At 35.4% G+C, this 277,623-nt stretch overlaps 23 protein-coding genes, 4 long non-coding RNA genes and 2 other non-coding genes across 33 annotated transcripts; 20 read left to right on the top strand and 9 right to left on the bottom strand.

The window, feature by feature from the left end:
- Nucleotides 1-15,427: 15,427 nt before the first annotated feature.
- LOC113706814 (protein ABCI7, chloroplastic-like) lies at nt 15,428-22,435 on the top strand. 2 transcript variants are annotated; one of them, XR_011820496.1, is made up of 6 exons: nt 15,428-15,597; nt 15,694-15,794; nt 18,856-20,132; nt 21,116-21,375; nt 21,745-21,868; nt 22,016-22,214. XR_011820496.1 is itself a non-coding variant. In XM_027228833.2 (5 exons), exons 3-5 carry the CDS (start codon nt 19,227-19,229, stop codon nt 22,323-22,325), a joined length of 1,476 nt encoding a protein of 491 aa, XP_027084634.1. In that variant the 5' UTR covers nt 15,429-15,597; nt 15,694-15,794; nt 18,856-19,226; the 3' UTR covers nt 22,326-22,435. The 2 variants fall into 2 exon arrangements, 1 of the variants encoding a protein (XP_027084634.1); XM_027228833.2 differs by lacking the exon at nt 21,745-21,868 and having other exon boundaries at nt 15,429-15,597; nt 22,016-22,435.
- Nucleotides 22,436-23,251: 816 nt separating this feature from the next.
- Nucleotides 23,252-25,850, top strand: LOC113706325 (pentatricopeptide repeat-containing protein At5g46580, chloroplastic-like). The gene has a single exon (XM_072063412.1). The coding sequence runs from the start codon at nt 23,436-23,438 to the stop codon at nt 25,587-25,589; it is 2,154 nt and encodes a 717-aa protein (XP_071919513.1). The 5' UTR covers nt 23,252-23,435; the 3' UTR covers nt 25,590-25,850.
- A 710-nt stretch (nt 25,851-26,560) lies between these two features.
- LOC140013647 (F-box protein CPR1-like) lies at nt 26,561-27,855 on the top strand. Its single transcript, XM_072063215.1, has one exon. It carries the CDS (start codon nt 26,599-26,601, stop codon nt 27,778-27,780), a length of 1,182 nt encoding a protein of 393 aa, XP_071919316.1. The 5' UTR covers nt 26,561-26,598; the 3' UTR covers nt 27,781-27,855.
- A 178-nt stretch (nt 27,856-28,033) lies between these two features.
- On the bottom strand, nt 28,034-35,628 carry LOC113707446 (protein phosphatase 2C 29-like). Its single transcript, XM_072063213.1, has 4 exons — nt 33,228-35,628; nt 30,604-30,717; nt 29,697-29,961; nt 28,034-28,656 (listed from the first exon to the last, which is right to left on the bottom strand). Exons 1-4 carry the CDS (start codon nt 35,172-35,174, stop codon nt 28,532-28,534), a joined length of 2,451 nt encoding a protein of 816 aa, XP_071919314.1. The 5' UTR covers nt 35,175-35,628; the 3' UTR covers nt 28,034-28,531.
- Nucleotides 35,629-50,780: 15,152 nt separating this feature from the next.
- Nucleotides 50,781-57,098, bottom strand: LOC113702914 (uncharacterized). The gene is made up of 7 exons (XM_027224094.2): nt 56,632-57,098; nt 54,464-54,596; nt 53,055-53,137; nt 52,815-52,893; nt 52,614-52,723; nt 52,091-52,155; nt 50,781-51,137 (listed from the first exon to the last, which is right to left on the bottom strand). The coding sequence occupies exons 1-7, from the start codon at nt 56,764-56,766 to the stop codon at nt 51,044-51,046; spliced, it is 699 nt and encodes a 232-aa protein (XP_027079895.1). The 5' UTR covers nt 56,767-57,098; the 3' UTR covers nt 50,781-51,043.
- A 1,290-nt stretch (nt 57,099-58,388) lies between these two features.
- Nucleotides 58,389-59,700, top strand: LOC113705685 (glycine cleavage system H protein, mitochondrial-like). Its single transcript, XM_027227601.2, has 4 exons — nt 58,389-58,571; nt 58,684-58,772; nt 59,040-59,210; nt 59,337-59,700. Exons 1-4 carry the CDS (start codon nt 58,463-58,465, stop codon nt 59,460-59,462), a joined length of 495 nt encoding a protein of 164 aa, XP_027083402.1. The 5' UTR covers nt 58,389-58,462; the 3' UTR covers nt 59,463-59,700.
- Nucleotides 59,701-60,655: 955 nt separating this feature from the next.
- Nucleotides 60,656-64,486, bottom strand: LOC113706525 (ent-kaurenoic acid oxidase 2-like). Its single transcript, XM_027228448.2, has 8 exons — nt 64,166-64,486; nt 63,571-64,054; nt 63,055-63,324; nt 62,864-62,953; nt 61,537-61,615; nt 61,352-61,458; nt 61,096-61,217; nt 60,656-61,000 (listed from the first exon to the last, which is right to left on the bottom strand). Exons 1-8 carry the CDS (start codon nt 64,396-64,398, stop codon nt 60,895-60,897), a joined length of 1,491 nt encoding a protein of 496 aa, XP_027084249.1. The 5' UTR covers nt 64,399-64,486; the 3' UTR covers nt 60,656-60,894.
- Nucleotides 64,487-67,155: 2,669 nt separating this feature from the next.
- On the top strand, nt 67,156-68,655 carry LOC113704040 (diaboline synthase-like). The gene has a single exon (XM_027225669.2). The coding sequence runs from the start codon at nt 67,165-67,167 to the stop codon at nt 68,485-68,487; it is 1,323 nt and encodes a 440-aa protein (XP_027081470.1). The 5' UTR covers nt 67,156-67,164; the 3' UTR covers nt 68,488-68,655.
- Nucleotides 68,656-71,119: 2,464 nt separating this feature from the next.
- On the bottom strand, nt 71,120-74,939 carry LOC113704041 (alpha-1,6-mannosyl-glycoprotein 2-beta-N-acetylglucosaminyltransferase-like). The gene is made up of 2 exons (XM_027225670.2): nt 72,988-74,939; nt 71,120-71,458 (listed from the first exon to the last, which is right to left on the bottom strand). Exon 1 carries the CDS (start codon nt 74,308-74,310, stop codon nt 73,021-73,023), a length of 1,290 nt encoding a protein of 429 aa, XP_027081471.2. The 5' UTR covers nt 74,311-74,939; the 3' UTR covers nt 71,120-71,458; nt 72,988-73,020.
- A 6,722-nt stretch (nt 74,940-81,661) lies between these two features.
- LOC113703807 (cytosolic sulfotransferase 14-like) lies at nt 81,662-82,213 on the top strand. Its single transcript, XM_027225288.1, has one exon. The coding sequence runs from the start codon at nt 81,662-81,664 to the stop codon at nt 82,211-82,213; it is 552 nt and encodes a 183-aa protein (XP_027081089.1).
- Nucleotides 82,214-82,813: 600 nt separating this feature from the next.
- Nucleotides 82,814-85,953, bottom strand: LOC113702780 (uncharacterized). The gene is made up of 2 exons (XR_003451266.2): nt 85,519-85,953; nt 82,814-83,351 (listed from the first exon to the last, which is right to left on the bottom strand). It is a non-coding gene; the product is annotated as an uncharacterized lncRNA (long non-coding RNA).
- Nucleotides 85,954-103,336: 17,383 nt separating this feature from the next.
- LOC140013256 (protein NRT1/ PTR FAMILY 7.3-like) lies at nt 103,337-108,890 on the top strand. Its single transcript, XM_072062461.1, has 5 exons — nt 103,337-103,479; nt 103,779-103,896; nt 106,590-106,807; nt 106,895-107,457; nt 107,574-108,890. Exons 1-5 carry the CDS (start codon nt 103,453-103,455, stop codon nt 108,466-108,468), a joined length of 1,821 nt encoding a protein of 606 aa, XP_071918562.1. The 5' UTR covers nt 103,337-103,452; the 3' UTR covers nt 108,469-108,890.
- Nucleotides 108,891-110,845: 1,955 nt separating this feature from the next.
- LOC140013257 (pyruvate kinase isozyme G, chloroplastic-like) lies at nt 110,846-121,384 on the bottom strand. The gene is made up of 12 exons (XM_072062462.1): nt 120,825-121,384; nt 119,463-119,714; nt 117,661-117,826; nt 117,355-117,489; nt 117,133-117,243; nt 116,941-117,029; nt 115,463-115,525; nt 114,880-115,055; nt 113,676-113,778; nt 112,331-112,479; nt 111,284-111,392; nt 110,846-111,207 (listed from the first exon to the last, which is right to left on the bottom strand). The coding sequence occupies exons 1-12, from the start codon at nt 121,095-121,097 to the stop codon at nt 111,094-111,096; spliced, it is 1,740 nt and encodes a 579-aa protein (XP_071918563.1). The 5' UTR covers nt 121,098-121,384; the 3' UTR covers nt 110,846-111,093.
- Nucleotides 121,385-130,434: 9,050 nt separating this feature from the next.
- On the top strand, nt 130,435-134,959 carry LOC113702793 (tobamovirus multiplication protein 2B-like). 4 transcript variants are annotated; one of them, XM_027223937.2, is made up of 6 exons: nt 130,435-130,593; nt 130,793-131,041; nt 132,019-132,084; nt 132,173-132,237; nt 133,489-133,579; nt 134,662-134,959. In XM_027223937.2, exons 1-6 carry the CDS (start codon nt 130,591-130,593, stop codon nt 134,698-134,700), a joined length of 513 nt encoding a protein of 170 aa, XP_027079738.1. In that variant the 5' UTR covers nt 130,435-130,590; the 3' UTR covers nt 134,701-134,959. The 4 variants fall into 4 exon arrangements, with proteins under 4 accessions (XP_027079738.1, XP_027079735.1, XP_071919824.1 ...); XM_027223934.2 differs by having other exon boundaries at nt 130,437-130,593; nt 130,804-131,041; XM_072063723.1 differs by lacking the exon at nt 132,019-132,084 and having other exon boundaries at nt 130,437-130,593; nt 130,804-131,041.
- A 5,769-nt stretch (nt 134,960-140,728) lies between these two features.
- On the top strand, nt 140,729-146,173 carry LOC113704182 (ribose-phosphate pyrophosphokinase 1). The gene is made up of 8 exons (XM_027225904.2): nt 140,729-141,018; nt 141,637-141,801; nt 142,160-142,408; nt 142,705-142,848; nt 142,923-143,090; nt 143,956-144,025; nt 144,487-144,568; nt 145,280-146,173. Exons 1-8 carry the CDS (start codon nt 140,872-140,874, stop codon nt 145,458-145,460), a joined length of 1,206 nt encoding a protein of 401 aa, XP_027081705.2. The 5' UTR covers nt 140,729-140,871; the 3' UTR covers nt 145,461-146,173.
- Nucleotides 146,174-147,838: 1,665 nt separating this feature from the next.
- LOC140013942 (small nucleolar RNA snoR14) lies at nt 147,839-147,927 on the top strand. Its single transcript, XR_011820794.1, has one exon. It is a non-coding gene; the product is annotated as a small nucleolar RNA snoR14 (small nucleolar RNA).
- An 88-nt stretch (nt 147,928-148,015) lies between these two features.
- LOC140013941 (small nucleolar RNA Z101) lies at nt 148,016-148,112 on the top strand. The gene has a single exon (XR_011820793.1). It is a non-coding gene; the product is annotated as a small nucleolar RNA Z101 (small nucleolar RNA).
- Nucleotides 148,113-152,400: 4,288 nt separating this feature from the next.
- LOC140013649 (disease resistance protein RPM1-like) lies at nt 152,401-156,020 on the top strand. The gene is made up of 2 exons (XM_072063229.1): nt 152,401-152,745; nt 152,919-156,020. The coding sequence occupies exon 2, from the start codon at nt 152,994-152,996 to the stop codon at nt 154,812-154,814; it is 1,821 nt and encodes a 606-aa protein (XP_071919330.1). The 5' UTR covers nt 152,401-152,745; nt 152,919-152,993; the 3' UTR covers nt 154,815-156,020.
- A 2,269-nt stretch (nt 156,021-158,289) lies between these two features.
- On the top strand, nt 158,290-159,279 carry LOC140013761 (uncharacterized). Its single transcript, XM_072063850.1, has 2 exons — nt 158,290-158,786; nt 158,844-159,279. Exons 1-2 carry the CDS (start codon nt 158,290-158,292, stop codon nt 159,277-159,279), a joined length of 933 nt encoding a protein of 310 aa, XP_071919951.1.
- Nucleotides 159,280-161,229: 1,950 nt separating this feature from the next.
- On the bottom strand, nt 161,230-162,461 carry LOC140013679 (uncharacterized). The gene is made up of 2 exons (XR_011820492.1): nt 162,325-162,461; nt 161,230-161,320 (listed from the first exon to the last, which is right to left on the bottom strand). It is a non-coding gene; the product is annotated as an uncharacterized lncRNA (long non-coding RNA).
- On the top strand, nt 162,367-165,779 carry LOC113707350 (disease resistance protein RPM1-like). The gene is made up of 2 exons (XM_072063359.1): nt 162,367-162,509; nt 162,660-165,779. The coding sequence occupies exon 2, from the start codon at nt 162,735-162,737 to the stop codon at nt 165,627-165,629; it is 2,895 nt and encodes a 964-aa protein (XP_071919460.1). The 5' UTR covers nt 162,367-162,509; nt 162,660-162,734; the 3' UTR covers nt 165,630-165,779.
- A 2,773-nt stretch (nt 165,780-168,552) lies between these two features.
- On the bottom strand, nt 168,553-170,201 carry LOC140013227 (uncharacterized). The gene is made up of 3 exons (XR_011820298.1): nt 169,753-170,201; nt 169,385-169,629; nt 168,553-169,077 (listed from the first exon to the last, which is right to left on the bottom strand). It is a non-coding gene; the product is annotated as an uncharacterized lncRNA (long non-coding RNA).
- An 11,361-nt stretch (nt 170,202-181,562) lies between these two features.
- LOC140013760 (disease resistance protein RPM1-like) lies at nt 181,563-184,433 on the top strand. The gene has a single exon (XM_072063849.1). The coding sequence runs from the start codon at nt 181,563-181,565 to the stop codon at nt 184,431-184,433; it is 2,871 nt and encodes a 956-aa protein (XP_071919950.1).
- A 6,099-nt stretch (nt 184,434-190,532) lies between these two features.
- LOC140013759 (uncharacterized) lies at nt 190,533-194,643 on the bottom strand. The gene is made up of 2 exons (XM_072063848.1): nt 193,954-194,643; nt 190,533-190,547 (listed from the first exon to the last, which is right to left on the bottom strand). The coding sequence occupies exons 1-2, from the start codon at nt 194,641-194,643 to the stop codon at nt 190,533-190,535; spliced, it is 705 nt and encodes a 234-aa protein (XP_071919949.1).
- Nucleotides 194,644-210,969: 16,326 nt separating this feature from the next.
- On the top strand, nt 210,970-213,849 carry LOC140004457 (disease resistance protein RPM1-like). Its single transcript, XM_072063847.1, has one exon. The coding sequence runs from the start codon at nt 210,970-210,972 to the stop codon at nt 213,847-213,849; it is 2,880 nt and encodes a 959-aa protein (XP_071919948.1).
- Nucleotides 213,850-227,525: 13,676 nt separating this feature from the next.
- LOC140013758 (disease resistance protein RPM1-like) lies at nt 227,526-230,402 on the top strand. The gene has a single exon (XM_072063846.1). The coding sequence runs from the start codon at nt 227,526-227,528 to the stop codon at nt 230,400-230,402; it is 2,877 nt and encodes a 958-aa protein (XP_071919947.1).
- Nucleotides 230,403-246,076: 15,674 nt separating this feature from the next.
- On the top strand, nt 246,077-249,509 carry LOC113704266 (disease resistance protein RPM1-like). The gene is made up of 2 exons (XM_072063749.1): nt 246,077-246,188; nt 246,363-249,509. Exon 2 carries the CDS (start codon nt 246,438-246,440, stop codon nt 248,295-248,297), a length of 1,860 nt encoding a protein of 619 aa, XP_071919850.1. The 5' UTR covers nt 246,077-246,188; nt 246,363-246,437; the 3' UTR covers nt 248,298-249,509.
- A 13,407-nt stretch (nt 249,510-262,916) lies between these two features.
- Nucleotides 262,917-263,749, top strand: LOC140013924 (uncharacterized). The gene is made up of 2 exons (XR_011820777.1): nt 262,917-263,237; nt 263,313-263,749. It is a non-coding gene; the product is annotated as an uncharacterized lncRNA (long non-coding RNA).
- Nucleotides 263,750-266,993: 3,244 nt separating this feature from the next.
- LOC140013757 (disease resistance protein RPM1-like) lies at nt 266,994-269,876 on the top strand. The gene has a single exon (XM_072063845.1). The coding sequence runs from the start codon at nt 266,994-266,996 to the stop codon at nt 269,874-269,876; it is 2,883 nt and encodes a 960-aa protein (XP_071919946.1).
- Nucleotides 269,877-277,623: the final 7,747 nt, after the last annotated feature.

The raw sequence follows: 277,623 nt of genomic DNA, 5'->3' as shown, positions 1-277,623 counted from the left end.
TTATACCCATCTAATTAAATGGGTATAAATGAGTTGACTCACTTATACCCATTACCCATTTTACCCAACCCAAACCCGCCCAAGTCACCCATTTTGACACCTCTAATTTCAAGTGCTGAGTTGAATTATCAAATAGGGTCAAAGTGTTCGATGAAATTCCAACTCAATCGAGCTCAATACCATGATAGTTCTAGTTTCAACTAGGAGAGTTAATGAAAAATATGAAATGTCTTTAAAAGCCATCCATTAGCACAATTTTCTTTTCCATTTTTTTTTTATATCAAGAACCAAGAAGGATATGCATCATATCATAACAAAAATCCTCATTAGAACAATTGGGATGTCTCTCCAGCCTCTTGATATGGAAGAACAAAAAAAAAAAAGTACTTCTTATTGCAGCTATTGATTTGAATTTCTCTCCATTTGCTTCTTGACTGCATTCTTCGATGCCCTCGAACTTTTTTCATCTACTATTTTCCCTCATTCCTCGTTAAAATCTCCAAACAGCAGAAATCTAATCATTTTAAAAGACGAGAAAGACTTTCACCAGGTAACAAATTAGTACTATCAAGATATCAAGGCCCAACAAAAAGTTATATGTGGAAACCACTTTCATAAACACGTTAAACACGATTGGGATTACATAGCACCCGCACTACATTAATCTGTATCTGTAATATTAATTAGTTTTGAGTTAGAAATGAATAGTATTATGTAGGTCCGACTGTGTCTGGCCGCTGTCCTCAAGTCATAATACAGGAGTTGATTGGGGTAATTAGTCACAAGGGAAGCTGAGAACTTCACAGGAGCATCTTTCAAATCTTAAGATACGTTTGCTTTAGTGTTTATCAAGTCATAATTACCGTATCTTAACTCTTGACCAAAAAAAAATGGAATGAAATACTACGACATCTATGGTTTCAACTCTCAAACTTCGAACTGGACTTCTTCCTCGTTAGTATAACATTCTCTTTCACTTTTCCTTAGGCTAATTCTTATTGTCTGTAGTGCTAAATTAGTAAAATAAGTATCCTTAAGGGGCATTCTTATATTTTTTGTAAAATGCTACATGGGTAAAGTTTAATAATATTTTCAATGATTTAAGTAAAAAAAAAAAAAAAAAATTGAAAGTGTCAAAGGGATGTAAGAGGATTTCTCAAATTTTCAGGGGGGAGAGGAACATTTGGTAAAAAAATGAAATGCTACAACTTCTACGGTTTCAACTCCCAAACCTTATTTCTTCCGAATTATGACATCCTCGTTTTCTTTTCCTTGTACTAATTCTTATCGCCTATAGTGCTAGAATTATATTAGTCATGGGATCCAATGACTTTGAAATGATTAGCACCGAGGGAAGTAGAGGTTAGCATATGTGCTTGACGGAACTAGTCAATAAATATACTCAAGGAAAGAAGGGGGGGGGGGGGGGTTTCTTACATTTTTGTGGGGAAAATTATTGAAATGGACCCTCACATCTGTATAAAGTCTTTTTTTGGTCCTTCACATATCAAAAGATGTAAAATGGTCCCTCACATTTATAAAAGGTCCTTTTTTGGTCTCTCACACTATCAAATAGTCCATGTTTTAGCCTTCACATATGAAAAGATGGGAAATGATCCCTCACATGTGCAAAAAAAAAAAAAAAAATTTCCTTCTTTGGTCCTTCCCATTATTAGAATTTAAAATAAATATATTCTAAACAAAATTTGGTTATATATATAATTTTTATTCTACATAATTAAGATATATTTATGATGTCATTAATTACATCATCTCTGGTTAGTTTTTCATCTGAATAACGCACACCTTAGTTACGTATCAAAAAATTTCAGTAGTGATATAAGAACAACTCATCATTTTCCTCCAAATAGAAAGTCACATGCTAGCACCTAATTTCTTTCCCCAAATAAAACCCAATTTTAAATCCAAATAAATTTTCAAAGTCAAACCAAACAGTAACTTGGCCAAAATCATGGGTAAGGAGAAAATGGATTTTACTGGTGGAGCCAGGGTCTAAAAATTGAAGAATCAAATGATGCAATAACAATGTCATGAATATATTTTAATTATGTAACTAAAGATTTAATAAAATATATTTTTAATAAATTCTAATAATGTGAGGTACCCAAAAAAAAAAAAAAAGACTCTATGCAAATGTGAGGAACCATTTCTATCTTTTCACAAGTTAAGGACCAAAAAAAAACTTTTTGTAAATGTGAGGGACCATTTTACAACTTTTATATGAAAGGGACCAAAAAGGACTTGTTACAAATGTGAGGGACCATTTGCTGATTTTTTCCATTTTTTGTAGAACAATTGAAGGGCAAAAATTAATATTCAAGGATATAAGTGAATACTTAATGAGGCAATCTTAAATTTTTTTTTATATAAAATGAAAATTTTGAACATGTCAAAAGGGATATAAAAGAATTTCTCAAATTTGAGGAGGGAGAGGCAAAGTCTACATTTTATAAGGATAAAAATGAAAAGTCTTGACTTTTTAAGGAGGTTATTTAAAATTTTCTAAGATTTTGAGTGCTCACAGCTACCCTCCGCAGACACCTACAACTGCAGGTGATTCCTTGGATGGCGCATTATTGAACTCACGAATATTTAAAAAAAAAAAAAAAGAATTGAGCTTAAATTTAAATTCACAAGCCAAAAGGTATTGATTAATTTGGTTTTGTTATAAAATAATCAACATTGAGTTATAATGGCTAAGAGGACTTGAGCTCCAATATCACAGATTATTGAGTTTAAAATTTTGAAATATTTGCCTACGCGGCATTGAGGATCAGATGCACCCACGGAGCCCAGAATTTTGCTCGTTGAAGCTGAGGCCTTTAATAATTAATCCTTTTGTTGATGGTGGAGAACCCCATTGGACGATGATTTTGGTGCCCAAGTCCATCTTAATGGGTTAGTAAAGTTTGGCCCACCATCCAATCACATCGTTGCTGATAAGTCTCAGTGGCATGTCCATTGTTCAGGTATTTTGTATTCGCTTTTTAGCGACTTTATTTTTATTTTGAAAAAAATCGTTCAAGACGTTTCTCATATTTTATATAATGACTTTTTTTGTCTCTCACTTTTAAAAAGTGTAATTTTACGTCCCTTATAAAATCACATTGATCAAATTTGACCTCTATCGAGATTTTTGACTAATTTTTTGTCAAAATCTACCATGTGTCTTAGATCATCCACCCCCAGGGCTCTTTTATCCAGTCCCATCTTGATATGGTAAGTTCCCCATACCTGTGCACCTTATTATTATCCTATATTCCATCTTGTATGCAAATTGGCTATTTTTTCAAAAATAAGTTTTTCAAATATAATATTACAGTAATACACAATAACTCAAAAAACATCTTATCAATACAATATATCAGATATTTCAAAAAAATTTTATAGTAAAAATTTTTCAAATAAACTGCTACAGTAAAATTTTTCAAAAATACCCTCAAAAATAGCTAGTCCAAACGGAGTTTATTTTATGTAAACCTTAATCACAATATTGAGTATTCTCAATGTTATGTATTTACCTTCAGGAATCAACAAGCACTTATAAGCTCATAGAGCTAAGCACTGGAGGGAAACTGAGCTGGCACAACATTGATGTACAGCAGTGTGGTCCGGACACAATTATGTAGTTACCCACCTTCTGTTTACCTTTTCGTAATCAAACAAAAGATTTGCATGGTAGACTGACCATGTATATCAAACTTCAAGTTGTCGATTCATATTCATGATTGAGTAGTTTGGTTCCCTGCTTCAGGTTTCTTGCAATCTTAAGCTCATGAAGGTGAACATTTTGGTTGGAAATTTAGTTTGTTTTGGGACTGGAAGCTTCATTTGGCTGCAGCAATGGTACAAAGAGCCCCAAAAACATATTTATATGTCCTAGCCGGAAGAAAAGTCTTGGTCCATATTGTTCTATCACATACTTTCTCCCAAGTATTCTTCTGCTTTGGAATGTGTACTAAATTGCACGGGTGATTTCTCTGTCGGTTTCTTTCACCCATCAAAATTTTGATTGGATGAACAAATTTGGCTGCCACAAATTACGATGGGCATAGCCCTTGAGATTCAATTATATCATTTACCGGATCAATTCTGGGCAGAGATGGGAGCCAGTCTAAAGTCACATGATAATAAAATGGATAGTTTGCTTATTAACATGTTTATATTATAGTGATCTTAAATTCTGAAAGTGCACCCAATGGTGACTACCGGGGATAAGCTGTCTAAAAGGTTTGGGGTGAAAAATGGTTGGGTCATGGGCGGATACTTTAGTTCAAATGTTGTTTGCTAAGTAATTCATATCTTTCTCATAGATATCACGCAGACTTGCAGCAAACAGATGCAGGGCAACTCACTGGAAACTAGGGCTACCATCAATGTTAAGCATAATCTCCAGCTCATTGCCGATTGTTAGATGTTCCCAGGGAGCTGCTATGATTGACCCGGAGGAGAACCAACTCTTCTACTTGCAGGCACGGGGTGTTGACATAGAAACTGCCAGAAAAGCTCTCATCTTCTCATTGCTCAGGTGACAGAACGATATCCTGATTCTTCTATTAGAAAGAGAGTTGAGAATCATATAAGTAAACTTTTAGATCCTACGCTTTCTTAGGAGTTGAAGCTGGTTTATAGTACAGCGATCTTGTAATGTATATCTGAGTTATCACTACATCTTTTTATATAATAAAGCTTCGAGAAAATTTTAGTTTGAGTTTCCCAACTTCTGCAGCCAGACTTTGGAGCAGTTAACCTATCTATGGACCAAATACTTCTGTTCCTTTTTTCCTAACATTTGATGATAGCAGTTGTACCCCTTCTGACCATGTATCTGTTTATAAAGTGCAGGGAATATGGTATAAGGATTACATTCTCGCAAACTGTCCAACATTGTTGAAGTGTTGGTTATTGTAACTTGTTGCATCAGGACTTTGCTTATTCAGGGGCAAAGATCAACTGTACTTGGTTTTAAGTGGCCCTGCAACTGCACTAAATTTTACACAGGCAACTTGGTAATGTATTTCCGTCTATAAGCCTCACAGGTGGAGGCACTAGCACCAAAATTACAGATTCTTGCCTTTGACTATGGCTGATCTGAGTACTGTTTCTGAACCACCACCATATTACAAACATAGGTTTTGGCACTAAAATGCAAAAAGAAGGGATATACAATGAATGACGAATCCTGCGTCTGTGCAAATTTAGAACCAAAACAAAAGAGAAGGAAAAAAAAAAAAAAAATTCCTGTTAGTTGGTGCCTGAAAGCACTTTCCACCGTTCCCAACTACAAAAATTTCTATCCCTTTCCCTGACCCAATTTTTTCACTTTGCTTGAGCATTGGTGATCCTGCTACAGGGTTATCCTCAAACTCTATGCTTATGATATGATAACCCACAAAATTGGTCCTTAAACTTTCCTTATCCCTACTGTCAAGCATGGCTGGAGGATCAAAGCTCTACTCCAGAGACAACAATCCAGAGATTCTACCAGTTATGCCAACTCAAGGGCATAATCCTGATGACTTCCAAGACTTGCCAAATTCTTTCTTCAAATGATATCACCATCACAGTATCATATATCACAGTAGCATCATCACGGTACTTCCAGCCATCACCTTGGGGTATCCAGTAACTTATGAAAATCCATTTTGGCGGACAAAAGAGAATACAGTCTATAATGAGTCTGTAATGAATAGGAAGAAAGTCTACAATCAATAGGAAGAAGAGAAATTTAGAAAACAAGAAGGAAGATATTAATTGGCTGAAATAAACTGTAACATACAAATTCTTTCTGTTTTGGTAGAACATTATAATACTATTACAAAAAGCTATGGTGATGGTAGAACATTGTAAAACTATTTAATTTGGAAAATATATCTGCTGCTGCCCATTGACATTGGAGGAAAAACATGAAGGTGACCGTGGATAGCTCTTCAACTCCACGAAGTGGTACTTTGTTATGACAACACTGGCCGTGGTCTCATTGATAGCTTATACACAAATTTGATATATGATGGCCAAGATCAAATTGTAGGAGAAATCCATTGCCAAACAAGGTCTTGGTATTAGCTTCATCCACATATTTGTTAAGAACTACTGAAGCAGCAAAGACATTTCAAAGTCAATATATGACTACCCTCCTTCACTTACAGAAGTCATAACACTACCATTTCTAAAGTTTCCACAAACTCCACCTCCAATTTAATAAGATTTAAAGATAGAAATAACAAGAATTAACCACTCTCAGAAGGAACACAGTAGTTGGCAATTTGACAACACAAATTTGCTGCTTCAGTAGTTGCTTAGAATTGTTTGGCAATGGATTTCTCCTACAATTTGATCTTGGTTTTGTGCAATAGTCAGGTGGTGCCACCTACAGAAGTCAAAAGATGAATTAGTGATAGTGGCAGTGAAGGTAAACAACAAGAACAATAACATGTTGTTTGTGGTGGAACATTATGAAGTATTTATAGTCAGTTTTCTTAGAAAAAAAAAATTGAAAAGGAGAAGTTAGCAATGAAAAGAGTAGCTAAGCAACCAAAAGAGCACCCCAGATTTTTTTTTTTAAAAAAAGGTAGAAAGCACAAAAGAGGTGTGGGCAAAAAGTTTTACGGTTGAAAAGTAGGTAGGAGTGAAGGGAAAGATGAATTGGAGAGGAGCTTGGTGTTGGAGGATTGCAGGTTCTATCGGAATTAGAGGGAAATTAGGTGTGTTTTAGTTCCATTAGGATTCAAAATGGAAAACTACGAGTATTTTGACTTGGAAAAGACCATCCAAATTCCTCGGACAAATTTCGGAGCGCATGAAATTATATGAAAGTATATACTACAAATTTTCAAGCGAAAGTCTACCCTATAGTTTGCTGGACATTCCTCGTACATATTTTGAAGGAAACAAAAAAAAGAAACACACTAGATATCATTATCATTATTCTTGTTATTATATAAAAAGCATGAATCTTAATATTAGGGTGCGTAAGTGTGAGCAACTTTTTTTCTTTTTAATTTTTATTATTCCTAAATTACTCTCATAACTTTTAATTAGAATTGTTGCATTTTAATGTGACACCAATTAAAAGGAATAAAACGCTCTAATTGAATATTTTTGTAAAATATGAGGATTTAAATTTACAGAAGAGTTAGTCTACTGCATTGAACTTAGGGCTGCAAACGAACCGAGTCCAGTCGAGTTTTGGGCTAATCGAGCCGAGTCTGGACTAAATTTTACCAAGCTCGAACTCGAGCTCGAACTCGACGAGCCGGCAATTTAAAGCTCGAGCTCGACTCGAATCAATTCGAGCCGAGCTCGAGCTCGAGCTAAAAAATAAAAAATAATTATTTTATTTTTTAAAAAATAAATAAAATAATATTTTTTTCTTAATAAATAATAAAATATTAAGGATATATATGTAATTTTATTATTAAAATACGAAAATAAAAAAATATATATACTTAAAATAAAAAAATAAAAAATATTATATATATATACTCGAGCTCGAGCTTAATATTTTCAGATCGAGTTCGAACTCGATTTCGACTCGAGTTTGACTCGAGCCGCTCGCATCGTTTTGCAGCCCTAATTGAACTGATTTTTTTTTCTTTTTTTTTTTTGCTATGATATTTATCTTCTCGAACAACACCTTGTTCTACTGCATTCATGGTTACATTATTTGATTTTGTCAGGCATCGATCTCATCATGCACCCAAATCTGCACTCCTCACGATTGGAAATATTGTAATAGGAGACGATTACCATAGCCGAATGTGATCTTGAACCGGTCTTAAGAGAGATATCATTATCATGAGATGGTGAGCGAACTGGGCAGGGCACAGCTCAAATACTTCTGAAGTGAATTGTGAATAAATTTACTACTATATATTAGAGGGAAGAAATTGATTTTTGTAAAGCATGTAAATTAGTAAACCATTATCGCACGTATCTTTATAAAGATTATAAAGATTATCGCAAAACTCAAACCTTCAAAGAAGAGCATATGAAAAAATTCATAATCCAAAAAAATTAAACAATCATACCTTCATGTATTCTGTATTGCGGGTTGCTGCCTCTAGTTTTATTTTCATTGTCTTAGTTGCGAAGGTTTAGAATCAAGTAGCTATGAGCCGGCCATTTAAAAGTATCTGCCAAAGACATGACATGCATAAAATCATTTCACTGTAACACACCAGGAAAGAAAGAAGTTCAGCATTTAACAAACAGTTATAAAATGAATTCATGATCACAAAAGACTTTCTGGTTTCACTTCCCCATTCCAAGCGACGTGCAGAGTCAGCCGTTGGGAATGAAAGCTGTGGAAAGTATATATTGTTACACTTGGTTGCAAACTATGATAGATAGAATCCAAGAACACAAGAAGATGACACACTTATCTTGATAGGAGCAACACTAACCATTTATGGGGACCCAGAAAATGTCATATACAAAAGGTCCAGCCTGCAAATTTAAAACATGTAAATTGCATCATAGTAGACAAATGGTAGGATAGTGCAGTCTAGAAGATGCATCAATTAGAGCGGGAATACTGATAAAAAATGCAAAAATATGTCCATTTGTATCTATCAAAGCATACTGACAAAGCATTGATACACAATAATAAATATTTTTTGGGCATACACAGCCTTGCTCGTCACCTTTCAATTTACATTATCTTAAGCCCTTTCTTTTACATTTTTGTTTCTAATATGGTTTAGAATATTCATTATTAAAATAGAAAAATAAATTATAGGAGGCAAGATAAACCAGCTAATAGGTCCTAAGTGAAAGATGGTAGGCTTGATCGACCCAGTAATCCGGTAAAGAATAGTCTATAGGATGAAAAGGAAAGACTACGCCAAAAAATCATAAAAAGCTTCGGGACGACGAACGTGAAGGGACGACGGAGATTTTGGTTGAATGGAGTTGGCATTTTATCTACTTATTACTAGGCTTGGAGCCCCGTGGGTTTCGCATGGTGTCCATTATTGATTGTTTTAGGCATATGTAAGATTTATTTAATAACATATAGATTTAGAGCATTTTGTATGATAATGGAGTTGGAATAGTGGATAGAGGAGTGATATATTGGATTGATTTATTTATAAATAGATATAGTAAAATTGATGTGATTCGTATTGTGTTTTTTAAAATTAATATGATCTAAAGATTTGATGGATAATATTGGTTTCAAAAAATTTTGTTTTTTTATTTTAATTTAGTGATAAGTAAATATTATTTTGATTAATGGAATATATATTATTTTTTTTAAAGTTGATACGATGGAAAATTAGGTGGAGAATTACATTAAGAGCGTTATAATTTATTGTACTTTGGGCGTTGGTAGTTTATGTATTTTAGGATGATGATATTTTCATAATTTGGATAGTTAGGATGAGAAAGTGTGCATTGTTGCAGTGGAAAAAGCCTATGGAAAGGATATAAAAGAATGGGAAGTTCGTTGAAAAATAAATGGATAATAGATATTTTTTTGGCAAATTTTGATATGGTTTGGGTGTTGTGTGATGAGATAAATTAATAATTTGGAATAATTTGGTATTATATCTTGGTAAAATATGAGTTTATTAATTAAGTAGGTTGTTTTCAATAAGTAAAGATGATATTGATTTAGTTATGAATGAATGTGATTGAAATAGATGGAAGTTGTATTTTTTTAGTTAATAGAATCTAAATAAGTAAAGGATAATATTAATTTTGAGAGCTGAGAAATTTTATATTAATAGTTTATTGATAAATGGATATTATTGAAAGTAAGGTGGTCTGTATAAATTTTTTTATAAGAAATAGAAATGATTGCACATGAAAATTATAGAGTTTAATCACTGTAATTTGCAGTACAGTTTTTAAATATTTATTGTTTGAAGTTTATGTGACTTATTTTCTGGTGCTCAAAGTTGTAGTGAATTTTGTATTAATATATAGATATAGGTATATGATATATTTTGTAATATGTGTATATGTGTGTGTGTGTGTGTGTTTAGTATTTTATTTTAGGTGATCTAATAGTTTAATTTTTTTTAGTGTTTATTTTTTTTTGTGGTTTTGTTTGTTTGTTATATTTTTATTATTTATTTATATATGTGTGTATATATATATATATGTATATTTATATTTAATTTTCATTTGAGCTTGTAAGATTGTTTAATATTGTTTTAACGTGCCTATCTTTTCTAGTTTTGTTTGTTTGTTATATTTGTGGCGTTCCTATTTGTCCTGTGATTTATGTGTCAGTATGATATTTTTTTTTGAGTTGCATCATGTACATTTTTGTTTATATATATATAGGGGTGTGGTTTTAAGTATTTGTATGTAAATTTCTGGCAGTTTGGTTATCTTTGTTATAGTTTTAGAGAAAAGTTTGTCTTTTTTATTTTAGTTTTTAGTGGTATATTTTCCAATTTTTAAAATTTTGAAATATTATCAAAGTAACATTTTTGCAATAGAGGGAAATTATCCTGTATTTTTAAAAACAATAAGTCGTATTAATGCAAGCTAATACAAAGCAGCACAAATGATTTATATTTATTAGATACACATAAAATTTTTGTCGATATATATATATATATATATTAGAAAATCATTATTTTTGTCGACATATATATTTTGGAGAAAATGAATATATATAAAAAGGCACACAAATAGGATGCAAGAATATATATAGATTTGTATAGCCCAAAAATTTGTGCCTGCATTAGGGAATGGAAGGTAGTAGTTACATAGCTGCAACAAACAAAAGCAAAGAAACAATAATTAAGAGAGATAACAGCTAAAGACCACAGAGTACAAATTTGACAGCGAAATTACAAAGAAACCAGCACAAAAGGGCATGATTGGAATAAGATGACAAAATGCAATATGAGGATAGCAGCAATAGCAGACAATGAACTCCACAACTAGGGGTGTCAACGGATCGGGTTCGAGTCGAAATTGAAAATTTTGGACCTGAACTTGTTTTTATGTAGTAGACCCGGATCCGACTCGTATATTCGACCAGTCTTGATCTTAGAGTCCCGGAACTGGGTTCGACGGGTCCCGAGTCGAATGCGGGTCTACTCGAAAAGAAAATGTCCAAAGTTAAACATTCTAAGATTAAATCCAAAACCAATCACAAATCCAATTTCCAAATTAAAAAAATTAAATTACAAAGCTAAATCACAAATAACCGCAATAGTCAATCCAAAACTAATCATAAATCAATTTACAAAGTCATTACTAAACTGTTAATTTGGTAAAAGAATGTATTTAAAAATATTTATATTTATAATTATTAATATAGTGTTCGGTCTGGATCAAAATTCTATATTCTGTATCCGGCATTTTTTTTTGTTAGAGTAAACGGGTCCGAATCTGGGTCTGGGTATCGAAATTATTTTTTAACCAAAATCTGGAAAAATTTTGTAAGATCTAGATCAAGTCCGGGTCCGAACCCAACCCGTTGACACCCCTATCCACAGCCGGTCCCCCATGATGCTAAAATTCACAAAAGTCCAAAATCAGCTGGAGAATTGCATTGAAACCGGGACAATTTACTGTAGCTCAAGCCTTGGGGCTTTATGTAGTTTAAGAAAGATTTATAAACTAATGATTTCTAATAATCTAACATTATAAATTGAGAAATTATATATTTGTATTTATTGATTGAATAATCCTCCTTGAAATCAACAAATATTACATTGATTCATCTATAAACAAATGTCACTAAAGTAATAATATTTGCATTTTTAAAAAATTAATAGGATTCGAAGATTTAAACATTAACAAAATAATTATTTATTGATCAAAGAACTCTTGTTTTAAATAAACCAATACCACATTGATTCTTTTATAAGGAAAATGTAAATTATGATTGTTTATATTAATAACACTTATTATATGTTAAAGCAAAGCAGTACAATTGATTTATATTTATGAGACACACAAATTTTTTTTGTCGATTTGTATGTTTTCTAGAAAATTAATGTTCTTGTCATCAATATAAAAGGGTAGAGAAATAGGATAGAAGAATGTTAGGTTTGTATAGGGACGATTAGGGGTGCAAACGAGCCGAGCTCGAGCCGAGCTTTGGCTAAACGAGCCGAGCTCGAGTTAATTTTGTGAAGCTCGAGCTCGAGCTCGAGCTCGACGAGCTCAAAATATCAAGCTCGAGCTCGACTCGAGTCAAATTCGAGTCGAGCTCGAGCTCGAGCTCGAGCTTAAAAAATAAATAAAATAATAATAATTATTATTATTTTTAAAAAAATAAAAAATAAATATTTATTTTAAAAATGAATAAAATAATAATTTTTTAACAAATAATAAAATATTAGGGATATATATGTAATTTTACTATTAAATAAAAAATAAAAAATAAATATATAATTGAGCTCGCGAGCCAACGAACTTAATGTTTTTGAGCTCGAGCTCGAGCTCGAGATCGATTTAATTGGCTCGAGCTCGACTCGAACTCGATATTGATGAGTTCGAGTCGAACTCGTATTCGAACTGCTCGCGATCGGCTCGCGAGCGGCTCGATTCGCGAAACACCCCTAGGGACGATGAATGGTTAAGAAATGCACACAAAGAAAGCACTTTGAAGGTAGCAGTTGTAGCGGTTCAAGAAACAAAAGGACAAACTTGACAAGGAAATTACAAATAAACCAAGATAAAAGGGTACAATTGGAATAAGTTGACAAAAGGAAAAATGGGAAGAAAAGCAACAATAGTCAAAGGCGTCCATACAGGAGGCCCTATATAATCTTGAAAGACAGAAAAGGGCAAAATCAACTGCAGAATCACATGGAAACCAGCACAATCAACTGTATCTCAGCAGTTGGCGCTTTATGTAGTTTACTAGGTATTGTGCCCTGCGAGTTTCGCGGGTACCCATTATTGATTGTTTAAGAATAATGTAAGATTTATTTAATAATTAACATTTAGAGTATTTTATATGATAGTAGGATTGAAATAATAAATAGAGGAACAATATATTGGATTAATATATTTATAAATAGATATAGTAATATTGTTGTGATTTGTATTTAATTTTTTAAGAGTAACCGGATGTAAATATTATTTAAATTAATGGAATGTAAATCATTTTTTAAGAGTTGAGATAAATTAATAATTCGAAATAATTTCGATATGTTTATTTTTATATTGTTAAATATAAGTGGAAGTAGAATAAAGAAAATTTAAGGAACAGATAATTGCTATGTGCAAGAAACTGTAGTGGACACGTTTAATTATGATTATTTGATAAAGTCTCTGTTGAAGAGCTGCAGATGATAGTTGTTTTCATTGAGCAGAGTGAACAAGATGACACTTTCTTCATGTAAGAAGTGTTTTTGTTCGAATATTGGCCAACTTTCTATTATTTCTATTCCTTCTAGTTGAAAAATCCATCGAGTTTTAGCATGATAGCAATTGATGACTCCTATGTTGTCTATTTGTATATGCGAGGGTATATCACCAATGAGTATCTGAAATAAAAAAATAGGGAAAAAACGTATTTGTATTATTAAATGAGAGTAGCAATGTAGTGTATGAATTATATTGCTTGGAATGTAATTTATATGAAACTCACCAAAGATTCAAGATCGTGTGTTAGATAGTGGAAGAGTTTAGTATTAGAAAAACTAAAAGAAAAGAAATATAGTGAAGAATATATATTCATAAATATAATATATACAAATTAAGGATTTTTAACAATTTGAAATTATAAATTTAGAATCATATATTTGTATTTATTGATCGAATAATTGTTTTTTGAATCAATAAATATTGGATTGATTTATTTTTAAGTTTATATATATTAGATACATGTCAAGTACATATGATTTTCATTCATTTGTATTAATACGAAATAGCATAATCAATTTATATATATTAACTGGATACACATAGAATTTGTATTCATTTGCATATATTAGATGCACGTAGGATTTTTAGCAATTTACATATTTTTTGTCATATTTAATATTTTTGCTAATATATGCATTTTGGAGAAAATTAATTAAGTTTATATATATTAGATACATGTTAAGTACATATGATTTTCATTGATTTGTATTAAATACGAAATAGCATAATTGATTTATATATACTGATTGGATACACATAGAATTTTTATTCATCTGCATATATTAGATGTACGTAGGATTTTTAGGAATTTGCATATTTTTTCATATTTAATATTTTTGCTAATATATATTTTTGGAGAAAATTAATAAATAAGCGAATAAATATAAAAAGAAGGCTATTTTATGTATTAGATGTGCATAGCATTTTTAGTGATTTGGGTATTTTTTTTAATAGTTAATATTTTTGTCAATATACACACTTTCGACAAAATTAATAAATAAGCGAGTTAATAAATAAGCGGATAAATATAAAGAAGGAGGAAAAATTATACATATAGAAATAGTCTCGAAATTATAATTATTTAATATAAATAACACTTATTATACGTTAATACAAGGCAGTATTATTAATTTATATATATTAGATATACGTTAAACACATATAATTTTTTATTGATCTACATTAATACAAAACAGCATAATTGATTTATATATATTGATTAGATATATATAGAATTTTTATTCGTTAGTATGTATTAGATATACATAGGATTTTTAGTGACCTGCGTAATTTTTTGATATTTAATATTTTTTGACAAAGTTAATAAATAAGTGAGTTAATAAATAAGTGGATAAATATAAAGAATGACGGAAAATTATAAACATAAAAATAGTGTCGAAATTATAATTATTTCACATAAATAACACTTATTATATGTTAATACAAAGTAGTATTATTAATTTATATATATTAGATGCATGCTAAACATATATGATTTTCATTGATCTGCATTAATACAAAACACCATAATCGATATATATATATTGATTAGATACATATAGAATTTTTATTCGTTTGTATGTATTAGATGTACATAGAATTTTTAGCAACTTGCATATTTTTTTGATATTGAATATGTTTGTGTATATAGCAACCTGCATATTTTTTTGATATTTAATATGTTTGTTAATATACACGTTTTTAGAGAAAGTTAATAAGTAAGCGAATAAATATAAAAAAGTGGTAAAATTGTAAACATAAAAATACATTGGTCAATATACACGGCTTGAAGATAGCAAAGCGATGGGAGGAAAAGATTGAAGAAACAAAAGGACAAAATTGATTGGCAAATTACAAACGAACCAAGAGAAAGGGTACAATGGGAACAAAGCAACAAAAAAAGAAATGAGGACAAGCGGAACAGAAAGGAAAGCCGCTGCATGGAGCCTGTGAAAAGACCAAAAAGGACGAAATCAGCTGCGAAATCACAGCAAAATCGGGACAATTGACTGTAGCTGCACCCTCGGCGCTTTATGTAGTTTAGGATTAGGATTAGACGTATGTTGAAAGTCGGTCTTCTTTTCACAGCCCCCAATGGAGAACAATCGATAACAGACCAATCCCTTCTTCGGCAGCGATAAACGGCCATCTCCAGCGACATCTCATTGGTAAACCAATCCCTTCTTCGCCGGCTGCATCTCCAGCTCCGGCGAAGACCCACTTTCAGAGGTAAGCTACTCTTCCAATTAGGCTATTCTCTTTTAAAAATCAGCTACAATTATCCTCTCTCTCTCTCTCTCTCATTTTTTTTTCCTTGAAAAGCAGCCAATATCAACGGCTCATCCCGACTCTGGCAGCGACGTCTCATCCCTGTTCCTGCAACAGCATCTCCAACAAGGGTGAACACTCCTTAAGTATTTCCAGAGGTACGATGGTCTCTTATTAGTTTTTTTTCTTCCCTTTTCCTTTGAAAAATGTCTAGAATTACTGGTGTAGATTCTTGAAGTTGGATTTGAATGAATTTTGTGGGCTGCTTTTGTTTTAGTTTGTTCTTATCTGATTAGGGTTACTTTTGATTTGATTGATGCTAATGAATTAATTTGGCTGCTAAGTTTTGGGGGTTTTATGATTCCTGGAATGATTATTAATCTTGGCGCTTTTGTCTCGACCCTCTAACTTGCTCAGAATCCAGGTTGGGTAGGGTAGTGTTTTTCTTACAGTCTGGTGAGACCATTTATAAAAGTTTTAGTGCATTCATTGAGTTTGTGAAGCCACGGGCTGATTCTTGCCATAGCTGCTTGATTGAAAAGGGGTTAATTAATAATATAAGTCAAAAACTTTGAAACCAAAAAAAATCAAGTGCCAAGTTCCAACTTCTATAATATCAAGAAAAAAAACCTTATTGTGGTCCCATTTTGGCATTTTCAAGTTAAAAGTTTTTGTTTTTCTAAGGAGTAATACCTGTACACATTTATCTGAGGTTATGTCCCTAATTTTAGAAGCATGTAAATCTAAAGTCACATTGTTTAGACATTTAAAATAATAAGTCTAGAACTTTTAGACCAGGACAAACAATGAGAGAGAGCAGTTGATATTCCAGTGACATCAGGAAACACTAGCTTTCAGATGTTCTTTTCACATTGTGGAAAACTGGAACAGAGCCAGGTCCTAACTTCTATCTGCGGGGCTTTCATGCCCGAATGGATTTATCTTCATAAATAGTTGACAAAATCATCATGAATAGTTGTTATATAGGTCTAAACCAGTTTTTGCTTGACAAAATCTTACATCTTTTATGTACAGAAAATGAGTTCTGGAATGCTAGAATTAGATGGGCTGTCACGATTTTCATTCTTGTTGCTATTGTTGTTATTTCATTTTCCTGTCTTATGTGTTTTACTTCAATGTGCAAGTGAGGAACCATCATGTAAAGCAGTGTCCGATGTTCATTACTTGACTAATTGGCTTACTTGACTAATTGGCAATCATATGTGAAAGTAAAAATTCACAAGCTAATGCTCCACATAAATTCCAGACTTTTCCTAAATGCTTATTTACACGTCTTTTTCCTAAGTGTGACTAGTTTGCCGTAGATGTTTTGGTTTTGAATGAATTCTTTAGTTGAACTTCATCATTTTTACAAGAAAAAGTTTTGAGTAGTGTAAAAAGGATAAATTTCCACTCCATTTCCAAGGAGGAAAACAGTTTGTCTTTGTATTGTAGTTTTATCAGTTCAGTCAACTTTGATTAGTTTTGTACCTTTGTCATGAAATTATGATCTCCAAAATTTATTACCAGGTATAAAACTTAATGATGCAATTTGAAGTCACAGTAGCAATGTAAAAACCATTTACTTTCACTGAACATCAGGTACTAACTAAACAATGTTAAACATGAGGCACTAACTAAATAGTGGCAGCGACTTCTGATATCATGTTGCTATCTTTAGTTGCCACAGTTCACTTAATTAATGATTATATGCATGCAATCAATTAATAATTATATTAAATTTTCATAGATGGATCCCGGTAGTGATGATGGTGAGGATGCTATTGTAATTGGTGCTGCCACTTCAGTCCTAGCAGCAGGATATGCAGCTCTTGAAACCTATAAAACTCCAGTTGTTATTCCTAAACCACCTCATGTTAATAGGGAGCGAGCTAGAGAGGATTACATGGATAGCATCTCATATGGAAGTAGTTCCTATTGTATAGACCAAATTAGAATGGACCGAACTACATTTTTCCAATTACTAAATACTCTCACCATTAGAGGATTATTACAGCCTACCATTCATATGTCAGTAAGAGAGCAATTGTTAATGTTTCTGCAAATAGTTGGCTATAATTTGAGGTTTCGAGTGGTTGGGGGTTACTTGTATAGGTCAACTGAAACCATACATCTCTATTTTCCCATTGTACGCAATGCCATGTTGAAACTATATCCAGATTTAATACAATTGCCATATGGTGCGACTCCACGAGAGATCCGTAATAGTCGAAGAGACTACCCCTGGTTTGGTCTTCACCCCGTAATGGTTTTTTTAAAAGGAAGATAAAGAGACTCTTCACCCCTTAATGTTTTTTAAAAAGAAGATAAAAAGCCAATACATTAGTATCATTAATAATTCTATTTAAGAATTCATGATGTAATATGAATAAATATTTTATAAAAATGATAATATGATTATAATGGATAGAAACTAAAAATAACTTGTAATGAAATGAATGTTTTGAGGGTAGAAAAACATTTGCAACATATCAACAAACATATCAAAAATTATTTTCATTGACAAACCAAACTCTGGAAAATTATGAAAAAAGGAATTTGGAAAATATTTTCACTAAATAACCAAACACTGGAAAATTATGGGGAACGAAGTGATTTTCCAGGAAAATGACTTCAATGGAAAATATTTTCCTAGGAAAATATTTTCAGTCCAACCAAACGGATCCTTAGTTCCATTAGGATTCAGAATGGAAAACTATGAGTATTTTGACTTGGATAAGACCATCCAAATTCCTCGGACAAATTTCGGAGCGAATGAAGTTATGAAAGTATATACTACAAATTTTCAAGCGAAAGTCTACCCTATAGTTTTGCTGGACGTTCCTCGTACATATTTTTAAGGAAAAAAAAGAAACACACTAGATATCATTATCATTATCATTACTATATAAAAGGCATGAATCTTGGTATTTGAGAGTGTAAGTGTGAGCACTTTTTTTTCATCTTAATTTTTTTTATCCTTAAATTACCCTCATGTCTTTTAATTAGAATTATTGTATTTTAATGTGGCACCAATTAAAAGAAATAAAACACTCAAATTGAATATTTTTGTGAAATGTGAGGGATTTAAATTTACAGAAGAGTTATTCTACTGCATTGAACTGATATTTTCTTTTTTTTTTTTTTGCTATGATATTTAGCTTCTCGAACAACACCTTGTTCTACTGCATTCATGGTTACATTATTTGGTTTTTTCAGGCATCGATCTCATTTTGCACCCAAATCTGCACTTCTCACAGTTGGAAATATTGTAATAGGAGACGATTATCATAGTCTAATATGATCTTGAACCGGTGTTAAGAGAGATATCATGAGATGGTGAGCGAACTGGGCAGGGCACAACTCAAATACAATTCCATAAATGTTTAGCCTATTACGGGCGAAATTTCAAAATTTGTGCACATGCTAATGGTGTTGACAAGGGAGCGGTCACTGTTCATGACTCCATTCACCCTTTTATTCTGTTAGGATACTAGTTTTACACTTTCAATTCAGCAGGCAGCTTCTCCTCCGATCTTCCTTCCACCACAAAACACACACAACACACAGAATCCCATATCTTTCGGTCAATGGCTCTAGCAAACTTTCCTCCTATTGTTCTCAAACCCCCTAATTCATCACAATCTCTATACCTGTTTCCATATCTTCCAAAACCAACACTGCCCATATCGGGAATCAGGCCAAAAACAAATAAAATTGGAGTTTTTAAACCAATTTCAGCAGCCTTGTCAGACCCTTATGTTCTTCAATTAGCTGAAACTCTTGAGGATTCAATCCCTTCTGCTTCTTCTTCACCTCTCCAGAAGATTAGAGACTCCTCTTCAGAGTCCCTTCTCTCCACTCCTTGGCCGACTAGAAAAGATGAGCCTTTTAGGTTCACAGATACTTCTTTTATCAAGAATTCAAAAATTTTACCCATTGGATCCCCATCCCAACAGAATTTCACTTCTTTGATTGATACTGCGGAGACCCTTTTGCCCAATTTGTCTATAGTGGACGGTTTTGCTGTAAATTCGTTGTCTTTATTGTCGGATTTGCCTAATGGGGTTTATGTTGGAGGGTTGTCAACCCTGAATTCTGAGGCTATATTGAAAAGGGTGTCTGAATATGTGTCCAGTTTTCAAGGGGATTTGTTTTGGTCATTGAACGGTGTTGGTGCACCTGACTTGATTTTAGTATACGTGCCTGAGGATTGTCAAGTTGAGAAACCATTGCATTTGAGGTATTTTTCTGTTGAAGGGAGTGAAAAGGTGTCGAAGAGTTTGCCACTTTCAAACCCGAGGGTGTTGGTGTTGGTGGAAAAGGGAGGGGAGATTGGTATAGTTGAGGAGTATGTGGGAGGGGATGGGGATAAGTGCTATTGGACTAATTCAGTGGTGGATGTTGTTGTTGGGGAAGGGGCTAAGGTCAGTCATTCTTACATTCAAACTCAGTCTTTGAATGCTGTTCATATCAAGTGGACGTCCGTTCGACAGGTAAATCTTTAAATTCTACTACACTATTATGATTATTATCTTGGCATGCTGTTAGTGCAACTCTTTCCATAAATTTGTTGTTAATAAATGCACTGCAGTACATGTAATCTGCATCTATGTTGTCTAAACGAGTGGAAGATTAATTTAACCTGTTAAATTGAGGATAGATATTTAGAGATATATATATTTTCTTGGGTAGGTGTTATCGAATTTTAGCTTGGCTGTTTTGATTTTACACAAGGACCATATCAAGTGGACACAAGGCTTGTTCACTGAAATATTCTGCTCCAAATAAGTAGTTTGCCATTTATCCAATCAAGGAAGAATAGTACTTTTTCCATGATCGGAGAGGTTGGCTAGCGTTATGGTTTGGAATGACAGGAGAGATAGGATAAGAATTCAGATCCCCAGATGGCAGGTTAGCATCGTGCCTAGTTTAGCAAAACATATGCACAATTATATTGTGTTGGGTAATCGCTCTTCCAAATCATGAAGCCTAGGTATTGATAAGCGGACCTTGTAAATTATACTAGTTGGTTCTACAACAGATATTTCTAACTTGTATCACGGATTTTTGAATTAGAGGGTGCAGGTTACTGTGTTTAATAGATTCTCTTCCCCAGGTTTGGCATGGATGAGTGTCTAACAACATTTTGTTTGACATTCTGGAGATTGGAAAGAAATTTTTAAAGCTCATCCTAAATCTCAACGTAATCATCTCAGCTTCCTAAGTTGTTAGCCTTTTTAGTCTGAAATTTTGAGTTCAACACTTGTTGCTCTGAAATACAGTTGCCCTCATCCTTTCTTCATTTTTTTTATTGGCTTTTTTCTCCAGTCCCATGCTAATATGTCAAGTTCACTGTACCTGTGCTACTTATTATTCATCCCATCTCTGTCTTGCATGTAATTCTCTCTATTTTCTGTAAAGCTTGATTAATCTTAATATTTGTTGAGTATTTCCAATGTTATGCATTTATTTTCAGGAATCAGCTAGCACTTACGAGCTTATAGAGCTAAGCACTGGAGGGAAGCTGAGTCGGCACAATGTTCATGTACAGCAATATGGTCCAGAGACAAGTACAGAATTATCCACCTTTCATTTATCTTTTGGTGCTCAAATGCAAGATTTGCATAGTAGACTGATTTTGGATCATCCACGTGGATTTTCTCGCCAACTTCACAAGTGTATAGTAGCCCATTCATCGGGTCAGGCTGTTTTTGACGGAAACATACAAGTCAACAGGTATTCTTTGCTTCCGTATGCATCCTTGTGCGTTTTGTAAATGGTGAGTTACTGAGTATGTTTTTATCTGGCCTGACAATTATCTTACTGCTGGGTTCCCTTTCCACCTTGTCCTAGTTTAAGAAAAAACTACTGTGGCTCACGATGTTTATCAAACTTCAAGTTATCAATTGGTATTCTTGATTGAGCAAATAGGTTCCTTCCTCCTGGTTTCTTGAAATCTTAAGTTCATGAAGTTCAACATTTAATGGGCAATTATGCATCTATAGGTTAGCTGCCAACCTTGTCTTCATGCTACTAAGAGTCTTTCTGTCTATCTTCTTCTTCTTTAATTTAATTTTATGTTATTTTTTAACTTGGGAGCTTCAGTGGGCTGTGGCACTAGAACAGAGAGTCTCAAAGACGTTGCTACACGCGTTACCTGGAAGAAAAATCCTAGCCCATCTTGTTCCATCACATTCTTTTTCCTGAGTATTTGTCTGCATTGGAATGGGTACTAAATTGTAATGGTGATTTCTATTTTGGTTTCCATCAAAGTTTTTTGTTCGATGAAGCAATTTGGCTGCTACAAATAAGACGGGCTTAACCTTTAAGATACGTTATATCACTTACACAGCCATACTGGGTACTGATCATGCAGATTCGCTCAGCAAACAGATGCTGGACAACTCACTAGAAGCCTGCTCCTGGAACCTAGGGCAACCGTGAATGTTAAACCTAATCTCCAGATCATTGCCGATGACGTTAAATGTTCCCATGGAGCTGCTATAAGTGACCTGGAGGAGGACCAGCTCTTCTATTTCCAGGCACGGGGTGTTGACATAGAAACTGCCAGAAAAGCTCTCATCTTCTCGTTTGCAGCTGAGGTGACAGCGCGATATCCTGATTCTTCTATCAGAAAGAGAGTTGAGAATCATATAAGAAAACTTGTACATCCTGCACCTTCTTAGGAGCTGAGGTTGATTAATAGTACAGGATCTTGTATTGAATATCATGATTTTTCACTACATTTTTGTAATACCAATAACGCTGCCCATAAATTCAAGCACAATTTAATGCATTACTATCTTAGTCCTCCTTACAATTGTTGCATCAGTGTTAACCTCTGTTGTGCTAGTGCATCTATTATTTGGTGCGTATGAACATAACGATTGCAATCTGCATCCACCAAAGAATCTCTGTAATACATGAAATGGTCAAACAAAATTGCATTAGCAAAAGAGACCATTGACGTTTTAACCCAATCCCAAATCGCATGTATCCTCCAAGGACAGGTGCTGGCCTTCGGTCTTTACCATTTACCAGCACATAAAATTAACGGAGCACCACCTCGTGAATTTATAACGCATTTTCTGTGTCTCCTTTTTTTAGACTACATATTCTTCCTTTACACTTTAGTTCCTCTGCCATTTTCAATCCCTCTAATCTTTTTTGCTCTTTTTGGTGAATTCAATAAAATTCTTTTCCATCCCTTACTCTTCCCTCTGTAGCCCTTTCCCCTTCTGAGTTCTGACCCCTAATCTTTTTCAAATTTTAGTGGAAACCAAGTTTTATCCTTCTTTCGACACTCCAATCTCCATGCAAATTTGAAATCTCTGTATACTTGAATAATTCCCTACTCTTCATCTTTCGGGAATTCAACAACTTTGCATACATGGTTTTCTTTGACCAACATTTATCCTACCATTCCCTCCCACTTTAGATCCTCCACAGCTTTTGAAATCTTTTTTTTAAGTCAGTAATTTATTTTGGCTATCATTTTCCTATGTCAACAGTTCCTCTTCCATTAATAATCATTACTCCCAACCCCTTTTAATGGAACATCTTTTTCCTAATCTTACCGCTAATGTTTTTATTTGTAAAGCTTTTATTGTTAGGGCTTACATTCGGAGAATCACCTGACTGTCACCGGATAAGGTCTCCCAAAACCAAAAAAATATCCATGTCATTGTTAAGACTGTCAAGCATGAAATGAATAGATAGATGTTCCTTTGGTTAAACCCAAACCTCCATCTTCCCAGAAACCAACACCCCGCGTCACCTCCCCTCCCCATTTCGCCATGGCTGCAAAACTCTCAGCAGTTGTAGATGTTCACCACTGCAACGTATCATATCCTTCAGACAAAAATCAGCCCCCACATTTCACCGCCTCTCCATTACGAATCTCCACCAAAAGGTTCACCATTTTTTGCACTTCATCCAAATCTCCTCCAAAAACTGCTCCAGGAAAAGCAGAATCCAAAAAGAGAAAAACCCCATCTTTATCCGAGCAGCTGAAGCCTCTCTCCAACACCATTCTCTCTGACCAACCAAATGAATCCCATCAACTCTTATCCAAACCTAAGTCCATATGGGTCAATCCCACAAAGCCAAAGCCGTCTGTCCTCTCTCTCCAACGCCAGAAGCGCTCTTCTTATTCCTACAATCCTCAAATCAGAGACCTCAAACACTTCGCCAAGAAACTCAATGATTGTCACCCTGCTGATGACGCTGCTTTTCAGGCAATTCTTGAAGAAATCCCACATCCACCCAATAGAGATAATGCCCTGCTGGTGCTCAACAGTTTGAGAAGTTGGCAAAAGACTCTTCTTTTTTTCAATTGGATTAAGACCCTGAATTTGTTTCCTCTAGAAACAATCTTTTATAATGTAACAATGAAGTCTTTGAGGTTTGGCAGGCAGTTTCAGCACATGGAGAATCTTGCTAATGAGATGATTGAAAATGGGGTTGAGCTTGATAATATTACTTATTCTACTATCATCACTTGTGCAAAAAGATGTAATCTTTTCGATAAGGCGGTCCAGTGGTTTGAGAGGATGTATAAAACTGGGCTCATGCCTGATGAGGTGACTTACTCTGCTGTTCTTGATGTTTACGCAAAGCTGAGGAAGGTTGAGGAGGTGATGAGTTTGTATGAGAGAGGGAGGGCTAGTGGTTGGAAGCCTGATCCTGTTGCTTTTGCTGTGTTGGGGAAGGTGTTCGGTGAAGCAGGGGATTATGATGGTATAAGGTATGTCTTGGAAGAAATGAAGTCAGTTGGGGTACAACCTAATTTAGTTGTGTATAATACACTACTGGAAGCAATGGGTAAGGCCGGGAAGCCTGGACTGGCTAGGAGTTTGTTTGAGGAAATGTTGGATTCAGGGATTACCCCGAATGAAAAGACGCTAACAGCATTGATTAGGATTTATGGGAAGGCAAGATGGGCTAAAGATGCTTTGGAGCTCTGGGATCGGATGAGATTGAATGGATGGCCTGTGGATTTCATATTGTATAATTCTTTGTTGAGCATGTGTGCTGATCTTGGGTTGGAAGAAGAGGCTGAGAGTCTGTTTGAGGATATGAAGGGATCTGAAAGCCGTAAACCGGACAGCTGGAGCTATACTGCGATGCTTAATATATATGGCAGTGGTGGGAATGCTGACAAGGCAATGAGGATGTTTGAGGAGATGTCCGACAAGGGTGTTGAGCTCAATGTCATGGGATGTACATGTTTGATTCAGTGCCTAGGAAGAGCGAAGAGAATTGACGATTTGGTTCAGGTGTTTGAGAGTTCAGTCGATGGTGGTGGTATCAAACCAGATGATAGGCTTTGTGGGTGTTTGCTGTCCGTCGTGTCCTACTGTGAAGGTGAAGATGCAAACAAGGTCCTTGCGTGTTTACATAAGGCTAACCAAAATTTGGTTGCCTTTATCAAGTCGTTGGAAGAAGAAGATACTAAGTTTGAGAATGTGAAGCAGGAATTCAAAGGAATACTCAGCAACACTGCTGTTGATGCAAGGAGGCCTTTCTGTAATTGCTTGATTGATATTTGTCGGAACAGAAATCTCCGAGAGAGAGCTCATGAGCTTCTTTATTTGGGGACAATGTATGGATTATACCCAGGTTTACATACTAGGACTGAGGAGGAATGGCGATTAAATGTCCGATCACTCTCCGTTGGTGCAGCACATACTGCATTGGAAGAATGGATGCAAACCTTAACAAAACTTGTCCAGCGCCGAGAGGCATTGCCAGAAGTGCTATCTGCAAGCACTGGAGCAGGAAGTCACAAGTACTCTCAAGGTTTGGCCAACGCATTTGCTTCACATGCGGAGAAGCTTGCTGCTCCTTTTAAACTAAGGGAAGATAAAGCAGGCCTCTTTGTGGCAACTCGAGAAGATGTGATATCCTGGGTGCATTCGAGGGCTGCATCACTTGCCTCGATAGCTTAGGTGTACTAATTGCCATAACTATAGTTTTATCCATGCTGCTATGCCTGACAGAGTGCAAGTTTATTTTCTCAAATTACTCTAGTCTAAGTAAGCCAGAGGCGTTATTGTAACTTGTAGTATCAGGATTATGCTTATTTAGGTAGAAGGGGCAAAGATCAACTGTACTTGCTCTTAAGTGGCCCTGCAACTGTACTAAATTTTTACGCAGACAACTTGGTAAAGTAATTCTGTCTATAATCCAAGTTTTCTTTTCTTTGTCTAGTTTTTTTTTTTCTGAATTTCTTGCTGGGAGATGGGAGTATTTACTTGGCATCGTAAGAAACATTTAGTACTACGAAAACATGCTTGGTTTGCTCATTTTGCTTGAGCATTGAAAGGGTGAGAAGAAAAATTTTCCTGTTAGTTAGTGCCTAAAAGCACATCCCAGCATTCCCAACTACAAAAGTTCCCGGACCCAGTTTTTTCACTCTGCTTGAGCATTGATGATCCTACTCCAGGATTTTCTCGAACTCCATGCTTATGATATGAAAGAGCACCCCAGATTTTTTTTTTTTTTTTTTTTTTTAAAAAAAAGGTAGAGAGCACGAAAGAGCTTTGGCCGGAAAGATTAACAGTTGGAAAGCAGACAAAGTAGAGAGGAGTCTGGAGGATTTGAAGGTTCTATCGGAATCAAAGGGAAATTAGGCGTGTTTTAGTTCCATTAGGATTTAGAATGGAAAGCTAAGAGTAGTTTGACATGGAAAAGACCATCCAAATGTAACAGAAATCCTTCCTCGGACAAATTCCGGAGCTAATGACCATCCATATGTAAAGTACATACAAATTTTCAAGCAAAAGTCTACCCTATAGTTTGCTGGACATTCCTCGTACATATTTTGAAGGAAAAAAGAAACACACCCGCGCTAAGACCCGCCCACCAATATTAACCTCTTTGTTTCCCCTTCAGAAACACAACAATCAACAGACTTATATACATGGTATAGGAAAACGCTTCCACCAAGATTGTAGGATGGACCTGCCCGAGGAAGTGATGATGGAGATCCTCACGAGATTGCCCGTCAAATCCCTGTTGAAAATCAGATGTGTTTGTAAAGCTTGGTGTGGTTTGATCAAAAGCCCCTCCTTCATTGATATGCATCTGAGGCGTCCCGGGAATAATAAGCATGTCATGCTCAAGCGCTGCATCGAGCACGAGAACCAAACCGTGATATCCTTCCATTCCAACAATGATGAAGCAGAAAAATCTCTATCTATATGTCTTCGCCCACCTATAGAAGTTACCTGGTTCTACCATCGCAATCTTGAAGCTGCCCACTTGATTGGTCCATGCAATGGCATCGTTTGCATTACCGATGGCATGGACATATATCTCTGCAATCCTGCCACTCGTGAACTGAGGAAACTTCCTCCCAGCCCCTTCGGATGCCCTGAAAATTATCGTCCTATGACAGATGGTGTAGGAATCGGATTTGACTCATCCACCAATGATTACAAGGTTGTTAGGATTCTGTATTGGGAACCTATAGAGTATAGGCCTGACCGTCAATACCAAGCTGAACTATACTCTCTCAACACAAATTCTTGGAGAGAATTAAGAGATGTGATCTTGCCCTTCTATCATTGTTTTGCCCGATGCAACCTGTTATTTCAGGGACGCTTCCACTGGCGTGCCTGGCATGCCTTGGCTCAACCCTGTGACACTGACTGTATCCTTTCTTTTGATATGAGGGCCGAGGTGTTTGATGTGATCCACTACCCTCCTAGTTGTGTTGGAGATTTGGGTCTTGTTGAAAACAAAGAACCCAGTTTTGTTAGCTTAAATGATTCCTTGGCCTTGATTTTATGCACCTCCTTGTCGGAGGAGCACCCAGCCCCTCCGCAGGTCATTGATATATGGGTAATGATGGAGTACGGGGTTGAAGAGTCTTGGACGAAGAAATTCTCCCTGGGGCCTTTTACAATTGGAATTCGTCGTCCGCTCTGCCTTTGGAAGGATGACAAGCAACTTCTTCTGGAGAGTAGATCCGGGCGGTTGATTTCATGCCCTCTCCTCCCGGATGAACTAGAAGCAGCAGAACTCAAGGAGCATGACATTTTCGAGTCCTCAACCTTGCTTGAAGGTCGAATTTATGCCGAAAGTCTAGTTTCACTCAACCCTATATATATGGAGGAAGAAGCCATCATCGAATGAACCAACTGAAACTGGAGTGCTAAACCTGCATGCATATTTTTATGTACGAGAACCACAGCCCCTGTTACCATTGGTTATTAGTGCAAATTTGTCAAAAAAAAAAAAAAATGCCCAGGTTGTTTTACCATAAAAGTAAGCCAGAGTTTTTGCTGTGATTTGTAGCATCAGGATTTTGCTCCTAAGGGGCAAAACACCAACAACTGTACTGTTTCTTCAAGTGGTCTGCAACGTTGCTGAATTTTACAGACACATCTTGGGTAAAATATTTCTATTTATAAGCCGCATAGGTGGAAGCCCCACCTCCAAAATTACAAATTCTCGCCTTTTGACTATAGCGGATCTAAGTACTGTTCTAAACCCCTCCCCAACCCACCATCTTACAAACACAGCTTTTGGCGCTAAAATGCGAAACGAAGAGATACACAATGAATCACATATCGTGCATCTATGCAAAATTTAGAACCAAATAAAAAAGAGAAGGAAAAGAAATTTTCCTGTTACTTTGTTGCCTAAAAGCACTTTCCAGCGGTCCCAACTACAAAAATTTCTATACCTTTCCCTGACCCATTTTTTTCACATTGCTTTGAGCATTGATGATCCTGCTCTCAGGATTCCCCACGAACTCTATGCTTATAATTTGATAACCAAGAAAATTGGTTCTTAAACTTCCCTAATCCCTGCTGTCAACACAGCCGGAGGATCGAAGCTCTAGAGACACAGACCATTTAGAGATTCTACCAGTTATGCCAACTCAAGGGTATTTTCCTGATGACTTCCAAATTCTTCCTTCAAGTGATATCACCATCACAGTGACATCATCATGGTACTTCCTCCGATCACCTTGGGGGATGTCCAGTAGTTCATGAAAATCCATTCCTGCAGACAAAAGAGAATTCTATCCTTACTATGCTGGCCTAGATGTTTTCTCATGCATTAAGAGGATGCGCAACTCTTGTATTAAGCTACAAAGCATATGCAGCAAAAGAACATCGCAGGAGTGAACAACAAGAATCCAGGCCCAACACCTGATGCTAAAGGAAACATTATTATTTCCAGGAGATGGCTCATGTGCTATTTCCTTATAGAGGAGAAGTTATTTTTGTGAGGGGGCTTAAAAATCTACTGCACGGGTAAATACCAGACTGAGTAATATCAAGATCACGTAAAACAATGACATGGATTAGTTTTGTAACTTCATACGGTCTTGTGATAAAATTCCGCCACTGTTATAGTGATCATAAACTTTTTGGGCATTTAGTGGCAAAACTTGCATATCTAAGCACCTGCCACCGTTATTCGGTGGAGAAGGGAGGGTGAAGTTGGGAAATGGAAGCAGGCCAAAATTTGATAACACATAAAACCATTTCAAAAAGAACTCTTTCACACATGTGATGCATGATTGCCTAGTAAGTACTTAAATTTACATAATGATTACTTGTGAAAAAGTAGGAAACTGTTTTTAGTAATATCATCCAATTAATTGTTGGATTCACTATTTGCAAAGATCAAATAGCTCTATAATGAAACCTGTCCTAATTTACAGTAAGTTTAACACCAACTTAGTCCACAATGTATTTTTTCCCTTGTTGATAAAGTGTTCTCAGGATGGTTTGAAGGACAAAGATTGCAATTCATAGTACAATACAGAAAGGAGTTGGACACTACCCACCAATAATTAGCAACCTTCAAAGTTTCCAAAACCTATAATCCAGACTGCATCAATAATTTCACATATATTGACAGCAGACAAGCCAGATAAACCAAGTTTAAAGAGGAGTTTAGCAAACATATCTTTCCTCGAGTCCCCATGCTACTCCCATGATGTGTCAATGTTAAAAAGAAAATTCGCTGCTTTTGACGGAATCAATAAAAAGTTTTAATACCAACTTCTATCAGGGCAAGCAGAGTGAATATACCTGCTTTTTTAGCTGCACGTAACAAAAGCTCTTCTATCAGGTGCTGAGCAGGGTCGCCATCTGGAAACTTCTCCATGAAATTTTCAACAAAAGAAACCACTTCCTGGTTGCTCAAGTACTGATACAATCCATCAGATGACAGGACCAAAAACTGATCTCTGGGACACAGTTTATGGTGCCGAAGAGAAGGTGAACAGGAGATATAAGGAGCAGTTCCAATGTAGTCATTCCGAAACATTTCCAGTAAGGGATCATTCCACTTAGGCTGCAGAAACAGACATCTCAAAATGTTATTCAGACTAGCAACGCATATTAAAACAATGTCCAAGATATAAAATGAGTGATAGTATGCCGTTGGCATACATTACTACATAAGCGTGCATCAGGATGCTTCACATTTCCAGGTGTTCGTGGTGCAGTTAAGAAGAAAAAGAAAAAAACCCAATCTCAAAGTTTAAAGATTTCTAAATTTCCATCTTTTAGTCATTGCAACAATTCGAAACAAAGATTGTTAGTATCCAGTCAGGATGTTTTTGCCAATGGTGTTTTCAAGGGAGGGGGAGGAGAACAATGTTTCACAAAGGACAGAGAGAATAGTCGATTGGATATATTGCTCAATATGGAGAGGATGACAGCAGATAAGATGACAGATTAGTAGTGAAATTCGACAGATAGTACATGAAAACAGTACCCATTGACGTCAATCATGATCTGGAGTTCTCCTTTTTGCTCGCTTCATAAATACTTGGAAAGTGCCTCTCTCCGAAGGAAACTAAAGTTATAAAGTGACCTTAAACTGGACCATGTACAGTATGCCAAACAAGTTTCTAACAACTCTCATCTTTATTCTGATGGACATGATTAGAGCACAGATAATAACTGCAAAATACAGAAGTTAAAAGCAAACCTGCTTAAGGAAACCAGCTCCAAATGCACGGGTAACTTTTAAACGACCTTTAACTCTATCATTGACAATGCAATTGTTGTCATCAGGGTGTTCATTCTTGATCCTAATGATTTCCTGACACAAGTCAGAAGAAAAGAATCCATTCACAAACTCCAAGGACAGGTTACAAAATCATAATTAGAATGCTTTTGAGTTTAGATAGTAGAAAAAGATAATCAAATGCTATTAAACAGAAACAGGATTAAAAAAAATGAAAGCAAAAAAAGCAGGAACAGGACAATGAATGCAACATCAAACAAGCAAATGAAATGAATATTATCCCATGTTAATACCTTAAACTGCATAAATCAGACTACCCCCCCCCCCCTTTCTGGTGCGGGGGATGAGGGAGGGACTGAATCATGCGCTTATCCCATGAAAAGGGTCCAGGATAGGCAACTTCACAAAATAAATAACTGCATGCACAATAAACTTGCAAAAAGGATGAACATGATATTGAGCAATGCAATTTGTAGATAAAATGGAAAAGTTGCCATCCAGTACCCAACATGCAAATGATATTAAGTGCATGCAGAGTATCGTAATCTTGTCATCTCTTTTTTATTGCCCATAGTAGTCCCAAAACTATTATCTCTAAATAGACCAACTTCAAATGTTAAGATTCGTAATGTACTAAAAACACTAAAGGTAAGAATGGAATACTTCCACAGAAACTAGTAAATCATAAATTAGAGGTTTACTGTCATATAATTGATATCTCAGTCAAATAGGAGAACAGGAAATTGAAAGGAGTACTGTCTCTCTATCTTGCAACAGGACTATGACTCAAAACATGAATAATAGTTTAAAAAGCCTGAAAGGTCCTCTGATATTGCATAGAGGGGGAAGGCCCCACAAAGAGATTGTATAATATTGCACAGAAAGAGAAAGGTCCATTCTTACCGTAAGTTTGCCCAATAACAGATATGAAGATAATGTATCATACTATCATCTAGACTGGACAAATTATACAGATATATACTATGTAAAACAGCCAAAAACCGTTGTTGCTGACTTTCTTGTAAAAGTATGGACACACAAAATAACACCAATGCATTGCTTACTGCAATCATAACTTGAAGATTTCAATCATAATAGTTAACATAGAGTATTACCCATGCATTGCCTACAGCAGCTATTGTACTTCACCAAGCCATTGAAAACAACAAAGAAAAGATGATATTTGCAAAGTTGACTCCTGTACCGAGAAGTAGAGGCTTTGCAGCATGCTAATCGGATAAGGAAGAGATTCATGACAAATTAAAAAATTAACCATAATTTGGTCTTCGCAATTTCTAACCACCTTTGATTTACATTCATGATATTTGGAAATAAAAAATAAGCAAGATAGTGATATTATTGCCTCATTTAAATCCATCCACAAGGTGAATTAATGTAGTCACCTTGTCCTCAATCAACAAGTCACTTTCACACTGACTCTAAATACAAACCAGGTGCTTGTAGAAGTGGTGCACGGTGTATAGTATATACAGAGTTGCTTTCCAGTGGTTCATACAAATTGGAATTGAAAAATAGAGGACTCCTTGTAGACGCTATAAATATAAGAACCTCACTGCATGAGGCCCTAAATCACTATAACTAAAACATCAAAAACCAAAAAAATTGCTCATTTATCAGTTGTTCTTCTTCTTCAATTCAAACAAGATACATACTCTGAAGGACCCACCAGCAAAGCTACTACAAGCTAGAGATCTCATGTGATAATGGGCTAAAATGAAAAGGAAAGACAAGCTGTATTTGCAAGATCAAGTTAGAAAACATATTCTAGGACTTAATGTAATATTTCATAGTTCAGTATTAGTCAAACAGATCATGGGTGTTTAATAAAGTTGGCCACCAACTAATAGTCCAAACAAGGACAAGGAAACTAGCTGTCAGAAGCTGGCTCTATTTTCTTGTTTTCTTTTGCAATTGAATAATCTGAAGATGAGAGTGGATAAAAGGTAACACTGAAAGAGACAAAGGGTAACTTCCTGATCACCCATTCAGAAGCTTGAACTCAAGCAACCAAATCATCAATTCAGAACCCTTACCAATCAAATTGACTTGTTCTTACACTCAATTTACATTTGCAGTACTTAAAAACTCACAACCAAAAAACTTGCACCTTCCTGATACAGTCAATAATTTCTTCACAGGCACAACAGCCGCACAACAAACCTCACTACTCTCACAGAAAAGCTAATTGCCTCAGACATTCTGCTAGCAGTGTACATTAAACATCTGCCACGTTGATGGTTTATTATGCTCAGAGATACTGCTCTAAGCACATTAAAACAAAATGGAAACTAAAATAGGAAGGCAGATTGAATCCTACTAGTCAGCAAAGATGAAATTCAGCTAAAGAAAAAAAGGGTACTGCCAATTCTTCTAGCTAGCACTACAAGTATAAACTAAATAATGTTTAGATTCAAGTATCCTAATCCCTGCCATAACAAACTATGCAAGCAACTGCCAGAGGAGCACAACTGAAAGAGATTGTTATTCACTGAGTGACAACAAAATAGCGATAAAAAGCTAATACATTAGTGAAGAGATTTTAAAAAAAAATTACAAACACTTACTTCCTGAATGCTAGTGCTGTGATCAGTGGACAACTGCAATGCCGTCAACTTCATAGCTTGAAAAGAAGCCTCATTTGCCACCTCAGTCTCTCTTTCAGTGGCATCTGCTAATTCATCAAATATACCTCCCTCCGAATTTGACCCACTGCCACCTGGAACTTTCAATTGTGCACTGGAGCTAACTTCATCAGGCTCATACTGTGCCACAATTGCACGACTGTCACCTACATTCATCACATATACATCCTCATCCCTCATCAACGCCACTAATAAACAAGAGCCCATCAGTGCAAGCTCTGGATACCGATCAAGAACCTTATCGGTCATATCCAAATATGCATGCTCAGTCACTTCAAGAGCCCTCAACATTGCCCTCAACACCAAGTCATGATCAACAGGTCCCACCTTCCGCATTCTCCCACTTCTACTACTAATCTGTTCTGCCACTCGATTCTCCTCTACTTCCACTTCCTGCTTCTCTTTTCCGGCCAAACCAAACTTCCAAGGAAACAAACTCCCACTCTCCTTGTGCTTAATCAACAATCCATGCTTCAATTTCGACAATAACAGTGATCTTCTACTGACTGCTGATCCAGCGTTGCTAACACTAATTGCATCATCAACTGAAAATGCAAATCTATCTGAACCCGAAAGATCAAGTCCGTCTTCCGGATCCTCTTCTGCCAGAAATTCCCATAATCTCCTCCTCCTAACCTGGATCTCCCCTGATTGGAAAGTCACCCTCTTAACTGATGCCCTACTAGTAGCCTCGTCTAAATTTGACTCACTTTCACCTTCTTCTATTTCCGTAACCCTCCCCACAGCTCTGCCCTCTACCAACTGATTCGAACTCAATGGGTCGTTCGAATCCTCCACAGAAGCTATATTTTCTGCAGTTAAAGTAACTTCTTGAGTACTACTACTAGTGTCTTCATTATCCCAAAACAAACCCTCTAACTCTTTATACATAGCTTTGTACAAATTACTCATCAAAAATTCAGGCGCATCAGGGCCGTTAAACCCATCATAAATCCCGACAAATAACCACCCCAGCTCCTCCGAAACAACCACGTGTACCCGATCCTCCCCCGCCTTCCCCAGAGCCCACTGCACATTGCTGTCACACGGCATCTCCGGCTCACCGGAGCCGCCGCCGGAGACATCCTTCCGGCCACCTACGAAGTTTCGCACGGGCACCACCCACGGTCGCTTTTTTTCTGGGAAGTTCCTGTAAAATGCCTTCCGAATCCCCGAAATGCCCTTCCTCCTCTTCTTTTTCACATACATACCCCCCAAGGGCGCCGAGAATGGGACTCTGTTACCTCCATCGGAGCCTCCTCCGGTACTATCCAACGGACCCGAGAGTGCCCCGCGCTCGATCGGACCGGACATGAAAAATGCCCGCTCCATCTGACCCGAAGGTTCTCCGGCTCCGCCACGTGGCACCGGCTGCAAAGGCAAAGCGCTGAAGGACGACGTACTCTCAAAACCATTAACAACACTCCCCTTGACGCCAGCACTAAAACCTAGAAGACTACTACTCCCCGCACCAGCACCAGCAGCGGCAGCGGACGTCGTCGTATTACTAATCTCAGTGGCAGTGGCATCGTCGTAAATATTGTCAAGCTGGAGGACAGTCCGAGGAGTGGAAGTGTTGGCACTGACGGAAGCCCCCGAAATCGTTCTAAAACCGGTCTCCGGTGGCAAACCAGCGGGTCTGGACTGCTTCGGAACCTGCTCGGCGTCGAACCGGAGGGACTGCGAAGGCGAAACGAAGCGATCGGAATGAGTAGGGGACAGGAAGCGGGCAGAAGACCGGACGTAACAGAATGAGTGACCTAGGGTTTCGTCGAGCGGTTCGGTGGCAGTAAACAGAACCTCCGGCTCACCCCGCCCGTCCACCGCCGGGTTGAAACATGGAAACAGCTGCGAAAATCCCCCTCCCATCACATTCGATTCATTTCCCTCCCCCCCTCACTCCCCCCACAACTCCTCCTGTATCTATCTATATATTTATCTACCTTTGAATGTATAGATATAGATATAGAGAGAGAGAAGCAGAGAAAGCAAGAAGCAAGGCCGAATTCTAGAGAGCGAAGCTTTTCTTTTGGTTTCGGCACAAATTTCTTTTCAGTTATGTTAAAAATTAAAAAAAAAATTTAAAAAAAATGTGTAGGGGAAAAACACGCAGTAGTGCGTGAGATTTTGTTGTTGGGGAGTGGAGTGAGTGAGGTAAGTCAAATATACTACCCCTAGAAAAATAGTTAGTACTGACTGCTGCTGTTTTGTAGTAGTACAAAGTTTGAAAGAGAGAATATGAGTATGAGAGAGACAAAGAGAGAGGGCCACTGTGTGTTGTGCGTGTTTTTCTTTTCTTTTTTTTCTGCTTTTTTTTTTATTGGCTTTTTGGTTTTTTTTTTAAAAATTTAATTAATGGGAGTGTAGAGAGAGAGAGAGAGAGAGAGAAAGGGAAAAGGGTGGATCGATGAAAGAGGAAAGAGGAAGACTTCTTGTTGTGTTGTTCTGTCTTATTTTTGTAGAGAGAGAAAATTTTGGGGATGTAGGGGACGGACTTGGGGTGTACCATGGACCATCCAATCAATGAAAATGGCTGAGTTAGGAATGGATTTTTTTTTTTTTTGAATGGATTTAAATACACATTTTAATACTTGTATGTAATTCGGCTTAATACCAATTTGTGTGAGACCTGATTATCAATTATCGGTCAAACTAAATGAGTAGTGTTAAACGTGTACCATTACATACCATTCAAACTTGTTAAAGTAAAAATATTTTAAATATAAGCCAGAAATTTTTGAATATAAGCATCTTATGTAATCAATTTCAACGATTGATTAGACTTAACGACACTTTGTCATGGAGTCAATTACAGTCAAAAACCTTTTTAAAGCATAGTTTGGTCTTGAAGCTTGCTTGAAGTAATTTTCAGATTCAAAGTTATTTAAGCCAAATTCAAACGACGTTTACGTGTAATTATCAAACTGAATTTTCGTTGATTTGAGTTCAAGTTAAACTTAACAAACATATTATGAAAATAATTAACTTAGAAACTTGATTTTATCATAATAGTAATTGCGTTTCAGTTGATTGGATACTAAAATTTGTTTCCCTCATCTTTTGCTGAGTAAATAGAGACGTTGGACGTTCCAATTGGAGGGCTGCGATGGTCCATGAGAAACCGGAAGTAGAGAACAAGAGATTCTACATATTTGGTTGTTACTTGGGGGGGGCGATGACCTGGCAAATTTGAAATGTTGGGAGAAGAAAGGAGAGGGAGACGAGCCAGGCGGCAGTAGCGAGGGTGCGGGACATTTTTACGAATGGACGAAAATGGGGCTGGAGGAATGAGGGAATGACGGAAGAGGACACATTAATTGTGCGAAGCTTTAAGGAAAGCGGAGTAGGGTCAACGTGAAGGACAGAGGGTAAATTTTGTCTTTATGAGGTGGTTTTGTCGTTTTAGTTGTTTATAGGTGTAATGGGAACTGACTATTTGTGTAAAAGCCCAAAGGTCAAGCCCATGTTTTCTGAGGTCGCTGCTCTCTGTGACCGTCACCTATATGTGATATTGAAAGCTAAAAATTCACACTGTTGTGGTCTTCGTTTGTTGGACGGTTCTACCCTTGGTTTGTCTTTTGACTATAATGTGTACCTACGTGATTAGTTTCACATTTTAGGATGACAGCGAAAGCCCTCCCATGTTTTGGAATCCTAAAAGTGTTTGTCTTATGCAATTCTATGAAACTAGAATGTGCATATCCCAATTGTTGTTCATATTGTCATCTTGCATTGTGGTTATCGAGCAGCAAAAGTTAGAAGTTGCAATCTATCTTTAGAATCTTATTGACTCTTCTTTTCTTTTGATGGTTTATATATATATATGTGTGTGTGTATGAAAGATTTTTTAATTCAAGATTTTCTACTTATAATTTCTTCTAATTTATTACCCAATCCAACCCTTCCCCCCCTCTTTAGATGGTTATATCATGCAATTCTTTATTAATTTATACATAAAAGAGGGCTTACAGTCACATAGATGTTATTTTTGGAAAAATAAGTATACAAATAAGACCCTTTTTTCTTAATGTTGTCAGACAGATTATTGGCCGAATTGTAATTGGCATTCTTAAACGAAAGGATACGTGACTTCTAAAAAAGAATTAACAATTCGACTTTTAGCATTGTAAACAGGGAAAGTATTGAAATATTTCCAAAATTCAATGAAAACTGTTATAAATTACATAAAAATGGAAGTGTCTGGTTAATAGTCATAGAACGTTTAAATAGACACGTATTAAAACATATCTTGACTGATAATGACAATATATGTATACTACACTTTGCATAAATAAAGAACAAGTGGACAAGACAAAAAGCACAAAACGGGAATAAGTCCAAAAGTTAGACTATTTAACAAAGTTTCAACAAGAAACTAGTGTAGTAAGAAATAAGTATGAATGGAAAAAGGAAGTTAAGCTTGCATATTGTCAAAAGCAACGTAATTTAATGCTATTCCCTTACAATACGCAACGTGAATAACAAAATGTTTAGTCGTTTATAGAAAATAGAAGTTTTTTGAGATGTCTTGAAAGTTAAGATACAAACAAAGTCTCGGTATCCATTCTAAGCAAAAAATGGAACATAACAAATAAAAAAAAATTAATAATGATCTAGAAGGGCAATTGCGTCATTAAAACTGGAATCACCCTTATTGGGCCGTCTACATCCGTAGGTTTGACTTGACAGAGGCCCAAAATTTGCGTAAACATATAAATACGGATTATTATATATCGCCATCCCCCTTCCCCGTCAGGCATCTAACCCTGCTGCTCACGGATCCTGGTCGGGTATCTTTCATGCCACGCTGTACCTAAAATGCATCAGAATTTCAACAGGAATTCAACGGCCTAGATTGCATCAATTACAATCACAAAAAAAATAATCCACATTTTAGTCTAATAGTCAAAGGGCACAACTTTTCTTCCTTTTTTTTTTTTTCTCTCTCTCTCTCTCTATTCTTCACTCCCTCGTTTCCATCAATCAACTAAAATATTCTTCCTTATGAATTAATATATATCCAATTATTATTAGAAGATAAGAGTAACTTAGCATGTTTGGTTGAGCAAGAAAATTGTTTGCAATTAGTAATATTTTAATTTTGTGAAGTCCCACCTTGGACTTTTGTGGACATGCTAGAAAAACACTCCATTATCCTAATTGGACAAAAATTAACACGTAATAATATAGATTAGTTTTCCTATTGAAACATCACTTCCTTGAAACAACATAGTAGATGATAATGAAACTTCTATGTGACTTAGATTGAAGTAGCTTCTAGGACTGCACTTTTTATTAGTATTATGGTGATTGTGATTACCTATTGAAATCAAGTAAACATTGCTAAGTAAAACATTCTAAAATGACATGATTACCCTCTAACGTAGTGATTGTTTCTGTCTTTTTCTTACCGAAGAAAAGATAAAAGACTGAATAATCGGGATGAAGTAACGAAAAGTGAATAATTTATTGAGGGTATTCATAATCTAAATCAGCTGGTAGATATATTAACTAAGTAAAATATGAATTCCCTAGTACGATTTTCGAGTCTTTTTTTCCTCTAAGTTTTTTTTTTCCCCTAAAACTAAACTTTGTTTGGAAAGCAATTTTTCAAAGAAAAATGATTACGTTTTCTCTAAACACATTTTTCAATCACCTTTCTATCTCATATATATCAAATCGCTACAGTAATTTTTCTACAAAAAAATCCAGAAATTTTTTTGGAGGAAAGATCAAATGACTATTTCTATTTTTTTCCTTACCAAAGAAAAGATAAGAAAAAAACGAAATAATCTAGATAAAATCTTCAAAAGTGACTAGTTATTATTAAGGGTGGTATTCAGAATCTAACTCTGCTAGTAGACATATTTTGGAGGAAAGATCAAATGAGACCTAAATTGTTTAGGTTAAAAATTCAAGAGGGCGAAAAAAAAAAAGGAGGCAGCAAAAGCATATGGTAGGTGGTGGGGTAAGGGTATTGAGGGGCAAGGGAATTTTACATGTGAAGGCGGGAAGTGATGAAGCTTTCATCAAAGGCTTTCTGAGAAGTCAAAGAGTTTGTTGGCAGCGCGAAATCTTGGAGGGTAAAGGACAAGGGCATGTTTGGTGTCACGCGGTACGTGTGAACGGTGAATGACAAAAAATTGAAAACTGAAAGCTCCTGTAGCCCTCAATTGGAATTTACCTTACTATTCTTGGCTTATTGATTGGCATATTGGAGGAGATGTTTGCCAGCCTTTTAGCTTTAGACGTTGTATAAGAATCTAAGGGCACGAGACTTTTGAGAGTCAAATTTTCTGGAGACCAGTTTTCTTTATGTTCCTTTCAAAATGCCAATTCTGAACTTTCATATGCATACATACATGCATAAATTTTATATATCTATTATACTCGTGAAAGTGATAGAGCATATTCTAAGGATTCATATTGAATAATTAGACCAATTTTATTTTGTATTTTACATGTTCGACAATTCATATAAAATAGGCACTAAATCGTAAAAATATTTAATTGCGAAATTACCATCGGGGGATTAGCCTCCGAGTTTTGATAATTGTGTTTTTCGAATGGATAAAATGGTACTAACGATGATAAAAGGTTTACAATGAAAAATTGGAGAATTAGTTTATATTTGTTGAATAAATAATCGTAAATATTGAGATTTTTTATTTTTTATTTGTCAATAACTTCAAACCACTTTACCCATTTTAATAATGATACAGCAGAACGTGTACAAAATTTACAACTATGTGTTGTTAACACATAATGTGGTCATGCCTTATATATTGGAGAATTGATCAAGTCGAGGAATTTTACATTTGGGAGATTCATATAAGCTTATGGATTTTTGCACTTTAATTTGTTATAAAGTATGCATGTTTGACGTTACTTAATTGTATAATTTAAATTTTCCAATTCTTCTACATCTTTTATCTAGAGTGTGATCTATACTGACACAAAAAATTATCAAAGTATACCACGACAAATCTATGTGTTTGGATAGAAGATTATTTGAAATAATATTTTGAAAAATAATATAGCACTTTTTTTGAATATAATGTATGTGAGATGAAACAAGTGGTTAAAAAATAAAAAAAAAACTATTGAAAGACATGTTTGTTATCTAAGAGCTTATGTACTTAGATCATTGAGCAGAACGACTCTAAGTATATAAAATAGTAGAAAATCGAGGAATCTACAAGAAAATTGAGTATATCTTAGCTCTGCTGAATTCCTCCGCGCACTTATCGTGCTTGGGTCGGGTTGGGGCGTCGGGTCCTAGCCACAGGGAATTAGTCGAGCCGCGTAAGGATTGACCTGGACACCAAGTATCGACAAAAAAAAAAAAAGAGTATACTTTAGCTCATTCAATTTTCATTGACTAATCGTCAATTTTACACAAATTCCACGACCACAAATTATTAAGGTATGTAGCTAAAGTAGTCGATCCTCTTAAACAAATACAAAGAAAATTAACGTAGTTTAACTAAATAAAATATTAGTGCTCAAAACAAAATATTAGTGCTACCAAACAAAAAGTTTGAGCAGGTGTCGATAAAAGTTCATTATTTTCGGTTAAAGAATCTAATGGAGTTCGGTTCGATTTCACCTATAATTGCATGATCACATTGAATCAATTAAACGTGTTTCAAACTCAAATTATGAGAACTCATGAGTTAATGATGTACCTAGATTTCTCAGAGTAAATAAAAAGAAAAGTGTGCCCATGTGAGATTACCAAAAAAATCAACTTAGTTTGGCTCTTTTGAGAAATCAAGGTGGCGAGATTAGAATAATATGCTGTACTCGGTAATAATGTACTAGTAATGGTGGGAGCGAGTTGATTAGGTTTAGAATATCACAAGTTCTGATGTAGTTGGAAAACGGGCCCATAATTCAATGAGTTGGTCAACGAGCAGATGAGATCCCTGGGACCATCAATCCAATTATATTAGTATACTATTTATCTGTGTGAAAATGGGACGTCTTCTTTGAAGTTTGAAATGATCTCATCTTTGTCGGGCTTCACATCTCTTTTATTAACCTTTCCAACCATTCCTTGGCGGTACAGTCGGTAGTACATTTGATTAATGGATTTAGGGTTGATTTACGAATTAAACTACTTGATATTCAAATCGAATTTGATTTAGTAAAAATTTAGTTGAACTTGATTTGCTAACTAGTTAAATCAAAACTGGATATAATTTTATAATCGTTATCTTTCAAACTTGATAAAAAGTTCGTTCAAATTTGGTTCGATAATAAATAAATCAAATTTGAATAAAATTTTAACGATTAATCCTTATACATTGATAGCGTATACATCATCACTATTCGATGCATAACAAAGCATCTGAATATAAATTTAATTTTGTTCATGTGTTATACATTCAATTATAATAATATATACATTGTCAATGTATATAAGATTTATATAAATTTCAAGTTCATTAAAATAATTAAACAAGATTTAACATTAAAATGTTTGGTTTGATTAAATTCATTTACTCCCCTAAGTGAATTCGTATCATCTTTAGCCAAAAAATCTCCATTCTTGTCATAATATCTTTATGCACAAACACAAACACACATATATGAAAATGAAATTAAAAAAAAAGTGACTGAAAGATTTATTCAAAGTTTTCAAAAGCGTGTTTTTGAGAATAACATCGCTAAAGAAATAAAGAGTTTGTGAAAAAGTACTGTAGCACTTTTTTTGATATGATGTATGTAAGATAAAAAGGTGATTGGAAAATATGTTGATAATGCAAACAAATCAGTGTGTGTAAATAAGGTGTAAATAAAGTGAAATAATCTTCAATCCAAACAGACTCTTTAAGCTTCTTTCTATTGTTTCTATTGACTCAATATACTTGATAAATCTGTCTCTCTCTCTGTCTCTTTTTTGGTTTATTTTCCTTGTTGATAAAGAAACCCTTCTTGGTAAGAAGTGCCTTTGCCACCTTAACAATAATAAAGAAAAAACCCCCATAAAAATGAAGAAAGAAAGAAAGAAAGAAAGTGTGATTGCTGCATTTCTATTGTCAATATCTGCAAAAGCAAATAATTTATTGTCCTCTCCGATAATTATAGAGTTTGTGTACCTGAGCAGCTCTAAAAGCACACCTAATTGGCTAATTGAGTATTGACTTAGTGTTAATGGTCATCATTTAAAACCTAACACAGAAAGATTGCTAGCGAAGTAAGCGTTTACTTTTCCTCCCATAATCCAAGCAATGGATGGTGGATTTTTCCTCTCTCACTCGTTTTTTAATCCGCGGGTTCCCCTTTATTCTGGAAATGGTTTTACTTTTCAACGATTAAGGTAATACTTAGTCAATTACTCGCAAAGCTAGGACCCAAGATTAAGAGGGGTCAAATATTTTGGTGTACAATACAACACATTACAAGTACAACCAAAAGTAAAATGTTTTTTTATATGTGATTATGGATAACCAATTGTAAAGAGTGTTGGAAGGATAAAAGTCTTAAAACACCCACATGAAAATTATTTTTTGTACACTAGACTACTATTTTAATTGAAAAATGAATTGACCGAAGCTTTTAGGTTCATCTTTTATGTAGTAAAAGTTTTCAAACTCTCTTTTGCTTTGAAGTAGTACTTGGCTGTCATTTTAAATGTGCTGTCATTTTTGAAGTAGGTGATGATGATTTTAAACTTCAAGAATTTGGGGAGGGAGGGGTCAATGTCAAAATAATTTAAAATTTTAGGGGCTGCTGTTATAGAAAAAGACTCAAAACCTAAAAATGGTTTAAGCCAATTTAAAATAAAATTCTCAAAGTTTGGGGAAGATCAATTGCCACTCTTGCTTTAACGTGGACTTACCTAGGAAAAAATAGGTCATGTTATGCTTTTTATTTTTCTTTTTTTTCTTTGTGTAAGCAGAGAGTTTCGAACTCTCAAGATCTCTGAACTACATTTCCTCCTCCCATGCCATCCAATACATCCCTTCCCTCATATAATGCTTATTATCAACAAAGAGAAATAGAACAACTATAGCTGCTATAATCATATTTTACTTTAATTTCTCTAAATTCAATAGTACTATCCCTCTAAATGAAGTTCTAAGCACTTCGGCATTCCCTTTTGCTTAATGCAATGATACAAAAACCCATAACATACTAGAATTTTGCCCATGCCTTAACCTAGTCTTTTTTTATTTATTGCGAATTTACACAAATATAAATAATTTAAAAACACTCCTACATGTTCATCTATATTAACTTTAAAAAATTAATGTATTCTAAATATTCAATCATTTACTAATTTTTAAAAATTTGTTTACATACTTTCACTATAATATGATAGTATACCTCATATCATGTACCCATATCAAAAACTTGGTAGATATTTTTTTTTTTACAAATATTCTTTTAGATAATTTAAATTTTATAATGACCACAAACATAGAACTATATATTCTTATTTAATTAAGTAGAAAAAATCTAGCAATTCATTTTTCTTCATCAATAAATATTTAGTTTCAAAAAATATTGGTAAACATATTGGTGTAACAATTAATTCTCTTTCTTATACTAAGTTAATTCAAAATTAAGGAAAGAAATGATGGACAATTTAAATACTAATTAAATGTATGGTGGTGAAAGGAAGTAATTTGGGATACGCAAGATTTTAAATTGTGTTTTGAGAAAAGGTTTTACTATAGTTCTATATGTAATAATTTGATAGAAAGCATAATCATTATGATAAGATAAGATTAGTTTCTTTTTAAAATAATATCATTAAGATAAGGTTAGTTATATTTTAAAATTATTTTAAAATTAGAGATAATTTTTAAATAGATAATGTAATCCAATTAGGATTTAATATGGGTAAAATCTTGGTGATCCATAACCTGTTAATTCTTTTCAATTAGGCATGCCACGTAGGAGTGAGAAACAACTCTGATTAAAATAACTATTTTCATATATATAGACTCTAAGAAACAAAATTACCTGTCTTTACATTCACTGCCACTTTTTTTTTTTGTTTATTCAATTCGCTAAGCTTTTCCCACTCTTATATTATTCTTAAATTTTGTACTACAAAAAACGAAGCAAATTCCTAAGACTAATGAATTTATAAGTGCAGCGTAAGTATGAATCATCTAGTAGTCCTTAAATAAAGTACTAGCTTTTGTGGTTTAAAGTTGTCTATCTCTTCTGAACTTGTCTATTGTTCTTTAGAACAAAAATTTACAACTTTAAATTATATTGAAGTTTTTATATTTTTAAAAAATTATGACTTGATAATCAAAAGTGTAAAGGTCTCCATAAATATAATAATGCAAATATGTTTATTAATAAATATAATAAAGTTGGCATTTAAATCGTTAGAGAATCTTGGCTATAGTCTGTAGATGCGTATGTCTTTTTAAACAATAATGAGCAAGAATAATGGATTCCTTGGACTTTCTTTAATTTTAATTTCTCCTTTTATAGTACTTAATACAGAAATTTTACTATTTTAAATTCTCCTTTTATAGTACTTAATACAGAAATTTTACTGTTTAAGCTGACCGTTCAATAAATTTTGAATGGGAATAACATTTGCATTTTATTGACAATATTAGATAAACAACGTACAAGTACATTTTTCTTTTATCTGCCTTTCAACTCTTTAACTTTATTTTGGCTTTTTGATTCAAATTATGAAGTAAAAGTTTTATCTATCCACAGGAAAAAGGTAAAGTTGCAAGGCAGAAAATGTTCAAGAGCACCACATAGTACTGCCTATGTTCAAAAAAGGTAATTTTTTTAAAATCATTTCTTGATTTTTTAATCATGCAGGTTTTCATCTTATCTGATCTTATTGTTCAAATAACCATCATTTTCTCGCAATCTTATCTTTTTGGATTTGAATTATGGAAGATTTTGTCCCAAAGATAACTACGTTAATAATAGATTAAGAGCATGAGTATTCAGCTAATTACTCAATTAGCCTAGTGGGTAGATGAGTGATTACATAGAAGATAAGGGTTCGTAGCATTATAACAAAGAAAAAAAGATCAGACTGTGTGATCTCAGTAAGTTGTGGTATTTAAACAAAACATCTTTTCCCTCTTTTTTTTAATATGCAATTTAACATATTACTACAAAATTAATAGCTAGATGTTGTTGGCACTCCTTAAAAAGTTTCTAACACTTCATCTTTCCTGTATGCTTTTAAAAGGAAGATATACTGTTCCCCCCCGAAATATTGATAAAAATTTTCACTTTGCCCTCCCTCTAATTGTTATAAAAAAAATTTCTAAGTAAAAAATTTTTTATTATATTGTTTTGCCCCCCCCAAATATTGATAAAAATTTCACTTTGCCCCCCTCTCAAGAACCCAAACAATAATGTTTGAAAATTATTTGAACTTGGTCCAAATAACAGAGACTCGCCCCCCCTAATTGCAATTCCTAACTCCGCCACTGGATAGAGGCTTTTTAAGAAGTGTTAATATCATTTTCTAATTAAAAAGGCATGCATCTATATATGTTTCATAAGATCCTTTTTTTTTTTGGGTTTTCTTTAAGGGCACCTGATAAAAAGTAGGTTCCATTCCTTTTTTTTTCTTTCTTTTCTCATGAGAGGGTATTTTTTTTTCCAAAAAAGTGTACGCAATTATATTTAGGGATGATATCTAATGATTTTGGATTTTAATCTAGTTGATCAGATATGGGTTTGCCTAAATTTATTTAATTAGAGTGTATATATATATATATATATATATATATATATAGACATATGTGTGTGTGTGCAGTTTTTGAGGTATGATACATCTACTTCGAATTAGTTGGGCGAATTCAAAACAATCAAAACTCCCAACAAATCTTAATAACTACGAAAAAGTTATAATGCTCCTGGAGGAGTAGTTCATGAAGACTACTCAGAGTGGAGTGGATGTTGTTGAGGGACGAGGGTTGAGTAGGTGAGCTTGGGGTCCAGTGCATTTTCCATGAGAAAATTAGAAGAATTCTTGATATATACGTGTTGACTATTACTACAACGTATATTTTGTTACGTGCCGTCGAGGACCGGCAATGCAACTACCACTGATGCTGATTATCCATGTCTTCACAGCCCTACCTTTCTGCTTTTCTTTTAGTTCCTTTCAAACGCAAAAATTATCTTCTTCATTTGATGTTGTTTTGTTTTACTTTAATGCATCCACATCTGATTGACTTGGCATTGACCAATTCGGCTTTTCCATACGGGCGTTTGGACTGTTTGATTGTATTTTTTATTCGTTCGCTGTAACACTTTATAATAGCACGGTTTTACGTGAGATAAAAGGTGATTGAAAAAGTGATCAATCAGTCAATCAGTCTGTTTATCCTGCTAATTACTTTTTTGTGTCATGATTCCTTCCTGCATTTGATAATTTTTACCCTTTTTAATTTTTTTCTCCATAGTAGTAGCTTTATACCTCTTATATCTGTGCTTGTTGGATGTACGGCTTAGTGGTTGCTTAGGAGTTTTCTCGAGTCATTTTCTTTTTGTGTTGACATCCTTCCATGATTAGTTCGAATATCTTATTCTTTGGAAGACACACAGGAATTCTCTGGCATTAGTTAAGCATAAGAAAGTAGTTGAATGTTGATGAAATTGTGGGATGGGATGGATTACCTAGTAAAGATTTTGTGGAGTCATTTAGAATCATCATTAAGTGTAAGGTCAACTACCTAATCCCTCATCCATTTTCATTAGTACTCCTTCTTGTTTCTTTAAAATTTGAAACACTGTTGAGTTTCTCTAACTTGGCCTTTTTTTTCAAACTGAGCACAAGAAAGAAGAATATGCAGCTACGATGGAAAATTCAAGATATTAGGAAGCTACTTCTTGATTGTCAATCAAACTCATTGCCTTGCCCAGAAGGAATTTTGACTTCTTGAATTCTTTGATGGCATAGAAGATTTTTGAAAATCTATCATAAAGACTTTTCTTGCCCTGAAAAATACGTCTAGAGTAAAGCATCTGATTCTTTCTCAATCCCACCCTCCCTTGAAAAGCAAAAAAGTGGTAAAATACTGAAAATACCAAAGACGAAATTTGAAAGGGAATTAGCGCAACCATATGCACTTACCGGTTAGTTTTACAAAAAGAGAAATCTTTGAGAGAGGGAGTCTCCCTCCATTTTTGATTCAAAATCGCCAAAAAAAAAAAAAAAGAAGGGAAGAAGAGGAAAAGAAGGTGCTAGGCTGCTAGCATCCATGGCGGCTCATATCAAGGCCATTGATGCCAACTTTTCATGTCTAATAATTGAGAACTTCTAGTTTCTTCCAAAATTTTTTTTTTCTTTTTTGAAGCCACGTCTCAATCACTTTGAAATAAAGAACATTGAATTTCTTGTTGGAACAATTCGAGAACCTATAACATGTCGCCCTCCAAGTCTCCAAAAGAAAGTGTATTTTATGCAAAAGTCTTTCCTTAGCATTCACTATACACTAAGTTTTAAATTCATATTGCTTCTAGAGTGTGTCTAACGTTTACGACAATTGAGAACCCTTTTTTTTTAAATCAACAACTAGATATACCTCAACTAATTGAAAGTTGAAACACGCAAAGTAAGTGGTAATTAGTTTCTTAATTGTCTTTGTCATTCACAAGCCTCATCTAATTAGTCCCATTTTTTCCTATGAGTAGCAGCCCTTAATACAATATTAATCTGCCTTAGCAAGATTTAAGTGATATTTTGTTTATATACTACTGATCATGTGCTAATAAACAAATAAAAGCTCAAAAGTTTGTGATCGATTAAGGGTTTCTTTTTTCTTCTTTCTTTGTGTATGTATACATGCAAGGACAAGCTTCACCTAAGGTTTTTGGAGCTAAAAGTTGTCAATGTCCAATATGAATGAAACCCTTGTGAATTTTTCAATTAACAAAAGACAAATGCCTTCAAGAACCTAACTAGTTTCTAGAGGATAAGAACCTAGTTTAAAAAATGGTTTTGCATCTTAGCCAATTAACTACTACACGCCTTCAAGAAGATAATAAGACACAAATATTAGTTAGTTGTCTACAATTGTGAAAATCGCACCTAACTTGTATCCTATGTTGATTTACTTATTCTGCTGACAATATAGTTCCATTATCCTTAGAGAGCTTCCAAATGCGCAACTGTTTGGATGTTTGTTTTGTAAGGCGTTTATAGATACCTTTTACTGTAGTGCCTTTATTAATTGATAGACCTGTTTGTGAATAAAAAAAGGGGTTAAGAAACATGTTTGAATTTTTTTTTTTAAAATATGTTTTCGAAAAATAGTGAGTAATTAACAAACAAAGCTATAGCTTGAAATTATGTTGTTAATTGTTAAAGCAGGTCATTATTTGTATATGCAAATGTGTAATGAACTCTTTTGACCCTTTTTTTGCCTGGAAGAATGTGAGGGTCTTGGGTAGTTTACGAAACTTGTAAAAGCAGATGGTCAAGGGATGATTTGATCTATCCTTTTCCTTTGCTTGTATCCATGGAAAAGTACCTGAGGACGATTTTCTTGTCACGGCCCTCTGCCATGAGCTATCAGTGTTCATCACAGTACTAAAATGGCGTGTCCAGCGAAAGACTTTCTCTTTTTCTTTCTTTTTTGGATCAGCAGAATGGCCCAGAGAAAAGCTTTTGTTTTGATTCCTTTATTCAGAAAATATATCTCTGTTCACTCAGAGCCCGTTTAGATTGCATTTTTTTTTGGAGCGTTTTCGGGGAAAAAAAATTACTGCAACACTTTTTAAAGATATAATATACGCGAGATGAAGAGATGATTAAAAATTACATAGAAAGGATATTCATGAAAAACGAAAAAATTTTTCTCCAACAAATCACAATCCAAAGAAAGTCTGGTTCTAGTGTACAAAATGACAAGAAGACTCGCTAGCTAACTGTAATTCAACTAAAAAGAAAAAAGGAAAAAAAAGCACAAATCAATGGTCTTTACATGTTTACTAACAAAACAACTTATTTGGGTGGCCACTGAACTTTTGGAATCGGTGGGTTTTAGTTACTGAATTATCTAAAATTTTGATTACGGGTCATTTCGTCAGATTTTATCGCTAACTATGCCCTTTTATTTTGTCTCGTGAATCGTGTGAATATTCAGATCTGTCATATTTAATGATGGAATCTAACAAAATGGTCTGAAATCTAAATTTTAGATGATTCAATGATCAAAATCAAACATTTAATAGTTCAATAATCAAAACACGACGATTCCAAAAGTTTGGTGGCCATCGAAATAATTTGCTCGTACTGACACTAGGTAAACCGTGTCTTTGTTTCTTTTGTAGATTTTTTTCTAATGAGTGGGTTCTAGCAGTCTTAGGTAATGCTTGGACCATTGATTGATGAATATCCGTTGAACAAATCCACAAAAAAATGACAGGGAAGGAAGTCATGTGACATGATTTTATATTTGACTTTATGGTCTTTAAGAAGGATTTAAAACTAGGTTAAGGACACACACAGTAGGAAAGATTGCGGTGCCTCAGGAAAATAAAATTTCATGCATGAGAAAAGTATATGATGTCCTTCTTCTGTATGAATCATCTTGGGCAAAAATAATGATTGGATGGCCATGGGCTCCTAGCATTTTAGTACCAATTGTTGAGCTTTGAAGAAGAAGAAGTCCAGAGTATAAGCATTACCAAGACATGAGAGAACAGCGTTAGAAAGTAAAGCAGTATCTATTCCTATTATGTCCAAAAGCCCATTGAGCCAAGAGTCACAGCCAGGCTTCCTGACCCAAGAGTGAAATTGAGAACACATAGAAATTCTTAACATAAGGGTGATAACAAATTTTACAATATTTTATGAAACTAAACAGTATGGATGACAGAGAATTTTTCAACGTTCTATGAAAATGAATAGTACCAAATAAGATTATCTGCGTCAGAGTTAATTTTGCATATACCAACGATGTGTATACATTAACAAATTCAGAGGCAAGCAATTGAAATTTGAAAAGAATCTTGAATGATGAATCATCTCATATTACACATTTTCATTATAAAATGTGTCTCTAATGTTGTTTAATTGCAGTGGATTGCATTTTTCTGGACTTTTTTATAAAAAAATTATTGTAACGATTTGATATATATGAAGTAAAAAAACGATTAAAAAATATGTCGGCGAAAAAAGTAGCAAATTTTCTTTGGAAAATTGCAATCCAAACATAGCTTTAATTTTCCAGCTCTACATCTTTATTTGGAGTGTGCTATATATTGAGAGTTGAGACAAAAAAGTTCAAGATGTACCATGACAAAAATTGTTGTCTAAAAGCTTATGCAATTAAATCAGTAAGCTAATGATTGTGAGCATTTACATGTCAAACCGGAGAAACAGGAAAAAGGAAGCAAAAAAAAAAAAAAAAAGGGCACGCTTTACCCTACTCATTCCATGACCCAAAATCTTAAGATATTTGGTTTAGCAAGTCGATCTTCTTAAAGGAAAAAAAAAAAAAAAGAAGTGCATTGTGGTAGAAAAAATGCTAATCAAAAGGCTAAACAGATGCAAACAAAGTTTAGCTCTTTGGGGGTCAAGAAACTAGTGGAGAGACAAGCCACCTGGGTTTAAGAGCAAATTTCACCACCAAAGTAGCTTTATCTTAGTCAGCACAAAAAATTGATTTGCAGTTTTTCAATTAGAGATAAGCTAAGGATTAGCATGTTTCCTGTACAGTTATCGCACACGTATCTTGATGGCACAAAATTTGACACTGCCGACTACATCTCACTCAAAATTGACCAGCTCGAATGTCTCTGTCTAGGCGCTCAGCATTAAGGGTCCCCGGAAGTTCCCTGAAATCTTCATTGAAGATAGAATATGCACTGCAGAAGTGAAGGATATTAGAGACTAAAAACCCTGTACAACTCCAAACCTGTATGATTTGATGATAAAGGGAAATCATAAAAGCAAAAGACTACTTGAACACACAAAGATGCGAGAAGATATAGAATCTCTCAGCATACATGAAGAGAAAGGGAAGCAAAGGAAAGGACACAATAACTTTGCCAAGGGGCCAATTCCCAAAGTTGATACATTTGAGCTGTTGATTGATGATTGATTGGTTTGAAACCTATCTAATTGCTGAAACATAGAGGATCAACAGAAAATCAAATGTTGGGTGGCCTTAGTACACCCACTTCCACCAAATAAAAATTTAAAGAAAAAAGGTAATAGCCACAGCAGAAATTGCAAATCAGGGCATAGATGAGAAAATTTAAGGGCATATGCATGAATTGCAACCTCATGAATGTTTTTATTTGCTTCAGGTTTTAAAATAGATTTTTTTTTTGGGTTGTGGGGGTGGGCGGGGACATCTATGTCGCGAGAGAATAATGTCTGCTACCATCAAGGATGAACAACATTTGAAATAATAGAACACACACCCTGCATAAAAGTAGAAACTTCTTTGATACAACTCTGAGGATTAATCCAATTTTCTTAAGCTATTGCTCAATCTACCTACAGTTGCTTTTCCTTGATATGGATTTTCTTAATTCCTTATTTTACTTGATTTCCCACGTCATTATTCAAAATATCCAATCTGTCTACAGAAACATAGGAGCTTCTAACGGATCCGAAAATAGCTAATGCAATGATACTCAAAGTTTACATTCCAACAAAGTTGAGATTGCAGTTGACACATTGCGCAAGCTTTGTTTCACTTTGCTGTTCCAAGTAGAATATTTACCTCATTTTAAGTAAGATACATACAAAAATTTTATGCACCAGGAAAATATCAGAACAACTAATAATAGTCAATGTTTCAAGCACATACCTGACATCACCAGGTTGTCGCTGTCCAAGATTGTAGAAGATAATAGCAAACCCTGTTGCAAGTACCTAAAATATAACAACAATAGGTAAGGTAAAATATGATTATAAACTCTTTTCAAAAAAGATTACATGGAGCAAGTGCTTTATCCAATTTGGTTCACATGACGAGACATTTGTGAAAACTTACCAACAATGTGCTTCCACAGGAGTAAGTTTCAGAAAAGAAAGTACCAAAAGAGCCCTCTATGCAGATTTGGTTTATCTACTACCCCATTAGGTATTTTAACCAAACCAAAATCTAACTAGTCTTGTTGCCAGGATAATTATGGCTATCTTGACTATAACTTTAATCTTTTGACCTTCAGATGCCGACAAATTCATCATTTTCATGAAACAGGAATGCCATGCACATGACTAGTTCTTCATACAGGTTATCACAGTCACAGTAAACTTCGATCTTATAGGATATAAAAGAAACCAGAAATCTAAAACAAATGAAGAGAGAAGCAGAGAACAACACTTACATATAAAGGGCCAAGATCCAATTTTTGGGCAACAGGTGCCAGAATAAACCATAAAACAATTAGAATCCACATCTTTACACTAAGCGAGACCATTGCCATCAAAAGGATATCTACATAGGTTAAAGCAGAATCAGAACAGATGATCAGGACTTTGCCATCTTACTCCCTATAAAAAAAAAGACTGTAAAATCAAATGCTCACCGGGTAACTTCAACTTCTCACGTAATGCAATGAAAAGTCTCCTTTTCCACCCAGTGACTGATTGTGGAAGTTGAAACCTCTAAAATGTAGAAATAAGAAGAAATGAGATGAAACAGAGCACAATGAAACTGAGAACAACAGTGCAAACACCCCACAGACAAATAAAGAAAAAAGCAAGACAAATTGAAAAATAGAAGGAAAAAATATGCCTGTATATATTAGTAAAAGATTTATACCAACCAGTTCATGATCATCGTCATCATCCAAACCATCATCTGCATGCTTTGGAGGTGGTTTTGGTTTAGTAGCAACTATTAAGGAATCTGAAAAGTGAAGAATGCCACTTGTAATAAGCAGAGTGAGACGTGTCCGAAAAGAAAATCCCAGACAACCTCAACTACGAAACCAAAGTTATCACGCTAGAAAAAAACATGACAAAAGAGAAATTGAATATTTGAAACGAACATCATTCTTCATGGCCTAACTTCTATTGTCCACATCTTTGTTAGGAGTATCCAGAATAACATCCATTTTCCCCAAATGAAACACATGGACTCTAGATGTTACAACTCTTTGATTACTTTAGACAAACTGATTTATAATATTATTCATGGTAGGATAAAAGATTAGAAAATGTAGCATTTCTTTATATTTTATCATTTTTCCAAATTGGAAAAAGATCCTTTTCCAAAGTAGACAAACAGATTTAACATTAAGAACTTTTATCCTTTACTATTTTTCTTTGTTGGTTTTTGCATGCTAGACATTGAGCTTTTTCCTTTACTTTTAAGAGAGCTCCACTAGCACAAATCAAAATTGTGCTACTAGGAATATTTACATCCACCAAAGTTGAGTTCTATTTGGGGTAAGCAAACTTTAAACAAATTTTTTTAGATGGGCAAATCCTAATTTGAGGGTAGCAAACTGGTTTAACCCTTTATTCCTGAAATTCCAACAGTTTAAAAGGATCCTCATGTTCCAAAGATCAAACTAATATAAACATTACCTACAAGCCTACTCATCTACTCGAAGCTGTATTCAAAATCTCCAAAACCGTACAATTGCACAAAAAAAATGTTTTCTCTGAGGTTCATAGCAGTGTAACAAAGGATTCAGAAATGACAAACATCCCAAATAAAACAAACAGAAATGAAATAAGAGCTATTCACGCCACCATGTTAATTGCGTATCTGCACAATTGTGAAGAAAATTTCCTGCCATTTCAGGTGAATTTATGATCTAATAATTGATTTATTGGAAAGAGACAAAATAAAAAAAAAGAAAGGCTGTTAAATGACTGTACAAAATCACCTAAGTTCCTTAAGCACCAGCTGACCATGGATTCCATCATACACTTCGTCTATAGGCTTGACCAGCGGATCAGCAGATAGCATTGCAGTATTATGTAACATGTTCGTATCAACATATCAACAATAAATAGCCAAGTTTTAAGATGCCACTCCTTCACGATGCATTTGTCAGAACTTACAATGTCTCCGTTATATCAATAATTCAAGGTATCTAAATATACGCCCTACACAAAATCCCTAGTGTGAAAAGTTTATGCTTAACGGATTTCAGCAAAAGAAAAAGATGCAGAAAGGTACTATTTGGCTAAAACAACAGAGAAGCTGAATTGAGAAGTGGACCTCCGTTCTTTAGTTGAATTATTACATCATTGCCATTTTTGTTGTCATGCAACACATTTCCTCGCCAAATAAGCGTCAGATTTTCGCTAGGCAAATCTCCATTTTGAGCAATCAATTTTCTCAAGTCATGCACCTATGTTGCAGCATAGAGAACACAAGCATAACATGTTAAAATACCCTCCTTTAGTTCTCAAGAGTTAGATACTTGAAACCAAAATTGCTCTAAATAATTAAAAGGAAAAGAAATAACAGAAAGTGCATTCCTTTAGTACGTTAAGACATATTAAATACAAAAGATGGAAGCGAAAAAAAAAACTCCTCTCACAAATTTAGTTACAGAAAGACACCAAGCATAACATTTGGAACCAGCTAACGACTCAAATTCCAGGCAAAGGTATAAAAGTGGGCAATGGAACAAATTCCTAAACTTCAGAACACAATTAAATTTCATTACCAGAGAGAAATATGACACACTCATAGAAGAATTACAACACAAGTACAAAATGTATGCATCACTGCCAAGGATAACAATACCTGCAAAAGCTGAAATTCCTTAATGATACATGTTTTAACTCGTCATTTTTTCAAAGTATTATGGACCTAAACTCATGAAATACTAAAAAAAAAAAGACCCATGAAATGCTAATATCATACTTTTGCCACTGCAGAAGGTGATAATATCTTAATAATAACTTGAGGCATCTATAAAGCTCTTTACATACGCACTAATTATGCTTTTTGGTCTTATGCCCTGAAGCACCATCTTTACAGAGGCAAGAGAAGGGATTCGATTTTTGGCTGTCTAATTACCTATAAATGGGTTGCTCAAGATGGCAAAGCAAGAGAGGGAAGCCCCAAGTTAGTCAAGCCCAAATCTATCACCATTCACTTTGCTTATAAAACTCTTCTCATGTCCACAAAGCATGTTTGCCTTATGACCTCAAGCACTATCTTTAAAAAGGAAAAAGAAGAGATCCTCTCTTCAGCTCGCTAATTATCTAATGCAATGGGTTCAAGATGACAAAGCAAGAGAGGGAAGCAGCAAGTTAATCAAGCCCAAAACTATCACCATTTACTTTCCTATAACAAGCTGAGAACTATCTTCTTTGACACCATTCTGAAGTCTGACAGCAATCCTTAAAATCAGAAGGCCAAGGGCGCCCTGGATCTTAGGTACTCAGAGGAAAAATGCAGCCAAAAATCGGACATCCTTAAACCAATTATAGGGAGAGAAAGTCATATCACATCTTACGTTGTCTGTCCAGTAGTTAAGGCTGCAAACTACATCATAGTCAAATAGTAGTGGGAAGAACTTGATGGAAAACCAGATATCTTGGACCCAACAATCAGACAAAGAAAATCTATCACATTTCTTTCACCTGTTCAGAACTTGTAGTTCTGCTTATATAGTAGATATTATTGCTAATCAAGTATGAAAAGAAAGAGCTATATCTGACCCCTAAACTTGATAATTTTCTTTCTGTATTTCTTCTGTGCCATTTCCTTACAATACAATGAAACGCCTAAATGATCTAATCCACGCATTAGAACTAAGAGTGCCCATCCACAACTTCGTCACAACCTCTAAAGGACGGCCTTCACATTTCATGAAAAATATCTATGTACTTTGCAGATGTACAACTACAATCACAACACTTCACCAAACTGGATTCAAAGATCAGTCAAAATGCGACACCAAATTGGATTCAAAGATCAGTCAAAATGCGATAAATCAGCTCCCCATGAGTTAAACCTTCCTGCTTTTGACTATAAAGTGTTTAATTCCACTTCAAACAAGTTCACAGGCTACATTGCCCAACCATTGCTCATTCTTTTCTCCTATTCCTTTCTGTTACACTCTTTCTTAGTATTGATCTTTTGAAGCATTATATCAAAGCCTCATCGGTAAATTTCGTAAAATTTATTCACGAACACCAAATTTCAAAAGCAAGCTGCAAAAATTTCACACAACGCCCCTCATAATTTCCCCTAAAGCCTTCATCTTTTCCACAAAAAAAATCGAGCACAAAGTTTACGATTTACACCATAACGAACAAGGAAAATTCAAAGAAATGATATATAACATCAAACAGAAGCTCACAGAAAAGAAAGCACAAATAATTCCACAAATCTATCGAAATAGAACAGATAAAAGAAATCCCAATTACTTTGATTGAAGACGGAACAATTAAACGAGAGGGAGGCGAAGGACCAATTTTTTTGAGAGTAATTTCCGCAGTCGAATTGCTTCTGCTCTCTTCAATTTCATTTCCACGGTGACCGTCCTGTTCAATCTCAGCCATCGTCCGATCAGTTCATCAAACTTCGAAAGGAATCCGACAGCCAATTCGGGGAACAAAAATCTTTAATATGGCTGAAGCTCAAGTTGAAACAAAGGGGGAAAATGGCAGGAAATCAAGAGCAGGCAATTTGCAATTTGTACCCTCAATTTTTGTCGTGGTGACAAAATTACCACCAATCAATAATACTAAAACTATTGGTTAATTAGTTTAAACTCCCCAAGATTTAGTGTTTTATTCACTTTAGCTTTGACATTATTCTAGTAACTAAGGATGGCAATGGCATGGCCACCCGCCCCGCGGGGGCTAATGGGGAGGGGGAGTGAACCTCCGTCCCGCCACTCGCTTTAAAAAAATAAATATATAAAATATGTATATATATAATTATATATAATATATAATTTAATTAGTTACAAACTTATGAAAATGATGTTATTAGTTATATGTATTATATAATGTATATTAGTATATGTAATATAATTGATATTATCAATTATACTAATAACTATATATGTGTGCTAATACAAATTATTAATTGGTCATAATAAATTTATTAATACATTTATACTAAATCCCTAATTACACTTAATATAATAACATTTTTTTCTCAAAAAAAAAAGCATAAACACAATAATGAATTAGTGATTGTATTTGTGCCAAAAGTGAAAACTTGACTACTTTAGTTGTATTTATTTCATCATGTTGAATTGTATTCAAATAACTTTTGTTTGATTGTTTTTATAAGTTTCAATTGTGAAATTACAATGAATAATAATTTGGTGATGTGTTGATATTTTAGTACTTGATTATTTGTTAAAATTTAACTATAATAAAATTATATAATAAATTTTTATTAACCCCGCGGGAAAAACGGGGCAGGGCGGGACGGGGCAGGACGGGAATGGGGGCGGGGGGAATTTGTAGGCAGCGGGGCGAGAGACGGGAGGCCTTACTAGTAACACTTGATCTCCTCTTAATTTGGCTGTTCAAAACAACTATTAAAAGACTTCCAATGGTTAAATTGTCCAATACAAGGTTAAGATGTTAGTTAATAAAAGCACAATTTGTCTATTAACATTTGACTGTTCACATATGTGACAAGGAGATCAAATTAAAAAAAAAAAATATTACTTTGGATATAAATGTGGAGCAACTTGCTCTTGAGTTATTGAAGCCTATCACCTAATGTTTAATTTGTTGTTTGATTTATGTTAGAACATAGAACTTAATTTTAGAGTGATATTCTGCTACAAACTATATCTATATGGATCATTTCATATAAAAGTGTGAGGATCACAGATCGGTTCGTATGTATCTACTCTTTTGTAAAATGTGATACGTGTAGATTAATCCTTGTGTATATTATCAAAATCCATTGATGAAGTTTGGATGTATATATATTGAAATAATGAATGTCCTTGACTTTAATCCCAGGACATTTATAGGGCAGTTGTGGATAAGCATCTATCTATTTAGAAGAAAAATCAACAAAAGATCATTTACCGTAATAGAATATATATAGTACAAGTGAATTTAAATATAGCACACTTGGTCTCAGAATTTAGTCCCAAGGATGAGGCTTTCATTTTGCACCATTCATAGGAGATAATAAAAACAAGAACTATATAGTAACAACTCCACTTTTTCATTGACACGACCAAATCCAAGCTGCCTGCACAGAGCACGTAAAGAAGATAACATGGCAATGAGGATGTGGGCTTCTTCTACAGCCAATGCACTAAAACTCTCCACTGCCATCAGACCTCACTTCTCTCCTGCTTTCTCTCTCTCCAGATGCTTTTCTACTGGTATCTATATATATATATATATAGATAGTCTTATTTGTAAGTTTAATGTTTGTTTAGGAGCTATGAATCCTATTAGACACTAAAAATTGATACACATTTCTAAATCTTGCAGTTCTGGAAGGCTTTAAGTATGCAAACTCGCATGAATGGGTAAAGCATGAAGGCCCGGTGGCTGCAGTTGGTATCACTGACCATGCTCAGGTAAAGAGTTATACTCTGTTGCTCCTCTTTGTTCATCAAACAAAGTCAGTAATCTTTTCACCTTCAATTAGCATTACTTTCTAGTTTCCGCTTGATTTGTACAGGTTGATGATTGATAAAAAGGTATATAGCTCTAGCGAAAATGCAGAATTAGCACTCGAAACTTACTTGAAAGCTAGAAATTTATAGATGATGGGCTAATCATTGTTCCCTTCATTGGATATATAAAGAGTGAAAGAAGGTTGAATTTGGGCATGATTTTTTCAGGATCATCTTGGAGAAGTGGTTTTCGTGGAGCTGCCGGATGCTGGTTCTGTTGTTAGCCAAGGCAAAAGTTTTGGAAATGTTGAAAGTGTAAAAGCCACCAGCGATGTTAATTCTCCAATCTCTGGTGAGGTTGTTGAGGTTAACTCCAAGCTCAGCGAGACCCCTGGTTTGGTAAGTAATCCTCACACTTCCATCCCTACTCCATCACCAGGTTATTTATTCATTTGCATCATTCCCTTGAGCTTATTTAGAAAGAAAATGATTCGTTTTTGTATTGAATTTTGGCTATGTATGAAGATCAACTCAAGTCCATATGAAGATGGATGGATGATTAAGGTAAAGCCCAGCAACCCATCAGAACTGGAATCCTTAATGGGTTCAAAAGAATATACAAAGTTCTGTGAAGAAGAAGGAGGCCATTGAAACTTGTATTGCTACATATTTACCTTCCCTGGACTAACTGGTTGAAATCAATACCATTCTGAGAACTTCATGTGAACGAACCATCATCTCGACGCAAAGATAACTACTTGAAGTTGCTTTTATGGCTTCTTAATTTCTTCCCTTTCCACATAATGCATGCATTCTCCCCATGTAATCAAGACCATTTCTTTGTCTTTGTTGCTGCAATTTACAAATTTGTTTTTTTTTTTTGTTGCAATATCTATCTTTTGTAGTGCATTATTCATTATATATGTGGGGATAAGTTAGAGTATAAGATAAATTCTACATGTGTAAAAAAAGAAATTTAAATTTAAATTTTAAAGTGACGTGACATGCACCGTATGTATAAGTGTAAAATAATTTACAAATGCATCCCTTTAAGCAATAAAATATTTTCTTAAATAAGTAGGTTTAGATAAATTCTACATGTGTAAAAAAAAAGAAATTGAAATTAAAGTGACCGCATGTGTAAAATAATTTACAAATGGTCTGCAAGAAAGACTGATCTAGATGTGGTTGACATCTTAGGAAGTCATGCAACTTTTGGATGGCTTCGAAGCCTGGCCTTATAATGAAATGGAAGAAATTGAAGATCAAGATTTCTAGCCAACTAGTTCTTTGGTGGCCCATTCTAGTCGCTGACTGATTGAAAAATACTAAGGGCTCGTTTGAAATTGCGGTACTTTTGATAAAAAAGAATTTTTATATGTTAAAAGTATTTTTAAAGCGTTTGATGAATATCATTCTATAAAACTAGGAATTAAGTTTTTGGTGTTAAAAGTACTTTTGGTAAAAGCTCTTATTTGGTATTTTTGTGATTTAGATAAAATTTGAGACTCACAACAATTACTTTTGATTTGAGATAAAATGATATTAGCACAAAATTTACTCAAATCACAAAGTTACTTTTGGCAGAGATAAAATGATACTAGCACTTCTTAAAAAGTTTCTAACACTTCATTCTCCTTTTAAAAGCATAAACGGAAGATTGAGTGTTAGAGACTTTTTAAGGAGTGCCAAGAACATCTCGCTATTAATTTTGTAGTAATATTTTAACTTGCATATGAAAAAAAAATGAAAAAAAATGAAAATGTAAGTAAAAGGTTCTGAATTCGAAAGAATGTAAGTGAGAGGTTCTAAATTCGAATCCTTTCATTCAAATTTAAAAAAAATGAAAAAAAAAGACTCTCTTTTGCTGTTATTATTTTACCTGATAAATACACACCACACGGGTCTTAAATTTTGACAGCATACACAGAACCATTTACAGACCAATGTGGATGCTTTGAATATACAATCACCAAAGATGAAAAGAAGCATATTTTCAATTTATATATATCTAGATACAGATATTTATATATCACTATAACAAGCCGGTAGCTGGTCAACATCTTTGTAGCGTACTACTAATTCATGCATATGACTTTGTCAACTTCTTGATTCTAGCCAGGCACTTGTCAGCCGGCCTAGTAATTGGTAGGTATTGCACCCTGCTTCCTGGATTAATGCGTTCAAGCCTGCCAAAAATAATTTTGATATATAAAAACTACAATGCAAAAGAAAAGGACTTCTCAAACAGGGAGAAAAAGTAATGCAAATCTCGAATTTTTACCTGTAGTTTAGAAGGAAATAGTGTAAAAAGACAGAAATTTCAAGCTTGGCCAAATCTGCACCGGGGCACAACCGACTACCAGCTCCAAAGGGAACCAGAGTCCCTATTTTGATTGCGGGATCCTGAGATTTTTTTTCAAACAGACAAAATTGAGGATTCTTTATATTTTTCCTTCTTCTAGTCTTTAGCCAACAAAAAAATTTATTCTACAGATACAATTTGTCAAAACAAATACCAAATTAAAGCTTTCACGTACCTCCCATCTTGAGGGGTTGAAATCTTTTGGGCTCTTGTAGTTTTGAGGATCAAAATGAACGTTCCTGATCCATGGTAAAACTCTCCATCCTTTGGGTATCGTATAACCTAAGAGACCTCGCTTTTATTAAAAGTCACAACCAAATAAAATTGATACAAGGAGAGAAAGGTAAGGTAATAACAAACCGTTTATGTCTACGTCACTTTTTGCTTCTCGAAAGAGTGCAAATGAGAGGTTTACTACTCGCAGTGTTTCATCAATTACCTATGCAAAACAATACCAACAACTGTGATAGGTTAATATATGCTCTAATTTATTCAATTATCTTAATAACACAAAACCATCAATTATAACGAATCCTAATACCAATTATCTAAGCATCTTTAAGAAAATAAAAGTTGCCAAATTCTAATTATGGACCAATTTTGATTTTACACTCCCCCAAGAAGAATGTACAAAGTAGTAATATATATGCAGCTCGTCCAAGAGTACATAAGAGCCCTCGTTAATCAACTCGGAATGTATACTATGTTTTCAGAACCGGACCGGATAGTGACTCGGCCGAGGTCAGGGATCAGGGGTCAATGGGTTCGACCGGGGGTCGATAGGGGTCGAACCGGATGACGTCATAAATAAAAATTATTTAAAAATTAAAATATTATATATATAATATCTAATAATATATTGATATTAATAAAGGTATATTCATATATATTTGATGTTTCAAATATATTTAACAAGAAAATACAAAGAAATTAGAACAATCAAGTAGCAATTTATATTATTTAATAAATATTAACAAGTTTAGAATTAAAATTATGAATTTAATTGAAAAATAACATCAAATTTTAGGACAATATTTATAAAGTATCAAATATTTGAGGTATATCAATAAGTTTTAACAATTTAGGGGGTCAAAACATAATATTAAAAGGTTGAATTTTTTTTTAAAAAATTACTGTTGAACCAGAAAAATCGATTTTTTCCCGGTCAAACACGGTTTTTGACCGGGTTTTAAATTTCCGATTTTTTAATATAACTCGGACCGACTACCTGGCCGGTTCCTGGTTCGACCGGTTCGACCGGCCGGTCCAGTTCGAGTTTTAAAACAGAGAATGTATATGCTAAAGCAAAATTACTTAAGCCATGAACTTCAAAGTATGTATGAATTTGTGATCAAATGAAAAGTTTGCGATCGACTAGTGTCACACTAGAATGAGTACCCTAGAATTAAAGCTCACCTTAACAACGCAAGCTACTTGTATCTAACATAAATATTGTACATTTGCATGTATATTAGGAAAGCTATCGCCTCGTAAGTAAATCAGGGTAATCCTCCTAATTGGCAGATTTGGGGTAGGAAGGTAATAGGGGAGTGGGAAGGTTGGAAAAAAAAAAAAAGGGAATGGTGTCATAGTCAAAATTCGATTTTATTGAGTACGATGAAAATTAAATGTAATTCTGAATAAGTAACAGATCCTGCTCTAATGCATGTATTTTACGTATGCTTACCTTCTGAAGATACTTCATTTGTCTAATTTCCCTGAAGTTTAGCCCTGTATCTGAAAATGCTCTTCTCTTCACAATGTCCTCTTGTTCCTCCTAAAATGTATAAATTTAAGTCCCTACAAAGTTATATTGCCCGAACATATATACCAGCAATTATTACTCTCAAAGTCTTACTCAGACGAATATGTACCTACCTTTGCCTTCTGTAAGGTCTGAGGATGCTCGTGAAGGAGTATAATGGCCCATGTTACAGCATGACCGGAAGATTCATGCCCAGCTAACAAGAATATGATTACCAAATCCACAATCTGCTCGTCGTTCAATTTGTTTCCCGCATCGTCTTGGATTTCCATCATCAAAGTTAACAAGTCCTTTTTAGTCCTTGATTCAACATTATTACTTTTGGACAGCATCCTCCTTTTGCACACAATTGCTGCAAATGTCTTCACTAAGCTCTTCCTTGCCTAACACCCGCGTCAAAACAGGCAAACATTTCTAGATTAGATCTTGAAAAGAACTTCAAATATACACTTAGTTCTTGTATAAGCAAAAATGGAGGTTGGATTGATGATCTTGAGGCATGACAATGTTATTCTTAAGGTGTTATTTGCCTCCGTTACGCAAATTATTTACTACAGGGTTAAGATAAATTACCCCTAAGAGATTGAGACACAAAGAAATAGCATTTTATTAAGGTTAGGAATCCTCACCTTGAGTGCCCGGTGGTACGCAAAACCAGGGAGGTTTACGGCCATTGACTTGAGTCCATTAGAAAGTACAGTATATTCATGTTCCATGTGATCCAATGATTTTTCATCATTAATTTCGTTACCCATAATAATGTTCATCATCACCTTAAAAGCAGTTTTCCTCATCTCAGTTAACAGCTGAATTGGTTCATCCTTACTTGCCCATGTATCAAACGTAGTTCTAGCGATATCCTCAATATAGCCAATAAACAGTGATAATGCTTCCTGACCGGCAACTGGAGCTGCTATTAGCTGCCGGAGACGCTTATGTTCTTGATTCGATACGCCGTGGAGTCCTCTCTTTCCTACCAAATCTGAGACTGATCTAGGCCAACCGGGTCCAAAACGCTCATCTGTCAAAACTTTTCTGCATGCTTCAGCTGTTGTAACAATTATGCTTGGCTTTCCAAACAGTAGTGTCCGGTACATTGGCGCCTGCCCATATCTATATCCAGAAAGTTTATGCCCAAAAGAAAAAAAGCTTTAAACATGAGCAAGTGGAATGCCAATAATGATACCTGAAAAAAGAAAAGGGAGGGAGAGATAGAGAGGAGACCTGGTAGTGAAGGAGGAGATGAATGAATCAGGATTACCAAACTTGAAAGCTCTGAAGAAAGAAAACATATTGCCAATCAAAGGGAAGCCCAAGTCACCAGGGGGTAGTGTTTTTTGCAGTCCACCCAAAGGGCTCACGTATATCCAGTCGTTTGTTTTCCTTAGCAAACTATAGACTATGGAGACCATGACCATTATCAAAGCCGTGAAAAAGCATACTTGGTCATATTCCATGATTAGCTACCTAGCTAGACAACGTTGATTATTAGAGATCTTTGCTAAGATTGATCACAAACTGTCTTTTGGTTGTTGTCAATCTTATAATCCGGCCTAGCGTATTTATAGTTGTAATCTGGGATTAGGTCGATGAGGCACTAACACGAATTAAAGAGCTAATTGCCCGTATAACCGATCTTTGTTTAGGCTGAAATTTTAGCTAGTCAAGAAAATTGAGATCTCTTCTACGTTTAGACATAATTGTGTCTCAAAAATTGAATAGTGAAAGGCAAAATGTTCAATGCTTCTTCCAATTTTTTACTGTTGCAAATTGATATATTACATGAAATGAAACTCCAAATCCAAACGAGTGTCTGGTACAATCATTTGATCCGACAGTAGTTCAGTTCTCGTCGGTTCTTTCATAGGTCCAATTGAATCCTCCTAAAATAAGTTAGAATAAGAATAGGAGTAGGTCTAAAATAGACTGTTATCGACTATCGAAAAAAAATGAAATGAAAGGATAGCACGGAGAGGTGTTCAAAAAGCATGGACTTGGTTCAAGAAGTGACACTTTTCTATATTGTCGTCCGTTAACTTATCATGCTATATTTTTCTTCACATGGCTTTCGAAGTACAACTATTAGCAAGTGCTGATGGTTGATAGAATTTAAAGAAGAAAACCTACATTATTCAGAAAAAAACATGCATCCCCAACAATTTGACAACAAATTCTTTAATTCTCAAGTGATCAGCACAAATGTTTATTAACTCTGTTTTGCTCAAAGGGGGTAGGGGGAAAAGATGAGTTGGGCGATATAGGAGAAATCAGCGTAAATGAGAGGTTCGGATTCGGGACCTTCCATTTACACTATTAAAAAAAAAAAAAAAAAGAAACTATGTTACGATTCAATCGAATGTGGCCAAATTAGAATCGTTTTACCTAGTTTTGGTTCTTAATAATTAAGGAAATGATTAGAATCGTTTTACCTATTTTTGGTTCTTAATAATTAGGGACATGATTGGAATCGTTTTACCTAATTTTGGTTCTTGATAATTAGGGAAATGATTAGAATCGTTTTTTGGTTCTTAATTAAAGAAATGACAAGGACAGAAATATTAAGTAATGTGAGGAGAAAACAATTTCATTAAAAAAAAAGTAAGGAGAGAAACTAACGAATTGAGTGGTCTTTTTTATGGCAAATTTGGCAAAGTAAATAAATTATTTGAAGCTTCTTATTTTGACTTCATTTCTCTCCACTTTGGTAGAGGATACTAAACTATCCAGTAGTCTCATGTTTCTCCCTCATGGCCTCATTTCCTTTTCTTGCCACAGAACTTCGAAAGAAGACAAAACCAACCACAATTGTCTATCCCGAGTAATCAATTGAATTCATTTCGTTCCCACTCCAATCAGCAATATAATTCTGCCGCCGTTGTATTTGGTTTTGGGTCCGATCAAAATTTAAATGCTTTCAGCAATACCTACGAGAATTTTTTCTCTACCAAATACCAATAACATTAAAAAAAAAAAAAATGTCTTGACGTGTATCACTAGTGAATTTGTTCGAACAGCGGATTATTTGTATAAATTTATTTACTTGTATTGTAAATTTATTTTTTAATTATCTTTTTTATTTCACACACATTATATCAAAAAAGTATTATCCCAAAAATATTACTATTTTTGGTCCACTCCCGTACGTTAAAACCTTGAATACCAACTAGCATGAGGCTGATTATCTCTTTTTTTCTTTCATTTTCTTTATTTAAAGTTTCAAACTTCAATTTGTTCCTGACAGAGATCGGTAACCACCGGCTGGGATTTATTGATTCAGTGAGTATGGTTGAACCGAATATTTCATAGCGATTAAGACAGGATGCCAAGAATGAGTTCGCCATGTTTCTACCATTTTGGCCGAAAAGCAATTGAAATAAATGGACCATTATCTAATCTGTCTACTCGTTGAATTGTCAGCCAATTTCTGGTGATTGATGGGTCCTATCCTAGAGTTTTGGGTACTGCATTTCATTAATTTTTCCTTTTAATGCCTGCTAAGGCAGATAAAAAATGGGGCACATGCCCTTAATTGACTGCTAAAAAATCGAGCATGCAAGAATATATTTATATATATATATATATATATATATATATCAGTAAATAAATGTATATCACATGAAAAATGGTAGGTTTCTTAATGATAACTGGAGCTCTTACATTGGTCGATGACCAACTATTGGACTTGTTTGCCAACAATAGAATAGAATATATATACTCCCTCCGTCCCATTTTGACAGTCCTGTTTTCCTTTTTCGTCTGTTCCAAATTATGATCCACTTTCCAATTGAAAAATGTAGTTATATTTTAATTTTTCTAAAATACCCTTATTCAGTGTAAGTTGTTGTTACTATAAACCTATCCCATTTAATGAGAGTTGATTTTTTTTTTTTACCATCAATTCAACTTCCCATAAAGTTGTACTCTAATTAATGTGAGGGCATTTTAGGAAAATAGTTACTTAAATTGATTGTTCCAACAAAGTTAACTATTTTTTCTTAAACTGTGTGAAAAAAAACCAAGACTATCAAAGTGGGACGAAGAGAGTATATATATATATAGCAAGAAAAAACTCAAAAGTTATAGCCTACAATTTTTTTTTTTGGGTATTCGAAAATATTGAGACTAATTGAGTTGCTTTAACTAACAAACCTGTGTAACTTGGTCATAACCCTTATATATACTTCTATCTTTAAGGTTCCCACCAAAGTAAATTTGGCATTGAAATGGCAAGCGTAAAGCCTCAAATGATCTCAAAGGTTCTCATCAAGCCCTCCCTTCCTACCTCAGAACACTTGAAGACTTACAATCTCTCTGTGTTAGATCAGCTTTCCCCACATTTCTACCTCCCTATAGTTCTCTTCTACCCACCACCTGATTCTGATAATTCATCCAACAACACTACCGTATCTTCTCATCTCAAGAAATCTCTATCAGAAACCCTGACTCATTACTACCCTTTTGCTGGAAGACTAGCCCCTAACAAGGACTCGATTGATTGTAATGATGAAGGACTCGATTTCTACGAAGCCCGTATAGAATGCAAAATCTCTGATGTCCTGAAGAACCCTGACCCGGAGACCATGGATTTGTTCTCTCCACCTGGAATGCTGTTCAATGAATCTTTCCAGGGAAGTCCCTTTATTGTGCAAGTAACCTATTTCAGCTGTGGAGGAACAGCAATCAGCGTGTCCATGCTACACAAGGTTACTGATGCCTGTGCTTTGCTTGGATTCATCAATGATTGGGCTGCTCTAGCTAGTGGTTCTATGGTCTCTCCCATGTTCCTTACACAACAAGTGATCTCACCGTATAAGGGTGAAATCACTGTCCCCGGAATTAACCTTGACAAGAACATTAATGTTGTCACGAGGAGGTTTTCTTTTAATCCTTCCAAGCTCTCTGACCTCAAGACTATGGTATCCGATGATTTGGGAAAAATTCATAGTCCTAGTAGGGTTGAAGTTGTGGCTGCACTGATTTACAAGTGTGCTATGGCTGCATCAGAGGCAAAATCAGGCATGTCAAGGCCATCAATGTTAATGCAGGCTGCAAATATGCGCCCCCGAGTTGTCCCACCATTGCCAGATAATTGTGCTGGAAATTTTTCTTGGTTTTTCTCAATCATGACAATTGATGAAAAAGACAAGAATATGACAACAATTATCTCTGCACTGAAGAAAGCAGCTCAAGGGTTTTCTGAGAAGTTTGGGAGTGGATTAAGTGCTGATAATTGCTACTCACTTATATGTGAGTCCATTGAAGGGGCAAGAAAAGTGATGAGGCAAAATCAGGGCGAAATTGAGGTCTACAGATGTAGCAGCTTGTGTAGATATCCGTTTAATCTAGTCAACTTTGGTTGGGGAAGACCAATATGGGTGGGAACTAGCACTAGTCAGATGAAAAATACCTTTCATTTGCTGGATAACCCGAAATCAGGAGGCATAGAAGCTCTAGTGACACTGGAGGAATCAAATATGTCCATATTTGAGAAGGATGAAGAGCTGCTAAAGTTTGCTGCCCTAAATTCAACTGCTATCGATAATTGATGATTGAGTGCTAAAATTAAGCCAGGAGTTTGAAGGTCTTAATGTCGTTGCTTTTGTCTTGTTCCGTGTTTTGCTATTGTACAATTTGGGTGAATGTTTGTTGGGAAGATTCATCAAAGCCACTACAACAGGTTATTTGGAAATAGCAGTCACCCCTTGTTACTTAAACAGATATCAAATGATGTTAGGCTATTTCTTAAATTGACTAATAGGCCTATGTCCAAAAAAAGAAACAAAATACCAAAAATTCTGCAAAAAATGCAATGCATAAAATCCAAATTCAAGAAAGAGAGGGAAAAAATTATAAGAAAAGCAGAATGACCATACTCCAGAGCGGTCAACAGTATTAGGCTATTGCCTCAACAACACCTCTAGCAGTGAAGTTCGATATTTCACCTAAATCCTTTTGTTAGAACAAAGAAAAATAAAAGAAAAAATATTCAAAAAAAAAAAATCACAGCACAAATGGAGCTCTTTAGTGTTTTTTTTCTACTACGTACCCTTATGTGCACTATATTAATTTTCGTAGTTCGATCAAATAACTAATCGTTTTTTCGTGCTCTTTGAAATCACAATTTACAGCTAATGTGCTTTGAATTTCTGAACTTTATAACCCTTTCAAGTTCTTTTTCATGTTTAGTTATCATTCTATTGATTAGATGTTATATAGTCAGTTGGCATTTTATCATTTTTAATAAATATTGAATATTTCTAGCATCTTATTAATTCTTGAATTATTGAGAATTGCAATTCGTGGGGCTTAAGCCCCCAGCTCGAGGCTTTTACCATGAACAGAACAACTAACAATGCCCCCCAACACCTCCACCTTATGAACACTGACAGCCACATCCGATTTGGGAGAGGAGAGGAAGAGGAAGGAGAAGAAAGAAGGAGGAAGGAGGAAGGAGGAAGAAGGGAAAGAAAAAGGAAAAAGAAAGGAGAGAGGAGGAGGAAGGGGGGCCAGGAGGGACAGTGGCGATAATGGAAGAGGGAGGAGGTGAAGCCTGGCGGCGGTTGTGTATGGTGAAATATTCAATAAATTTTCAAAAATATCTCAATAAAATTTAAAATTTTTAAAAAACACGCTAAAACACATCCACATTAACAAGTTTTTGACCTATAATTCTATAATGTAATATTTCAAAAAACACCTCTAAAAACACATATAATAATTCGTAGGGGTCCTATGTTTTGGAACTAATCATTCATGGCCGACAATCTGAGTTACGAATATGACTGATTGAAGGTGATCTCTACGGACTCGAGGCACGGACGGTTGCACCTGCAACCGTCCCAGGCGGTTTTGGTCATTATCAACTGCGCGTAACTTTCTTTGTACATCGTGTAACTTTTTTTACACATCGCGTAACTTTAGAGCAAATTTTTGTGGGGCCCACACATGGCGTGAAAATCGAGTTACAACTTGTAATCTCAGCCGCACAAATTTTTGAGGCCAAATCATGGCCATCAACCGCTCAGGTGCAACCGTCGCTGCCCCATTTCCATCTCTACTCCCTTAGCTACGTTGTCAAAACTCAACCAAGTGATCAAACGGAGGAATGCGACAGTGACTTATATTTGGAAAAGTTGGGATCAATTATATTTGGAGGCAATAGCGTAGCAAAGGACATTGTATAGCGATAGACACAACCTTTCACCTATTAATAAATGAAATCTGGGTGGGACTCATGGGATAAGCTCCTAATGAAAATGATCCTTATTTAACTAACCGTATTGGGATGGTCTTGGCATCAATTTAATGCTGGGTTTGTGGATGAACCATTAATGGGCAATTATGTTTATCTTGTTGAGGGATTAGGTAGGTACAATACAATTGCTTTTGGTGCAATTGGTACTAGGTTGTTGTCATACATTGAATTAGAGAATGCGTCAAAAGAAAAGGATTAATCTTATATACACTGTGAATGTTTACACTATCACCATTAGACATATGTCACAAGCTCATGTTTTATCTATTCAATCGTAACAGTGTATACACTGACAGCGTATATAAAATTTACTCTGAAAAAAATATCATACATACGAGTACAACAAAGCTTATGAGTATATATCATATCATATAAGAAATATAACGACTACACACTCGTACAAAAATCTCAACCTCACCTGTCCCAAATCCATTTCGTTGATAAAAGGATTTTTCTTTTGTCTTTCTTTGGCAGTGTACTTGTTCGTGTAACGAGGTCTCATGTCATAGGATGCACGTGTAGCGGCTTGGAAGAAACTAAAGTGATGTTCCAACTGTATCTTAAAATCTATATCAAGTTGTCATTCTGGTGGTACTAGTTTGCTTCATTTTAGAAGTGATGGACGAAAAAAACGTTAGGAACTAAAGATGTCATTTTCCCAAAGTTTTTAGCAAGCCTGAAGAAGAAGAAGAAGAAGAAGAGACGGGGTACATTGCAATGCATTTGGACTATATTGAAAGAAGAAACTAAAAAGTGCTTTGACTTTATCAACATGACAAGCATAATACAGAGAGGAAGGGGTGAAGTGGTGCGGGAAGAAGGAGCGTAAATTAGAGGTATTTCACATGAAAAAAAAGGGATATAGAAGATAGCAAACAAATTATTTCAGATTAACAGGTACTCGAAAAATGAAAGAAACAGGATGAAAAGGGAAAAAGAAATAATTCCTTGATACTTTAGTACGCCAAACAACCGCAGGAATGCAATACCGCAATGAGTATACTGTTGATACATTACATACTACATGATGGATATCTCATATCAGCATGAATCGTAATACGCAAAGCTAATTAAGTATTATAACTGAACAATATTAGGTGCTAAATTTGAATTTGGCACTGGAATTTATTAGCACTAATAGCTAATATAATGACTATACACTGAACAACATGTCCCTTAGACATGAATTCTTAGGGGCTTTCATCTTATCTTCAGTTCTCTGCCTTTTGGTTGGTGATGCTGTCCTGTTTTCTTTTTGGGAGCTGCCATTGACAAGAAATATCAATTCGTGTTCCAGTGGATGGACTGGTGGGATACACAGAGAGTGAAAGGGGAAACAGAAGCAGAAAGGAGATAAAAGTTTCTGACAGTTTGTAACATGTTACTACACAAGGATGCAACCAGAACATGCTTAGAATCAGAAACTTCCTACGAAACTAGGATAGCTTTTTTGATGTTAGAAATCATATTGGCAAAAAGAAAATACAATAAGTCAGCTCTGGTATGATTAATTTTGTTTACTTAAAAACAAGAGCATGTTATCCTTCTCCCTCAACCCACCAGAAAAAAAAAATGAAAAAGAACATTGGTCCAAAGTTACTCTGGTTTTTCGCTGATGTCCCAAATCTATGTTTGAACAGGATTCCTAACATCATACCATAGTTGTTTTATCCTGCCAAACCCATTGAAGTTTCAGTCTTCTTTTGTTTGTTAAACCTTAAACAATGCAGTAAGAAGACTGTTCAAGTACAAGATCTGCTAAGGAAGGCACATTCATTTGTTTGTTAAACGTTACAAAGTGCAGAAATAGCATGGTTCCAATGCAAGATCTCACAAGAACCCAAACTCTAAGGAGATTCTTCATGCGTATGGGACAAAGCTCTACTAATAAGTAGATCTTAGCTTGTAGCCATCATGATTAGCCACTTCCTTCTTCCTAATTGTATCCGTTCACTCATAAAAAGTTTAGAACTGAAGATAAACCTTCCATAATGTCCTACATTTTCTTACGTGGGACTTTGCTTTGAAAGGAAACTCAGTCCTAGTGAAAACTGAAATTTGTTTCCATACTTCTTCAATACAGCAGACATACGACTAGTAACACTCTCATAATAACCTTAACTTTCATATGAACAAATTAGAAGAATGAGTAACTTGTGCAGGAAGAATTTTTCAGGAGAAGAAGGAATATCTAAGAAAGAAGAATTTCTGCCTAACTGCGAATATTGACAATTGTACTCTCAGAATAGGCAGAGAAAAGTAGCAAGCAACTAATAAACTCTTTTGTTATCTTTCACGTGATTCTATTGTACTATCCACAAGTTAGCCATAGCTACCAATGTTCATAATTTTTCCGATTAAAAAAGCACCTCCACTTGCAGGGAGGATTTAGTTTCAACATGTCACTCTACATGATGTTAATACTTGTATATATGCAATTAATAATTCAATTTAGTACAGAAAAAATTTTCTATCCCCCACAAGATTTTACCTCCATCTAAATCTCACACACACACGCTGCACAGAAAATGTAATAGGTTACAGCTCAAAAAATAAAGAATAAAAAGTTTCTAGTTAAGTTCATAAGGAAAATGCCACTAATAACCATAAAATTAGAAACAAAAGCTTAAACAAGTTAATAAATTTCCAGAATAGTAAGGCAAAATTTTGAATTTATTTGGGTATAGTCAAAACACATTCAAAAGTAATAAAACTTTAACCCTCATGTGACAAACATGTAAGATTTACTTATGCTATCCTTGAGAACTGGGGGAAAAAATTCAGAACTCACTATGTTTAATGATCAAGATGCTCCAAAAGATGGTCAAGTGCTACGCAAATCATACATATTAGCAAAATCCAAACACAATTGCCGGTCCCTTGTATCACCCCAGCCTCCCCAGCCCCGAAAGCCAGCTTGATACCCTGCTTGTTTCCAATATATATGTACTCCCCAGTCTGTTTTAATGTTGGGAACTTTGTCAATGTTTTCCACTTGAATATTCGAAAAGCCATGATCAACGCAAGCCTGTTTCTCACCCTGACCTTGATGTAAACCACATTTTCCAAAGTGAATAGCACTAGTCCGAGGTCCTCGTAAAGAGTAAACAGGAGCCCCAAATGAAGGGTAAACTGTTGCCCACATTGTTATATCCCAATTATAATCATCAAAGGCACAAAACTCTTTTGCCTTCCTATGTATTTTTTTCCATACAGTCCGATTAAATGCGTAACCAATGTTGCCCATCCTCTCTGCAATCAGACTTTCCCAACCCTCTCCCTTTGCTTTCACATCACATGGCGCGAGATTCGCAGCATAACAATCAGGACATTTCACAGGCTTCAACTCTGTTAGTAGCTGAAGATTACGATAGGCATTAGGATAAATGAAATGGTCTTCCTCTATGAAAAGAATATGGCCTAGATGCTGACGAGTCTCCTTTAACCCATCCCACACAGTGTTCATCATCCACCACCAGTGATGCTTCAATGACACAATCTTCGGGGACCGGTGGTTTCCATACTGATCAGGCGTTCCTTCACATTTCTTCTTAACAGGATCATCTTTGTCCTTACAATCATTTGGGGAGACACCAGGGAAGCTATTCTCAAAGATGTGAGGAGAATAAGGGGCAAAAATCTGTTTCACTTGACAAAACTTGATCCCTTCGATAATCCTATTTATCTCTTCAAAATATCCATCATGACTAACAATAAGTAAAGTCTCACTGATCCCCTCTACTCTTGAGAGGCTATCAACAACCACTTTGAGATATTGGGGCCGGTTATGAACATACAAAACTATCACTATATTATCCTTAGCTAGCTTAGGATATAAATTCAAGTTCCTAGGAGGTAACTCATTTTGCTTCTGAAGTCGAATTGACAATTCATTCTGCTTAGGAAGATTCACATTTTCTGTTCTCTGACTATAATTAAAAGTCACTTGCAAACTCTCAGCACTTTCATATGCATCCCTGATTACAGAATCAGAAACAGGGCTGTACCTATGAAGAAATATTATCAAAATGGCTCCGAACAACGTGATCACAGCTACAGACAAGAAACGGCGAAAAGCCGCGTCCTTGATTCTTAATTTCCCATGAGCGGCCATTCTTTCAATCAAACAGAATTGACTATCAAGATCCCTTCACCATACTTACCAGACAAAGTACCAATCTTTTCCTAGTAAACGTAAACAACAGCATCTTATCACTAGCAATAAAGGTTCAAACTTGATGAATTTCCAGAACTAAAGATCAAAAGTGGCAACTACCCAGTAAAAATGAGATCAAAATACTAAAAGGGTCAGCATCAATAACCTCCAAAATGGTCTTCAACGGGAAAACTGAAGCATCAAAAACTTCCAAAAATCAGCACTTTCTGCGGCTGAATATCAAAGAATTAGCTAGCAGCATCCAAAATCGAAAACCCACCAGGAAAATCCACTAAAGCATACCATTCTTGATTAATTGGCAGTGTAAAGATTGAGATCAAAGATCAGTGAAATCCAACAAAAATGACAAGTAGAAACTTAGGATTCTCAGAAGGGTTAGAAGGGAAAAAAATATAATCAGAACTTTGAAAAGTGGAATCGTTGACGACTTGTTAAGACTTGAGACTGCTAAATAAAAAATAGTGCGGGAAAGTCCAAAGACTCGGGAGTTCGGAGAAAATGGAGGAGCCAAAGAGGGAGATTGAGAAGAGGGACGACTTACATTTTCTCCATCGAAAAAGGAAAGGGCAAAAAATGAAAAACGAAAGTAAACATGAGAAGACTTCGGTTTGATAAAATGTCCACTTTGTACAGGACTACCCTTCTAAGAAATTCGGGAGTTATTTTTATTCATTTTTTACTTAAAGCCAGGATGAGAAAACTGTTAAAAATATTTACTGTTATTAGTTAATCATGTTTGTTTGTTTTGTTCTAACTAATTAATGGGCCAGTAGAGTTAGTGGGATAGTTAGTATAATTGTTTTGAACTCCATAAATAGAGCAATTTCATGTTATGAATTAAATATTAGTTTTACAAAGAAATAAAGTTTAGTTCTTTGCTTCTCTTATTATTTTTCTCAGTCATTGTAACAGTAACATCAAAGCTAGTTTCTTGAGTAAAACAAAAGTGAGTTGTAAAAATTTTGTTGGTAAGTCATGATTGCTACCAACAACTTTGTGCAACCAGCAATTCCTCGCTTTGAAGGTCACTATGATCATTAGAACATACTAATGGAGAACTTCTTAAAATCCAAAGAGCATTGACAAGTTGTCGGATTTGGAATAACAGAACAAAAAATGGGAGTAGTATTGTCAAAGGTGTAGAAAATAGAGTTGGAACTTGGAAGCATTGAAACTGAAGGATCTTAAATTCAAGAATTACCTTTTAAACTATTGATCGAGCCATCTTGAAAATAATTTTTAGTAAAGATATCTTCAAATAGATTTGAGATTCCATAAAAAAGAAATATCAAGAAAATGCGAAAGCAAAACTAGTGCAGATTCAAACTCTTCAGACCAAATTTGAGATTTTACGCAAGAAGTCAAGTGAGTCGATCACAAATTATTTCGCAAAAATGATGGCAATCGCGAACAAGATGAGGATCCATGGAGAGAATTTGGAGGACGTCACCATTATTGAGAAGATCCTTCGATCGATGACAATAAAATTTAATTTTGTTGTATAATCTATAGAGGAATTGAAAGACATTGATGCACTTTCAATTGATGAGTTGTAGAGCTTTCCGTTGGTCTATGAGCAAAAAATTAACCAGCAAGAAAAAGAGGAACAAGCATTGAAGAGTTCAACAAAAAGTCACCCAACATGGAGAGGAGGCAGAGGCAGAAACAATGATCGTAGTAACCAATAACAACAATACCATCACTAAGAAAATCAATTTCAAAAAAGAAGAAGAGGACAAGGAGGCCATCCATCAATAATTCAAAACCAAAGTCAGTAGATAAGTCTAATGTTGAATGCTACAAATATCATAGGTATGACCATTATTAGTCAGAATGTCAAACTAATTTACATAGACAAAATGGAGAAAGAACTAATTTTGCAAAAAAAAAAAAAAAAAAAAAAAAGAAGTATCTTTTGATAATGTGTCACATGAGTGAAGAAACTTAACAAGACATGTAGTATTTAGACAACGATTGTAGTAACCATATATGTAGAGATAAGAATGCATTTTCTAAATTGGACAAATTATTCCGTAATACTGTCAAATTTGGTGATAACTCTACAATTTTTATAATGAAAAAAGGAAAGGTAACTATTCAAACTAAAAAAAATTCTAGTCACACTATCACTGATGTTCTTTTTGTTTCAAACTTAAAGACAAACTTACTTTGTGTGAGCCAATTGCTAGAAGAGGGATACGAGAATTCTATCAAACATGGAATATGTCAGGTTCAAAATGCAAAATTGAGTTTAATTGCTCAAATTAAGATGATGGCAAATCGTATGTTCTTATTCTATTTGCAGAACTCAACTCATTCATATTTCTCAGCAAAATCGAAAGATGTGGCATTGTTATGGCATTTTTGTTATGGACACCTAAATTTTAGTAGATTAAAGACTTTGCAACAGAAAAATATGGTGGCTCGTCTACCTCAAATTACAATTCTTTCAGAAGTTTGTGAAAAGTGTGTCGTTAGCAAATAATATCGGGATAGCTTTTCAAAAGGAAAATCGTGGACAGTTAAGAACGTATTAGAGTTGGTTCACTCTAATTTATACAGACCCATAAATCCGTCATCTAATGGTGAAAAACGTTATTTTATGACGTTTATTGATAATTATAGTGTTTTTATGATATTTATTGATGACCATAGTAAAAAAATATGGGTCTAGTTTTTCCAGAAAAAATCTGAACCATTTTCAATTTTTAAAAATTTATGACTCTTGTCAAAAAAGAAGCAAGCAAATTCATAAAGATTCTTTGCAATGATCGTAGTGGAGAATTTAACTCACAAGAATTTGTAAATTGATGTACGGAGTATGAAATTCAGAAGTAATTTACAGCAGCTTATACGACATAGTAGAATTGTGTTTCAGAAAGGAAGAATCATATAATCTTGAACATGGTAAAAACCATTTTGAAAAGAAGTGTTGTTCTAAAATTATTTTGACCTGAAACTATTAATTGGAGCATTCATATACTGAATAGAAGTTTCACACTTGCTATGAAAAATGTGATGCCTGAAGAAGTATGCAATGCATAGAAACCAATAGTGGATTAATCAGAATTTTTGTATGCATTACCTATACTCATATTCCAGAACAAAAGAGGATAAAACTAAATAATAAGGAAAAGAAATGCATTTTTCTTAGTGTTAGTGATCAATCAAAGGTTTATAAGTTTTATAATTCTATTACAAAGAAAATTGTCATCAATCGGGATGTAATTTTTTTTATATATATAAAAGAATTTTACCATGGAATAGCAATGTTATTAAACAACAAATACCTACTGATTTTGATGGAATTGATGAAGAGAACAGACAACAATTGACAGAATAAATTCCATTAGATGTTCAGATAATATTCCAAGTTCCCAGACAGTAGCAGAGGATAAAGGACGGCTTCAACATATTAGAAAAAGACCTGCATGAATGATCGATTATGAAGTAACTGGAATTGACCAATTTGAGAACTCACTTACATACTTTGCTATATTTTTTTATTCTGATCCTACAGGTTTTGAAGTGGCTATCAAAGATTCAAAGTAACAAAAGGCAATGGATGAAGAAATTGCAACTATTGAATGAAACAACACATGAGAGTTAACTGATCTTTCAGAAGGATAAAAGTCAATTGGTGTCAAGTGGGTGTATAAAACGAAATTAAAGAAGAATAAAGAAATTGACAAATACAAATCATGTTTTGTAGCTAAAGGCTATAAGCAAGAATTTGGAATGGATTATGGAGAAGTTTTTGCTCTAGTAACAAGGCATGACACGATCAGAATAGTGATAGTACTGGAAGCAAAACATCCATGGCCTATCTTTCAATTGAACGTGAAATCAGTATTTTTATTTGGTGATCTACAGAAACAGGTATTTATTAATCAACCTCCTGATTAGATGATGGTTTGAAGTGAACATAAGGTTTATACAAACTCAAAAAGGCATTGTATGAATTAAAACAAGCCCCACATGCTTGGTATATTCGTATAAATGTTTTTTTTTAAGGAGAGATTTAAAAAGTATCCATATAATTATACACTTTATATAAAGATTGAAGATGGAGGTAAATTACTCATTATTTGATTATATGTTGACGATTTTATTTTAACTGAAAATGATAGTGCCATATTTGAGAAATTTAAAAAATTTATGATGGGTGAATTTGATATGTCTGACCTTGAAAAGATGCATTATTTTTTTAACATTGAAGTGTTGCAATCTGTTGCTGAAATTTTTGTCTCTCAAAGAAAATATGTATAAGAAATTTTGAACAGGTTTCAAATGAATAATTATAATTTTGTTAATATGCCAGTTAAAATGGATTTAAAACTCATCAAAGAATCTAAAGAAAAGAGGGTTGATAGCACCCTTTAAAATCAAATTGTAGGAAGTCTCATGTATTTGACAGCCACAATGCCGGATATTATGCATGCAGTAAGTCTTATTAGTAAATACATGAAAAATCCAAGGGAGATATATCTTCTAACTACCAAAAGGATTCTTCGATACTTGCAGGGAACCATTGAATATGGATTGTTCTACAAGAATGATGAAAAATCAAATTTATTTGGTTTTATTGATAATGACTATGCAGACAATCTTGATGATAGAAAAAGTATGTTTGGCATATATTTATGATGAGTTCAGTTACGATTTCATGGTGTTAAAAAAACAACTAATTATTTCTTTATCAACAATTGAAACAGAGTACGTAATTGTAATGGTTTGTACCTATCAAGCAATTTGGTTAAAGAATATCCTTCAAGAATTGCATTTTCAGCAAGAATGATCTACTATAATTTATTGTAACAATAGTTCTGTCATCAAACTCTCTAAAAATTCAGTTTTATATAGAAAAACTATGCACCTAGTCATGAAGTTTCACTTTCTAACGGAGCTCACAAGAGGTAGAATAATTGATTTTCTTTACTGCAAAAGTGAATATCAGATTGCTGACATAATGACTAAGCCATTGAAGTTATCCACGTTTCAAAAATTAAGGAAAGCTACTTGGAATCTATGCAATTGATAAGTCCTATTAAACTGACTGTTTGAAGAACTTTCAGTTTAAGAGAGAGATTGTTAGAAATATTTACTATTGTTAGTTAATCATGTTTGTTTGTTTTGTTCTACCTAATTGGTAGAGTTAGTGGAATAACTAGTAAAATTAGTGGAATAGCTAGTGGAGTTAGTGAAGTTAGTGGGATAGATAGTGGGGTTGTTTTGAACTCTATAAATAGAGCAATTTCATGTTGTGAGTTAAATATCAGCTTTACAAAGAAATAAACTCTAGTCCTTTACTTCTCTTATTATTTTTCTCAGTCATTGTAACAAAAACTAGAGAGGTAATCCAAAATCGAACTAATAGATTGGGAACAAAGATCATTAATCACTCCAATTACATTTAAATCCTTATATTGTTCCCTAATCATGGGTTATGCGGGTTAAGTTTGAGCATCAGTTTGCTTCAATTAATGAATTACTCAAAGTGGACATCCTTAATTATTGGTTCATAGGACATCCTCAACTATTGTTCTATGTTAGGCTATCAAGCTTGGATATTTAAACTGGAGGGGAAAAAAAAAGTTACAGAGGTCTACTAGCTGGTGTTGATTAACTATCATCGGACCAATTGTCAATTGTGGAATCTTCAATGAATTTTTAGGGAGATTTGGCTTTTAAGTTTAGAAAAAAAAAAAGAATTGAAAAAAATTGTTTAATGTATAAACCCTATCATATATAGAGTGCTGGCGAATCAAGCTACTTGCGAGCTGTTCGGTCAAACGCTCCGCTCAGGCTCAGTTTGACCAAGTTCGAGTAATTCAATACAAAAATTAAATCGAGTTCGAGCTTGTCTCGGTGCTATTTGAGTGCTTGTCGAGTAGCTCGATTAATTTTATTATTTATATAATATATTTATTTTGATTATGAAATGACCAATACAGGTTTATGTTTTAAATAATTTACATGAAGTTTTGTATTTCGAGTTTTCAAGTATTCGAGTTTAATAAGGGTTGAAAACAGTATTAAACTTATCAAATCGAGTTCGAGCTTTAATTGCTCTTTGCTCAAGTCGAGTTGAGCTACATAAGTTTTTGCTCATTCAAATCGAGTTCGAGTTTGAATAGACTTGCTTATCATCAAATTCGAAATTGAATATAGCATTACCTGAGCTTGACTCGACTCATTATCACCCCTAGTCATACATACTCATACTGTACAAAAATGGAAAAACTTATTTACAATTGTATAATGTTTGATGGTAAGTAGTTAAGCTTGGTATCCTTAGTTATGATTAGAGGCATCCCATTCCTCATCATTAGACATGTTAGTGATTAGGGTTTGGTTTAGATTACTTATTTAGATTTACACTCACTAAATTTATTCATATTCAAACTCTGATCCAAATCCTCACAATAGATAGAAAAAAGAACTAGATCGAAACTATCGTGAGCATGAATACTCAATGCCTATCCATACTACAATTTGATTAGTATGTTCAAATAATAAAATTAATATTCGACAATGTGCATTAAAAAAGTATGACTAATAATATGAAATCATGTCAACCAATTATATTTTCTTGGATTATATGTTTCTTGACTTTATCTAGACTCACGAATCAATTTTGATAGAATCTAATTTGAACTTTAGAAGTAGGATGGTGATTTCACAGATGAATTCAAGGAACTGCTCCTCTCTCTTTATTTGAGAAAAATGTAGTTCTGGTACCCAAATTTTGACACATGAGTAGTTTTAATCCCCCAACTTTGGATAAAATAAATCTGATTCTCAAACTTTCAATATTTGAGCACATTTAGTACCCTTGACAATTTTTTTTCCAAAATACTATTGAAAAGGGTCACATGATAGTAGCATATCCAACAACTATTGCATAAAAAAAATGCCAAAGAAACGTAAAATATTTTTCTGACACTAAGTACCAAGAAAGATATTTTAAAAACTTTAATCATTTACCCAACTCTAGTCATTTTATTCCTTTTCTCCTTCTTTTGCTGTATTTCATCTTCACCTTAGTGTCAGAAAAATATTTGACGTTGTTGTGGCATTTTTTATACAATATTTGCCGAACATATGACTATCACGTGAAAATAATTTGGAAAAAAACCACTAAGGTTACTAATTGTGCTCAAATATTGAAAGTTTGGATACCAAATTTATTTTTGTCCAAAATTTGGGGATTAAAACTGCTCGTGTCAAAATTTGAGTATCAAAACTATATTTTTCTCCAGGGCTGGCGAACCAATTGTCTTCACCAATGCCAAGGCTGTTGGTTCCATGCAAGGGAACTACAAGGCATACTCGCATCTCGAAAACACCAGGGAACTACAAGGCATACTCGCATCTCGAAAACACCCACAAAGCACAAGACAGCGGTACCATTGTCACCTCTTTACCAAGAACAGGCACAATTTGGCTGAAACCATCAGCATATGCAATCGTAAACCATAAAAATCTCGTGGGCATCGATTGCCAGAATCTCATCTCATCAGATCCTCATGCACTTGTACCTATCTTTGAGTACAAGGTAAACGGAACCAGCCAGCTTCCTGACTTCTCTGGTCTTCCATCTCCTCGACCTTTTACCACTCATGTTCCATATTCACTGTTGCCAGAATCCATCAAGAGCAGCAAGTGTCGAGTTCTCTATATTTGCCATAACCCAGGAGTTAATTTTGTCTCCTTGTGGCGAATGCAAGTAAAACTAGGCCTAAATTGCTTGAAGACGCATTTGACATGTATTGCAAAGGAGTCAGGGCATGTGGTCCATACTGGAAGCATGTGTTGGGATACCGGAAACAAAGCTTAGAGAATCCAGAAAAGGTAATGTTTATGAAGACATGAAAGAAAACATTATACCCCAATTGAAAAGACTAGCAGACTTCTAGGCTTTGCCATTTAGCTGGGAAGAGGAGAAAGCAGGTGTAATAGAAGAAATATCAAAGATCTGCAGTTCGATAACTTGGAGGAGTTTAAAGTGAGTGTAACGGACAATAAAAGCATAGAAAGGGTCGCTTATCTCAGAAATGGAAAGGTCGGTGATTGGATAAATCATCTCACACCATCCATGGTGAAGCAACTATCTAGAATAACTGAAGAGAAGCTAAGTGGAACAGGTCTGCCATTTAAGTTTAACCTCCAGGACAAGAGTGTAAAGGGTGACAACCTGAGTCCAAATTAACCCAGTAATTGATTGAATTGATCCTGAAAGATGATAATCTTTGCAAAGAAAAAAAAATCGTTTGAAAAGGATCAGCTAATCTGCTCTAATAGCATGTTGATTCACTATTATTTCGATGCCTAAGTGTAAAAACTCTGTCTGCTAAAGACACATATTGTCTCACTGATAGCTTTTGCAAATATTTACGTACTTTATGACCTGAGATGGGAATGTATTAGAAATGAAGCATGGCCAAATCATCAACATTTTATTCATTAATAATTCAGCAATATACCTCCTATATTTAGAAATCAAGAGAAAATTTTCATGTCTTACTTTCACAAAGAAGGAAAGGTTTCTGCCAGAGGAATCTGAAAGCATAACTTCGCAAAGAGTTTACACTCTGTACATTTCACACTGCAGAAGCATAGACCACACCACACACTATTTTGATAGGGCACACAAAGCAAAGCAAACTAAATAAGTTGTTTTAAACTATCAACCATGTCTCACATATGATCACAGCTAATCTCATGATGCCCATTGCATCTGATAATTCCAATATCTGGAGACCGGAGGTCAGAAATGGAGATCAGTTTGGACCTGAATTTGTCAGCTCCGTCACTGTTAGTTGCCACCACTTGGTGTCCAGTGTTCAAAGTTTCCACTACAACTGAACTGAGAATTGTATCTGGAACAGAGTACGAGATGGCAATAAGCGATTCACGTGCGACCTCCAAAGAAGCCTCCTTTTCCAGGGCACTGGGATCCATAAAAAGCAAATCTCCTGACAATGAAAGGTCCTCAGTAAAAAATGCCAAAAGTCAAAACCACAAGATTTCCAAATAGTTGTCAATTATCTTCTCCAACACCCCCCTCCCCCCCCAAAAAAAAAAGAAAATGTACAAAAATAAATTCTAGGAAAATTGGCTAACATATGACAGACAGGCATCATTAGAGAAAATATGCTTAGATAACAAAAATAAGTACCAGAAAGCAAATTGATAAACAGGGAACTTATCATTTAGTACATAGTCATGCAGTCAGACATCCTTGAGACATGTATCTCAGAAGTTCAGAAAAACTAAACTCACATTTACTGCTCTAGTCAAGTCCCATCTGACAGGCAAATTAGAAAGCCAATACATATCGACAACAACTAATTTTCTCTTGCCAGAATTGACTTGATGTAATTACAGAGATGTAAGACTAACAAACAAGTGGGATCCAACATGAAAAAACTTTCCGCAAAAGTCACATAAGTAAAAATAGGAATAATAAAGCCAGCACATGCTAAAAGAAAAGGAAAGAAATGAAAATTATAACCAATCTCTACTCAGGCACATAAAGTTGTTCCAACTGAGATATGATTCTTGTACGAATCAACTCTCCACCTTTTACTCTCTTCAGCATCTATGATGCGCCCTTGACTTCATTTGAAGTGTCACATAAAAATCCAGTACCAAAAACAGAGCCGTTTCATGTCTGCAAATCATACAGCTAAGGAGAGACAAGTCCAAGTAACATAGGTATGATCAAACTGGGTACTGGACGCAATTAGCGCGTGGTAGAATGGCAGTATCCATTATGAAAGATAAATCAATCACCTCAATACATATATCTAACTGTGCTATCTCTACCAAATATTGGAAGCAATCAAAATTTTTTGCCTTATAGGATGATTTTCACAAATTGGAAAACAACATTCTCTACTCCTAAGAAACTTGGAACCGAACTTCAATTGAGCAAATCTTGCTACTAATATTTGTCAAAAGCAATTGATTATTGGGCTGATCATCATCATCGTATAAACTAAGTTTGCAAGTAAAAAGAGTTACAGGATCCAGAAGGTAAGGATAACGCATTAGCTACAGAAGATTTCAGCTCATCAGGACAAAGTCTGAAATCCTAAGTCAGAAGTATATGACTTCAACAGTATACTAGCAAGCAAAATTACATCCTTTTATCTCACAGAAAGAAGCCAAAGATACGATTGTGTTGAATGAAGATCTTGAAATACTTATTTATGAAAGAAAATACTGTTTAACTCTTATGGTTTCGATCGTTATCTCCCTTACAACTTATAACTTCTAGTCTTGCCCTACCACTCAACTCCGTCCTTATTTTTCCCAAACAGCTTCTGCATCGCAATTCCTCCTACTCTCACACTCATCATAGCTAACAGAAGGAAATGTTCCTGAAATCCTGCTAAAACATATCACCTGCACCTTCCATTACTCTTTAGAATTAAACAATATCCATTATTAATTTTATCTACACATGTTCCAATAAATTACAGGACAACAAGCACTCACTAAACTTGTTGATTTTCCCTAAACTAAATAAGTCAACTTTTTAATGATCTAATTAACAACTTAGATTTCAGCTAAGGCCGCTACAACAAATATCTCTATTAACAGCTAGTATTACACAAGCTGCCCTCTTACTCTGCTTAAGACTTCTTCTTTATCATAATCTGTTCTGCAATTCACTGCAGTTTCAAGCATCTTGACCCACGCGTGTAAAAAATCCTTCGTCTGACAAACGGTGACGATTTATACAAGATTAATCCGTAAACAAAAAACTCTTTATATCAATCTAAAAAAACACTAACCTTCAAGAATCCTACACAACCTGCAAATTTTTCCTGATTCGTTTCCTTATATTTTTCCAATAAATAATAACCCGCAACTGCTCAGCTGAAAAACAATCAACCACAAAACCCAATTTACAAGTTTTTAAGTTTCTGAATTTCCATCCACAGATTATCCATCTTATCAATATATCCATAAACAATTCTACAAACAAACCAAATATTGGTATCAAATTAAACAAATAAGCTCCAACATAGATCAGAAATCAAAATTCAAGCAAATTGAAACATAAATTTTTGTTCAATTCACAACAAAAACCCCGAGATTTGGGATAGGAAGTGGGAGACAGAGAGAACAGACCTTGTTGGAATTTGTTGCGGCCGTTCAAGAATTCTGAATTCTGAATCTGACGTGGCAATTTAGACGCTTATGTAGGAGTTGGAAGTCAAGACTCGACAGCATTAAAACCCAACCCGAACCGTCAACCGGCCGGTTTTCTGGTCTGGATTAGCTTCAAAAACCTAATAGCATCAATTTTACATTAAATTAGTTGAATCGTCCGATTCAACTACTAAACCATTGAACCGAAATGGTTTTGTGAGGTTTGGTTCAATATCCAACCTTAATTAAGTCGACAATTTTGAATTTGATCAACCAATCTCATTAATGATATTTCAAATTTAATATCTTACTAATTACCCATTCATAATTATCTCTAACTAATTAGACAATAACAATTATAGTCTTATTCTACTCATTTCTCTTGACTCCTCCATAATTACATACTAACTCTTGTCTAACATTTATAACATAGGGTCTTTATAATGGGTGCCCACTGGATGCTCGTTAAAATATATTTCGGGTGCTACATTTTTAGAAATGTAAGATTAATTAGAAAAAAATAAATACAAGAGAAGGTAAGTAAAATTAAATAAGAAAAATACATAAATGCAATGATAATAATTATTAGTATATATATATATATACATGATAAGTTAGGTGAATTTTAAATGTGTTAACAAGTGCCTAATAGACACCCGTGAAAAAAATTTTATAACATATACAACTGTATTATTTTTTCTTTAATCTTGAATGCATTTCATTTATTTGTTAATGCCTTTTATATTTTTAATTTTTATCATATAAACTAGTGCTCATATAATTTAGGAAAATTACAAATACATGAAATAATATGATTTAAACCTCTAACTTATAAAGGCTATTTTTGAGTTTCAAATAAATAATACTATTTAGAAAAATAGAATGAGAATTGAAGTGATTATCTTTAATGATATGACTTAAGTTTCTACAAATATTAATTTTTTTTAGATATTTAATATTTATTAATAATATTTATAATGTAATTATGACATCACAAGTTAATAATGATTAGTCCGACGGTTGATCCAATGACCGTTGACCCATTCATTTTTGGGTTAATGAGTGGTCTGGGTTTTAGAACCTTGCTCAAGAGTCCAAGTTCCAACCGCTTCTGACCCTTCCCTCTCACATAATCAGAACTCATTGATGACGTATAGGATGATGAAATGGTACTTTGGAAAATAACGGGTCTGTTTGAATTCCTTGTTTTTGAATCTGTTTTTGAAAAATTATTTTTCACATTTCAAATGTTACAATAAATATGTATTTAAAAAACAACTCCAAAAACATCATATCCAAACAATATATCAAAAATAACTCCAAATACATACTCCCTCCGTCCCACTTTGATAGTCTTGTTTTCCTTTTTCATCTGTGCCAAATTGTAGTCCACTTTCCCATTAAGAAATGTAGTAATCTTTCAAATTGTCTAAAATACCCTTATTAAATATCTTGTTATTAATACATTATTGTTATTAAATACTAACCCACTACATTGAATACGTTGGGTTTTTCCAATACTAACCCATTAGCTGTAACTGATATTAATTGGCACTTTTCGTGATTAGTATAAGGGTATTTTAGAAAATTATTAATCTAAATTTATGTTTCCAACTAAATTAATTACACTTTCTTAATCTGTGTGAAGAAAAAATCAAAACTAACAAAACGGGACGGAGGGAGTATTACCGAAATGGTTTGGTCTTGGAGATGGCAGACAGTGCTGTCTCCCAGTGGACGTCAAACCCCATTTGCGCGATCAAATCTACTGCTAGCCAACCAGTACTAGTGGTCTAGTACTATCAATTTCTGATATTTATGGCCAATGCTACTAAATTCAGTCCCTCCTCCTACTCCTCTACTGCTACTAGTACTACTGTTGCTGCCGCTATGTGTAGGGGTGGCAATTCGGGTTCAAATCAGATTGGCGGGTCGGGTTCGGGTCAATCCGTCAGAAAATCTGTTGATCTGAACCCGACCCGCCAATCCGTGACGGGTCAGGTATACTGATCCGAACCCGAAAATTTCAGGTTGACGGATTGACGAGTCGACCTGAAATGATCTGAAACTTAATTTTAATTTATTAATTTATCACTGTAATTTCTAATAAAATCAATTTCTTACAAAACTAATTACATAATCAAGTAATAAAAATTTAAATAAATAATTCCAAACCAAATCTAAAATAAATTAAACACCGTAAAAGTGTTTTATCCCAAACAAAATATAAAATAAATTAAAACAGTATAAAAGTAAAAAATAATATAATATATTATTTGTCCAAATATAATAATTTCAACTTCACACAAATTAAATAAATTCATTTAGGATTAAGTAATTAATGCCTTTGAAAAAAAGAATAACTTAGTTTAGTTAGATAAAATTATTTTTATGTTTATTAAATTATTTTTAATTCGTAAACGGGTCATATCGGGTCATATCAGGTCACAACGGATTGACCCGAAATCGAACTGTTTTCTTTTCGGGTTCATCGGGTCCAACCCGATTCTGACCCGAATTCCCGAAATCTCAACTCAAACCCATTAATTTCGTGTTAAGTTCGTGTCGTGTTTTCAGGTCGTGTCGAAAATTACCACCCCTAGCTATGTGATTAGCCCCGCCTGGCTGCGTTTTCGGTATTAAAATTTCTCAATTTGCATTGGCCTCCTCATCCTATATGGTTATTGAAACATTGAGGACTCCCAAAGTTTCAATGTGAGCAAAAATTGGTCCTAATAGCACACTCGAGGTCTGTTACATGACAAAATTTTACTAGTAATACTTGTAGTATTAGTAGTTACTTGAAGGAATAATAATGTTAGTAATTAATAGTCATATTAGTAGTTAGTAACAGTATTAATAGCTAATGGTAACATCATTAGTCACTAGAAATATTGAAATTACTAACAACATTTAGTATTACAAGGGTTGATTTGGCTAGAAATTGACTAAAAAAATCAAAATTAGTTAAATTTTAGATATTTAATAAATTGAAATTTTGGGAAATCAATTTCAATTGAATCAATGGTTCCTAATGAATATGATATTTAGTGGGCCAAATTCAATCGAAACTAAGAATTTGTACTAAAATTTCACTTTTTCAAAATCAATTCAATTAAAATGTAAGAGTCTCTCTCTCTCTCTCTCTATATATATATATATATATATATATGAAAGTTCCTAATTTGATTACCTATTTCTCTCTCTCCTAGGTGGCATGCCTAATTAGAGAGAATTGATGAGTAATTTGAATACTTGGATTTTACCCACATTTGTATCCAACTATTCTTAAACTAATTCTTTTTGTAATTTCTCTATCTTTGAACAACTTAATCATTTTTAATAAAATTTAATTATATTTTGTTATTGGTTTCTTCTCTCTTCTAACAAACTTTTATTTTTATTTATATATATTTAATTTATTTTATCCATACATATCATTTTTATTTGCTGTTTATTAAAGTTGCTAGAAACTTAATATTTGTTTATGGAGAAAATATGTTTTTTGCATCTTTGGTTTTAGTTGAATACACACATATAGTTTTAGGTTTTTAATCATATTAAAATTTAATGATTGATTCAAAAATTAATATGGTACTTGAACACTTAGATACATTAATTTGCTAAAACAAATATTCATGAATATGTAAGAATATTATTTTATTTTTAAAATTTATATAAATTCATAACTAATTCTAATATAAAAAGAAACCATGCTAATGCATGGATTAAAATGCTTGTTTAAATTGAATGTGGCTTTTTGGAAATCAAAATCAGTTAAACCTAAGAGTTTCTATAGTGTTAATTTCATGAAATTTAATTTAGTTAAATTTAAGAGTCTGCACTAAATTCAACTTTCAACAAAAGAAATGTGGCTTTGGGAGTTTGATAGGATCTTATGGTTGACATTAATACTAGTAGCTAGTACTAGTTATATTAAAAACAGTCCCAATTACTTGTAATATAGGTAATATTTATAATTACTAGTAAAATTATCAATATGCAGTTGCTTGTAATGTTAATAATAGTAGTAATTAAAAGTAATATTCGTTTTTACTCGAAATATTAGCAGTATTAGTAGTGACTAGTAGCATTGGCAATTACTAATATATATTAGTAGTTAATACTAAAATGAGTTATTACTAGTAACATTAGGAATTATAAGGTTTGTTAGTAAATTACTAGTAACATTAGTCGTGTTCACTTAATTGACTTTTACAAAATCAAAGTTATATTAAACTTAAGAGGTTGTAAAGAATTTTCAGCAAAATATAGAAGTTTTTTACTGGTTATGATTTTTAGCAAATCAAATTTAGTTAAACTCAAGAGGTGGTACTCAATTTGACCTTAAGGAAATCAACCTTAACTAAACTTAGAGATCCTAGAATAAGGACGTGGCCTTTATGAGTTCGATAGTGTCTTAATATGAGTAGTTGCCATTACTACTAGTGTGATTACTAGTTATATTAGCAATAATAGTAAGTACTAGTCCAATGGCCATCACGCAATTTGGTAGTCACAATAAAATTGTCTTGAAATGTTTGGGCTTTGGCAGCCAACGACCCACATATTTGAGCAGCTGAAAAACAATATCCAATGGCCCCAAGTTGGATAGTGTCACTTGAAATGTTCAATCATTCTTTCTAGATCACTGATTTTTTTGTTTTTATTTTTTTGTCGCAATGATAACATTTGTATAACCTATTCTAACCTAATTTAAGGGGAAGGAGAGCCAACGGGAAATCCCGTCGGAGGAAGCCACTTGAAAGTGACAGTCACAATTAAGTGGCAAGGTGGGAGACAAGGTTGAACACTTAACCTCTCACCCCATCAAGACTTGGTGGTACAACAGCCCAAAAGGTTGTTGGCAGATCATTAGTTTAATTAATGTTAAAATCTTTTAGGTTCAAAAGAAAACTTTAACCCTTTTTTTTTTGTAGTATAAGTGAACCGAGACCCCTCACTTCCCGCATATCACCTAACCCATCCCTTCTCGAAAACAAAACTTTAGAAACATAATGCTGAATGCAAAAGCTAGTGATTTTCCACTACCTTCAATTTTATGCATATTCAAAAGAAAAGTTATGTTGTACATCTGAGGAATGCGTATCTAGGAACTTAGGATTTATCTCTATCAATAATGTTTAGAGCTCCAACTTAGGGAGGTAACAACTTAACTCACGAAAGCATTTAGAAAATTTTTTTTTTTTTTGACCAAACCATTAAGAAAAGTAATATCCAATGGCCCCAAGTTCAATAGTGTCACTTGAAATGTTTAATCGATTCTTTTTAGATCACTGATTTTTTTTTTGTCACAACGATAACATTTGTATAACCTACTCTACCATAGTTTAAGGGGAAAGGGAGCCAACGGGATTTTCCAATGGAGGAAGCCACTTGAAAGTGGCAGTTACAATTAAGTGACAAGGTGGAAGACAAGGATTGAACGCTTAACCTCTCACCCCATCAAGACTTGGTAGTACAACAGCCCAAGAGGTTGTTGGCAGATCATTGGTTTAATTAATGTTAAAATCTTTTACGTTCAAAAGAGAACTTTAACCCCTTTTTTTTTTGTAGTATAAGTGAACCGAGACTCCTCACTTCCCGCATATCACCTAACCCATCCCTTCCCAAAAACAAACTTTAGAAACATAATGTTGAATGCAAAAGCTAGTGATTTTCCACTACCTTCAAATTTATGCATATTCAAAAGAAAAGTTATGTTGTACATATGAGGAATGCGTATCTAGGAACTTAGGATTTATCTCTAACAATAATGTTTAGAGCTCCAACTGAGGGAGGTAACAACTTAACTCACGAAAGCATTTAGAAAAAAAAAAAAATTGACCAAACCATTAAGCAAAGTAATATCCAATGGCCCCAAGTTCGATAGTGCAACTTGAAATGTTCAATCGATTCTTTCTAGATTACTGATTTTTTTTTTTTTTTTTTTTGCAACGAGAACATTTGTATAACCTATTCTAGCCTAGTTTAAGGGAAAGGGGAGCCGACGGGAAATCCCGTCGGAAGAATCCACTTGAAAGTGACAGTCACAATTAAGTGGCAAGGTAGGAGACAAGGGTTGAACGCTTAACTCTCACCCCCATTAAGACATAGTGGTACAACAGCCCAAGAGGTTGTTGACAGATCACAGGTTTAATTAATGTTAAAATCTTTTAGGTTCAAAAGAAAATTTTAACCCTTTTTTTTTTTTTTAGGATAAGTGAACCGAGACCCCTCACTTCCTGCATATCACCTAACCCATCGTTCCCGAAAACAAAACTTTAGAAACATAATGCTGAATGCAAAAGCTAGTGATTTTCCACTACCTTCAAATTTATGCATATTCAAAAGAAAAGTTATGTTGTACACATCTGAGGAATGCGTATCTAGGAACTTAGGTTTTATCTCTAACAATAATGTTTAGAGTTCCAACTTAGGGAGGTAACAACTTAACTCGCGAAAGCATTTAGAAAAAAAAAAAAAAAATGACCAAACCATTAAGAAAAGTTGGTCTTCTTGGGATTCAGCCCAACAAAATTTCCCTCCGATTAGAATGCTTCATATAGATACTAATGTAATCTCGCAGATGGACGACAGATCAATCTTTTTCTTTATTGTGCAATTTTTTTCGTTTGTTTTCTCTTCTATTGAAAGTGTATAATTAGTGGAGTATTCTTATCCTGAAATTTTATATACTGTGGAAACAGTCTTAACATACCTGACCTAAAGCATTATCTGCTCCTTGCGAATGACAAAAGAACATTCGGGTGCATATATCAATCAAGAACCCTGATAGATCATCCTTTTAATGTCCTAAAAACATTTAAAAAGAAGCACGGGATATTCGTAAAACTACTAATAAAGAAGCAAATGACTTGATTTGACTTATTAGTGAACCAAATTTGAACGATTATTATCAAGTCATACTCGACTCAAGTATCAAATAATTTAATTTATCTTTTAGTAACATTAAAAGTAACAAGACCTTTTTGACATGTAGAATGCAAACAAGAATTTCGGATGAACAATGTAGTATATATTTACGCAAAACGCAGGGGGTAGAGTCTACCCCTCTACCCTGTTGAATAGTTATAGATGTTTCCCGCTTTTATGTATGACCAATATTGTTAAATTTCAAATTTTCATTATTACATTTTTCGTTTCATGTTTTTGCAATTGGCTAGTGATGTGAGATAGCTGGCCCTACGCCCTAGAAATACTCTTGCAAAACCTCACTGGCAAGCAAGAGGAACTCTAAATATCAGGGAGCTAAAGGAACTGTCAACTAGAGGTGGCAATATGGATAAATGGTTCATAATTAGTTTTGACTTAATGGATGGTGGATGAAATTTATCCAATCCATTTAGATCCATTTAATAAATGGATCTAAATGGATGGATCTAAATGGATTATATAAAAACCAATTATCCATTTATAATCCATTATATATTTTGGTTAATTTTTTTTTTTTTTTGGTATTATCAAGTAACTATACCCATTCCTGATCCTACCAAGTAAGAATTTCATGAGAATATTAAAGTATTTCCATGTAACTGTCATCTTATATAATCCCAGACAAAGAGAACAATCAAATGAACAATATTGCTGGTTGAACGAAGTAATGTACAAGACTTATGCAGCAAGAGCCATTGTCCTTGAAGATTTCCATGCAAGCTCTAGCTTGAACAGCATCCTATCTCTTCCAAGAAGATCCCTCATCTTTGATATTGATTGTCTCTCCTTTAGGAGGAACAGACGAAGGAGCACCTTCATCACTGGCCTCGACTGCCTTCCTACTCACAATGCGGTATATTTGTGTCAGGACTTCAGCAAATGCATTTTCCACAGAAAGGATGAATTTAGTTAAGTAGCTATTAGAACAGAGGGGAATGGGAGGTGACGGCGGTGGCGGCGAAGGAGGGACTGAAACCGGTGAAAAAGAGGGAGCACGGGGACGGCTCTTTCACATTCCAACGTTCAATTTTAGGATAGCTCCTTTTTTAGTCATTTGCTGTCTGTTTCTTTTATTTGGTTTTTAAGTAAATGGATATATGTGGTTTTTGTGGATAATCCATATAAATCCATTTAATTTAATGGTTTTATTTTGATCAACCATTTAAAACCAACATTATAAATGGATAATCCAAATCCATTTAATTATGGATTATATGGATGGATAAATGGATTTCAATCCAAATTGCCACCTCTACTGTCAACCAAGCGAACATACGTTATTGCCTCCAGTCCAGGCACTATAATCACTTTTTCTTGTAGTATATTAAAATAGCTAATTTCTGTTGACATATGGAATTTATGTCTTACTTAATTGATCTATTTTATATTGATTACCGAGAATTTAATCTATTATATATATATGTATATGTCAAGAAAGATTTTAAATTTGTACCATGCACAATCCTAATATTTAGAGAATTTAAAATGGATTCAAATAATTTTGTGCTTGAGCTTCATCTGTTTTACTGCATAGACAGGAGATTACATCCTTGTCTGAATTGGAGCTTATTTGAAGAAACAATGCGCAAAACAAAGGAAACAGAAGTTTAACTTTCATTTGTTTTCCATTTTTGGTGCCTTCCCATTGATTTCTTTGCATTCTCGTATACGTAGTTGGGCTTAGATACTAGCAAGAAACCGACGTGCTCCTTTGTTTTAGATCAAATCATACTTACTCGTGATCAAATCATATATATATGTATAGTTAATAATTGAACAAAACACAAATCAAATTAAGTGGTAATCATCTTCCAAATATATCCTTTTGTAAATGCTTCCATATCACTGTTCCACAGATTCACTGTTGCTTCAATAAATTAACGGATTCATAGTTCAAATTTCAGTTTTCGGATTTTAATTTTACCAAGTGCACCTTATGTCCCAAAATACTAGAGCTATTAGTGAAAATGAAAATTTTTTTCTTTTGAGAGGTGATTGCTGACTTGCTGTTATAAAATTAAAAGTTAACTACAATAGGTCGTTTAAAAGCTTGAGAACTTCAAATGTTATATGGTAGGCGTAGATTATATATCCAACTGTGAAAGTTCAAAACAAAATGTTGGTCAAATTCCCATGTCATGATGGCTTTCTTAATTCTTGTTCGATCTAGCCCGCAATTAGAATTATCCCACCAATTATATGTTTTTTGGAGTGAGTCTGAAGATAACTTTACTTGTCTCTCAGATTCTAAAATAGAAAATAGAAGTAACAAACTTAATAATTTGCTGATAAATATAAAACTGGATTTTTTTTTCTCAAAGGGAAATATATTAGACTGTCAAAAAGAAACAAGCTTGAGGAGGGCTTTGGCCTAGCCTCAGAGAGTGACAAGAATCTAAAGTGAGGAATATTATTCCCTTACATTATAGACCCTATTAGAAGGTACTTGCAAAGCATCCAGAGTCATGGTAACTTTTGCAGAAGGTGGGAGCACAGACATGGAATGGAAGACCGTATCCGTAGAAAGATCAAGCGCGGCTAGTCTGTCAGCGACGGAATTTGCCTCACAGAAAATATGGGCAAGAGATGCCTTGGCCAAAGCCAAGAATCGCCTCACCTGACCCAGAATGTTACATAAGGGCCACGAAGCCGTGGCATTGGAGTTTACCAGTTGGACCAGAGCCTACGAATCCCTTTTCACCTGAAAAGATACCACATTTCTCCGGAGACGCAGCTGTAGTCCATGAAGCAAAGGTAGGCACTCGGCCATAAGGCATAAGCACCCCTTCCTTCCCGAGCACCTTAAAGAACTTAGAGTGCAAAACCGTGTTCCATTAAAGCAAATTCAGGCATCAAATTAGGGCTAGCTATTTCATCTAACCAGTAACTCAGCAGCTTAACAGTAGGGGTGCAAACGAGTCGAGTCAAATTAAATTTTGGTCTAATTGAATCGAATCTCAACTTAATTTTATGAAACTTGAGATTAAAATAATAAAAATAATAATTATTTTATTTTTAAAAAATTTTAAAAATAATTATATTATTTTTTAAAAAATAAATAAAATAATAATTTTCTCCATAAATAATAAAATATTAGGGATATATATAATTTTACTATTAAAATAAAAAATTAATATATATATATATATATATATAATTAAGATCGCGAGTTAACGAGTTTAGTATTTTTATAAGATCGCGAGTTAACAAGTTTAGTATTTTTGAATTCGAGTTCGAATTAGATATTGGCCGAACTCGAATCAAGCTCGTACTCAAGCCGCTCGCGATCGGTTCAATTCGTTTGCAGCTCTACTTACCAGTTACCACTACAAAGAAGAAGTCAAAGATTTATGATTTTTTTGTTTATTGGAAAACCTCATCATAAATCCACCTTCCAAGCTATTATCGTATTTTTCCCATACTGACATAACATCCTCAAACTACATAATATATATTTAGTCTTGTTTTAGTAATTTCGAATGTAAGAGTTTCTTGCTCAAAGGGCTGCAAAAGCAGTATTACTATGCTAATCATATTAGTAGGAATAATAAGAAGAGGAATGAGGAGAAGTACGTTTCATTGCCAAATAAAATTTTTGAGGGATTTGCTTTCAGATATTGTAACCCTGAAGGACTAATTATTGACACTTATTAGTCTTTGACAAATTCCGTCATTTCTCCAAATTATATTAAAGTCATTAGATAGTAACATTAAAACCTTCTTTAAAACAAATCTTTTCAATAAGAAAGGAATAGGATTTAAAAAGCGGAAAGGAGGCACAGATATTTGAACTAACGTTAAAACCTTCTCTATGAGTTTTGGATGAAACTTGGATGTCAAACAACAATTGATCTCATGAGCAAGCAAAAATATATGGCAAAAGTTGTAGAATTAAAACATGCAGTTCTTCAATCAAGATGAATGTTGAGGAGGCATGATGTTTGGAGTACAGGATAGTCTAAATGTGGATTTCTGAAAATTCACGTTGAAATAATTTCCTCTCTTGGAGAAGTCGGAATTTTAGAAATTAGGAAAAATAAAGCCAATTGCCAATAGGGAGTTTAACTGGCATATTTGGACATTTTATCAATGAATTTTTGCCCAAAAAGATAAAGTATTATATGTATAATAGCTTTTCATATCAGTAAAAGTTTTAATTGTCCTACAAAAAAGAGGAAAGAAAAAGGTCTGAGCACCTATTTTAAAGTGGTTTTGTATCGTCATAACAAATTAAGAATTAAGAATATTGATACTCTAATGTCCACCCTGGCAATTGTCGCATCATGACCTAAATTTGTGTAATCATTGGACTCATCCGTGGACTTTGAACTTCTAACATTGATTACTTTGACAAAACATGTGGATGCTGAAAATTTTCTTTATTTTTCTTTCTTTTATTCCTTCTAATATATTTTGCATCACGCTAGACCCTTATAGTAAAAAGTTCTAACTCCTTGTAGATTACAAAATTAATGTTATCCTTAGCTGAACTTGCAAAAAGAATTTGAGAGCTTGCTGATCACTCTTGAACTTCATGACCTAACTCATGAAATGCCAAAATCCATGGAAAAATGTGTTGAGGACTTCATCCAACAAAGTTGGCTGGAGATTTTTATGTAATATAGAGAGAAAGAAGACAGAGAAAAATGCTAAAGAACAAAGGGGACGTGGTCACTTTGCTTCTTTTATGGAAGTACAAAAGCAAGTATGCTGATTTATCAAAGGCGTGCGCAGTCTATTTAGCACTAAATCCACTACTAAACTAGCTTCAAGCAATACATTTTACACATGGAGGGATGTTATTTAGTCAAGTAGCTCCTACTAAAATGGCAATTACACACTAGTGGTCCTCAATTAATTGCTGAAAATAAGATCAAATGGTAATGGAGTGGGATACTGTTTATAGTGGCTCACACGACACCAGCGATCCCCACAATCACGTCTTATGATACATAAGATGAAATCTTTTCATTCCCTCACCATGATAACTACTTGCATGACATAATGAACCATTAATGCGAAAAAGGAAGATGATAATTTGCTTTTGGACTTTTATTAACCGATTCATAAATCCTACTGTTTCCATCATTATAACCGGACTGAAATCTTATAGTCAAATTAGTGTATCTAATAGATCACCACCATAGCCAAAATTTGAGGGTTTTGATAGCACATTCTAGTAGTTGGACGTGTGTTTTATGTTCGTGATAAGTTGCTGGGAATATTTAGATGGTTTATAGCATGCAAGAAAATGGAGAATGGAACATTCCTTGAGGTTAAAAGTTGAAACAGGACAAATGACCTAACTTATTCAAACAGACAGACAGAAAATGTAACTTTGGATGGCTCCACCATCAAGAAACGAAACAGCCAATGAGCCCTTGCCAGTGTGCTCGTGAATATGGAAGAAAATTGGTCATTGTCTGCCTGGGTCAGGTGAATGACAAATCAAGTTGGGATGAATCGAATTGCTTAATACTTTCAATGCAACAAACTGATGCTGACAATTTTTGTAAATAGAAACAGAAGTGGGATCTGACTCGTGAGTGCAAAGGTGAAATTCATTGTATAAAACTTGCTTGTAGACATGCGCAGGTGCTAAGAGGGGTCCTTAGGATACATACCAAATCATTTATGTTTCAATTTTTGGTATTGTATCTTTTTAGTAGCTTATCATTATTTAACTCCTGCTTGGTGTATTATGAGTAAGTAAATCCAATTGGGTTCCCATTCAATTCACTATAGATGATAAGTTAGCGCACGGGACTCAATACGAGCAATTGCATTTCAGAGTCACGATTAGGTGAGTTTTAAGGGAAAAAAGTGAGTGGGGAATGCAGCTTCCTAACTCAATTACGTCCTTTTGTTTCTAGACAGCCCAAGAAAATTGAAATCTAAACCCCCTCCTCCCCCACGTTCCTCCCAACCCACCCAAACAGCCCTACATTTATATTGAAGGGAAGTACAGAACATGACATGTGATCATGTTATAGATTTGTATCCTTTTTGGGGTTAAGCCCCAAATGACCTAATTAGAAATCCAACCTGCATACATGAACCCTCAGGGGATAACTAAAAAAACTACAAGCATCAAATATTCAAAAAATAAAAATAAAAAGCTGCTCAAATTAAGAAAATTTCTCCATACGGCCACTAGGCCACGCCCTAGAGCAAGATTGCTGGTAGATGATGTTTACACGTTAATTTGATTACTCTTGGCTTGTCTGCATCTCCGTGTAATGGGGGGTGACGACCCTGGCCACACACGAGTGGTACTAGTCTCTCTTTTCTCTTTCATCCAATGTCTCCTCTCTAATTTCTGTCTGTCTTTCTTTCTAGGGCATATGCTGGTCCATACGAAAAAACACACTAGTCCAGTTCCTGGTAACAAACAATTTCTGTGGAGCTTTCAAGGAAATAAAGTGTCCAATAGTCTTCAATTTAAGGTTAAATAGTGGTATATAAAGAAAGTGATGAAGGAGGATAGTATGGTCAAATTTTTAGTGATCATGAGAAGCAGATCTCACCATCACAATATGCAATAATTTCCTCTAGAAGAGGACAAATTTGGTGACATTTGGTTGGTTGATCAAGTGAAAATGACCGCACCGATCCACCAAATGCTCCTGTAGGAGCCAAATCTTGAATGCATACACGAATTTGTTTTGTCAAAGAGGGGATGTATCCTCAGGGAGTAAGACCAAGCTGCAGAAACCGAGTTGGTTTGTAATTGGTATAAAAAGGGATTGAAAGAAATCCCATCCCATCTTTAAATACAAAAAAAAAAAAAAAAAACCCCAAAAAGAAGTGGAATTGCTTGCTTGCTGCAGAATTTCAAACTAACTATGACTTGCTATTTAATTCTGTCCAATACTGTTAATAGTTGTGAAGTCCATATGCCAAATGGCATACCTTATCCAACGTTAAATAGTTGTGAAGTGCCACATGTAGAATGGCATACCATTTGGAGAAATCTAGGTCACTGCAAATAGTAATTTTAGAAGAACACTCAACCAGTAAATAAATTAGATCACAAATTTAGGAGCCAAAAAAAAAAAATTCTCAGGTACTCCTTCCCTACCAAAGGTTTGTTTCTTTTCCTTGTGAACTGATTATAGCTAGGTTTACTGTTTTGATTTTCATCTTTGCAATATTGGGTGGTCAAAATTTAAAAATGGTTGAACGAATCATAGCTAGGTTTAGTGTTTCAAATTTTTTGATTACACCATTCAGAAACTGTTGAATTGGTAGCTGTTACCATCCACTCCCTCATACTGATGTGTCTTACTGCTTCAATCTATAAATTTTTCCTCCCTTTTCTATGCTGTACAATCAGGATAGACATGCACCAGAAAATGCTGCTAACTGTTATTGCACAGAAAAGACGAATTCCAAAACTAAAACAGTGCAGTTCATCCCGAGTTGGAAAAGTGTCGCCTCCAAAACCAGTATAGCCCAAGCAGACTCTTCAATTATTAGTTTCTTTGGAATTGGATTGTTAATTTAACACTCAACATCTTGGATCTATGGTCAATTTGGTTAATAGTAATAATGGTATTTCCATTTAATTTGCATGCCATTGGCCTTGTCTTCATTACTTCTTTAGCTAAGATGAAGACCTATATTGATTTGAAGCTCAATTTACCTTGCAGGCTAGGCAATCCATCCAAGTGTTCCCAAAAATGTGCTCTCATTTATTTCTATCTAGTGTACTTTTCCTCTTTTTGCTTTATGTTTCAATATTTTTTAGGGTCTCTATCCAAAATTTAAAAAACCAAAGGGAATTTGTTAAGGTCATCAAAACATCCATTTTAGTGGCTGAATGACGTTTAGAATATATGCTAATTGTGATTCCAACCATTTGATGATTCCTTTTCCATATTACTATGATTTTGCACAACAAAACTGATACTACAGCTATTTCACAGTAAAAATTCATTTATTAATCAACTTCCTATTTATATTTTATATAGTTCTTGATAATGAGGTTTCAAAGGAAATCAATAAAAATTAAAACTCGTTATCTTTATTTTCCCAATATATCATACAAGCAACTAAATTAAATTGCATCAAGCTGCGATGATATTTTATTCCTTATCATCCAGGAAAATAAATTGTGGTGAGGCATCAAGCAGTGTGACTTGTACCAAGATTCTTGCATATGCTTACACAGGGTTTCTAAATTTCTAGACTGATAGGAGAATCAATGAAAATATTCAAGTCGAATATCCACAAATAATGACTGGTATTGATATATGATTTTTTTTTCTTTTTTTGTAGGACGGGAGGAGAGAATCAGGTCTGCATCTTCGAAAAAAAGCATAAAAAGTCACTTATGGTAGATAGCAATAAAAAGGAACATGAAAATGCACGTCTAAGATGGATGAAACTAACACATATTACTCTGTCAAGGAAAACATGAGGTAAACCTAATTTACTATAGCATATTTTATAGAGGATACAATATATATGTATGTAACATTAGTTTTCTTGCATCATCATATATCACTCACTGCTTTTTTTTTTCAATATCATTATGTATTTTCATGACCATGTGATTCTTAAATATATTAAACAGTGGATATTTAAGTTGAGTGTACATGCATATTTTGAATAGAATCCACTAGCAGAAAGCGATCGAAAATTATGATATTCTTAAACGATAAATAAAAATGTGGGAATCCTTAAAATCAAGAAAATGGATAATTTTTTAGCTTATTTCTATCATTTAAATCGTACGCCATTTACTATAGAATTTTCCTTTTGAATGTGGCTAATCAAAGACGTACTATTTCGATGTGTTTTCGTTTCTTCCAACTGATTAATTATGTTTTTTAATGCAACAAAATGCAGTAAATCTTATATAAACCTTACAAATACCTGAGTCATGCGTCCTTTATTAATTAATCACCCGAGAAATTTCTCTTTCTTTCAAATTTCTTTGCTCCTAGTTTGAAGAGTAAAATTGAAGTTTTAGATAGGTCATAGGTACAAGACATGCATAATCAGCGCCAGCATCATGTATTCGAAAATGTGGGATTTGGATTAATGCTAAGCATGGAATTAGGACATGTTCTTTTAGGATTGTCCTGCAGATAACTTCAAATTCGGCAAATAATTATGTGATGCTTTATGCTTCTCCCAAGCCTAATACTCGCACACGCAAAGAACACCTTAAATGGGACTGGACGTTTCACGCTCGGAAAAAAAAGAAAAACAAAAAAGTGAGGGGATATATATTGTTTCGAAAATTAACTATATTGAATCGAATCAAGACTGATTCAGCTATAACAACTATGCTACCTTTTTTCCCCTGAATGCTCTTTCTTTTGAGGAAAAAAGATATATATATATATATATATATATATATATATATATATATATATATATATATATATACTAGTACCTTTCTCAGTATAAAGAATGACAATCACAAATAAGGGAAAAAATTTACTTATCATGTTTGTCATGAACTAGTTATGTATGCAGTGCATTTTAGTATCAAAACCAAATTAACAAAGAAAACTATCTTCACTAAATGATATACGACACAAGGATTAAAGGTTTCCAGATGACTTGTATTTTGCTGCTAGAAATAGGAAATGTAGAGCATATAGTGTCAGAATATGCGGGAGACAAAATATTTTGGTAAAATAGGTATAAAACCCTGAAAGATTGTGCTCTTCGTTTACTCTTGTCAACATTCATTTACTCTCATCTTTAGTTTCAGATGCTTGTTTCCACCCAGGGAGTAAAAGATACTCTAATTTTCAAGAAATGAAACCTACAAATCCAGGAATTTTTGGTACCTTCTCTGTTCTTTTTCTTTTCTTCCCCCCCCCCCCTTTGATGAAACGAGAGTTTGTGGCATCTTTAGTTGTGCTAAATGCTCCTATTATTAGCCGACTGGTTCAAAAATGTCAAACAAAAGTGTTCTAGAGCATAGAAGGTGATGATAATAGATGCATTTATTCCATTAGATAACTTCAATAATGAATAGCTAGAATCACTTCTTATTCTACCATGAGATGAGATTATGGACAGTTTTTGTTACAATCATGAATACCTTTTTTCTAGTTGTTGATATCCAAATGGGCATGCATATGAGCAGGTATATATCTTGCTTGCCGTCATGGACTGATCATCTTTGGAATCCCATCTTATTACTAGTTTGATCTTTTGTTATCTTTGGCAAATAAGAAATGGTTTGAGAAAAGCAGAAATAATCTTCTGCAATTTGAGTAAACCTTTGCTCCAAAAGGTCAAACTTGGGTAAATCTTTGGTCATCTCACGTATTTCCTATTCAAAAAATATCAATATGCATAGCCCTAATAATCAAACTTGGGAATTTGTGGTTACTTATTAAGTCACAGTAAGTATAGGGACGAAAGAAAGTAATGGCTTATGTAAATTAAGGAGCACAAGTATGATCTCATCATTGTGGTTACAAAGAGAATAATAAAAAAATGCACAAAACTTTTATCATCTTTCTTTGAATTTAACCTCAGCCTCAAAATGGCTAAAGGGACCTCCAAAATGTCAAGTCACAAATCTCACTTTTCTACCAACACCTCTCAAAAGCCTCAGCCAAGATTTAATAGGGATTGTCCAATGTCAAAATCCATTTTAGCCAAATGTGAGACAGCACAAATATTTCGAAGGAACCCATTTGAGAAAAAAAAAAAAAAAACTCCCATCATTTTCAATATTCAAACAAGTAGTACATAATTGTAACATGTTTTGGAATTCTGGCAATCTGGTTGTCTTCCCATTTTTCATCATCTAATCTCGACCGTCCATATCTTTCCTCATTTTCTATATATAACCCACTCCCCTACATCTTCCTTTTAATCCCAACCTTTCCTGTATTCATTTTGTTCATCTTCCAATACCAACTAATTTCTCTCTTCCATCAACTTAGATTGTAGCTACCAAAATTTCCTCCCTCCTCATCAATGGCTTCTTTTCAAGTTTCTAAAGAGGTCAGTCATGATCTTCACTGCTGCACCTTCTATGTTCCTCCCCATTTTGAAGAGAAATCTAGATCACAAAGACACAAATTTCCATTCTCACACACACACTGTCACGACACAAGCGCACACACACACACATAAATATTTCTTAGCATGTCTCAGTTTCTCTGTGGATCCTCATTTAAGTGATGGAGCCTCATTCGAGCCATGGATAAGTTTATCCATGGAGCCTTATTTAAGCCTTACTTTTGCTTCACATGCAAGAAGCAAAATACAGAAAAATGACATGCATGGACTAATTTTTGCAGGAGAAGCTGAAAGAAAATCAAGAAGAAAGGTACACTCTTGATGGTACTGTTGATATGCATGGCAGGCCAGCAATCCGGGGCAAGACTGGAAGATGGTTTGCTGGAATTATCATTCTCTGTAAGCATAGAAAAGCCCTGCAATCCAATTCTTTCTTCTTTTTGGAAAAATAAAATAAAGATATGTTTGTGATATTGTACACTCCTTATCTGTTTTTTTAGTAATATGATATGCTATTGTGTTTATCCCTATCTGTAAACAAATATGTGAACATTGTCTTTTCCGTCCACCTCTCTAGTTTGCAGTGCTGTTGTATTTTAGGAGTATAATATTTGTATGGTATGCAATTTTAGATTTTCTTTTGAAATGGGTTTTTGGGAATTCTAAAGTTTTTGACGTCTGACAAAGTGACCGCCGCCTCAGAATCAGTACAGAGGTCATGATACCAAAAACTCACCATTTTCAAGAATGCCCAACTATTGTCCACCCACACACTAGAAGAAATTAATTATTGTTAATTACTTCTCAATCCGTATTTAATTTACCCTTTTTTATATAATCAAACAAAACATTTGAATTGTGCATCCTTTTCTTGATCAGACCTCAAAACCTTTAAATCATCACATTGATAACATCCCATTTCTTTTTGGTTTAGTACCTACACATCCCTCAAAAATTGAAGACAGTGTTTCTACCTATAAAGCCAAAGAGAAAAAATAATTAAGGAAAGGGAAGAAGAAGAGGAGGAGGAAAGGATAGTTTCCATCTGAGCAAGAAGTTAATTTCCTTTTTATTGTGTGGAAAACCTTTTTTTTAATATATCTTGAGCACGGGGAGTTTGGAGGTGGAGAAATGGAGATATCCCTCACTATCTTCGAAAATGACAAAGAAGGTTAACAGAGGAACGTGTAACTTTTCCCTAGTGAAAGAAACAGCCAAAATCCAAGTGTCAAGGGCGTCTTGTAATCTATTGGGATCCTTTGAGATATCCAGCTATGGTAGACGCAAAAGCAGTAAAAGGAACCGATGAAAATTAATTCTTCCTGGAAATTGGAGCTGCCAAAATCATCTGCTACATGACATACACAAAAAATGGGGAGAGAGAGAGAGACAGAGATGCGTATTGTGGGGTGTGGAAACGCATCCAGAAATTGTAGTTGATGACACTGTAACTTAAGACTTTGCTGACACGTTGTCACTGAAACTCCCTGCATGAATTGGGCGGCCTTCCAGGTGTCACTGCTGTAGAATTTGCTTGTAGGTTGGGTCCTCTTGATGCTGATCTGGGATTTTCTTTAGTTCAGTATTGATTGATGATGCTGATGTTATTTGATTACGCCATCTCTCTTTTTCTTTTCTTTTCTTTAAATTACCAATCTTCAGTTTTTGTAGTTCTTGAACAATAAGTCCAGCCATACTAAGGGGAAGGGAAGAAAAAAAAAACTAACATTAAAAAAAACATTAAAAGGAAAGGAGGGCTCAAGCCGGAAGTTCTTGTAGATGTGAGCAGGTCCGAGGCCGAATCTGTAAAGTAATCAATGAATTAGGAAATGGAAATATAATATACCCTTTTGTCATCTCAATTTTATGTGGGATAGTTGTTGATGACAGCTTTCGAGTCATTTGCATGTACGAAAAACACCTCAGACTTGATGGCTAACTTGTCCAAACTTCTTTGGTAAACATACCTCAGTCAATAGTTATGGGTTCAATCACGAGAATTGCATTATGAACAACTATTGCATCTGCCTCTCGTTCTTTCTTCATCCATAAGATATTAGCAGCATTATTAAGACCTGTATCTAGGGTAACCGGTGTGGTTGAGACTGCCAACTGAACAAACAAGGTTTTGAGGCAAAGTAGGATTACATTACTATCATGTCTGGCTTTACAGAGACATTGAACATCTAGAATGACAAGATACTAGTGAAGAAATTAAACAGAGTGAACATTTTTAAAACAAAACTATCCAAATCGCGGAACCAGATGGTGAATTCCTAAGCTTGACTTCTAGTTGTGAAGACGGCATTTTTCTGGTTCTCCATTTCTGCTACTTTAGGAGCAAGCTGCTAATGGCTTCTCAATTTGCAAATGAAAGTTTATGCTGCACATGAAACTTTAATGACATGGATATTTCTTGTCTATCATTGTAATAGGCATATTAGACAATCATAAACCACCATTTGAACCATCATGCATGTGCACATGCTCTAATTATTCCCCATCAAAACCATGCTGAGCCACTGGATAAGTTTCATTAAACAGTAGTACCCCTTTCTGTTCAGCGTTTAACCTCTCAATCAGTCTCTGAAGTTTCTCTATAGCAGGTATATAGTTGCAAGGTTGCTGACCATTGTTTCTTATTTGAGTAGTGGATTGCTATCTATACACGTACGGTACTTGAAAAGAAAATGTAGATTCATATCTCAGATGTCTTCCTAACTGGACTTCTCCATTTTCCCAAAAAGATCTTACTACTAAATTCAGAAGTGTGTGTCAATAATATGTTATCTAATGTAGCAATTACTGTCTGCCCAAAACTTGCTAGGAAAAGCAGCTGTTGAAAAGTAAGGATAGATAATGAATGTAGAATCTAGCTTGATTGATAATATATATTATGTTCTCATTTTCAGCATTAACAACAAAAGAAATGTTTACTTAGCACATCTATTATAACATCTGGAATATTTAGCAAAATCATGACAATGTGCATGTTGTTATGCTACATGTATATCTAATCTTTCTCTTAGACCTCACAGCATATCAAGTCTCTAACCCTTCTACATTTTTGTTTTGCTGACTCACTTTCATAGTAAACCAAGGTCTGGCTACTCTAGCATTCTTTGGTGTTGGGGTCAACTTGGTTCTCTTCCTTACAAGAGTCCTGCAACAAAACAATGCTGATGCTGCCAACAGTGTCAGCAAATGGACTGGAACTGTTTACATCTTCTCTCTCGTTGGAGCTTTCCTCAGCGACTCTTACTGGGGAAGATACAGAACCTGTGCCATCTTCCAGGTTATCTTTGTCATTGTAAGTATTCTCACATCTTGCTTCTAAAATGTACAAGGCTTTTACTTCCTAGAGCACTCTAATGGCATCTACTCTACTATGTTTCAGGGTTTGGCAGCTCTATCACTATCATCACACCTTTTCTTGATGAAACCTAAAGGGTGTGGAAATGAGACAACCGCTTGTGCACAACACTCAAGCTGGGAGATTGGTCTATTTTACATCTCCATCTACCTGGTCGCCTTAGGAAATGGAGGGTACCAACCGAACATTGCTACCTTTGGTGCTGACCAATTTGATGAAGAGGATCCAAAAGAAGGGCATTCCAAAGTTGCCTTCTTCAGCTATTTCTACCTGGCTTTAAACCTTGGCTCACTCTTCTCAAACACCATTTTGGGCTACTATGAGAATTCAGGAATGTGGGCAATAGGGTTTTGGGCATCTACTGCATCTGCCTTGGCAGCATTGGTACTCTTCCTCGCTGGCACCACAAGATATAGGCATTTCAGACCCTGTGGAAATCCTATTTCCAGGTTTACCCAAGTAATAGTAGCAGCAATAAGGAACTGGAGAGTGGAGGGGCCACAAAGTGATTATGAATTATTTGAAGTTGAAGGAAAGGAAAGCTCTGTAACTGGTTCGAGAAAGATGCTCCACACCCATGGTTTCAAGTAAGTTCTAAAAGCTTTTGATGCCCAATAGAAGCCAATCTAACTACAAGTCTGCTCCTAGCTTTATAGAATTTGTTTGATCAAATCCTAAGTCAGGATTGCCTTGTGTACCACAGGTTCTTGGATAGAGCTGCATTCATTGCTTCAAGAGATTTCAACGAGAAACAGGGATATTATAACCGGTGGCATCTATGCCCTATTTCTCAAGTTGAAGAAGTTAAGTGCATATTGAGACTACTGCCAATTTGGCTATGCACTATAATTTATTCAGTGGTATTTACTCAGATGGCATCCATATTTGTTGAGCAAGGTGCAGCCATGAAGACAAAGGTGTGGAACTTCGAGATCCCTCCTGCGAGCATGTCTAGCTTTGACATACTGAGCGTGGCAGTTGTCATATTTTTCTACAGGAGAGTCCTCGATCCAATAGTAAGCAGGATTAAGAAGAGTGGTGCTAAAGACCTCACTGAGACTAAAGATTCCAAAGGGCTCACAGAGCTTCAAAGGATGGGGATTGGATTCGTAATAGCAGTAATGGCAATGCTTTCGGCAGGAATTGTGGAGAATTATAGGCGAAAATATGCTAGAATAGATTGCACAAACTGTGAAGGCTCAAGCTCATTGAGCATTGTCTGGCAGGTGCCTCAATATGCTTTAATAGGTGCTTCAGAAGTTTTCATGTACGTAGGCCAACTGGAGTTCTTTAACGATCAAGCTCCTGATGGACTTAAAAGCTTTGGCAGTGCACTTTGCATGACCTCAATTTCCCTGGGAAACTATGTTAGCAGCTTGATAGTGAGCATGGTCATGCGAATATCTGCCAGAGATGACATGCCTGGTTGGATCCCAATAAACCTTAACAACGGTCATTTAGACAGGTTTTACTTCCTCTTGGCTGGTCTAACCATAATAGATTTGGCAGTCTACATGGCCTGTGCTAAGTGGTACAAGAGTGCCAAGATTGAAGGGAAGTATGTGGAAGACACCGAGAAAGAGGACTGTGGAGTTTGATACCAGTGACAAATATAATGCCTTACAGGCATCCAATGGTAAAATTATCTAAATAAGACTGGGAAATTGTGGTCGCAACAGAAGTTTTGTACAGCTTTTGTCATCCATTAGGACTCAGACCCCGAATGGCCTTCTCACCATTGCCCTCACAGCACCCAGGCTATTTGATTCTTGAAAGCCTAGCTCATTGAAGTTTTAGTTAGCCCATAGAGCATCCAGGGAGATTATTTATGTGCTAGTTAGGGGCCTTTCAGAGAGTCACATGAAAAATATCTGTATTTCTTGTCCTATTTTACTGGTCTCCTAAAGACCATAAATCTTGAGTCCAACCTGAGTCAGTCGGTCTACGGTTCAGAGAAACATTTATGTACTATGTTGAAGACAATTAGTCTATGGATGCCAGTACAGAAATGTTTCTTTCACATCTCTTATGCCAGGTGATAATCAAGCAGCTAAGTCTGCACCATGTAAAGTAGAAATGGAGAAGAAATGAACAATACACTTGACTGCCAAGAGGTCAAAACAAACAGGAAGTTGTAGTACAATATTCTCTTAGAACTAAATGGCTAAAATATCTTCTACCAATAGTTTTACATAGCATGCGTAAAAGAGTAGACGGTCATCACTCAAAGTATAGTCAGGTACACACAATTTGTTGCTACTTAGTTTTCTCAGTTTACTGGTGAATCTGTTAATGGTGGTCATATACATAAATAGCAGATGTGATCACACAATTACTGTCAGATTTTTAGGCTAAAATGCTCAAAACTAAGAAGCAGTTTAAAGTGGTGGAGGCTTAGCACTACCATCAGATTTTTTATGCTGCTTGAGAACAAACCAAGAAAAGTAGCATTATCAATTAAAAGCATTCCATTCTAAGTAAATCCACGAAATCTACCTGGAAGATATACATGCCCTTTGCATTAAGGCTAACTTGACCTATTTTGCAGCATCACCTTATGCAGGGCAATCCAAAATTTGGATAAGGCAATTAAAACCATGTTCAGCATGAAGGGATAAAAACTGAGAAATGTAAAATCTCAAAATAAAAATAAAGAATGTGAAATACACAGACATAGAAGGGCAGGACAATATGTTGAAAAGGGAAGCAAGAGGAAACGCATGGAAGAAACGACAACAGTGCAATATAAATTGTTGGAGAAGAGAAGACGAAGGAAACAAAAGAAGAAAGTGCTCTATTTATTTCTCAAGGAAATGGTGCAAATCATTTTAATTGATGCCACATTTAAGCTATTACTTTTTACATTTTGATGCACCTATGAGCAATCGAGAATAACTTAAAGAGTGTGTGCATTGTAGGCAAGAAAATGAGAGGATGAGATCTCACACTGGAAAGAAAAGAACGGAAAGTATCACCCATAAAGGGCAGAAGAGGAAGGCTATATTAGTTATGTGGAAAGATAAAGAGAAATGAAAGCAAAACAAAAATTCAACGCCACATTTTTTTTGTACAAAGGACAAGGTTAATGTTGCTAATTTATGAAATCCATTAGTTAGCTCCTTTCCTTTCTTTTGCGTCCATTACCTACTCTTCTTTACTCTCTTCCTCTCAGATGCAATAGTGCAAACATGAATTGATCTTGTAATACATCAAAGTTTAATGATGGATGCAAATGTAAGAAGAAAGTGAGCAGGTGCATATAAAAGGGTTTGGTAGTTTTGATGAAGATCTAGAAGGATGAGCATGAGTAACTTAGCTCCATTTTCCATGTTAAACATCTCCACAGACTGCAGACGTCCTCATCTTTTACCTTTTTTATTCTTAGGATCATATATTGCCACGATCATGAAGCTCGGAATAACTAGATGTAAAAGATTTGGCAACATCACAAGGAACTGGTCCACGTGATTCCAAGCAGTTGATGTGTGAAAAGCATTGCATTTAGCTCAGAAACTTCAATCAATATGCATGGTATAAGAAATATAATGAACAACCCCAGATAAACTCCGTATGCCCTAAATCTAGAAAATTGTTAGACTTTTCTCATTGAGGAAACTACTCATGAACCATCAGATTACCTCTCTCTAAACTACTCATAAAAATTGATCCCCATTTACCTATGCATGATATGCTCAGAAAAAATATTGACCCTCTCTCTCTCTCTCTCTCTCTCTCTCTCTCTCTCGGGAGGAACTGGTCCTTCACTTCCTGCAACGGAATGGTACATGGCTCATCTCATGACTCATTGAGGATGGAAGCTGGGCGAGATTACGTGAAGGTCCCCAGTAATGAACATCTAAATAAGAAGACAAAGTCTACCATTTGGTGCTGAAGTTCTACAGAACTATGGTAAAGCAGTGTTCTTGAAGGAAATTTTCAACATGAAAAGACGGATTTAGACAATAAAAACCAAAAGAACAAAACCCATTTAAAGGTTCCAGAATCATATAACTATTGCAAATGATAGGACAATGAATTTGTAAACCAGCACATATAAGAGCAACAAAACTCTGTTTCTTTTAGAAGCTTAGAAGCTTCACTAATTTTACAGTAGCAAGAAAAACTCATATGACAAAAGCCACAAAGAAAGAAACAGAAAACTGCAATCTCGATGTTTAACTATCCAATATACTCTCTATTCAACAAATTGAAAAATACATGAATTAACCTTGGACTTTACGAACTTGAATATGATGAGTAGATTCCCGACGCCAGATTGGCTGCGCTCCACTTTGGACAAGAGTAACAAATTCTCCCTCCTTCATCAGGTTCTTAATCTAAAATAGGGAATCAAATGAAGTTAGTGATAGTCAAGCAGATTTGAATTCATAAATAGGGAGAAAAGTAACAAACCAATAGAAGTTTCAATGCTCGAGAAAAGGTCTCTTCTGCATCATCTGTAAATTCCATATCTATGGGCATCACACCTTGATAAAGACCCAGCCGTTGCTTCACCCTCTCACTGACCAGAAGAAAGAATGCGTCGACAATCAGTATAAAACTGTTTACCATACCTAAAGAGAAGGACCAAAATAGCTAGGAAAAAAGTCATCCAATGATAATTTACAGCTTATGCAATGATTGATTAAAAACCAACTCAGTGCTTGATTAGATCGGCTTAATACTAGCTCAAAGATTGCACATATTGGTTTCTCTCCTTTCCAAATATTTGAGTTTTGAAAGAACAAAGGAACTACAACTCCAGCAAAATAACCAGAATCTGATTCTAGCATTAGCATAACAAGGAACGGCAAGAAGATAGAAATTTGGTTTTGAATTATTCAATATCATCCCTCCTACAAGACTTTCTCTCACTTGGTAACCCCCCCCCCCCCGGGTCTCCTTCTACTTGGGTATGAGGAATGCTAGGTGGATGCATCTTAAGTAGAAGAGTTGTTTCTTCAACATGGACTACTGACATCGCATGTCACAAACATAACGCTGTTACTATGCCAGAGCAATACCAGCTGACTGTGCAGTATCAGCATAATATTCTATGTGATTAAAAGAGTTAGCTTTTCTAATTACTTTGAACATATAGAAAGACTTGCTTATTAGGTATTAGACACACACAGAAAGAGAGAGAAGAGAGAGGAGAGACGGGCATTTTCCCTACAAGCTTATAAGCTTATGATAACATATATCACACATTTCTGACCATCCTCAAGAAGTGCAAACAATAAACCAGAAATGACAAATTCCTGTGAAAACAATCCTTTTGACTATTCACCTCTACTGTGCTTTTGACAGAAAAAATCCTAAGCACTTCTTCTCTGTGCTGTTTCTGGCTTTTCCTTCTTTCAGTTATGCATGATAACACTCTGTAATCTTGTAATAATCAAGAGTACTGAACACAGACTGGAGATGTTTATCAAATAAATGAAGTGCATTGCAACTTACTTATTTGTGAAAGCAAATATTATTGAGGAAGGCCGATAATGACTTAAAAGAATAGCCATGGACCCTGTTCTTGTAAAAACAATGATTGGGGTAGCAAGTGTATTAGCCATTGTGGTTGCATGAAAAGCAAACATTTCTCCCATATGGCCCTGCAAAAAGATGTTCATGCAGTGCTCAAGTTAGTAAATAAACCATATAGCTGGACTGCAATTCTCTAACCAATTCATCTTTTTTCAATTTTCCCAAGATGCAATCCTGCGTAGAAAAACGATTGCTCATGGGCCTCACAAGTTCCATTTCAGTCCAATTGCGGGTAAAATGGTAATTTTATTCACCACAATCTTACTCATTTATACCCAGTCTATATTCATTTACACCATGCCTCCATTTATTAACACCTCAAGGGCAAACTAGTTTGAACTGGAGCTTGTGAGGCCCCTGATACAAAAACCACAGCATAACAACAGTCACCATCTTAGAATGCCTATCGCAGAGGGAGAATGCGAGCAAGGGAATGAACAAGTGGGTGATAACAACAGTTTCCAAAAAGTACTTTAGTCAACAGCAAGCCTACAAAGGGAAAAAACAAGTTATACATCTAAATTAGGTTTCATTTACAGGATTTGTTCTAACTACAAGAATCGATGTCTAAACATAGATGATAAAGATGCTAACAATAATGTCTAAAAATAGATGATAAACACGCTTACATTATCCAAGCACAAATCTGTATGTACCAATGTATGAAGAAGGAGCAGTATATAAAAGAGAAGTTGAAAAGAGGATAAAACTAGCATGAAGTAGCTATATATTAGTCACATATTGCTTGCAAAATGTTTCTTAATCCTAGTTAGACCCATCTTATATGGTCTCGGATATTTTCTTTGTTCTTTCCAAACATCAGGCTTCAAAATTAGGCAGACTGAAGCTGTATATGAGTTCTTGTAGCATCAGAGATGTGCTACAAATATCTTCACAAAACTTTGTACAAGATGGTAAAAGTCTCATTACTTTTGAAGTAACTCTTAACCATCCAATTAATGCCATAAGCTCTATTTTGACAAACTTACATATCCTACCTAGCACTTAACTTAGTAATCCTTCATGAAATGACTTATTTGCAGAACCATATTACAAAGGACTAATTATCAAAAAGAATGCCAAAAGTCAAATAGCACAGGCTACAAAGTCTAAAGACTGGCAAATTAAACACGAACAGATTTGTAGCTTTAAAGCTCTTGGTGAAATCCATGCTTGACTTCATCCATATTTGAAAAGGTAGTACTATATTCAATACCCAGACAAAACTCAAGGAACATAAGATCAAATCATAATCCTCACGCACCTTGTATGCAGAAGATTGACTTGGAGGAGCTATACTGGTTAGTAGGCTTGACTCAGTCCTTAGTGCCACAGTATGCATTACTTTAACAGCCTTCAATGGATATCTTGAAAGTTTTGGATTGAAAAACCAAGTATCAATACGTGAACTTAAATCATACTTATATATGATCTGCTAAAAAGAAAATTAGCACAACCATGCACAGAATAGAACTTCTAAGCACTTCAATTCATCACCAAGATTGAAAATCAGTTAGACCAGATTAACAACACTACATATAGGAATGGGGTTACTTTTAGTATATGTCAAAATGTCCCCATAAACTTACAGGATATACTCCATTTTGGAGACAGTCTACTATAATCAATGTCAGGAAAACTATTTCTCAAGTAAAAACACTTTTTGTCCATACTTGTTAGCTAAACTAATTTCAATAGACACGAAGTGAACAGGAGGTGAATTCTAGAAACACTGAACTTCTTAGCTCTACACTTGCAACCAGTGGAACTGCATAATTATTGCAACCAACTGAAAATAACATATAATGATGGTAAGGCTCAAAATATTAAAACTGACACATTCCGACATGTAACCACTTTTTCTGGCACCAAACGTGCAGCTACTTTTAGTATGTAACTATCGACCTAAGTCTTCCTTCAAAATACAGCTCTCTAGCAGCTCATTTGCAAATGCTTTACCTTCAAGTGAGATACTGATATTTTCACAAAGAAAGTGAGAAAATTCTCTTGGCACATACTTGTAATAACAAAGACTCATCCTAATAAAGAAAACCCTTAATGAATTGATAAAAACAATTTCCTTCCAAATGTGTAGAAAGAAAGACAATGGAAGTCTTGCTCAATAGCATGTTAAAGAATAGGATTGCATCAAATTGACCAACACAGCAGATATCATTGATGATGAAATGGTTAAACAGGCATTTTCCATAAATTTGTCCCTCTATATTTAGAACTTAAACATGAACTACGAGCCAACATAATTATAATAAGTTGTCGCCAGCATTCACAGGCAAAACCTTGGGGGAGAATACAAAACCACCTAAGTCAACATTGATTGGACCCACCCTATGTCTTAATACCAATTGTAAGTTGCAAGCCAAATGAAAAGACAGAAAAAACTTCTAGGCCAATATTCAAATGATGGTAGTTCCCAATCACAAGTGAGTAGGCGAATAAGTAGAACATACTTTCCATGAGCAGTTTCTCCTGAAAGCATTACTGCATCAGCACCCCCTTTCACTGCAATGGCTATATCTGAAACTTCAGCCCTTGTTGGGGTTGGGTGATCAATCATGCTTTCCAGCATATTAGTTGCTACAATCACCGGTTTCTGCATGCTGCGACACCTTTTAATAATGTCCTCCTATTACAAAACAGCATAGCAAGGAGATTATTTTAGTAGTGGTCGCCCTAAAAGGTAATGGACAGCCATAGTTTCTGGTAATACCAATTTGTCAATACAAAAGGCATCAAGTGATTTTTCTGGTAATACCATTTTGTCAATACAAAAGGTATCAAGTGATTTTTTTTGGGGGGGGTGGGGGGGGGGAGGTTGGTTAATCGGCAAATACAACCAAATGTAAACACAATTCAGACACATCTTGGCCTCATTCCTTGTACTTGTTAAATTACCATTAGCCTACCACCATGTCTAATTTTTATTAGTGGAAAAGAATAGATAATAAGACTTCCAGTATGGCTCAGCAATATATATATTTTAATTTTACATGAGTAACAGAAAAAGCCTGGAACAAAAAGCAAGACAGGTACCTGCAACAGAGGGACTTCCTCAATTGGAAGTTCAGCTCCAAGGTCGCCACGGGCCACCATTGCCTATCATTGATCATAGAATTGTTTGATAATTGCTGTAACTAGAGTTTAACAACTTATTTGTACAACTGCAAGGGATTTTATCAGTCTTAACAACTTCTACAAACCTGTGCACATTGCACAAATCATCCAGCACTACACAATGACAACATGCATATGTGTGTGTGTGTATTTATACATAGGTGTCCACAAAGAGGGGGGGGGGGGGAAGAGAATAGGCAGCATTTGTTAACCAAAAAGTTATATGGGCCTATTCACAAGATATTTCTACAATGAGGAAGATCTTTTCACAGGATGCATGGCTTCTTAGGATTTTTATAGGGTGTCATAGGCTTGACAAATTAAAACCACCTACACCATTGCAAGGTTAAGGCACCGTAGTAAGTGCAGGAGCCCCATCAGTTCCATAGGCCATTTTGACAGAAGAAAAACCATAACAGAAAAGAATATCACCAGTTGATCTTTTTACCCATACAAAAAAAGCATCTTTTAAAAGTGGTCTCAGCCTCTTTGGTATGTCAACTTTTGAAATTAGAATCAAATGGCTATCAAAGGTATGTTATTCTTATTCTTTCTTCGTGAAAAGTTTCACACTCATTACTGCATGCATGAAACACTGGACATTGAAGCAAGGGGTAAAACAGAAAAGGTTAGGATGCAGTTTTTGGAGGAGGGACTATTAACAAGAAGACGAAAGAGCTGAAAAGAATTTGTGGTAATATCTACAGATAGGTAGACATTTCAATCCTTTAAAATTGATTGAATGTTAAGAGGGAAGTTAAAAGCTAGTCTATCTGGTTAATACAAACTCTAGTTTCAAGTTGCCATGCAAGACAATCAACAGTGACTGCGCCAAATGATTGAGCCAACCACAAGTCCCTTTTCCGTCCAAAAGAGTAATTAATGGAGTTCAAGATAGAAACAGTTTTGAGTGAAGGTAATAGACTAGCACTCAATAGATTAAAGATACATCCATTCTCCAATCATAACATTCATAAGCAACCCCCCTTCAAGCCATTTAAATTAATTAATTCATATTGGGCTCATCTATTGTTATATAGCTGACATCCATGAAATAAGCACATCAAAAAACAAGAAGAGAGAAAAATTGAATGTAGCTATCACAAACTCTCTTTTGAGAGATTGTGCATGTTTTCTTTCCTAAATGAAGCTATAAGTTTCCATACTTAAAACCTTCCTTGATTTATCTTACTCTGAATTCTTCATTTATTAGACATATAAAGCCATTAATACATATGACTCCAGGGCCAACACACAAAACATGAAAAGCAATAAGAACGAACTAGGCATATCCTTTTATAGTTGTTAAGGAAGTAAACAGTAAATAAAGAAAAGAAAGAAAATTAGAGAACCACACATCAGAAGTATAAATGAATTAGTTAAGAAATTTAAATTACCCCATCAGATGCAGTAAGGATAGAATGAAGATTCGGTATAGAGTCGGCACTTTCAATCTTCACAATGACATGAATATCAGCATTGCAGCCTGCAAAAAGATTTTTCAATGGTCAGATGAACCCAAGAAAAAATGAAAATTATATTTAATGAACTTCAATCATATAATAGAATGAGACCAAGAGACACCTTACTTTTAAGATAATCTTTCAATTCATGGACCACCTTTGCATCCTTCACAAAAGAAACAGCATAGAAATCAACTTGGTTATCCACACCAAACTTGATATCTTCCCAGTCTTTGTCTACACAGATTACAGTGTGAGGGAGTCATTGAGAAGCAACCTTTTCAGATAATGGAAGCATGATAAAAGAATTTTTTTCATAGGTGGAATGTAGTATAGAAGACATGAAACCTGTTATTGAAGGTAGAGTTGCACTTTTCCCACGCACATTTAAATGTCTTCTTGATTTCAGCTCTCCACCATCGACTACTTCACATTTTACTAAATCCTTTGTCTTTGATTTCACTGCTAATGACATCATTCCCCCTGAAAAAGATGAATGCTTGTCAACATTTACCATGCAAATAAAATTAACTGCCAAAACGGAGTAAGCATATACAACAAATCCTAGGGGTGAGCACAGTGAATTGTACAGTATTATTCGTAAGCATAAATGAGAAAAGCAACAGCAATTGACTAAAAGAGGGAGATAGTTACCATCAACTAGTAGTATATCCCCAACCTCCACATCATTTATAAAGTCATCATAGTTAACACTAACAGTATTTTCCATTGAAACTCCTCTTTTAATGGTGAAATTAAACTCTTGTCCCTCTTTGAGGAGGATTGGCTGTGGCACATCTCCGCTTCTGACCTCAGGTCCCTATGTAAAAATAACAACAAAAATAAAATATGCTTCAGTAAACACACTACAAAGAATATAGAGGAGAGAGAAGTTGCCAGTCAGTAAATAGATGGATCAAACAGAACTTTTAAAGAACATTCGGATGTTAGCTTAAACAAGTAGGTGGTCCAAAAAATACCTGAGAATTCATGAGCTGTCCCTTGTAATTTCATTTTCTGTGCTCTTGAATTCTTATAAACAAACAACAAAGCTTCTATATGGAAGACTAAATTTGGTACTATAAAGGAAACGTCATTGCAAGGAGCAGCAGAGAGGTAAGTGACAAAATACCAGCAATGCATTCTTAGAAACAAATAACTTTGCAGATAAAATGAATGTTTAAGTGATTGATTAAGATACTACTTATTTTTGTGCAAAACCTGGCAAAATGAAGAGGTACTATGACTCATGATAATGACAATCACACTTGGGAGATGGCACAAAGAAATGGCTCTCAGCTTCCTACTGACTTCATCGAGCAATCAGGATTCAACTATAATGTCTTTGACACATACAACACCTGAGCAGACAGGAGAATCCTAAACGTACAAATTTAATTGCCAAGAAAAGCATGCCTTCTAGTTTCAGTCCTGGTCAATTGGAAGATGGTGATTATGATAATGCTTATTTTCATGCAAAACCTGGCAATACAAAGAGTACTAGGACTCATAATAATGACAATCACATTTGGAAGATGATGCAAAAAAAAAGGCTCTCAGCTTCCTACTGAATTCATCCACCAATCAGGATTCAACTATAGCACATTTGACACAAAGACCAAACAGTAGAATCCTAAATACAAATTTAATTGCCAAGAAAAGCATGCCTTCTATCTTCAGTGCTGGTCAATTGAGCTATCTGGTTGAAAAAGTCAAAATAAGGATGCACTTTTGTGGAGGATAGATTAGAAATAAAGACTACAAAGAGGTCTTCGCAAAAAGTGTCCGCTCCATGCTTAACAGTTGGTTTTAGTGATTCCTGTACATTAAAGTTTAAACATCACCAAATTATTAGACATGAATTTTCCACATAACACGCATAGGTAATGATCATGTTAGTTAAAGCCAGACAATAAACATAGTCAAGCCAGCTTTGTTCGTTGCAATTATCCTTGTTTATGTTCACAATCACATATGCAGAACAGCCAATGACTTTAGATAGCTCAAATGCACCAACAGGACAAACAGTCCCATATGTGCTTTTGGTAGGAGTATAAAGTCCACAACAAAGTAAAAAGAAGGAATCTAATGAAGTAAACAAAGAAGTAACCACCAACTAAAAGTGCTGGTCAACATAATCACAACTTGAATTGATGATTAAGAGAATATCAGGCCAATTTTCCGTACTTCTGATTCTCTTGAAATAAGATCCCATCAATGAACCAAAATCATTTAGGTCAAAACTTATTCAGCATCATGGCAAAAACCAATGCCAACTATACAAGTCATACAGAAAACTACAAAACCATATGAATGCATATGCATCTAAACAAGGAACTACATTCAGATTCTTTCACAACATCTAGAGAATATATAGGAGATATTCATTGAATGTGATGTTGTGAACAAAACAATTCCTCTAGTATTTAAATTCTTGTAAACATAAAGAGACATACCTTGGTGTCCAGCATAATTGATATAACCTTGCTATCAAACTGAGCATTGTACTCCTTAACCAGATCAATTGTTTTTTGGTGAGATGCATGGTCTCCATGCGACATATTTAAACGGGCTACGTTCATTCCTGTTTCTGCCAGTTTCCAGATCATTTCACGAGAACTTGTTGAAGGACCAATCGTGCATACTATCTTTGTTTTTCTCCAAGGATTGGCATCCATTGTTGTCTGGTCCAAAGCAAAATCCCTAGACTGAAAAGAACTTCAACTCACTCAAAGCGAAGAATGTAATGTCGTTCAGAATTACACATGTAGTAACATGCAAACTTCGATGATAAACAGAGACAATTTCTAGCACTTTGCAGGAGATTTGCCCAAGCAAGAACAAGTAAAAGAACCACATAAGGTAGTCTGATAATAGAAGCCCTGTTTCCAGCAAAATTTTGCACAGGAATCTAAAACAGTTTGCCAGCAAATGTTTTTCTTTTTCCATAAATTTTAAAAATTACTGCAACTTTGTACCGTTTCCTCACATACATTTCTTCTACTGCATACACTGAAATCAACCTCCAACTCATGATAATCAATATATGGAGGTCACTGTGTACCTATAAAAACTCTCAGTCCAGATTTGTAGTAACATGGTTTGTTTTAGATGCAAAATTACCAGATGAACACTCCTACCTAGTTCCACAATAAATGAACACAACATTTTTAAATCTTACCAACCTATATGTCAATGACTGCTAAGTGGCAACCTGAGATTTTTACAAAATCACCATAATGTTAATGCAGACAAACTTCTATAGTGCCAACATCAAAACTCACTATATTGACACTAAGCTGTCCGCACAAATCCTCTTTCCATACTTCCACAATAAAGGCCCATATTTCTTTGTTAAGTCAAAAGGTACCATATCTCTTTCAGGTATTTTGTAGCATCCCACCATGTCCATTCATTCCACCACATATGAGTGATAATTACTGATATCACTCTCTGTAACAAAATGAATGCTCGCTGATAATTAGTGACATCACTCTTTCTGACAAAATGAATTCTGACCAAGCCCAATCTAAAAACATCTCGCATATTTCTTCAAATCTCATAAATATGCCTTCTTTATGAAAACAAAATCTTCTATAAATGCTACCTTTACATGTGATGCACAGATAATACAAATTTACTACTTCCACTCACTAAAAGATCTTATTTTCATCTATCAGAAAACAAAAAACGAACATGAAGTAAAAACATCCATTTACTGCAATTCCTCCAAAACAAAAACAGCAACAATAACCAAACATACAGAGATATACTTGTAAATAAAATAAAAAGAGGAGCTTTAATGAGGGGCTACTTACCAGTGTGGTTGCAGGGCCATTTAAAGAGGGGAAGTTGTTGTTACTAGTACCACTACTATTGCTTTTATTAGCAGACTGAATCCGCTCCGAGGATTTAACAGCAAGAATCTTTGTTCGAGCAAGTATTTTTCTTCCACCTTTTAGTCCAGAAGAGCTGAAGAACAAGTCATTAACGTTCTTGACCGACGCAAAACGGTCTGATACAGCCCGAGTTGTATCGGATTTCAACCAAGACATCCCATTTCCACCACTTGGTAACGGAATCGTCGCCATTAATTACCTAAAACTAACCACCTCTAGCCAAAACTAAAAACACTTTCGAGATAATAAAAAACAAGAACAGCCCACGAAAAGAAACAGAGCAAAGAGCTTCTTGATTGCGTTTTCAACTCAAATGGAGCCAATACACAGTTACTGAAGAAGGAAGTGTGTGTTGTGTGTATTTTTGTAAATGTTGAGAAAAAAGTAGCCTTGTGTGTTGTGTGGTTAATTACGCCCGAAAAGGAAGGGGGAAAAGGCAAGGGGACGGGGGACACGAGGAGGAGAGCGAGTTTCGTTGAGCGAAAAAAAACAAAATAACAGAGCCTGGGCAGTTGGACTTGGACATGCCTGCTTTTTTTTTTTTTTTTTTTTTTAATGTTTGGCTGCAGAAGAGAAGATCACCCCCACTCGTGGCGTCATGCGCGTGGTCGTCCAACTTTTGGTCTTTTCTTGCCTTGCTTGTAGTAGTATTAGCTAGGGTAATACTAGTGACAATTTTGTGGCCACCAAAACCTTTTTTGGCCACCAAAAACTTTTTTTTGTCAAACCGAAAATTCGAACTCTACCTGTAGTAACAAATATTCAAAAGACATGTCAAAACACCCTTTATCTAGTCATACATGTAAATTCTATTAGCCCATTGTCGGAAAACAAATATTAATGACAATTTAAGAATGTGACCGAGTTGTAAAAGGGTTAATTCCACTTTGTACCCTTCAATTATATCCAAATCTGACTTTAGCGTCTAACCTTTAGAGTGAGACAGTTTAATGATCCTTGAAATATAGAATTTGTCTCGCTTTATGTAAAATCTTCAACAAAAAGGAGAAGAATTTTATTCTTATGTGAGACAAAATTTTATATTTTAGGAACTAATGTGAAATAAATTTTAATTTTAGGGATTAAAAGAGGATAGATTTTATACTTTAGAAACTAAAACATTTCTCTTTAAAGTTTAAGCACCAAAGTGAAGTTTCGAATATAGTTGAAGGGTGCAAAATGGCATTAACCCTTGAAAAAACATATTATCAAAAGAGTGGTGACAAAAAAGCATATAAATATTTAGATTGCGAGTTTTTCAATAAAAAATTAAAAATATTTTCTTGACATATTTTTAATTATTTTTTCTCTCACATATATCGTATCGCTAGTATATTTGCTAAAAAATATTACCAAAAACTCAAATACAAACCAAAAAAGTTTCTAAAAGAATGAAATGCATACCTTTTACAATTTTAAGTATGGTTTCATTCTTGATTAACTAGCTTCGAAATTGTATATGCATTGACTTAATTATTACTTAAGCCCAAGCTCGAAAGCACTTCTACACATTGAGTTTGTGTAGGATTTCAGTCATTTAGGAAAGGTTTGCACATCTATTAACCCACGGTTGAATAAACAATTGAGGTTTAGATTTTGCACCTAGCAAACCATGTAGGACTCGGTTTTATAAAGCTAAAGGATGATAGTATTCATCCAAATTTGATTTGACTAATTGAGAAACTAATTTGGACTAGTCATGACAAGTTTAAGTTGATCATGAACCTATTTAGTCAACTATTAAGATACCATGCTTTTCAAGAAAAGTCCGCTAATGAAATCTTATATAATGCAACGTGATGCTTGTGAAGAGAATTACATCAAGTCACAGGGTAAATATGTAAAGAATTCTAAGTGGTTGGTCCCTGAACTAAAAATTGACCTTTTTGCGTCACTTGGAAGTTTATGAGGTAATGTCAACCTAATGAGGGGCAACATTTTCGATAATTTATGCAGTGTTTGATTGGATCATTAGGGTTCCAATTTACATGAACTGTAAATAACTTGAACTATATGGAAGGGAGGATTGGATTGGATGATAATTAATAAATTGAAGGAATTGTAAGTAGTAGGTCTTAAACAAATATTAAAATAAAGAAAAGTATCAATCACGATGGATTAATAAACAAGCACTAAGATAAAAAAAAATACCAACTATGATGAATTATTTAACACACATCTCATATATGCAATCATATTGTCTTTTCCATTAAAGAACTAAAAGAATAAAAAGAGAAGAAAAAAGTCGAAATCTAAAATAAAAATTAACAATTATACTTTCACCATAAAGGGAAAAAAAAGAAAAGAGTCTCATAATCATCATAGCACATACTTTCGTGATTATAAAGGTCGCAATTAGCCATAAAAATCACGTCTAAACCGTAGACTCAACTCAAATTTGTCAATTTCACTTTTTTTTATGAGTGTTCGTGCAGTAATTCTTTCTTATTCATGTTTGGGTAGACTCGATTTTTAAAAATTCAATAATCCAGATTGTGTCACGTTATCTTATCAAATATTGTGTAGCTCAAGATTATTGAATTTTTTAAAATCGGATCTACCAAATTTTGATCACTCTTTTATTTGTACAATCAAAAATCAGAAAATATTCGTGTACAATAATTTGAATGAGAGAAAAACAAGTCACACAACACAACAAAAGGCAAAGCAGGTAGCGCACGAGGCATTTGTAAGCCACGACCTGAGTTTTGAATATCAAAGCGACTGCCTCCCTCCTGAATTTATATCAGCTGAACATGTCTGGCTGCTGATATATTGTATTGTATTAGCAATCAACAATGTCCCACAAGTGACATTTTGGACTATGATATGATGGATGTTGACTACTGCTATTATTTAATTAATTTGTCCCCTGCTAGCCACATCTAATAAGTCCAGTCACTAGTACTAAAGAACAGAAGCCAAGAATGGATAGGGACAAAGTCCATCTGGCAAATATCTCAAGGGTTCATAGTTTTGTGTTCTTTTTTTTTTTTTTTAACAAAATATTTGAATGAACCAGAACATGTTTTGAATCATAGTTTGTTTTCAGGATTTTATCAATCATTTATCAATACGATCTTCACATTAACAACGAAATTCGATCTTTTCATGAAAAAGTGATTCATTCTTTTATCAATTGAGCTAATTTATGTCGATGTTTTCTATGCATTTATTATAATCTACTGTAAGGATTTTATCAATCATTTATCAATATAATCTTCGCATCAAAAACAAAATTCGACATATTCATGAAAAAGTGGTCCATCCTTTCACCGACTGAGCCAATTTGTATTGATGCTTCCAATGTATTTGCTACGATCTGCTATGGCTTCATTTGAATAGAATAACAATAAAATACTACTCCCTCCGTCCCACTTTAATAGTTTTGTTTTCTTTTTTCGTCTGTCCCAAATTGTAGTCCACTTTCCAATTGAAAAATGTAGTTGTATTTTAATTTTCTTAAAATACCCTTATTCAATGTAAGTTGTTGTTACTATAAACCTACCCCATTTAATGAGAGTTGATTCTTTTTTACCATCAATTCAAGTTCCCATAAAGTTGTACTCTAATTAATGTGAGAACATTTTAAAAAAATAGCTATCTAAATTGATTGTTTCAATATAATTAACTATTTTTTTTAAATTATGTAAAAAAAAAATTAGGACTATCAAAGTGGGACGGATGGAATACTGATTAAGTAAATAATGGCAATCGCTGGCATGCCAATTTTGGCAGGCATGGGATCCATTGGTATATTACTAATTTAAGTTAGTTGATTCTTTCTGTCGCTGGGATATCCTCTCAAACAGTGCACGTGCTTTGCTTCAACTGGATACCTGTGGCTGGTTTCACTTTGACAGATTAGGTTAAACTGAAGTTTGACATGTTGAAAATTTCGGTACGGAGTAAAAATGTTGGACAGCCGAAAGTTGAATTTGTCTAAAAAGGATGTTCAATATTGGAGGGCCTCTCCATTGTAGAAAAGCAAAGTTCTTGTAATGAGAAATCAACGCAATTTGTACATTTGTCCTTGTTTTGAATATGCGTACGTGTGCTGAATAAGGCTTTGTTTGGAGCGTATTTTTCTGGACTTTTTGTAAAAAAAAAATTATTGTAATGATTTGATATATATGAAGTAAAAAAAGTGATTGAAAAATGTGTTCACAGAAAACGTAACAATTTCTTTGAAAATTTGCAATCCAAATGCAAAATTTTTTTAGACATTGTTGCAAAAAACCTCTAATAAACAACTCAATGTCGTGAAATTAATGCTAATCTATATTTGATTGGCAGTGATGTGTAGTAATTGTATATTGAATTATAAACAAATAGAACAATATTAAAAATAGAAAAAAAAAAATAGAGAGAAATTTATACTTTTATTCACTAGTTTATTCAGAGTTTTCAAGGTTACAAGTGAAATTAAAGATGAACCCTATTTATACGTAATACAAGACCAAAAATACATGTACCCACGTTAATATGGATTCATAAATTTATTACTTCAAACACATAAATTGAAAGAAATTCTATCAATTTATTATTGAACCTTATAGGAGGATGAATATTTCAATGCATGTGTTAAAAAGACTTCAATAATATCATGAGATGCAAACTTAGATGCATTGCATTAACATGTCATTAGAAAACACAAAACTAATCAAAGATTTCGCTTTGAATTTCCACTATTCATTTATGTGCATGCATGCATGCATGGTGAGGTTTGACTGCCGTGCACCTTTTAAGACACGTAAGTAAGTGGAACCCTAATTTTTTTAAATTTTCAAAATAAATAAATAAATAAAGCTGTAGAAGGGGATGAATAAATGTGCATGAATGCATTAAAAAAATGAAAAGTGTGTGCATTGAGCTTTATAAAATCAAATTTAAAGCACACGGGAAGGAGATTTTTGTGTCTTATTTTTTATGCATTTTGATTTATTTGAGGTCGTTAAATTTTGTGTATCACTCAATTAATAGTTATCAAATTTTAAGAAAACAAAAAATATATTTATGAAAAAATAGTAATATAATAAAAAGTGGAAAAGAAAATCCGTTGCACAAAAATGACTTGATGACTACCAATTTGCTTCATCAACTTTCATTTCTTCCAGACTTAATTATACATAAATTTTTTAAAACAATATGCATGAAGTAGCCATCAACAGCATTATACATGCGCTTAAATGTAAATTTAAGAAGATCCAAGACCTCGTTTGAATTGGAGTTTTTCAAAAAAAAAAAATTTACATTTTATTATAAGAACATTTTTTTATTCCACATATTTCGCATACTAATAGAACAGAAATTAAAGCCTCTCTTTTAATGAACTAGTAGTCCATCGAGCCCAAAACATGAAATTCAAGAAAAGCCCATAGGCATGCTGCAGTATTCATCTTTGATCCGCTCTCCGAATCTCTGTTGTCATTGAAGAAGTCCTCGTATGGATGTGGACCTCAAATCTGTTTGGATCCAAGAAAGTTTTCTTTATCTTCTTCCTTTTTTTTTGGTGGCTTGCTAGCTCCACCCATTCCACCGTGAGGCGCCCAATACCCCCAAGAACACTCAGACAAAAGGCAACCTGCATGTGGCAGTAGACTAAGCAAACTGATCAGAGATGAAGTTTTCTCTTAAGCTCCAAGATACTCAGCACCAGCAACAGCCGCAACAACCACAGCAGAGCAACCAAATCCACTCACTTCTTTTCAGGGCTAAAATCCCTGTAACCATTTTCAATCTTCCTTTTCTCTCTGGATTCTCTACAACCACTCATCACCCTTCTGACCTTTCCCTTTCACTTTCCACCCACTTTCCATCTGGCCCCACTCTCAAACTCTCCTACTCCACCACCAGCAGCACCACCGCCACCACTGCCTCGACGGCTGCCAACACTTCAACCACCACCCCACCACCACCTCTTACTCTTACTCTTAAATCAGGCATAGGCCAATATGGCTCCCCAAAAGAATCCCCCCTTATTATCTCTGCTAACTTCTCTTTCTCCCCTAACAATCCCACTTCTAATCCTACCTTTTCTATTCTATTCAAACCTCGACTGGGCTCTTTCAGTTTGAGAAAATCCACCTTCTCCAGCACACCTGGTAGCCCAAGTGGGAAGATTAATGGGGAAGCTAGTTCATTTGGGTTTGTTCCGTTGGAGAGGCCAGTAAATTTGAAGGATTTTTCTCTGGAAAATAATGGTAAAGATTCAATCTTTAAGGGAATTTCAATGATGGCAAGGACAGAAATGCCATTGGCTAAAAGGGTTTTGATGACTCTCAGGTGGGGTGTGAATTTTCCTGATGATTTGAGTAATCAATTGCCTTATATGGCTGTCAATAAGATTGGGATTGAGAGGGTTGATCAGGTTAAAGAAGTGGAAGGAGGGAAACAGAAGAGAAGTGAGGGAAATATTGGTGGTGATTCGGAATTGTTGAAAGGAATGTGCCTTTGGATGAAGAGGGAATTGGATATGCTGCAGAGGGAGAATAGAGAAATGAAGCACAAGTTGGAAGAAATGAGATTGGGGCCCTTCGGGAGGAATGGTGGTAGTAGTGGTGCTCTGGGTGAGACTAACAGGAAGAAAACGATTCCTGTGGTTGAAGAATCAAGTGGTTTTGAGCAGTGGAGAAGCAAGAAGCATGGCGGGGAAGAGAATTCAAAGAAAGAGGTTAAGAAGAATGGTAATAGGTTGAGTGATGTGGAGAGTGAATTGGAGAGAGCTATTAAAGCTGCCTCCTCTTCTTGAGGTTCGAGTTGATGCAAGTTGTTGACTTGTGTTCTTTTTGGGTTTTTTTAGCTTTCGATGTATATTAAGTCTGAAGCTGTTGAAGCTTGATGCAAATTGGCCTCTAATATCTCTGCACTGGTATAAAGTAGTATGCTTGATAATTCTTGGTCGCTCAAAGTTTCTTGATGAATTTCTTTTGCCTATTTCAATATTTGAAGAACTCTGCATTTGTTTAGTTATTTGCTTTTTGTGCGCCTTCATTATGATCGAATTTTCATCGAGCAATGTGATAGAGTGGAGTTATGCATGCTTTGTCAACTTCTTTACCTATTCATTCACAAAGTCACTGCTTTGGTGGAGGGTGTCACTTGGTATCCTGGTAGGGTGGTTGAAGTAGTTGGTGTTATGGAGATTGTGACCTATCTGAACTTGACATAGATGACTTATGAAGGGACGATTACCTATACAACACAAAGAAGACAGTTATTGTTTATTGATAATCATACCATGCCATGAGTAAAGCCTTCCTAAACATACTTTAGCAGTTCTATCTAGTGTAGATTTAACTTGTTTATTGTCCCTATTTTGATACTTTCTCTGTTTCTTGTAAAATGGAATGTAAATTTGATAACTTAATTGGAGTATTTTGAAATTAGTTCTATGTCGATGTCTTGTGTGATGAGCTATCATTAACACAAGTATTAGGTGGAGGCTACTGTAACTGGCATGTAAACTATTTTCTCTAGATAATGGGCAGGAGTATATATTTCCAGTGCCTTATGGTTTTAGATTATCTATATTCAGATTTATGTCAAACTCATCTCTAGATTATGCGTACCAATCTAAATTGTTTTAAGGGGAAAAGGAATTATGCAGTTGTGGAAGTCAAAAGAGAAACCAAGAAATTTAGTGCCAGAGTGAGTGCCAGAAAGCAATGCTATTATGCACCCAATGAGAAGTAATTTTTTTTTGTTCCAAATTATGAAATGGACTCGATTTGATGCGCATGTATTTTCAGGTTTCTGTTTGTTTATGAATATAAACTGATGAATTCCTTAGATAGCAAAAGATTTCATCAAGGGTTGATTTTGCTTTCTTCTATGATTTCTCTTGTTTTTCGTAAACTCAATCTCTTAATTTGCTCTCTCTTGATACAAACTGTTTCGACCTTTGCCCTTGTGGTGTACTTTTGAAGTACGAAACAAGACCATCTTGTTTTGTAACTATTAACTACCGAGTGGTTCATCATCTTAGATTTTCCAGCATATTTCTCGCTTATGTGGATGCTGTGCTGATAATAGCTGTAAATACTTTGTCTTTTCTAATGGGAACAACTGCACATTCCCCCCCCCCCCCCCCCCCCCCCCCCCCCCTCCACACACACACAAAAAAAACCAAAAAAAACTCCAAATTCACGTTCTGTGTGTCTTTATGCCCCAGGCAACTTTCCGTAAACATCAGAAATTTCTTTCTTCAAGCCTGCACATATCTCTTTTGGATATTTATGTCCATACTCACAAGTCTCTGTTAGGTTTGTGTACAGGCTGACAGGAAATTGATTTTGGTGTTTGGATCATCCCCCGAAACATTCACGAAATATATAATACCATTGTATAACATTTCCTGTTAGTTGCATCTACTTGGCCAGTAGCTCTGATAGAATATGCGTTTTGCACTCCTGATTGCTTTCATGGGTGTGTATGCCACTCACATCTTGATCATCCTCCTCTAGAAATATTGGGTTCATCCTGTCAGCTTAACAGCTAAATTCACTTGATGGCTGCTGGGCTCCTCGTATGCACTCAATATTGACACAAAGGCATCCCCTAACGAGGGTTTTCTCTTGCTGTATCCAGGCATCAGCATTGTTTTTCGTTTACAGCCTTGTTATGCTAGCGATACTGAACCCCGCTTCCCCCTTCTTCTGTGTGTTTAGGCAAGCTTTTATCTCTGCTTTGCTTGACTCTGACCTTGGGCATATAAAAGTTTGTCATTAAGTAGCACAGGCATTTGCAGATCTTTTCTTGTTGAAGGGCTTCAGGATGTGATGTGGCTCTGGCAAATCAGAAAATTCTGAGCATTTTATGCTTTGGAGGCACTCTAATAATTAAATAAATCAATTCAACAGGATTCAATTTTGCTGCGTTGAATCAGATGAGCTTGATGTTGTAAGACCCTGAGCATTTTATGCTTTGAGGTGTGCACACACTGATAATTAAATCAATTCAAGAGGATGCAGTGTTGCTGCATTGAATCAGATGTGCTTGATATTCAGCATTGTAATGAATTAGCATCAGAGTTTCGAGAATGCTATACTGATAAAGAGCTACTGCTCACAACTGCTCACAAGGCTTCAACTTCATGATATATCGCAGTTCTTGAATTCTGAATCAATTCAAGAATGCTACTTATGTTGATTAAGAGCTACTTATAAGGCTTATATTTCATGACATATGACCATTCTGCTATCTCGATATTTCCATTGTCTGGACTCCAAGAAGAATACCTTTAACTTTTCCAGCCACAAAATCTGCAATTTTGAGAATGGCACAAAGTGTCGTCCAAATCATAATGCCCGAGTGCAACTGTTCATTTTTCTTGGGGTAAAATACCAAAACCTTTCTGTGGTTTGTTAAATGTTTGTTAAATATTAAATGTTGATATTTCACTTACAATCGCTGGATCAGATGCTTTCTGTTCAATTTTTAATTTAGTTGAAGCATAGGGAGTTTTAATATTTAACACCAAAACCCCAATTTAGCCAACAAATTGAAAAAAATAAAAACACACACACACACACACACAGAGAGAATTAAGATTTAACTTGACAGTTTTGGCCCTTACTGTAGCTTTTAACGAACCAAAACGAGAATATATTTGGTTATGCTTTTCCATTCTTGCATGGATGGTGGATTTTGTGAAGAAACTACAAATCAAACATAGAAAATCTTCATGGTAGTTCTCTTTTTCAAATTTTTTTTCTTTTGGTATTCGACAGTATGGATTCCCCCCCCCCCCCCCCCCCCCTCCCTTCTTGTTTCCAGATATTGAACTCTACCAATCTCTTCCTCAAAAAAAAAAAAAAAATCTACAAATCAAACAATTCGTTTAAATACTACTGGTTTCTTCGTCTTTACACAATTTTACATACCAGATTGCCAACAGGGTTGAAGAAGCAGAGTACAGGAGAATCCCCATATCAACCTCAATATCATCATCAAAGTCCAAGAAGAAGATGGCCACATCAACATCTACTGCAGCTTCTTCTGGGACTAGCAATGGCAGCAGCAGTAGCTGCAGCAGAGAAGGGTCAGCAAAATCCATAGCGGCTGATCAAATTTCCCAGGCCATTCAATCCACATCCAATCTCCTCCACCTCATGCTTCAGTCTTCCCCTGCTCAGGCACCTCTCTCTCTCTCTTTCTCCCCCACTCTTTTCTTTTTCAGGTCTGTCTGCAACGTTTATTTTTTTGAATGATTACATAGCATATATGTAACATTCCGGAAGGTTTTGCATAATCTGTTATTGTGCGTCTCTGAACTTATTGCACTTTTTTTGTGGAATTATACAGTGTCTTTGCAAATATAAACGGATTGTGGATTAGGATGATTAGGTTATCTTCCTTTATTCAATTTGGGATTTTTTTTAGGCTTTTAGAATTGTTATATGTCAAGAGTATTTGAATTACTGTTTTATTCAATAGATTGTTAGGGTAATTTTTAAAAGATGCTCAAATATTAGTAAGATGATGGTCTTAGTTAGGATTGTCCAAGGCGTTTGTACTTTAAATTCGAGTTCTCTCACTTTTCCTTACATAGAAGTTAAATGTTATTAAAAATGGCAACTTTAGCAATATTAGTGCAAAAGTTTATGTAGTGTAAGGTTATAGACGTTTATCCGATGCTGTTCACATTTATATGAGGAGTGTTCTATGCATAAAAAGATGGGAATTTTTTGCTCTTTCATTTCGAGTGTCAAACATTGATTTTAGTACGTGTTAATACAAACATGTACACACTCTCTCTTCCTCGTCAGGTCACTGGGATTTCCTTGTGGTAAAGGAGTGTTGCATGATATAGATCTCATATATTTACAGGTGGAAGTAGTAGGTTTAGCCTGATGAAAATATTAATCTGCAGTTGTTGTGTTGGTACTACAAACTTATATATTGGTCACACTTCTCAGTTTAGAGTACACATCATTTATTTACGTTTCTGAATACTATCTCATGACATCATACAAGAGGACATATTTCTCTGCATAAATTTCAGTTGTCTTTCTTAAGGATAATTACAAGACTAGTGTATTGAATTCAAGTACCAACCTTTGGTATGCCTTGAAACTCTAAGTGGAGGGAGATATAAATGGTGTATATGCAGGCTGAGTTACTGAAGCTTCCAAGAAGCCTTTTGGCGAAGACACCTACTATAAAAAACACAGAGTTGGTATGCATGCCTCCTGCAATTGTGGATTCTCAGTAAGAAGACTCTGGAAAAGCTGGTATACTGAGCTATTGTTGTCTACTTCTTGCAGGTATTGGAACAGATGCCTCATATAATTTCATCATTGGATGCACATGTGGATAATTCTTTACAGAGGTTGGGTTCCTGCCTCTATTTTCTAAGAGATCCTTTATTTTTTGCACAACATTGTGCTTATCCTGTGTCTTGTCTTTGCACTGTACTTTTTATTAGCTGTTTTTAGCCTCAGTTGCGGCTATTTATTCTAGATTAGTTTTGTAGCTTACTCTGAGTTGAGATGTTGCTATTATGTCAGTTATTTATATTCTCCAAAAGCATCTCTAAGTTCAAAGATTGGTTCAAATAGAAATCCAAGTCCACTTACTGTTGCCTTGGATGTGAGACAAATACATTTTTTGTGCCAACCCACAAAAGACTCGAGGTGTTAGTAAGAATTAACATTTCCTGAGGCATATGGCCTTGGAAGTGAGACAAATATCAGGTATTGAAAATGGAAGTTTCTTGTGTTCTGTGGTTTGAGGCACAGGATGAATGGAATTTAATATATGGGATTTTAATTATCTATTAAGTTAGCTAATAAGTGCCTAGACACACATAAAACAATAAGACCACTGCTTGTGTCTGATTAAAAATGCATAGGTAAAGATTATTACATGTAAATAACATGTTATTTTTTTGAATGAGGGATCCCAGTAGACTGTGTATTTCGTACCTTAGTATGTTTTTATATATTTATTCTTACCTTATAGTCGTTAAGATTTTTCTCCTGTTCTTTCTGCTGAGATGAGCCACATATCTGTAGAGCTCCTTGTTTTGAGTTGCATTGCTCCATTAAGGATGAAATACCTTGCCATGCAGCTTTATTTGCGATGCTTGGTAGTTTTTTAAACTTGTCCTAAGTTGTGCTATCCAGTAATATGAAGTGTAATGTGCAATGAGTGCTTGGTGTGATCTTCCCTGCAAATTTGTTGAGTATTAAGGTGGCCGGCCATTCCAAAATTGTGTTAATTGGGGTCCCTCAATTCAGGAATTCAAATGGAAAACCCTTCTGTAGTTTAAGGGGAATCTTGGGGATATCTACATCTTCTGCAGTTTCAAAGGAACCCCTATTCTAAGAGGTCATTGCTCCTAGAATTGTACCTCCCTAAATGCCTTTTCTATGGTATTCAGTTTGTTTACTATGGGACATATTGACGACAACCTGACATAGATTACTCTAGAACATGAATATTTCAAGCTTTTCGATGTCAGTGGTCAAGGACATAAAAAACCAGTGACAGAACTTTTTTACTGCTAGAATTTGTTTGCATTTTGTAGCTTTTTCTTCTTTACGAATGTCTTGCCTCATTTGGAAGTCACATTTTGCAGTGTTCCACATCTGAAAACTGTTATCCAGTTACTTTCAAATATTGAAAGCTGCCAGCTTAAATCTTTTTCCAAGGTTCAACCGGAACAAGAGGTACTTGAACCTAGTCTCACTCTCCCTCTGTGTATGTGTATGTGTCTGTGCATGTGTCTGTGCATGTCTATGCGCGTGCGCACACATATTTGTCTGTCTCTCCATGTTTGGCATGCATCTGTTGGCATATCTCATTTATATTGCTGAGCTGACAGCAATAACCACTATAAAATCGGAAATTCCTCTTCTACATCTTGTTGATTGTATGTGGATATTTATGTTCTTTCACTTCCTTTTGACTTCTAATTATGCTTTGCAAATATTGGCATATGCTATACGTTTCATTTCATACAATTATATGGTTTCAGTCATGTATGATTCGTGCATAGAGATTGAAAAGATGCTCTAATCGGAGATATCTTTGAGTAATAAATTGAGAATGTTATGTGTTGACCCCCTGTCTAAACATCAGTGTTGATTCAGAAGTTTAGCAGTTATTCACCTGACAAAGATATGAATTAAGTTTGCAGATTGCAGTCATTCCCATTTGAGTTGAATGGAACAGTTATCTGGAGTTAATATGCACATGCAATATCTTTCACTTCATGGAACCCCTTTGTTGCATTACTCATTTTGTCGATTTACGTGATGGCAATTTCTTGAGAATTGCTCCCTAAAATTGCTCCAATTTATTGCTACTTTATAGAGTAAGGGTTCCTTGTACAGAACTAACAGAATGAAATTTGTTCTAGAATGAATATGAGTTGGCATTTTGGTATAATATAATCACTACAATGGGGTAGTCAGTTAGGGGAGATCCAATACGCTCGTACTTTAAGTTTGAACTAAAGGAGTCTCTCAACCCTAACATGTTCTTGTCATGCATGTAGATTAAATTATACTAGTATTTTTTATTTTTTTTGCCGGCTGTTGTTTCTATCCCCTTGTTTATGTGTTTCTGTTATGGCCTTTGTATGTTATGCTCTGTTTGTTCAAATTTCCAGGGATGGTAGGTGGTTGAAACCTTCTGATTCCAGCTTCCTTCGAGAGCACTTGTGAATTTGCACTAGATGAAGATAAGACTTTTAGTTCTTTGAAAAGCTCTGCACCCTCACTGACTTTGTGCCCCATTGTTTTCTCAGAAAATTGAAACATCAGAGCAACCTCAAGAATCAGGCTAAAGTAACCATGAAAGTCGCTGAAGCGGCCAACAATGGTACATAGCAAGTCAATGCTACAAGGTTGAGGCATCAAGAACCACCCCAATTTTCCGAGTCAAAGACTATAAGCTTGGGCCATCATGAACCGTCCAACATTCAAATTCACACTAGTTTTTGGCACACAAGCAATCTTGTCTTCAAATTCACACTGTTTCTTATGTAAAATGGCATAACCCTGTAAAGTTGCATTGCTTACTATTCCAAGTTCCGTTCTGAGGCACTGTGTAGCTGCCTGCATCCCTTGTACTCTGAGGGTGATCAACGAGAAAGAATTTTATTTGGATTTTTTCAAACAAGGAGAATTATTTCCAAACAAGGCCTAAAGGAGAAATGTTTCAGATTTTTCAAAGATTTGAATTGATAAAGAAGAAGTGTAAAGTACAAAATATTATTTGAAATAATTACTGTAATACTTTTCTTGATTTTTTGTATATAAGATAAAAAAAATTGTTTGAAGGATAAAAAAATTAATTGAAAATTGCAATTGTGATGCAAGCAAATTACTCAACGCCTTGAATTCCTTTTAACTGAACTTTGGGAAAACTTGAATTCCTTTTTTCTTTTTTGATTGGCTGGAGAGGGCTGTGATAAAAAATACAAGGTGGGAGAATGAAAATTTGAACCTAAACTCTCTAATTTTTAAAATCTTAATTTTAGCTATTAGATCGAAGCTTCTTCGGTAATTTGAGTCCATTTCAACCATGTGAAAGAAATTAGTCATTCTATCTTTCAATTTCTTCCAAATTCTAAGCCCACAACCATGTGGACAACACTGAGAATTAAATCAACGCGCGACGGCATTATTGCACCCTAATGTCGACATGAATTCTTGCAGCGTCGTCCACGTTTTGTTGCCTTCTATCATTGGTTCAAATGTTCAATGCATGCAAGCTGGGGTGGGGCATATTTTGCTTTGATTCCACGACTCGAGTAATTTCGTGGAAAGGAAACCAAAATTTTTCTACCTTCTTTAACTTCTTCTTCCTCTTAGTCTTCTTCTTCTTCTTCTTCTTTTCTTCGCCTTCTTGTCTCATATACATCACCGCCCACCGCCTTCTTGTCTTTAGTGTGGAATTTTTAGTAGACACTAATGTGACAGAAAGGACTTTGTTTGGTGACTGCTAATGTGATTCACATCAATGAATGAGGAAAACAAAAAGAATAGATTTAACATTTGCAGTATATACAGTTCAGAGAAATGCAATTTCTAAAAAAGAAAATAAAATACCAACACATGTTTCTCACCTTCTATGTGTTTATTGGTTAAAACATGATTTTTCTAATTTCTAATACAATTAAGAAATTAGATTTTATGAGTTTACCTAGAATTATTTCTTAATTAGAGAAATAGTTATCAGACGTACTTTAACTATTGAGACGTGCCTTAACTACCGTTACTGTCTACTACTTAGATGTTATTCCACGTCTGGTAGGACTTTTAAAGCAATGACCTATAGGGACTTTTACCATAGGTTAAATGGTAAAAGGGTTTGAGATGTTATGGCCTTAGGGGTGCAAACGAACCGAGTCGAGTCGAGATTTGGGGTAATCGAGTCGAGTATCGACTAAATTTTATCAACCTTGAATTCGAGTTTGAGCTCGACGAGCCGGCAATTTAAAACTCGAGCTCGACTCGCGAGCTAAGGAACTTAATATTTTGAGCTCGAATTCGAATTCGATTTCGACTTTCGTCGCTCGCGAGCGGCGACTCGTTTGCAGCCCTATGTGGCCTATAGTCTGGCCTCACCTTTCACATATTTGGATTCTAGTGATATATTGTTTTGAGATATCCAGCAAGTTATTCAATACAATTAGTGCATCGGTCAAGGGTTTAAGATGATTTGCTATGTTTACCAATCCCGAAACTTTTCATACATAGGCACAATCCAGTAATGTGCACTTTCTTGAATTTGTGTCAGTTTGGATTGCTATTTTTAAGAGTTTTTATAGAAAAAACGTACTATTATAATTTAATAGATGTAAAATAAAAAATAATTAAAAATATATTCTTGAAAAATGTAAAAAAAAAATTCTGAAAAATTATATTCTGAACAAGCGATTTTGTCATGCAATGGCTGGAGAATAGTATAATGTAAAAACCCAAAAAGGAATTCCTCCAGATCCTTTGGGCCACATCAACGATTCCCTGCTTTTTTTGTCTTGCATGAAGGCTCTCCTATTGGTGCTAAAATTTGACCGAATTTATCCAGGATGGTAGTCAAAGTTCAATGGCTTCTTTCTCCTCTTTCGGCTGTGATTTAATTCTAGACTAGAGAATCTCTCATGTCATTAATTATTTGTTGATTTTTGACTCAAAGCTTCCAACTAAACCTTGGAGTTTAATTTCATACTAAGTCTTCAAATTACCAAAATTTCAATTTAACATCATAAAGCGAGTGAGTTTCAATTTGGCCCTCTGGCAAAAAATTTGTTCCAATTCTCCCCACAAACAAGAAATACGGTTTAAATTTGACCTTCTATTAAGTATTCATTGCAATTTAAGATCTTAACTATGACATGACTTGCCTTTAACTAAGCATTTAATTCAAGTATAAATAAATTGTCTATCTTATTGAAATGGAAATTCGGTACTTTAAGTTCACAATTCTTGTACTCTTAAGCAAAGGTAACAAGTCAGATTACTAAAAGGACTATAACATTTTTTGTAAGTGGTAATTAGGCAGAGAGAGCTTCTCCCTCTATTTCCAAATTCAAACCCTTTTAAATATTTTCAAACTTTTTTAGATTTCTTCAAATTTCTTCAAGCATAGTTCTCAGCCGCTTTAACCTAAATCTTACCATTTATTCTTGATTATGTTTTCTTAGATAAGATTCCTAACTAGTGATTATCTTAGGCCTTTTATGGTTTAGGATATATTTCCGTGTATAGCTTGTAAGTTTTAAATGATGGGTCCAAATCTTCACTGATTGAGAATAGTTTGAATCTATATAGTTTATTCAACTTCATTACTTGGATTTCTGTGCCAGCTTCTAGTGAAGGAACCTGAAAAGAAGGAAAAGACGATAGAAAACAAGTATAAGGGATCTAAGAAATAGTATAGGGGGAATTGGTGGACAACAACAATTAGATAAGGGAGTTGAAAGTGAAAGAAATAGTAGATACAGAGCCAATCAAATAAGAGATAGAAAGAAGAATGAAAGAAAATAGAAAAATGAATAAGTAAGAAGTGGTCATGATAACTAGAGTTGTAAATGAGTTGAATCAAATCGAATATCTCATGTTTGAGCTCTGTTCGTTAAGTGATTCGAACAATGTTCGTGTTCGTTCGTTAATTTTCGAACTCCAAACTTGTGTTCATGTTCGGCTCATTAAGCAAAGTTCATATTCGAGTTCGTGTTCGTGTTCGGCTTATTTAACATAAACGAACCGTTCGCGAACCTGCTCGAATCCAAATTATTTTAAGCCTTAAATATGCCATACAAATCATTAATCATTCTAAAAAATAATTAAAGCACTAAGTGACTAAATTCTATTATTCATTAACTATGTAACTAACATTAACATAAAAATAACAAATAAAACCCCCCAAATATAAAAGTCTAACCATAAAATTAACCCTAAAATTTGTCAAATGATAATTATATCCATGTTCGCGAATGTTCGTTAAAACTTGCGAACTTGCGAACATACTCGTGTTCGCGCGATTATTAATCAAACAAAAAAATTCGTTCGAACTCAGGTCGTTTAAGGTTTCGAACGAGTCTTTCACGAACACGAACGTGTCGAAATGAACCAAACTACTGAACAATTCGATTCATTTAACAGCTCTAATGATAACTATGAGAATGAAATACTGGTTGATCCATCATACCCAAATAAATATTACGGACAGAAAAACGATAGACATGCCAATGAGTCATGATTTACAAGCATAACGAGCTAATAACATCAGGATGGATGGAGAAAGAATAAGCAAATAACAAGGCAGTTAATAGAGAGAAGCAGTAGAAAGGAGAGAGAAGCAGTAGAAAGGAGCTAGCAGGACAAAGCAGGAGAGAAAACCGCCACGAGCTATCTAAACCTATTCTAAAGATAATATAGGAATATGGAAGAGGAAAATCAAAACACAAGATAGTGAGAGACTTCAAACATTGATGAGGGTAAGGATTATAAGAAAAGTAAAACAAAACGGCAATGGACTGAAACCAACAAAGAAACCATGGTGGAGGTGCCCAACCAAAATTAGCAACTAAGTTTCCAATGATGGCTTTAGTATGGAATTGTCGGGGTGCCAGAAGCCCCTTGATAGTTTTTCAACTTAAAAGAGGTAATTAGACTCCATTCTCCACACTTTTATATGTAATGCTAGTGTATCATGGAAATGGAAAAGCCTTTAAAGCAGTAATGGCTAATTGAGGAAGGTACGTTGATGAAAATTGGGGATGGAAAGACAATGCAAATATGGAGTGACAAATGACTGAAGAACGTTCTTAATAGTAAGGTCAGATCACATCCAAAAAGGACAACAGCGGGTACATTAAAGTTAATGAGCAAATAATTGGAGGTAAATTGGGATATAGGTAGGCTGATAAGAGTGCTTTATAGAAGAAGATGTTAGTAGCATACTGAAAATTTCACCAAGTCTGTAAGGTGGAATGGACAGAAGAGTATGGCAAAATGACTCAAAAGGAATTTATACTGTCAAATCCAAATATGTAGAAGCTAAAAAGAAAGAGATGAGTAAGGAAGAAAATCAGAATTGATGCAGCAAATTTGGAAAGGGCAATAGAGTAAAGATATGCCCAATACTGATAATTGGATGTTTCTATAGGGATTGAATGCTAAATACAAAAAAAAAATACTTTGTATGAAAATACTTGCATCAAATATTAACAGTTAATGAAATAGTGTTTAAGAGGACAGGAAAAGGAGACTCTATGGGTAAATGCTGTGGGAAGCAATTAGAAGTAATAGAACACATGTTGTTTTTCTATATAAAGGCTCAAATGGTTTGGAAGATGGCTCCAATTCAATACGATAAACTAAACTAAACTAGTATAGAGATGATTTTTGAAAGTGGTGGGAAAACCTAAAAGAAGTAGCAGAAAGGAAAGGACAGACGGGACGAATGACACAATTCTCACTATGAATATATACTCTGGAATATTTGAAAGCGAGCCTTGTTTGGACAGCTATTTTTCAAAGAAAAATTGGTACGTTTTTCGTGAATACATTTCCCAATCACTATTTTACCTCACATATATCAAATTATTACAATAATTTTTCTACAAAAAATTTAGAAAAATACAATCCAAACACAACCAAAATTAGTATTTACAATAAATCACAAAAGGAACACAGATCCACAATAAGGAAGTCCTTGACAGAATGGGATGAATAAGAATACCATACAAAAAGAGGAATAAAATGAATAAAGAGATAGAACAGAGTATATACAATGAACAGAGGCCAATCATCGAAGGCATCATAGCTATGAATTGTAGATTCCAATGTATCTTTCTTACTCATGTTAAGAGATTAGGAAACAATGTTAGGGTAGTAACCCAAATTATGAAATTATTATTCCAATTAATATGAAGTTATTGTCGTTTTAAAAAAATATATTAGGCATCATATCGTGGCTTAGACTTTAAGCAGTAAATGGAATTTGTAAATCATACTGGAGAACAAATCAAAACCAAATTTTGTTTTTAAAGCAGCAAATTAGAATTTCTGTAAAACAATGGGTAAATTGAACTATTAAATTTCTTCGAAGGACCAAGATGAAATAAGCCCTTGAATTTAACCTTCTCAAGGACTCGAAAGTCATATACTACTACTACTATCATTTCCGGTCGGTGATCCCTCGAATTCACTTCCCATTGGACCCACAAAACCAAAGCACATACGTATGTGATCTCTAACGGAACGCTGTCGTTTCACAGCCATCCACCAATTTCCCCACAGAAAACGTGACCCTACTCGCTCAAGTCCTCCCAAGGCCACAGCTGCCAGAGGAAACAGCAGCCCCCGCCACTCCATCCATACAAAGTGGACAACGCCTCCTCCACCTCCAAAACCAAACTCGTCAGAAAAACAAGAACAAAGGGTGCACGCACTCACGCACCAGAAACACAACAAAACACACTTGCACATTAATATTAATATTAATGGCTTCTTTGGTTCTACCATCTCCGACGTCGTCTTCGACCTCCACTGCACCATCATCTACATCTTCCTCATCATCTTCTATCTTTTGTGGCCGCAGAAGCCTCGCTGGCAAGCCTCTCTCAGCCGCAAACGCTCCGTACGCCGTCGTAGGATTCACAAACACTCTCACCACCCTTTTGTTTTACGAATTATTTCCACGTCGATTATGCATTTTTTACTCTGTGTATATGTTTGTTTTGGACAAAGTTCGTTTTTTTCTATGTGGGTTTTTCATAAATATGGATTTTGATAGTTGAATTTTGGAATTTTCATTCTTGGAAGTTTCTGCGGTGGGTTTTTTTTTTGGTTCTTGTTCTATGTGCCATAAAAATCACAGCTTTTTATTTTGGTGTTTTTAGAGTTTTGTTTATGTTAAGGTTTCGGAGATGATGTTGGCATTGGACGATGTGTGGAGTTATTTTCATTATTTTTAATTGATTTTTTTCCGTTTAAGGAAAGTGGTGTTTTCATGTTTTTTTTTTTAATTGGGGAACTCTAGTGGTTACTGTAGATTGAAAAGTTCCCACCTTTATCTAGGGTGAAACTGTTTACTTGAGTATTTTACTGTTGGATGAAAAGGCAGCAAAGCGTTGATGTATTTTCAAAGTGGGCCCTTTTTATAAGGAATTTTGTGGATTTTTGAAATATCCCATGTACAGTTCCCTTGCCAGTGTGCAGTGAATGCTATGATTTGATTGGATTAATGTTTGGGTGTCTTGTATTAGAAATGTGAAATCACTCAACCATTGAATGGAAGGCCTTGTGTGCCAATCATAAATGATCAAGTCCTCCCAAAATTCTTGCAATCAAAGCGCCTGCAGAAGGCGGTTGATAGAAATGAAACCAGGCTGAAAATATTTTCTGGGACCGCTAATCCTGCTCTTTCTCAGGTAAACTTCACTTGTTCAGTTTGAACAGAAAGTTCATGTTTTTAGTTAATTTGTTGATAACTCAACGTTAGAGGTCTCATTAAACTGGAAATCTCTTCCTGAGGCATTTTCAAGCATAATATGCTCGTCTGGCTCTATCCACTATTTTTATTTGACTTGATAATGTGGAGAAGCAGCTGTTGATCTTTTATTTCTACAACCTTGCTTCCCATTGTATGCTATGTTCTTTTCTTCCTGATTTAGAATCTAAGTTTCAGTGAGAAAATCCCTGATGCAGTACCATTTTTTTCCACAGTTTTGTTGCATTTATTTGTTATACTTCTTACTCCACTAATGCACTGCCATTTTTTTTTCCTAGGAAATTGCTTGGTACATGGGCCTCAACCTGGCAAAAGTTAATATCAAGAGGTTTGCTGATGGTGAAATTTATGTTCAGTTGCAAGAGAGTGTTAGAGGCTGTGATGTGTTCTTAGTCCAAGCTACCTGCCCTCCAGCCAATGAGAATCTTATGGAGCTTTTGGTGATGATAGATGCTTGTCGAAGAGCTTCAGCCAAAAACATCACGGCAGTGATTCCATACTTTGGATATGCTAGAGCAGATAGAAAGGCAAGCTATTTAAGTTTATTTTTTGGATAACTGGCCTAGTTGAAGCGTATGTGTCTTCTGACATGAGAGGTTAAAAATTTTTGTGGTCACCTATAAAACTTAGTAGCGCTAAAAGTTTAAGGATGAATTGAAGGAACTAAGGTAAAGGTAGGTGAAAGAGGGAGACAGAAGGGGGGGGGGTAGCCGATGAGAAAAGGAAACTTGGTCCAGTTGTTCTGGGAAGTCTGGGAGTCCAGCATGCTTGCATTTTGATCTTTGTTTGGTTGTTATCTTATCATTGTTTTCTTCATCTTCAGACACAAGGTCGAGAGTCTATTGCGGCCAAATTAGTAGCAAACCTTATCACTGAAGCAGGTGCAGACCGTGTTCTTGCTTGTGATCTTCACTCAGGGCAATCAATGGGTTACTTTGATATACCAGTGGACCATGTGTACTGTCAGGTAGGAGTTTTGGACTATAATTTGCTAAACGTGTTATATAAACTGATGATCAAATGTTTTTTTCCTGTATACAGCCTGTCATTCTTGATTACCTTGCTAGCAAGGAGGTTTCTTCGAATGATTTAGTTGTGGTCTCACCTGATGTTGGAGGAGTTGCTAGAGCCCGTGCTTTTGCTAAAAAGTTATCTGATGCACCTTTAGCAATTGTTGATAAAAGGCGACATGGCCACAATGTGGCTGAGGTAGTTCACTAGCTGGATCTCTGGTTGGATTTTTACCGTCGTTTACTTTTTTCCTGGTACACCTTGTGGGGTCTATGTATTTCTGCCAAACTTCATTAATACATAATGGGAACCTATAGATGATCAGGTCAGAAATCTGCACTGCACTTGTATGTCTTGGACAGCTAAATATTATTCTGGTTTTTAGCTGCAGGGGAAGCTTATACCATTATGCTTCAGTTGTCTAACCTTATGAGTACTTTACCTTCCCATTGGTTAGGATTCTACATATGCTAGGTGCACAATTGAAACCCTATTTTTCTTGATACATAACATCTGATAAGAGATTTCAGGATCTGCAGCACAAAGAAAAGCAACGGTTTTTGAATATGTTAATCACATATTCTTCTTACATGTTTCAAATTTTATTTTTGCTCTTGGATATGATAGTTAAGCAATCTCTTCTTAACAAATTCAAAGTTTTATTTCCAAAGTTTCATAATCATCACACTCGAACTTTCCTGGCATGTTCTAGCACCTGAACAAAGAGTACTTAAGGTCTAAAAGTTTTCTCTAGCTATATTATCTACACACAAAGTAGTAAGCAGGAATGAACTGATGTTACTCACATCATTCAAGGACTTATTTTCTATATATTTGGCTATTCCAATGCTGCTTTCCAGGCATCACAAAACTAGCATTCAATCCATGTAACAAAGCAATGTCTAACCTTCCTTTGTGTGGTCCAATTCAAACAATTTAATAGTAATCTTGGCAATTAAGATTATGTTCCTGAAGGAATAAATTTATGGAACTTTCTTCCTGTACTTTGTGATTCTCCTGTCATATATTTTTGTGTTCTTGATTTTTCCATTTGCATATCCAGGTAATGAATTTGATTGGTGATGTTAAAGGGAAAGTTGCTGTTATGGTGGATGATATGATTGATACAGCAGGTTGGATATCATTAATTACTCGTAACGATGCAGAACTTGTCAGTGATTAAGTGCAATGCTAAAGAAAGGTGGAAGAATAATTGTGGCATGTTCTTCATGCTTGCTGGAATCATCACATCATTGACAAAGCACCTATAAACTACATTTTGAAAGATAACATCATCTATATTCAGCCTTTTGCGTTTGATGTTAGAAGCAAATTTACATAATCTCTGTTTTTAATATCATTTAGATTCAGTTATGAAATTGGAGGTCTACGTTAATTAGCAACTTTCTCTCACGTTTTGGATTTTTTTTTTTTTAATTTATTCTAACATAAAGTTATCTTTTCTGGTTTTTAATCTTGTTTTGCTATTTGAAGCATCTTTCTGATTCTATAGTACCAATTAGTAGGTCATGTAGTTTTTTTTCGTGCCATGTAGATCTTGACAATTAACCTAGTAGCTGATGGTTGGTTTCAGGGACCATTGCAAAAGGAGCAGCTCTTTTGCATGATGAAGGGGCAAGGGAAGTGTATGCATGCTGCACTCATGCAGTCTTCAGGTGATATTAGCTTACTGTCCCTTTTTTTCACTCTATATCCTTGTTTGCTAATTCTCGTACAAACATGTTTTGTTGTCCAGCAACATCGGATCCAAATAGTTTGTACTGGCCTAGTATGTTCATACTTTTATTCTAATGGATCACACACTGCAGCACTTTTTCCCACCATTTTGTTTCATAACTTTCTTGTTTCTTTTTGTATTTTTTGTTTTGGCCCCGGGGGGGGGTGTTGTTTGGCCCAATTTGCTGCGTTGTTCGGCAAATGAGATCTTAATTACATTGTCAACACCGGCTTCCAGACCACCACTTTTCTTTTTTTCAAGAAAAAAACCTGCTTCAGTTCTTAGCATTCTCTAATCAGTTGGAGCTTCTTTCTTCATCTTCTTTAGCTATTATACAATTAGCCTGCCTATAATATTGGACAATCCTGTGGGCTTGAGAATACGTTTGACTGAGTTCTCAGCATATCTGTTCTTCATTGCCTATGGCCAGATCACCAATTTGTCATGTAAATGTCAACTATTTGAAGTTTATGTGCATATACATTCATGTTGAACTCTGTTTGGTTAATGTGGTTCCCGTCTGTGTCAGATTTCTTAAACCCTTAGTTCCATGTGAACTTTGTGGTAGCAGAACGCATGTTTATAGTTCCCTATTTTTTCATGTATGCATCCAATTATAGATCACCAGGTTGATGTTGTTTCTCTACAGCCCACCTGCAGTTGAGAGGTTGTCAAGTGGCCTGTTTCAAGAAGTTATAGTTACAAACACAATTCCAGCAATTGAGAAGAATTATTTCCCGCAGTTAACTGTACTTTCAGTTGCAAACCTGTTGGGTGAGACCATTTGGCGCGTTCATGATGACTGTTCTGTGAGTAGCATATTTCAGTGAACTAGAAGACAATAAGAAGATAGTTAATTCTTGATAAGAGCTTACTGAACTGAGGGTAGTTGAAAATTTAGCATTTTCTCTCTCTTTTACTCAGACATCATTGCGCATGCTTTACCATGAACCTCTCCTCCCATTCTTTTGGGTTAATCTTTATCCGGCCATGCAAAACCCCACCAACCATTGCCATACTTTTTAACTAAAATTCCCGGCGACAACTCTTTGGTGGACGTTGGTTGATAGCGATATCAGTTTTGAGTTTGATATAGCTAATTTCCTTCTTTATTGCCCCCTGCTTCTTTTTCTTTTTTGTTCGTCTGCCCTCCTGGAGAAAATTGATGCTGATGTTGATGATAAATATGTAGCCTGAGCAGATTGGCAAACATAGCCTACTCAAATCTGCCTTATCTAGAAAATTGAGACAATGCATTTGGACCCTGCAGCAAATGCTTAAGAGTAGAACTAGCATTTCATCTGGATGCTTTTTATAGACTTTGGAACTTGTTTAAGCTCATCCGTTTACTTGTAATTTCCTTTGCCTGACATCCACTGCCCCCATGGTGGTGGAGGTCTAGCTGCTGTAGTGCTATGTTAGGCTGCTGTACTATGATCCTATGATGCCTCTGGGTCTCTTTACAGTTACACAATATGGAACCCATGGGTGCATCTTTCATGAAGCTCTATTAGCATTTCATCTTGTTTTTAGATGATCAAAAGGCAGTGGGAATCCTTGCATAGATTTTTATTTGTACCCTTTTTGGTGGTCAGATGCTAAGTGACTGGTTTCCAGGATAAATTGTCCTATATTATATAGGACCAAATAATTTCAGGGACTAAATAGTGGTGGCTCTTGGGGGCCATGCAGGATGCAAGTCCAACAAGGGAAAAGCACAAAATTGTTGGAGAAGTGCCCTTTCTTTTGGTCGTCTTCCAATTTAACCTCCTGATCTTATAATTTTGCACATTCAGGACAATAGACAGTATTAGAAAATTGGACAAATAAGCATATGCTTATGGATAAGTTCTTGAAATTGACAAATGAAACTTTACATGCAGTCACATTCTACTAGCACAAGCAGCAGCAGGATGGCAATATGAAGTGGACTAATCCTTTATTATTCTAGATAGATATAAAAAAAAAATGAGGAAAGCAAAAATTATCATAAATTTCCCTGTGTGAGTTCAATTGTCAATTTTGAAATCCAACCCTCCAATGGGTTTCAACTGGTAGTGTAATTTATCAAAATAATTTCAATAACAAATGAGTTTTAACTTAGTAATACTAAAGTCGTTCTCAAAGAAAGAGTCATTTCGTTTAAAAAAAAATAGTAGTTTCACTGACAAAAGAATGATCTTGTCTTGGTTAGCATTCCAACTACAGAAACAGGGCTACAATCTCCCATTAGAAAGGAACTAAATGCATTCCAAATTATTTAAGGAACTCCTCCAAATCTTTGGTAAAAATAACTTAATTACACAATAAAGGAACTAAGGATGCATTTAATAAAATTGAAGTTGAAAACTGAAATTTGAATCCATTGAATAAAATTTGATAAATTTGAATATATATCACATTAAGTGGTGATAATTGAATATTGTTACATAATAAAATTTGATAAATTTGAATATATATTACATTAAGTGGTTATAACATGTTAAAATTTGAAATCATTAACGTTAAATGTTAAATTGAATTGAATGCATTAAGTTTAAATGCTGAATTAGATTATTAACCTTAAATGTTGAATTGAATTATCAAACAAATACTGAACTAGATTATCAAACGAGCGAAAGAGACAATTATCCCAAATTATCTAAGGAATCCATTCAAATATTCGATACAAGAAAAATTATATGCCATTTTTTCCATTTAAATTACATAAAGTATAAGTATAAATGAAAACAAACGGTCCAAAAAGAAATATATATCATTTTTTTTTAAGTCTATCAAAAGGACGGTTTAGGTTTAGGCGGCGTGCAGAAGAAGATGCTAGGGTTTCGCCGCCTCCTAAAGTCACAAGCTATTGCCTATAAATATATCCAATCCTGCAGCCACCGATTCAACTCAAATCAGCTCAGCTCGGCTCAGATGCGTAGGGTTTTAGATAGATTTCACCTTTCAATGGCAAACTCGAGTAAGTGTTCTTTCCTCTTTCGATTACTCGCCGCAATTTTCAGGAGATTGCAGTGACGAGCTCATAATTCGGGCCGGAGACGACGACGACGACGATGTCGTTTGTCTATGACGGCAACCTAATTCCTCTAAGAAGTTCTGAGCACTTCCTGAGTATTAAGCGGTTGTGTACACATAAAAGTTTCGATTTTTATCGTCAAACCTTTTTTTTTTGTTTCTAATTAAAATTTGGGGACTTAAAGAAAGAGCGAGGGGATGATAGAATTCATAAGTCTGTCAATCCACTGAATAATAATCCTCTGATGTTAACTATGAATCCCGACAGGTTCTGATCGCCTTTCTTTATTTCCTTTGAAGTTTTTTCTTTATTTTTTTCTTATCGTGAATTCGGGTTTTTAAATTTATTTAGGTTTCAAATTAATTTTTGGGGCAAAGGATGAATCTCATGTATACAAATGGGTAATTTGCGTCTGAATAGCTCTACATTGATGCTAAATCACCTTGGAGACCTGATGCCCTTTTCTATAATATGTTTTTTTAATCCTTTTTTCTTTTGGATAATTTGTTTGATTGCATTTTCTCTGGTCGCCAAAAAAAAAAATTGTGCCAAAAAAAAAAATTGCATTCCGTCAAAACAATTTTTTTTTTTGGGGTGGGTTGTGGGGGGGGGGGGTGTTTTTTTTTTTTCTTGACTTAAATTGTACCAATTTTTGTTCTGTTGATTTTATCAAATTTGGAGAATGCCAGCATCTAAATGTTTCTGTCTCTGGTTTTTATTAGGAGGAATTGATACATTGAGTGGGAAAAAGAACATTGGTGTGTAACTTCAATTCAATTCTCTTTATCAGATATCTAGTAGGCCGCTATATTTGATTCAACAATATAATTTCTACAAAATGTGTCAGAAACACAATACTATGCTTTTGCAATTTGCACTTTGTGGGTGTAAAAGGTGAGAATTGAGTCTTAATTCACAAGACTACTCATCCACCTGAGCAATAAAAGTACAATGCTAACTCAAGGGATAAAGTACAATGCTAATTTAAGTGTATAATTCTCATTATCAGATATCATTTAATGTTATATGAAAAATACCCTCTAGAGTTGTATTTTTACTTAACCATGATTTTAGATATAATAATTTCCTAAATAAAAACGCGTAGTATTAATTGATTTCTTGAAAAGAAACATACACGCACTAAACATTCTACATACAATAACTTATTGTAAAAAAACTAATTATATATTTATATTTTTGAAATAAGTACACATGTAGACCAGAGAAAATATTTTTTGGCAACGAACTAGTAGAAAATACCAACATTTAATGAGATCTGAATTTAGAATTCTAGTTCCTGGAACTTTAACTTTAGTTAGCTGGGAACTATGGATAGGCATTCGTGCTCTTTCTTTTCTTGGTTTGAAATGTGAACAGATTCGATGGAGTTAAGTTATACTCATCTTTTGTTCGTCCATAAAAGAAGTGCAAAAGTCAGCATTCAAGCTTCACATTCTGTTGCCAAAAAAAAAAGGAGAGAGATTGCATTCCGTCAAGACAAATATTGTTTTCGAGGAGTTATCTTTGTGTTTTGGTGTTGGGGGGGGGGGGGGGGGGGGGGGGGGTTGTTGTGGGTGGGGGGTGGTGGTGGTGGTGTTGTTGTTGTGGCGGGGAGCTTCTTTTTTTATCAAAAGTAAATTGCATTTTCAAGGACTCTTCAGTATTACTTTCCTCTTGCAGTTCTGTTCCTGCATTTTTCGATGGCTTGCTTAGCCAACATAGAAACCAATATTGTCACTGATCAATCTGCTCTTGTTGCTTTGAAAGAGCACATATTATCAGACCCCTCCCTAGTCCTGGAAGATTACCGGACTGCTAATACTTCTGTTTGTGATTGGATTGGAGTCACTTGTGGCATCCAACATCATAGAGTAAGTGCTTTAAACCTATCGTTCATGGGTTTGAAAGGCAGCAACCCTCGCCATCTGGGGAACTTGTCTTTTCTTGTTTCTTTGGACCTGAGTGGTAACAATTTCCAGGCCAATCAACCTGGAGATCTGTCCCGTTTGCGACGCCTGTGGTTTATGAACTTTAAGCTCAACAACTTCACTGGAGATAATCCGTCATGGTTTGGTTCCTTTCCTGAACTTAAATTTTTGTCAATTAGAAATAACAGCTTCACTGGATTTATCCCTCATTCTCTTGCGGAACATCTCGAAGCTTGTAACATTGGAACTGTCATACAATCCTTTACTAAGTTAAGATTCCTGAAGTGATGGGAGGTCTACAAAACCTGAGGGTACTAAATTTGCAGTATAACCCGCTTACAGGGTCTATACCATCCTCCATTTTCAACATTTCGACGTTGGAAATTATTGTTCTCTCAGGAAATAACTTACCTGGTAATCTTCCTCCAGACATGCAATGATCTTCCAAGTCTCGGAGGGCTTTATTTAACTTCAAATGAGTTAAATGGCCTTGCCATCAAATTTAACTGCTTGTTCAGTAATTCAAATATTGTGATCAAATGAATTTAGCGGACAGATACCGAGGGAATATGGAACCTTGAAGAAGCTGGAGGGTTTGTATCTTGCTCGGAACAGTTTAATAGCTGGCTTCCATTTGGAGGCCCACCGTCTTGTTTGGCTTGTATTTTTTAAAAATGTTTATAAAAAAATTATTGTAATGATTTAATATATGTAAAAAAAAAATAAAATTTTCTTGATAGAAAATGGCTGTTCAAATAGGGTCCACTCTCCTCCGCATCACATGTTCCTGGAAAATTCATAGCTGGCTTCCATTTGATTCAGAACTGTCATTTTTGCTCTGAGGAGGAAGAGAGTACTGATACTGACTTGCTTTGAGCTGGAAAACTTGGTCAACAATAATTGGAGGGAAATTCACTTTCCTCCGCATCAGATGTTCCAGGAAAACTTATAGCTGGCTTCCATTTGATTCAGAACAATAATTCGACGTCATTGCTTTTGCACGATGCTTCGACATCATTGCCCTTGTGGTCTTTCCTTTTTAACTACTAAAACACAGAGGCATGTTTTTGCCAAAAATGTGGTCAGAAACCGTATTGTAGTGGTTTGTTCCTAAAGTTTCTTTGATATTCCATCCGTTTTTATTACAAATACTAATTGTTCCAAAGGGCAAACAAAAAAAAAAAGCAGAAATTAGTTCCATAGAAGGAGGAGGAGGTTATAGATGTCGGCAGGAGGAGCAGAGGACCCCGTTGTAGTTTTATTTCTTCGTCAATGAAATCAACATTGTCCAGTCCAACCGCGTTTTAACGTTATCCCTTTGTAAAGAGCCACAGTTGAAAGATGCTCCTCCATCTTTATCCGACCAAAGGACCCACAGTTGAAAGAAGGTCTTGAAGACTGATCACCCCACCAATTGCAGTGTCTTCTTAATAGCTTCCATGATTTTGATTTGTAGCAGGTAAGGCAGGTTCGTCCTTCGGACCAATTTATTGAAAAGAATTCCTAACAAAATTTTTGGAATGGGTTCAAAAAATATAGGAAAAACACTTTAGCACGATAAACCTGGAAGCTTAAATGAATTGGAAACAAAATTTAGTTAAAAAAATAAGTTTCCATATGAAAATATATTGTGACTCTTAAGAAAAAGAAAACGGCTCACGGCTATCTACATGAAAATGACGGATGCGAAGCGTAGCAAGTTGAAATAAATCAAAAAATGAAAAAAATTGAAATTAAATGAAGGTAAGAAATTCATTTCTTTTCAATAACAAAACAAAAGGATGCCAAACATCTTGGATGTTGGAAATTTTATTTTTTTTTTCTTTTTCAACATTAAGAATAGCACTATTCTATAGAGTAAAACATCTCTAATCCAATATATTTGAATTAGTCTATGTCTAGATAATATATTTGAACATAAAAAATGTATTTACATAGTTTTTGTGTATGTTTTAAAGTGGATACAGAGATACAAATGTCATTATTATGTAATTAGGATTAAAGTCTGCAAGTTTTGTTTGGATTGCAACTTTTTAGAGTTTTTGTAAAAAAAAATTTACTGTAACGATTTGATATATATGAGGTAAAAAAGTGATGAAAAAATGTGTTTACAAAAAATGCAACCATTTTTTTGTTGAAAAATTGCCTTCCAAGCAAGGCTAGTCCTCTGAAATCATTTACAATAATTGAAAAATATAGTTTCCAAAATTATATAGTTTTAGATCGTATAAAAATTTATTAGACATATTAGGCCAGTTTTAGACTTACAAGACATTTTATTTTTCAATTCCCAATCAAAAGATATATTGGATTATCAAATAATAGTTGATACAGGAGTAATGAGACTAAAAAATTCAAGTGATACTCATTGGATTCCCTCTATTAATTGATTGTTTTAAGATACTTTAGGAATAAGTTTGGCACGAATATCACCAAAATAAATAATTGCAATGAAATGCCAGACTTTTGGTTCCTTTGCTCTGGAGTCCGGAGTCTTCCTGAAGTACTCATCCAGTCTAAATGTCCGTTTTCATATTTCATGCACGCAAACTGTTGTCAAAGATCCTTTTAACCCTAAACAAAGTTATTGCTCATGAAAATTATTTTTCCATTCGAAAAAAAGTTTTGATTTGGAAGACAGTTTCATATTTAGGAAGTGGGATACCAATAATTCTCTTTTTTTTTTTTCGTAAATCTTAAGTTTGAATGCGTCTTTATGATATTAATTGGTATTTGATTGAGTTAAAAAAGAAACCTAAATTTTCCCTATGCAGTTAAAAAAGATAGCTGCAAAAATGATAGAAATGAGACATTAAATTAATTGGCAAAGTGATGGGCATAGAAATAAGCCACATCATGATTGAGTAATACAGCTATTCCACAAATTTGTAATCCTTAATTGTAAAGAAAATTGATTATTTTTAATGAACTCCTTACCATTTTCTGCAATTCTTTTTTTTTTTTTTGCTAAATTTGCATGCTGTTCATAGAAGAAAGTTTCAAGTCTTCGTCAATGAAATCAACACTGTCCTTCCCCTCGTAAAGAACCCACAGCTGAAAGATGCTCCTTTATCTTTATCCCACCAAAGGACCCACAGTTGAAAGAAGGTCCTGAGGACGTGCAAACACAGTCTTCTTAATAGCTTCCATGATGTTATATTGTGGCAGGTAAGGCAGCTTCGTCTTTCACAATCATGTTTCTTGCTTTAGTTTCTTCTAATTTGTTAATTCTTTCCTTTTCCTTTTGACGCGGTTTTCCTTTGTGATATATGCTGTACCATATGGTATCAAAGTTCATCAGCTTATGAATCTATAACCTACTCTTCCTTCTTCCTTTCAAGATACTACAACTGGACTGTCCTATAAACCAGAAGCCGCCTCCCCCGACATTCTTAGGTTAAAAAGAAAGACTGAAAATGGCAGAAACAGTTCTCTCTTTTGTGCTGCGTCAGCTTTCAACATTTCTGCACGAGGAGGGACGACTATTGGGAGGGCTTCGACAAGAGGTTCAATTCATCATGGATGAGTTGGGGCAAATGAGAGCTTTCCTGCGAGAGGCAGAAGCAAAAGAAGAAGATGCTCAACCCACGCTCCAACAATGGATCAAGCAAGTGCGAGATGCTGCTTATGACACTGAGGACATTCTTGATGAATTTGTAGCTCGCTTTGCTCGGCGTCCCGCAACAGGATTCTACGGCTCTGTTCGGAGAATTTTCAGCTCCATCAAGAATTTGAGAGCTCGTCATCGAGTTGCTAGCGAAATACAAAGCATCAAGTCCAGAATCAAAAGTATTTCTGAAGCTCATACAAGATACAAATCCGACTATGGTATCTCTGCCCAAGCGTCCAACTCACTTTCTGCTGTGAACAACACAAGCTGGCGCTATAGCAGAGATGATGCACTGCTTGTGGAAGAAGCTAAATTGGTTGGCATTGACCTGCCCAAGAAACGTCTTATTTGTCAGCTTCTCGAAGGGGATGATCACCAACTGAAAGTTGTTTCAGTGGTTGGTATGGGAGGACTTGGCAAAACTACCCTAGTGAAAAAAGTCCACGAGGATCTTGAAGTCAGAAGGCATTTTCCAGTTCGTGCTTGGGTAACTGTCTCTCAAACATGTGACTTTCAGGATCTCCTGAAAGACTTGATTCGGCAGTTGCACGAGGAAGGGAAGAAACCAGTCCCACAATCGATAGAGTCTATGACAGCCACTGGGCTCAAAAAATTTGTCAAAGATTTTCTTCAACAAGCCGGAAGGTATGCAATTGTTTTTGATGACGTATGGGACGTGGAATTTTGGAATACCATCAAATTTGCACTGCCCGAGAGTAGCCACGGCAACCGTGTCATGCTAACAACTCGAAAAGCTGATGTAGCCTCTGCCTCTTGTGCAGAATCTCTAGGCTACATACACAGAATGGAGCCACTGTCCTTTGAAGATTCGTGGACCCTGTTTTGTAACAAGATCTTTAAGGGAAATAGCTGCCCTGGCCATTTGACGGATGTTGCCAAAGGTATTTTGGAAAAATGTGAGGGCTTGCCCCTTGCGATTCTTGCAATCAGTGGGCTTTTGGCTATGAAAGATGTAAACAGAACAGAGGAATGGGAGATGATTCGACGCAGTCTTGGAGGTGAATTAGAAGGCACTGGTAAGCTGGACAGAGTTAAAAAGATACTCTCTCTTAGTTATAATGATTTGCCTTGGCATCTCAAGACGTGTCTATTGTACACAAGTATCTACCCAGAGGATTGTGAAATAGCATGCTATAGACTAACTAATTTGTGGATTGCTGAAAGGTTCGTAGAACGGAGGGAAGGAATGAGCATTGAAGATGTAGCCTGGGGTTATCTCACTGAACTCGTCAATAGAAGCCTCATTCAAGTGACTAGGGTGTTTTATGAAGGATTACCCTACACTTGTCGAATCCATGACCTATTGAGAGAAGTTATTCTTCTCAAGTCAAGGGAACAAAGCATGATCACAGTTACTACTGGACAACCAACGATGTGGCCGTCCGAGAAGGTACGCCGTCTAGTAGTCCATAGTAGTAGCAGTAACAACACCCAGCACCACCAACAAAGACGAAGTTATTGCTTTGACCACCTTCGGTCGTTCGTTACATTTGGATCCACGGACCTGCTACTATCCAAACCGTTGTTATCTGATGTTTTAAGGAGTAGCAAATTGTTAAAGGTTTTGGATTTGGTTGGTCAAGAGACACGAGGAAATACCAAATGAGATTTTCAAGATGTTTCTTCTCAAGCATCTGAACCTATGCGGTACGAGAGTGGCGAGAGTCCCGAAAGCCATTGGAAAGCTTCAACATTTGGAGTATCTGGATTTGGGATACACCAGAGTTAGGGAACTACCTGTGGAAATCCTAAAGCTGCAAAAACTTCGGGTTCTCAGAGTATATCAAGAAGTTGATTCTTCAGATGATGATTATGGGTATCATGGATTTAAAGCTCCCTCGAATATGGGAGGGCTTCTTGCCCTTGAAGTATTAAACTGCATAGATGCAAGTAGCGGATCCACAATAGTCAAGGAGATAGGAAAGCTGACCCAATTAAGAGAGCTATTTATTACAAAGTTAAGAAGAGAAGATGGAAAGGAGCTCTGCTCCTCCCTTGCCAACCTCACCAGTCTTCGGGAATTAAGTGTTGATTCAATTGGAAAAGGCTGTGATCGTGAGATAATCGATCTAAATCATCCTTCTCTTTCTTCTTCTTCTTCTTCTTCTTCGTTTCTTCAATCTCTTCGTATGCTGATTTTGCGTGGCCGCTTAGAAAAGATGCCAAAATGGATAGTTCATCTTCATGGCTTGGTAAGAATAGATTTGGATTGGAGTGGATTAAGGAGTGAGGAGGATCCGTTTGAATCCCTCCAACATTTGCCCAATTTGGTTAGTATTAATTTCTGTGGATCTTACCAGGGAGAAGGGTTGTGTTTCAAGGCTGGAGGGTTCCTAATGCTGAAGGGGATGCAGCTAAAGAGAATGGAAGGGTTGAGATGGATGAGAGTGGAGGAGGGTGCATTGCCTCGTCTCCACGAACTCATTTTGCAACAACTGCCATTACTAGAGGAGTTGCCTATGGGTATTCAGCATTTGATCCAGCTTCAACGGCTGATTTTGGCTGAGATGAGTTCTGAAATGATAGAAAGGGTAGAGAATCAGAAGGAAGAAAGTGAAGATTACAGAAGAATCACACACATTCCTGAAATTGTCATTGGTAGCTATACAGATGATGGGGAATGGAGACAGCGCCAGCTATAGCGCCAGCTATGGGGAAGCAGCAGCCGCCGCCGTGGCTTCTTCCTCTTCTATTGTTTTTATTTTTTCTTTTGTTCATCGTCTATTGTTCTTATTTATTGTTTGTATCGTGCATATACGGTGTGAGGTTGTTAATGTATTGTATACAATTACTCTTTTATCTTTTTGTTTCATCGTCTATTGTTCTTATTTATTAGAAGTGTATTAATAATACCTACCAAAAAAATTTTATTAAAAACTCCAAAAAAATAGCTTTTAAACTTTGGTCAGAGGCAATACGTAGACCCAATGTGGCTTGTCCACACTTCTGCTTGTAAAAATAGCGAATATTTGATTTATTATATGACTCCTTTTACGTACGTAATCTATATATCTCCCAATGTGTTCTTTCCTTCTCAAATTTGCCAATGTTTCAATTCACATTTGACCATTCATTCATCACTGACCAGCATAATTACTCGGTGCTCATAAACAAACCGACAAAATGTGTATCACTCAATTCTGAAAAACATTTTTTACACTGAAATTAAAATTAAAAATTTCACGTGAGATATTCCTAGTTGCTTAATTTATCACTTGTCAATAGTCAAATTACATGTGCCCCGCGCGAATGGTCCAACGGCAGTACCTCTCACCAGTGAATCTTGAGGTCACAAGTTCGAGTCTCCGCTCTGCTGGATTTCTCCGCGCACTTACCGCGTTCGGGTCGGGTTGGGGCGCCGGATCCGAGCCGCAGGAAATTAGTCGGGTCCCGTAAGAATTGACCCGAACATCCCTGTGTCGATAAAAAAAAAAAAAAAAGTCAAATTACATGTGCCCTTTTGGCAGTGTAGTTCTGTATCTCAATTGCTTATGTCTGCTTCACATCCATCCACGTTGCAATGGATGCCGAGAATAGCGATTTTTGCTATTTTCTTTGTAATTTGAGTGTTGATTTTGTCCTCTTTTGTCTTTTTGGATGTGATGGAACTCGTCTCTATTTCATGTTTGACTGCCACACGTTCCAAGTTTATTCTTTTGCGTTGGTTTCACTGTTGTTTCTCTACAGATTTTGACCTTTTTGGTCTCTTTATTGTGAATAGTAATTTAGTGGTTGGGCAGCTGCTTGCTTCATATGTTTATCCAGATTTCTTTGACCTCTCGTGTTTTTTGCGAAAATCTTTTTGGCTTTCATTCAAGTACAAGAAATCATATGATTAATGATTCGCAAACAAAACAGCAACTTTAGTTACTAAATTATTCTTCACAAGTTAAATAGTACCAACAGCAAACTACACATTACTAATCAATACTAAATATTACAAAAAATCAACACAGCCTAGAATAATACACCCCAAATTATATTATCATACACACTGAGAAATCCTTCAATTAATCCACTCTCACAACTTTCACTAGCATAAAATTAATCAGGACCAATAATCAAATCATAATTAGACAAATCGTAAATATACTGTACTGTAAACAGTAAAAATACCATCCACCTGAGCAATTAGATGCTTTTGCAATTTGCACTTTGGGGGTGTAAAAGGTGAGAATTGAGTCTTAATTCACTATAATACTCATCCACCTGAGCAATAAAAGTACAATGCTAACTCAAGGGTTAAAGTTCAATGCTAATTTAAGTGTGCAATTATCATTTAATGTTATACTATATTAAAAATACCCTCTAAAGTTAGTACATAAACTACTCAAATTGTCTCTTTTACTCAGCCATGATTTTAAATATAATAATTTCCTAAATAAAAAAGCATAGTAATAATAGATTTCTAAAAAAACATACACACTCTAAGCCTCTAACATGATTCTCCACACAATAATCTATTGTAAAAAAAATTAATTATATATTTTTGAAATAAGCATACAAGTAGAATGTGCCAAAAGCATTGGTGGTTATAAGCATCTATGGAGAGTTAAATTACGCTTACAAATGGTAGGATCAAATAAAGAGTTACGTTATGCTCACAAGTGGCAGGATGGATACAAATTGAATAAAACCGAAGGGTATTTCAACTAAAAAACCGACATGTAATGAGCTTTGAATTTGGAATTCTAGTGCCTGAAACTTTAACTTTAGTTAGCCGGGAAGTAAGGATAGGCATTCGAGCTCTTTCTTTTCTTGGTTTCAAACGTGAACAGATTCGATAGGACCCCAAATGCTGATCTTACTTGACATTTGAGACGCAGTTAAGCTATACTCATCTTTTGTTCGTCCATAAAAGAAGTGCAAAAGTCAGCAGTCAAGCTTCACATTCTGTTGCCGAAAAAAAAAAAAGAGATTGCATTCCGTCAAAACAAATATCTTTTTTTGGGGGTGTTGTTGTGTTTGGGCGGGGGGGGGGGGGGGGGGGGGCTTCTTTTTTTTTTTTCCAAAAATAAATTGCATTTTCAAGAATTCGTCAGTATTACTTTCCTCTTGCAGTTCTGTTCCAGCATTTTCCGATGGCTTGCTTAGCCAACATAGAAACCAATATTGTCACTGATCAATCTGCTCTTGTTGCTTTTAAAGAGCACATATTATCAGACCCTTGCCTAGTCCTGGAAGACTACTTGACTGCTAATACTTCTGTTTGTGATTGGATTGGAGTCACATGTGGCATCCAACATCATAGAATAACTGCTTTAAACATATCATTCACGGGTTTGAAAGGCAGCATTCCTCGCCATCTGGGGAACTTGTCTTTTCTTGTTTCTTTGGACCTGAGTGGTAACAATTACCTGGGCAATCAACCTGGAGATCTGTTCCGTTTGCGATGCCTGTGGTTTATGAACTTTAAGCTCAACAACTTCACTGGAGAAAATCCATCATGGTTTGGTTCCTTTCCTGAACTTAAATTTTTGTCAATTAGAAATAACAGCTTCACTGGATTTATCCCTCATTCTCTTGCGGAACATCTCGAAGCTGGTAACATTGGAACTGTCATACAATCCTTTACAAGGTAAAGATTCCTGAAGTGATGGGAGGTCTACAAAACCTGAGGGTACTAAATTTGCAGTATAACCAGCGTACAGGGTCTATACCGTCCTCCATTTTCAACATTTCAACGTTGGAAATTATTGCTCTCTCAGGAAATAACTTACCTAGTAATCTTCCTCCAGACATGCAATGATCTTCCAAGTCTTGGAGGGCTTTATATAACTTCAAATAAGTTAAATGGCCAGTTGCCATCAAATTTAACTGCTTGTTCAGTAATTCAAATATTGTCATTGTCATCAAATGAATTTAGCGGACAGATACCAAGGGAATATGGAACCTTGAAGAAGCTGGAGGGTTTGTATCTTGCCCGGAACAGTTTAATAGCTGGCTTCCATTTGGAGGGAAATTCACTTTCCTCCGCATCACATGTTCCTGGAAAACTCATAGCTGGCTTCCATTTGATTCAGAACTGTCATTTTTGCTTTGAGGAGAGGAGGGAAGGTCCTGACTCCTGAGTTGCTTTGAACTGGAAAACTTGGTCAGACACCATTGCTTTATTCCCTCCCTTGTTAAATATTTCGATATCATTATTGTTTTTGCACGATGCTTCGACATCATTGCCCTTGTGGTATATCCTCTTTAACTACTTAAACACAGATGTATGTTTATACCAAAAATTTGGTCAGACACCGTATTGGAGTGGTTTGTTCCTAAAGTTTCTTTGATATTCCATCCGTTTTTATTACAAGTGTAAATGAGTGATCCCGTTTGACAAGTGAATTTTTAAATCTTTGGAGTGGCTTCATTTGACAAGTGAGTTTTTAAATCCGTTTTTAAATCTAACAAATGTAAATGAACCAAATCTTTCGTTATTCCTTGACTAGAAAAAAGAAACTAGCTACTCTCCATTCAGAATAAATCACCAAATTCCATTGAAGCAATTCGCATGAATATTCGACAAAAAGAAATAACGAAAGAAAGAAAACGAAGAAGAGTGCTCGTTCCTTTGCTTGGCGCCAGACTAATCAAATACGAGCCAGGTTCCGTGGGAAGTAGTAGTCACTAATATAGTGTTGTACATTAGGAATTAAAGACCTATCAAACGAGCTCTCCTCTTCCTATTTTGTCTCCTAAATTAAAGGAAATAAAGAAACACAGCACCTTTCTTACTTGGAAAAGGAAACTACCAAAGACAATATCCATGTTTCCTAATCAAATACTACAACTAATAAAGATAGAGTAATTATTTCCTGCACTGACGGTGTATACACTATCAGCGTTGGATTCATGATATGTGTGTAAAAGTTGAATTTCAAATTCAAATTTTTCATAGTTGTCATTCATCCAACGCTGATAGTGTATACACTGTCAGTGTAGGAAAGATTGATCCATAAAGATAATAAAAGTCTTCCAAATCTTCAATCAAAACTGTCCATAATTGATACGAACTAGGAAATTCCGCGTGTAGTAAATTCTCGAGCGCCACAATCAAATTAATTCTTAACATGTTAGAAAATTACTCCTTTTAATTATGGTTTACTTATTTTCCTACAATCAGCACCAATAATCAAATATAAGTAGAATCTATGAATTAATATAATATTTGGCTAAAATCATGAAGAAAACAATCATAAATTGAATAACAATCTTGCACCCTATTAATTTTTCCTACACCTAAATCGTGCTTGTCATCAAAGATGAGAACAACCAATTAATCAATTGAGCTCAAACAATCATGTAAATGAGTTTTTAAAGATTGGTTCATTTACATCCGTTTCTTTGGAGGTAATTGTTCCAAGGGGCAAACAGAAAAAAAAGCAGAAATTAGTTCCATAGAAGAAGGAGGTTATACATGTCGGCAGGAGGAGCAGAAGACCCTGTTGTAGCTTTATTTCTTCGTCAATGAAATCAATAATGTCCAGTCCAACCCCGTTTTAACTTTATCCCTTTGTACAGAACCCACGGTTGAAAGATGCTCCTTCATCCTTATCCGGCCAAAGGACCCACAGTTGAAAGAAGGTCTTGAAGACTGATCACCCCACCAATTGCACGGATACGGGGCAGGAGTTGCACAGTCTTCTTAATTTTTTTTTTTTCTGCAACGGTAATTTTTGTATTGATAGACAAAAGGATACACACTTATATGAGCAAAGGCTCAAGGAACAACTATACACAAGTGTTAGACACACTGAGGATTGATCCATTCCTCATCCTGAAATATGCCTAAGGCATAACCACTAATCAGTTCACATCTGGAGTCTAATCTCCTATCTAAACAAAAGGAGCATTTCAGAAATAAAGCTCTTAAATTGTTAATGTCATCAGTCAAAGTAGCCAGTTTGATATCCTTGGCTATTCCTTCCGTTAGCCCTTTCAACAGCTGAGAGCTGGGTATGTAGACTGTAATTTTCTGCCAGTCTTCTTAATAGCTTCCATGATTTTCCATGATGAGAGCTGGGTATTCCTTCCGTTAGCACAGTCTTCTTAATAGCTTCCATGATTTTGTATTGTAGTAGGTAAGGCAGCTTCGTCTTTCAGACCAATTGAAATGAATTCCTAACAAAATTTAGGAATGGGTTCAAAAAATTAGTGAAGTATTGGAAAAACACTTTAGCACAATAAACCTGGAAGCTAAACATGAATTGGAAACAAAATTTAGTTAAAAAATAAGTTTCCATATGAACGTATATCGTGACTCTTAAGAAAAAGAAAACGGCTCATGACTATCTACATGAAAATGACAGGTGCGAAGTGTAGCAAGTTGAAATAAATCAAAAAATGATAAAAAATTGAAGTTAAATGAAGGTTAAAAAATTCTTTTCAATAACAATAGAAAAGGATGCCAAACATCTTGGATGTTGGAAATTTTATTTTTTATTATTTTTTTAAACATTAAGAATAGCACTATTCTATAAAGTAAAACATCTCTACTCCAATATTTGAATTAGTCTAAGTCTAGATAATATATTTGAACATAAAAAATGTATTTACATACTTTTGTTTATGTTTTAATGTGGATATAGAGATACAAATGTCATTATGTAATTAGGATTAAAGTTTACAAGTTTTGTTTGGATTGCAATTTTTTAGAGTTTTTGTAGAAAAATGTACTGTAATGATTTGATATATGTGAGGTAAAAAAGTGATTAGAAAATGTGTTCAAGAAAAATATAGATATTTTTTGTTGAAAAATTGCTTTTCAAATAAGGCCAATCCTCTGAAATCATTTACAATAATTGAAAAATAAAGTTAATTTCCAAACTAATATAGTTTTAGGTCGTATAAAAATTTATGAGACACATTAGGTCAGTTTTTAGATACCAAAATTTGATACCAAAATTGCTTTTCAAACAAGGCCAGCCTATTTTTCAATTGCCAATCAAAAGATATATTGGATTATCAAATAATAGTTGATACACAAGTAACGAGACTAAAAAAATTCAAGTGATACTCAATGGATTCCCTTTATTAATTGATTGTTTTGAGATACCACACTTTAGAGGAATATGTTTGGCACGAATATCACCAAAATAAATAATTGCAATGTGCAACACACGTACCCCTATACCAGCGTAGAGAAAAATGCCAGACTTTTGGTTCCTTCCCCCTGTAAAGAACCCATAGTTGAAACTTGAAAGATGCTCCCTTATCTTTATCCCACCAAAGGACCCACAGTTGAAAAAAGGTCTTGAAGACGTGCACACACAGTCTTCTTAATAGCTTCCGTGATTTTTTGTTGTGGCAGGTAAGGGAGCTTCGTCTTTCACAATCATGTTTCTTGCTTTAGTTTCTTCTAATTGGTTAATTCTTTTCTTTGTGATAAATACTGCACCATATAGCATGGAAGTTCAGCAGCGTATGAATCTATAACCTCCTCTTCCTTCTTCCTTTCAAGATACTACAAGTGGACTGTCCTATAAACGAGAAGCCGCCTTCCCCGACATTCTTAAGTTAGAAAGAAAGACTGAAAATGGCAGAAACAGTTCTCTCTTTTGTGCTGGATCAACTCTCAACTTTTCTACGCGAGGAGGGACGACTATTGGGAAGGCTTCGGCAAGAGGTTCAATTCATCAGGGATGAGTTGGGGCACATGAGAGCTTTCCTGAGAGAGGCAGAAGCAAAAGAAGAAGATGCTCAACCCCGGCTCCAAGAATGGATCAAGCAAGTGCGAGAGGCTGCTTATGACACTGAAGACATTCTTGATGAATTTGTAGCTCGATTTGCTCAGCATCGCACAACAGGAATCTACGGCTCTGTTCGGAGAGTTTTCAGCTCCATCAAGAATTTGAGAGCTCGTCATCGAGTTGCTAACGAAATACAAAGTATCAAGTCAAGAATCAGAAGTATTTCTGAAGGTCATCAAAGATACCAATCCGAATATGGTATCCCTGCCCAAGCGTCCAACTCACTTTCTGTTGTGAACAACACAACCTGGCGCCATAGCAGAGATGATGCACTGCTTGTGGAAGAAGCTAAATTAGTTGGCATTGACCAACCCAAGAAGCATCTAATTTCTCAGCTCCTCGAAGGGGATGATTACCAACTAAAAGTTGTTTCAGTGGTTGGTATGGGAGGTCTTGGCAAAACTACCCTAGTGAAAAAAGTCCATGAGGATCCTGAAGTCAGAAGGCATTTCCCAGTTCGTGCTTGGGTGACTGTCTCTCAAACATGTGACTTTCAGTACCTCCTGAAAGACTTGATTCGGCAGTTACACGAGGAAGGGAAGAAACCAGTCCCACAATCGATCGAGTCTTTGAATACCACTGGGCTGAAAAAAATTGTCAAAGATTTTCTTCAACAAGCTGGAAGGTATGTAATTGTTTTTGATGATGTATGGGACGTGGAATTTTGGGATACCATCAAATTTGCACTGCCCGAGAGTAGCCACGGCAACCGTGTCATGCTAACAACTCGAAAAGCTGATGTAGCCTCTGCCTCTTGTATAGAATCTCTGGGTTATATCTACAGAATGGAGCCACTGTCCGTTGAAGATTCGTGGACCCTGTTTTGTAACAAGATCTTTAAGGGAAATAGTTGCCCTGGCCATTTGATGGATGTTGCCAAAGTTATATTGGGTAAATGTGAGGGCTTGCCCCTTGCGATTCTTGCAATCAGTGGGTTTTTGGCTTTGAAAGATGTAAACAGAACAGAGGAATGGGAGATGGTTCGACGCAGTCTTGGAGGTGAATTAGAAGGCACTGGTAAGCTAGACAGAGTTAGAAAGATACTCTCTCTTAGTTATGGTGATTTGCCTTGGCATCTAAAGACATGTCTGTTATACACAAGTATCTGCCCAGAGGATTATGAAATAGGATGCGAAAGACTAATTAATTTGTGGATTGCTGAAAGGTTTGTAGAATGCAGAGAAGGAATGAGTATTGAAGATGCCGCCTGGGCTTATCTCAGTGAACTCATCAATAGAAGCCTAATTCAAGTAACTAAAGTGTTTTATGAAGGATTACCCTACGCTTGTCGAATCCATGACCTATTGAGAGAAGTTATCGTTTCCAAGTCAAGGGAACAAAACATGGTCACAGTTACTACTGGACAACCGACGATGTGGCCGTCCGGGAAGGTACGCCGTCTAGTACTCCATAGTAGTAGTAGTAACAACACCCAGCACCACCAACAAAGACCAAATTATTGCTTTGACCACCTTCGGTCGTTCGTTACGGTTGGATCCACAAACCAGCTACCATTCAAAACGCTGTTATCGGAAGTTTTAGGGAGCAGTAAGCTGTTAAAGGTTTTGGATTTCGGTGGTCAAGAGACCCAGGAGGAAATACCAAATGAGATTTTCAAGATGTTTCATCTCAAGCATCTGAACCTATATGGTACAAGAGTGGAGAGAGTCCCGAAAGCCATTGGGAAACTTCAACATTTGGAGTATCTGAATTTGGGAAAAACTGGAGTTAGGGAATTACCCATTGAAATCATAAAGCTGCAAAAGCTTCGAGTTCTCAGAGTATATCAACAAGTTGATCCTTCCGATGATGATTATGGATTTCATGGATTTAAAGTTCCCTCGAATATGGGTGCGCTTCTTGCCCTAGAAGTATTAAACTGCATAGATGCAAGTAGTGGATCCACAATGATCAAGGAGATAGGAAAGCTGACCCAATTAAGAGAGCTATATATTACAAAGTTAAGAAGAGAAGACGGAAAGGAGCTCTGCTCCTCCCTTGCCAATCTCACCAGTCTTCGGCAATTAAGTGTTGATTCAATTGGTAAAGATGGTGATCATGAGATAATCGATCTAAATCATCATCATCCTTCTCTTTCTTCTTCTTCTTCGTTTCTTCAATCTCTTCATCTGCTGATTTTGGGTGGCCACTTAGAAAAGATGCCAAAATGGGTAGCACATCTTCACGGCTTGGTAAGAATAGATTTGGATTGGAGCGGGTTAAGGGGTGAGGAGGATCCGCTTGAATCCCTCCAACATTTGCCCAATTTGGGTAGAATTAATTTCTGTGGATCTTACCAGGGAGAAGGGTTGTGTTTCAAGGCTGGGGGGTTCCTAAATCTGAAGCGGTTGCACCTAAAGAGAATGGAAGGGTTGAGATGGATGAGAGTGGAGGAGGGTGCATTGCCTCGTCTCCAAACACTATTTCTGCAACAACTTCCATTACTGGAGGAATTACCATTGGGTATCCAGCACTTGAGCCATCTTCAACGGCTGACTTTGTATGAGATGAGTTCTCAATTGAGAGAGAAGCTGTTAGAGAATCAGAAGGAAGAAAGTGAAGATTACACAAAAATCGCACATATTCCTGAAATTCTCATTGGTTACTATACAGATGATGGGGAATGGAGAGAGCGCTGGCTGTGGGCCGAGAAGAAGAAGAAAACATATAATCTTTCCTAGCAAGCAGCAACAGCAGCAATAGACGACATTGCATCTTTTTCCTTTTTCCTTTTCTGTATTTTACCTTATTTATTGTATACCACGTCGTGTATATCGTGTGATGTTGTTAACGACTTGATGTACTGTATATTACTCTTTTATTTTTATTTATTTTTTGTTTCTTGATCTTTTCTATAATTGATTTGGCAAACGATCAAGAGGTAGGTAGGTTAGAAGTGTATTGATAATATCTAACAATAATACGTTTAAAATTGTAGTCAGAGACAATATGTAAACCCAATTTGGTTTGTCAATACTGTCAATGTTAAAGTGAGAGTTAGTCTCACGTACTCCTGTAGCTTCTCCAACTGGATAATAAATAGCAGGTGATAGGGTATAATTTGTTAGTAAATTTATTATTGATTTCCCCTTCTATCCCTGACAAATATTGTGTTAATTGCTGATATTTACTAATATTTGGTATTTGGAACCAATTTCAGAAGTGAAGCAGAAAATTACCAAAAAGGAGGGACTTGTATGGAAAAATGCAGACTTCTAAGGGCTTCAACCTTTGGGTCCTTGAATTGGTGGGGACCACAAGTTAGTGCAAGGCATCTAGTCATTTGGGTTTTTCAAAGAAAGCAACGTAGAGAGACTTGGAACAACAAGTACTTTGGAGGTTTTGTCCACATGTGCGGGGACCACGGATAAGAAGCATGAGTCATTTGGACTCTAGAAAAAGAAACGTACAAGACTTTGAATTTGGTGTGGGGACCACTAGAGATAGTATTAGACTTCCTTTTGGCTTTAAAAAGGGAGACAAACGTACTAAGAACTCGAAGGGAGGAATAGTTTTAGTTTAGGCTTTTAGCATAGTTTTAGTTTTCTTTTCTTAGCTCTTTCGCATGGTTGTTCTCCATTAATGGAGGACTAACCTCTTAATTCTAGTGAAGAGGACAACTGAAGACTTGGTTCAACAATTATTGTGAGATCGAAATTATTTTAATCGCTTCCTCATTTATTGGTATTTATGTGTTTCCTGTTTTTAATTGTTATAATCCTTATGTATGATTGATTAGTGCGCAATAATTAATTATTCATATAGGCTATTTTGCTAAATAGAGGTAATTGAATCCGTAATTGTTCGTTATCTCTATCTTAGTAGCAACTGGCGTAATTGGATTTATGTCAGGGGAGCATACGATCTAGTTTAAACAAACCCTCGTAGCGTGTTTGTTAGTTAGGATTGGGCCTTTCTAATTATTAATGCAATCTAGAAATTAAATCCTACGGTCGTACCTAGGGTTGTTTTTGGGTTAGAGAAATAGCTAACGGTCGTACCTTAGAACGGTTGGTTGTTTATCGCGTGCATGACAACTATAACCAATCTATTAATAAATGTTGGGATTATTTTTGCATCAATGATCAGTGCATGAACCATTTCTGAAGTATACCCTTGGCTAGAGTTTCTCCAATTATTTCTTTAAATTAATTATTTTCTGCAGTTAATTTATTTAGTTAGTATTTGATCCAAAAACCCCCCATACTTTGGACTCTAGAAGAAACGAATTATCCCCAATCCCTGTGGATTCGACTCTACTCACCGCTATATACAAAATCTGTATTTTTCTCGAATAGGTATTTATTATTGCACAGATTCGGCACCTGTCAGCAGGTGCTACCAAATTTCTTTAGACTTTCTAGCACATGCTCTATGAGGGCAAGGATGGAACGTTAGAAGGAAAATCACTAGTGTAGCATGACTCTAATTTTGAAACAATGAAAAAGTGATTTGATATAAACAATGGACCGAGGGAATATATGACTCGTTTTAAGTGATAGGCAGCCCCCAATCTGTTCTTTTCTTTCCAAATTTGCCAATGTTTCAATTCACATTGCATATGATATGAGATCATTCATTATTGACTAGTATAATTACTTCGTGCAATAAACTTACAATGTGTATCACTGTTTCTTAAAAACATTTTTACACTAGAATTAAAATTAAAAACTTCTTCTATTATTGGTAATTAAAATTAAAAATTACACATTTACACTTATATTTAACAATCAGTTTCTTCATCTCCAATTATTGTATGTGTTAAAATTATCTCCAATTATTATATTCTTATGCGTGATAATTAAAGCTAACTATATTTTATAAACATATTGACTTAGAAGAAAATCACAATTAATAAAAAGACAAAAGGTTATAAACAGTTAATGAGAAAATAAAATGTTAATTTGATGATTAAATTCACTATATGGATAATCTAGAGCTATTATGTACCTTGTAGCAAGATAACTGAAGTTATGGAGAATAAACTGAAGTTGTTAGAAGTCGCTAAACTGTTTAGTACTAAATCATGTAACGATCATATTCCAATTTCGTGCATCAACTCAAGGCTACAGTTTTATTTGGCAGGTACAATCCCTCAAGAGATTGGTAATCTTTATAACCTGAAGCTATTAGCCATGGATAGATTATAGGATCTATCCCAAGAGAAATCTGGAATTTGACTCGGTTTCGGAGCTTTATCTTGGGCATAACAACTTAACAGGTGTGACAATTTACTAACTACTTCAAGAGAAATATTAGTAAGTTTTGCTGTGCTAACGGAGATGGTAACAATTTGAACATTTCTATTTGCTCCTTCTCTTGTCAAGTTAAAAAATTAACGAAGCCAGTTTCACAGTCCAGCATCTTTTATTGTTACGAAGAGTTGATTATTCTGGTCCAACATATCTATCCTTGGTGGTATTTGGCAGGTATCTTGAATTTGGCGCGCAGGTATAATTACGCAAGAGCTTGGTGGTATTTTAAAGCTAATGTTGTTTAGTCTAGACCATAACCAGATTGAAGGCTCTATACCAAGAGATATTGGAAATTTGACCGCACTTAAAGAACTATACCTTGGTGTAAACAATTTAACAGGTATGGCACTTGAGAATAATAATCATGAGACAACTGAAACATTCTTGGTCAAATAAACATGCTTCCGTTGGCAAATGATGGTTTCTTCAGGATTGCGAAACATTCCATTTCAGGAGTTCTATCTGTTTTAATTTGGCAGGTGTAATTACCTATGAGGTTGGAAACCTACAAACATTGGAGGTGTTGAACCTAAGAGTTAACAGTTTAAAAGGTTCCATACCAACCGGGATCTTCAACATCTCAACTTTAAGAGTGCTTTCACAGGTTTCCAACAGTCTTTCAGGCAATCTTCCATCCAATATGGGTTTAGGCCTGCCTAATTTAGAAGAACTTTACCTCAGCTCTAATAACTTCAGTGGACTGTTGTATTGTACCTGACTTGTATGTGGATAGTAATTCATTCTTTTTCCTTGTATGCCATCTTGATAGATGCTGCATAATTTGTCTGGGTCTACACCAAGATTCGCACCCGTAAGTTTAAACAGGGTCATGCAAACCTTGTGCATTTGGAGTGAGTATTCATCCATGGTTGCTCTGACATCATCAGAAATTTGCAAATTAGCATCGTGATGAATTTTTCTTACACAAATTTCAGGTTTTTGTCGCCTAAGTAAAGTAATCCATGCAGCTTTCTAATGGAAGCAAAAGATGCTTCCTTTTAAAGAATCTTTGTTTTGTACTTGCGCGAAAAATAGAGGATAAATTCCCATGACGAGTGGGAAATTCTGTAAGCAGAGGAGCTTGGCGAACAAGGCTAGCCTTCTGAGAAAATATTGGAGCAGCATAATATTACTGCAGAAGTGGGAAAAGATTGTGATACTCTATATTATTCATTGTCTACCTGAAAGATGTTGGTGTCATAGGCCAGAATCTCATATTTGTCTGAGAAACTGGCAATGCACGAAGGAAGAGCATGTCCCCCCAGTCAATCTTTTGATCCTCTGATACCACAAATATTTGACCATATCCTTCAACATCATTTGGTAGCTGTGCATAGGCCGTCTTCTGCTGCAATGGCAGCTTAAAGAAGTCCTCCATCACCAACTTCATTTTCTCAATTTCTGTGGCAGCCCCATGATTAATTAACTGTTCAAGATTGAGTCACGCACTGTTAGTAGCTACTTTGCTAGGAAAATTAATCTGTGTATCTGATCATTACAAGCTGTACAATTAGGATTCTATATGTGAAGGATTCTCTAGATTTGTTACCTGAAAGAAGCCCGATGAAGTTTTGCCATTAACTCAATGACAATACAGAAACTGACATTTTTTTACGGCTAGATGCTCAGATGGAGAAGATCAGCCGTCGCACTGAAATTTTGAAGGAATGACAAATTGCTAACTGCTAATTCAGCAGTTGGCCAGCGAATTTGAAATTTGATAAGGTGCCTTTCACATTTTCACAGATGCTTCACGAAATGTAAAAAGATTTCATACCTCTGTGTAATTTGTAATCTAAACACCCTTACAAACATGAGAGATGATTAATCCAATAAACGTAATAAAATCCTGTATCAGCCTGGCCTAATTTCGTTGCAGAGTCATTCCTTTTGCTTATTGAATAATTACTCCACCGAGATTAGTTGATGGAGTTCAATGTGATTACTTCATAAAATAATCATGCAGTTGATCAATATAAGTTGCGCAATGACTACCATAAAAGAATTTAAGGCCAGTGGCGCATCTCACTTTCATTTTAGTTGTTGCAGATTCGTTAGTAAAGAATTTGTGTTGCTAATTACTAATTACCGTGCCACCATCAACAATTTTGATTACAATCTCTCTGGAAGGGGGAAAAACAGATTTTTTAGCATTTGTATAGGATCATACTAAAAACACAGATGAAGAAAATTTGTATGTAACCTAAAGCAACTCTAAGACAAGAGGCAACAATCGGCAACTTTTGGATTGAAGAAAAAAATGAACATAAAAAGGATGAGATTAGTAGGATCATTATTTGTTATTTTCGATGTACTTTGAAAGCAAAACCAAAACCAAAAACAAAATTATAGTAAAAAAGAATTGAAAACTAACAAAATTCTAACAAGAAGAAGGAAGAGTTTAACTAATCGTAGTTAGTAAGATAAGTGTGAGATTAATACCAATATATTGACTAAGTACAAGTTAAGTGTGAGATAAATGCCAATTTATAGCTGTAATGGAAGAAAACAATCATTATCAAACAATTATATCTCTTTCACCCGTACATGTCACTAGACTATATCAGCCTAAAAGTTAAAGTTGTCATTTAAGGATAGAAATGTCAAGGACGAGCAACTAAATAAAGGCCTATAAAGTTATTTCACAAATACCGCAGCATCATCCACTTGTACACTCTGCTAAACCAAGTGGCCTATCAAAATTCAAATGACTTAATTAACCCTCCAAAAGCAGATAAAATTTTTTGAACAGTACCCTGTACGACTGCTTCTTATTTTTGTGCAGGATTCATATTCATATAGACCATTTGGGCCACTGAATTGGTTAAATCTATACTGGCCAAATGTTGCATTTTACCTTGAGCTATGGATTACCGCCAGGACCTGCACGTTGAGATGCAGGCAGTCACAACTGTAGGATAGTGACATCTGTCTCGGACTCTCAAATGCCCAACTTTTCTTATAACCAATGTTTTAAAAACCGGACCGTTAATCGAACCGGTGGAGTGAAATGGTCGAGGTTTAATCGGTCGGACCGGTTCAACCTCGGTTCAATAAATTTTTTAAAAAATAATTTATATAAATATATATGTGCACAAAATAAGACATGTAATGGATAATTTAATACTTTATATGATGAAAAGTTTACTATTTTTGAATAACTTGGATTTTTAAAAATAAAAATTTTAAATTATAAGTTAAAACAAATAAATTTCATCTCAATTTCAATTATATCTACCAAAAAAATCTTAAATATAATCCAAAAATATCACAATATTTGAAATTATACAAAATTCACGTCTATGAGAATTTAGACATTGTGAACTTAAATTTTAATTTACATTTTGGAATTTAAATTTACAATTTAAAAAAGGAAGTTTGGAGTTCGAAGAAAATCAAGAGAATTGAAAATAGAAATGCAAATTTGATAAGAAACAAAAAATGAGATAAAAGTGAGTGGTTGTGGTATTAAATAAATTGGGTTAAAGAAAAATAATTCTTTTTTAACTTTTTTAAATTTAATGGACAAAAACAAAATTAAAATATGGAAGAAAACATCAATAAATTAAAAATAAAGAGGTTTGATTAAAAATGAGTGGCAAAAGAAAAGATGATAGAGAGAGAGAGAGAGAGAGAGAGAGAGAGAGAGAGAGAGTGTGTGTGTGTGTGTATTGAAGATTAAAAAGAAAGAGTCATGAAAGGATGATATTTTGTAAAAAAAATGGAACAAAAGAAATATGAGTGTTTGTTTTATATAAATAAGTTATCAAAAAAAACTAATAAGATGTGATAGTGCAACGGTTACTACATTGGTCTTCTATTACAAAGGTCTTGAGTTCGAATCTTGGTAACTACATTTTGCAAAAAAAAAAAAAAAAAAAAAAAAAAAGTGGAAAACTCAAAAACCGGAAATAACCGGTTCAAAGCCGGTTCAGCGGTTTCGCGGTCCGACCGGTTTTTGACCGGTTTCTTGACAAAGTCAAACCTGGCATTGAACCGGACCGGAGCTATGGCCGGTTCGCGGTTCAACCGGTCGAACCGGCCGGTCCGGTCCGGTTTTCAAAACACTGCTTATAACCCGATCGTTACTTAAACTTTAATAGATTAAGATTTTAACATATTCAAATGTATTTAATAACATAAAAAAAAATAGAACATCTTAATTTAACTAAGTAGATTTGAATTGTGCAGGCAAAACTTACTCTAAAAACATAAGTGATAAGTGAACCCCTCAAATGTTAGATTTCAGTATTTACACTTTAATAATTTAATGAATTCAAATTTCACTTTTAACAAATGCATCCCATGTATATTTGCCTGTTGTTGTGTGATTTTGAGTATCGTTTGAAATACTTGAATTACTGAAGTTTTAAGGAAGAACATATAAGATGTATATTCCATAGCTGTATCGATGTGGGGTTTCTCTGGAGCAATTAGATGCTAGTTCTTACACATTTTGTCGCCAAAAAAAAAAAAAGATATTGCATTCTGTCAAAACAAATATTTTGGGGGTCTGCTTATTTTTTTTTTTTTTTCAAAAATAAGTTGCATTTTTTTACCTAAATTATACCAAATTTTGTTCCGTTGATTTTATCAAAACTGGGGGAATGCCAGCATCTAAATGTTTATCTGTCTGTGGTTTTTATTAGGAGGAATTGATACACTGAGTGGGAAAAAGAACATTGATGAGCAATAAAGTACAATGCTAACCGAAGGGATAAAGTACAATGCTAATTTAAGTGCACAATTGTCATTATCAGATATCATTTAATGTTTTATTAAGAATGCCTTCTAATGTTACATTAAAAATGCCCTCTGAAATTAGTATTTAAACTAGTCAAAATGAATTTAGCGGACAGATACCAAGGGAATATGGAACCTTGAAGAAGCTGGAGGGTTTGTATCTTGCCCGGAACAGTTTAATAGCTGGCTTCCATTCGGAGGCCCGATGTCTTTGTTTGGTTTGTATTTTTTAAAATTTTTCGTAAAAGAATTACGATAATAATTTGATGTATGTAAAAAAAATAAAAAAAATTTTATGATAGAAAATGGGTATTCAAATAGGGTCCACTCTCCTCCGCATCACATGTTCCTGGAAAACTCATAGCTGGCTTCCATTTGATTCAGAACTGTCATTTTTGCTTTGAGGAGGAAGAGAGTACTGACTTGCTTTGAGCTGGAAAACGTGGTCAACACCATTGCTTTATTCCTTCCCTTGTTAATAATATTTGAGTCTGTTTGGGTTTCACAACCGAAAAAGAATTGAGTTGGGAATGTGCACGGCAGACGAAACCTCTTTTTTCCAAACAGTCAGAACGGCTCTTTTGTATTGTATTTTGTAAACAGTAATCAAGTCACGCCTGATGACGTTGGTATGCAAAAGACTTCACATGAACAAAAAGTTACGGGAATAAATTGACCGGACAAGTGGATCCAATTTAACTTGATGTCAGAAGTTTCAATGACCAAATAAATACCACTTGACCAAAGTCACCAAACAAACACAAGTTTTAGGGGCGCTTGGTTCAAGCTTAGGAATTGGAATTATAATTGGAATCCTAGACTCTGATTTTAGAATTAAAACTTTTCATTCCAATATCTTGCTTGGTTCACACATTGGAATTAGCATTATTCCAATTCCTGATACTTGGTTTGATGAGTGTTTCGGAATTAAATGCAATTAAATTCCAAATTTACCCCTGATATAACAATTCTTCTAAAACAAAAGAATTACACATACGACAAATTAACATTTTCATAATTGTAAGTACAATAGTTATTAACTTTTTGATAAAACATAAGAAAATCATAAATAATAAAAAAATTAATACCAGAAAATAAATATAGTGGCTGCATTAACAAGGAGTAAATTCCCAAAAAAAGGAGTTTTTAAACAATCACCCAAAAGGTGACGATTTTTGAGTCTCTTCCCAAAGGGTGAAAAATGCATCCAACGAATGTGTTCTTCCAAATAAAAACGCAACTTTCAAATACGTTATTTTATGTTTTGGAAATTTGTTTAAAAATGAAAAATTGGTTAAATAGCCCATAAGATACCAGCTCTTTATGGAAAACTGGCAGGTTTTGTACCAACTTTATGGAAAAAATTGATTAAATAGTGCCCAAAGGAAAACTAGTATGTTTTGTATTTAACATAAATTAAATATGTGAAAGTTAAAAAAACAAAATTGCTCATAAGATACCAGCTCTTTAAGGGAAACTGACAGGTTTTGTAATATGTTTTGTACCAACTCTTTATGGAAAACATACCAACTCTTTATGAAAAAAATTGATTAAATAGCGCCCAAAGGAAAACTAGTATGTTTTGTATTTAACATAAATTAAATGTGAAAGTTAAAAAAAAAAAGAAATTACTCATAAGATACCAGCTTTTTATGGGAAATTAGCAGGTTTTGTATTTAATACGCTATTTAACCAATTTTTTATATTTAAACAAATTTACAAAAATTAAAATAACGTATTTGAAAGTTGCATTTTTATTTGGAAGAACGCATTTCTTGAATGTGTTTTTCACCCTTTGGGAAGAGACTCAAAAATTGCCAGCCTTTAGGAAGTTAGTTTAAAAACTCTTTCTTTTTGGAAATTTACTCCATTAACAAGTCATTTGTGGTTCCTACATTAGATAATGATATGAAATAGATCTCTCCTTACATATATGAACAAAAGAAGGAGACTCAAATCACAAAAGCTAACCATACCAAATACAAGTCAATTGTCTAATCCAGTCGAGAGTGCCACTCAATGTCCACAATCTCCAAAAGACTAATCATATAACCATCTAACAATCACCATAACAAAAAGAAATTGCCATCAAATCATCACTTTCCAGCTAACAATAATTTTACTTCAGCGAGTAGATGGAGGATAAAGGAGGTTAATTACATATTGTCCTTTCATTTCTGCAGGAAGATTGTAGAACACATGAAGCTTGGAAATCTGCTCCGAAAGTATGTCGGCTGCATTCATTACATCTCCACTCGGTAAAGCAAGTTTCATTAACTCAGCAACAACTTGATCTCTAATCATTTCACATAATATCCCAAATGTTCGTCTATCCATACGAAGTTCGCTAATACAATAAGCATCACTCTCCCTAGTCAAATTGAATAAGTGTTGCATGCGCTCAGTGACTTTTTCTTCTTTTGATTTTATTTGGCGTCTTCTATATTTGAGATGTATGAATATTAACTGGTACCACATCATAAACAGTGCAATAACAACCATTATCATTCCTGATAAAATCTGGCTTTGCCCTCGATATTTTTTGCGTCTTCTGTTTTCAATAGGCAAACGTGGCATCTTTGTCTACATAACAATATGACAACCAAACGTAAGTATTCACCAAACTAGATTACGGCATCAAAATCTTCAAATGCATTAAACATCAATTGATCTTATTAAAAGGGCCTAGACATGCATCATACATCCGTAAACACAATGATGTATAGATATAAATAAGCATAAACAAACGAAATTGATGGTTGAAACTTGAAATCCTAATGTACGAATAACTATGAAACTGAAAGCTATTCAAGCAGACAATTTTACAAACAGGTACAGGGCATGTAGAAACCCACCCAAACTATACCAGTATTCACGGATCAAATAACCAAAAGATCAAGAATTGATTGACCTCCATTGAATGCGTAATCCAAGAAAACACATTAAAAACATAAAAATGACAAATCTAGTGACATTAACATTTATCTCACCAAAAAAAAGAACAAAATAATGTATTTGTTGAAGTAAGTGAATTAAAATACATGTATTACAACAAAATACATGGATTAAAAACATGTATTATTCTCACCAATAATAGTGTATTTGTTGCGGAAATAATTTCTTATTGGATTTTGTGACAAAAGAATATGAATTCATGGAAGGAAGACTTTTTTGCAAAACTGACAGATTGTGTAGCGTGAGTGGAATAAAAGTGAGAAGGTGATGAGTCCAGAGCATAGCATTTTGGTCCAGTTAGTGTTATTGTATCAGATTCCCTTCTTTTCTTCTTTATTTTCAGCTACCCAATGAGTAGCCTGAAAAAACAGAGAAGAAGAAAGAGAAAAGCTTGCATACGAAAAGAAAATTGCAGAGGCAAGGGAGTTTGTAATCCACTGACCCGGGATCAAGGAATTCACCCTAGTAGAAGACTCTTCAACTCTAGAATTCGTTGTCCAAGGAGAGTCGAAAGCCACTGATCTTTATGGTTGTCCAACCGGTGAAGTAGAAGAGGTAGAAAAGCTGATGAAGAAGAAGAACAGAAGGTGCGGCGTGTAATGAAGAAAAAAAGAGGGTAGGTTCGTCATAAATGTTTTTGCTCGGGAATGAGTTGAGGGTTTTGTCCAAAACCTCCCAATTTACTCAGGAATGGTGAAAGTCCGATTTTTTAGAAATGATTCCAGAAATTGCATTCCAATAGACTTAACCCAAGCAACAAATAAGGGGTTCATTCCATTATTTGATTCCCAAACCCTTTAACCAAGTAGCCCCTTAGAATTTTTTTCAAAGTTAAAGTAAAGTAGATGATTGGCAGGAGCCATTATTGCTTTTGCACGATGCTTTGACATCATTGCCCTTGTGGTCTTTCCTCTTTAACTACTTAAGCTGTTAAACACAGGCATGTTTATACCAAAATTTTGGTCAGACACCGTATTGGAGTGGTTTGTTCCTAAGGTTTCTTTGATATTCGATCCGTTTTTATTACAAATGCTAATTGATAGGTTGCGATTTTCTCCTTTATTTTATTATTAATTTCTCTTGTTACCTGATTCGATATAGATTAATTGCTAGATTCTACTCATTTCTAGTATTTTATATTTATTTCAAGGAGTAGAATGAAAATATGACAACAGGTGTCAATTTGACAAAAAAAAATTCAGATAATAAAACTTATCCCAGAAATATTTTTGAAAAAAAAGATGTTACGCCCATTTTTTATAAATTCTGCGAAAGAAGGACGGCTGAAGGGCTTCTTCTTGGTGGTGGGAGCCGCCGCTACAGAGGAGGCTTAGTTAGTAATTAGATGGAATAGGAATTGAGAGCAGGGGACTGGACTATCTTGTTTTTCCTTAGTTTTCCGTCTGAGTGTTTAGCTTAGAAGTTTGACTTTTCTTCCCTTAAGAGTCTTTGGTAGCTTCTTTTCCTTCTTGTGTGTCAGACGAAGGAAAAACTATCAATTACCTTTTGTAGCTTTACTATCTATTCAATATTCTGATTTTCTAAATTTCAAAGGAGGATGGCCACTGCTTTCTCTTCAATTGTGCGTGGGTTTTTTCCATCAAATATGAACTAATCTTCTCACTCTAGTCAAAAGACAACAAAGGCTCTGATTTGTCTAAAAATTATGAGATTGATTTAATTTTATTTTTTCCTTTTATTTGTTGGTATTCGCATATTTCTCGATTGCAGTATTTATGATTGTTTGATTAACTGATTGTTTTGGATCCGGATAATTAGTTAACTTGATAATTTATTGTCAATTAGGGTATTAAATCCGTAATTATTTAATTGCCTTGAAATAGTGACAACTGGCATGATTAGGTTTGTGTTAGAGGGATACGCGGGTTAATCTGAAATAACCCTGGTAGTGCGTTATTTGATTAGAATAAAGCTCCTCTAATACGAAAGACAATTGGAGAATTAAATCCTACGGGCATACCTAAGATTATTTCCCAATTTAAACAGTGATTAACGAGCGTACCTTAGTCACCGACACAGTAAGAAGGGGTTGACTGTTATTGCTTGTTTGACAGTTATAACCTATTTATCAATAAATAATTGGAAATGCCTTTGCATCGATGATCAATTAGGTGAACCATTGCTGAAGTTATTTCTTGACTAGATCTTTAATTATTATTACCTTGGTTTAGGGAATTGTCATTTGATTTTTAGTTGCCCATTTTATTTTATTTTTAATTGTTTTCTTGTTTTAATTGTTTTAGACCTTCAATTATTGTTACTCTAAATTTGGTGAATTGTCATTTAATTTCTAGTTAGTTGTTTATTTTTATATTTTTAGTCGAATTATTTTAATTGTCATCCTCTATACAAAAAACACCCGCTCTTGTTACTTTGAATTTCTTAAGAGACAAATTCTTTAGGAATAGGGTTAATATCAGAAACCTCCCTTGAGGTTTCTTCTAATCACATCTAGCACCCTCCATGTTTTTGAAATCACACTTAGCACCCCTGGAATGACAACTTTGGTATCTTGTCAGCCCCTCTATTTGAAAATGGTAGTAAAAAATGAATTGTAGGAGAGAGACTTTATTTTTGTTCCGCTTTTACCCAAAGCCCAAAATGATTAGTGAATTTTAGAAGATAGAAATAGAAATAAATAGGCATATGATATTAATTTAGAAGCTGAGGGTGTAAAAGTGTAATAAAAAGAATGTTATAACTAATTATCAAAGATTTTGGCGATATAGAGATGCATAACTAATTATGGACCTGGGGTCGGAACGGTTGCACTCCGGGAGCTTGTGTGCATTTTGCACACGGTGTAACATCATTTGTACACGTTGTAACACTAGAACAACAGCGAGTAATTATACTACCTTTAACAGCAGTAACCGTCTCACACGGTGTAACATCATTTGTACACGTTGTAACACTAGAACAACAGCGAGTAATTATACTACCTTTAACAGCAGTAACCGTCCCACACGGTATAACATCATTTGTACACGTTGTAACACTAGAACAACAGCGAGTAATTATACTACCTTTAACAGCAGTAACCGTCCCTACCCCTTCTCCACTAAGTACATAGTCCATGATACTACATTGGATCAGTCTAGTAACATGATACGTAAGCCTTATATTGCAATCCAATTCTGAACAAAAACACCATCTACAACTATTTGTTTAGATGGTGAGGATTGCAATGCACAAAACTATACACAAGTAGCTCTAAGATTAGTCAAACAACACCATAAGTGACAGGAAATATAAATCAGATGCACATTGCACCACTTATCAAAAAATTGTCCACAAAAGCTAACATTGCTTCAGTATTGCTGGGAGCTAAGAAGACTAGTACCTAAACTACTTCAGATACCAAAAGCAAGGATTGCGGGGAACCTTTAGCACTCTCAAAACATCATAGAGAAATTGCTGGTAATAGTGTTAGAGGCCACTATTGCAGCAGTATTAATGCTAACAGAAGTTTCGGCTTGAGATCCACCATTTAGAGTAGTTTAAGCATTTGGTACAAAGGGAATTATACCTTGCTTGTTTACAGCAGCATTGGTTTTCCAGCATTTCCCCGCTTAAAAAATTGCCTGGTGTTGGTGGTTTTTGGGTAATTTCTCACCTTTTGATTAGGACAACCTGTCACATCCTACTGCCAGGGGTGCTAAGTGTGATTTCAAAAACATGGGGGGTACTAGATGTGATTAGAAGAAAACTCAGGGGAGGTTTCTGATATTAACCCTTAGGAATATGGTGAATCAAGTAACACATTGCACACCTAGAGTCCTTACTCTAGTACTTGAAATCAGGATTTGGTTATTTTAATTGACAATTAGATTTAATTTTATTATTACACAAGTTTCGACACCCTGTCACTAATTGGTCCAAGGGGCAACCAAAAAAATAAAAACAGAAATTAGTTCCGTAGAAGAAGGAGGAGGTTATAGATGTCGGCAGAAGCAGCAGAAGACTCTTTTGTAGTTTTATTTCTTCGTCAATGAAATCAACAACCGCGTTTGAACTTTATTCCTTCCCTTTGTAAAGAACCCACCGTTGAAAGATGCTCCTTCATCTTTATCCGACCAAAGGACCCACAGTTGAAAGAAGGTCTTGAAGAGTGATCGCCCCACCAATTGCACAGTCTTCTTAATAGCTTCCATGATTTTGTATTGTAGCAGGTAAGGCTGCTTCGTCTTTCAGACCAATTTATTTAAAATGAATTCCTAACAAAATTTTAGGAATGGGTTCAAAAAATTAACGAAGGATAGGAAAAAACACTTTAGCACGACAAACCTAGAAGCTAAACATGATTTGGAAATAAAATTTAGTTAAAAAATGTGTTTCCACATGAAAATATATTGTGAGTCTTAAGAAAAAGAAAACGGCTTATGGCTCTCTACATGAAAATGACAGATGCGAAGTGTGGCAAATTGAAATAAATCAAAAAATGATAAAAAAAATTGAAATTAAATGAAGGTAAGAAACTCATTTCTTTTCAATAACAATAGAAAAGGATGCCAAAAATCTTGGATGTTGGAAATTTTATTTTTTATTATTTTTTCAACATTAAGAATAGCACTATTCTATAAAGTAAAACATCTCTACTCCAATATTTGAATTAGTCTATGTATAGATAATACGTTTGAACATAAAAAAAAATGTATTTACATAGTTTTTGTGTATGTTTTAATGTGCATACAGAGATACAAATGACATCATATAATTAGGATTAAAGTTTACAAAAATTAGTCCTCTGAAATCATTTACAATAATTGAAAAATAAAGTTAGTTTCCAAACTAATATATAGTTTTAAGTTGTATAAAAATTTATTAGACATATTATGTTAATTTTTAGACTTACAAGGCATTTTATTTTTCAATTTCCAATCAAAAGATATATTAAAACTACTGCAAAATGTTTTGCCCCTTCTGCTGGCATTTTCCTTCCTTCCACTATGCAATTATTTATTTTGGTGATATTCGTGCCAAACATAGTCCTCTATAGTGTGGTATCACTTGAATTTTTCTTTCATTACATGGATTGTTTAGCTGATTTTCTGATTAGATCTGTCTTTTTTTTTCAAATTATTTTATTTTCCTATTATTTTCTTACCTGATCTGTGTTTCCCATCTTCTGTTATAAACCTTTTTTTTTTTTTACTGTTCCTGATCGTTTTGGTAAGAATAGAAGGTTGATCTTCTTTGTTGTGATGGGCGAAATCTGAAGCCTGTTGTTTTCAACAAAGACAGGACAAGGGATTCGCTGGCTCGTTCAGAGCCAAATATTGTAGGCCAGATTGAACATGAGCATCGGCAGTGGAAATTTACAGCTAAAAAAAAGGACCCACAGTTGAAAGAAGGTCCCGAAGACATGTGCAAACACACAGTCTTCTTAATAGCTTTTATATTGTGGCAGGTAAGGCAGCTTCGTTTTTCACAATCATGTTTCTTGCTTTAGTTTCTTCTAATTGGCTAATTCTTTCCGTTTCTTTTTGATAAATACTGCACCAAATAGCATCGAAGTTCATCGGCTTATGAATCTATAGCCTCCTCTTCCTTCTTCCTTTCAAGATACTACAAGTGGACTGTCCTATAAACCAGAAGCCGCCTTCCCCGACATTCTTAACTTAGAAAGAAAGACTGAAAATGGCAGAAACAGTTCTCTCTTTTGTGCTGGATCAACTCTCAACTTTTCTGCGCGAGGAGGGAGGACTATTGGGAGGGCTTCGGCAGGAGGTCCAATTCATCAGGGATGAGCTGGAGCAAATGAGAGCTTTCCTCCGAGAGGCAGAAGCAAAAGAAGAAGATGCTCAACCCACGCTCCAACAATGGATCAAGCAAGTGCGAGATGCGGCTTATGACACTGAAGACATTCTTGATGAATTTGTAGCTCGCTTTGCTCGGCATCCCGCAACAGGATTCTATGGCTCTGTTCGGAGAATTTTCAGGTCCATCAAGAATTTGAGAGCTCGTCATCGAGTTGCTAGCGAAATACAAGGCATCAAGTCCAGAATAAAAAGTATTTCCGAAGCTCATCAAAGATACCAATCTGAATATGGTATCTCTGCCCAAGCGTCCAACTCACTTTCTGCTGTGAACAACACAACATGGCGCTATAGCAGAGATGATGCGCTGCTTGTGGAAGAAGCTAAATTAGTTGGCATTGACCAGCCCAAGAACCATCTAATTTCTGAGCTCCTCGAAGGGGATGATCACCAACTGAAAGTTGTTTCAGTGGTCGGTATGGGAGGACTTGGCAAAACTACCCTTGTGAAAAAAGTCCATGAGGATCCTGAAGTCAGAAGGCATTTCCCAGTTCGTGCTTGGGTAACTGTCTCTCAAACATGTGACTTTCGGTACCTCCTGAAAGACTTGATTCGGCAGTTGCACAAGGAAGGGAAGAAACCAGTCCCACAATCGATCGAGTCTTTGAATATCACCGAGCTGAAAGAATTTGTCAAAGATTTTCTTCAACAAGCTGGAAGGTATGCAATTGTTTTTGATGATGTATGGGACGTGGAATTTTGGAATACCATCAAATTTGCACTGCCCGAGAGTAGCCACGGCAACCGTGTCATGCTAACAACTCGAAAAGCTGATGTAGCCTCTGCCTCTTGTACAGAATCTCTAGGCTATATCCACAGAATGGAGCCACTGTCCTCTGAAGATTCGTGGACCCTGTTTTGTAACAAGATCTTTAAAGGAAATAGTTGCCCTGGCCATTTGATGGATGTTGCCAAAGTTATATTGGATAAATGTGAGGGCTTGCCCCTTGCGATTCTTGCAATCAGTGGGCTTTTGGCTTTGAAAGATGTAAACAGAAAAGAGGAATGGAAGATGATTCGACGCAGTCTTGGGGGTGAATTAGAAGGCACTGGCAAGCTGGACAGAGTTAAAAAGATACTCTCTCTTAGTTATAATGATTTGCCTTGGCATCTAAAGACATGTCTGTTGTACACAAGTATCTACCCAGAGGATTATGCAATAGAATGCTATGACCTAATTAATTTGTGGATTGCTGAAAGGTTTGTAGAATGGAGAGAAGGAATGAGTATTGAAGATGTAGCTTGGGGTTGTCTTAGTGAACTCGTCAATAGAAGCCTAATTCACGTGACTGACGTGTTTTATGAAGGATTACCCAACACTTGTCGAATCCATGACCTGTTGAGAGAAGTTATTCTTCTCAAGTCAAGGGAACAAAACATGGTCACAGTTATTACTGAACAACCAACGAGGTGGCCGTCCGAGAAGGTACGCCGTCTGGTAGTCCATGGTAGTAGCAGTAACAACACCCAGCACCACCAACAACGACCAAATTATTGCTTTGACCACCTTCGATCGTTCGTTACAGTTGGATCCACGAACCTACTACTACACAAAATGTTGTTATCTGAAGTTTCGAGGAGTAGTAAGCTGTTAAAGGTTTTGGATTTGACTGGTCAAGAGGCACAGAAGAAAATACCAAATGAGATTTTCAAGATGTTTCATCTCAAGCATTTGGACCTATATGGTACGGGAGTGGAAAGAGTCCCAAAAGCCATTGGAAAGCTTCAATATTTGGAGTATCTGAATTTGGGAGAGACTGGAGTTAGGGAATTACCCACGGAAATTCTAAAGCTGCAAAAACTTCGGGTTCTCAGAGTATATCAACAAGTTGATTCTTCCGATGCTGATTGTGGATATCATGGATTTAAAGCTCCCTCCAATATGGGAAGGCTTCTTGCCCTAGAAATATTAGACTGCATAGATGCAAGTAGTGGATCCACAATAGTTAAGGAGATAGGAAAGCTGACCCAATTAAGAGAGCTATATATTACAAAGTTGAGAAGAGAAGATGGAAAGGAGCTCTGCTCCTCCCTTGCTAACCTCACCAGTCTTCGGGAATTAAGCGTTACTTCAATTGGAAAAGGTGATGATCATGAGATAATTGATCTAAATCATCATCATCCTTCTCTTTCTTCTTCTTCTTCGTTTCTTCAATCTCTTCGTATGCTGATTTTGCGTGGCCGCTTAGAAAAGATGCCAAAATGGATAGTTCATCTTCATGACTTGGTAAGAATAGATTTGGATTGGAGTGGGTTAAGGAGTGAGGAGGATCCGCTTGAATCCCTCCAACATTTGCCCAATTTGGTTAGTATTAATTTCTGTGGATCTTACCAGGGAGAAGGGTTGTGTTTCAAGGCTGGAGGGTTCCTAAAGCTGGAGTGGATGTACTTAAAGAGACTGGAAGGGTTGAGATGGATGAGAGTGGAGGAGGGTGCATTGCCTCGTTTCCATGAACTCATTCTGGAACAACTTCCATTGCTAGATGAGTTACCTTTGGGTATTCAGCACTTGAGCCATCTTCAAGGGCTGTATTTGTATGAGATGAGTTCCAAAATGATAGAAAAGGTAGAGAATCAGAAGGAAGAAAGTGAAGATTACAGAAAAATCGCACACATTCCTGAAATTGTCATTGGTTGCTATACAGATGATGGAGAATGGAGACAACACAGCCTGTGGGCTGAGAAGAAGTAGCAACGGCAGCAGCAGCAATCGTGGCTTCCCTTTCTCTGGTTTGCTTGCCCTCCCTGTTGCGGAATGTGGACGACATTGCTTTTTTTTTTTTCTTTTTTTTTTTCTGTGTCTTACCTTATTTATTGTATACTATATCGTGTATATTGCGTGATGTTGTGAACGACTTGATCTATATCGTGTCTTACCTTTTTTTTTTTGTTTCTTGATCTTTTCAATAATTGATTTAGCAAACGATCAAGAGGTAGGCAGGTTAAAGTGTATTGATAATATCTACCATTTCATTAAAAACTCCAAATAATAACTTTTAAATTTTGGTAAGAGATAATACATAAGCCCAATTTGGTTTGTCCTACTTCTGCTTGTACAACCTACATTAACAATGGTTTGTCTAGTAAACAGCAACGGAGTTAGGATTTTTTTTTTGGGGGGCCAAAATTTTTTTCTAATAAAATTATTTTAATATATTATGTTCAAATGATAGGTTGCGATTTTATCATTTATTTTATTATTAATTTCTCCTATTACCTGACCTAATGTGAATTAATTATTAGATTCTACTCACTTTTCGTAATTTACATTTATTTCAGGGAGTAGAACAAAAATATCACAATCAAGGCCAATTTGACAGTTATCAAGAAAGAGTTCAAGTAACAGGTATCTAGGGACATTTTTGGAATATCAAACCGCAACCCTTCTCGGTAATTGGCCCGAAGACTGCATTAAAGAGGGGAGGCCAAAGTCTTCTTTCTTCTCGCGGGGGCTGGGCGGCGGATGCCGCACAGTGTCAGGCTCCGGGCTAGCACCGCCACAATGGCTTCAATAGTCACCGGAAAGTTAACAGAATGAGAGGAAAGAGAGAAAGATAGGTAGAGGGAGAGAGAGAGGGAAATAACAGAAAGAGGGAAAAATTGGAATTTGTTGGTTTCAGACAAATAAGATCCTAACTGCCTATTACAATCATCAGGTGGGTTATTTATGCAATTAAGCTTTAACCGTCTTTATTCACTACTAATTGTCACTTAGTTGAACGACACCGTTTCTGGCATCTGTGCCCTGCGCCTACCAAACGCTACGTATTGTGAATAAAACGACAATAGCTAACTTCTGAGTTCCTGACAATCCCTCCCCCTTAAGCAAAGCTTGTCCTCAAGCTTGGAATGCTGGAAACTGTTTGTCGATGAAGTCCTTGTCTTCCCAAGAGGCCTCGGATTCTGGTAGCTGATCCCACTTCACTAAGTACTGGATGACCACTATAGAGTTACGCCTGATAGCTCTTCTTCTCAAGACTGCCTCAGGTTGAAGTAAGCATTGGTCAGAGGAGTCCCATGCAGGCAACATAGGGTCAGTGCCCTGAGCATCTCCAATCCTTTTCTTTAACAGCGAAACATGAAACATTGGATGAACCTTAGCTCCATCAGGTAACCGCAACCTATAGGCCACCGCCCCTACCTTGGCAATGATATGGAAAGGTCCATAGTATTTTGCTGTGAGCTTCAAACTCCTTCGAAGAGCCACCGTTTGTTGTCTATAAGGTTGTAGTTTAAGAAACACCCAATCCCCCACTTGGAGTGTACGTTCCGACTTATGTCTGTCAACAAAGAGTTTCATGCGGTTCTGTGCCTTTGCCAAATTCTCCTTGATGAGCGAAATGACCTGGAGCCTATCCTGCACCAGGTCAGTTGCAGCTGGGATAACACTGTCGTGGAAAGGCCCCAAGGGAATGTGGTTGGGCTTGTATCCATACAATGCCTCAAATGGAGTAATTTGTAAGCTGGTGTGGAAGTTGGTGTTGTACCAAAGCTCAGCTGTGGGTAGCCATCTACTCCATTGAGAGGGGTGTTCACTGCACATACACCTAAGATATGTTTCCAATCATTGGTTCACGCGCTCACTCTGACCATCAGACTGGGGATGGTAGGATGAGCTATAATGCAGGCCAACTCCCAACAGATGGAACAACTCTTGCCAAAACCTGCTAACAAAAATTCTATCCCTATCTGAAATCACAGATTCTGGTAATCCATGAAGCCTATAAATCTGGTCAAGGAAGACCTGGGCTATCTGTTGCGCAGTGAAAGGATGTGTGAGACGAATGAAGTGACTGAATTTTGTCAGTCGATCCACCACTACTAAGATAGTGTCACAACCATGAGATAGGGGCAGCTGCTCAATGAAATCCATGGATATGTGGGACCATGCCTGTTGTGGAACTGGGATAGGTTGCAAAAGTCCAGGATAGGGAACATTCTCATGCTTGTTCCTTTGGCATACATCACAAGACCTGACAAAAGTGACAACATCCTGCTTGAGCCCCGGCCAATAAAATAAAGTTTGTATCCTGTGTAGACATCCCCTTTGGCCAGAATGCCCCCTACTGCTGAGTCATGTAGAGCCTTGATCACCTTGCCACGAATACCATTAGCAGATCCCACATATAGTCTATCTTTAAACTTGAGCATTCCCTTATCCAAGTGATAGTCTGATACTGCATTGGGGTCTAACAGGAGCTGAGCTATCTTCTGCTGAGCTTCATTATCCCCCTCATAGCTTGCAACCAACTCCTGCATCCATGTTGGTTGGACTGAGGAAATTGCACACATGGTACAATTTACTGCTATGTCCCCCTGAGGGTCTTCAAACTTCCTCCTGGATAGCGCATCTGCCACCCCATTGTCAGCTCCTTTTTTGTACTGGATTTCGTAGTCCAGTCCAAGTAATTTGGTGAGCCATTTATGTTGTAGGGGGTGCGTGAGCTTCTGCTCCAGCAAGTGTTTGAGAGCTTGGTGGTCAGTTTTGATGACAAAATGATGGCCCACCAAGTAGTGTTTCCATTTGGTCACGGCTAGCACCAGAGCAAATAGCTCCTTCTCATAAACAGATAACCCCAAGTTCTGGCTGGATAGAGCTTTGCTGAGGAAAGCTATAGGGTGTCCATGTTGCATTAACACTGCTCCAATCCCTACTCCACAAGCATCAGTCTCTATGACAAAAGGAATTTCAAAATCTGGCATACTGAGTACTGGAGCTGTGGTCATGGCTTTTTTGAGGTCTTCAAAAGCCATCTGAGCATGATGGTTCCACCCAAAACTCTCCTTCTTCAATAGCTGAGTTAAAGGCTTGCAAATCACACCATACTCCTTTATAAATCTTCTGTAATATCCAGTCAGCCCCAAGAATCTCCTTAATTCCTTAACTGAGTTAGGAGTGGGCCAAGACAGGATACATCCCACCTTATCTGGGTCCATGTTGACCCCAACCTCAGAAATCACATGCCCCAAATACTCCATGGATGTCTGAGCAAAAGAGCATTTTGACTTTTTACAGTATAACTGGTTATCCGCTAAGATTTGGAGTACAATTTTTAGGTGTTGTGCATGTGACTCTAGAGTGGAACTGTAGACCAAGATGTCATCAAAAAATACCAATACGAATTTTCTCAGGAATGGCTGGAAAATCCTATTCATCAAAGCCTGAAATGTGGCTGGTGCGTTTGTTAGGCCAAAAGGCATTACTAGAAATTCAAAGTGCCCATGGTGTGTTTGGAAAGCAGTCTTGGGAGTGTCTGCTACCTTGACCCTCAACTGATGGTACCCAACCCTGAGGTCCAACTTAGACATATATTTGGTGCCATGTAACTCATCTAGCAATTCATCAATATTGGGGATGGGAAATCTATCCTTGACAGTCACCTCATTGAGCTTCCTGTAGTCTATACATAGTCTCCAAGTGCCATCTTTTTTTTTAACCAACAAGACAGGGGAAGCAAAAGGACTAGTACTGTGTTTAACAATTCCATTCGTAAGCATTTCTGCAACCTGCTTCTCAATTTCTGCTTTATGGGAGTGGGGATACCTGTAAGGCTTGAGTTTAAATGGTTCTGCCCCTGGTTTGAGAGGGATTTGGTGATCCAGCTCCCTTTCTGGAGGTAGTCCCGTTGGAGTAGCAAATATCTGTGGGAACTGCTGTAAAACCTGTTCCACCAACTCTGGGATGTCCTTCTGAAGGTCTTTGGTGGAGTTCGCCTGCAGGTGTGCACAGCTCTTCTTTCTTTCTTGGATGAAGGATTTGAGGTCCCTTCCCCTCACAAGCTCCATCGTAGGTTGATTTATGAACCCTTGGAGGTGAAGTAATTGCCCTCGATCACTGAGTGCGATACTGAGAGTATGGAAGTCAAAGGTGATTGGACTGAACTGACATATCCAGTCAACCCCCAGGATGATATCCCAACCTCCTAGTTCCATTATCTTCATGTCAAACTGAAATTGGTAGTCTTGTATCCTCCAAGCTACCTTAGGACAGGCTGTCCCACTGGTGATGTCTGCCCCATTGGCTAAAGTCACAATAAAAGGATTCACAGATTGATAAGGTAAATGCAGTAAGGTAACAATTCTATGGTTGATGAAACTGTCAGAACTCCCGGTGTCCACTAGTATTTTGATTGGTAAGCCACCTATACTACCAATTAGCATGATGGACTTCCTCTGAATGGCACCAGACAAGGCATTCGATGATACTTCAGCCGTCTCCCCAACTCTGCCAGCAAACTCATCCTGTTCCCCCACTGCATCCTCAAAATCAGTCTCTTCTTCCTCTTCCACACTAACGCAGTTCAGACCTCTTGTCCTGCACTGATGTCCCAACCCAAACTTCTCTCCACACCTGTAGCACAGGTTGTTTTTGCGCCTGTACTGCAGCTCTTCTGCTAAAAGTCTTCCTACCTCCTTGTGTGCAACTTCAGTCCTTCTAGTGTTAGGAGTTATCGCAGGAAGCCTGTAAGAACTAGGTAGATTCTGTCCACCAGGTTGCCCCTTGTACATCCCAAACTTAGGCTCCATGGTAATCTTGCCAGAATTTTTGGTCTGCTTACATTGCACCTCCAGTGCATACTCCTGCAACTCTGCTACTTCAAATGCTTTGGTCAATGTCTGTGGTCTAAACATCTTTACCATGGGCTTGATCTCCTCTTTTGACCCACTAATAAAGTTGGAAACAAAATAGGACTCATCTAATCTGGGGTTCTTGGTTAACATCAGAGTTTTTAATTCCTCAAATTTTTCCTCATACTCCTCCACTGTCCCCACTTGTTGCAGCTTGTTAAATTCTTCTACGATGTCAAGCGATCCCTTGCCAGAGAAACGCTCACATAGCAACTCGCTAAACTCTTCCCAATTTAGCCCAGGTTTAGCTAATTTCACCCCTTGGAACCAATTATCGGCTTTGCCTTCTAAGAACATCTCCACTAAATCTACTTTCTGGCAAGCAGGTATGTGGTAGTTCAAAAATTATTTATGACATTTCCTAAGCCATTCCCTTGGATTCCCTGCCGTAAACATCGGCAAATCTAATCTAGGTAAATTGGGAGTGAACATCCTACCTCTGGACTCCTGCTGATGGCCGGCCATTTCAGCCTGAGTCGCCAGTCGGAAATGCGAGGGTGGTGTAGGTAGAAGAGGTTCGAAAGGTCCTCCTTCGTTCTCCTGGACTCCCTTGTCCTTCATCATCACTTTCATTAACGCGTTGAACTTTTGCTCCAACTTGCAGAATTTCTGGTCCAGATTCCCCACCACCGACTCCAGTCTCGAGTTGCTCTTCTCCATTTCCTCATGGAGTCTCTGCCGTAGCTCATTCTGAGCCGACGTATGCAGAGCAGCCATGGATTCGGCCAATTCCTGGAGCTTACTCTCCTGTTTCTTCAGCTGATCCTCCAAGGATCGGTATCTCGTGCCTTCCGCCATGGCAGTTCTTCTTCCTCAGCAGCCAAGGACCGGCTGCTCTGATACCAACTGTCAGGCTCCGGGCTAGCACCGCCACAATGGCTTCAATAGTCACCGAAAAGTTAACAGAATGAGAGGAAAGAGAGAAAGATAGGTAGAGGGAGAGAGAGAGGGAAATAACAGAAAGAGGGAAAAATTGGAATTTGTTGGTTTCAGACAAATAAGATCCTAACTGCCTATTACAATCATCAGGTGGGTTATTTATGCAATTAAGCTTTAACCGTCTTTATTCACTACTAATTGTCACTTAGTTGAACGACACCATTTCTGGCATCTGTGCCCTGCGCCTACCAAACGCTACGTATTGTGAATAAAACGACAATAGCTAACTTCTGAGTTCCTGACACACAGTAGCAATTAGAATAGGAATTAAGATTGCAGGAGGAGAGCACTATCCTCTGGTCTTCTTTAGTTTTTCGTCTTGTAGCGTAGCATAGAGCTTTTGACTTTTCTTTCTTTTTAACTTTTAGTAGTTCCTTGTCTTCCTTCGTATGTCAGCCAAGAGTACAAGCAATCAATCAACTCCTGTAGCTTACTTTTCTTGTTGATTTGAGCGAATTGAATTTGCCCAATTCATGGATACGAAGGTCGCAACTATTGCCGCAATTTTGCTTGGATTTTGTTCATCAAATATGAACTAATCCCCTCACTCTAGTCAAGGAACAACGGAGGCTTTGGTTCACCTAAAATTGTGAGATCGATTTAATTTTATCTTTTTTTCTTATTTATTGGTATTTGCATATTCTCGGGTTGTAGTGCTAATGGTTGTTTAATTAATTGATTGTCTTGGATCCGGATAATTAGTTAATTCAATAATCTATTGTCAATTGAGATATTAAATCCGTAATTGTTTAATTATCTCAAAATAGTGACAACTGACATGATTAGATTTGTGTCAGGGGAATACGCGGGCTAATCTAAAATAACCCTGGTAGTGCGTTATTTGGTTAGAATAGGGCTCCTCTAATACGTAAGGCAATTGGAAAATTAAATTCTACGGGCGTACCTAAGATTATTTCTCAATTAGAGCAGTGATTAACGGGCGTACCTTGATCACCGACACAGTAAGGAGGGGTTGATTGCCATCGCTTGTTTGGTAGTTATAACCTATTTATTGATAAATAATTGGAATTGCCTTTGTTTCGATGATCAATTAGGTGCACCATTGCTAAAGTTATTTCTTGGCTAGATTCTTAATTATCACTCATTAGATTTTAGTAAATTGTTATTTAATTTCTAGTTAACTATTTTATTTTTATTATTTTACTTTTAGTTGGATTGCTTAAATTGTCACATCTGAGATAAAAACACCCCCCTTGTCACTGTGAATTTAAAAAGAAACAATTACTCCCAGTCCCTGTGGATTCGACCCTGCTTACCACTATCTACAGAAATTAATTTTAGTTTGAGCAGATTTTATTATTGCACAGGCTGACAACCTGTCAATTTTTGGTGCCGTTGCAGGGGACTGGTGTCAGATTAATTTGTTTCTTTTCGAGTTCACCTTGTTTTCATTTTTAATTTATTTTTCTCTTATTTTTTATGGCTTCTAACACTTCGTATTTTGGTGATATACTGGATTTTGTTTACGGGAAAGGCGATGTGACTAGTTTTTTTGCTAAGTCTGCATATGCAGAGGCACTAAACTCTATTAGAAAAAGAATGGCTGCTGCAACCTGTAAAATTTGTTATGCCAGGGATCATTCAACCGGTATGTGCCCCGAATATCAAGATAATCTGAGTGTCCCACTCAATAATTATGGAGATTTTTCACCCTGATCTCAAACGTGGTATAACCCTAATCCAAACGGGTATGATCAAGGATGATGGGATAACTCCAATTATAATTATACAACGGAGCCAATGAATTTTCAGCAGTATGAGTCTCAAGAATCGTCATCTATGTCAGGTATGTTTCTTGAAGAAATAGTTGAACCAGTAGCTACTAATACATACCAATTTCAACAGGAGACACAAATGAGGAATGAGATGATGAAGGATGCAATGAGTTATCTGGCAGATCAACTATGTCTATTGACATCCAGAATGAATCGATTGGCTTCTCAAATGGAAGAATTGCCCTCGAAAACCATTGTTGATCTAGAAGAAAATGAGAGTGCAATTTACTTGATTGGTGATGAGGAGCTGCAAGAGTGTCAAAATGAGAAATCTACAGATGCAGTTGAAAAAGAAGCCGAAAAGGAAGAAATGGAACCCCAACCGCAACCCATTCAAGTGAAAGAATCCAGTGAACAATCTCCAAATGCGGTGACATCTCCTCCACTCATTCATCAATATTCTCCTGACTCTTACTCTTCAATTCCTGTTAACGAAATTGACTTTATTATACCAGACAATTTTGAATTTCATGACAGGAATAAATTAAGAGTGGCGATGGCGAGATATCTTGAACCAATAAATGCAAGTGAGGGAGGAATGATTGGAGAATGCAAATTATCATCGACTCGTTTGGCGCCATTCACTAGTCCATGGAAGCCCGTAGCTCGTGTGCTCAAGAATTATTCTATTTACGAGGGTTATCAGGACTATATAGAGGATGAAGTATTAAAACGAGCTACAAGATTTTATCCTCCATGAACAAAACGTGATAATGTCTAGCCAAAGACATTAAAGAAAGGCGCTCATTGGGAGGCAACCCAATTTCTTTTAGTTGTTTGTTTGATTTTATTTGTTAGTTTAAATATATTTTTCCATGGATTTGACTGATTTATGGTTTCAATTTTCATTTTTGATGACTCATAGGTATCTCTCCGACTTGACGCGCCCGCGTCAAGTCGTATGGAAAGCTCATGGTCAGAGAGCTCTCTTACCCTCATGACGTGCCCGCGTCAAGTCACCTGGAGAGCTCCAGATTTCGTGCCTTCATGGCGTGCCCACGTCACGTTCGCGGGAGAGATAAGTATTTTAAAAAAAAATTCAAGAACGGTTGTTGATTGTTGGTTATCTCTGCTTTTGAATCTCGAAAATAAAATTTGCCAATGAAAAAAATTTTTAAAAAAATTTTTTTTTTTAAAAAAAAAACAAAACAAAAAAAAAGAAGAAAAATTTTTCAACCGTAGCTTAGATTTTCAAGATACGAATTTTTTATTAAAAAAAACATTTTTTTTAGACATCTAAATAATTTTCTTCTATTTAAATATATGACATCTAAAAATATCAAATATTAAATTTAATTATAAAGGTATGTCTATTCATAAATATGCGGTACAGTCATAACAAAAATTAACAAAAAAGATAACCTTTGATTAAATATCTTATAACATCACAAACCATCCAATTTGCACATTATGAGAAGATGCTCTTCAATATGTCACCTATGCAATATATATATATATATATATATATATATATATTTATACATATATACATATAACCATATAATATAAATATAACTATTTTCAATTGAAAAAAGATAAAAGTTATGTTAACATATTTTGAAATTTCAACATCTTTTTTTAGAAGTAAATTGAGCTCTATGCTCTTTCATAGAATTAAATTCATCTATGATTGAATCACTGCTAAAATTTTCAGCAACTTCCTTTTCTATATACATAGTTAGACAAATCATTCAAGAAATTATCTTCCATCTTGTTTTGGAGTTTTGTCTTGATTATTTTCATAATTGAAAATGCCCGCTCTTTAGTTGCAGTTGATACAGGAAGAGTAAGAACAAGTCTAATCAATCTATCAATAAGAGGATATATCACTGATTTTCTTGTCTTTACCAAGCCTTGACATAACTCATTAATACCAGATAATTCTTGCAATTCAGGATGATTTGGAATGTCGAGCTCAAAATGTTGAAGTTTTATTCTTAGACGTACTAGTTCTTGCTCCATAAAATCATTCGGATAGAACTTCTCTGCAAGTTTACAAATATCATCAATCTTGAACAGCATAAATCCATTTCTAAGATCTAAAGTTGTGCTCAAAACAAGCAATTCCACAGTATGATCATTAAGCCTGCTATGTAACTCTTGCAATTGATAATCAATTGTTGCAAGAAATATATCCACTCGATAATAATGCTCCACACTAATCTCATCATGATGACTTCGAGATCTACCACGTCTTGCAATATATTGAGCATTCATGCATGGGATATCAATTGGATGTTGCTCACGAAATAATTTAACTTTCACCAAGAAATCATTCCATCCCGAATCTCGAAAATTCTTCAGTAGCTTTGTTGTGCTTGAGATAAGATGTATTGCATTCAAAATATCTTGAGATTTACGTTGCAATGCTATACAAAGAAGATGAGTAATTTTCATAATGCCTTTCATAAGATGCAAAGTGAAAACAAACTTAAAGGATAACAACTGATTCAAAGCAAAATTTGCATCTCCACGTTGAGAGTATGAACCTCCATCTACTGCAATGTTACTTAAAACCACACAAGTAGCATTGAACATTTTCAGTAAACTAAAAATATAATCCAAATGAGAATCCCAACGAGTATCTCCAACTCGTTTTAAAGTGCCAATTTAATTAAGCCCCCTTTTAGTTTCAAGTTCACCATTAGCAATCTTAGTAGCAACTTCAATTGCTTGAGCCTCCTTTAATTCATCATTACGTTTGCTAGATGCAGTAACAATGTTGATAATGAAAACTAAATTGGAGAAGAATTGGTGAACAGAAACTACTTCTCTAGAAGCTGCAACTAAAGCAAGTTGAAACCTATGAGCCAAACAATGAATGTAATAGGCATATGGACATTCATGGCAAATTAAAGCTTACAAGCCATTCCATTCAAAGATGACTAATTCATATGTGTGTGTGTATATATATATATATATATATGTATATGTATATGTATATATATCAACTCTCATAATATAAACTAAAATTGTAAAAATTTAGGGGGGGCTAATTTTATTTTACACACATATTTACATATTATGAATTAAAATTCTCAAAACTTAGGGGGGGCCATGGCCCCCCTCTGCCCCCCTTGGCTCCATCATTGCTAGTAAATATAGCGAATATTGGTTGCACACCCAAGTTTATTATACGACTCTTTTTGTGTGATAGGTATCCCCCAATTTGTTCTTTCCTTTCCAAATTTGCCAATGTTTCAATTCACATTGCATATGATATGAGATCATTCATCATTGACTAGTATAATTACTTTGTGCTAATAAACCTATAATGTGTATCACTATTTCTTAAAAACATTTTTACACTGAAATTAAAATTAAAAATTAAAAATTCTTCTATTATTGGTAACTAAAATTAAGGAATGCCCACTTAGAACAATATTCACCAATCATTTTCTTCATCTCCAATTATTGTACGTGTTAAAATTATCTTCAATTATTATATTCTTATACGTGATAATTAAAGCTAACTATATTTTATACACATATTGGTTTGGAAGAAAATCACAATTAATAAGAAGACAAAAGGTTATAAACAATTAATGAGAAAACAAAAGGTTAAATTGATGATTAAATTCATTATATTATGTCATATTGACTAAGAAAAGTTCAAAAAAAAATTATCCATAATTATAATAAATATAACAGAAAAGGTTAAAAACTTCTGAAATCGATAAAAATGTATCCAAATCATAATGTTTTAATATGTATTCTGCTCAGGTTTTGTTGTATACACTGGTTTGATACAGCATAGAAAATTTTCTTTTCTTACTGTCGCAATCTAAGTAAAATATGCAGCAACTTACTTTAGATACGATAATCTTCCATTTTCAGAGTTCAATAAACTTTTAATTGTTTTGTATATAATAAATATTTTCTACAACTAGCAATTGTTTAATTTTGTTTATTATATGGTTTCTTAGTCAATATTATATCAACTACTTAGGTTAAATATGATAATCTTCCATTTTTAGAGTTTCTATAATATAGAATGCACAACAAACTTTTAATTATTTTGTACACAATAAACATTTTATACAACTATCAATTGCTAATTTTGTTCATTATATAGTTTCTTAGTTTATATTATACCAATAATCAAAATTTTGTGCAAAAATTTAATATATTAAAAGTTTCATACCTTGAAAGAATGAGTTTGTTTGGAGAAGAGTTTATTTGGATGATTTATTTGAGATATTTACTGTAGCACTTTTTGTGATGTGATGTGTGTGAGATAAAAAGGTGATTGGGATTTGTGAGGTAAATTTTTTTTTTCCAAATTCTCTCTATCCAAACAAACTCAATATATTCACGTGCAAAGCAGGCGAGGTATTACTAGTTGTTTTAACATGTCACTTGTCAATAATCAAATTACCTGTTCCCTTTTGGCAGTTTAGTTCTGTATCTCAGTTGCCAATTGATAGAGCAACTATTAGGCATCTTTTGCACTGTTATTTTGTCATAATTTTGACTACTTACTGTGCTAAGTGTTGAGATTTTGCTCGTATTTGATATTTGTATAAATTATAAGTGGTTGGTGCCAAAAGTGCTCTCTTAAGATAAATTTTCAGAAGATTCTTCATTTCATAGCGTACCCACGCCAAAAACAGAGGAGATATACCTAAAAGACGATCCCGCGGGATTGGTAGCAAAAGTGGGCAAGTAGGAAATCAAAAAGGCTCGTAGGCCATGGAGGTACAGAGGATAAAACTCTAATCCTTCAAGCTTTAAGGGCTTTGAAGCTTTCTTCTTTTCGGCGGTCACTTTTTGGGTGAATTGGCTAAAAAGTCAGATTCACGTGGGCTTAGGACTCTTCTCTACGGAGGATTGACGTTTTTCTCTTTTGCTGGCGGCTACTTGGAAGATATAAAAAGGAAAAGCCAGATTCACGTCAAAGGAATTAGTTTAGCTTTAAGTTTTCCTTTTTCCCATCTGGCAGAGGTTGGAGACCTCTCTCTCTCTAGCTTTTAGACTTTGTACGATTGTGGCTAGACTTTTGCTTTTACCTTTGTTGCTCCAGCACGGACACAAAAAATCGAAGAAGACCTTTGCTTTTACTTTTTTTGGCAATTGGCAACAAAAAGTGAGACACAACCAGGACTTTCTCTGTTGTTTCTTATTAATTCATCTTTCCCAATTCTTTGGCAACTATGTGGATATTATCAATCGAATCATGCGAGATTGAATTGATGAGAAGCAGCTAGTTTTTTCCTTTACCCAAAGGTCGATGCGAGGGCGCGGTCCATAACATCTGTGAGATCTAATCGAATTTTCATTATTCCTTCTAATTCGTTACTATTCATGCATTTCCTGGATTAATTGTTCATCGGTATTTTATTAATTGAGTATCAACGGTCGGATATTTAATTTAATATAATAGCCTACTGCCACATTAATTGAATTGAATCCGTAATTGTTCATTTAGTTGACACCTAGTGGCAACCACCATAATTGGATTTATGTTGGGAAAACGTAAGATCTAATTTAAATAAACCCTCTTAGCGTGTTTATTGGTTAGGGTTGGGTTCTTCTAGTTTTAATGCAATTGGATAATTAAATTTATATGGTCGTACTTAGGGTTGTTTTCTGGTTAGAATAGCAGTCAATGGTCGTACCTTGACCGTCGAAAAAGTAAGGAAGAACTGGTTGTCAGAGCTTGTTGATAGCTATAACCAACCTAATGATGGATGAATGAAATATCTTTGCATCGATGATCATTTAATTGGACCGTGCCTGAGAAGTTGATCCTTTGGGTAGAATTTTATTAATTGCTAGTTTTTGTAAATTACACTTGGTGAGTTAGCTTGTAAATTTTATTTATTTTATTTTCATTTTCATTCCATTGAATATCCCCCAATTTTGTTCTATTGACTTGGAAAGAAACAAATTTCTCCCCAGTCCCTGTGGATTCGACCCTACTCACCACTATATACAAAATCTGTATTTTTCTTGAATAGGTAATTATTATTGTATAGTCTCGACACCTGTCAATTTTTGGCGCCGTTGCCGGGGATTGGTGCCTGATTAATTTGTTTCTTTTTGAGTTCATCTTGTTATTACTATTTTTTTTATTTTCCTCTTATTTTTTTTATATAGTTTATGGTTGCTAACTTTCCGTATTTTGGCGATAAACTGAATTTTATTTCTAGAAAGGGTTATGAGACTCATACTTTTTTTAATGATCAATTGACTGTTGCATTTTCTTTGGTCGCCAAAAAAAAAAAAAATTGCATTCCGTCAAAACAAATGTTTTTTTGGGATGGGTTGGGGGGGTTGCTTTTTTTTTTTTTCTCGACTTAAATTATACCAATTTTTGTTCTGTTGATTTTATCAAATTTGGAGAATGCCAGCATCTAAATGTTTATGTGTCTCTGGTTTTTATTAGGAGGAATTGATACATTGAGTGGGAAAAAGAACATTGGTGTGTAACTTCAATTCAATTCTCTTTATCAGATATCTAGTAGGCCTCTATATTTGATTCAACAATATAATTTCTACAAAATGTGTCAGAAACACAATACTATGCTTTTGCAATTTGCACTTTGTGGGTGTAAAAGGTGAGAATTGAGTCACAAGACTACTTATCCACCTGAGCAATAAAAGTACAATGCTAATTTAAGTGTACAATTCTCATTATCAGATATCATTTAATGTTATATTAAAAATACCCTTTAGTATTTCTCCACAACCATGATTTTAGATATAGTAATTTCCTAAATAAAAGCGTGTAGTATTAATAGGTTTCTTAAAAAAAAAATACACGCACTAAACCTTCTACAGACAATAACTTATTGTAAAAAACTAATTATATATTTATATTTTTGAAATAAGCACACATGTAGATTGTGCCAAAAGCGTTAGTGATTCTAGCATCTATGGAGAGTTAAATTATGCTCACAAATGATAGGATCAAAGGAAGATTGTGGGTAAAGACACTTATCAAAGAGTTAACATTATGCTCACAACTGGTAGGGATGGATGCAAATCGAATGAAACTGAAGGGCATTTCAACTAAAAAATTGTAGGATCAATACAAATTGAATACATCCTAACGAATACGAACTAGTAGAAAATACCAAGATTTAATGAGATCTGAATTTAGAATTCTAGTTCCTGGAACTTTAACTTGAGTTAGCCGGGAAGTATGGATAGGCATTCGTGCTCTTTTTTTTCTTGGTTCTTTTCTTGGTTTCAAACGTGAACAGATTCGATAGGACCCCAAATGCTGATCTTACTTGACATTTGAGACGCAGTTAAGCTATACTCATCTTTTGTTCGTCTTTGTCCCAGAGCTGGCAACAAAACCCAAAACCCAACAATCCTTTCAATTTGCCTATTAATTTTAAATGATGGATTGGGTCAATTGAGTTATGGGTTTTGTTGGGTTGGGTAAGAGTAACGCAACTTATTCATTGGGCGGATTGAATTTTTTATTTGGATATCCAATGTTCAACTTGTTTAAAAGTAATTCAAAATAATAAATATAAAATTCAATACACATATGCTCAATTATTTGTATTTGGACATATGTTAATGATAGGTCGTCAGCCTGTGCAATAATAAATACCTACTCAAACTAAAAGTGATTTCTGTAGATAGCGGTGAGCAGGGTCGAATCCACAGGGACTGGGAGTAATTATTTCTTTTCAAGTTCACAGTGACAAGGGGGTGTTTTTATGCTGAAGGTGACAATCAAAGAAATTCAAATAAAATTTAAGAAACTACTAAAAATTAAATAACAAATTACTAAAAACAAACGAGTGACAATTAAGGATCTAGTCAAGGAATAACTTCAGCAATGGTTCACCTAATTGATCATCGATGCAAAGGCAATCCCAATTATTTACCAATAAATAGGTTATAACTGTCAAACAAGCGATGACAGTCAATCTCTCCTTACTGTGTCGATGATTAAGGTACGCCCGTTAATCACTGCTCTAATTGAGAAATAATCCTATGTACGCCCATAAGATTTAATTCTCCAATTGCCTTACGTATTAGAGGAGCCCTATTCTAATCAAATAACGCACTACCAGGGTTATTTTAGATTAGCCTGCGTATTCCCCTGACACAAGTCTAATTATGACAGTTATCACTATTTTGAGGCAATTAAACAATTACGGATTCAATACCTCAATTGACAATAGATTATTGAATTGATTAATTATCCGGATCCAGGACAATCAATTAATTAAATAGCTATAAGCACTGCAACTCGGGAATATGCGAATACCAATAAATAAAGAAAAAAATAAAATTAAATCGATCTCACAATTTTTTAGGCGAATCAAAGCATTCGTTTCTCCTTGACTAGAGAAAATGAATTTAGCTCATTGTTGATGAGAAAACCCCATACAAAGCTGACGCAACAGTAGCGGCCATCGTCAAATTCAATGAGAAGAAATCAAGAAGAAAGACAAGCTACAGGAAGGAATTCAATGTTTTCACTTGGTCTTCACATACGGACTAGAGAAACCACAAGAAGACGAAATGGAAAAGTCAAAAGCTAAAACTAAGAATTGCTTCCTCCTGACATGCGTGGGGAAAAGCAATGAAAAGCTAGGAAGAAAAGTCAAAGTGAAGCTAGAAAAAGATAGTGCTTGTTCTCTGCAATCTAATAGTTCCTATCCTAATGGCCTATTGCTACTGTCTGGCCTTGTGCGGCGGCCCCCTTCCGGAAAGGAAGCAGCTCCCCTTTTTCCTGCGCAATTTTCCTATATAAAGTAGTGCTCCTTGCGGCGGCTCCTGTGCATAGGAAAATTAGCACCTGTTATTAACATATTAACATATTTAAAATTTTTTAGAATATAAGGACTAAAGTACAAACTTATTTTCTATAATTTCAATATTATTATACAACAAATTATATGTCTCTTACTTACATTTTCAAGTGTAATATAATCTAGCATTCAATAATTTAAATACATAGAATATTACAATTTACAATAAAGCAGATATAAATAGTAAAAGTGTTAATAAGTTGTGATAAAAATAAGTTTCAATCAATTAGTAGTATTAAAAAGTATAAAGTAAACAATTTTTTAAGCTAATCTATTTAAATGTACAATTTATTATCTAAAATTCACAATACAAGCAATATAAAATATCATTCTATTTATGATGTGTTTTCAAGTAACTTAAAAAGTGAGTGTGTGTTTGTGTGTGTGAAAATACATTTATGTATGTGAAAATGTGTTTATATGTGTGAAAAAAATCTTTTTTGTGTGTTAAAATGAATGTGAAAAAGTTTATGTATTAAAATGAATTAATTAATATGTTGGGTCATATTTGGATAATGGGTTTAAGATAACATAATATGACCCAACCCAATCTAAAGTTGGACGGGTTGGGTATAACTCATTTAAGTAAAAGCTCAATATTAACCAGCCCAAAACTCGCCAAAATCCGCCAAATCCGCTCAATTGCCAGGTATAATTCGTCCATAAAAGAAGTGCAAAAGTCGGAAGTCAAGCTTCACATTCTGTTGCCAAAAAAAAAAAAAAAAAAGAGATTGCATTCCGTCAAAACAAATATCTTTTCTTGGGGGTGTTGGCGAGCTTCTTTTTTTTTTTTTTTTTTTTTTCAAAATAAATTGCATTTTCAAGAATTCTTCAGTATTACTTTCCTCTTGCAGTTCTGTTCCTGCATTTTTCGATGGCTTGCTTAGCCAACATAGAAACCAATATTGTCACTGATCAATCTGCACTTGTTGCTTTGAAAGAGCACATAATGTCAGACCCCTACCTAGTCCTGGAAGACTACCGGACTGCTAATACTTCTGTTTGTGATTGGATTGGAGTCACTTGTCGCATCCAACATCATAGAGTAACTGCTTTAAACATATCATTCATGGGGTTGACAGGCAGCATTCCTCCTCATCTTGGGAACTTGTCTTTTCTTGTTTCTTGGACCTGAGTGGTAACAATTTCCAGGGCAATCTCCCTGGAGAATTTGTCCCGTTTGCGACGCCTGAGGTTTATGAACCTTAAGCTCAACAACTTCACTGGAGATGTTCTGTCATGGTTGGTTCCTTTTCTGAACTTCAATTTTTGTCAATTAGAAATAACAGCTTCACTGGATTTATCCCTCATTCTCTTGCGAACATCTTGAAGCTTGAAACATTGGAACTATCATACAATCCTTCACAAGGTAAGATTCCTGAATTCATGGGAGGTCTACAAAACCTGAGGGTGCTAACCAGCTTACAGGGTCTATACCATCCTCCATTTTCAACATTTCAACGTTGGAAATTATTGCTCTCTCAGGAAATAACTTACCTGGTAATCTTCCTCCAGACGTGCAATGATCTTCCTAGTCTCAGAGGGCTTTAATTAATTTCAAATAAGTTTAATGTTCAGTAATTCAAGTATTGTCATTGTCATCATATGAATTTAGCGGACAGCTACCTTGGGAATATGGAGCCTTGAAGAAGCTGGAGGGGCTGTATCCATGGTTCGAAGTCTCGGCCGAGACCGAGATGACTCGGCCGAGTCGTCACCGTCTCGGCCCCTACCGATACGATACCGTGACGAAACGATACCGAGATACTTGACTCGCCGAGAAATCGGCCGAGACGTCACTGCGACGGATTGACTCGGCCGAGTCACACCGAGTCACTCCGAGTTATCCCGAGTCAAGACGAGAAATCGGCCGAGTTACACCGTGACGGATTGACTCGGCCATTTCTTTTACTATTTTTTATTATTTTTGTTTAGCATACTTTTTTTATATTATTAATAATTTTTAGAATATTAAATACTTTAAAATTTGCGTCTCACCGAGACCGCGACCGATATGCCGAGACCGATGTGGAACGTTCCGGGCCGCGACCGTGACCGCGACCACGACTTTGAACCATGGCTGTATCTTGCCCGGAACCGGAACAGTTTAATAGGTATGATACCGAATTGTTGTAAATCTACAGAGGCAAGTCTGGTTAATTAGTATCATCTGATTTGATTAACTTCAATATGTCAACTCGGTTTCTTATTATCCCTTTTTGCTGTAACTAGTATAATTTTGTATTCTTAAGTAGTTTCAGCCACTCTCGGCTAGCTTTCACAAAAGAATTCATAAACCTGAATTGAAGTCTTGAGTTGCTTTTTCTGTTCCATTCCGAAGAAATTAAACTTTACTCTGCATCAGGTGTTCCTGGAAAACTCAAAGCTGGCTTCCATTTGATTCAGAACTGTTACTTTTGTTTTGAGGTGGGGTTTTCTTTATTTGAAATAGATTCTCATTCTCCTGTAGTCTTTCCTCTTTAACTACTTAAACACACATGCATGTCCATACCGTAAATTTCGCCATCCCCCGTATTGGACAGGTTTGTTCCCAAGGTTTCTATGAAATTCCATCCGTTTTTATTACAAATGCTAATTGGTCCAAGGGGAAAACACTTTTATGACAAAAAAAGCAGAAATTACTTCCATAGAAGGAGGAGGTTATACATGTCAGCAGAAGGAGCAAAGGACTTTGTAGTAGTTTTATTTCTTCGTCAATGAAATCAACAATGTCCAGTCCACACGCGTTTTAACTGTATTCCTTCCCTTGTTAAATGATAAGACATCATTTCTTTTGTAGCCACTCCTTTATCTTTATCCGACCAAAGGACCCACAGTTGCAAGACGGTCCTGAAGACATATGCAGCCCACCATTTGCTTCCATGATTTTGTAAGGCAGCTTCGTCTTTCACAATCACGTTGCCGTCTATCTTCTCGTCTTCAATTTCCGTCATATTTCTTGCTTTAGTACTTGGTTAGTTCTTTCTTTTTCTTTTTGACGCGGTCTTTCTTTGTGATAAATACTGCACCATATAGCATCGAAGTTCATCAGCTTATGAATCTATAACCTCCTCTTCCTTCTTCCTTTCAAGATACTACAAGTGGACTGCCTGTCCTAAAAACCAGAAGCCGCCCTCCCCAACATTCTTAAGTTAGAAAGAAAGACTGAAAATGGCAGAAACAGTTCTCTCTTTTGTGCTGGATCAACTCTCAACTTTTCTGCGCGAGGAGGGACGACTATTGGGAGGGCTTCGGCAAGAGGTCCAATTCATCATGGATGGAAAAATTACTGTAGCGATTTGATATATGTGAGGGAAAAAAGTGATAGGAAAATGTGATCACGGAAAACGACAATATTTTCCGACGAAAACAAGCAATCCAAGCATGGCTTAAGCTTTGATTCTAAAAAAGGTTTTTTTTTTTTTGTAACATGCACATAGGCCTATGTCCATGCACTTCCAACGTTATATCAAGTTGTGAAATCACAAAATTTTTGCTAGTTCTTCTCATGGAGAGAATACTCCCGCATTACTTTCCTATTGCAGTTCTGTTCCTGCATTTTTCGGATGGCCTGCTGAGCCAACATAGAAACCAATATTGTCACTGATCAATCTGCTCTTGTTGCTTTGAAAGAGCACACATTATCAGACGCCTAACTAGTCCTGGAAGACTACTGGACTGCTAATACTTCTGTTTGTGATTGGATTGGAGTCACTTGAGGCATCCAACATCATAGAGTAACTGCTTTAAACATATCATTCATGGGTTTTGACAGGCAGCATTCCTCCCCATCTGGGGAACTTGTCTTTTCTTGTTTCTTGGACCTGAGTTGTAACAATTTCCAGGGCAATCTCCCGGTAGAATTTGTCCCGTTTGCGATGCCTGAGGTTTATGAACTTTAAGCTCAACAACTTCACTGGAGATATCCCGTCATGGTTTGGTTCCTTTCCTGAACTTAAATTTTTGTTGTCAATTAGAAATAACAGCTTCACTGGATTTATCCCTCATTCTCGAAGCCTGAAACATTGGAACTATCATACAATCCTTTACAAGGTAAGATTCCTGAAGTGATGGGAGGTCTACAAAACCTGAGGGTACTAAATTTGCAGTATAACCAGCTTACAGGGTCTATACCATCCTCCATTTTCAACATTTCAACGTTGGAAATTATTGCCCTCTCTGGAAATAACTTACCTGGTAATCTTCCTCTAGACGCGTGCAATGATCTTCCAAGTCTCACAGGGCTTTATTTAACTTCAAATAAGTTAAATGGCCAGTTGCCATCAAATTTTACTGCTTGTTCAGTAATTTAACGATTGTCATTGTCACCAAATGAATTTATCGGACAGATACCTAGGGAATATGGAACCTTGAAGAAGCTGGAGGGGCTGTATCTTGCCCGGAGCAGTTTAATGGGTATGGTACCGAATTGTTGTAAATCTACAGAGCCAAGTCTGTTTAATTAGTATCATCTGATTTGATCAACTTCAATATATCAACTTTAGCGACGGAGCCAGGATTTTTTCCTTTGGGAGACCAAAATTTTTCCTAACAAAATTATCTTAATATGTTATTTTCAAAATAATTTTCATCTATTTAAATATATGACATCTAAAAATATCAAATATTAACTTTAATGATAACGGTTTGTCTATTTTATAAATATGTAACATAGTCATGACGAAAATTAAAATAAGAAATAACTTTCGATTAAATATCTTATAACATTACAAACTACCCAACTTGCACATTATGAGAAGATGCTCCAATATGTCACCAGTGCAAATATATATATGCAATATAAATATTACTATTTTCAATTAAAAAAGATAAAAATTATGTTAACATACCTTGAAATTTTAACTTCTTTTCTCAAAAGTAAATTGAGATGTACATTTTTTCACAGAACTAAATTCATTTATGATTGAATCAGTGCTAAATTTTTCAGCAATTTCCTTTTTTATATACGTAGTTAGGCAATCATGTAAGAAATTATCTTCCATCTTATTTTGGATCTTTGTCTTGATTATTTTCATAATTAAAAGCTCATTTTGTAGTTGTAGCTGATACAGGAAGACTGAGAACAAGTCTAATTAATTGAGCTAAGTTGTATATTTGTATGTGGCCTAATAAAGTAATTAATTTTGTTTTAGCCCTTTGATAATTAGGAATTGGGTCTTTTTATTATAACATATTGAATTGGATCAATTCACTATGAATTATCAAATTATATGCTTAATTTGTTGGAAGTTAAATAATTAGCACGATAAAAAATAAATAACATTTTTTGAAGAAAAATTAATTCAAAGGTGTCTAATTCACACATATAGTATAAACTAAAATCGTAAAAAATTAGAAAAGTCAACTTTATTTTGCACATATATTTGTATACTGTGAATTACAAATTTTCAAAACTAAAGGGGTCATGGCTCCCTCAACTCCCTTGGCTCCATCATTGGTCAACTTTGTTTTCCCTTATTTATTACTCGTGCATAAACTGGGGATAGCTGTGTATCACGGTGAATCAAAGAAGCATCTCTTAGGTCATACCAAGTGTATCTTTTATCAAAAAAAAAAAAGTGTATCTTTTATCAAAGAAGCATCTCTTAGGTCATACCAAGTGTATCTTTTATGAAAACACAAAAACCATGTCACAATAACTCTCACAATATATGATGTAATAAAGCTAATGCTTGAATTTTAAGAAACCATCCGATGAACTCGGTAGAAAAGTAAGTTGACTACAAGAAGAGATCGAAGATCTCTCTCTCGACTACAGGTCACTAGTTCAAACTTTGGAACGTGTAAATGAATAAAATCTAAAAAGTGTGCTAGTGCACCCTTTTGGTCTAAATGAATATTTTCGTCTGGTTCTTATGCAACTTAATTGGGTTTTCCTACCCTTTTAGAGCACAACGGATCTTTTGTTCCATACCTTGTGCCATTATTTGTCTCACTTTTTATTATATTGCTATTTCTCCTATATAAACATCATGTTTTAGTTTTTTTTTTTCCTTAAGATCCAATAACTATTAATTCAGTAATACACAAAATTTAACAAACTCAAAAAATCAAAATGCATAAAAAATGAGATTTTTTATGAATTTTCTGCTATATTTTTTAATTTTCTATTATATATTACTTTTTTGAAACTGTTGTATTTATTTTTTACTGAATTAATAGTTATTGAATCTTAAGGAAACAAAAAAGAACTAAAACATGATGTTTATGTAGGAGAAATAGCAATATAATAAAAAGTGGGACAGATAATGGTACAGGATATGGGACAGAAGATCCGTTGCGCTTTTAGAGTAGGACATAATATATAGGCATCTTCAATTGTAATATAAAAGCAATAGTGTTTGGATAGCCATTATTTATAAATATTATTTTATTTATATTATAAATATATTATATAATTATCTATTTTTATCTTTTTCGACCATCTTTTCAAAGGAATAATTTTGTATTCTTAACTAGTTTCAGCTACTCTCGGCTAGATTTCACAAAAAAAATTCAGAAACCCGAATTGAACTTAGGTCTTGAGTTGCTTTTTCTGTTCCACTCCGACTAAATTCACTTTCCTCTGCATCACATGTTCCTGGAAAACTCTCATAGCTGGGTTTCCATTTGATTCAGAACTGTCATTTTTGCTTTGAGGTGGGGTCTTGAGTTGCTTTGAACTGGAAAACTTGATCAGACAGCATTGCTTTATTCCTTCCTTTGTTAAATAATCAGACATCATTGCTTTTGCACGATGCTTCGACATCATAGCTCTTGTGGTCTTTCCTCTTTAACTACTTATACCAAAATTTTGGTCAGACACCGAATTGGAGTGGTTTGTTCCTAAGGTTTCTTTGATATTCCATCCCTTTTTTATTACAAATGCTAATTGGTCGAAGGGGCAACCAAAAAAAAAAAAAAACAGAAATTGGTTCCATAGAAGAAGGAGGAGGTTATAGATGTCGGCAGAAGGAGCAGAAGATTCGGCTGTAGCTTTATTTCTTCGTCAATGAAATCAATAACCGCGTTTTAACTTTATTCCTTCCCTTTGTAAAGAACCCACCGTTGAAAGATGCTCCTTCATCTTTATCCGACCAAAGGAACCACAGTTGAAAGAAGGTCTTGAAGACTGATCGCCCCACCAATTGCACAGTCTTCTTAATAGCTTCCATGATCTTGTATTGTAGCAGGTAAGGCAGCTTCGTCTTTCAGACCAATTTATTTAAAATGAATTCCTAACAAAATTTTAGGAATGGGTTCAAAAAATTAAGGAAGGATAGGAAAAAACACTTTAGCACGATAAACCTAGAAGCTAAACATGATTTGGAAATAAAATTTAGTTAAAAAATATGTTTCCACATGAAAATATATTGTGACTCTTAAGAAAAAGAAAACGGCTAATGGCTATCTACATGAAAATGACAGATGCGAAGTGTGGCAAGTTGAAATAAATCAAAAAATGACAAAAAATTGAAATTAAATGAAGGCAATAAACTCATTTCTTTTCCATAACAATACAGAAGGATGCCAAACATCTTGGATGTTGGAAATTTTATTTTTTTTATTATTTTTTCAACATTAAGAATGGCACTATTCTATAAAGTAAAACATCTCTACTCCAATATTTGAATTAGTCTATGTCTAGATAATATGTTTGAACATAAATAAATATGTTTACATAGTTTTTGTGTATGTTTTAATGTGGATACAGAGATACAAATGTCGTTATGTAATTAGGATTAAAGATAACAAAAATTAGTCCTCTGAAATCATTTACAATAATTGGAAAATAAAGTTAGTTTCCAAACTAATATAGTTTTAGGTCGCATAAAATTTTATTAGACATATTAGGTCAGTTTTTAGACTTACAAGACATTTTATTTTTCAATTTCCAATCAAAAGATATACTCCCTCCCTTTTTCTATAACTAACGTTTAAGAAATTTGCTCTAGTGTACTTTTATCTGTCGTTTTATTATCCCCATACAGTATTAATTATTTTTTCACAATTTTACCCTTTTATCTCTCTTTTCCAATACAGGGTTCTTAATTACTACTCCTAGTAATTATTGCTTCTCTCTTTGTAACAACCCTAGTAATTATCTGCCCCTCCGTATTCTTTCTTCTTTTCTTGCAGCATGTTGAAACATTTAGTTTGGTGGGAGTTAGTTTGCATTGCTTTTGGCCTAGTAAAACAGCACCATTTAGTACTCTAGTGAGAGAAAACATGGGTGAATTGGACAATTAATGAGGGTACAAAAGGAAAGTAGTGTACAGATTTAAGCAATGAAAAACTTTTCTTAATTGGTGTGCAAAATCTTAAACATCAGTTATAAAAAAAGGGAGGGAGTATTAGATTATGAAATAATAGTTGATACACAAGTAATGAGACTAAAAAATTCAAGTGATACTACTGATTGCATTCCCTCTATTAATTGATTGTTTTGAAATATCACACTTTAGGGATGAGTTTGGCACGAATATCACCAAAATAAATAATTGCAATGTGCAACGACACAGGTACTAGTGTAGAGAAAAATGCCAGACTTTTGGTTCCTTTGCCCAGGAGTCCGGACTAGGGTTTGGATCTTTTTGTAATCATAGTCTTCCTGAATAATAGACATGGGTTTATTAGTACTCATCCAGTCTAAATTTCATCTTTCATGCATGCAAACTGTTATCAAAGATCTTTTTAACCCGAAACAAAGTTATTACTCATGAAAATTATTTTTCCATTCGAAAAAAAGTTTTGATTTGGAAGAGAGTTTCTTATTTAGGGATGACTTATCCAAATAAAACATTTAACAACAATGGAAACTAATCGCCAACAAAGGGCCCTTTGGTCGGTTAAAGATCATGCAAAGTAAATTAAAGATCTAGAAACCATATGAACTTGCGTTCAAGGAAGTAGATAGTTGTATAAATACGGCAACTGGAAATCTAAAATAAGAGGAGGAGCAGAACTTAAAGTAAAAAAAAATCATAAATCTAGTAAAATCAAGAAACAAAACAGATTATTTATTTGAAAATGCATGATCAATTTGGATATTTCAATAGATTATCTTAATCACAAAGTCTCTTTTAATGATTAAAATGGCTTCACAATTTAATTCATATTGTTGATTTTTTTTGTTTACAGCATTCTTTTATGTATTCAAATATTAATTAATAAGATTCTGATGACAATTTTAAGGAATCCAAGTATTCATCACATTTAGGATGTGGAACACCCATAAATTTTTTTTTTTTTTGCGTAAATCTTATGTTTGAATGTGTCTTTATGATATTAATTGGTATTTGATTGAGTTAAAAGGGAAACTTAAATGATATAAATGAGATGGCAGCAAAAATGATATAAATAAGACATTAAATTAATTGGCAAAGTGAAAGGCATAGAAATGAGCCACGTCATGATTGAGTGGTACAGCTATTCCAACAAATTTTGTAATCCTTCATTGCAAAGAAATTTGATTCTTTTTAATGTACTCCTTACCATTTTCTGCAATTTCTTTTTTTTTTTTTTTTGCTAAATTTGCATGCTGTTCATAGTTCCTAAGGTTTCTTTGATATTCCATCCGTTTGTATTACATACTAATTTTTTGCAACAAATACTAATTTTTATTACAAATACTAATTGGTCAGCAGAAATTAGTTCCAACCGTATTGGAAGGAAGGTTATATATGTCAGCACCGTATTGGATGAAAAGACTTTGTAGCAATGAAATCAATAACTTTATTCCTTCCCCTTGTAAACTTTATCTTTATCCTTTATCTTTATACTAATTGCACTCGTGCCTTCTTGATAGCTTCCATGATTTTGTATTGTGGCAGGTAAGGCAGCTTTCGTCTTTCACAATCATGTTTCTTGTTTTAGTTTCTTCTAATCGGTTAATTCTTTCTTTTTCTGTTTGTCGCGGATTTTCTTTTCGATAAATACTGCACCATATAGCATCAAAGTTCATCAGCTCATGTATCTATAACCTACTCTCCCTTCTTCCTTTCAAGATATTACAAGGGACTGTCCTATAAACCAGAAGCCGCCTTCCCCGACATTCTGAAGTTAGAAAGAAAGACTGAAAATGGCAGAAACAGTTCTCTCTTCTGTGCTGGGTCAACTCTCAACTCTTCTGCGCGACGAGGGACGACTATTGGGAGGGCTTCGGCAAGAGGTCCAATTCATCAGGGATGAGTTGGAGCAAATGAGAGCTTTCCTGCGAGAGGCAGAAGCAAAAGAAGAGGATGCTCAACCCACGCTCCAACAATGGATCAAGCAAGTGCGAGATGCTGCTTATGACACCGAAGACATTCTTGATGAATTTGTAGCTCGCTTTGCTCGGCATCGCGCAACAGGATTCTACGGCTCTGTCCGGAGAATTTTCAGCTCCATCAAGAATTTGAGAGCTCGTCATCGAGTTGCTGGCGAAATACAAATCATCAAGTCCAGAATCCAAAGCATTTCTGAAGCTCATCAAAGATACCAATCCGAATATGGTATCCCTGCCCAAGCGTCCAACTCACTTTCTGTTGTGAACAACACAACCTGGCGCCATAGCAGAGATGATGCACTGCTTGTGGAAGAAGCTAAATTAGTTGGCATTGACCAACCCAAGAAGCATCTAATTTCTCAGCTCCTCGAAGGGGATGATTACCAACTAAAAGTTGTTTCAGTGGTTGGTATGGGAGGACTTGGCAAAACTACCCTGGTGAAAAGAGTCCATGAGGATCCTGAAGTCAGAAGGCATTTCCCTGTTCGGGCTTGGGTAACTGTCTCTCAAACATGTGACTTTCAGTACCTCCTGAAAGACTTGATTCGGCAGTTGCACAAGGAAGGGAAGAAACCAGTCCCACAATGGATCGAGTCTTTGCATATCACCGAGCTGAAAGAATTTATCAGAGATTTTCTTCAACAAGCTGGAAGGTATGCAATTGTTTTTGATGATGTCTGGGACGTGGAATTTTGGAATACCATCAAATTTGCACTACCCGAGACTAGCGACGGCGGCAACCGTGTCATGCTAACAACTCGGAAAGCTGATGTAGCCTCTGCCTCTTGCATTGAATCTCTGGGTTTTGTCTACAGAATGGACCCACTTTCCTTTGAAGATTCGTGGACCTTGTTTTGTAACAAGATCTTTAAGGGAAATAGTTGCCCTGGCCATTTGATGGATGTTGCCAAAGGTGTGTTGGATAAATGTGAGGGCTTGCCCCTTGCGATTCTTGCAATCAGTGGGCTTTTGGCTATGAAAGATGTAAACAGAACAGAGGAATGGGAGATAGTTCGAGGCAGTCTTGGGGGTGAATTAGAAGGCACTGGTAAGTTGGACAGAGTTAAAAGGATACTTTTTCTTAGTTATAATGATTTGCCTTGGCATCTAAAGACGTGTCTGTTGTACACAAGTATCTACCCAGAGGATTGTGAAATAGCATGCTATCAACTAATTAATTTGTGGATTGCTGAAAGGTTTGTAGAATGGAGAGAAGGAAGGAGTATTGAAGATGTAGCTTGGGGTTATCTCAGTGAACTCGTTAATAGAAGTCTAATTCAAGTGTCCAAGGTGTTTTATGAAGGAATACCCCTAGAATGTCGAATCCATGATCTATTGCGAGAAATTATCGTTTCCAAATCGAGGGAACAAAACATTGTTACAATTACTACTGGACAACCGATGATGTGGCCGTCCGACAAGGTACGCCGTCTAGTAGTCCATGGTAGTAGCAGTAACAACACCCAGCACCCCCAACAAAGACCAAGTTATTGCTTTGACCACCTTCGGTCGTTCATTACAGTTGGATCCATTAATCCGCTGCTATACAAAATGTTGTTATCTGATGTTTTAAGGAGTAGCAAATTGTTAAAGGTTTTGGATTTGGGTGGTCAAGAGACACAAGAGGAAATACCAAATGAGATTTTCAAGATGTTTCTTCTCAAGCATCTGGATCTATGCGGTACGAGAGTGGCGAGAGTCCCGAAAGCCATTGGAAAGCTTCAACATTTGGAGTATCTGGATTTGGGATACACCAGAGTTAGGGAACTACCTGTGGAAATCCTAAAGCTGCAAAAACTTCGGTTTCTCAGAGTATATCATCAAGTTGATTCTTCAGATGATGATTACGGATATCAAGGATTTAAAGCTCCCTCGAATATGGGAGGGCTTCTTGCCCTAGAAACATTAAACTGCGTAGATGCTAGTAGTGGATCTATAATCATTAAGGAGATAGGAAAGCTGACCCAATTAAGAGAGCTATATATTACGAAGTTAAGAAGAGAAGATGGAAAGGAGCTCTGCTCCTCCCTTGCCAACCTCACCGGTCTTCAGAGATTAAGTGTTCAATCATTTGGAAAAGGTGATGATCATGAGATAATCGATCTAAATCATCATCATCCTTCTCTTTCTTCTTCTTCGTTTCTTCAATCTCTTTGTATGCTGATTTTGCGTGGCCGCTTAGAAAAAATGCCACAGTGGGTAGCTCGTCTTCACGGCTTGGTAAGAATAGATTTGAATTGGAGCAGGTTAAGGGGTGAGGAGGATCCGCTTGAATCCCTCCAACATTTGCCCAATTTGGGTCAAATTAATTTCTGTGGATCTTACCAGGGAGAGGGGTTGTGCTTCAAGGCTGGAGGGTTCCTCAAGCTGAAGCGGTTGGAATTAAGGAGAATGGAAGGATTGAGGTGGATGAGAGTGGAGGAGGGTGCATTGCCTCGTCTCCAGAAACTGTATCTGGACCTACTTCCATTACTGGAGGAGTTACCATTGGGTATTCAGCACTTGAGCCAGCTTCAAGGGCTGTATTTGTATGAGATGAGTTCTGAAATGATAGAAAAGGTAGAGAATCAGAAGGAAGACAGTGAAGATTACAGAAGAATGGCACACATTCCTGAAATTGTCATTGGTAGCTATACAGATGATGGGGAATGGAGAGAGCGCCAGCTATGGGGGAAGAAGAAGAAGAAAACATAATCATTCCTAGCAGCAGCAGCAGGCGCCGCCGTGGCTTCTTCCTCTTCTATTGTTTTTATTTTTTCTTTTGTTCATCGTCTATTGTTCTTATTTATTGTTTGTATCGTGCATACGGTGTGAGGTTGTTAATGTATTGTATACAATTACTCTTTTTATCTTTTTGTTTCTGTATTATTTGGTTTAGCTAACGATCATGAACAGGTGCGCATGTTAGAAGTGTATTAATAATACCTACCAAAAAATTTTTATTAAAAACTCCAAAAAAAATGTAGCTTTTAAGCTTTTAAACTTCTGCTTGTAAAAATAGCGAATATTTGATTTATTATATGACTCCTTTTACATACATAATAGATATCTCCCAATGTGTTCTTTCCTTCTCAAATTTGCCAATATGTTTCAATTCACATTTGACCATCCATTCATCACTGACCGACAAAATGTGTATCACTCAATTCTTAAAAACAGCAACTTTAGCTGCTGTATCATTCTTCACAAGTTAAATAGTACCAACAACAAACAATAAAAAAACTTGTACGATTTACACATTACCAATCAATACTAAATATTACAAAAATCAACACAACCTAGAAATAGAATAATACACCTCAAATTATCCTATCATACACACTGAGAAATCCTTTATTTAATCCACTCTCACAACTTTCACTAGCATAAAATTAATTTGAACCAATAATCAAATCACAATTAAACAAATCGCAAATATACTGTAAACAATAAAAATACCAAAAAAATAAAAATGCAAAACAATTACCCCACTCAACCTCGCATGACATCCTGACTGCGGAGTCAGGCCACTAACTTTGTCTGCTTGCTGCCAAGGTGGATAGTAATTCATTCTTATTCCTTGTACGCCATCTTGATAGATGCTGCATAATTTTTCTGGGTCTACACCAAGATTGAGTCCAAACAGGGTCATGCAAACCTTGTGCATTTGAAATGGGTATTCATCCATGGTTACTCTGACAGCATCAGAAATTTGCAAATTAGCATTGTGGCGAATTTTTCTGACACAATTTTCAGGTTTTTGTCGCCTAAGTAAAGTAAAGTAATCCATGTAGCTTTCTAATGGAAGCAAAAGATGCTTCCTTTTAAAGGATCTTTGTTTTGCAATTGCGCAAAAAATAGAGGATAAATTCCCATGACGAATGGGAAATTCTGTAAGCAGAGGAGATTGACGAACAAGGTTAGCCTTCTGAGAAAAGATAAGAGCAGTATAATATAACTGCAGAAGTGGGAAAAGATTGTGATACTCTGTATTATTCATTGTCTACCTGAAAGATGTTGGAGTCGTAGGCCAGAATCTCATATTTCTCTGAGAAACTGGCAATCCACGGAGGAAGAGCGTGTCCCCGCAGTCAAGCTTTTGATCCCCTGATACCACAAATATTTGACCATTTCCTTCAACATCACTTGGGTAGTTTTGGACAGGCCATCTTCTGCTGTAATGGCAGCTTAAAGAAGTCCTCCGTCACCAACTTCATTTTCTCAATTACTGTGGCAGCCCCATGATTAACTAATTGTTCAAGATCGAGTCACGGACTGTTAGTCGTTACTTTACTAGGAATATTAAGTTGTGTATCTGATCATTACAAGTTGTACAATTAGGATTCTATATGTGATGGATTCTCTTGATTTGTTACCTGAAAGAAGCCCCAGTCTTTACAAGCCCGCTAAAGTTTTGCCATTTCATTCTGGTATCCTGAATGATCAGCTGCAAGCTTTCCCATGTCGATCACTGGAATCTGTGATACCTCGTTCGTAGAAACTTCATTAAGCATTATTTCAGGCCTGATGTATCGATGGGGGATTTCTTTAGACCAATTAGAAGCTAGTTCTTGGACATTCTCCATTGATATCAATGTCTCAGATATCAAATTGTTTGCTTGATCTTGTCAGATTTTAGTGCTAATGCTTTTGTGGGCCGACTTCTATCAACTCAATGACAATACAGAAACTGACATTTGTTTACAGCTAGATGCTCAGATGGAGAAGATCAGCCGTCGCACTGAAAATTTGAAGGAATGACAATTTTCTAACTGCTAATTCAGCAGTTGGTCAGCGAATTTGAAATTTGATGAGGTGCCTTTCACATTTTCACAGATGCTTCACGACACGTAAGAGATTTCGGATTTCTGAGTAATTTGTAATCTAAACACCCTTAGAAACATGTGAGATGATTAATCGAATAAACGTAATAAAATCCTGTATCAACCTGGCCTAATTTCACTGCATTGTCATTCCTTCTGCTCAGTTCAATGTGATTAATTCATAAGTAATCACACAATCGATAAATATAAGTTGCTCAATGACGGTCGTAAAAGAATTTAAGGCCAGTGGCACATCTCACAATCATTTTAGTAGTAAAGAATTTGTGTTGCTAATTACTAATTACCATGCCACCATCACCAATATTGATTGCAAAAGTGATTCAATATAATCTCCCTGGGAGGGGGAAGAAAAACAGATTTTTTTTTTTTTAGCAATTATATAGGAACATACTAAAAACACGGAGAAGAGAAGATGATTTGTATGTAACCTAAGACAAGAGGCAACAATCAGCAACTTTTGGATTGAAGAAAAAAAAATGAACATAAAAAGATGAGACTAGTAGAACGATTATTTGTTATTTTTGATGTACTTTGAAAGCAAAACCGAAAGCAAAAACATTATTATAGTAAAAAGAATTGAAAACTAACAAAATTCTAACGGAGAAGAAAGGAAGAGTTTGACTAATTAACCGTAGTTAGTAAGATAAGTGTGAGATTAATACCAATTTATTGACTAAGTACGCATCGAATAACAGCAACTATAGCTGTAATGGTAGAAAACCATCTTCGTTTGTTTGGATAGTGAACTTATTCTAAATAATATTTCGCTTGTATCATAAACATATTTTCTAACCCACATTTTTACATTCCCAACCATCTTTTTATCTCACATACATCATATCACAAAAAGTGCTACAGTAATTATTTCAAATAATACCCTAGTGTGTATGAGCCTAAAAGTTAAAGCTGTCATTTAATTTTAATGATAAATATGTGAAGGAAGAGCAACTAAATAAAGGCCACCAAAGTCATTTCACAAATACCGGAGCATCATCCACTTGTACACTCTTCTAAACCGATTAGCCTATCAAAATTCAAATGACTTAATTAACCCTCCAAAAGCAGATAAAATTTTGTGAGCAGTACCCCCTACAATTGCTTCTTCTTTATGTACAGGATTCATATTCACATAGACCAATTAGGCAACTTTGGATCCACCTCTTATTTGGAGCACTACCAAATAGACAAACCCTTTACATGCATACATTCTTAATTGCTACAGCAGTATTTTACTACTTAAATGTGAAATAATTAAGTTCACACAACTTTTATTCTAGATGCCAAATGTGCCCTTGGTAACTCTAATTCATCAATCTGATATAACTGAATGACTAAAGATATCTATTTCTCATTCTAGAAAATGGGGATTCTGCTTCTTCCCTGTCTATCCACCCTCACATTCTTTACCCAAAAAATCAAAAAGGGATGACTGAAGAATCGCAGGCATCACTGAATTCAGTATTGCCTTCTGGGCAGATAGAAAATGCATGGGCATCTGCCACTTGACAGCTAGGTGCTAATGCTCGGCGGCGGCATCTCTATCTCTTTTGTCTTCTCGCCTAGCTATTTACCAATGTTAGCATTGTAATATTGCACATGGGAGCATGGGCTATATATAACTTATGCTAATAAATTTTACTTCTGCTAATAATCTTTTTTAGCAGTGAAGTGGAACTCGCATTCATTTCCAGCTACAGTAATTAATTTAAAAATTAAAAGATGAGAATTATGCAGGCAACCATGAACGATTGGTTGGCTTTTTGTTTGATTAATGTAAGGGTTAGCAAATGTTTAAGTTCTACTGTGTTAAAAGCCAGAATATGAAGAGGGGATCTCTAATCAACTTCCTTCTTTGAAATTAAGGAAGCTAGTTTCTAATAGATAAGATTTGAACCCTTGACAAATTCCTTTCTATTTGAGTACGACATCATTTGACCAAAAGAAAAACATAATAACAAGAGTAATAAAGTAAAGCCTCATTTAGCCAAAAAAGCATTGCAATTATCTATATATCTACCATTAATTTGCAAAGATGGGCGGCGGGTTAAAGAGTGCGCTAGTAGGTGGAAAACACGACTCTTTTGACATTTGAGGGTGATTTATAGATTTCTCGGTTCCTTTCTGCATTTCATTCATAATTTTATATTCTTTTCCAAATTTGGCTACTCTCCTGTATTCCTTGATAGAATGAAAGCAAATTACACCAAATGTCATTAAATTACTCACTTGTACTAATTTTGGTTACCAAATTAATTTCTTAGCCAAAAATATCACTAACCTAACCAAATTGTATGTTTTTAGTCATTCTATCTAATTCCACCGTCAAAAAAAAAAAAAAAAAAAAACAGAATGACCATCACATGATCTGCACATGTAGGGTTTGAAGGACAAAATCATCTAAAAATTTTAAGTGGACCAAAGAAGGCACAATGGTCAACCATTTAATTCACAATATGAAATAGCACAAGACACATATGTCACGATATATCTTGTTTAGTATTATAGATCATTATTATAAACAAATCACTTTTTCCACATAAATAAACAAATGTTCATTCCAATCATGTGTGTTCACACTAATAAATAACCATAATCATATTGCAAATGACTCAAATGAGACTGGTAGAGAACAACATTTTGCTATCGCAAAAGGTTCTTTCACACTAGAATGAGCTCAGACAGCATTCAACTCTCACATTTCACATCTAACGTGCCTAAAATACAAGCATTATTGTCATCAATAAGCTGGCTCCAACTCATTGTTGTCATCTTTGCATTATTTTGAAGCCTGGAGCCCCACAATTGCATTAGCAGAGTCTTACCCAGCTCCACCACTTGCAGATTCCCATCTATAAAATATGGTGTATTATTGCACAAATTGGCTTCCTAGTAAGTTCAGGGCATCTTGATATTAATTTATTGATCTCCTTCAATTTGGTTTTTAGCTCTTTTGTCCAAAAGGACGTTTTCAAGGATGATTCTTGAAAGCTCAAGGCATCTTGTGATTAATTTACTGATCTCCTTCGTTTTGCTTTCTAGCTCTTCTGTCCTAAAGGACACCTTCAAGGATGATGCCAGCTCTTCTGTCCTAGAGGACACTTTCAAGGACGATGCCAGCTATTCTACCTACCATTGACTTTTATTGATCAACATGGTTTACCTTGTTAATTACAAATATTTATATTTATCTATATCTATATCTATACGATAGTTACCTTCAACATGATGTACCTTGATGCCATCTATTCTAATCTACCATTGACCACGGTGTACTTTGTTAATTACAAAGATTCATCTATATATCTATATGTATATCTATGCTAAAAGATCGAGTTTATTTTGATGGTAGAGAGTTTGAGTTTTTCTTTTCAAGATCACCCTTCTTACAAAATAATCAGGACTACATCATGTCCCTAAATTTGAATGCACTTTCTAATATCATCGAGGGTATTTATGTATTGTCATAATCAAGGCCTAATATTCAAAAAAGAATTTAGTTCGAGCTCCCACCAACTATACCCCTACTTAGTTCCATTATAACCATATATCATTACAATGATCAGGTAAACAGAAAGATCTCATACGAATACTAAGATGATATGGTAAATCAGAACAAATATCATGCATCTTGTATGAAGCAATTTGAGAAAACCTTGGTACGTTGTAAATTCAATTCGATGATGAAAGGTGAATATAATCGAGCAAAAAAGGGCAAACCTCAGGAGAAAAAATTGAACCTTCAACCATGATAATTATAGAATGAAACATGTGCCAACTTCAATATTATTTGCAGTTAAAGATCAAGTATAATAGTATACATAAAAAGAGGTTGGCGGCGGGTTAAAGGGTGCGCTAGTAGGTGAAAAACACCACTCTCTTGACATTTGAAGGTAATTTATAGATTTCTTGGTTCTTTTCTGCGTTTCATTTATAATTTTCTTTTTTTTTCCCAATTTTGGCTGCTCTCCTGTAACCTTGATAGAATAAGAGTAAATTGCACCAAATGTCATTAAATTATTCACTTGTACTACTTTTGATCACTAAATTAATTCCGTAGCCGAAAATATCGCTAAACTAACCAAATTATATGTTTTTAGTTATTCTGTCTAATTCGATCGTCAAAAGAAATAGAATGGCTATCACGTGGCTTGCAAGCGTGCTTTTTAGAGGCAAAATCATCAGAATAGCTTTGGTTGAAAATTGCCTTCATAAACAGCCCAATTTCATTCACCAAACCTAAACCCCAATGCTCTTATCAATTTCTGCCCCAATCTCAAGATCAAGATGCAAGGAACCGACTCCGACTTGCTGCTGTGGGATGAAAATCATTTTGCAGAATCTGGGAAATAAAGTCGGATTAATGACATAAATTTCTGATAAGCACCTGAGACTGAGAGGAAGGGGAAAGCAAGCTAATCCAATCACAATTTCAGCATCCCTTCATAGAAACCCAATTCCCGCATTTCACATCTAAACTCCTAGAGGCTGAAGCACCTATCAAACAGGGGTCATTTCACATGGATTTCCCTGAGCCAGGTCCAGAGGATGCCAAGATTGCTCGTACCATAGAAAAAAAGTTCTAGAGACTTGGGAATCAAAATGGACCTTCAAATTCATTACTCGACATCAAGATCAATGCTAAATGAGCCAGAAGGCTAGCATCATCTGGTAGTATAAGAAGCTTAACCGCTGTGGGAATCCTTGTCGGTTAAGTAATTGGAACCATTTTTTCATGTTGTACACCAAATGTTTGATATAATGTCCATGCTAATAGTGCTACTATTTCTTGTTCAGGAGGGTGTGATCGGTGCGAGATGGCATATGGGCAACAATAAATGACTTAGCAAGAAACAAAGGAAGAGCGCCTTCACCGTATAGATTGATTTTAGGTCAAATTACACTTTACCCCCCTATAATTTAGTATTTTTGTACATAACTCCTCATATGATTTCAAAAATTATACATAACTTCTTCATAATTTGAATTAAAGTGTCAAAGTAACGGAATTTGCAATTAATAACGGAGTCACCTAAAATGTCAAAAATACTACTATGTAAAGTTGAAAATTATATATTAATCACAACGGGGTTATGTGTATATTTTGAAAATTATAAGGAGGTTGTATGGTAAAACATTAAATTATAATGGAGTTATGTGGTAAAATATAAAACTATACGGGGTTAATGCGTCATATATATTATATTTATATTTTTTTATCACTTCAATTTTTTTAATTTTTAAACAAGAGTAATCCCGACATTTTTAAAGGTTTTGTTACAAACTATGAGGGGATTATGTATAGCTTTTGAAATCATAGAGGAGTTATGTGCAAAAAAATACTAAACTATAGGGGAGTAAAATATAATTTGTCCTAGATTTTAAGGAGCCTCAACTTGCCTACTTTGCATTTGAATTTTGCTGAAAGATTGTCCAAGAAAGCTAAAGTTCATGCAATCCTTAGACTGGGTTCTGAAGAATGATCCACCCAAAACATTGAGGACCTTATAGATGCTGCTGAGAAAAGGAAGTCAACCTAGGACTTGCTTGACTGATGAACTTCATCTTCAATCTTTCTGTTGAATCTTCAGATTTTCTATTTAGTTTGAATTCGATTTTTTTTCACTCAATTAAAACTGAGAGGAATTCCAGATTGTGAATTAAACGATTGACCATTGTGTCTCTTTTGTCCACTTAAAATTTTTAGCCAATTTTATCCTTCGAACCCTACATGTGCAAATCATGTGATGGTCATTCTATTTCTTTTGACGGTCAAATTAGATTAAATGACCCAAAAATTACAATTTGGTTAGTTTAGTAACATTTTCGACTATGGAAATAATTTAGTAATCAAAAGTAATAAAAGTGAATAGTTTAATGACATTTGGTGCAATTTGCTCATAGAATAATTTAGAAACCTGAACTGACCTCATGAGTCATGAGGTCCTCCTTTCTTTATTTTTTTTTTGTTTGCCCCTTTTAAGGTCTCTTGTTAAGTTTTGAATAACTGCAGTACCATATAAATTACAAGTTTGTGTACAATACTCTATTCTATTAAAAATTTTTTGGAGATTCCTATTTAAAACTAGAGTATTGCTATAAAAAAAAGGATAAGAAAATCACGATATATCTAAATGACTTGCCATTTAGGGAGATGGTGAGATAAAAAGCACGGATAGTGAAAGAAAAATTAGGTAATAATAGAAGAGAGAGAAAAACAAGATTATAACACATATGTCGTAATATATCTTGTTTAGTATTGCAGATCATTACTGTTAGTATTAATGCATGTGATCCGAGTTTTACCCTCATATTTACTGTAGGTAAATGATTGGAAGTATGCCGATTTAATTATATCTCTATCTTCCACAATTTATCCCCAAAAAAAAAAATAGAGCGCAGTCACTTGTGCAAGCTGCTATTTAGAAAAAATAATGTTAACAAGATCACTTTTTCTACATAAATAAACGAATGCTCATTCCAATCATGTGGGATTGTAGGAAATAGTTAGTGATGAATCCCACATTGAAAGTGCGAGAAGAATGGAAGAGGTTTATAATCATGTGTACACCTATTCAAATAAATTTGGATGGTAGGAAATTTTGAAGGGAAATTTCAAAATTGCACATACATTGAATATAAATTTAATGGTTAAAAGAATATAAATTTTAATTGATTTCGTTTTAATATTTCTTCTTAACTAAACGGTTTTCTTTTAGTGGTTGTGTCTAATGATACAACTCTTAAATGTCCGTGAAGTATCCGTTCAGGAAAAATTATGTTTCCAAAAGATATAACATTTCTTTTGGGGTATTTATCACCAACGGATCTTCTGTCTCATACTCTATACCATTCTCTGTCCCACTTTATTGAAGCTGTTGTATTTATTTTTTAATCAATTAATAGTTATTGGATCTTAAGGAAATAAAAAAGAACTAAAACATGATGTTTATATAAGAAAAATAGTAATATAATAAAAAGTGAGACAGAGAATGACATAAGGTATGGGACAGAAGATCCGTTGCGCTATCTAAACCTTATAAATAAGGATGTTCGGATATCAGAAAAACTCACTTTTGCTTCTAGTTTTACTATTCTTCTACTTCTTTCAAAACAATATTCTCTAAATCATTTTTGGGAGAATTTATGCATACTACTATGTGGAAATTCTGGTTAGCTTTGTTATTCTTGGAGGGAATTGGTGCAAATCCGGTAGTAGAATAGTGGGGACAAATTTCCTTACGGAAGGTGAATCTTGACGCCAAAGCCATTTACTGTAGTTGTAGTTGTTCCAATTTCCTAACAGGTTCACACTAATAAATAACCATAATCATATTGCACTAATAAATAACCATAATCATATTGCAAATGACTGAATGAGACTGGTAGAGAGTAGCATTTTGCTATGAGCTGGCTCCGACTCATTATTGTCATCTTGCATTATTTTGAAGCTGGGAACCCCACAATTGCATCAGCAGTCTTACCCAACTCCACCACTTGCAGATTCCCATCCACAAAATATGGTGTATTATTGCACTAATTGGCTTCCTCGTAAGTTCAGGGCATCTTGTGATTAATTTATTAATCACAAGCAATTTGGTTTTTAGCTCTTTGAATGTGGTTAGGAAAGAGTTTCTTACTACTCCTTTATTAGAAGGGAAGGCAACCATGTTAGTGCCAAGTTGGCAAAGTATGCCATAAATTTGATTAGTGAAATTAAGTGGAAGGATTCCTTTCCTCTCTGGTTAGTTAGATTAGTTGGAGAAGATGTAGGAGCAGTTGCTACAACTTTGTAACAGTTTTTAGCTATATACGAAAGTGATATCATTTAGCAAAAAAAAAAAAAAAGTAATCATCTTTTAGTGCAAGCCATGAAGGGAATAGCCACATTTGGGTGAGTGATTAAAATTTTTTTCCTACAATGCTGTCATCATAAATTTTAATGACTATATTATATGCCAAACATGAACTCACTCTTAAGAATAATTGGGCTTTTTACGTGATTGGACTTTGAGATCTTGAAGTAGAATTCTTTATGGAGTAGGAATTAATTTCCGAAAGTTTGACTTTTATCCTCAGCAGTCTGCACAAAATGCTGATATATCCGTCGTGTGCTTAACTGAGCATAAGATAAGAATAGAAGATAGATTTTCTAGAAAGGAGATGAAGCAAAATAGAGTACCATTAATTTACTGGTTAATTAATTCTATCATTAAATCTGGGCCGTGAAGAATACAAAAAATAGTCAGTAATCATAAAAATTAAATTCTGACTTTGGATTTCACCAAGTCAATAAAGGGATATTATTGACATAAGCAACAACCTTGATGTTACAGAATATGTATGTTTTTTTATTTTTTTTCTAGTAGGAGAAGAATAAGGTTTAAAAAGTTGGGAAGGGGAGTGGGGATTTGAATCTAAGACCTCAATTCTTAGAGTCTTAACCATAGAATTTGTGTCGACATAAGAATTAAAATTTAGTTGAAATAAATTTTCCTTTGAGAGGAGCTCAATTTGGAAACTGTTGGAGGATGATCTTTTGAAATTAAACAATAATAGAAAAGAAAGTTCCCTTAATATCAAGAAAGCTCTCCATTTTTTTTCCATTCAAAATAGAAGACAACATATATATGCATCCCTGGAAGTGAAGGTCCTGGATTTAAATTTCTTTTTCTCTATTCATATTTCTTAAATCTTATCATTTTCCTATTAATAAAAAATAATAATAAAAATAACAAACATATACCTATTTTATATTTTAAGGATGTAGAACATTAATTATGAAAGAAAAGAAAAGTAGAGTTTTCCTTTTCCTCCCAAGCACCTTTCTAAATTAATCTTACTGGAATAGAACAGTATATGCATAATATTTGGCCAGGCTATATGGAAGCCTTTTGAATTCTTTTTTAGGCAATTCATATACGACTGAATTTTAAGTTTTACTCTAGCAAGACCAATTTATTGAAATGAATTCCTAACAAAATTTTAGGAATGGGTTCAAAAAATTAATGAAGTATAGTAAAAAAACACTTTAACACGATAAACCTAGAAGCTTAGTTAAAAAAAAAAAAAGAGAGTAAGTTTCCATATGAAAATATAATATTGTGACTCTTAAGAAAAGAAAACAGCTCATGGCCATCTACATGAAAATGACAGGTGCGAAGTGTAGCAAGTTGAAATAAATCAAAAAATGACAAAAAATTGAAATTAAATGAAGGTAAGAGACTCATTTCTTTTCAATAACAATACAAAAGGATGCCAAACATCTTGGATGTTGGAAATTTTAATTCTTATTATTTTTCAACATTAAGAATAGCACTATTCTATACTAATGGGGGACCGAATTGAATTACGCAAGCAATATCATCTAAACTATATAGATGCCTTGACACATCATCTAGATTTTTTTAACTATAGGTTGTGGGATTTGAATTCCTGACCTATAACTTGATTTCTGTGTGTCGTTTTTAGATCTTTAATTTATTTTGGATGATCTTTTGACTTATGAAGTTATGAGTAGGATAACACTAATTTTCTTAATTAAAAATGATTTTTTTTTCAAAAAAAATGAAGAAAACAAAAATAATACAGCTGCATACTAGAGTAAAAGAGAAAAAGAGGGCTTACATACTCGTGCAGCATCATTTTTCGTCTCTATTAGTATGCTTGGACAAATATTGATTAACAAAGTAAAACATCTCTACTCCAATATTTGAATTAGTCTATGTCTAGATAATATATTTGAACATAAAAAATTGTATTTACATAGTTTTTGTGTATGTTTTAATGTGGATACAAAGATACAAATGTCATTATGTAATTAGGATTAACGTTTACAAAACTTAGTCCTCTGAAATCATTTACAATAATTGAAAAATAAAGTTAGTTTTCAAACTAATATAGTTTTAGGTTGTATAAAAATTTATTAGACATATTATGTCAGTTTTTAAACTTACAAGACATTTTATGTTTCAATTTCCAATCAAAAGATATATTAGATTATCAAATAATAGTTGATACACGAGTAATGAGACTTAAAAATTCAAGTGATACTCAATGGATTCCCTTTATTAATTGATTGTGTACCTGACAATTGGGCGGATTGGGCGGGTTTTGGGCAAGTTAATATTGGGTTTTCATTTAAATGGGTTATATCCAACCCGTCCAACTTTAAATTGGGTTAATTTTGGGTTGGGTCATATTTGGTCAACTCAAACCCATGACCCAAATATGACCCAATATATTAATTAATAGATTTTGATACATAAACTCTCTCAAATACATTTTCACATACAATAAAAAAAATTTCACACAAATAAACATATTTTCACGTAGATAGACATATTTTCATACACTAAAACACTCACAGATACAAACACACACTCATTTCTTAAGCTCTTTGAAATACTTTATTTTTACACATAAAAACATACTAAAATACACTTGTGGATTGTTAACTTACCGTACTTTGTGGGATCATGAATCCTATCAAGGAGCCAATCATAGAAATTCGAGTTGCAGTATTTGAAACCCTTGAGCAGGAGTTCAAGATTAGGGAGGACAGCCTGTAGAGCATTGTTATGTGCAAATGCTAGAGCACTAGCTTGTTCAAAACAGCCAGCATGGTGGCCTTTAGGATTGTGAACTTGGAGGGCTGGCAAGCAACCCAAAGGGCATAAACTCAGAAATCCAAATTTTCTGGCTCCGCGATCATACAGCTCCTAAATTGAATAAAGCACGTGTTTACTTTCATAATTATTTCTTGTTTTTTTATTTTAATTTGTTTATTTATTTTTTTTCTTAAGTTGAATAACGAGTGTCCAACATAAATATTCAAACCGTCCAAAATATATGTGAATTTTTATTATACAATCCAAAATTGACCCAAAACTCAATTTACCCAATCCAACCTCTCAAATTAGTGAGTGGGTTGGGTGGGTTGTTGGGTTTTGAATATAATTATCAGGTCTAATTGATTGTTTTGAGATACCACACTTTAGAGGAATATGTTTGGCACAAATATCACCAAAATAAATAATTGCATAGAGGAAGGAAGGAAAATGCCAGCAGAAATTAGTTCCATAGAGGAAGGAATGTTACACATGTCAGCAGAAGGGGCAAAACATTGTGCGGTAGTTTTATTCTTCGTCAAAGAAATCAATAATGTCCAGTCCAACCGCGTTTTAACTTGATTCCTTCTGCTTGTAAAGAACCCACAGTTGAAAGATGCTCCTTTATCTTTATCCCACTAGAAAAAACCCACAGTCTTCTTAATAGCTTCCATGATTTTGTATTGTGGCACGTAAGGCAGCTTCGTCTTTCACAATCATTTTTCTTGCTTAAGTTTCTTCTCATTGGTTAATCCTTTCTTTTTCTGTTTGACGCGGATTTTCTTCGTGATAAATACTGCACCATATAGCATTAAAGTTCATTAGCTTATGAATCTATAACCTACTCTTCTTTCTTCCTTTCAAGATACAACAAGTGGGCTGTCCTGTAAACCAGAAGCCGCCTTCCCCGACATTCTTAAGTTAGAAAGAAAGACTGAAAATGGCAGAAACAGTTCTCTCGTTTGTGCTGCGTCAACTCTCAACTTTTCTGCGCGAGGAGGGACGACTTTTGGGCGGGCTTCGGCGAGAGGTCCAATTCATCATGGATGAGTTGGAGCAAATGAGAGCTTTCCTGCGAGAGGCAGAAGCAAAAGAAGAAGATGCTCAGCCCACGCTCCAACAATGGATCAAGCAAGTGCGAGATGCTGCTTATGACACTGAGGACATTCTTGATGAATTTGTAGCTCGCTTTGCTCGGCATCGCGCAACAGGATTCTACGGCTCTGTTCGGAGAATTTTCAGCTCCATCAAGAATTTGAGAGCTCGTCATCGAGTTGCTAGCGAAATGCAAAGCATCAAGTCCAGAATCAAAAGTATTTCTGAAGGTCATCAAAGATACCAATCCGAATACGGTATCTCTGCCCAAGCGTCCAGCTCACTTTCTGCCGTGAACAACACAACCTGGCGCTATAGCAGAGATGATGTGCTGCTTGTGGAAGAAGCTAAATTAGTTGGCATTGACCAGCCCAAGAAACATCTTATTTCTAAGCTCCTCGAATGGGATGATCACCAACTGAAAGTTGTTTCAGTGGTTGGTATGGGAGGAATTGGCAAAACTACCCTGGTGAAAAGAGTCCATGAGGATCCAGAAGTCAGAAGGCATTTCCCTGTTCGGGCTTGGGTAACTGTCTCTCAAACATGTGACTTTCAGTACCTCCTGAAAGACTTGATTCGGCAGTTACACGAGGAAGGACAGAAACCAGTCCCACAATCGATCGAGTCTTTGAATATCACCGAGCTGCAAGAATTTGTCAAACATTTTCTTCAACAAGCTGGAAGGTATGCAATTGTTTTTGATGATGTATGGGACGTGGAATTTTGGCATGCCATCAAATTTGCACTACCTGAGAGTAGCCACGGGGGCAACCGTGTCATACTCACAACTCGAAGAGCTGATGTAGCCTCTGCCTCTTGCATTGAATCTCGGGGTTTTGTCTATAGAATGGAGCCACTATCTATTGAGGATTCGTGGACCCTGTTTTGCAACAAGATCTTTAACGGTGGTAATTGCCCTGGCCATTTGATGGATGTTGCCAAAGGTATATTGGATAAATGTGAGGGCTTGCCCCTTGCGATTCTTGCAATCAGTGGGCATTTGGCTTTGAAAGATGTAAACAGAACAGAGGAATGGGAGATGGTTCGACGCAGTCTTGGAGGTGAATTAGAAGGCATTGGTAAGTTGGACAGAGTTAGAAAGATACTCTCTCTTAGTTATAGTAATTTGCCTTGGCATCTAAAGGCATGTCTGTTGTACACAAGTATCTTCCCAGAGGATTATGAAATAGGATGCCTAAGACTTGTTAACTTATGGATTGCTGAAAGGCTTGTGGAATGGAGAGAAGGAATGAGCATTGAAGATGTAGCTTGGGGTTATCTCAGTGAACTCATCAGCAGAAGCCTAATTCAAGTGACTGACATGTTTTATGAAGGATTACCCGACTATTGTCGAATTCATGACCTATTAAGAGAGGTTTTGCTTCTCAAGTCAAGGGAACAAAACATGGTCACAGCTACTACTGGACGACCAACGATGTGGCCGTCCGAGAAGGTACGCCGTCTAGCAGTCCACAGTAGTTGGGGTAACAACACCCAACACCACCATCAAACACCAAATTATTGCTTTGACCACCTTCATTCATTCGTTACGATTGAATCCATGAACCCGCTACTATTCAAAACATTGTTATCTGATGTTTTAAGGAGTAGCAAGCTGTTAAAGGTTTTGGATTTGAGAGGTCAAGAGACAGAGGAGGAAATACCAAATGAGATTTTCAAGATGTTTCATCTCAAGCATCTGGACCTATATCATACAAGAGTGGAGAGAGTCCCGAAAGCCATCGGAAAGCTTCAACATTTGGAGTATCTGAATTTGGGTAACACCGGAGTTAGGGAATTGCCCATGGAAATTCTAAAGCTGCAAAAACTTCGGTTTCTCAAAGTATATCAAGAAGTTGATTCTTCAGATGATGATTATGGATCTCACGGATTTAAAGCTCCACCCAATATGGGAGGGCTTCTTGCCCTAGAAGTATTAGACTGCATAGATGCAAGTAGTGGATCCACAATAGTTAAGGAGATAGGAAAGCTGACCCAATTAAGAGAGCTATATATTACAAGGTTAAGAAGAGAAGATGGAAAAGAGCTCTGCTCCTCCCTTGCCAACCTCACCAGTCTTCGGGAATTAAGTGTTGCTTCAATTGGAAAAGGTGATGATCATGAGATAATCGATCTAAGTCATCATCATCCTTCCCTTTCTTCTTCGTTTCTTCAATCTCTTCGTATGCTGCTTTTGTGCGGCCGCTTAGAAAAGATGCCACAATGGGTAGCTCGTCTTCACAGCTTGGTAAGAGTAGATTTGGACTGGAGCAGGTTAAGGACTGAGGAGGATCCGCTTGAATCCCTCCAAAATTTGCCCAATTTGAGTTTAATTAATTTCTGTGGATCTTACCAGGGAGAAGGGTTGTGTTTCAAGGCTGGAGGGTTCCTAAAGATGAAGTGGATGCATTTAAAGAGATTGGAAGGGTTGAGATGGATGAGAGTGGAGGAGGGTGCATTGCCTTGTCTCCAGAAACTATTTCTGGAACAACTTCCATTACTAGATGAGTTACCATTGGGTATTCAGCACTTGAGCCAGCTTCAGCGGCTGACTTTGTATGAGTTGAGTTCTCAATTGAGAGAGAAGCTGTTAGAGAATCAGAAGGAAGAAAGTGAAGATTACACAAGAATCGCACACATTCCTGAAATTCTCATTGGCTACTATACAGATGATAGGATATGGAGAGAGCACCAGCTATGGGAGAAGAAGAAGAAGACATAATCATTCCTAGCAATAGCAGCCGCCGAGGCTTCCCTTTCTCTAGTTTGTACCCTCCGTGTTGTGGACAACACGGCTTCCTCTTCTTTTGTTTTTATTTTTTCTTAATCTTTTTTCCCTTCGACATGCATGAGAGAAGTTCATCATCTTGTGTGTCTTACCTTCTTATTTATTTTATGTATCGTGTATACTGAGTGATGTTGTTGTTATCTTTTTGTTTCTTGATCTTTTCTATCTGTAATTGAATGGAGAGACCGCTGGCTGTGGGCGGAGATGAAGAAAACATTCTTTCCTAGCAAGTAGCAGCAGCAACTTCCCTTTCTCTGGTTGTGGAATGTGGACGACATTGCATCTTTTTTTTTTTTTTCTGTATTTTACCTTATTTATTGTATACTACATCGTGTACATCGTGTGATGTTGTTAACGACTTGATATACCGTGTATTACTCTTTTATTTATTTTTTGTTTCTTGATCTTTTCTATAATTGATTTAGCAAACGATCAAGAGGTTGGCAAGTTAGAAGTGTATTGATAATATCTACCGTTTCATTAAAAAAAAAATCTAAATAATAACTTTTAAATTTTGGTAAGAGATAATACATAAACCGAATTTGGTTTGTCCTCACTTGTACAACCTACATTAACAATGGTTCATCTAATAAATATAGCCAATATTGGATGTACACCCTAGTTTACTATATGACTCATTTTACGTGGTAGGTATTTTCCATTCTATTCTTTCCTTTCTAAATTTGCCAATGTTTAAAGTCACATTGTATATGATATGAGATTATTCATCATTGACTAGTATAATTACTATGTGCTAATAAACCTACAATGTGTATCACTGTTTCTTAAAAACATTTTTACATTGAAATTAAATTTAAAAATTTCTTCTATTATTGGTAATTAAAATTAAGAATTGCCCACTTACAACTATATTTACCAATCATTTTCTTCATCTCCAATTATTGTACGTGTCAAAATTATCTTCAATTATTATATTCTTATGCGTGATAATTAAAGCTAACTGATAGGGTGTTAATTGTTGGTTATTTTATTGTTAATTTCCCCATTTATCCTTGACAAATATTGTTTTAATTAGTAATATTTACTTATATTTGGTATTGGACTCAATTTCAGGGAATGGAGCAGAAAACTACAAAAATGAGGGACTTTTTGGAGATAATTGAGATTTCAAACAATCGGGCCCACATAGTGCTACAAAGAGATTGCATTTCCTTTGCTGATTAGGAGATTGGAGTCCTACAAGTAATAGGAAACAAAACAAGAAGGAAAGCCTCAAGTGATATCAAAGAAAACGAGGAAGCAGCTCTCAAAACAAGGTAAAACAATGCAAACACGTCAAGATGTTAAACCAAAGGCCCATGCTCACTCACAGTCTCACAAATGTGGGGCTCCCTCGTGTGGTTGATTTCGTTCGTTTGTTCTTTTTTTTTACTTCAACAGAGGTCAGGTTTGGCCCCCCTCTAATTTGTTTTTTTCTTTTTTCTTTTCGGTATAAATAAATTAGGGGATGGCATCCCTACCCCCAAAAAAAAAAAAAAACAAGAAGGAAAGCCTCGGTTGGTGCAGGAAGCTTTGGGAGGACTTTTGCTCTCAAGTGTGCGGGGACCACGGAAAAAAGAAAGGCATTAGTCATTGGACTTTGGAAGGAAAGAAATGTAGGAAGCTTTGAGAGTTGTTTTTGTTTCTTATTTGTGGGGACCACTGGATAGATAGTTTTAGTCATCTTCCTTTTAGCTATATAAAGACAATTGTAAGAAAGGCTACGGAGACAGCTTTTAGCATAGTTTAGTTTTATTCTTTTTTGACTCTTTTGATGGCCTGGGCCTCAGTGAAATTACTTGGAGATTTTCTCATGAGGCGTGGCTAAGTTTGTCTAGTCAAGAACAACTGAGGATTTGGTTCTACTAAATTTGTGAGATCGAATTAATTTTTATTTATTTCCATTATTCACTGGTATTTGTCTATCTTCTGCTTTATGTTCATGTGGTTGTTTTATTATTCGATTATCCAGGGCCCGGATTCTAGATTAATTCAATAACCTGAAGCCAATTAGGGTAGTTAAATCCGTAATTGTTTAATTATTCTAAACTGGTGGCAACTGACATGATTGGGTTTGTGTCAGGGAGATAAACAGGCTAACTTAAAGAGACCCTCGTAGCGTGTTGATTGGTTAGAATTAGGCTCTTCTAATTATTCATGCAATTAGGGAATTGAACTTCTATGGTCGTATCTAGAGTTATTTCCTGATTAGAGAAATAGTCAACGGTCGTACCTTGGCTATCGACAAATTGAGGAAGAGTTGGTTGTTTATCGCGTGTATGACAACTATAACTAATTTATCAGATAGTAACTGGAATAATCCTTGCATCTGTGATCGAATTAAGTGAACCATCTCCGAAGTTGTCTCTTGGCTAGAGTTCGTCTGTTATTATTTTTATTGTGATAATTAGTTATTTGAGTTGTAGTTGTTTTATTTTATTTTAATTTATTCCAACCAATTTAGTGACTCTCATTTTCAAAAACCCCCCATACTTCGGATTTTAAAAGAAATAAATTATCCCCAGTCCCTGTGGATTCGACCCTGCTTATCACTATCTACAGAAATTATATTTTATTTAAGCAGGTATTTATTATTGCACAGGTTCGGCACCTGTCACTAACTATAGTTTATATACATATTGGTTTAGAAGAAAATCACAATTAATAAGAAGACAAAAGGTTATAAGCAATTAATGATAAAACAAAAGGTTAAATTGATTATTAAATTCATTATATTATGTCATATTGACTAAGAAAAGTTCAAAAAAAATTATCCATAATTAAAAAATATATAACAGAAAAGGTTTAAAACTTTTGAACTCGATAAAAATTTGTTGTATCCAAATCATAATTGTTTTAGTATGTATTCTGCTCAGGTTTTGTTGTATACACTGGTTTGATGCAGCATAGAAAATTTCCTTTTCTCACTGTCGCAACCTAAGTAAAATATGCAGCAACTTAGTTTAGATATGATAATCTTCCATTTTCAGAGTTCAATAAACTTTTAATTGTTTTGTATATAATAAACATTTTCTACAACTAGCAATTGTTTAACTTTGTTTATTATATGCTTTCTCAGTTAATATTATACCAACAAATTAGGTTAAATATGATAATCTTCCATTTTTAGAGTTTTTATAATACAGAATGCACAACAAACTTTTAATTATTTTGTACACAATAAACATTTTATACAATTCTCAATTGCTAAATTTGTTCATTATATATTTTCTTAATTTATATTATACCAATAATCAAAGTTTTGCGCAAAAAAAGCTTTATACCTTGAAAAGAGCTATTATTAGTTGTTTTAACGTGTCACTTGTCAGCAGTCAAATTACCTGTCCCTTTTGGCAGTTTAGTTCTGTATCTCAGTTGCCTATGTCTGCTTCACATAGGTGGAATTCGACAGGTGGAATTCCCCAGAGATGGGTGAACTTCTTAGCCTGAAGATCCTAGCTCTCGATGGTGACCTGCTTACAGGTTCTATACCGAAAGAAATTGGAAATCTGACTATGCCGGAGGAGATGTATCTTACCCTAAACAGCCTGACGGGCATGATGAGCTGGCCAACGATATCTTTGCCAAAAGATAAGAGTAAATGGAGAATGAGCGCTCTGTGTACTTTGTGGCAAAGGAACTGAAGTTATGAAGAATAAACTGAAGTTGTTAGGAGTCACAATACTGTTTAGCACTACATCTTCATAAATTCTTCTTACGGAAGACCCTGACTCATAATTGGCTTCTAAATTGTATCTTCCAATTTCGTGCATTAATTCAAGACTACAGTTTTATACCTTTATTTGGCGGGTACAATCCCTCAAGAGATTGGTAATCTTTATAACCTGAAGCTATTAATGAGGAAAAAAAAAAGAAGCGTGATGAGTCTTTATTGCGAGTGTAAGCAAAAACTGATATTAATTTTTGTGATACCAATATTGCTCTTAACACTAATAAATGGATAGATTACATTGCATTTCCTTAATAATTTATAAGAGTTATACTAATAGTAACAAAGAAACATTTCTTAAATTGTGGTGATTCCCGTGAATGAAACAAAGAAAAAAAGAACAACCAATTCATTTCATTTCATCAATAATTAATATCAATTATGTCAACAATTACAAGAATGAAAAACATTCCCTTGAGTTATAGTGAATTAAATTGAAAAAAAAAGAAGAACAAATTTAATTTATAAATTATTAAAAGAATATGGTGAATCTTAGTGGTTAATAGTGTAAGCAAAAAATGATATTACTTTATGTGATGCCAAAATTACACTCCCCTCTAATAAATGGACAAATTGCGCTGCATTTCATCATTAATAAATACTATCAAACATGCTAGAAATTTACAAAATGAAAAATTCCTACTTTTCTACTTACCAAAAGAAAGAAGAACAAATATTATTTACAATAAACAAGTTTAGATACTTCAAAAATGAAACAAAACATAATAATTTGGTACTATGAATCTCTCAAAAAACTCAAACTACCTTGAGTTTTTTGAGTTTTTGGATAAAGTAAATTAAGCTTTAAGAGAACCTTTTTAATATGCTTATATAAGTTTTGAGCAAAAAAATTTTAATACAAAAAAATAGAAAATGGAGTACCAAGGTAGGCAAAGAGTTTTATGTTGGGAATTTATTTATTTAAATTGCAATGAAGATTAAATTTAATGAACTTCATCAATCATATTCTTGTAACAACTAATAGTATTAAACTACAATTAATGAATATTATGTTCATTAATACCAATCATAATAATAATTACAAAGCTAAAACATCCCTTCGAGTTGTGGTGAATTAAGCCAAAAAATTTTTTTATATAAAATATCAATTTCAAGGAGTACTTCAAAAGTGAATAAAATATATCCAAGTTCAAATTGACTATTATGTAATAAATAACCTTAATGTCTTACAATTTTTAATCATATAAACTCTGTAACCATAAAACATGTTATCGATGAGAAATAAAAATAAGTTTCACCAAAGCAAAACATTTCTTTTCAAAGTTAAGCTATTTAAATTCGAACAATGGAATTTCAATATATTTAGAGTATTGATATAAATAACAAGTTTATGTACAATACTCTATCGTACTTAAAAAATTTTTGGAGATTCCTATTTAAAAATAGAGTATTGCTATAAAAAAAAATGACAAGAAAATCACTACATATCTAGATGACTTACCATTTAGGGAGATGGTGAGATAAAACGCAAGGATGGTGAAAGAAAAATCAGGCAACAATAGAAGAGAGAGAAACATAAGATTATAACGCATATATCGTGATATATCTTGTTTGGTATTGTAGATCATTATTGTTAGCATTAATGCATGTGATCCGAGTTTTACCCTCATATAGATATACCGTAGGTAAATGATTAGAGGTATGCCGATTTAATTATGCCTCTATCTTCCACAATTTACCCAAAAAAAAAAAAAAATAGAGCGCAATCACTTGTGCGAGCTGCTACTTAGAAAAAATAACAAGATCAGTTTTTCTGCATAAATAAACAAATGTTCATTCCAATCATGCGTGTTCACACTAATGAATAACCATAATCATTCTGCAAATGACCATAATCATATTGCAAATGACTGAATGAGACTGGTAGAGAACAGCATTTTGCTATCGCAAAAGTTTCTTTCACACTGGAATGAGCTCAGACAGCATTCAACTCTCACATTTCACGTCTCAGACAGCATTATTGTCATCAATAAGCTGGCTCCAACTCATGATTGTCATCTTTGCACTATTTTGAAGCCTGGAACCCCATAATTGCATAAGCAGAGTCTTACCCAACTCCACCACTTGCACATTCCCATCTATAAAATATGGTGTATTATTGCACTAAGTATTGATCTCCTTCAATTTGGTTTCAAGGATGATGCCAGCTTTTCAACCGACCATGGTGTACCTTGTTAATTATAAATATTTATATTTGTCTATATCTATATCTATGCAGTAGTTACCTTGATGCCAGCTATTCTACCTACCATTGACTTTTATTGATTGCCATGGTGTACTTTGTTAATTATAAAGATTCATCTATATCTATATCTAATCTAAAAGAGCGAGTTCGTTTTGATGATTGAGCGTTTGAGTTTTTTTTTTCAAGATCACCCTTCTTACAAAATAATTAGGACTACATCATGTCCCTAAATTTGAATGCACTTTCTAATATTATTGCGGGTATTTACGTATTGTCATAATCAAGGTCTCATATTCAAAAAAGAATTTAGTTCCATTATAACCATATATCATTACAATGATCAGGCAAACAGAAAGATCCCATACGAATACTAAGATGATATGGTGAATCAGAACAAATATCATGCATCTTGTATGAAGCTATTTGAGAAACGTTGAAAATTCAATTCGATGATGAAAGGAGAATAGAATCTATCAAAAAAGGGCAAGCCTCAGAATAAAAAATTGCACCTCCAGACATGATAATTATAGAATGAAACATGTACCAACTTCAATATTATTGGCAATTAAAGATCAAGTACTATAATAGTATACATATAATTTCCCACAAAGAAGAAAGAAGGAAAATAGAAACACAAAATTGTGATTTGGCTTTGTCGAGCGTATCTAACGTTTTCTTTACATTACAGTAAACTAAATGACTCATTAGATAGGATATGACGATTCTGATTGGTAAAAAAGAGCCGCCTTTCGTCCTCTCTATCTCTAGTAATAGTAATGGCAATGGTGGTTAACTACACTGTTATGGATGAAAAAAAAACAAAAGAAAGAAAGAAGTGAGATGATAGATTAAATCGAATAACAGCAACTGTAGTTGTAATGGTAGAAAACCATCATATCAAACAATTATATCTCTTTCATCACACGTACACACTAGTTTGCATGAGCTTAAAAGTTAAAGCTGTCATTTAATTTTAATGATAAATATGTGAAGGAAGAGCAACAAAATAAAGGCCCCCAAAGTCATTTCACAAATACCGGAGCATCATCCACTTGTACACTCTTCTAAACCGATTGGCCTATCAAAATTCAAATGACTTAATTAACCCTCCAAAAGCAGATAAAATTTTGTGAACAGTGCCCTCTACAACTGCTTCTTGTTCGTGTACAGGATTCATATTCACATGGACCAATTAGGTAACTTTGGATCCACCTGTTATTTGGTGCACTACCAAATAGACAAATGTTTAAGTTCTACTGTGTTAAAAGCCAGAATATGAAGAGGGGATTTCTAATCAACTTCCTTCTTCGAAATTAAGGAAGCAGTTTCTCATAGATAAGATTTGAACCTTTGTATTACTTGAAAATTCCTTTCTATTGGAGAACGACATCATTTTACCAAAAGAAAAACATAATAAAAAGAGTAATAAAGTAAAGCCTTATTTAGCTAGAAAATCATTGCAATTATCTATATATCTACCATTAATTTGCAAAAGAGATGGGCAGCGGGTTAAAGGGTGCGCTAGTAGGTGAAAAACACGACTCTTTTGACATTTGAGGGTGTTTTATAGATTTCTCGGTTCCTTTCTGCATTTCATTCATAATTTTCTATTCTTTTCCAAATTTGGCTACTCTCCTGTATTCCTTGATAGAATAAAAGCAAATTACACCAAATGTCATTAAATTACTCACTTGTACTAATTTTGGTTACCAAATTAATTTCTTAGCCTAAAATATCACTAAACTAACCAAATTATATGTTTTTGGTCATTCTATCTAATTCCACCGTCAAAAAAAAAAAGAAAAAGGAATGACCATCACATGATCAGCACATGTAGGGTTTGAAGGACAAAATCATCTAAAAATTTTAAGTGGACCAAGGTATGCTGATTTAATTGTGCCTCTATCTTCCACAATTTACCCCAAAACAAGTAGAGCGAAATCGCTAGTGCGGGCTGATATTTTGAAAACATAATGTTAACAAGATCACTTATTCCACATAAATAAACAAATCACTTTTTCCACATAAATAAACAAATGTTCATTCCAATCATGTGTGTTCACACTAATAAAATAGCCATAATCATATTGCAAATGACTGAATGAGACTGGTAGAGAACAACATTTTGCTATCGCAAAAGGTTCTTTCACACTGGAATGAGCTCAGACAGCATTCAACTCTCACATTTCACATCTAACGTGCTTAAAATACAAGCATTATTGTCATCAATAAGCTGGCTCCAACTCATTATTGTCATCTTTGCATTATTTTGAAGCCTGGAGCCCCACAATTGCATTAGCAGAGTCTTACCTAGCTCCACCACTTGCAGATTCCATTCTATAAAATATGGTGTATTATTGCACTAATTGGCTTCCTCGTAAGTTCAGGGCATCTTGTGATTAATTTATTGATCTCCTTCAATTTGGTTTTTAGCTCTTTTGTCCAAAAGGACGTTTTCAAGGATGATTCTTGAAAGCTCAAGGAATCTTGTGATTAATTTACTGATCTCCTTCGTTTTGTTTTCTAGCCCTTCTGTCCTAAAGGACGCTTTCAAGGATGATGCCAACTTCTCTATCTACCATTGACTTTTATTGATCACCATTGTGTACTTTGTTAATTACAAAGATTCATCTATATATCCATATCTATATTTATGCTAAAAGGTCGAGTTTGTTTTGATGGTTGAGAGTTTGAGTTTTTCTTTTCAAGATCACCCTTCTCACAAACTAATTAGGACTACATCGTGTCCCTAAATTTGAATGCACCCATACGAATACTAAGATGATATGGTAAATCAGAACAAATATCATGCATCTTGTACAAAGCGATTTGAGAAAACGTTGGTACGTTGAAAATTCAAATCGATGATGAAAGATGAATATAATCGAGCAAAAAAGGGCAAACCTCAGACGAAAAAATTGAACCTCCAGACATGATAATTATAGAATGAAACATGTGTCAACTTCAACATTATTGGCAGTTAAAGATCAAGTATAATAGTATACAAATTTCCCGCAAAGAAGAAAGAAGGAAAATAGAAACACAAAATTATGATTTGGCTTTGTCGAGCGTATCTAACTTTTTCTTTACATTACAGTAAACTAGATGACTAATTAGATAGGATGCGACGATTAATAGTAAGGGCAATGGCGGTTAACTACATTATTGTGGATGAAAACGAGGGAAAAAAAAAACAAAAGAAAGAAAGAAGTGAGATGATAGATTAAATTGGTGATCACGAGGTGCTAGCATTAACTTGGTTACTTTGGTGCCATATTTATAACGAGTTGTTGATAAATTTTATTCAACTCCGTACGATTACATGTGATCGTGTTTTGTAATTTGAACTTAATCAAGTTATTACTAGTTAATTGGAACCCCAATTGTTAGACTTGCAAATCCTAATTTGATTTTGATTTGCAAAAGAAAACAAAATTTTTGACAGCAACGGAAGCCGGAAAAAACCTACTGCATATTACATTGAATAATGCTTAGATGTTAAATTAAAGTAAATATATCAAATAAAACATGGGAATTTCTAAAAAGAAACCATGAATCTAATATTTGGAAGTTATTAACTGATAAAAAATAATAATAGAAAAATTGCTTTCGCAAATTATACTTTTTAAGCAGAAACTCAAATTTGTTATCATGTACGCCTCAAGCTAAGAAATTGATTTGCTAGGATGAGAGTAAGACCCTAACTATTTCATAGATGTTTCTCATCAATTAGTATAAGATTCTAGCTTATAAGATGCTCTGATCACATTCCGACCAAATCAATTATCATTTGCCTTTTTTTTTTTTTTTTTTGCTGACGGAGTGGATGTTCGGATCAATCCTTATCGGACCCGACTAATCCCATTCCGACCCGGGAGGAGAGGCCCCTTATCCCCGAACACGGTAACTGCTGGAACTCGATCCTTAGTGAGAGAGCTAGACAACGACTTTCAAGGGGCTGTCGTGACCAAACGAGCTGCCTAGCAGGGGCAATCAATTATCGTTTGCTTGTGTAGTACTTTCTTGCAAGTATACAAGCTATCGGATCCCAAGTTATGGGCTTTTCACAAATATTTGTGACTAATTAACATATACCAAACCTTATTCTGCTCGTTAATCACGTAGCTGTTAGACTGCAAGTTCAATTTGACTTACCTTGTATTATATGATAGTACAGAGTGTAAAGCATTGGTGAGATAATTATTGCTCATCCAATTGTTTCCTTTTTTTTAGTGGTCAACATCAAGTCTTTCGTGAAAATTTTCATCCTCAACTCTGTCACTATTATTGTCGACAATGTGATCATACCTTTTCATCCTTATTCCACTTTTAACATGTTTCTTTTTGTGTTAATTTTTAGTTATCGTTTCTTTCAAATTGGTATTGATTTACCAAGGTATTATGGATCAAATGATGAAAATAAGTTGTATAATGGAATTGCATTTGATGATAAAAAATTTAAGTCGTTAAAAGGAAAAAAAAAGTGTTAATAAATCTAATGAGCTGAAACCTATCAATGTCTAGAACACCGACTAACTGGAAAGTAATTACCCTTTAGTGGAATGAAAGAGGTAAAGTAAAGTAAGTACTTAAGTGTGCATTTTGAGTGATTTAAATATATTTTATTATTTATTTTTGATGTGTTTTATTCATTTTTATAACTAATTAAATAGGTTTTTAGTGAATTATACACTTTGTGGTTCAAAGTATAAAAAATTGCATTTTTATGTGTTCAAATGATGAAAACTTCATGTTTTTATAGTTTTTAATGATTCAATCATCAAATGTGATGAATTGAAAAGATATTTGGATGATTATTGGTGATTTGAAGTGATTTAAAGACAATATGAACTTTTATAACTTAATTTTGTTTTAGCCCTTTGATAATTAGGAATTGGATCTTTTTATTATAACATATCGAATTGGGTCAATTCAATATGAATTATCAAATTATATGCTTAATTTTTTGAAAGTTAAATAATTAATTAGCACGATAAAAAATAAATAATATGTTTTGAAGAAAAATTAATTCAAAGGTGCCTAATTCACACATATATAAACTCTCATAGTATAAACTAAAATTGTAAAAACTTAGGGAAAGTCATCAACTTTATTTTGCACATATATTTATATACTGTGAATTACAAATTTTCAAAACTTAAAGGGTCATGGCTCTCTCAACTCCCTTGGCTCCATCATTGGTCAACTTTGTTTTCCCTTATTCATTTCTCGTGCATAAACTGGGGATTGCTATGTATCAGGGTGAATCAAAGAAGCAACTCTTAGGTCATGCCAAGTGTATCTTTTATGAAAACACAAAAACCGTATGACAATAATAACTCTCACAATATATGATGTAATAAAGCTAATGCTTGAATTTCAACAAACCATCCACGAAACTGTGTAGAAAAGTAATGCAAGCAAGTTGACTACAAACAAGCGATCGAAGATCTCTCTCTCGATTACAGGTCATGGTTCAAACTTTAGAACGTGCAAGTGGATAAAATCTAAAAAGTGTGGCAGTGCACCCTTTTGGTCTAAATGAATATTTTCATCTCGTTCTTATGCAACTTGATTGGGTATTGCCACCGTTTTAGAGTAGGACATAATATATAGGCATCATCAATTGTAATATAAAAGTAACAGTAGTGTTTAGATAGTAATTTATTTGAGATAATTTTATAAAAAAATACTGTAGCACTTTTTTGATGTGATGTATGTGAGATAAAAAGATGATTGAAAAATGTATTGATGATGTACGTAAGTCAGTGTGTGTAAATAAGGTGAAAATAAAGTGTAATCCAAACATATATAAATATTATTTTATTTGTATTATAAATATATTTTCTAATTATCTATTTTTATCTTTTTCAACCATCTTTTCAAAGGAAGAATTTGGTATTCTTAACTAGTTTCAGCTACTCTCGGCTAGGTTTCACAAAAGAATTCAGAAACCCGAATTGGACTTAGGTCTTGAGTTGCTTTTTCTGTTCCACTCCGACGAAATTCACTTTCCTCTGCATCACATGTTCCTGGAGTACTCATAGCTGGCTTCCATTTGATTCAGAACTGTCATTTTTGCTTTGAGGTGGGGTCTTGAGTTGCTTTGAACTGGAAAACTTGATCAGACACCATTGCTTTATTCCTTCCTTTGTTAAATAATCAGACATCATTGCTTTTGCACGATGCTTCGACATCATAGCTCTTGTGGTCTTTCCTCTTTAACTACTTAATACCAAAATTTTGGTCAGACACCGTATTGGAGTGGTTTGTTCCTAAGGTTTCTTTGATATTCCATCCGTTTTTATTACAAATGCTAATTGGTCCAAGGGGCAACCAACGAAAAAAAAGCAGAAATTAGTTCCATAGAAGAAGGAGGAGGTTATAGATGTCGGCAGAAGGAGCAGAAGACTCTGTTGTAGTTTTATTTCTTCGTCAATGAAATCAACAACCGCGTTTTAACTTTATTCCTTCCCCTTGTAAAGAACCCACAGTTGAAAGGTGCTCCTTCATCTTTATCCGACCAAAGGACCCACAGTTGAAAGAAGGTCTTGAAGACTGATCGCCCCACCAATCGCACAGTCTTCTTAATAGCTTCCATGATTTTGTATTGTAGCAGGTAAGGCAGGTTCGTCTTTCAGAGCAATATATTGAAATGAATTCCTAATAAAATTTTAGGAATGGGTTCAAAAAATTAATGAAGAATAGGAAAAAACACTTTAGCACGATAAACTTAGAAGCTAAACATAAATTGGAAATAAAATTTAGTTAAAAAATATGTTTCCACATGAAAATATATTGTCACTCTTAAGAAAAAGAAAACGGCTTATGGCTCTCTACATGAAAATGACAGATGCGAAGTGTGGCAAATTGAAATAAATCAAAAAATGATAAAAAAATTGAAATTAAATGAAGGTAAGAAACTCATTTCTTTTCAATAACAATAGAAAAGGATGCCAAACATCTTGGATGTTGGAAATTTTATTTTTTATTGTTTTTTCAACATTAAGAATGGCACTATTCTATAAAGTAAAACATCTCTACTCCAATATTTGAATTAGTCTATGTCTAGATAATATGTTTGAACATAAATAAATATGTTTACATAGTTTTTGTGTATGTTTTAATGTGGATACAGAGATACAAATGTCGTTATGTAATTAGGATTAAAGTTAACAAAAATTAGTCCTCTGAAATCATTTACAATAATTGGAAAATAAAGTTAGTTTCCAAACTAATATAGTTTTAGGTTGTATAAAAATTTATTAGACATATTATGTTAGTTTTTAGACTTACAAGACATTTTATTTTTCAATTTCCAATCAAAAGATATATTAGATTATCAAATAATAGTTGATACACAAGTAATGAGACTAAAAAATTCAAGTGATACTACTGATTGCATTCCCTCTATTAGGGATGAGTTTGGCAATGTGCAACACAGGTACTAGTGTAGAGAAAAATTCAAGTGAGTCCGGACTAGGGTTTGGATCTTTTTGTAATCATTTTTTTTTTGTCAAGAAGTCAATTGACTTTTACTGACTAAACAAACCTAGATCCCAGATCATACTCCAAAAGCCGGCAACTCCTGGAGCAGACCCAGAAGACTTATCTACCCAACAAACCCCAACCCAACCCTCGATGTGGGACTAGAACGCACTCACTCACCCTGTTGCTAAGAGTGTACTAACCCCCAAGTGAAATGAGAACTGAGCTTCGTCTTTTTGTCAAGAAGTCAATTGACTTTTACTGACTAAACAAACCTAGATCCCAGATCATACTCCAAGAGATCTTTTTGTAATCATAGTCTTCCTGAATAATAGACATGGGTTTATTAGTACTCATCCAGTCTAAATTTCATCTTTCATGCATGCAAACTGTTATCAAAGATCTTTTTAACCCGAAACAAAGTTATTACTCATGAAAATTATTTTTCCATTCGAAAAAAAGTTTTGATTTGGAAGAGAGTTTCTTATTTAGGGAGGACTTATCCAAATAAAACATTTAACAACAATGGAAACTAATCGCCAACAAAGGGCCCTTTGGTCGGATAAAGATCATGCAAAATAAATTAAAGATCTAGAAACCATATGAACTTGCGTTCAAGGAAGTAGATAGTTGTATAAATACGGCAACTGGAAATCTAAAACAAGAGGAGGAGCAGAACTTAAAGTAAAAAAATCATAAATCTAGTTAAATCAAGAAACAAAACAGATTATTTATTTGAAAATGCATGATCAATTTGGATATTTCAATAGATTATCTTAATCACAAAGTCTCTTTTAATCATAGTTATTAAACCCTGCCCGGAGAGGAACCCGGTGAAAGAGGTGGGTCAACGGGTTACTGATTCAATCAGTAGGTGAGTGGTCTAACCGGTGGGTCACTACATATATTTAAATATTATGTTTTATAAATTTTGATATGGTTAAAATTATAATAAACTATGTTATAGTAAATACTCAGTTAGTCCAATTTATTATAGAATCATTAATTCTTATAAGAATTAACAAAACCTAAATTTAATTAGTAATCCACCAAACTTCAAGTATAAAATTTTATCTAAGTGTAATTATCTAGTTTATTTTTGAATTTTAAGCACAAAAGGTTATTAAGAATAATATTTGTTTTTAAAATGAATTGTGTAATATGTTATTTTTTAAATCCATTTCATAATTTATAGAATTTAGAGAATAATAAAATTTTATTAAAAGATTCCAAACAAATATTGTTTTGAAGAAATAAAATAAGAATAAAAATCTAAAATATAATATAGGAGTGAATAAGCACCAAATGAGCTGCTAGGCTAGTGGTGAGTGCGCGTAGCTTTTATGCTTGAAGTCTGAGGTTTGAATCAGCATTGGAGCATTTTCTAATCATTTTTATCCCAAAACCGGGTTCCTTACAAACCGTCCGGTTCAACTGAATTGACCGGTTGAATCATCGGTCCGTTGAAAAGTCAACGGGTTCGGTGCACAAACGATCCAATTACAAATCCAGTCCGGTTTTATGGCCGGTTCATCGGGTTGACTGGTTGAACCGCTGGGCCGGGTTGGGTTTAATAACTATGCTTTTAATGATTAAAATGGTTTCACAATTTAATTCATATTGTTGATTTTTTTTTTTGTTTACAGCATTCTTTTATGTATCCAATTATTAATTAATAAGATTCTGATGACAATTTTAAGGAATCCAAGTATTCATCACATTTAGGATGTGGAACACCCATAATTCTTTTTTTTTTTTTTTGCGTAAATCTTATGTTTGAATGTGTCTTTACGATATTAATTGGTATTTGATTGAGTTAATAGGGAAACTTAAATGATATAAATGAGATGGCAGCAAAAATGATATAAATGAGACATTAAATTAATTGGCAAAGTGAAGGGCATAGAAATGAGCCACGTCATGATTGAAATTTTGTAATCCTTCATTGCAAAGAAATTTGATTCTTTTTAATGTACTCCTTACCATTTTCTGCAATTTCATAGTTCCTAAGGTTTCTTTGATATTCCATCCGTTTGTATTACATACTAATATATTTTGCAACAAATACTAATTTTTATTACAAATACTAATTGGTCAGCAGAAATTAGTTCCAACCGCGTGCACCGTATTGGAAGGAAGGTTATATATGTCAGCACCGTATTCGATGAAAAGACTTTGTAGCAATGATATCAATAACTTTATTCCTTCCCCTTGTAAACTTTATCTTTATCCTTTATCTTTATACTAATTGCACTCGTGTCTTCTTGATAGCTTCCATGATTTTGTATTGTGGCAGGTAAGGCAGCTTTCGTCTTTCACAATCATGTTTCTTGTTTTAGTTTCTTCTAATCGGTTAATTCTTTCTTTTTCTGTTTGTCGCGGATTTTCTTTTCGATAAATACTGCACCATATAGCATCAAAGTTCATCAGCTCATGTATCTATAACCTACTCTCCCTTCTTCCTTTCAAGATATTACAAGTGGACTGTCCTATAAACCAGAAGCCGCCTTCCCTGACATTCTGAAGTTAGAAAGAAAGACTGAAAATGGCAGAAACAGTTCTCTCTTCTGTGCTGGGTCAACTCTCAACTCTTCTGCGCGACGAGGGACGACTATTGGGAGGGCTTCAGCAAGAGGTCCAATTCATCAGGGATGAGTTGGAGCAAATGAGAGCTTTCCTGCGAGAGGCAGAAGCAAAAGAAGAAGATGCTCAACCCACGCTCCAACAATGGATCAAGCAAGTGCGAGATGCTGCTTATGACACTGAGGACATTCTTGATGAATTTGTAGCTCGCTTTGCTCGGCATCCCGCAACAGGATTCTACCGCTCTGTTCGGAGAATTTTCAGCTCCATCAAGAATTTGAGAGCTCGTCATCGCGTTGCTAGCGAAATACAAAGCATCAAGTCCCGAATCAAAAGTATTTCTGAAGCTCATCAAAGATACCAATCCGAATATGGTATCTCTGTCCCAGCGTCCAACTCACTTTCGGCTGTGAACAACACAACCTGGCGCTATAGCAGAGATGATGCGCTGCTTGTGGAAGAAGCTAAATTAGTTGGCATTGACCAGCCCAAGAAACATCTAATTTCTCAGCTCCTCGAAGGGGATGATCACCAACTAAAAGTTGTTTCAGTGGTTGGTATGGGAGGACTTGGCAAAACTACCCTGGTGAAAAGAGTCCATGAGGATCCTGAAGTCAGAAGGCATTTCCCTGTTCGGGCTTGGGTAACTGTCTCTCAAACATGTGACTTTCAGTACCTCCTGAAAGACTTGATTCGGCAGTTGCACAAGGAAGGGAAGAAACCAGTCCCACAATGGATCGAGTCTTTGCATATCACCGAGCTGAAAGAATTTATCAGAGATTTTCTTCAACAAGCTGGAAGGTATGCAATTGTTTTTGATGATGTCTGGGACGTGGAATTTTGGAATACCATCAAATTTGCACTACCCGAGAGTAGCGACGGCGGCAACCGTGTCATGCTAACAACTCGGAAAGTTGATATAGCCTCTGCCTCTTGCATTGAATCTCTGGGTTTTGTCTACAGAATGGACCCACTTTCCTTTGAAGATTCGTGGACCTTGTTTTGTAAGAAGATCTTTAAGGGAAATAGTTGCCCTGGCCATTTGATGGATGTTGCCAAAGGTGTGTTGGATAAATGTGAGGGCTTGCCCCTTGCGATTCTTGCAATCAGTGGTCTTTTGGCTATGAAAGATGTAAACAGAACAGAGGAATGGGAGATAGTTCGAGGCAGTCTTGGGGGTGAATTAGAAGGCACTGGTAAGTTGGACAGAGTTAAAAGGATACTTTTTCTTAGTTATAATGATTTGCCTTGGCATCTAAAGACGTGTCTGTTGTACACAAGTATCTACCCAGAGGATTATCTAATAGGATGCCATAGACTAATTAATTTGTGGATTGCTGAAAGGTTTGTAGAAGGGAGAGAAGGAAGGAGTATTGAAGATGTAGCTTGGGGTTATCTCAGTGAACTCGTTAATAGAAGCCTAATTCAAGTGTCCAAGGTGTTTTATGAAGGAATACCCCAAGAATGTCGAATCCATGATCTATTGCGAGAAATTATCGTTTCCAAATCGAGGGAACAAAACATGGTTACAATTACTACTGGACAACCGATGATGTGGCCGTCCGACAAGGTACGCCGTCTAGTAGTCCATGGTAGTAGCAGTAACAGCACCCAGCACCACCAACAAAGACCAAATTATTGCTTTGACCACCTTCGGTCATTCGTTACAGTTGGATCCGCGGACCCGCTACTATCTAAAACGTTGTTATCTCAAATTTCAAGGAGTAGTAAGCTGTTAAAGGTTTTGGATTTCGGTGGTCAAGAGACACAGGAGGAAATACCAAATGAGATTTTCAAGATGTTTCATCGCATCTGGATCTAGGTGGCACAGGAGTGGAGAGAGTCCCGAAAGCCATTGGAAAGCTTCAACATTTGGAGTATCTGGATTTGGGATACACCAGAGTTAGGGAACTACCTGTGGAAATCCTAAAGCTGCAAAAACTTCGGTTTCTCAAAGTATATCAACAAGTTGATTCTTCAGATGATGATTATGGATCTCACGGATTTAAAGCTCCATCGAATATGGGAGGGCTTCTTGCCCTAGAAGTATTAGACTGCATAGATGCAAGTAGTGGATCCACAATAGTTAAGGAGATAGGAAAGCTGACCCAATTAAGACAGCTATATATTACAAAGTTAAGAAGAGAAGATGGAAAGGAGCTCTGCTCCTCCCTTGCCAACCTCACCAGTCTTCGGGAATTAAGTGTTTATTCAATTGGAAAAGGTGATGATCACGAGATAATCGATCTAAATCATCATCATCCTTCTCTTTGTTCTTCTTCGTTTCTTCAATCTCTTCGTATGCTAATTTTGTGTGGCCGCTTAGAAAGGATGCCACAATGGGTAGCTCATCTTCACGGCTTGGTAAGAATAGATTTGGACTGGAGCAGGTTAAGGGGCGAGGAGGATCCGCTTGAATCCCTCCAACATTTGCCCAATTTGGTTAGTATTAATTTCTGTGGATCTTACCAGGGAGAAGGTTTGTGCTTCAAGGCTGGAGGGTTCCTAATGCTGAAGTGGTTGCACATAAAGAGAATGGAAGGGTTGAGATGGATGAGGGTGGAGGAGGGTGCATTGCCTCGTCTCCAAAAACTATTTCTGCAACAACTTCCATTACTAGAGGAGTTACCATTGGGTATTCAGCACTTGAGCAATCTTCAATGGCTGTCTCTGTATGAGACGAGTTCTCAATTGAGAGAGAAGGTGTTAGAGAATCAGAAGGAGGAAAGTGAGGAGTACAGAAGACTCGCACACATTCCTGAAATTCTCATTGGTTACTATACAGATGATGGGGAATGGAGAGACCGCAGCCTGTGGGCTGAGAAGAAGAAAACTTATCTTTCCTAGCAGTAGCAGCCGCTGTGGCTTCCCTTTCTCTGGTTGTGGAATGTGGACGACATTGCATGTTTTTCTTTTTTTTTTTCTTCTGTATTTTACCTTATTTATTGTATACTACATCGTGTATATTGTGTGATGTTGTTAACGACTTGATGTACTGTATATTACTCTTTTATTTTTATTATTATTTTTTGTTTCTTGATCTTTTCTATAATTGATTTAGCAAACGATCATATCTAACAATAATAACTTTTAAATTGTAGTCAGAGACAATATGTAAACCCAATTTGGTTTGTCCTCACTTCTGTTTGTACAAACCTACATTAACAATACTGTCAATGTTAAAGTGAGAGTTAGTCTCACGTGCTCCTGTAGCTTCTCCAACTGGATAATAAATAGCAGGTCCTACCAAATTTCTTTAGACTTTCTTGCACATGCACTATGAGGGCAAGGATAAAACGTTAGAAGGAAAATAGTGTAGCATGATTCTAATTTTGGAATAATGAAAAATGTGAAATATGAGATTAACAATGAGACGAAGGGAGTATACCACTCCAACATATATATATCGTTGAATTTGGCAGGTATAGTTACGCAAAAGCTTGGTGGTATTTTAAAGCTAATGTTGTTTAGTCTAGAGAATAACCAGATTGAAGGCTCTGTACCACGAGATATTGGAAATTTGACTGCACTTAAAGAACTATACCTTGGTGTAAACAATTTAACAGGTATGGCACTTGAGAATAGCAATCATGAAACAACTGAAACTTTCTTGATCAAATAAACATGCTTCCGTTTGCAAATGATGTGTTTCTTCAGGATTGTGAAACATTCCATTTCAGGAGTTCTATCTGTTTTAATTTGGCAGGTGTAATTCCCTATGAGGTTGGAAACCTGCAAACATTGGAGGTGTTGAACCTAAGATTTAACATTTTAAAAGGTTCCATACCAACCAGGATCTCCAACATCTCAACTTTAAGAGTGCTTTCAGTGGTTTCCAACAGTCTTTCAGGCAATCTTCCATCCAATATGGGTTTAGGCCTGCCTAATTTAGAAGAACTTTACCTCAGCTCTAATGACCTCAGTGGACTGTTGTACCTGACTCAATGGACTGTTGTACCTGACTCAATCTAAAACTCCTCTAAACTCACTCATGTAGAGTTTGTTCGAAACAGACTCACTCGTCCAATTTATACAGTCTTAGTGAATCTACAATTTCTTGAATACTTAGTGCTGTTTGATAACAATTTAACTAGTGAATCTTCATCTGTGGAGTTAAGCTTCTTCACTACGTTAAGAGAATGCAGCTACCTGAGAAAAATTTCAGTGGCTAATAACCCGTTAACTGGTATTCTTTCAGTTTGTATAGGAAACCTTTCTTCTTCTATAGAAGTGATTTATGAAGGGAAGAATTCCAAAAACTGTTGGCAATCTAAGCAATTTGAGAGTGCTAGGTCTACAAGAGAATCCCTTGTCTGGATCAATTCCAAGTACAGTCAAGGGGTTGCAAATGCTTCAAGGATTATCTATAGAAAGTAACAATGCTAGTGGAACTATTCCTGATAGTTTGTGTAGCTTACAGTACTTGAATTTATTACATCTGATTGGAAATCAATTCCTTCATGTTTAGGTAATCTTACTTCTCTCAGGTATCTTTATCTAGCTTCCTGATTGCAATTTTATCATTTATTTTATTGTTAATTTCCCCTATTACCTGACCCAAGGTGAATTAATTGTGAAATTCTACTCACTTTTAGTATTTTGCATTTATTTCAGGGAGTAGAATGAAAATATGATAACAAATGCCAATTTAATAGAAAAAGAGTCCAAGTAATAGAACTTGTCCTAGGGACATTTTTGAAACAACAAAACGTGAGCCCTTATTGGACAAATTGGGCCGAAGTCTTCATTTTTCCGCGCAGGAACCGCCGCAAGGAGCACTACTTTATATAGGAAAATTGCACAGGAAAAAGGAGAGCTTCTTCTTCCCCTTGAGGGGAGGCTGCCGCACAGGAGAGGAGGCAATACTTTGGAGTTTTTAGCTTTTGACCTTTCTTCTTCATTTTTAGTGGAGACACTTGGTAGCATAGAGTTTGACTTTTCCTTCTGTTGCTTTTTGGTAGTAGTTCTCCTCCGTGAGCCATAGGAAGACTAGTAATTACTTTTCTATAGCTTGCTTTTTCTCATTGAGTTGGACGAATTGAATTTCCCCAATTTCAAGGGACAATAGCCGCGGCTCTCTTTACAATTTCTTGTGGGTTTAGTTCATCAAATATGAACTAATTCCCTCACTCTAGTCAAGGGACAACGGATGCTTTGGGTCGCCTAAAGTTGTGAGATCGATTTAATTTTATCTTTTTCTCTTATTTATTGATATTTACATATTCCCTGATTGCAGTGCTTATGGTTGTTTAATTAATTGATTGTCTTGGATTCGGATAATTAGTTAATTTAATAATCTATTATCAATTGAGGTGTTAAATCCGTAATTGTTTAATTGTCTCAAAATAGTGATAACTGACATGATTGGATTTGTATCAGGGGAATACGCGGGCTAATCTAAAATAACCCTGGTAGTGCGTTATTTGGTTAGAATAGGGCTCCTCTAATACGTAAGGCAATTGGGGAATTAAATTCTATGGGCGTACGTAGGATTATTTCTCAATTAGAGTAGTGATTAACGGGTGTACCTTAATCATCGACACAGTAAGGAGGGGTTGACTGTCATCGCTTGTTTAGCAGTTATAACCTATTTATTAGTAAATAATTGGAATTGCCTTTGCTTATCGATGATCAATTAGGTGAACCATTGCTGAAGTTATTCCTTAGCTAGATCCTTAATTATCACTCAGTAGATTTTAGTAATTTGTTATTTAATTTCTAGTTGGCTATTTTATTTTTATTTTTATTATTTTACTTTTAGTTGAATTATTTAAATTGTCACCCCTGAGATAAAAACACCCCCATTGTCACTGTGAATTTGGAAAGAAACAATTACTCCCAGTCCCTGTGGATTCGACCCTGCTCACCGCTATCTACAGAAATTACTTTTAGTTTGAGCAGGTTTTATTATTGCACAGGCTTCGACAACCTGTCACTTCCAACAGAATAACTTCGTACAGTACTTGAATTTATTACATCTAATGACTAAAGATATCTATTTCTCATTCTAGAAAATGGGGATTCTGCTTCTTCCCTGTCTATCCACCCTCACATTCTTTACCCAGAAAATGAAAAAGGGATGATTGAAGAATCGCAGGCATCACTTAATTTAGTATTGCTTTCTGGGCAGATAGAAAACGCATGGGCATCTGCCACTTTACAGCTAGGTGCTAATAAATTTTACTTCTGCTAATAATCTTTTTTAGTAGTGAAGTCGAACTCGCATTCATTTCCAGCTAATGTAATTAATTGAAAAATTAAAAGGTGAGAATTATGCAGGCAACCATGAACGATTGGTTGCCTTTTTGTTTGATTAATGTAAGGGTTAGCAAATGTTTAAGTTCTACTGTGTTAAAAACCAGAATATGAAGAGGGGATTTCTAATCAACTTCCTTCTTTGAAATTAAGGAAGGTGGTTTCCAATACATAACATTTGAACCCTTATATTCCTTGACAAATTCCCCTCTATTTGAGTACGACATCATTTGACCACAAGAAAAACATAATAATAAGAGTAATAAAGTAAAGCCTCATTTAGCCGGAAAAGCATTGCAATTATCTATATATCCACCATTCATTTGAAAAAGAGATAGGCAGCGAGTTAAAGGGTGCGTAGTAGGTGGAAAACACGACTCTTTTGACATTTGAGGACAACTTATAGATTTTTCGGTTCCTTTCTACTTTTCATTCATAATTTTCTATTCTTTTTCGATTTTGGCTGCTCGCCTGTACCCTTGATAGAATAAGAGCAAATTGCAACAAATGTCATTAAACTAATCACTTGTACTAATTTTGGTTACTAAATTAATTTCTTAGCCGAAAATATCACTAGAAATTGTATGTTTTTGGTCATTCTCACCATCAAAAGAAACAGAATGACCATCACATGACCTGCACATGTAGGGTTTGAAAGACAAAATCATCTTAAAATTTTAAGTGGACAAAAGAAGGGACAATGGTCAACCGTTTAATTCACAATGTGAAATAACACAAGACACATATGTCATGACATATCTTGTTTAGTATTATAGATCATTATTGTTAGCATTAATGCATGTGATCCGAGTTTTGCCCTCATATAACCGTAGGTAAATGATTAGAGGTCTGCCGATTTAATTATGCCTCCATCTTCCACAATTTATCCCAAAACAAGTAGAGCGCAATCAATAGTGTGGGCTGCTATTTAGTAAAAATAACGTTAACAAGATCACTTTTTTCCACATAAATAAACAAATGTTCATTCCAATCATGTGTGTTCACACTAATAAATAACCATAATCATCTTGCAAATGACTGAATGAGAACAGCATTTTGCTATCGCAAAAGTTTCTTTCACACTGGAATGAGCTCAGACAGCATTCAACTCTCACATTTCACATCTAACGTGCTTAAAATACAAGCATTATTGTCATCAATAAGCTGGCTCCAACTCATTATTGTCATCTTTCCATTATTTTGAAGCCTGGAGCCCCACAATTGCATCAGCGGAGTCTTACCCAGCTCCACCACTTGCAGATTCCCATCTATAAAATATGGTGTATTATTGCGCTAATTGGCTTCCTCGTAAGTTCAGGGCATCTCGTGATTAATTTATTGATCTCCTTCAATTTGGTTTTTCGCTCTTTTGTCCAAAAGGACATTTTCAAGGATGATTCTTGTAAGCTCAGGGCATCTTGTGATTAATTTGCTGATCTCCTTCGTTTTGCTTTCTAGCTCTTCTGTCTTAAAGGACGCTTTCAAGGATGATGGCATCTTTTCTACCTACCATTGACTTTTATTGATCAACATGGTGTATCTTGTTAATTACAAATATTTATATTTATCTATATCTATATCTATACGATAGTTACCTTCAACATGATGTACCTTGATGCCATCTATTCTAATCTACCGTTGACTTTTATTGATCACCATGGGGTACTTTGTTAATTACAAAGATTCATCTATATATCTATATCTATATCTATGCTGAAAGGGGAGTTCGTTTTGATAGTTGAGCGTTTGAGTTTTTCTTTTCAAGATCACCCTTCTTACAAAATGATTAGGACTACATCATGTCCCTAAATTTGAATGCACTTTCTAATATCATTGAGGGTATTTATGTATTGTCATTAGAGGTGTCAAAATGGGTGACTTGGGCGGGTTTGGGATGGGTAGAGGTGTCAAAATAGGTGACTTGGGCGGGTTTGGGTTGGGTAAAATGGGTAATGGGTATAAGTGAGTCAACTCATTTATACCCATTTAATTAGATGGGTATAAATGGGTAAGTCAAAAAATGAATTGGGTAACCCAATTACCCATTTATAACTCATTTATTTTAACTTTTTGCAAACTCATTTAAATTCATTTTTGCAAACTAAGTTATCAATTTATACCACTCTTTGTACCCATCATTAGTTTTAAATATTTACTTATAATGTTCAATAAACTTAATTACCAATTTTTTTTATTTATACTCTATGTCACAAAATTACCTATTATTTAATAATTGAATAATACGAATATAAAAATTTGAATTAAGTACTATTAAAATTAATCCAAAAATTTTGAACCCCTAACATTTTTTTCATATATAAATCTAAAATTTCATTTTATAAAGATAAGAAAATAGGCTAAAATTTATCATAAATTGGTAATGCTAAAAAATGAGCAAGTTAACAAACTAAGAAAAAATAAAATAATAAGATAAAACTAACAAATAATAATAATAATAATAATGTTAACATCATGACAAAATGAAAAATTTGAAGAAAAAAAAAAGTAGGGGAAAAGAAGAGACTTGGGGGGAAGAGAATTTTAAATGGGTTAATTGGGTTTGATGGGTTACCCAATAATACTCATTTAATAAATGGGTATTATTGGGTAACCCATTTATACCCATATACAAAAATTTAAGATACCCATACCCATCTATTCATGGACGGGTATGGGTAAATCTAGTTAAGTGGGTTGATTTGCCACCTCTAGGGATGGGTAAAATGAGTAATGGGTATAAGTGAGTCAACCCATTTATACCCATTTAATTAGATAGGTATAAATGGGTAAGTCAAAAAATGAATTGGGTAATCCAATTACCCATTTATAACCCATTTATTTTAATTTTTTGTAAACTCATTTAAATTCATTTTTACAAACTAAGTTATCAATTTATACCGCTCTTTGTACCCATCATTAGTTTTAAATATTTACTTATAATGCTCAATAAACCTAATTACCAATTTTTTTCCATTTATACTCTATGTAGCAAAATTACATATTATTTATTTAATAATTGAATAATAAGAATATAAAAATTTGAATTAAGTACTATAAAAGTTAATATAAAAACTTAATCCAAAAATTTTGAATCCCTAACATTTTTTTCATATATAAATTTAAAATTTCATTTTAGAAGGATAAGAAAAAAGGCTAAAACTTATCATAAATTGATAATGCTGAAAAATGAGCAAGTTAACAAACTAAGATAAAATAAAATAATAAGATAAAACCAACAAATAATAATAATAATGAAACAAAAGTAGTTAACATCATGACAAAATGAAAAATCTGAAAAAAAAGGTGGGGAGGAGAATTCTAAATGGGTTAATTGGGTTTGATGGGTATTATTGGGTAACCCATTTATACCCATATGCAAAAATTTAAGATACCCATGACCATCTATTCATGGACGAGTATGGGTAAATTTAGTTAAGTGGATTGGTTTGCCACCTATAATTGTCATAATCAAGGTCTCATATTCAAAGAAGAATTTAGTTCGGGCTCCCGCTAACTATGCTCCCATTTTGTTCCATTATAACCATATATCATTATAATGATCAGGTAAACAGAAATGTCCCATACGAATACTAAGATGATATGGTAAATCAGATCAAATATCATGCATCTTGTATGAAGCGATTTGAGAAAACCTTGGTACGTTGGAAATTCAATTCGATGATGAAAGGTGAATATAATCAAGCAAAAAAGGGGAAACCTCAGAAGAAAAAATTTGAACCTCTAAATTTGAATTTAAGACCTCTAAATCTTAGAGTCTTAACCACAGAATTTGTGTTGACATAAGAATTAAAATTTAATTGAAATAAATTTTCTTTTTAGAGGAGCTCAATTTGGAAACTGTTGGAGGATGATCTTTAGAAATTAAACAAGAATAGAAAAGAAAGTTCCCATAATATCAAGAAAGCTCTCCATTTTTTTTTTCCATTCAAAATAGAAGACAATATATATATGTGCATCCCTGGAAGTGAAGGTCCTGGATTCAAATTCCTCTTTCTCTATTTATATTTCTTAAATCTTATTCCTCTCCTACTAATAAAAAATAATAATAAAAATAACAAAAAACACATATACCTATTTTATATTTTAAGGATGTAGAGCACTAATTATGAAAGAAAAGAAAAGTAGAGTTTTCCTTTTCCTCCCAAGCACCTTCTAAATTAATCTTGCTGGAATAGAACAGTATATGCATAATATTTCTCTAGGCTATATGGAAGCCTTTTGAATACTTTTTTAGGCAATTCATATACCACTGACTTTTAAGTTTTACTCTAGCAAGACCAAGTTATTGAAATGAATTCCTAACAAAATTTTAGGAATGGGTTAAAAAAAAATTAATGAAGTATAGGAAAAACACTTTAGCACGATAAACCTAGCTAGAAGCTAAACATGAATTGGAAACAAAATTTAGTTAAAAAATAAGTTTCCATATGAAAATATATTGTGACTCTTAAGAAAAAGAAAACGACTCATGGCTATCTACATGAAAATGATAGGTGCGAAGAGTAGCAAGTTGAAATAAATAAAAAAATGACAAAAAATTGAAATTAAATGAAAGTAGGAGACCATTTCTTTTCAATAACTATACAAAAGGATGCCAAACATCTAAGATGTTGGCAATTTTATTTTATTTTTTTATTTTTTCAACATTAAGAATAGCACTATTCTATACTAACAGGGACTGAATTGAATTACATAAGCAGTATCATCTAAACTATATAGATGCCTTGACCCGATTCCTATGTGTAGTTTCTAGATCTTTAACTTATTTTGCATGATTTTTTGACTTGTAAAGTTATGAGTAGGATAACACTAATTTTCTTAATTAAGAATGATTTTTTTTTTCAAAAAAAAATGAAGAAAATGAAAATAATATAGCTGCATACCAGAGTAAAAGAGGAAAAGAGTGCTTACACACTCGTGTAGCATCATTTTTTGTCTCTATTAATATGCTTGGACAAATATAGATTAACAAAGTAAAACATCTCTACTCCAATATTTGAATTAGTCTATGTCTAGATAATATATTTGAACATAAAAAATGTATTTACATAGTTTTTGTGTATGTTTTAAATGTGGATACAGAGATACAAATGTCATTATCTAATTAGGATTAAAGTTTACAAGTTTTGTTTGGATTGCACTTTTCTAGAGTTTTTGTAGAAAACTGTACTGTAATGATTTGATATATGTGAGGTAAAAAAATGATTGAAAAATGTGTTCATGGAAAATATAGTCATTTTTTGTTGGAAAATTGCTTTCCAAACAAGGCCAGTCCTCTAAAATCATTTACAATAATTCAAAAATAAAGTTAGTTTCCAAACTAATATAGTTTTAGGTCGTAGAAAAATTTATTAGACATATTATGCCAGTTTTTAGACTTACAAGACATTTTATTTTTCAATTCCCAATCAAAAGATGTATTAGATTATCAAATAATAGTTGATACACAAGTAATGAGGCTAAAAAATTCAAGTGATACTCATTGGATTCCCTCCATTAATTGATTGTTTTGAGATATCACACCTTAGGGATAAGTTTGGCACGAATATCACCAAAATAAATAATTGCAATGTGCAATACACGTACCCCTGTACTAGTGTAGAGAAAAATGCCAGACTTTTGGTTCCTTTGCCCTGGAATCCGGACTAGGGTTTAGTTCTTTTTGTAATCATAGCCTTCCTGAATAATAGACATGGGTTTATCAGTACTGATCCGGTCTAAATTTCATCTTTCATGCATGCAAACTGTTGTCAAAGAACTTTTTAACCCTAAACAAAGCTATTGCTCATGAAAACTATTTTTCCATTCGACCAAAAAAAAGTTTTGATTTGGAAGAGAGTTTCTTATTTAGGGATGACTTATCCAAATAAAACATTTAACAACAATGGAAACTAACCCCCTCCTACTTAACTATATGAACTTGCGCGTTCAAGGAAGTAGATAGTTGTATAAATACGGCAACTGGAAATCTAAAATAAGAGGAGGAGCAGAACTTAAAGTCAAAAAAATCGTAAATCTAGATAAATCAAGAAACAAAAACAGATTATTTATTTGAAAATGCAAGATCAATTTGGATATTTCAATAGATTGTTAATCAAAAATCTCTTTTAATGATTAAAATGGTTTCATAATTTAATTCATATTGAAAATTTTTTTGTTTACCGTATTCTTTTATGTACCCAAATATTAATTAATAAGATTCTGATGACAATTTTAAGGAATCCACGTATTCATCACATTTAGGAAGTCGGACAACAATAATTCTTTTTTTTTTTTTGCGTAAATCTTAAGTTTGAATGTGTCTTTATGATATTAATTGGTATTTGATTGAGTTAAAAAAGAAACTTAAATTTTCCCTATGCAGTTAAAAAAGATAGCTGCAAAAATGATATAAATGAGACATTAAATTAATTGCCAAAATGAAGGGCATAGAAATAAGCCACGTCATGATTGAGAAATAAGCCAACAAATTTGTAATCCCTAATTGTAAAGAAAATTGATTATTTTAATGTACTCCTTACCATTTTCTGCAATTCTCTTTTTTTTTTTTGGCTAAATTTGCATGCTGTTCGTAGACCTCTTAAATCAATATAGTTCACATTTTGGTCAGACACCGTATTGGCTTGGTCAGACACCGAATTGGATTGGTTTGCTCCTAAGGTTTCATTGATATTACAAATACTAATTGGTCAGCAGAAATTAGTTCCATAGAGGAAGGTTTTATTTCTTCGTCAATGAACTCCATAATGTCCTTCCCCTCGTAAAGAACCCATAATTGTAAGATGCTACTTTATCTTTATCCAACCAAGGGACCCACGGTTGAAAGAAGGTCCTGAAGACATGTACTGATGTGCACGCACAGTCCTCTTAATAGCTTCCATGATTTTATATTGTGGCACGTAAGGCAGCTTCGTCTTTCACAATCAGATGTTTCTTGCTTTAGTTTCTTCTAATTGGTTAATTCTTTCTTTTTCTGTTTGACGCGGTTTTTCTTAGTGCGTACAACGCTATTTAGTTGAATAAGCATTGAATATCTACTATTTTCTATTCAATTACAAGAAACAAGGTAGGGGAGGTCCGGGAGGACTTCAAGCTTAGGTTAAAGTAACTATACCCTGTTTGGATAGCGATTTTTTGTAGAAAAATTGCTATGTTTTCCGTGAACAAATTTCTCTATCATCTTTTTACTTCACATATATCAAATTGCTACAGTAATTTTTTTACAGAAAATCTAAAAAAATACAATCCAAACACAACTCTTGAGTTGCTTTTTCTGTTCCACTTCGAAGAAATTAAGGTTGTGTTTGAATTGCATTTTTCTAGATTTTCTGTAGAAAAATTACTGTATCGATTTGATATATGTGAGATAAAAAAGTGATTAGAATATATATTCACGAAAAACGTAGCAATTTTCCTTTACAAGGCCTAAACTTTCCTCTACATCACATGTTCCTGGAAAACTCATAGCTGGCTTCCATTTGATTCAGAACTGTCATTTTTATTTTGGCGTGGGGTTTTCTTTATTTAAAGTAGATCCTCTTGTGCTCCTTCTTCTTTATTAACTGTTGGATCAAATTGGATCAATTTACTATGGATCATCGTATTATATGTTTAATTTTTTGAAAGTTAAATAATTATCACAATAAAAAATAAATAAATTTTAATTATCACAATAAAAAATAAATAACTTTTTGAAGAATAATTAATTCAAAGGTGCCTAATATATATATATATATATATATATATATATATATATATATATATATATATATATATATATATATAAACTCTCATAGTATAAATTAAAATTATAAAAAATTAAGAAAAGTCAACTTTATTTTACACATATATTTACACACTGTAAATTACAAATTTTCAAAACTTAAGGGGTCATGGCCCCTCAGCCCTCTTGGCTCCGTCAATGGACAACTTTTTCTTTTCCCTTATTTATTACTCGTGCGTAAACTGGGTATAGCTATGTATCATGGTAAATCAAAGAAGGATCTCTTAGGTCATAACAAGTTTATCTTTTATGAAAACACAAAAACCGTACCATGATAACCCTCACAATATATGATCGATGTAATAAACCTAATGCTTGAATTTCAACAAACCATCCATGAACTGGGTAGAAAAGTAATGCAAGCAAGTTGACTACAAGAAGAGATCAAAGATCTCTCTCTCGACTACAGGTCACGGGTTCAAACTTCGGAACGTGCAGGTAAATAAATTTTGAAGAGTGTGCTAGTGAACTGTTTTGGTCAATGGATATTTTCATCTGGTTCTTATGCAACTTAGGGCCTGTTTGGAAGGTGAGTTTTTTGGGTGTATATATAAAACTTTACTGTAGATCACTGTAGAAGTTGTAGAAAAACTTTTGTAAGAAAAATTTTTGGGTGTTTGTAAGATGAAATTTTTTTCCTTTTCTTTTTCTTTTTTCTTTTCCTTCCTCCCTTTCTTCCCCTTCTCCCACCCCCTTCCCTCCCCTGTTCCCTCTCCCGAGACTTCCATGGCAGAGACTTCCAGGTGATTCTTTTTTTTTTTTTTGCTTTTTTTCTGTTCCCTTCTCCCTCCCCCGCCGCCCCACCCCTCCCCTTTCCTCCCCTCCCCAGCCACCCTCCCTCTCCCCCGACGCGATCTGGTCGGGACCCTTCCCTCTCACTTTCCCCTTTCCCCGCTGCCCCTCCCCTTACCCTTCCCTCTCACGCGATCTAGTCGGCAGCTGTGCATTATTATTTTTTTTTTTTAGCTTTTTCTCTCCCTCCCTCCCCTCCCCTCTTCCCCTCTCCCTCCCCCGCCGGTCGCGCGGCCAGATCGCACCTAGCAGGAGAGGGAGGGAGAGGGGAAGAGGGGAGGGGAGGAGAAGGGGTGAGGATGATGGACAGAAAAATTTTTTTTGAGGTTACCGGCGCCAGAATAGGTGACCGGCACTGGGAGAGGTGGTGGGGGTGGTGGCTGGTGTGGTGGTTGGGTGAGGGAGGAAGAAAAGTTTTTGAAAAATTTTTTGTGTATTTTTGAAGTGTATAAGTAAAAACTTTGAAAAGTTTTTTTGGGGTTTCTGTAGTAAAAGTTGTTAAAAAACTAGTAGCTAAAAAACTTGATAAAAAATTAGGGTGCCAAATAGGCCCTTAATTGGTTTTCCCACCCTTTTAGAGTAGGACATAATATATAGGCATTGTCAAATGTAATCTGTTTAGATTGTTGAGTTTTTCAAAAACTAATTTTTTAAATACTATTAAAATTTTTAAAAAGTACTCTAAAAGATACTCTAAAAAGTAGTCTAATTTTTTTTATGTTTAAAAAATATTCCATAATATATTTTAAAAACTCTTCTACTCTTAAATATCCCAAAATATACTATAAAAATTCTGCTCCAGTAAAATTTTTTAAAAACATCCCAAAAAATAGTTAATCCAAATGAACCTTAGATAACTGTTATTTGTAAATATTATTTTATTTAGGGTTAACAACAAAAAAGTCCCCTGTGATTTAGTCTAAGGGTGCAAACGAGTCGAGTCGAGTCGAGTTTTGGCCTAATCGAGCTAAACTTTCAGTTAATTTTGTGAAGCTCGAACTCGAGCTCGAGCTCGACGAGCTCAAAATGTCAAGCTCGAGTTTAAAAAATAAAATAATAATAATAATTTTTTTAAAAAAAATAAAAAAAATTATTTATTTTTAAAAATGAATAAAATAATAATTTTTTAACAAATAATAAAATATTATGGATATATGTGTAATTTTACTATTAAAATAAAAAATAAAAAAATATATATAATTGAGTTCGCGAGCCAACGAGCTTAATATTTTTGAACTCGAGTTCGATTTAATTAGCTCGAGCTCGATATTTGACCGAACTCGAGTCGAGCTCGATATTTGACCGAACTCGAGTTGAGCTCGTATTCGAGTCGCTCGCGATTGGCTCGCAAGCAGTTCGATTCGTGAACACCACTAGTTTAGTCATCATACAGAAAAGTCCCCTGTGATTTCATATCATACAAGTCGAGACTCCATGGTTTGAATTATTCTGAAAAGTGGACGGAAATCGTCAAATATACAGTGTGTCTTAAACGCACAGGAAAGACATGTGTTTCTTGCGGAAAATAGATTTCTACCACAAACTTTCACCTGATATGCCTAATTATCCTTTCCACTTTAATAACAAGAGATGAGCTAGCAGTTTGACAAAATAACAGTAACCCAGGTGGAGGATTGCAATCTTGTATGATCTTCGAATGCTAGCTGTTTGACAAAATGGCCAAAAGACACTATCAACAGCAACATCTCCACCTGGGTTTCTATCTCGCTCTCTCTCCATCTCACTTAGCTTCTTTAACCCCACTTTTTTCGAGTCTTAAACTTAGTTTATTGCTTCTCAAATTTTCTTATTTTCCTTTCTACTCTAGGTTGGCCACTCCCTGGCAATGGACAAACACCATCAGCAGCTGCCACTGGCCAAATGCTCACGGCAGCAGCGATGCAGCGTATGGTTAGTCTTTGGTCCCCTGTTTTTTCGTTTATGTAGCCGGACTTTTCTTTACCAAGTGCCTCCTTGATTCAACAGTTGGGTCTTATGTTCGAAAATACCCTTCGAATGCTGCCTTCAATTTTGGCCGAAGCCGAAGCCTCAGAAGACTCGGAAGCTCGTATGCTTAAACAAATAAATCAACAAAGTATGAAGATAGTGGGTTTGTTTTATAGTAGAGTGTATTATTCTTTTATCCATGCAGATAAAAAGGCGAAAAGGAAGCAAGGGGCCGGGGAGGGGGGAGTGGTGGAACTTTGTTTCATTCATAAAAGAAAGTCAAGAACAATATGCTCTTTGGCTGAAGAAAGGAGGAGGCAAAGCAAAGGAAAGCAGAAAAGAAGCGGGAAGAAAGGCCGTTATTCTGTTTTCTGACATATTTTACTCCCTGTCCGGTTGTCCCCCTCAACTAATCCCACTTAGTCTTCTTATCCCACAAATAATCAATGAAAACTCTTTTCTCCCCCTTTTTTCAAGCTCTGTTCGGATACCTTTTATGGATTTTTTTGTTTTTGTTTTTGTGTACGTGTTTTTTCTCTCCCGTTGGTTTCGACAGAATGAAGGTGCAAAATTACTTCTGTAATTTTCGCTTATATCAAAAGGGTGTTTTCGTCTTTGCACTCAGCTTCGTGTGTTTTAACGATTTCCGTCCACTTTTCAGAATAATTCAAACCATGGGGTATCGATTTGTATGATATGAAACCACAGGGGGCTTTTCTGTATGATAGCTAAACCACAGGGGACTTTTTTATTGTTAACCCTTTTATTTATATCATAAATATATATTTTTTATTATTTATTTTTATCTTTCAATCATCTTTTCAAAGGAATAATTTTGTATTCTTAACTAGTTTCAGCTACTCTTGGCTAGGTTTCACAAAAGAATTCAGAAGCCGGAATTGAACTTAGGTCTTGAGTTGCTTTTTCTATCCTTTTTTTTTTTGAAACGGTAGTTAACTTGCATTGAACTATAGTAAGATTTTACACTTTGAGCAAAGGCCCGAGAAACTGTACAACATGTGTTTAAGAACACGGAGGAACAAGGAATTCCTCATCCATCAAAATGCCTAAGGCATAAGAGCTAACATGCTCACAAACATCATTATCATCATAATTAGCTAAGCAAAAGAAGCACATTTGAAACAGTGACTTTAGACTTAAGATATCTTCAAGTATTGTTGTCATTCTGCAATCTGCGGATTTACCAATCTTAAGTTGCTTTAGCAGTGCCTTGTTGTGAACTTGTATGCTGATGTTGCACCGTTCTCTTTCCACTGCTTTACATAAAGTCAATTTGATTGCTGCAGCATCATCAATATTTTGGTCTCCCGAGCTTCTGTCTTTTAAGGCCCACAATTCCTTTGCCTCATTTGGCATTCTACTAACAGCAACTCCAATTCCCAGCACTGCCGGTCTTTGTAAGCTTCTGGTTGCCACCCGCAGTATTATTCCTTCATGGCTCTCTTTGTGCATGACTGGCCTCTACCAGTGGTAGCACTATTTCTGTTGTGCTCTGAGCAATCTTCTTAGACTCTAGCTCCTCTAGTTCCAGCCATTCACTTTTTCTGTTCCACTCCGACGAAATTCACTTTCCTCTGCATCACTTGTTCCTGGAAAACTCTCATAGCTGGCTTCAATTTGATTCAGAACTGTCATTTTTGCTTTGAGGTGGGGTCTTGAGTTGCTTTGAACTGGAAAACTTTGTCAGACGCCGTTGCTTTATTCCTTCCCTTGTTAAATAATTCGACATCATTGCTTTTGCACGATGCTTCGACATCATTGCTCTTGTAGTCTTTCCTCTTTTAACTACTTAAACACAGAGGCATGTTTATACCAATCTTTTGGTCAGACACCGTATTGGAGTGATTTGTTCCTAAAGTTTTCTTTGATATTCCATCCGTTTTTATTACAAATACTAATTGTTCCAAGGGGCAACCAAAAAAAAAAGCAGAAATTAGTTCCATAGAAGGAGGAGGTTATAGATGTCGGCAGAAGGAGCAGAAGACCCTGTTGTAGTTTTATTTCTTCGTCAATGAAATTAATAATGTCCAGTCCAACCGCGTTTTAACTTTATTCCTTCCCCTTGTAAAGAACCCACAGTTGAAAGGTGCTCCTTCATCTTTATCCGACCAAAGGACCCACAATTGAAAGAAGGCCTTGAAGACTGATCAGCCCACCAATTGCAGAGTCTTCTTAATAGCTTCCATGATTTTGTATTGTAGCAGGTAAGGTAGCTTCGTCTTTCAGACCAATTTATTGAAAAGAATTCCTAACAAAATTTTAGGAATGGGTTCAAAAAAGTATAGGTAAAACACTTAAGCACGATAAACCTAGAAGCTAAAATGAATTGGAAACAAAATTTGGTTAAAAAATAATAAGTTCCCATATGAAAATATGTGACTCTTAAGAAAAAGAAAACGGCTCATGGCTATCTACATGAAAATGACAGGTGCGAAGTGTAGCAAGTTGAAATAAATCAAAAAATGACAAAAAATTGAAATTAAATTAAGGTAAGAGATTCATTTCTTTTCAATAACAATACAAAAGGATGCCAAACATCTTGGATGTACGAAATTTTATATTTTATTATTTTTTTCAACATTAAGAATAGCACTATTCTATACTAACAGGGACCGAATTGAATTACATAAGCAGCATCATCTAAACTATATAGATGGCCACCACCAAGCCTTTAAGGCTTTGGTGGGGTGGGAGGCAAGGGTGGGGTAATGGCTTTGGTGGGGTAGGAGGCAAGGGTTCACCTACTAATTTACCACAATTGTGGTTCTTCAAAAAATCCAGACGGGTGCGTGGTGTACTCGTCTGGTCCGGTGGTGGTTCTGTCCCCATCGATCCTCTTTAAGCCCAGTTGGGTCTCCCCCATAGTTAGATTAGAATAGAGTAGAAGTAGAAGTAGGGTTGACGATTGACAAAAAAAAAAAATCATCTAAACTATATAGATGCCTTGACACATCATCTAAATTTTTTTAATTATAAATTGTGGGATTTGAATTCTTGACCTATAATCCGATTCTTGTGTGTAGTTTTTAGATCTTTAATGTACTCCTTGTGTGTAGTTCATAGACCTCTTAAATCAATACAGTTCACATTTCTTTGATATTACAAATACTAAGTGGTTAGCAGAAATTAGTTCCATAGAGGAAGGTTTTTGCCTTGTTTGGAAAGCAATTTTTTTTAAAAAATTATTATATTTTTCGTAAATATATTTTTAATCATCTTTTTATCTCATACATATTGAACCGTTACAATAATTCTTTTATAAAAAGATTCAAAAAAAATGTAATCTGAACGTAACCTTTATTTCTCATGAATGAAATCAATAATGTCCTTCCCCTCGTAAGGAACCCACAATTGAAAGATGCTCCTTTGTCTTTACCCGACCAAGGGACCCACGGTTGAAAGAAGGTCCTGAAGAGTGAAGACGTGCACAGTCTTCTTAATAGCTTCCATGATTTTGTATGTGGCAGGTAAGGCAGCTTCGTCTTTCATGTTTCTTGCTTTAGTTTCTTCTAATTGGTTAATTCTTTCTTTTTCTGTTTGACGCGGTTTTTCTTCGTGATAAATACTGCACCGAAGTTCATCAGCTTATGAATCTATAACCTACTCTTCCTTCTTCCTTTCAAGATACTACAAGTGGACTGTCCTATAAACCAGAAGCCGCCTTCCCCAACATTCTGAAGTGAGAAAGAAAGACTGAAAATGGCAGAAACAGTTCTCTCTTTTGTGCTGCGTCAGCTCTCAACTTTTCTGCACGAGGAGGGACGACTATTGGGAGGGCTTCGACAAGAGGTTCAATTCATCATGGATGAGTTGGGGCAAATGAGAGCTTTCCTGCGAGAGGCAGAAGCAAGAGAAGAAGATGCTCAACCCACGCTCCAACAATGGATCAAGCAAGTGCGAGATGCTGCTTATGACACTGAGGACATTCTTGATGACTTTGTAGCTCGCTTTGCTCGGCATCGCGCAACAGGATTCTACGGCTCTGTTCGGAGAATTTTCAGCTCCATCAAGAATTTGAGAGCTCGTCATCGAGTTGCTAGCGAAATACAAAGCATCAAGTCCAGAATCAAAAGTATTTCTAAAGCTCATAAAAGATACAAATCCGACTACGGTATCTCTGCCCAAGCGTCCAACTCACTTTCTGCAGTGAACAACACAACATGGCGCTATAGCAGAGATGACGCACTGCTTGTGGAAGAAGCTAAATTGGTTGGCATTGACCAGCCCAAGAAACGTCTTATTTCTCAGCTCCTCGAAGAGGATGATTACCAACTGAAAGTTGTTTCAGTGGTTGGTATGGGAGGACTTGGCAAAACTACCCTAGTGAAAAAAGTCCATGAGGATCTTGAAGTCAGAAGGCATTTCCCAGTTCGTGCTTGGGTAACTGTCTCTCAAACATGTGACTTTCAGGATCTCCTGAAAGACTTGATTCGGCAGTTACACAAGGAAGGGAAGAAACCAGTCCCACAATCGATCGAGTCTTTGAATACCACCGAGCTGAAAGAATTTATCAAAGATTTTCTTCAGCAAGCTGGAAGGTATGCAATTGTTTTTGATGATGTATGGGACGTGGAATTTTGGAATACCATCAAATTTGCACTGCCCGAGAGTAGCCATGGCAACCGTGTCATGCTCACAACTCGAAAAGCTGATGTAGCCTCTGCCCCTTGTACAGAATCTCTTGGTTATATCCACAGAATGGAGCCACTGCCCTTTGAAGATTCGTGGACTCTATTTTGTAACAAGATCTTTAAGGGAAATAGTTGCCCTGGCCATTTGATGGATGTTGCCAAAGTTATATTGGATAAATGTGAGGGCTTGCCCCTTGCGATTCTTGCAATTAGTGGGCTTTTTGCTTTGAAAGATGTAAATAGAACTGAGGAATGGGAGATGGTTCGATGCAGTCTTGGGGGTGAATTAGAAGGCACTGGTAAGTTGGACAGAGTTAAAAAGATACTCTCTCTTAGTTATAGTGAGTTGCCCTGGCATCTAAAGACATGTCTGTTGTACACAAGTATCTACCCAGAGGATCACAAAATAGAATGCTATAGACTAGTTAATTTGTGGATTGCTGAAAGGTTTGTAGAAGGGAGAGAAGGAATGAGTATTGAAGATGTAGCCTGGAGTTATCTTAGTGAACTCGTCAATAGAAGCCTAATTCAAGTGACTGGTGTGTTTTATGAAGGATTACCCGACTATTGTCGAATCCATGACCTTTTGAGAGAAGTTATTCTTCTCAAGTCAAGGGAACAAAACATGGTCACAGTTATTACTGGACAACCAACGATGTGGCCGTCCGAGAAGGTGCGCCGTCTAGTACTGCATAGTAGTAGCAGTAACAACACCCAGCACCACCAACAAATACCAAATTATTGCTTTGACCACCTTCGGTCGTTCGTTACTATTGGATGCATGAACCCGCTACTATCCAAACCGTTGTTATCGGAAGTTTTAGGGAGCAGTAAGCTGTTAAAGGTTTTGGATTTGGGTGATCAAGAGACACAGGAGGAAATACCAAATGAGATTTTCAAGATGTTTCATCTCCAGCATCTGAGTCTAGGTGACACAGGAGTGGGGAGAGTCCCGAAAGCCATTGGGAAGCTTCAACATTTGGAGCATCTGAATTTGGGTAACACCAGAGTTAGGGAATTACCCATGGAAATCCTAAAGCTGAAAAAACTTCGGTTTCTCAGAGTTTTTCAACAAGTTGATTCTTCCGATGTTGATTATGGATATCATGGATTTAAAGCTCCCTCGAATATGGGAGGGCTTCTTGCCCTAGAAGTATTAGACAGCATAGATGCAAGTAGTGGATCCACAATAGTTAAGGAGATAGGAAAGCTGACCCAATTAAGAGAGCTGTATATTACAAAGCTGAGAAGAGAAGATGGAAAGGAGCTTTGCTCCTCCCTTGCTAACCTCACCAATCTTCGGGAATTAAGCGTTACTTCAATTGGAAAAGGTGATGATCATGAGATAATTGATCTAAATCATCATCATCATCCTTCTCTTTCTTCTTCTTCTTCTTCTTGGTTTCTTCAATCTCTTCGTATGCTGATTTTGCGTGGCCGCTTAGAAAGGATGCCAAAATGGATAGTTCATCTTCATGGCTTGGTAAGAATAGATCTGGATTGGAGCAGGTTAAGGGAGGAGGAGAATCCGCTTGAATCCCTCCAACATTTGCCCAATTTGGGTGAAATTAATTTCTGTGGATCTTACCAGGGAGAAGGGTTGTGTTTCAAGGCTGAAGGGTTCCTAAAGCTGAAGTGTTTGGAATTAAGGAGAATGGAAGGGTTGAGATGGATGAGAGTGGAGGAGGGTGCATTGCCTCGTCTCCAGAAACTATTTCTGGAACAACTTCCATTACTGGAGGAATTACCCATGGGAATTCAGCACCTGACCCAGCTTCAAGAGCTGTCTTTGTATGAGATGAGTTGTCAATTGAGTGAGAAGCTGTTAGAGAATCAGAAGGAAAAAAGTGAAGATTACACAAGAATCGCACACATTCCTGAAATTCTCATTGGTTACTATACAGATGATGGGGAATGGAGACACCACAGCCTTTGGGCTGAGAAGAAGTAGCAACGGCAGCAACAGCAACCGTGGCTTCCCTTTCCTGGTTTGCTTGCCTTCCCTGTTGCGGAATGTGGCGACATTGCATTTTTTTTTCTGTGTCTTACCTTATTTATTGTATACTATATCGTGTTTATTGCGTGATGTTGTTAATGACTTGATGTACTGTATATTACTCTTTTATTTATTTTTTTTGTTTCTTGATCTTTTCTATGATTGATTTAGCAAGCGATCAAGAGGTAGGCGGGTTAAAGTGTATTGATAATATCTTCCATTTCATTAAAAACTCCAAATAATAACTTTTAAATTTTGGTCAGAGATAAACCCAATTTGGTTTCTCCTTACTTCTACTTGTACAACCTACATTAACAATCGTTTGTCTAGTAAATATAGCGGATATTGTTTGTACGCCCAAGTTTATTATACGACTCTTTTTATGTGATAGGTATCCTCCAACATGTTCTTTCCTTCTCAGATTTGTCAATGTTTCAACTCACATTGCATATGATATGAGATCGTGCATCATTGACTATGAAGAAGCACGGAACTTCCCCGAGGAGAGCTGACCCGATCAGCTCGGGGTGTTGATGGCCGAGCTGGTCCTAAGCCTGCAAAACAGATAAGAACGAGCTGACAGAGGGGGGCCCGATGGTAGTCCCCGAGGGCACTCCGACGGTCAAGTTAGTTTTCCGGTGAGTAGGGTTCACGGGAAATAATAGCAACCGGGAGCAATTTGCCTATAGTGAGCGTCCCTTGTACAGTGGGTGTGTAGCACTATTTATACCTGGGCCAGAGTCCGACCTCCGTACGTTCCAGGACCTTCCTGATATAATCTCAATCCCGCGCCGAGCGGGATCTCCTCCGACCTCTGTGGGACGGTCTCCTGATCCCCCTGGAGCCCTAGCGGGGGCGGCGGCCCAGGGCGGTCGCCAGGATCCTGGGGCCGGAGCCCAACTCGGCTATATCTGGGCTGCCACGTGTCTAGGCCCAGTACGGGACCTCTGCACTAGCCCCCTAGATTAGGTAAGGCTTCCAAGCAGACCTAATCTATACTCTGCCACGTGGGAGACCAGCGTCGCGCACTGCTCTGCCCCAGTCACCTCTGGTACAGTGCTGTCACTGAGAAAACCGCGCCGATCTCCTGGGTCGAGCGTCAAACTCCCAAGTTTCGACAAACTTGATCAATGCGTGCCGACCTCATGGGACCGAGCATCAAATTGCCACTGACATGGTTTAAGCCCCCAACTTTTAAAGATTTGAGCCTTGCCGACCTCCTGGGTCAAACAAACTCATTCAAGTTAAGGCACAACGTGCCGACCTCTTGGGGCCGAACATCGTACTTTCCGACTTCAAAATTTCAAGCCGTGCCGACCTCTTGTGGCCGAACATCATACTTTGAAGGCAGTCACGCCGACCTCCCGGGTCGAGCATCGAACTTTGATTTTAGCGGATATGCCAACCTCTTGGGGTCGAGCATCACATTTTCCAGACAGTCATGCCGACCTCCTGGGTCGAGCATTACATTCTCAGGGCAATCGTGCCGACCTCCTGGGCCGAGCCAGCGTGCTCCCTGGTTTTGACAAGCTACCTCAAAGTAAGTCCTGGCGTGCCGACCTCTTGGGGTCGAGCATCGCACCTTCAAGACGGTCATGCCGACCTCCGGGGTCGAGCACCAAACTTCAAAGGCAGTCACGCCGACCTCCTGGGTCGAGCACCAAACTTCAAAGGCAGTCACGTCGACCTCCTGGGTCGAGCGTCAAATATGTTAAAGACAATCATGCCGACCTCCTGGGTCGAGCACCAAACTTCAAAGGCCTTCATGACCCATGATTCCACGATTGCGGCTCTTGCTCGAGTAACTTGTAAGACCGAACTGAGTAGGACCAGTTCGTTTTTTGTATGAACTCCTTTGTAAATAGACTTTTGTGGAATGAATAGACTTTTGTTTCTTTTATACTTGGCAAAATTTTTCATTCATATCTTTCTTATCATGCTATTTAAATACACTTGCGCGAACAGACTCCGAGCTGGCGTACGATCTGACTTTCGGACTCGTTATTGGAGGCCCTGAAGTCGAACCTCAAGGCGCAAGCCAATTCTTCCTCCATAGGGCTGATTAGGAGTGGTCTGACTCCACACCCTTGCTTGATGCTCTATCAATATACGATGTCTAGGTTGGGATGGCCTGTCCAGCAACCTCCTTGGCTTCTTCGGCCTGTACAGCCTCTCCGACCTGTTTGGCCTCGGCAGCTTCTTCGACCTGTTCGGCCTCAGCTGCGTCTTTGGCCAGCTCGGCCTCGATGGCTCTCACGGCCTGCTCGGCCTTGGCTGATCTCACGGCTCGTGTGACCTCGGCAGCTTCTCCGGCCTGCTTGGCCTCAGCTGTGTCTCTGGTCAGCTCGGCCTCGACGGCTCTCGTGGCCTATATGACTTCGGCAACGTCTCCGGTCTGCTCGACCTCAGCTGCGTCTCTGGCCAGCCCGGCCTCAGCTCGCGCAGGAGTCTCTCTGGCCTATTTGGCCTCAGTTAGCTCAACGCGAGCCTCTCCGACCTCTCTTGTGCGCCTTTCAAGCGATTGGCTTCCTCTGCATTAGCTTTCTCGTGAGCTCGATGCAGCATCTCCCGAACTGACTTGGGAGGTCTCTCTACGAACTCGGTGTATAGCTTCTGCTTGCGCAGTCCGAGGTGGTCAGGTCACCTCGTCCTGGTCCGAGGGTCGCGGACGAGGTGGAGTCCACAGCCGTTTCCTCCTGGGGGGCTGATCCCGTGACTCATCCTCCGAAGGGTCAGGGGGCAACTCCTTGTCTTTCCCCTTAGCCTTGGAAGTCTGCGCGCTTCCAGCCTCCTCTTTCTCCTTCGCTTGCCGGATTAGGTCCTCCAGCATCGGGAGGTTCTCCGTCACGAACTGGAGGATCTGCTGTCTTCACTCCCCTGAGAGGGCCGAGCCCCCGGCGCCCCGAGACGCCTTAGTTTCCTTTCGCTGGGATCCTTCACCGCCCCCCGGGCCGGTGCTTTCTACCGTGCGCTTGGATCGCGTTCTTGCCATCAACACAACAATAATTACCTTACGGTTCCCACAGACGGCGCCAACTGAAGCAGCACGGAACTTCCCCGAGGAGAGCTGACCCGATCAGCTCGGGGTGTTGATGGCCGAGCTGGTCCTAAGCCTGCAAAACAGATAAGAACGAGCTGACAGAGGGGGGCCCGAGGGTAGTCCCCGAGGGCACTCCGACGGTCAAGTTAGTTTTCCGGTGAGTAGGGTTCACGGGAAATAATAGCAACCGGGAGCAATTTGCCTATAGTGAGCGTCCCTTGTACAGTGGGTGTGTAGCACTATTTATACCTGGGCCAGAGTCCGACCTCCGTACGTTCCAGGACCTTCCTGATATAATCTCAATCCCGCGCCGAGCGGGATCTCCTCCGACCTCTGCGGGACGGTCTCCTGATCCCCCTGGAGCCCTAGCGGGGGGGGCGGCCCAGGGCGGTCGCCAGGAGCCTGGGGCCGGAGCCCAACTCGGCTATATCTGGGATGCCACGTGTCTAGGCCCAGTACGGGGCCTCTGCAGACTAGTATAATTATTTTGTACTAATAAATCTATAATGTGCATCACTATTTCTTAAAAAAATTTTTACATTGAAATTAAAATAAAAATAAAAAATTCTTCTATTAGTGGTAATTAAAATTAAGAATTGACTGCTTACAACTATATTCACCAATCATTTTCTTGATCTCCAATTATTGTACGTGTTAAAATTATCTTCAATTATTATATTCTTATGCATGATAATTAAAGCTAACTATATTTTATATACATATTGGTTTAGAAGAAAATCACAATTAATAAGAAGACAAAAGGTTATAAACAATTAATGAGAAAATAAAACGTTAAATTGATGATTAAATTCATTATATTATGTCATATTGACTAAGAAAAGTTCAAAAAAAATTATCCATAACTATAAAAAAATATAACAGAAAAGGTTTAAAACTTCTGAAATCGATAAAAATTTGTTGTATCCAAATCTTAATGTTTTAATATGTATTCTGCTCAGGTTTTGTTGTACACACTGGTTTGATATAGCATAGAAAATTTCCCTTTCTTACTGTCGCAAGCTAAGTAAAATATGCAGCAACTTAGTTTAGATATGATAATCTTCCATTTTGCGAGTTAAATAAACTTTTAATTGTTTTGTATATAATAAACATTTTCTTCAACTAGCAATTGTTTAATTTTGTTTATTATATGGTTTCTTAGTTAATATTATACCAACAACTTAGGTTAAATATGATAATCATCCATTTTTAGAGTTTTTATAATATAGAATGCACAACAAACTTTTAATTATTTTGTACATTTATACAATTATCAATTGCTAATTTTGTTCATTATATAGTTTCTCAGTTTATATTATACCAATAATCAAAATTTTGTGCAAAAATTTAATATATTAAAAGTTTTATACCTTAAAAAAATATATTCACGTGCAAACGTGAGGTATTATTAGTTGTTTTAACATGTCACTTGTCAATAGTCAACTTACCTGTTCCCTTTTGGCAGTTTAGTTCTGTATCTCAGTTGCCTATGTCTGCTTCACATCCATCCACGGTGCGATTCGACAGGTGGAATTCCCCAGAGATGGGTGAACTTCTTAGCCTGAAGATCTTAGGTCTCGATGGTAACCTGCTTACAGGTTCTATACCAAGAGAAATTGGAAATCTGACTATGCTGGAGGAGATGTATCTTACCCTAAACAACCTGACGAGAATGATGAGCCGGCCAACTATATCTTTGCCATAAGATAAGATAGAGTAAATGGAGAATAAGCACTCTTAAGTACTTTGTGGCAAAGGAACTGAAGTTATGAAGAATAAACTGAAGTTGTTAGGAGTCACAATACTGTTTAGCACTACATCTTCATAAATTCTTCTTACGGAAGACCCTGACTCATAATTGGCTTCTAAATTGTATATTCCAATTTCGTGCATTAATTCAAGACTACAGTTTTATTTGGCAGGTACAATCCCTCAAAAGATTAGTAATCTTTATGACCTGAAGCTATTAATGAGAAAAAAAAAAAAAAAAAGCGCGATGAGTCTTTATTGTGAGTGTAAGCAAAAACTGATCTTAATTTTTGTGATACCAATATTGCTCTTAACACTAATAAATGGATAGATTACATTGCATTTCCTTAATAATTTATAAGAGTTATACTAATAGTTACAAAGAAACATTTCTTAAATTGTGGTGATTCCTGTGAATGAAACAAAGAAAAAAAGAACAACCAATTCATTTCATTTCATCAATAATTAATATCAATTATGCCAACAATTACAAGAATGAAAAACATTCCCTTGAGTTATAGTGAATTAAATTGAAAAAAAAAAGAAGAACAAATTTAATTTATAAATTATTAAAAGAATATGGTGAATCTTAGTGGTTAATAGTGTAAGCAAAAAATGATATTAGTTTATGTGATGCCAAAATTACATTCCTTTCTAATAAATGGACAAATTGCGTTGCATTTCATCATTAATAAATACTATCAAACATGCTAGAAATTTACAAAATGAAAAATTCCTACTTTTCTATTTACCAAAAGAAAGAAGAGCAAATATTATTTACAATAAACAAGTTTAGATACTTCAAACATGAAACAAAACATAATAATTTGGAACTATGAATCTCTCAAAAAACTACCTTGAGTTTTTGGATAAAGTAAATTAAGCTTTAAGAGCACCTTTTTAATATGCTTATATAAGTTTTGAGCAAAAAAAAAAAAAAAAGAAAATGGAGTGCCAAGGTAGGCAAAGAGTTTTATGTTGGGAATTTATTTATTTAAATTGCAATGAAGATTAAATTTAATGAACTTCATCAATCATATTCTTGTAACAACTAATAGTATTAAACTACAATTAATGAATATTATGTTCATTAATACCAATCATAATAATAATTGAAAAGCTGAGACATCCCTTTGAGTTATGGTTAATTAAGCCAAAATTTTTTTTTTATAAAATATCAATTTCAAGGAGTACTTCAAAAGTGAATAAAAATATATCCGAGTTCAAATTGACTATTATGTAATAAATAACCTTAATGTCTTACAATTTTTATTCGTATAAACTCGATAACCATAAAACATGGTATCAATGAGAAATAGTAATAAGTTTCACCAAATCAAAACATTTCTCTTCAAAGTTAAGCTATTTAACTTCGAACAATGGAATTTCAATATATTTAGATACTATTATAATAACAATAGCACTGTAGATCATTTGATCATCCCCTATTGGCAAATAATAATAATAATTAGAAAATCTCACTAAAACTAATAAACATTTCATAGAATGACTTAAAGGGGAGCAACAAATTATTCAAAAATTCAAAAATTTAAACTCAAATGTCATAAAAAAGAACATTTATGTCATCTCAATTTAACCAAAGACAAAAATATTAATACTATTACAAAATAAAAGTGCTCTTGGAACAAAGAATAATTTATTGCTTGTGTATTTGTATTGGTTAGAGCAAACTAAGCTCAGAAAAAATATAAAATAATATAAATATTAAGTATCACAATTTTTGTCTCAATTACATTTATTCCTAATACTAGTAAAGCCTGTTGATACTAGCAGTGAAGTGGAACTGGTATTCATTTTCCAGCATAATTAATTGAAAAGTTAAAAGATGATATTCATGCAGGCATGGCAACCAAGATCCGATGCTGACGATAAGATTTAGCAACATGTGGCCAATCAAGAACGATTGGTTGGCTTTTTGTTTGATTAATATAAGGGTTAGCAAATGTTTAAGTTCTACTGTGTTAAAAACCAGAATATGAAGAGGGGATTTCTAATCAACTTCCTTCTTTGAAATTAAGAAAGCTAGTTTTTAATACATAAGATTTGAACTCTTATATTCCTTAGCAAATTTCTCTCTATTTGAGCATGGCATCATTTGATCAAAAGAAAAACAGAACAATAAGATTAATAAAGTACAACCCCATTTTAGTCGGAAAAGCAATGCAATTATCTATATATCTACCACTCATTTAAAAAGAGGTGTGCGGGCAGCGGGTTAAAGCCTAAAGGGTGCGCTAGTAGGTGAAAAACATCACTCTTTTGACATTTGAGGGTAATTTATGGATTTTTCTATTACTGTCTGCATTTCATTCATAATTTTGTATTTTTTTCCAAATTTGGCTGCTCTCTTGTACCCTTGATAGAATGAGAGTAAATTGCATCAAATGTCATTAAATTATTCACTTGTACTACTTTTGGTCACTAAATTAATTCCTTAGCCGAAAATATCGCTAAACTAACAAAATTATATATGTTTTTAGTTATTCTGTCTTAGCTAATTCAATGGTCAAAACAAATAGAATGGCTATCACGTGGCTTGCACGTGTGCTTTTTAGGGGCAAAATCATCAAAATAGCTTTGGTTGAAAACTGTCTTCATAAACAGCCCTTGAACGTTACAGACAATTTCATTTGCCAAACCTAAGGCCCAATGCTGTTTTCAATTTCTGCCCAAATCTCAAGATCAAGATGCAAGGAACGGACTCCGACTTTGCTGCTGAATGAGACTGGTAGAGAAGAGCATTTTGCTATCGCAACTGGAATGAGCCGGCTCCAACTCACTATTGTCATCTTTGCATTATTTTGAACCCCACAATTGCATCAGCGGAGTCTTACCCAACTCCACCACTTGCAGATTCCCATCTATAAAATATGGTGTATTGCACTAATTGGC

Source organism: Coffea arabica, chromosome 8c (genome assembly GCF_036785885.1).
Source record: "Coffea arabica cultivar ET-39 chromosome 8c, Coffea Arabica ET-39 HiFi, whole genome shotgun sequence".
Classification (NCBI taxonomy): domain Eukaryota; kingdom Viridiplantae; phylum Streptophyta; class Magnoliopsida; order Gentianales; family Rubiaceae; genus Coffea; species Coffea arabica.
Note: the sequence above shows the minus strand (reverse complement) of the source record. Positions and strands in the feature narration are given on the sequence as shown.

Coding starts and splice junctions, on each gene's coding strand:
- LOC140004457 (XM_072063847.1), top strand. CDS start 210,970: ATGGCAGAAACAGTTCTCTCTTCTGTGCTGGGTCAACTCTCAACTCTT.
- LOC113706325 (XM_072063412.1), top strand. CDS start 23,436: ATGGCTGCAAAACTCTCAGCAGTTGTAGATGTTCACCACTGCAACGTA.
- LOC113706814 (XM_027228833.2), top strand. CDS start 19,227: ATGGCTCTAGCAAACTTTCCTCCTATTGTTCTCAAACCCCCTAATTCA. Junction 20,133..21,115: donor AGTGGACGTCCGTTCGACAG/GTAAATCTTTAA, acceptor ATTTATTTTCAG/GAATCAGCTAGCACTTACGA. Junction 21,376..22,015: donor GGAAACATACAAGTCAACAG/GTATTCTTTGCT, acceptor CTGATCATGCAG/ATTCGCTCAGCAAACAGATG.
- LOC140013647 (XM_072063215.1), top strand. CDS start 26,599: ATGGACCTGCCCGAGGAAGTGATGATGGAGATCCTCACGAGATTGCCC.
- LOC140013758 (XM_072063846.1), top strand. CDS start 227,526: ATGGCAGAAACAGTTCTCTCGTTTGTGCTGCGTCAACTCTCAACTTTT.
- LOC113704182 (XM_027225904.2), top strand. CDS start 140,872: ATGGCTTCTTTGGTTCTACCATCTCCGACGTCGTCTTCGACCTCCACT. Junction 141,802..142,159: donor CTAATCCTGCTCTTTCTCAG/GTAAACTTCACT, acceptor TTTTTTTCCTAG/GAAATTGCTTGGTACATGGG. Junction 142,409..142,704: donor ATGCTAGAGCAGATAGAAAG/GCAAGCTATTTA, acceptor CTTCATCTTCAG/ACACAAGGTCGAGAGTCTAT.
- LOC140013761 (XM_072063850.1), top strand. CDS start 158,290: ATGGCTTGCTTAGCCAACATAGAAACCAATATTGTCACTGATCAATCT. Junction 158,787..158,843: donor GTCATACAATCCTTTACAAG/GTAAAGATTCCT, acceptor CTAAATTTGCAG/TATAACCAGCGTACAGGGTC.
- LOC113706525 (XM_027228448.2), bottom strand. CDS start 64,398: ATGGAATATGACCAAGTATGCTTTTTCACGGCTTTGATAATGGTCATG. Junction 63,325..63,570: donor CGTACCACCGGGCACTCAAG/GTGAGGATTCCT, acceptor CGCGGGTGTTAG/GCAAGGAAGAGCTTAGTGAA. Junction 61,459..61,536: donor AAGTGACGTAGACATAAACG/GTTTGTTATTAC, acceptor GAGGTCTCTTAG/GTTATACGATACCCAAAGGA.
- LOC140013760 (XM_072063849.1), top strand. CDS start 181,563: ATGGCAGAAACAGTTCTCTCTTTTGTGCTGGATCAACTCTCAACTTTT.
- LOC113703807 (XM_027225288.1), top strand. CDS start 81,662: ATGCCAAGGCTGTTGGTTCCATGCAAGGGAACTACAAGGCATACTCGC.
- LOC140013759 (XM_072063848.1), bottom strand. CDS start 194,643: ATGTTCAATGCTACTTGTGTGGTTTTAAGTAACATTGCAGTAGATGGA.
- LOC113707446 (XM_072063213.1), bottom strand. CDS start 35,174: ATGGGAGGGGGATTTTCGCAGCTGTTTCCATGTTTCAACCCGGCGGTG. Junction 29,962..30,603: donor GAGCTGGTTTCCTTAAGCAG/GTTTGCTTTTAA, acceptor CTGTTTCTGCAG/CCTAAGTGGAATGATCCCTT. Junction 28,657..29,696: donor ACGTGCAGCTAAAAAAGCAG/GTATATTCACTC, acceptor TTTTGTCTGCAG/GAATGGATTTTCATGAACTA.
- LOC140013257 (XM_072062462.1), bottom strand. CDS start 121,097: ATGGCGACGATTCCGTTACCAAGTGGTGGAAATGGGATGTCTTGGTTG. Junction 119,715..120,824: donor ATGGCCCTGCAACCACACTG/GTAAGTAGCCCC, acceptor AGTTCTTTTCAG/TCTAGGGATTTTGCTTTGGA. Junction 117,490..117,660: donor GGATATACTACTAGTTGATG/GTAACTATCTCC, acceptor CATCTTTTTCAG/GGGGAATGATGTCATTAGCA.
- LOC113704041 (XM_027225670.2), bottom strand. CDS start 74,310: ATGGCCGCTCATGGGAAATTAAGAATCAAGGACGCGGCTTTTCGCCGT.
- LOC140013757 (XM_072063845.1), top strand. CDS start 266,994: ATGGCAGAAACAGTTCTCTCTTTTGTGCTGCGTCAGCTCTCAACTTTT.
- LOC113704040 (XM_027225669.2), top strand. CDS start 67,165: ATGGCAAGCGTAAAGCCTCAAATGATCTCAAAGGTTCTCATCAAGCCC.
- LOC140013649 (XM_072063229.1), top strand. CDS start 152,994: ATGGCAGAAACAGTTCTCTCTTTTGTGCTGCGTCAGCTTTCAACATTT.
- LOC113704266 (XM_072063749.1), top strand. CDS start 246,438: ATGGCAGAAACAGTTCTCTCTTCTGTGCTGGGTCAACTCTCAACTCTT.
- LOC140013256 (XM_072062461.1), top strand. CDS start 103,453: ATGGCTTCTTTTCAAGTTTCTAAAGAG. Junction 103,480..103,778: donor CTTTTCAAGTTTCTAAAGAG/GTCAGTCATGAT, acceptor TAATTTTTGCAG/GAGAAGCTGAAAGAAAATCA. Junction 106,808..106,894: donor TCCAGGTTATCTTTGTCATT/GTAAGTATTCTC, acceptor ACTATGTTTCAG/GGTTTGGCAGCTCTATCACT.
- LOC113702793 (XM_027223934.2), top strand. CDS start 130,544: ATGGTGGATTTTGTGAAGAAACTACAAATCAAACATAGAAAATCTTCA. Junction 130,594..130,803: donor AAACATAGAAAATCTTCATG/GTAGTTCTCTTT, acceptor GATTGCCAACAG/GGTTGAAGAAGCAGAGTACA. Junction 132,085..132,172: donor CTATAAAAAACACAGAGTTG/GTATGCATGCCT, acceptor TACTTCTTGCAG/GTATTGGAACAGATGCCTCA.
- LOC113705685 (XM_027227601.2), top strand. CDS start 58,463: ATGGCAATGAGGATGTGGGCTTCTTCTACAGCCAATGCACTAAAACTC. Junction 58,572..58,683: donor CTCCAGATGCTTTTCTACTG/GTATCTATATAT, acceptor TAAATCTTGCAG/TTCTGGAAGGCTTTAAGTAT. Junction 58,773..59,039: donor GTATCACTGACCATGCTCAG/GTAAAGAGTTAT, acceptor TGATTTTTTCAG/GATCATCTTGGAGAAGTGGT.
- LOC113707350 (XM_072063359.1), top strand. CDS start 162,735: ATGGCAGAAACAGTTCTCTCTTTTGTGCTGGATCAACTCTCAACTTTT.
- LOC113702914 (XM_027224094.2), bottom strand. CDS start 56,766: ATGGCTGAGATTGAACAGGACGGTCACCGTGGAAATGAAATTGAAGAG. Junction 54,597..56,631: donor TTGTTCCGTCTTCAATCAAA/GTAATTGGGATT, acceptor GCTGCAACATAG/GTGCATGACTTGAGAAAATT. Junction 51,138..52,090: donor CGACAACCTGGTGATGTCAG/GTATGTGCTTGA, acceptor TCACTTCTGCAG/TGCATATTCTATCTTCAATG.